General features: G+C 37.9%; 4 protein-coding genes and 1 pseudogene across 62 annotated transcripts in view; 4 read left to right on the top strand and 1 right to left on the bottom strand.

Annotated features, from left to right (window-relative positions):
* The window catches only part of TMEM45A (transmembrane protein 45A), an 18,732-nt gene extending 8,385 nt beyond the window's left edge, over positions 1–10,347 (top strand). For both annotated transcript variants that reach the window (XM_065062278.1, XM_065062267.1), the window contains 5 exons: positions 2,736–2,945; positions 4,978–5,190; positions 5,914–6,098; positions 8,275–8,420; positions 9,777–10,347. In XM_065062278.1, coding sequence (XP_064918350.1) covers positions 2,756–2,945; positions 4,978–5,190; positions 5,914–6,098; positions 8,275–8,420; positions 9,777–9,870 — 828 coding nt within the window. In that variant the 5' untranslated portion in view covers positions 2,736–2,755 and the 3' untranslated portion in view covers positions 9,871–10,347. The remainder of the gene's footprint in view (positions 1–2,735; positions 2,946–4,977; positions 5,191–5,913; positions 6,099–8,274; positions 8,421–9,776) is intronic.
* A 7,909-nt stretch (positions 10,348–18,256) lies between these two features.
* ADGRG7 (adhesion G protein-coupled receptor G7) lies at positions 18,257–39,610 on the top strand. Its single transcript, XM_065048714.1, is given in 16 exon segments — positions 18,257–18,344; positions 21,477–21,584; positions 25,177–25,308; positions 26,180–26,289; positions 28,752–28,900; positions 29,423–29,520; positions 29,840–29,959; positions 30,044–30,157; positions 31,348–31,508; positions 32,957–33,106; positions 34,306–34,418; positions 36,216–36,355; positions 36,358–36,576; positions 38,125–38,206; positions 39,162–39,323; positions 39,457–39,610. Coding segments are annotated over 16 exon segments (2,100 nt in total).
* A 4,589-nt stretch (positions 39,611–44,199) lies between these two features.
* TFG (trafficking from ER to golgi regulator) lies at positions 44,200–66,045 on the top strand. Of its 9 annotated transcripts, none has more exons than XM_065062185.1 (10): positions 44,224–44,421; positions 47,379–47,476; positions 48,488–48,529; positions 49,576–49,784; positions 54,755–54,838; positions 55,722–55,868; positions 57,383–57,550; positions 58,369–58,509; positions 62,838–62,927; positions 65,257–66,045. In XM_065062185.1, the coding sequence occupies exons 3-10, from the start codon at positions 48,513–48,515 to the stop codon at positions 65,616–65,618; spliced, it is 1,218 nt and encodes a 405-aa protein (XP_064918257.1). In that variant the 5' UTR covers positions 44,224–44,421; positions 47,379–47,476; positions 48,488–48,512; the 3' UTR covers positions 65,619–66,045. The 9 variants fall into 9 exon arrangements, with proteins under 9 accessions (XP_064918276.1, XP_064918265.1, XP_064918257.1 ...); XM_065062166.1 differs by having other exon boundaries at positions 44,225–44,421; positions 65,254–66,045; XM_065062175.1 differs by having other exon boundaries at positions 44,225–44,421; positions 48,358–48,529; positions 65,254–66,045.
* An 859-nt stretch (positions 66,046–66,904) lies between these two features.
* ABI3BP (ABI family member 3 binding protein) lies at positions 66,905–233,131 on the bottom strand. 50 transcript variants are annotated; one of them, XM_021293209.2, is made up of 62 exons: positions 232,950–233,131; positions 203,552–203,731; positions 194,049–194,117; positions 190,824–190,956; positions 181,618–181,799; positions 179,373–179,434; positions 171,821–171,872; positions 170,687–170,749; positions 169,527–169,622; positions 166,930–167,007; positions 159,969–160,049; positions 158,550–158,624; positions 154,057–154,122; positions 153,514–153,588; positions 152,235–152,303; positions 151,040–151,114; positions 150,285–150,359; positions 148,905–148,970; positions 148,457–148,522; positions 146,748–146,822; positions 145,351–145,407; positions 143,843–143,917; positions 142,159–142,224; positions 141,583–141,669; positions 136,617–136,682; positions 136,169–136,234; positions 134,465–134,539; positions 133,342–133,416; positions 132,302–132,376; positions 131,371–131,445; positions 130,738–130,812; positions 129,643–129,708; positions 129,161–129,241; positions 124,352–124,420; positions 123,303–123,350; positions 122,737–122,811; positions 121,102–121,149; positions 120,527–120,601; positions 118,920–118,967; positions 118,030–118,104; positions 117,253–117,327; positions 116,549–116,596; positions 115,929–116,003; positions 115,171–115,245; positions 112,304–112,378; positions 111,550–111,624; positions 111,004–111,078; positions 109,357–109,431; positions 108,802–108,876; positions 107,796–107,861; positions 107,421–107,495; positions 101,897–101,992; positions 97,454–97,564; positions 94,615–94,698; positions 93,425–93,493; positions 91,894–92,106; positions 88,188–88,299; positions 77,186–77,265; positions 75,671–75,700; positions 74,549–74,710; positions 70,523–70,636; positions 66,905–68,337 (listed from the first exon to the last, which is right to left on the bottom strand). In XM_021293209.2, the coding sequence occupies exons 1-62, from the start codon at positions 233,026–233,028 to the stop codon at positions 68,222–68,224; spliced, it is 5,070 nt and encodes a 1,689-aa protein (XP_021148884.2). In that variant the 5' UTR covers positions 233,029–233,131; the 3' UTR covers positions 66,905–68,221. The 50 variants fall into 50 exon arrangements, with proteins under 50 accessions (XP_021148884.2, XP_021148885.2, XP_021148886.2 ...); XM_021293210.2 differs by having other exon boundaries at positions 124,352–124,417; XM_021293211.2 differs by having other exon boundaries at positions 141,583–141,657.
* Positions 216,193–217,605, top strand: LOC135579401 (histone-lysine N-methyltransferase SETMAR-like; annotated as a pseudogene).
* Positions 233,132–261,809: the final 28,678 nt, after the last annotated feature.

The raw sequence follows: 261,809 nt of genomic DNA, 5'->3' as shown, positions 1-261,809 counted from the left end.
ACTACAAATGACATTAACACACTGTTCTTCAATTGATCCATAATGCAGCTGTACTCTCCTAAAGGGAGGCTTTTCATAGGTTTAATTTGCCTTTTTAATCCAGTATCTTGCTTTGATGTGTGGTAGAGGGTAAATCTTTCCATTACGAGTGCTATGTCTATGGTGAATAACAAAATAATTAATGAATAAAGTCTTTCTAATGAATGGTATTCAGTGAGATCAGACACATGGTGAGGAAAAGCCACTCTCCACTCTGCCTCCCTTTCATTCAAAGGAGGAAAAAATCCAGCATGTTTGAAAATAAAGAAATGCCTTTCAGGCCAGTAAGTTTTAAAAGAACCAGAAATTAAGTCTTTGAAAGCAAAAGAAGTATTTCAAAGTTTAAAGCAAAGTTTAGGCAACCATCTAAAACTTCAACTGCTGTTAGCACTGCCCTTTTTTTAAGGCAAATGATGGTGCATTGAGTACTCGCAGCGATGCACTAACTAGTCAGACTCTTTGAACTAAAGATGTTCCAAAATGAGATGCCTCTTGTGCAAAACTGTGGAGGTCACCTCTAACCTATGAGGCTGAGCTCCCCAACCTCACCACCGAGAGCCCAACTGTGCTGTAAGCTGCTCAACCGTGAGCAGTGCTTTCCCCACCTGCAAATAAACCACACAGGCATAAACGCATCGGGACTTCAAGGGTGGTGGGGGAGGCAGAGGAGACAGAGGAAGTGTCTCCTGACCCTCGGACCCTCAGTTACCACCTCTTCCTCCTGCCCTGCCCAGCCCACCCTGGGATAGGATCAGAGATGCTCAGCTCACAAGCAGGCCGATTTGGCGCTACTAAAACATACTCAGCCCTGGGGAGCTTTAGAGCTTAATTCGGCATTTTATTAGAGGAGATGGAGGTTGTCATCACTATCCCAGTGGTCAGGTTGCTGGTGCTGAGAGCCAGCTGCAGGGGCTGCCACTGCTCCCTCCTCCTCATGGCTTTTGCTGCTCTGATCTCCAGGCAAATCAAAGCCCCCAGCAACAGCTCTGGGCAGCCGCCGTTGCTTTTCTTGACAGGAGACAAGTGACATGCAGGAGCCCTTCCCCACATAGTAGAAATCTCAAAAGGAGTCCTTTAAGTTTCATAAGAATACGGAAATCTGTCCCTTGTTCCCTGCCTCATGGCTGATGGGTGCTGCTCCCCAGGAGCCTTGCTGGACTAGGTGCAGCCTTCTGGGCAGGCTTTCCTTCCAGACACAGATGCCAGCGCTGGCAATACCTGTAAAGACACATCCAGAAATGGGCTTGCTTGGGCAACTGATAGCACTGTTCCCTTTTCTTGTACTTCAGCAGTACTTCCCTAGAAATTAGCTAAGGTGACTTTTACCCAGGGAAGGCTTTTAAAGCTCACCCCTCCTGTTCTGCAGCCCTTACAGTGGGAGAACTGGGCTCTGGAAGAGAAGGGGACAGGCAGCATGGGCAGGACCCTCTTCAGCAACCGTGTTTAAATCATAACCTGCCTTGTGCTATGCATGAACAGTCCTTTTGTTTTTTTTTTTTGTCTTCTCCTTTGTGGCTATATAAGTTACTGTTCCTCATGCAATTGGGTAATAGTCATATGGCAGCTTTGGGACCTGTGTATGTGGAAAAGTTCCTCTTCTTAAAAAAAAAGAAAAAGAAAAAAAAACCTTCAGTAGAGTTTAGCCTCCAGAAATAGGAAAGAGTTCAAGCTACGTGACTAGACAGCATTATGTGAACCGTCTGCAAGTACTCCATGGCCCACAAGCCACAGTTTGGAACTTCTTATGCAGAGCTGACCATAGGAAATACTTACTGAAAATAAAAGTATACCAGAGCCTCCATGTTCTATCCACATCCAGATGGTTCCAGTGTAGTGTGGTGATTGGATTTTTAAGTCAGCAACAATAATAACAGAAAGTACAGATTGCCAGTGCTTCTAGAGTGGTTATTCTTGATTATATACTGTGTATGCACAACAACTGTTCATAATAACTTGAAGAAAAATCACAATCAAATGTTAGAACTATAATTTTAATGAAGAAGCTATTGGAGCTAAGTTACGTCTCCTAAAAGTTGGGATGATGACCACAATTACTAGGTTTTACTGATGACACTGCTTTTGTATGGCTGTATAACACTGACCAACTAATAACCTTATCACTCAAAGTACTTGATGGAGGTAATATGTATCTAGTTGTGGGTGCATAATTCACCTATCAAATATTGAGAATGACTTGATGTTTGTAAGTCACAATGAGGCATCCGGTTTGAAAGACAAAATACGGTTTATTAGTAAATGCCATCAGATCTGTCTACACTTCATTTTTCCCTCAGTCTGGTATTTTCTGGATTTCTGTTTGCAGAAAAATGAAACACAGAACACTCTTAAAGGTGAAACAACCAAATTGTGAATATTTATATTCTTTCTTTTGCTAGAACAACTTTGAGAGCATAACATAGTGCACTATGGCTTTTTACTCTTAGCTTGCCAACTGCCAGCTCTGCATTTCAAGTCAGCTGCTTTCATTCTTGTTCTGCAAAGCTGTGAAACTGGGGAGAATGCCTGGCTGTTCTGAACAGCTGGGGAAGATAAATACTCAAATTTATTTTTAAATAAATTGTGAGTGTTTAATTCAGTGACACCCTTTTGATCTATGCAGAGAGATGCTTTAAAATTGTAACCCACAGAATTCTCCTACTACTCCTATAATCAACTAGCATTTGTTTTATCTTCAGGTGTCACACAGCAGAAAACCATGGGCAATTTCAAAGGGCATGCCCTACCTGGAAGCTTTTTCCTTCTCTTTGGCTTGTGGTGGTCAGTGAAGTATCCACTTAAGTACGCCTGTCGAAAAAACAAGAACGCTTGCTACCTTGGTTCCAGGGCAGGATTTCAGCGCCTGGAGTTTATTGAGGGGATCATCAAAGCTGTCTTTGCCTTGATTGGTAAGTGAGGTGGACTTGGGGCAGACAACAAAAAGGCTGTGCCTTTTAACACTTTTTGCTTGTTTTTGTTTTAATTTTGTTCTCTGATAAAACATACGTCATTCTGTTTTGGTACACCATGAAACTAAGAACTAGTGGTGCTACTGCTATTAATTACATATTATAGTTATGACTGTAACATTATTTCCATCCATAGCACTCTTCTGGAGCTTCTACAAGGTCTCCTGACATCTGTCGGTCCATCTGCATGTTCATATGCTGCTACTTCAGGGAGGGAGATAAGACATTTACGCAAGGGGCTCTCACATATAGACTGGGGGCATCAGACTGTGGGGACATTGCCTTTTGAATCCAGCCAGAGCAGCTGTCAGTAGGCTCCACTGAGTTATTGACAAAATAAATATAGATCTGTGCAGCCAACTGGAGTTCTTGTTTACATTCCAGCATACTGTATGTTAGCAATTTACCTTTAGAAAGTAAGTAAACTAAACAGTAGGGGACCAGGAAGAGCTCAGCACATGTGGGTCACAAGTGGAAAGGATCTAATTTTCAGTATTTTTCAATTCTATCTATCTACTTTTCTTTGAATGCTGAGTTGCCTGATGTCTAATCAATGTTCAGGTTGTGCCAAAATAGTCTTCCTACTTTTCCTTCATCTGTATCAGTTAAGATACATTGGCACTGAAGTGTTGTTGTGCATACAGTATATACTTTGATATGCCTTAAAAAATTATCAAAACCTAAACAATAATGCTCATTTTGAGGTGTGCGTGGGGGGCATCTTTCCTACAAATTTCCCAGTCAATGACTAGAGATAGTTTGGCAGCTAAAACACTAATGTAGTGGGTTTTGACTCTGAAGGAAAAGCTATTATTTTAACATCTGGCAATTTCAATTCCAGTCAAAAATGTGGACAAGAAAGCCTGACAAGAACAAACACTAAAAGCAGTTGAATAAGTAAAAACTGCTGTTTCCGTGTAAAGACAACTTAAAAGCAGAAAATCACTGCATTTGCTCTGCACCATATCTACTTATACAGCAGGATGCTGGCCCATGTTTTATAAACAATAAAATTAACTTCAGTGTCCTAAAAGCACAATGTATTTCAAACCCTTCCCAAGCTTCAGTGATCATACAAAGTATCTAGAAGCAGCTTTCCCCTTTCTGGAATACTGCAGCTACTTAGCAAGACATCAAGTGGCCAAGGTAAGGGAAGCAGTGGAGCAGCAATTCAAATTGTAACTCAGTGTATATTCCCATGGGACCTTTAATAGCTCTGCATGGTGGAGAGATTTCCTTTTATGGTTTTATAGTAAAATTCCCTTTAAATTAAGTATTTGAACTCTATCATCCTGCATAATGCAGGGGACTGAAACAGTAAAACCTTCTTTCGGGGACTTTAGCATATATTATACTCATGTTTGAACCACTAGGAAAGGCAGCTGAAAAATTCAGTCAGAGGTCTACTACAATAACAATTTTTTTTTTTTTTTTTTAAAGGCAGCACAGAATAGGGGTCTCAATTTTCACTGCTGGAAACTGTAAAACGCAAATAATCCCACCAGGAGTGGTGGAGATGAAGCCTAGTTGCCTTTGTCTTTCTCCTCTCTGGATTATATGATGCTTAATATATGCTTGAGCTCACTCTGTCATCTTTCCCTCAGCAAAGCAACTGATGTTGTCTCTCTTTCATGCACTGCCTATTTCCTTGAAAATTCATATAAAACTAATATATTTTAAGCCTCTCTACATTTTTCATTTGAATTTGGAGAACATGTTGAAAACTTTACTTGGAATGGCTGAACTGGGAAGAAGGGAGCAAAACACAGGAATCAGCCAGAGCAGTTCTCAGGAATCATAGAATCACAGAATCACAGAATGTTAGGGATTGAAAGACAGAAAAAACTCCAAATTAATGGGCATTATGTTGCGTGGGGGTATATCGTTGCCTCTGCTGTTTATATGAAGAATTATCACCAGTCTATACCTTAAGCACCAGGACAAAGAATTATACTTCTCTTTTCATGTGCAGGAATGGTGGCCGAGCAGTTTGTTCCCGATGGACCTCATCTGAAGCTGTATAATTATGAGGAAAAGCACTGGGATCACCTGATGAACTGGCAACACGCCACCATGTACCTCTTCTATGGCATTTCAGGATTGGTTGACATCGTGGCCCATGGGACCAACGCGTTGCCAGTAGCCATGGACAGGATGATGCTTTCCTTAGCAGTGTTCATTGAAGGTGAGTTCACCTCTCTCTGCAGATGTGCATGTCAGACTTGCAGAAGGGTATCAGCCTTTGGTTTGGGATTCTCAAATCAGCCTTAGAGAATGAGCCTACGGGAGCTGAATGTTTAACTCCCTGACATGCATAAAATATGATCACTCTTGGCCCTCCTTGAACTGCTGAGGGTTTGTCTGAACTGCAGCCCAGAATATGATCACACATTGCAGAGGTGTATCTCTGCTTTCCTAACTGGCTCAGATACCAACATAAATGTTATGGAAATAGCAGCACAAGCCTGTTTTGGATAAGTGCTCAGTAGCTTGGACATGTGCTTCAATGCATGTACTGACATGGGATGCAATTTGTTAGCTAAAGCCAGTGTGAGCGCATTTAGCTGCATAGCAATCATGTTGGAATTGCACTAAATTTATATTTTCTGTATGCACAGTATACCTCATAGCTTCCCTCTTGTTATACTGCAGAGACGGATGAATGAGACCTTAACATGTTTTAAATGAAAGGTGACAGAGCAGCAGCTTCCCATGCAATCTCCTGGTTTGAGCTCAATAGTGGGAGTACACAGTATGTAGGCATCAGTCAAAAAATTACTCTTGGTTCAACTGAGAAAGTGATATTGGCATAACAAGAAATGCTAACAGTTCACTGTTTTCTAAAAGCAGATATAGGGAGATTACAAAGGAAGAGAATATTTTAAACTGATCACTCAATTGATTCCAGGTTTTCTCTTTTGCTACCATCTTCACGGAAGAGCCATGCTGGATGTTCATGTTCATCAGTTGTTGCTATTTGCTATCTTTGGAGCTGCTGTTTGCATATTTCTGGAAGTTTTCTTCCGTGGCAGTGTTGTGCTAGAGATGTTTCGTACAAGCCTCTGCATATTACAAGGCAGCTGGTTCTGGCAGGTAGGTCACTTTTCTGCCTTAGGAATTTTGTCCTTCACCAAAATTAGTCATTTACCCCTTTACAGGTGTACCATAGGTGATATAATACACTTGTTAAACACAGACCTCAAAGGACTCATAGAAAACAATGCACTCTTAATGTCCTTTTAAAGAGACAAAAGTATTTATCATACCTGTTTTACAGATGAAGAAGCCAGTTTACTTCTAGCGTCTTTTATTTGAATCAGTAAAAAAGCCCAGGTGGTATTTTGAACTCTCCCTTGCAATTGAACATCCCCTCTGATCTCTGTAACATCCTGTTCAAAATTCCCCTGCCAAATGGCAGTGATTTTACAGCCTGGCCATATATGCTGTTCTTTACAAAGGCACTTTCCCCTGTCAGCTGCTGGAGCAAGGAGTGAATGCCCAGCAGAGCTCTGGACAGGTGAGGCAAAGCACTCATTGGTGTTGCGTGAAGAGTAAAGAAGGTCCAAATTATCTTCCACGTTGGCTGCCTTTTTTTACTTTCTAAAAAGCATTTAAACAGCAGCAACTCAGGTTTAAGAGGCATTTGAGCTCCCAGTTCTCATTAAGAGATGGGGTGATATAAAGCATTTGACTTTCGCCAGTTTTTGGGAAACTGAGCAGAAGTAACAGCCCAAACTTTTATATTTCAGGGATGTGGCTCCCAAAAGGACTCTTCAAAATGTATCTGCCATGCCTTCACTTACTTGTGATACTTGATAGTATACCTTTCTCTGCTGTCAAACAAGAGAGAGAATTAAATGAATTGCTGTAATCTTGTGACAAAGAAATACGAGTACTAGTGCCAATGTGTGTTTCATCTTATAGCAGGGAACTGAGGTCACTCTAGTGATTTTTCTTTCCAGCGTGTCTAGACTGGCTTCCCTTTTTCATATGCTGGCCAGACACGATGAATAAAAACGTTTGCAGTTCCTTAGGAGAACTGGACACTCAGCACCAAACCAAATATTTAAATACTTGCTCTGGCAAGAAGACAGACCTCTGAAATGGCACTGTTTTTCTAGAAGTGAACTCCAGAGCCTGGTACTGCAGCGCTTTTAAAATTTTCTTGGTTGTAAACTTTTCTTCAGTGATTTAAGAAGCTTTACATAAGAGGAATTAGACACAACCATTTATTCTTTGTTGTGTGCCTAGTCTAATTTTAGAACAAGCTATTTCTTTAGTTCCAGAGACAATGTGCTTTTTGTTTCAAAGTAAAAAAAGAAAGAAGAAGAACTAAAAATACAAGACATTTAAGTGTGGTTTTTTTCACACCCGCATTAGACTTCAACCGTATGTGTGACTGCAAACCACATACTGGCTGCAGCATGACAAATTTGTAAAAGGTAAAGGAGATTTCTTTCTGCATCATCAACACCCTCATTCATTATATTCTCTGCATGGACATGTAAAATTCACTCCTCCCCTTCTCCTTCCTCTTCTCTTCCCAGCTCCAAAATTCTTGGCTAAACTGCTGAGCAGTGACTTTGAAGAGCATTAGGCAGTACAGAGGACTGGTGCTTGTCAAGGCAGACCCTGATTTGGGATTACTAGTTTCCCAGCTTATGCATTAATATGAATTTGATCTTTCCCGGCTCTGAATAAATAAATCAGCTAGATATTTCATATGAGCTTATAGCCTTGCATGAGAAAGCTCAGTTTTTACATAATTTCAAAACCTGACCTTTTTCCTGGGTGGCCCAGGAGAAATAAACTCATAGCTTGCCTTTATTTATTGATTTGTTATTCTTCTTCTGAACCATGTAACGCATTCCAAGATGCTGCTGATAAGAAGTCAGTCGGTGCAAATTGCTGGGCAGGTTTTCTGGTTGGGGATGTGCTTGCAGTTCAGACCATACATGGCTGAGCACCAGCCCCTTTCCACAGTATGTAATTGGGATCACTGCGGGACTTGCTGGGCTGGCTCAATAATTTGTGAGCAGGGGGTCTCTGGGACTGGCTCTGCATCTTCAAAGGCATTTCTGCACAAAACTGTGTAAACTGATTCATCACATGTAAGTGTGACTGCAAAATTGTTTTTAACAATAATCACAGAAATAATCAGCACTTTAAGAAAACTAAACACTCGCATCATGATGGGTAGCTCAATACATGATATGGCATAGAGTATACATCAAATCACATTTCCTAAATATCTTCTATTTTATTACAGATTGGCTTCGTGCTTTATCCTCCAAATGGTAGCCCAGAGTGGAATCAGACTGATCATACTAACATGATGTTCCTGACCATGTGCTATTGCTGGCATTATGCCTTTGCTTTTCTTATACTTGCAGTGAATTACACGATTGTCAGCTGGTAAGTTACTTGAAACATTAAAACTTTGGAGACCTGTCTACTTAGTCTACCAGAAGTTTATTTTAGAAAGGTTTCACTGACGAATCAAAAGGTTTCCACAATAATTAATTGTCTTGTAAGGCAAAATAAAAATAGATATTGTTAATCAATGAAGACAACATGACTCATTGCTTCAGTAGAAAAGGGAAAAACATTCATAAAGTACAGTTCTGACGGCATAATGTTTCTCACATAAAATGAGATCTTTTTGGTAGTCTTCCACATCCATAATTGCATAAAAAACTACAAATAGGAGAGACCTTTTTTTCCTACAACATCTTCTCTCCCAGTGCTCATGTCTACTTATTCCAAGTGGCTTGGTCAGCAGGCTTCATGGCTGAACTTTGAAGACTTTAACTTCAGGCAGGATTCATTGCTATCAGTTTCCTGCCAGCAGAACTGCTTTATTTTTTTCACTAGACAGTTTCATCCCCTAATTTCTAAAGATAGCCCTTTTCCTCACCCTAGTGTTAATTCTGACAAAATTCCAACTGCAGTGGCAAAAACAAGCCTGATTCTGCCATGTGTTATCAGCTTCTGCTTGCACTGTCCTAAACATGCTTCTCGCACCTTGCTTCATCCTTTCCATCCTAATAACCCTATTTAATCATGTTTTGGCCATATGTAGTTCTCGCATTTTGCTTTCCACCAGGGAGGTGCCATTTCTTTTTGAATCTCAGTACAAAAGTCACTGACACTCAAGGCTGGTTAAGTGGTTTGTCAGGTAAAGGATGGCAACTATGGAGAAGGTGACAGCAATCTTGCATCCCTTCTGATGCTGGGAACAGTGGCTGCTGCAGCATTAGATGAGGCTCCCCAGACTCACTCTTCTTCACAGCTTTATAGTGCTCTTCCAAGTGAACACAGCTCTCAATCTTGTGCCTGCACCACGTCGAACTTTCTAGATGTTGCACTGAGGTTTGCTTAAGATGTAGGTTTTTAGATGTGTCCATAGGAACAAGCTCTTACAAGCGATACACACAGGTGGAATTGTTAAATGAAGCACGTACCAATATTACGGTACATGCTCACATTGTATAGTGGTCACGCGTGTTAACATACAGGTATCCACAACCAAGGTCTTTGGTTATGTTGAAATAATTGAAATAATTATTATTGATAGTGCTTGAAATCACTATCTCCTCTTGACAGTATCTTCCACAGTGGCCCACTACAATCTTCATAAATCAATCATCCTAACTCCTCAATGAGATGCAAGAGTTAATATTTTTTTTGTAAAAATGGTCAGATAAGCTTCTGAGTCACTATTTGATTTCTAATATGTATGTCCACTCTTTTTTCTCCTGTTCTTTCTAGGGCAGTTCGTTCAAAGGTTAAACAGTCCCAGTCCATGGAAATGGGATTACTGAAAACATCTGAACGAGATCAGGAGTCAGAAGATGAAATTTAGTATGAATATGGCTTGACTAGTTTTCCTGCTCTACCATTAGGCTAATTGATACCTCATTTCTAGATCTGTTCACCATCTTATTCATACTTTACTGCAACTTGCTATGCAAATATCGTTGCCCAAGTACTGTCTACATCTACGAAGTTACATCTTTATTTGCAGAGGGTAAGACTTGTATTGATTGGCAGTGGTGTAACTACTACCTTGCTTATCACATGCTTCAAAGAAAACCAGACTAATATTAGACATACTTGGACTGGATGAAGTGGCATGATGATGTCTGCGTGTTTGCCTCATTAAAAGTTAAGCAAAATGTTTTCCAGCTGCTGCTGAATGGACTGTTAAGTTTCCATAATTAAGGTGTCCAGATAAATGTGTTTGTTGACCTGCAAGTAACTTTGCATACATAACTGTGCAGACCTGGAAAACAGGAGAACAAGATAAAAAATCAAAGTCTTGCACCTGTCTTGTACAGCACCTTTGTGTCTCTGCTTGTGGCTTTATGTTAAATGGAAAGAATTACTCACTGTGAACCCATTCAGTGTTTTCCTGAGGAGTGTGTACTGTATTCACTTCCTCTCACAGAGACACTACCAAGCTTGCTAGGAGGACCAAAGAGGTGTATGATGATCAAAAGCCACTGAAGTTGTTAATTCTTGTGCCTAGATAGCTCTGGCTCTTTGCTATCATTTTACTTTGAAAGGCAGCAAAGTGACTCGGCTTTTCCCCAGCCCTGGGAGCAACTTCTTTTCCAGAAAGGCTGAGAGGTGTCCAGTGGGGCAGCACCTGGCCACAAAGCCAGTTTCTTTACTAAAATTACCTCCTTTCCTTTGGTGGATTTCTGCAGGGTTCATAGCAGACCCACAACTGGACCCAGTAGCTGAGTCAGGAGTGGGTAATGCTGATCTGGGGGCAGGATGAACTGAATTTGCAGCCTTTTTCCTGTGTTGCCCCTGCAAGTGCTGGGCAGCCTGCACAGTGCTGCACAGTGAGCTGTGTGGGAAACATCTTTGTAGTATCTCTGTGCTCAGCAGTGAGTGAATTTATTAAAAAATTATTTATTTTCTCCACCAAAACTGAAGTCTTGACCCACTGAAAAGCAGGGCTCAGTGTTACTTGGGATGTGCTCCAACCTCAACAAAAGGGAAATAACTGATGTGTAGCAAAAGACACAAGAAAATGGTGTTGTATATAAGCACACTGCCCCTAAGAGGCAGACTTTCAAAGCATCGCTCTGTATTTAAATATGTCTTTTGAAAGACTGTCATGGGCAGCTTGTGGCACAGCATCACCTACACTCTGTTTTCCAGAGGACAAAGCATAGGATGCATGCTGGTGGCCATGGGTCATTTTACATATCTATCGGTGATAAGGTGGTTATGGTAAGGTGGTCATTATATAAAACAGCCCCTTCCCTTTGGAACACCTTCTAAAAATATTATTTTCTAATTATTTTCAGAAACAGGCTGGTGCAGGGCAACAAATTATGTTCAAATAGTGCCAGTTTGTCAGGTTTGGTGCTGCAGAAGTGTGTTCCTTCTATTATTCAAATAGTTCCAGATGCTCCTAAAGGATTGCAGAGTTGGACTCTGGTAGATGAATGAGAGTCGTAGAATCTGATCCCTCCACTTCTGAGTTTCCCCTATATTTCTTCAGCATGAAACAGAAAAACTAGTAGCATAAAATTAGTAATAGCAGTTAGCTGATTGCTTAAAAAGATAGGTAAGAAAATAGTTTGCAGCTCTAAGGGATCCTAGGACTCAAAAAAAAAAAAATTAGAGACTTTTTCAAAAGCTATTTTACCTTCAATGCAACACAAACATTCACTTCATTTTTAAAATTTACCTTTTGTCCCCACTTTTTCAAGGGGAGCCTTGCTTAGCTGCACATGCTGCTAATGCTGAATTTTAGACTGCCAGGTTTATGAATGCCTCTCCAAAGTCAGGGAGGTTGTTTATTCTGAAGGCGATCTTCAGAAAGTACTTTGCTTCTCATAGGTGGGAACAATGCGAGTTTCTTCACTGCTTTTCTTGATATATTTAATACTGTACAAATATTAAGATGCTGTATCTTGAAACTAAATGGATAACCTAAGCAGGAAGAAAAGCATGACAAACTGGCTGAGCTTATATATGTCTTCTTAGAAGACTTCAGTTGGTCATTTTTTAAATTGTTCGAGATCTTTGCCAAGTATTGCAAAGTGACACTTGTAATCAGTTGTCAGATTATGCAGATGAATATGCTCTGGAAAGCAAGAAAAGTTGATTCCCACATGTTTCTGCATTTACAAATGTAAAATGGGAAACTGCCCACCAAAGATCAGAGCTTTTCTTAATAATTGTTTGTCCTTCTTCAGTGCCTTTCTCTGAGTACCTGCCAGTACTAGAATGTGACGGCCAGAAGAGTGGCTGTGTGCTGCAGTTCCTCCTGTGACCGCCTCAGCCTGTTGTCTGTTGTCTGTCCTTATCTGTCTGTCCTTACCTGCCCCTACAGAAGTGGCTGTAGGTCTGTATGCTGGGAGAAAATGTGAGCTGAGAGGTATCACCTGTATCTCCCTCTGCCTCCCTGCTGTGAATCTCCCATAAATGATCAGAGAATTGGACAAGAAAGCCTATCAGGCACATTTGCTGGTTTAGGTGCAACCATACTTAGCAAAGATGCCTTTAAAGAAGCCCAACCTAGAGGCTAATACATTCTGTGTCACAGAACTTCTCACTATGACATGGGCTTCTTACAAAATCTCTCACTTCACATAGGAGAACATGGCATTGCATTATTAAGCCTGAAGAAATGCACGGAAAAACAGATCCTGAAGACTCAAAGAAATAGTAGTCTTTTCAATTAAATTGTTAATACTTGCAGTACATGTACAGTGAGTGTCACAAAGGGATTTTGTGCCTGATGTATTTTTGGTGCCACAAAGGAAAGAAACACCCCGTTTCAGGGTGGGTTTTTCTATGCAGAACACCTCACTTGTTCTTCTCAAGCGTTGTTCAAAAGAGATGCCCAGGAACTTAAGTAAGGTACTTACTACAATGAAAAAGGTGCAAGCTTCGGCATTTCACTAGCAACAGATTTTGCTTGAGTTGAATGAGTGGAGGGAAGTTTGACAAGTTTACAAATGCAAGTCAGAAAAAGGTAGACAGTCTCAAGAAAACTTAAATTATTGTTATATATTGGTGCCTTCGAAAAACTGTATGGTAGTTTATAATAGACAAGATATGCCTGTAATTTTATTTAAATAAAATTGTTTTATTCATAGAAGATGTCTGTCATGTTTTCAGGGAAAAAGAGTAACCATTTGTGGGGCAGGATGGGGTGGGATAGACATGTTACTTTCATAGCCCACCCAGACATTTGAATGAGTTACACTCAAATTCGGTGTCACAGAGGCACCCCAAAGTTAGTTTTAGGCAGACAACAAGGTCCAAAACAAACTTCTATTCTGGTCAAAAAGGTGCAGCAAATTAACCAGTAAAGAACGGGGTTTTAGCACTCCAATAACATAAATACAGGTTCGAATATCAGTTGAGGAAATTATTGAGGTGCAGTAAATAATAACACTGGAGATCCACAGTGTGCGTACACATGGCTCACAAAAACAACGTCAGAGACATCTCTGACTTTAGGAACCAAATACACATGCTCATATTTAGGCATGGAATATCCTCACTTTGCCTAAGTGAGGAAAAACAACACCCACAAATCCTGCAAGGAAATATTAAGTAGTTCATCACTCACCCACACGACTTGGTGAGGCAGTCCCAGTCCCAGGGGCAGCGATCCTGCCTAAGGGGAGGGCTCTTGGTGGCATTTGGCCTGCGCTCCAAGAGAACACGCCAAGCACATGCCTCAGCGGGGTCCTGTTAATATAGCCGAGTCAGATCTGACAGCGGGCATTCCAGAAGCTTCTCTGCACCCCCACTCTGGCTGTGGGCACACAGAAACTTCTCGACTCCTTGGGCCTCTGCGCCCCCTCCTCCTCTTTCTTAACGACCCTGGCCAAGGGGCTCTGGGATCATACAAAAGAAGCTTTCAACCCCGTTGCAGGAGAGTGGGGGGGAATGTGTTGAGGGAGAGGGGGATGTGCCTGCACCTTCCATATCCAAGGAAGGTGGGGGGGGTAAGGGGGAAAAGAGGGGGGTGTGCAACTGCCACATTCAGGGAAGGTCAGTGTTGCCTTGTTGAATTCCCTTGATTCTACTATTTAATTGTAATTTACAATACAGGTGAAAACAACCCTTTTTGAGGTCTGGGCAGCAGTGCTTTACAGATCCACAAATTCAAATGCTATAGAAAAAGGAAGGCCTAGATTTGGATCTGTTCTCCTGGTGTTATACATAATGGAGCAGCCAGCAAGCCAAGTAAACAGAGCAGCATGAATGGGATCTTTCTGTTTCGGCAAGCTTAATAATAAAAACATTTAAGAGTTTATTTGACTTTGCATGCTTTTTCTTTTAAGGAAAAAACCAAAAACCTTTGTCTCCTGTAAGATGAAATGCACTCTAAATGAAAAAACTGTGATACTTGAAGAAATGTTGACAACTACAGATTTTGTCCTTTTCATATTTTTCAGCAGTTTGTAAAATTAAAACTAGAGATCATATCTGACAAAAGGTAGCAAAAAATTTTGGCCACCCTCAGACTGCATTTTGGAGATAAACTGATTATTCATTAAAGATTACAGTCCTATGGCTTGCTTTTTTCATTCCAGGGATTTGATATCACTTTGATGTATATTTGACAGAGAGTGAGTGGTTTTCTTTGTCAGCTGTGGAGAACTTTGGGTAGGATGCACTTACCTGTACCTGAGAAAACTTATAAATTTTGCCTGGACCAGGTAAGAGAGAGAAAGTCAGAACTTCCTAATTTCCCACATCATATGGTTGCTCACAAATCTGAAAGAGTCGCATAAGACTTCTGAAAACTACCATTCGGAAACTTTTAAAATCTAGGAGTAGCTTTAAACAAACAAACCGAGACACCAACCAGTTTGCATCAGATAATCAAGTGTACCAATGTCACTGTATCCCCTGGCGTTGGGGCTGGGGTCAGCCATGCCCAACCACGTCACCAGTGTGACTGCTTACGTGAGGTTGACCTCAAGGAAAAGCCAGTGGCAGGCTGCATGTCCCATCCCATTTGGGAAATTGTGTAAAATGCACATGTTGGCATTAGCTCTGTGTAAGACAGACCAGTTTCAGTGTGTGGCAGAAGCTTGTCTCACCTTAAGCCTCATGGTCGGCTCCATTGGACAGGAGTCGGAGCATGGGATCTGGAGGCCCTTTACGGGAAACTAAGTTCAATGGTGCTCTCCAGCATTGTGCCTTGTGTGTTCCAAGTAAATTCAGCAGTGCAAAGCACTTTAGTCCTACAGGTTCATTCATCAATAAATGGAGGCACTAGAACACTTTGGTGTATCTGATACCTTAATGACCTCCTCCCACATGGTTCAGTTCCTCTGAACTACAGCAGCTGGGGTAGGACTTACTGGTACAGAATTCAGTGGAAGAAGACAGAACAGCTTTTTATCCAAAATGTCCTTTAATGTGCAGCAGTGAAAGGAAGCCTGACTCCCAAGGACAGCACAACAACAGCGCATCTGTTAAAAGGGAGAAAGACGTCTGGAAAACTCCTGGTCACTTGCCTTTAAAATCTATTTTAAGTAAAATATGTACTTGCTCAAAATATGTGAGAGTAAAAAGCCTAGTATTTGTCAAATAAGGCACAACTAGTCCTCAGGTGGCTTTTTCAGAACAGTAATTTTTAACACCTCACTATGCAATTGTTGCAGTTCATGGATTTTTGTATTTGATACACTTCTTAGAATAAAAATACATTTTAAAAGTAGCTGAAAAACAGAATTATAAATAGTACAGCATACTTTGTAATTTGATTCAGAAAAAAAAGCTCTTGCACATAGACCACTGCCATTTAATGACGAAATATTCTGCAGGGGATGGTACCTAAGAGGTCAATGTCACAGTAAGGGCATGAAATTGGAGCAGAAGTGGTTACGTCTACATACTGTGGTTACCAGCCACTGCCTCCCTGAGGAGGAGAAAGAAGAAATGGAAAACAGACTGCGGATCTATCCAACTGAGTAGCAAATAAGCAACTAGAAATCATTCCCAGCACTCTAAGACTACAGGAGGGGAAGCTGTGTTCATGGTATACAGCATTCCAGTCTGCGTCCAGCGTTACTTACCAGGGACAAGGTTCGCAGACACACTCCAGGATTTTTGTGGCTCCTTTGCAGCAGCCCCAGAAGCAGTTGTGCTGATTCCCTGCCCCTGACGGGAATGACAGCAGGAGTGAAACCTTGCATTGCTTTGCTGGAATTTTACCAGTTTGTAACTCCAACTCAGCCAGATGCCGTTGACACATAAAAAGTTTCAAAGATGGTGTTTACTGCTGACATAGCAAAACAAAAAAACAAAACAAAACACAACAAAGGAAATAAAAGTCATCTGGTGTTAATTAAAGCTCAAAAGAAATGGAAGAAAGTAGAAGAAACATGTCAGTCACTCAAGAACAGTTTTGTCTCCCTGCAGCTGCATCACATACACAAATTTGCAAGTCATAAGGTTTTATTTCAATTTGATTATTCTGTTATATAAACATGGAATCATAGAACAGTTTGGGTGGGAAGGTCATTTAAGTTTTAAAGGTCATTTAACATGGTTTAATATTTTCATAAATAAAAGTGTACAGTCCTTTAGGATGTATTTGTTTTGGTTTTGCCATCTGGTTCCTTAAGCATTTTTTTTTCTTTAAAGTTTATATAAAATATTCATGTGAAGTTAGAAGTTCTCAATCGCTTTTGCTCACAATCCTGCTTCCACTTCCCAGTTGACAAACTGTCTTCCATTTGCAAACCTGGGCTTGCAATCCAAGGCTTTGGACTCATGGTATTTTATACATCTAATCACAACATGCTGCTCAAAGATGTCCATGATGATGTTAGCTATGTAAAGCAATGAAGCAGGAATGTTATGTCCAGGGAACAGAAAGGGCAATGCCAGTAATCATGAGATTTAATTCTTATATCTTGTCAACTTTGTCATTTAAGAATCCCTGTAAGTATGCAAAGTCCCTGCAACATCCAGTAACATTCCTACTAGCAAAGGACACCAGACCTGTGATTCAGAAGCTGGGTATGCTTTTAATACACTGTAAACCTATGACTTGATGCTACATTAGATGTAGCTTGACTTAATGTTGCTGAACCAGTCTGTGACTCAGTTTCCCCATCTGCAAGATCCAGTCTGTCCAAATCACGCTCGGTCCTGCTTTGCTCTGCACAAGCCCTGTGCAGGGACGTGCATCCTCCTGTGTGTCTCTTAGACATATTTTTAAACTCTCGGCCCTTCTAACCCCAGAAAAGCAAACATTTAACTGCTTACGGAAAGAGGCTGTAAAGAAATTTACATGTGCAAGGGTACTAAGCATTCTTTGTGAGTCGGACAAGGAGGAGACTGAGCATTGCAGCTCCCTCCCACCCACCGGCTTCACGCCACAGTTCCCATGCCTTCCTCATGCCCCTGTGCTGATCTCAGCACAGACAATCCTTTTCCTTCTCTGTTTTCCAAGCTAATTGCAATAACATGGAGAGGGAAAAGATCTATGACAACAGACACACTCGTAACCGCACAGCAAACAGCCCTGTCTCATCTGTCCCAGTATCAGTCACCGGTGTGGCAGCACAGCCTGTCTTTAACTAAAACTTCTGCAAACAGATTATTAAGACATTTGGCTGACTGAAAAATCATGTTAACAATTTTGGAGCTCTCATTTGTAAATGTAATCTTAATTATTTCCTCAGTCTTTCCTATGTCCTTAGGTGGTTTCCTCAATAGAGTGTCTGTATCCATTTTTTTATTACAAGTATGAGTATTTTTATAAATATTTTGCAGATTGCCACAAAGGAGATTAAATCCATACCTCATCTTACTAATCTTTTTAACTGATAAGAGGAAAAAAACATCTTCATAATCTGTAAGGTCTCAAAGAAACAGTAGTATCTAGCAGCTACACTACTGGGCCACATCCCAAGACACCCAAACTCTTTTTTTTTTACTGTTTTTCTGTGCATCCTTGGCATATCGCATCAGGTTTTTTTGAGCTCTCTTTCTAAAACTGAGATGGAAGTGCTTCAGTAATTAAAAAACCCAAACTAACCTCCTTTTCTCACTAACGCAGAACACCATGTCAAAGAAAGGTGCTGTTCATTCTCCCATGCCAGGGATCCATCCACTGATCATCAATGATAAAAAAGACAGTGTTTATTCCAATTAGTTCTTTAAATAGGTCTGGTTTTGCCTTTTCATTTCAACTGGGATATTAGTCTCTTAGCTTTTAATTTGTCAGTGGGAGATACACTAGCATGCAGAAGAGGATGCTGATTTTGGTACTTCAACAGATTTATCAGATGTTTGGAGGGAGGGAACATAGCCAAGCCCAAGAAATGGAATGTAAGTAATCAGCAATTATTAAACATATGTCAGTAATAATATAAGAACATGCCCAGAGCTTTGTTTGACCTGATGGAGATAAACCCAGATGAAATGGGAGTTAACTCTCAGTACAGCTCTGCTTCTGCCTAGGATTTACAAAACCGCAGGCAAAAGAGCTGCTAGGAACTGGATTTAAACTGCAACTACTTCAGGAATGGAGAATATCTCCATGCCCAGCTGATGCATTGCTTACTGTGTGTAGTTGTAGTGTTTCTTCTTTATTCAAACTTTAAACACAAGTATTAGCATTAACAGTTCCCATGATGTTTGACTAAAAAAACCCCAACAGTTCATGACGACATAGTATTAGGCAAGAATCTTTTTGTTTTAGTTTAAAAAGATATATGGTCAAAATCAGTCTGATCCTTGAGAGGATCAATGTTTGCAAAACTTAAAAGCCAAAGACAAATAAAAAGACAATGCTTTTTGAATCTTAAAATAAAACCAGAAGAATCCCATGATTTTAAGCCAATGCCACAATTACTGGAGCCTTATGAGTTTTACCGCATGCGGGGTAGACATGACTGCGTTAGTTAGCTCAGGAGTTCATACTTGTGAAAGATACAGATTTTTCCCTGAAAAAATTGCTTTACGATGGTACATGAGACCTTGAACAGCAGGCTAAGAAAGGTTACCAGGAAGCACTACATAGAGCCACAGTTTTGACTGGCATTAACAGATCCTTTGAGTATCATGTTGTTGGGGAAGGCAAAGTTAAGTGCGATACTTTGTGATGGCACCTGGTCTTTGCTGCATGGGCGGTGTGGCAGGTGTTTCTGTACCTCCAGGGGTAAATTCTGGACTTTTTACCCCACAGATTCACGCTTTTCTGTTTTAATGCTGAAAAAGGAGTGTCAACACTGTCCTCCTTGTCACCTTTCCTTTTCCTTACACGCCTTTTTGCAGCCTGCAAAAGTGCCAAAGCCAGACTCTGACATGGTTAAGAGGTGAACTTGACAGTGCTTGGTCAATGGCTGGACTTGATGATCTTAAAAGTCTTTTCCAACCACCAAAACAATTCTATGATCCTGTGATACCCTAGTCCAGCTGTAGAAGTGCCACCATCACTGCTCCCACCTGTGTCTACCCTGGCTGCTGCCCTGCCTTGCTCCTTGGCAGCACCCCAGCCTTGGTGCATTTGCAGTGCCAGTGCCACTCCCTCCCTGTTTTCAGGATTTGTTGGGCCAGATTAATCCTGCTGTGTTACCTTCTGCCTGGCTTCTTCAGGCACGTGGGTTCACCAGCAAGACAAAGCCTTGGAGCTGTGCTGCAGGCTCCTCAGTATTTTGCGGGTTCCCAGGCTCCTAACCCGAAGAAGTGGCTGAGCCCCCATGTCACCCCTCTGTCACGTGGCCCCATGGTGACACACACATATTCCTGGCAGGTGAGCTAGCATTGCTGGGCAATGGGGCAACAGCTGCCCAGCCAGGCACTCAGCTCACCCAGAAATATCCATTCTCCACAGTGAATGGGCCACCCATTCTCCACAGCTTGTGCCACCCAAATCTCATCTGCTTGGAGGAGTTTTTCTTTCATTCTGTAAGATTTCCAATGGAGGGACAATGTGTTTTTAAATGCTGATGGCTAGCAGAGATGTTACTGAGAGACACATAGATGTTATTCCACTGTCATCATAGACATCTGCTGTAATGTAGCTGAGACAGTCTGAAACACAAATGTTAAATAGCAACAACATGAGCAAAAGCCAAGTGATACACGCCAAGAACAGAATTATCCCTGCCACGTGGCACATTCCCTATAGTTTGCAATAATCTTCCAGTTATATGAATCCCATTAAAAAGTAAGAAGTTAGGCAATCTTTTTAGTTCAGTGAGAACATTAGAAATAGACAATAGCACATGTTCCTGACAGCACTGTTTACTTTTGAATTTTCTGTCTTTACTCTGTTAGTCAGTGTCTCAAAAAACAGGCACTAAAATGTCAGATCAAATGGTCGTCCTCAACTCCAGTTTTCTGCACAGTTTCAAGGCAGAGACTGCACCCAGTGCACAGGGGCACAATTTCCACCATGAACCATATGTGAAGGGATTCCAATTCCATCCTTCACTTAGGGACTTTAGCTGCGACAAAGCCTTGGTCTGCGGAGATCCCTCAGGTCTTGGACTCATGTCTCAGAGCCTGAGGTCCTTCAACCCCTTCCCTATTGCAATTTCTGCTGCATTCTAGCTATAAAAGATTTCCCAATGACTTTTTAAGAAACCTTAGCATTTTTGGAGCTTGCCAAACACAGCAAATACCATAGTATGTTCAGAAATTTCTAAGATCTGCAATTTGTCTGCTATTGGTTATGCTGTGCTTTTGTTTCCTGAAGCTGTGACAGCCAGTACAACAACTACTTTGAATAAAACCCACTATTACTGCCAAAAGACAGAATAAAAATTGGCACCTGTCCTGGACTGTGGGTAGAGGCTATGGCTGAGACTGGGGCATGGGTTTTTATCTGCTTTATCCTATAATGCTTGGCTTAAATCAGCACATTTCTGTCTGATGCTCAGATGTGTGACTGTCCACGTCCTTGTTACCATTCCAGATCCCTCAGCGCTGGGAAACTGTGCCCCTGTTTTTCCTTCTTGCTCCTATGAAATCCTGCAGAAGTGATGTGGACTTCTCACAGGTTCAACAGCTTCAGCTTTTGGAAGTCTGGATTCCCATATCATCACTCCTGTTTATCCAGCAGCTGTGAAGAGCTGTTTCTATCTACATCATTGTGGGAACACAAATTAATATTTGAAAGCTTTGTCCCCACATTAGTGCCATTGTTTTTTGGGGTAAGGAGGGTACCAGTGACTGAGTACCTGGGTAAGACTGTGGGTCACATATATATTTTGGTTTAGTATTTTTTTAGCTGAAGCTTCAAATAAATCATGTTTGTTTCTTTCCTTCATCAAATAAGGAGGTTTACGTGTGTATTTATGCATATATATCTATATATCTACATATCTATATATCTACATATCTATATATCTATATATCTATATATCTATATATCTATATATCTATATATCTATATATCTATATATCTATATATCTATATATCTATATATCTATCTCGATTCTTTATTTACACAGACACTACAGAATCCGTGGTATCTCCATGCTTCTGCCTCAATGGTGGCATCTGTCAGGATGGAGCCTGCATGTGCCCAGGGGAGTGGGTGGGATCTCTTTGTGAGATAAGTCAGTACAAGTCAGACAGCATGGGCAGCTGGCATCATTTCTGGGAACCCCTCTGCTTCGGGAGACCCCAGATCTTCCTTACTCCCTGAGAACTGCTCAGCAGGGTTGGAACTGCAAGCAGAGACATGGCTCTTCTTCCTAGGTGAGCCTGTATCCTTCACCCACTTCTGTTGCTCTTTCAAATGAGTTCTACATCTGGGAAAGACATTACAGGTTTCAACTGTCTGTGGCATGTTTCTAGCCAATTTGGCTTTTGTTTGAATTCTTCTGTTTGAAGATCACAGTGATCTGAACATCTGATTCAGACCTCAGTATTGCCACGTCTGGCTCCACCAGTATTTAAGGGACACCATCCAGCCTGCAGGACAATGCCTGTCCTCAGCTTGTGCTGTACCTGGCAATGGCTTTGGATGAGTCAAATTTCCTATGCCTTGCGTAGCACTGGCCTGATTGACTCCCATTTCACTCCCCTCTGCTGCAAGACGGCACCTCTGCACTGCTGTAACTGGAGCAGGTTCTCCCTCCCAGCTGATGCTGGGAGGGTGCCAGCTCACCGAGCCAGCAACAACAGAGCAGGTAAGATAAGATCCCTGGGACACATTTTCCAAGGCAACAACCACATTGTGGCCAATGTCACATGCAGATATGCCATCAAGTGCCAGCTGCACCTTTGTCAAGTGAACCCACATATTTTGTCAGAAGGACATCACAAGACCTGCAGCTTATCCAGCAAAAGATTCTTGATGAAGACTGCTAGGTAGATGGAAACTTCAGGTCTCCAATGTAATTTCCCTTAAGTCAGGATGGGTAGCACTTCCAACAGACAATGACAGATTGAATGGTGGATTGGAACATTTGGACAAAATGTTTCAGAGAAGTTGGCCTAAATAAAATAATCATGGCTGGGATTTCAGCACTGGAAACAGACTGTTGTGATGACTGCTATTCCCTGTGTTCACTCCTCTGTCATTTTCTATTTGATTTGCTGGAAATTGCCTTAAAGAATAGATTTAAGCAACTGTAGCTATTAAAATACATGATGTAAGAACATTTGGACAGGCATCATTAACTTGAAATAATAACACACATAATTGCCTTTAAAAAAATCTGAATTTTAGTCTGTTTTCCTGGGGAAATATTGACCTTCTGTCTGTTGTTCCACCTTCTTGTCAACTTTGACTTGTTGACCACTTTCAATGACATTCACCAGGTAGTTATGGGTCTCAAACGTCTTAGATCCTATGAGATTTGCAGATATCACTAGCTGGGTAGAGAAGACCAACCCTGTAAATACCTCACTGAGAAAAAGGCAGAGACTTATCCCGGCACTAAAGAGGTGTGGGCCACAAAGCCAGTCAATCCAAACTAGCTTCTCAGATGCAGAGCTCTAAACTGCCCATGACATTTGTCTCCTCTCCACCAGATAACAAGGTAAAGATATATATATATTTTATGTATCAGGAATCTAAAGATGGATGTAGAACACAGAGGTGGGCGAGTTGAGGCATGATGGGGCAGAAAGAATGTGGGAACATAGTGCTAAAGGTGTTGGGGAAGTTGGAATGAAGTGCAGTCAGGTGTTGGGAGTACAGAGAAGGTAATCCGGTTTACTGTCAGCAGAAGAGAGCAGGAAATATAGGGCAGACAGCTTTTGTAAACCAATTAGATTTGATCCAATGGTGACAGAAAAATTCCACTAAAAATTCTGGTATTGTTCAAGGTCTTGATCAAAGACCTGAAGGGTGGCACAGCATGCCCATTCAACAAATCTGCAGACAATATTAAACTCCAGGAAGAGTGGAGGTATTGTTGACACATTAAATGGCAGAGCTTAATTGCAGAAAACCCTTGAGAAACCTGAGGATCATGCCAACAGAAACCACGCACTGTCCAGCAAGGACAGGTGCCGATCTCATTGTCAGGGACATTGGTACAGACCAGGAACTTGCTGGCTGTGGAGTAGCCCTGCTGGAAAGTACCTCGAAATGATGGTGGATGCCAAGTTCAATATGAGCCAACAGCGTGTGTTCATCGCAAAGAAAGCAGAGCAGCTGTGCTATGTGGAGAGAGACAGGCTGATGGACACTATTACCCTCCTCTTCTTGGCACTGGTGAGGCACCACTGGGAAATCCATACTTAGTTTTGCTGCCTACACCCGAGACTGGAAAGACTTGGAGAAACTGGAGAGGGTCTATCAGGATGCTGTGAGGACAGTGAGGGGCCTTGGGCAGGTGGCCTACAGGGAGCATTTGATGGAGCTGGGCTTGTTCAGTGTGCTGAGGAGAAGGCTGAGGGCGGAGCTCGACAGCAGCCTCCAGCTCACTGAGTGGGAGTTGCAAAGATCATTGAATCCAAACTCTTCTCAGTAGCACCAGAAGGTAAAGTAAGGTACAGTCATCATAAAGTGTGGTTTGAGAGGCTGAGATTGAGCATGAAAAGAAATGTTTTGGTTAGGAAGATAGTGTATCAGTGGTACATGCTTCCCAGTGAGGATGTGGAGTCTCTGTTTGGCCTAGATGCCCTCCAGGGATTCCAGCCATCTCACATTTTTGGGATATATCACCCTGCTAATCACCTCCTAGCAAGTAAGGTTTAGGTTTGGTGCTATAAGACAGACCAAATTTTTGCAGAGTCATGTATTCTAATTTCTTCATAACCATTTCTATAGAAGAAAAGTATAATTGTGTCATGGGAAACCAAGACCCTGTAAAAAATAAGACCCACAGAAAGTTATGTGACTTGGCAAGGAAGCCCATGCCAGAACAAGGAGAAACATTTCAGGTCCTCTGAGTCCCCTTCAAGACCCTGACCATAAACACGTTTTTTTGACTCAGTACTGCTAATGGGACACAGTCAGCTGAAATGTGGTCCAGATTAGCAAAAGTTAGCAAAACCAGCATGTTGCAAGCCTTAAGACCAAGGAAAAAAAATTCTGCCTGTGTTTCTGCAATATGTTTTCCAAGTGTTTGAAGCATTGCAAGGTAAATTTGTATGTAAGTTAGTATGGTATGACTGGGTCAGGTCATGGGTCCATGGAGCTGATCATCCTGCCTTTAGAAGTAGATAGTATCAGGTGCTTAGACAAGCTGTGGGGTTCAGGGTGGCTACCCCATCCCATTCCAGCAGGCAGCGTGGCAGTGACTTCCTGTGCCAGAAGCTGCATCTGACCCATCATGATTCAGAGTCACCAAAGGACCACCCTCCATTAATTGTCCAAACCTCATTTGGAGCAAATGTGTATTTTTGTCCCTGCTGTATTTCTGTGGCATTGGGTTACCCAATCTAATTTCTGCCTGGGTAAAACGACTCTGGAAGTGAAGCTTTATAATATTTTACAAATTTTCTAGGTCCAAAGCAGTAAAAACAGGAGATACGGCAAAAAGTATGAGCAGCTCAGCAGCTTAGGCTTATACAAGATTTACCCAGCTGCTTTTATTTTCTTTAGGGCAAAAGATTCAGTGTCTCGGTACTATTTTATTTTAGAACGTTAGTCCTTGTATTAAAAATATTTGATCTGGATTTCTGTTTGTTTGTTTGTTTGTGAGGTTTTTTTGTTTGGTAGTTTGTTTTCTTTTCTTTTCTTCTGTGTAGTTAACTTCTGTGAAGCCAGTACTTGCATAGTGACAATTTCTGAAAGCATTATAAAAAACCTTGCTTTTGAATGAATCATAGTGGGTAAATATGGCAACCCCAAAGAAAAATGTGAACCTGATACTGTGAACGGTATGGGTTTCTTTCCTTTTACTTCTGCTTCCCAAAAGTGAATGTAAGGTTTGTGAGAGATGTTGGATTATTAGAGCAGATGAGAGGTTGGTGTTTGGAGCCAGAACAGCATAGCTCAGGCAGCAGGAACACAAGCCTTTCCACACAGATTTCTACCTCAAATGCAGAGAATTTAAGGTATGCATGCTGAGTGGTATCTGTGCCTGTGTGAGACTGGGCTGAGAGTCAGGTAATATGTACTCCTCCTGTACAGTCTTTTGACAGAAAAATAATCTGTTTTTGTTCTCCTCTTTAGCATTAGGATTTAGGATGCTTCCCACCAACTGTGGTTCCATGAAGTCTCTCAGCTTTCAGAGACCTTGTAGAGGAGTAAGCATTGCATGGCTGCTCCACATGCCCTTTGCATTTCTTTCACGACACAAACTATGTTTTTTCAGGACATGATAAGAAGTCTTTCTGATAGCTCACTGTTGATGCTTGTGTCTCCCGTTTAAAAGATGTGTTTCTGCAGCTCTTGCGAGATTCAGCCTGTCTGAATTTGGTATGAATAATGTCAGTCACTCTGACAAGATTGTGTATATGAGTATAAAATACATACTCTAAACCCAACAATAACTAGTTAAATAACTGATGGTCACTTGTAACCCTGAAAGACAGAGTGTTTCAAAAAGATGGACCTAATTTCAAAGATATAGTGGTTTCAAACTGGGTCCATCTTTTTGAAGCACCCTGTATTTTATATGCAAACAGAAAATAACGCTGGATAGGGTGTTACCCTCACAATACAGTTGTAATTCCCAATGAGATCACGTGCATGTGAGTGAGTGCTTCTGTACTAATTGCGTGCCTTTGTGCTTTTACAAAATTACAGTTAACACTTCAATAGCAATCAGGATGTGCTCCAGAGAAGGGAGAATTCCTACTTTAGAGCCCCACAAAATTCTGAATTGTAATGAAAATCTGGACTCCCTAGGATCACAGGTAGTCTTGAATTACTATTTAAACAGTGTCTGAGGTTCTGCATCATCCCAAGGAAAAAAAGGCTATAGGAAATTAAGGCAGGAAACACACGTGTTACATTTCTTAAAACATTGCAGAAAGCAAAACAACCAACTGAAGCCTTTTTCAGTGGCATTCTTGGCATGTGCCTGCTTTGCAAATGGCCTGAATTTCCAGTTTTGCTTGGGTTTGCCTGAATGAGCTTTCCATTTCATATTTCTTAATTGGCCTGCAGTTTCCTCAGTCAGGTTCCCAGTTTCCAGTAAATACCTCTGAATGGAGACGGTGCTGACTCAAGATACCAAACTGATGAGAAAGCAGAGGGATTTGGAGAAGACTGGCATGAGGGAATTAAGTGATTCTGACACTGACACATTGGGAAGGATTAATATTGAAGCCTTTCCATTCAGTCCTCTGATCAGCTGAACACGGACATAACACTTTCGGCCTCTCAAAAATTCAAATTCAAACTCTCTTGTATGAATAACAGACTCTTCCTGATAAAATCCATACACCTCTAAGCCTTGCTTTAAGGATTAGCTCTGCCATATCTACAAAACACAGAGAGCTGAACATGACTAAGCACATTACAGAGAGTGACTTTTTCTCCTCTTCTGCTTTGCATTTTGTTTTCTTATCACTAGTCCCACCTAAAAAAAAAAAGAAAAAAAGAAACCAGGTAAAGTCCCTTTAAATAACAGAAGTCCCTTTTTCATGCACTTTTGCTTGACTATGGTACCTTCAACCCAAGGCTTAACCTGCCTGGATCCTTTGATGGGAAACACTTGAGCTCAATATTCTATTTTCCCAGTACATAACCTTCACTGAATGGTTCAACTGTCAAATTTTCTCTAACGTAATATACAATATTAGCAGTAGCTATTTCTAATGCCGATAAGATAAAACTTAAGGTAGCACAACATTAGACTATTCTGTTGTCATTAGTAATCTGGGGTTTTATCACGAGCTGTGATGTTGTGCTGCCATCTAGTAGTCAGCCCAGGGCAGCTCCGGGTGCAAAGGTGACGGCTGGGAAATGGGAGGAGGAGGAGGAGGAGGAGGTGCTCATGCTAGTGATCCACAGCCCAGGTTTAAAAGGATTTTATTCCTTTTAAATACAAATATTTGCTTCGAATACAAAGTAATGCTGTAATTCAGAAGTGAAAATATTGTGAAAATATTGTGAAAATATTGTGAAAATATTGTGAAAATAGGTGTTCACGATGTTGATAGTGTGTATGCAGATGTTTTCAAGTAAAGTAATATAATCTCCAGTAATTAGAAGTGCAAATTTCCTTCCTCCTTATGCAACACATTCACCTTTCTTCCCTGCCATTCCGAGCTTTATAAACACTTGCATGATTGAATTAATCTTGATTTTGATAGCTTCACAACGTAAAGAATTTGAGAAAAAATCAGTTCTTGAAGCTCTTCATTTAAGCTGTTCATTGCCTGAATTAAAAAAGGGATGACTCCATACACTGTTTAGCACTGTTTAGCTGGTCTCCATAGTCTACAAAGGAAATTCTCCTGATGATTAGCAGATTTTTATTCTCTTTAAGTTTTATTGTTCCCTATGTATACCTTCATATAACGTACAGCTAATGTCTCATCTTTTTTTTTTGTATTTAGACTCTTAAGATACTATAGACATTTACGCTTTACCCATTAAATACTAACTGACTCAAACTGGACCCAGCCAGTGCTTGTAGCACTTCTTATTAGTACCATCAGCACCAGAATATTTTTTTGTGTGCTTTTTTTTTTTTTTCTATATTTATTCCAAGCTGACACTATATACAATGTACTGAAATGAGGATAAAGTTCTTGGTGCACATTGTGAACACTGTGTTGAGAAGCATGATTATTCTGTAAGATATTTCTGAAGTTCCTCTGATGGCTTTTAAAAAAATCCTGTTCTGATTATTTAAGGAGTGGAGAAAGATGTACGGAAGCTTATAGACTCAGAAGCTCGATGACCTCCTGACAAAGGGAAGGTCCTGCTGCTGTCTACAACTACCTTATGATAAGGTGTGGAGAATAATGGGGCCAGGCTCTTCTGCAAGGTGCACAGTTTTAGAATGAGTGGCAACAAGGGAAATTCCAATTAGATAAGACATTTTTTCCCCCCTTGATGCTGGTCAAGCACAAGCAGGTTTCTGAAGGAGGTTGTGGATATGCAAAGTGAGGCCCCTAGCAGCCTGACCTCAGCTGTCTCTGCTGGACTAGAGGACCTCCAGGGCTCCCTTCCAACCCAGCCTACTCCCTGAGTCCATTAAATCATCCCCTGGGGAGAATTTGCAAACTATGCATACTTGCCGTGAAGAGAAACAATTTAGACCAGCAGTTACTTGTATATTTTGATTTTATGTGAGAATGCTATAAAAGTGGTTACTCCTTTTCCATGTCTCATTTTCTTTCTGTTGAATGGCATTTCCAAACAGGTTGAAACTGCAGACTCCAGCAATTTTTCAGCCATTGTAAGTAACATGCAAATCCTCACCTCTGTGCCAGACCAGCTGACCACACAGAACATCTCTGCTGCTGCAAACATTGCAGTGCAGATTCCGAAAAAGCCAAATGTTCCAGAAGAGTCTCAGATGAGACTTATTAAGATTAAAATAAGACTTTTGCGGCTTAATATTTGGGATATCAACTCTGTCCTCCCTCTAGTAGCAGAAGGAACACTCTCCTTCCTCTTAACTGTACATAACAACACAACCAATTGCATTCATTTTGCAATTTAGCAGAGTTATTTAAGTAGCCTTGAGTGGATACTTGTGGAAGTATTTGTGGAAGTCATTTCTCAGAGCTGAGTGTTATTTGTCTCTTATCAGTTGTTTAGGCTTGCATATATCTGAAATTCTCATACAATAATAATTTGTTGTTTAAGTCAATAATGTAATCCTTACTGTCTCCATTGATAAAAGTCTGGTATTTATGAAACCATTGGTGTAAAGCTTGTGTTCTCTCAAATGGCAACCTGTACTTTGTTTACTCTGCTGTGTGTAGTTTCAAGCAATGCTTATTAAGTGTTCTCACTTTGCCCATTCACTATGTAGCACATGGGGTGGTTTATTTCAATTGCCTTTGAATATTGCCTTTTTATCTGGTTGTCTCAGGTGTCTGTGGCAGTAACGGCTACACTGAGTCAGCTTTTGGATGCCAATGAAACAGAACTCAACCACAATAATCTTGTCAATGCTACGACAAGGAAACTTTAGCTTTTGCCATTTTTTTTTGTAGGTGTAGTAAACTGCATTTTCCCTTCTGTTTCAGCATGAAAGTGGTTTCTGGACAAGTCAAAACATTTTAGTGTTCAACTCCAATATGCAATTTAATTGATTCAGTACATTTATATCAACATAAACAATTTGGGTTAGATTTTTCTGCTTTGAAGAAAGGATGAGGATAAGGAATGAGGAGCAGTTCCCTCTGGAGAACCAGATCAGAGAGGCAGCTCAAAAACTGAACCTGTAGCTGTATATTAACAAATAATGGCAACTTTTATCCCACTCATTGTTTCAACGTGGCCTCACCAAAACAATGGAGGGTTTTTCCTTGACTGGCAACATCTCGCAGCACAACATTGCAATCCAGTCTGCTCCACTCAAATTAAGCTCTTCTACGATGCTATTTTCAGCACAAAGACGTAACTGTGTGTGTGTTGTTGGATTTACCTGGACAAAGAGGTATGTACCATAGATCCTAATGCATCCACTGCTAATATTTGCAGATACAGCACTGGGACATTATCAGTCAACAAAACTAAACACACAGGAAAATGCCCCTGGCCTTATTGATGACCTTAGTACTGAAGTTCAGATACTGGTCAACATTATAAATAACAGTAAGTTCTTTTTCCTTCTCTGTGCCTGTGAAAAATTTGAATGACTATTCACTGAAAATCTCTTTTGGAAAAAAAAAAAAAAACCAAAACATTAGCCAATTTAAACGATCACATATTGTTTTTTATGCATGCTGATGCCATATGGTGGTACAAGAAATGGACATGTCAAATGAGCTGAATAATCTTATTTATTGATTAATGTGCATGTACATGTAATGGCCAGAATGCTTGTGGCATTTGGGACTTTTTAATTTGTTTTGTTTTCTAAAATTGAGAACATAATGAATCTTTGACCATACCTCTACAGACACCAAGATCCAGAGTTAGTACACAAGGAACTTGCCTGAAATCCAAAGACATCAACTGTTTCAACTAAAATTACTGCCAACATCAGGTGGCAGCCAGGATGTACACATCCTCATACGTACATATTGGGATATGCTTTAATGGCATGGTCACATTTTTCCAGATGTCCATTACTTAGACTCTCTGGTGCTCAGAGGATAAATTGGTGTTACCCAGGAAAAACAGAAAAATAGCTCATAGTTCCTCTGCTTCATTTGCTTCAGAAGCTGGTGGGTGTGGGGCAGCTGAGCTTTGAACGTGTGCATTTCTCTGATGTGCTGAAACTCACAAGAGTTTCAGACTGGGCATGTGAAACCAGCAGATTTGTCCTCAGGCTCTCTGTATAGTGGCAGTAATACTAAGACATCACAGCACAAGAATATTATGAAGGTGAAATTTTTGGAGCTCAGACATCATAATGCTGAACATCGTTCATATACAAGCCCACGGGGAAAGGAATAATTCAGTCCTCTCACCAGGGTTAGAGAAGACTTGAACAGATAAAACAGGTAGTCACACATACCCAGAAATGACAATAAAAAAAGCCCACTGACAGCTCATTAACTGGTCACTGTTCTTTCTGTTCACCGTTTCAGTCAACAATCCTGTGGAAAAAAAGTGTGATCATGTAATTAAAGACTTTATCATAATGTCTTTATCATAACACTTCCTTCAAGAGAGCTAGATTGAATGCAGTTGTCTTAAAATGGATTCTAAATAAATTTCTAAACAAAAACCTGCTGTAAATATTGAATATGTGAAACAGCATAGCGTGGGCTTCTTCAAAGTCACCAGCTTCTCTGATATCTGCTATCCATACCTCCTTTCCTGCTTGCCTTGTAAAGGTTCATCAGACAATGGAAAAGTTGGCTTTGTCATGTATCAAAATGACAAACTCTTTCAGTCAAGGATTTATGAGAGTCACAGTGGTTTCTCTAAACAAATTTTCTCAGGCAACACTGATGGTGGAAGAACCATTGGTGTTGAAATAGCCTTCAGTCCCAAGGTAATCCTTTGCAAGAAATGCTGCGTTCAGCTTGAACCAGGGGCAGCCCTTGCCCTACTACTTGTCTTCAGGACTTAGGGAAAGAGACTCATGCGTGAAGGGTTTTTTTGCATACTTTCTTGATCTCTGGCAATCAGTAGTTGAGCGAGTTTGTGGAATGTATAGGTCACATAAATGAATGGTATCTTGACAACAAGGCATAGAAAACATTTTTCAACTTTGGTATTTAACACCTGATGTTACTGTCTTCTTACTGCTAAACTAGGATATTTGCAAGCAAAATGATATTCCATAAAAAGTTACAGAGATATCAGAGCGGATTTGTCCTAGGGCAGATTAGTCCTAATACAAGAATAAAAAAAACCCAGGTTCCTGGAGGACAATCTTTCTTTCCAGAAGACTATCAAAATTTTTGAAAAAAAAAGTCAACATAAATGGCACAGAACAATACACCTACCAATGTGAGGAGTGTTCATTTGTCATACTATATTTTAACTCCTGCTTCCAGTTAAAATCATTGTGTGTTTTGTTTGGACTTCCTCTCCCAGGAACTGATTTCAGATGTTACTGCTTTCTTGCAGGAAATGCCCTATGCGAGTGCCTATTTGCCCAAATAACTGATTTTTTAGACAAAATGTGCTCATGTTTAGCATAGTCTCTCCAGAAAACAGTAGTTGGCTGCACACATATGATAGATCAGTAGTCATCATCATAGATCCATACAGTTATGTGATCTCGGAAACGTGTAATTTTTAAGGAAATAACTGAAACAAACTTGTAATTGATTTTTTTGTTTTGCTCCTACTTTTATTCCTTATTTTAATTGAACTACCTAGTACTGTGAGTAGTTGCTTTCACTACTTATTTGCACTTCAAGCTGCTGGTGGCTTATGAAAAAGCAGTTCTAATTGCAGTACCCTGCAGAAGTATGTTGTCACACAATGACTGCATGCAGTTTGACATAGGACTGCACAAGCACCACTGTGCTGCAGAAGGGGAGGGCATGGTTTGCAGCATTTAGCATTGTTTGCTTCATGTTACAGTGAGGCTACAGCTCTGGTTGGCAGCAATTTAATTCTACTGATACATAAAAGCTGTTGTTTGGCTTATGCAGAAATATAAAAGCTGTTGTTTGGCTTATGCAGAATTCATTTAGCAGTTTTTCTAGTGCCTAGTCGATGTGCATCTGAACTGTAATTACTTGAATAATTCACAGAAATTAGTAGTTTCATGAGCAATCTTGACAGAGAAAGGCTCAGAAAGTAAGTTTGAAATGCCAAATTATGCTGTTATTGATATTATTCACAAAGTTTATAGGAAACCCTGTAAATCCCTTAGTAGCCACCAGTTCCCCTTTTAGAGGGTAATTGACAGTACGTGCCATTTGCTGGTGCATATCTATATCTGTTTCTGTAGCCACTTTTTCTCCTTGCCGTAGCAATCCATAGTGCAACACATCCAAACTGCAGCTGCATGACCATGCCTGTGTCTTCTGAGACTACACTGTCAACGACTGGAGCACCGCTGGCTGTGCAAAAGAAAGAGACCAGTTTGCGAGATGCAGGTGTCATCACACGACTAATTTTGCTGTCCTCATGGTAGGGTGTTGTCCTTTCTTGAATGAGAAGGTGGTATTTGTTTTTGTCTTTTTGCTTTTTCTTTCATCAGTTTGGTTGTTTTCAACTGTATGACCAGCATGCCAGTGTAAGGACGTAGGCACGCTGAGCTACAAGGCACAGGAGTTTAAGATGTCACCATGTACTTGTTTCTGACGCATGGCAGAGCTGGCAAATTGGGACAGGTGAGTTGTTGTCAGGTTGCTGGAAATACAAACATATCAGTGAGTCCTGTCCTCCTCTGGCACCAGTTGTGGCTGTGCTCCCCTGCCTGTGCACCCCAGTAGCAGGGCAGGGCTGGTGCAATTCGTTCCCATTGCTCAGCTGTGGTGGCCTCCAGCTTTGCATCTCCATTGTTGCAGCTGGGTGTTGAATGAGTGAGTCTAAAGCCTAAAGTGGCCCAAGACAAACGGTAGAGTAGCTTGGGATATGGGCTAGTTGTGGCACTGCCTTCTGCTGGGTAAATAACTCAAAAGTACTAAGCTTTAACTACTTCCTTTGTGTATACACTTATAAAAAGTCATCATTCTGTAAAGATAAAGCCTGCTGCCATTAAGTTTTATATATTGCCCTCTTGTACTAATGAGAACTGTCTCTGACATTTGTTATTCTTTCAGTATTTGTTTCAGCTTCTACAAACAAAACATTCCCTGGGTAAAATCACATATCCGTGGTCACTGACTTCTGCAGTACTAGGATTGCACAATTTCTTTTTACTCCATCTTCATAGAACAGCATTTCTACATTTGTAATATTTTCTGGTTCACTGAATACATTTATATTTACTTGCTGCTTAATTGTCACTATATAAAGAAAGATTGGTTTTGATTTGTAATTCTTCGTAACATCTAAGCTTAGACTTTAGCCTCAAAGCCAAAATTCAGAATGTACATCAGTACAAAAAGTTAAAGCTACTTTTTCCTCACCTTGCATTTTTCTATGAATAATTTAATCTGCTATTTCACTAAATATTTTATTTACATTGTTAAGCCTATTTTTGGAGTTCTTCACAAACTTCTCTGGTTTTGAGGTCCAGAATAATTTTGTGTGATCTGAAAACTTTGCTACTGGCTAGCAATAGTCATAACTTTACTATTTTTTTTTTCCCAACGTGCAACTAGAAACACGTATTTGAGAAATAAATTTATCTCTTCTTGTAACTGAAACAATTTGTTTTCTAGGCCTTTCAGATCAAACATAAATATGCAAAACCCTTGGAGTAGATTTCTTACATTGGTGTTGGATTGTCCATGGCTGGTCCGGTCATTACAATTTTGTTTCAAATATTCACTAGGTAAGAGTAAAACCACAAGTATATTATGTTAAGTTATGAAGTTTTGCTCTATATATAGTTTGAGGAAAACAAAGAGAGTAGCCAGTTTAGAATATGTTGCAATATTATTGATCAGCAAATAACACACACACAAAAAAAGGTGCTAATCAGGTACCATAGCTTGGGAAGCAAGTGTGGTTTGCTGGTTGAAGACATGAGGTAGCCAGTCATACCGCTCACCTAGATGAAACTTAAACATTTCTGTTAATGCTAACCTTTTCATGTGAGGGATACATTCAATTAAATGTTAATTAATATTCAATAAATCCACCTTCAAAAATGTGAGCTTTGAAAATAAATGACTTAGAGTATGGAAGAGCCCACTAGGGTAAAAGGCCAAGATTTTCATAGGAAACATGGGGCATGGCTGCTGACAAGAAAAATCTTTACATCGCTTTGACAGGGCAGCTCACCAGCTATAAGATAACGAAGCAGGCACTGTGTGCTACTGAGGACCAAGTCAAAGGTCGATCCTTTTACCATGGGCTGCCAACACTGTGTCAAACCACTGAGAGATGTCCCAGAGCAACATTTGTCCCAACTACCTGGGGTAAGGGTGGTCTGCCATTTCTGTTGTATTTCATGTCCCGCGCTGCCTCGCTGACATATTTTGTTACTACCCTGTCCAGATAGCTGACAACACAGACCCAGTGCTCTATTATTGCTAGACTGGTCCATACTAAATGTCGAGGTGTTTAGTTCATTACTCTCACTCAATACTAGGTTTTAAAAATGTTTGACAACATTCCACCACCAGCATGACCTATTTATTTTCCTGTATTCCCTGTACCCTGGTGTTATGATGACTAATCAGTTATTTTCCTTCCAGTCAGTTACCAGTATGTCTGTTATATTGGTGTCTTCATTTAAGGCTAGTCTTTTTAGCCCACTGTCTTGTCACTTAGACTTTTAGCATTCATGTAGCCATATGTCGTTCCTCAGGTTCTCTTCTTGCTATATTATTTAAGTGTCACACTGCTTTCTGTTGCCTATTTGATATTTTCTATACTGCCTTCTGTTTACAAAATATCTGTAGAGAAGAGGTGATTTCAGAGCACCGTGATTATACAGCGATGTAGGTTATGTACACTGCTTGTGCTATAGTTTTATTGTGAGTGACTTAATTCAAACACAGTTACAGCAAACTTCCTTGGTGGATGTGCCTGTGATTAATGGTGTCATGTGATGCTCCCTTGAACAAGAAGCAAAGTCATGCTAACAGAGTTTTAGTTAATGTAGATAAATGCATGTCTCTAATCCTGTTTGCACTAATGTAGATTTAGAGTGATTCCATCAAGGTCAATGTATTTAATATTGCAGGAGCTTCCAGACAATGCCTTCTAAATACATTTATGAAACAGCATTTGGAAGTGGAGACTTATTATTCTCTTGTAAAGAGTGTTTAGAAGTACTTGTCTTATGCTATTTCGCGTCTTAACACTGAAGTAATAGATTCCAAAAAGAGTGGAGTGGCAAAAAAGACAATGCATCCCAGCTCCTATTTGAAAAAAAAGCAGTCCTAAAAAATGCCAGGTATTCTCTGGTCTAGTTGAAATTAGAAAAAAATGATGGATTTGGCAAGTTATCTGACAGTAATGACAGTGCAGAATTCTGCAAACACGTTATTGCTTTGTTTTCTCTCTGTATTGGAGACTGCACACTCTAGCTTGCTTTCAATACCAATGGAAATGAGGAAATATTTTACAACTTTTCTTATTTTGTTCTACTTTTTCCTCCTAAATGTGCTTCTACCAATAGGAAAACTCAGAAGTCATCTGTAACGTGGATGTTAGTGAGTCTGTGTTTGTCTCTGTTCATTTTTAACATCATCTTCATCTATGGAACTGAAAACTAAAACACCAGGAATCACAGCAGGAATACCACCAGCTACTACCAGCAACAACTTACAGTACCGCCGGTAACACTTTAGTCACATCTGACATAGTAGATCCTCCTGCAGACCTCTGGTGTACGGCCATGGATGTCCTACTGCCCTATTTTTTGTTGGTGACATTTCTGTGGACAGCACTCAATTGTGCACAGTTGTACCTACTGTTGCTTAGAGCCATGAAGCCCCTGCCTGGACACTGCCTCATAACCATGTCAGTAATTGGATGGGGTAAGATTTAAAATTGTACATATGGCTACTCTTACCAAAGTCTCAGTACATGGTACATTCAGGGAGAGTTGTAAAGATAAGAGGAGAGCAGTAGAGAGCGATTATAATCAGTGGCTCTCTGTTTCAGCGCAATGTGATTTAATAAATAGTCTCCTGTTACCACTCACACTACTGGTATAAACTGAGCTTGTTTTTGTTGTCCTGATTTGGCACCAAAACTGATAGCTTGTTCACTGGGAATGCAGGCCTGTTGTGCGCGGGAGAAACTTTCACAGTAATCATGACATTCAACAATCTGTTTCTGTCAACTAAGTAAAAAAGATCTTTCAGATAAAGTGATTGCATATACAGAGTCAAATTCTTCATTTAGATATCTCTGAGATTTCTCATGACCTCAGCCAGAGCCTTGCATACATCTAAAAGCAAAGAGGGACTGACATTATTTGTTACATATTATTTATTAGTGAAAACGAACTACTTGAAGGACTGAAGAATGCAGACAGTTGCCCACTACGAAAAGTAAAAATGTCAGCCTCCATCAAAAAATTCTTCTAATACAGTGCACAGGAATACCTGCCTTTTCCACGCTGTATATTCAGCCTGTGTGATGTGTTGTTTCTGATGGCATCTACCCATTAGTTTTAGATCCTGACTGTTTCATTATTATGTTTTGCATTTGGGTGGAAGAAGAGGCAATTCTAAAACTTTTAGAATTTGGACTGTATGTGCAAGCTAGAAAATGTTGAACAAAAGCTGTCTGGCTATGCATCACTGTGCTCCATGTATATTTTCATTAGTGCTCCATGTATATTTTCATTAGAACAGCATTAAGTTTTTCACTGCGTCTTGTGACTAGTTACACGTGTCCAAAACAGTGTGATTCTGACTCGCTGTTTTCAGTTCTACTTTGAGAGCATAGCAAATAGTTGACAGTCTGGAAGATCTCTATTAGGGCTGAAGAAGGAACAGACTTTAAGAAGGATGTTTATTTCCCAGATAAAAACTTGTGCAGGAGGCTCCTTCCTGTGAGAACTGCTGCTTAGCTAACAGGTAGGCAGGAGACATGGAAGACAGGACATGAAGTGAAGGCACGGAGGAGGTAGACCCACACTGCCATACTTCTCGGAGGGCAAAAGTTACCTTCTGTGCCAAGCTGGTATGAAATGTAATGGTGCCTGGTGCAGAATTTTCTTAAATTAGTTTCTCACCACTAACAAGAGGGTAGTATTGCACAGCTGTGATGAGAGAGTCAACTACAGCACAGGAGGGAGTTTGCTCTTTCATCATTGGGGTTGTCTCTGGAAGCTGTGTTGGAGCTCTTCAACGGCAGAAATCAGCAAGTCATGGACATGAGCTGTTCTTCAGAAAAACAAGTGCTCACAAGCCTCAGTTCTGCATTTTCCTCTAGGCTGTAGAAAACCCACTTAGTTTAGAGCAAGGCAGATGAAACTGACTCTTAAAATCTGTGGGTTTTAGGAGGCAAGAAGGTATTTATGTGGAAGTTATGCAACTGAACAATAAATTGACAGTGTCTCTCCTATTAATGAGGAATCCCTACTGTAGCAGTTGCAATAACACTTGGAGCTACTTACAGAGAAGGAAAAGCTTTGAACTACTGACAGGAAGAATTGTAAGTTCATGTATTATTACAATACTTGCAGTCCCACACCTTTTTTGATGGCTTACGATTAACATAATCCTATTTTTTTGTCAATATACTATTCTGCATATTTAAGTACTTGAAACAAAACAAAACTCTTCACTCAAGCTTAACATTCACTATAAGAAATTGCAGTTTCTCCTCAGTAAGGATGTAGGGTACTAGATCCACATCTGCCTGGAATCCTCCTGCAGGATCCCTTGTGACTTGAAATGGAATCTGTAGACACTCTTAGCCTAACAGAAATTCAAGACCTTCATTTAAGTGCATAACCACATTTAAGTACCTAAACTTAATCCTCTCATTTATTTAAAATCTTTTTGGCCAACATAACTATATCCCTACTTATCCTGTGGTTTTGGTGTCAGCACTCATTTAATTGCCCACATGCCAAAGCAGGCTATCAGGCTTACCGTGTACCCTGGTGAGACTGGACGATAAAGAACACAGGTAGACTTCTTTCAGAAATGTAAGCACAAACCCCCTTCCACATGGTGACCACCTCATAATACTAATTTAGAGAGTGTTGACTTCTAACTGGAGATTATTTGGCAACAAAAAAAAAAGAAGACTGTTGCAGGATAACCCTGTCCTCCTGAAGTTGCCTCTGTTTTTCTTTCAACCTTTGTCCCTTAGGTCTATCCTATTACTCCTTAGCTCTATATATACTCTAAAGATGAATTTGCATTTGGTGGCCAGATACCTTGTTAGTTATATTGCACCTTACTATACAGTTCCTTGTGAAGTTTGTTTGTAAATCACTTTGCATTCCCCAGAGAAAGAGAAGCATAATTGAATAACAAGCCCTAGGAAGCCCTGTTAGGGGCTGTTAGGATGAAAAGTGGAATACAATTTTCTTTTGTTTTGGTATTCTGAATAATGTGGCTAACAGAACTTTTGAAATGGTGTCTCCTTATATTAAAAGTTGCTGGCTTGCAGCACTGGATCAAAATCAGAATTTCTGCATGCAAAAGCCCATGTTGTGGTCATTCCTTTTTCCAGTGGCACTCATACACCTGTTTAACATCATCATCTTCATCAAGATCGGAGTCTCTGTAATATGGAAGAAGAATGAGAATTTGACAAGGTGAGATGGTATAGGACTCCTCAGATCTTTCAGCCAATATATTCTTCGGTCTTTTGTCACCAGCTCAGACTTTCTTGTCACAAACTCAGATTTTTGACAAAATCTTTTGTTTTAAATAAATGTAAACTTAAAGCAGTCAGAAAATGAATTCCATTGTTGCAATGGCTCAGACTTTGTTCAAGTACGTATCAATGAACGCATTTCAGGCTTTTACCCCCTTTTTGTTTGGTTGCAGTGTTGCTCAACTTGACTGCAATGAAGGTTATCCCCAGTTTAAATCCACGTAAGTGAGAGGAGAGCTGGGTTTAGCCAAATGAGAATTATGCACTTCTCAGCACATCTGAACATCAGGCCAGTTCTACAGCAGCTCTGAAGCAGATTTACTTGGTCAGTTTTCTGTCAACACTCCATGTATTGTCACAGGCAGTGCATCATAAACTCTCCAGCGTACATTGTATTATATAAAATGTAATAGCTTTAATTTTTATTAATCCCACAGAACTGATCTGTTCAACAAAACTTTGCACCATTTCTTCATTTATTTTACACACAATTTTCATGGCTGGTGCAAACCAAAATACCTTCTCTCTGACCCCTCTCAGGCTTGTGAGAAATTGGATATCCAAACTTAATTGGCAGCTTATTTTTATATTGAAAATTGAGAACATTTGAAGTTATAAGCATTCTAAAATGCTTATAATAGCTAACATATTAATTTTCAATGCTTCTTATTGCCTTGGTAAGCCTCACTTTCTGTTAAAGAAAGATACATCTAAGGTACATATGCCAAACACAGATTATGCTGATAAACTTGGATTCATTTCTTTCCCTGGATTTCTTCCCTGGATGATACCTCCAACAAATGCAGGGGTGTGTATGATCGCAACTCACCTTAATGATACGTCTTTGCATTATAGCCTTGAATAAATAAAATTAAAAGTTTAAAGCTCAAAAAGCTAATAAATGGTTTCTCTTATATCAAATCACATGTAAAATGATATACAGAGTGAATATCAAGAAAAAAACTTCTGCATCAGCTGTGGGAAAGAGTCCCAGGGAAGTCACTAGAGCTTCATGGCTTGAGACCTTTCACAATGATCCTAGAGAAAAGCCTACAGAACAGTACCTGCCTCTTTTTCCCCTGTCGCCTTGCTGGATCCTTGGCTTTATATTCATATAAGGTATATGAAATACTTGAAATAATGGATCCTTATTATCACTACTGAATATTTTCTATAAAGCAAATAATTGGAAAGATGTGAAAATCCCCCCATCCCTAAATAATAATTTGTTTATTATCAGTTTGATGAACTGAAAACTGAGGGTCTATACACCAAGGGTATCAGATCTGCAAACTCACTGTGTGGAAAGTCCTTAAGTGATTACTACAACACTGATGGGTGGATTAGACCTGTGATTTAAAACTGAAATAATGAATAGGGAACAGAGACCCAGCTATTTAAAACCACAAGCCCCCCTTTTTTTCCTTTTCTCTCTTTTTTTTTTAATTAACCCAGGAAACTGCTGATTAATCCTTGAAATGAGAAATTAGAAGAACAAGTATAGTAATTTTGAAGTCCAGCAGAGGGTAATAATACAATCATGAGTCATCCCAGGTAATCCATTACAATGCGCAAATGAGGCGACTAGAGTTGCAAGTCCATAGTTACATGGCATAATTTTCCTATTGAAAGTTCAAGGTATTAATGTAATTGTTAGAGGCTACTGAAAATTATTTTGTGGATGTTTTTCAAGGCAAATAATATTGACTAATATTTTCTGGTTTTATCAGCAAAATATTAAGTCCACATTTTCTTTTACTCTACAGGGACTTCAGATTTGTATTCTGTGCACTTTCAGATCACCAGTCTTCAAGAAAAGAGTTTCTGAAGTGTTTCCTTTTTTTTTCTTTTTCTGGGTGCCAGAGGTACCATTCTATCTGCATTCAAAAACTTACTAAGTTTCAAAATCACAGCCTGCAAAACATTCATGGGAAACTTTCAGATTAGCCCAGACTTTTCCAGGAAATACTTCCTTGTCTACTTTCCTTAACTGGAGTTACAAACCTGTAAATATGTGAAATACAATCCTGCATTTTTCATGGTTTGTTTTATGTAGATCTCACAGGGATCTTGAATGACAGACATACTACTCCAACTGCAGGTAGCTGTTTTGCCATCTTTGGTTTTAATAAAATAAGAACACCATGTTGAATTTTAAATAATCTGGATTATGAAGTGTGGTCAGATTTACCTCCTGCTTTCATTTTTTTCTGAAAATGAATGTGGTGTGTTTTGAAAACTTCCAAGCTGCTCCAAATCAGGTAATGGGCATGATTAATGTGATGGCTGAACATCTAGGGATAGCACCTCTTAGTACACTGACCATGATACATGAGACTTTCTGAATGTCTTCATAGAAGTGTTTCAGCAGTCCCAAAATGTTCTGTGTATCTTAGAAATCCATGCTCTCTCTATGAAGTAGAAAATAAGTGTTCTCTAGTATTGATAAGCCTTCAAAAAGAGCAGTCACAACAGACACAAGGCTGAAGTTCGTCACCACTGCTCCACAATAGGCAGACAAGGTCATCAAAAGTTACCTAGGAAAGGTAACTCATACTTCCCCTGCCCTGTTCCGGACAGGAAGTTCATGTTGCTATGGGCATCCATTTTTTATTTGTAAATCAAATTTATAATACCTGTCGCTGTAAATTCCTTCAATTTCATTGTATAGAGTATTTTAGACATTACAGTCAGCTTCAGAAAGGATGATATTTGATTGTGTTCTAAATATAGCTAGAGAATGGTTCCTTAAATGAGTGATATTTTCTAGTCTTTGATATTTTTCCCCATGAATAAAACTATTCTCTAAAGCACATTCCATTTAATTTTGAACACAGCCCTTTTAGAAAACTAATACATTGTCTCCATATTATACCAAAAACCAAGCAAAAACCCAAGAAGAATTTGAAGTATTGAATTGGAAAAGTGTTGACTTTCTACTAATTAAATTAAACATCCTGTATCTTTCATGTTAATAAAATGCTATTATAGCCAACATTGGGCATGTCTCACCTAATATAAAACATGTTCAGCATAAAAAGCCTCATAAAATTATATGTTTTATGGATTTTGCCAATTTTTTTTCATTCAGGGAATCCTAATTTGAAGAATGGAACAAAGCAAAATGATCTTTTTCAGGTTATATGCTTACTTGTTACAGGAACAATAGTTCAGCTCTTATCTACACGTGGAATATATTGATCTTAATAATGTAGTGTACTTTGGTATTCTTTGTGGTATGTGGGCTTTAAGGGTCATGAAGTTTCTTTTCGTTAACACTTTGGAAACACTGCTTTGACAAAGAAATGCATTAGAGAAGGACTGAATCATCAGTACAAAGGTATGAAATATGACCGGTAGGGAGTGTAATGGATGGCAAAGTCCTGTTTTCCAGATATCTTTCCTATATTTTTAAAAGCAAAGAGATGATTTTTTTAGCATTGAAAATGCAAAATTTATTTCTACTTATTTTCTAATACTTATCAGAGAATCCCACTGAACCCCACTCTTCCTTCTCCTCAAAATATTTAGAATTAAAACCACATAGCATATTCATCTTTTTTCACCTCAATTTTAGCGGGAATAACACCTGCTTCTTACTAATTTGACTTGTTATTACACTGCTCTAAGCAGAGGCAAAGCTGTGAGCAAAGACAAATGCTACAAAAATCAAACTCCTATGAACAAAGGCAGCAGCAAACAATGTCCTAAAGCAGGGGTGTCTGGCTCATTTTCATCGAGGAGTAGTTACATCTATCCTGTCCTAAAATTGCATTCGGCCCTTTGAAGGCAACCGCGAGGCTGATGTGACCCCTGGTGAAAATGAGCCTGACCCTCTGTCCTAGAATGACAGAAGCTCTGGTTCCAGCAGCTTTGTGAGAAGCACCCCAAGGAGTCTGTTCTTGCATCTTTTATAATGCCAGGAAATCAGCTTCAGGTCCATGTTTTTCTCTCTTTGGTGGACAAGGATAGTAGTGAATGTTTGGAAGGACAGTCTTATCAGGGCAATGACTGCTTGAGGATGAACAGGCTGTCCGTGTGAAGGTGGCGGCGTCTGACAAGTACTGGTGGAATGTTATGGTCGATTTTTCACCCCGGCACTGCCAGCCCACAAGGGTCACATCTGGCATTTCCAAACAACTGCCCTGCTACGGCACTCGGTCTGAATCACCACTTGCTCTTGTTTCAGCCACATCTCCCTCGTTTTGGCTGTGGCTGGATGTGCCACCGCTGGGCCAGGAGAAGCGGCACCGCTCTCCCTCTTGTCTAGTAGCACAAGGGGAAACAGCCCCAAGTTGCACCAGGGAAGGTTCACGTTGGATAGTAGGAAAAATTTCTTCCTGGAAAGGGTTGTCAGGCATTGGAACAGGCTGCCCAGGGCAGTAGTTTGGGTCACCATGCCTGGAGGTGTCTAAAAGGCTTTTAGACGAGGTTCTTAGGGACATGGTTTAGTGCTAGAGCTGGGTTATGGTTGGACTCAATGATCCTGAGGGTCTCTTCGAACCGAAAGGATTCTGTGATTCTACATCGGGGCACGCACCAGCCAGATGACCGGCTTTTGTGTTCTGGGACAAAGAGTTTGAAACGTTTTGCCCCAAAGTCCGGCCGTTTAATAAAATGCAGCTGCACACCCAGCGCTGCCGGGCTCTGACCGCGGAGCCAGGCGGCGGGCAGAAGGAGGGTGGGGGGCGGGGGAGGGCTCGCGCCAGGGGCGTGGCCAGGCCGCCGCAGCGCCAACGCGGCGCCACGCCCGCCTCGGCGCCCACCAACGGCCGCGGCTCGCGCGGCCACGCGCGACGCGCCCTTTGACGCCGTCGACGCGCGGATGAGAGGGAGGAGGGGCTCCCCGGCAGCGCGTGCGCCCTGCGGCGCTGGCCGGGCTGGCCGCCGGAGTGCGCATGCGGGCGGCTCGCGCAGGCCCGGCAGTTGCAGCCGTAGCTCCGGCCCCTTCTCTCCCCTGCCACGTACGGGTGGCGGCGGCGGCGGCGGCCGGGCCCGGCCTGCCCTTCACCGGCGGGACCGCGGATGAAGCCAGAGTAAGAGAGCGGGGCTGCTCGCCTGCCCCTCCCCGCGGTGTTCCCGGGGGGAGCCGTTGCCGTGTGTGTGAAGGCGGCGGAGGGGTGGTTGCGGGCTGGGGGTGAGCCTCTCTTCCCCCCCGGTTCCAGGGGCGACGCGGCCCCTGGCGGAGAGGTTGGGAGACCCCTTGCGTCCCCCGGCCGCGCCTGAGGGAGACTGGAAGTGGCCCCCGGCCTCTTTGGCCTGGGAAGTGGGGGGTGAGGTTTTACAGGGGCCTCCCCTCCCTTTCTCCGCAAGGAGGGTGCTCCCCCTGCTCACCAAGCCTCTTTCCCCTGGGAAGCAGGGGAACTGCAGACTCCTCCTTTCCCGGCAGGTGATGGCTATGATTCCTGCTCTGCCTTGGGTCAGGCCTGCCCTTATGGGAACTGGAGAAAAACGAAAAGAGGTCTTTGCTTTTCGGCTTCCCCTCCTCACCCCCCAGATATCTTGGGAAAGCTCTCATGGCTCTGAGTGGGGTTCGGGAGGCATTGCTTTTTGACCCTATTTCGGTGTGCTTCACCCTGTTGTTCCTTGACTTGGTTTCGACAGAGGAAAAAGTGAAGCAGGAATGGCTTTTCTTCCCTTGCTTAGGCAAGGCTGTTTTTCTCTGCTGCAATGCAAAAGGGGTAGTGGAGTCCAACATGGTTATGACATCATGGGATCCTGAAGTGACTGCCTTAGATTGAACAGTCGCTGTCCACATGCACCACCTAGATCTGTACACAATGTGAACAGAAAGAGAGCCAAGGGAGGAGAAAAAAACCTGTGCCTCCAAAATGCCTGTGGTACACCAGGAAGGATAGAAAGACGTCAGTGTGATCTTTATGAAAAATAATCTCTCTTCAACAGAAAGACATTAATGTTTGGTGTTGCTTTGTTTCTTTTTTTCTTAAATAAAAAAAAAAAAGTGTAGACACTGTGATTACTCACTAGTGTGCATTCTGGATGTCTTGTCTGAAAAATTGTCCCAAGGGAGTCATCCATTGAGCTATGTCACAGTGAGGAAAGGAGCTTGAATGCTGTGTAATTCAATGATTAGAACATTTCTCATAGTTTTCTGTAACAGTTGCAAGCAGTTGCAGTGTTCAGAATCTGTCTCTTAAATCCTGGACACAGTCAAGCAGACTGGAGAACAGTTGGACAAAAAAAGGTGCATTTTAATGCTTTCCTGTTGCTTTTTCATAATCAGTGATAGACACAGAGGATTTCTGTGACTAGTGTTGGTAAATAAGACATTATAGTTCTGTAGGTATATTACAGTAGCCAGTTTTCTTGCAAAAAGATACAAATTATGCATTCAATATGTTGAAAGGCCACAGGAGGTCAAGTGTGTCCACCAAAATGTGTATCTTTAGGAATTACAGATGAAGTTTGATTCTTACTGTTGTCAGTTTCTAAGTAGTTTACATAGTAATGCTAAGGAAGCAAAACCAGTGCCCAGCTGTAATGTTTGAACCACATAAGATGTGAGCTAAGTGAACTCTTTAAATTCAACCACTCTTAGTTGCATTATCTTTATCCCTTACTTGTCCATTGTAGAAAATTTTACCTGGAGCTGTGGCAAGATCGGTGTGTAAGGGGAACCATCTTTCATGCATTACTCATTTCTAAACATGTGAATGAGGGATTAGAAAAGTAATCTCTCCTGTTTGCCTGCTTAGTATGTCACAACAGTCTTACCCTCTCCCTGTCAGGAGTGAGTACAGCCCTTTTTAAAGGTGAACATCTCATACCCAGTATGAGGGTAGCAGCTGCCAGCCTGTGTGTACCAGTGAAGGGTTTTGTCCACTCCCTGGGGTTTGCTTGCTCTCAGCTTCCATCCTGCATGTCTCATGCCTGCCTGTTCCAGTTTACTTCCAGTTGTGTTGAAAGAGGAAAGCTGGGAAGCACTGTTTCATGTGGATTAGAGGAACCTACTTTTTCTGTCTGGTTAGCGAATCATCTAAAAATCAGATCATGGGTGTTTGACTTAAACCATGTGCGTGAGAGAGAGACAAGGAGAAGTGTGCTGAGTAGGATATGCCTATTGGGTGGGAGCGAGGAGCACAGTTCTACATAGCACTGGTCTATATGCTAAATCATTGCCCATAACTCTGGGCATTCAGCACTTGTGTAATAAACAGATGGACTGCGTGAACTTCAGGAAGCTCATCACATAGGTTTTCCAGCAGGAAAGACACAAGCTGAACTGAGGGTAGATAATATTTTTAAGTTGTGTATTTCTGACTGTATTTCCTTCTTGCCCACTTTGGTGGCTCTCCTTGTGGGAAAAGTGGCTTTACTACTTCTTTCTTCTTGGTAGTCTGTCCTAATGCTGTGCAGCCTGTCCTTGAAGACGCACTACTTCATGCCACAGAGGCTTCGGCCTTAAGCTAAGGAATGGACATCTAGGTTTTTAGACTGCTAAATCAATCAAAATTTATTTTCTTTAACTTAACCTGGGATTTTAAGATGGAAGCAATACAAATGAATATTTTTCAGACTGTTGAGGAAAATCACGGTCCTGGAAAGAAACACATGACTGTTAGGAATTCCTACATGCAGTTACAAATTTAGAAAAAATGAATTTCTATTATTAAATTACAACTCTTGTTCGAGATCTGTTTTACTTGAGCTTCAAACTCTACAATACTCAAAAGTGTAAAGATGATTGTTACATAATGGATAAAACAATGACATTTTTTTAGTTGGTTATATTCGTTAAGATGTTCTAAAGTGAAAGATTGATGTGATCTGTATAGTTCTAAGGAAGTGTGACCATAAATAAATATCTGTTGTGGGTTTTGTTTGTTCGTTTTTCTGTGTGTGTGTGTGTGTGTGTGTTGGGGGGGTTTATTATTTTATTTTTTTGTTTTGTTTTTGTTTGTGTGTGGTTTTTTTTTTTGTTTTTGTTTTGTGTTTTTTTTTGGTCCTATTTTTTTTTTCTCTTCTGATACAGCTTCCTGTTTTCTGACACTGATAGTACATGGCAACTTATCCTGTGTCCTGAAGTGAGTGAACTGTGTCCAATAATCCAGCATCAGTAAGATAGACAAGGTAATGATGAATGTATGTTTTTTGGAAAGGAGGTGAAAGGAAACCTGTGGATGGCTGCTATTTTATATTTTAATGCTTTAAATTAAAAAAAACACAATCAAACAACCAGCTTCTGCAAAATCCTCTGCTTTTACAAGAAACTTAGACAAAGTGTTAATTAGACTGATTGATGTGCTAGTAGTAAAGACACCTATGTTGCAAAACATGAATAAGGCATTAGTGAGCATTAACAATATTGTAAACTTCACTGTTTCATCATAGTATCTTGGAAGCAACCTGGCTGTGTTAATTGCAGGTCCCTTTTTGCTTCAGTTACACTGTGTCCACCTACCTCCTGTTAGGTCTGATTAGGAGAATGAATTTTGTTGTCTTTTTGTTTTTTTTTTTTTTTTAAATGTCGTTGGGCTAAACAAAGGGATTTGCATGAAATGTTTGCTTTATGTTAATTACAATAAAAACCTCCAGAAATTGAATTGCAATGTACATATAGCATCATACTATATCTTTTTAGTGCATTGAAATAGTAGGATAAAATATACGTAGGTGCATCAAAGTTCAGTGTATGCAAGGCATTGTCTGAGTGTCTTGTTTCTCCAGTAGGAGGGAAGTCATTTTCAGTGTAGTACTTTAAAAATAGACTGACCAAAGCAAAATTAGTTTTCTCATAAAGCACTGTGTTATAACATCCTTAAAGGTAATGGAGAAATATCAACATATCTCTACCAAGATTTCTTTTGGCACAAGAGAATGAAAAGCATGCTTGCTTGCACGTGGCTTTGGAAATGTCAGTTTTGATGTGCAGGACTTCCTATTTTTAAATTTTCCAATATTTGTACTTCAGATGTTAAGATAACTGCTTCTTTAATTGCTTCTCATTCCAGATCTATTGTTTTGGCCCTGTCCAAAACAGTGAAGAAAGAAGGCGACATATGACTAGCTATCTAGATGTTTTTTTTTTCATTCCTCTGCTCAGTTACTTATCTGTAGTTTCTGTTTTTCTTTTAATTTAAGGCCTTTGTGTTATTTAACAAGAGAGATGCCTCATACAAAGTGGTAATTTTTAATTTGTCTTATATAAAATGTTAGAGATGTAACTCTGAAATATATCCTGTGTGCTGCTTGGACACAGACTGGCTTTGTTGCACTTTTAAGTTGGAGCAGTTGTCCACCTGTCTTAAAGCACTGATAGTACTGACAGTTCTGACCATGGATATTGCACAACAAATTTGTGGCACTGAACCTAATGCGTAGCTGATGTATGGTCTATCGAGCAGCTTTTAAAAATCTAAAATCTTGGTTAAAACATCTCAGTCAAAATTTCAAAAAAGGAAAAATATTGTATCTTATTTTCTGGAGAGGAACCCTCGATGTTTTGATCATTTATATAATAAAACCAGTGTTCAGGTCTTCATTTATTTGTTCATTTGTTTATGAAATAATGCATGATTCAACTTGATCTCCTTAATAAAACCTCCTAGCCACCTATCATCTTTGACATCCATTATTTTGTTCTGGCAGTCTTTTCTTGAATGGAAAAAAAAAAAGCCCTTTGTGGGTTATCATAATTATGGAGGATGTAAAAATAATCTAATAAGGTGATAAAGTAACCAATATAATGTTGTAAGGCTGAGACTATTTGCTACAATTACACTTTCCCTGAGCGATATATATATACATATATCTCAAAAGCGCATCTTGTGGAATATTAGTTCCTTCATAGCTTTTTTTTTCCATGAAAGTTTAGAGCTAATATCTTCAAAAAAAGAGAAAGTTTGACATTTCAAAATGTCACACATATTTAAAAACTCTCTGACTTAAAAAAAAATCTTTGGTTTTAAATTCTGAGCACTGCGAATGGTTGTAACTGTTGATTTGAAGTGTCTCGTCTTACAAAGTTCTCCTTTGCCTGTGAGCTCAGTGAGTGTATTGTGCACTTCATTGTTTGAGAAATCAGTGCATCATGGAATGTGTCTGAGAGAGGTTCTCTGGAGAGCTTCCTATCAGTAGTGCTTTCTAAAGATGGAAAGCTTCTGAACTATCATCAGATACAAATAACAGTTTAATTTTCTAAAATGTTTTTAATGTTTTGTTGTTAACAGGTCTGCAGACAATAAGGAATCCACCATGAACGGGCAGCTGGACTTAAGTGGGAAGTTGATCATCAAGGCTCAGCTTGGGGAAGATATTAGGAGAATTCCTATTCATAATGAAGATATCACCTATGATGAATTGGTGCTAATGATGCAAAGAGTTTTTAGAGGAAAACTTCTGAGCAATGACGAAGTCACAATAAAATATAAAGATGAAGGTAACGTTTAATTTATACTGTTGTTTAATTACTACTGTTGCTCTGATATGATTTATCTAAGGACAGAAACTGTGAAATTTAGCTCTTCAAAATTGTCTAAATTCATTGGCAAATGCAAGTGATTTCTTGTGAATTCCTTGGAATCAGATTATAGATGATGTATCTCTTGTGGTTATCCTGTCTTAACAGGATGTTTCCTGTAGTTTTCCTGAAATACCAGCTGTCTGGAAGTTCATTTTTTGCTGTTGCAGGAAGCTGATGCTATTGCAGATTTCTGTGCTGTCCACTCATTTAGTAATTTTTCTGTGTTTTCAGTGATAGAGCAGGTTTGAAGGTGAGGAGTGAATAAACATGTGACTTAATGCAAGCTCTTATAAGACTTCATTTAAGTAGTAGCAATTATTGATAGTGTTTTCCTCCATCAGTAAAGATGAGAAGCAGCTGTGGTACCTAAAATGTCAACTTCCATTCCTACATCTAGGCAATAAAATTTCACTTTGAATTGCCCTGAGACATTTTTTTCAGGTTCATGAAGCTTTTGAGATATCCTGTTCATAAAAATTGATATGCAATGAAGGGCTAACATTTTGGCTCTTGATCTCTAGTGGGAGATAAATCAATGAATTTGTGATGGTTTTGTTTTTCCTCTTACCACATAATCAATTTCATTTTTCTTTCTGGAACTGGAAAGGGGAAAGGAGATTGAATGCTTTTTAACTAGGTAAAAGCTTCTAGTCCCCTTTTTTGCATTCTAATTGTTCTTTTAGTAGAATTCTCTGGTTTTGTATGTCTCTGTGTTTGTCTTTTTTTGAAGGAGATAATGGTATATGATGGAGACTGTAATTATGGTTTCATTCTTTGGTTGTATTTCACAACCTAGAAGCCTCCTACTTTAATTTTATCTTTCTCTGTCTCACAATGTACTTCTCCACTGTGACATGGAATTTCTGTATGTTATCCTAGAAGAGGATCACTACTAACAACATTTAAACAGTGTTAATATCAGAGGAAGCTGCAAATGATTAGGGAAAATGTGAACAGAACCAGGCTTTGGTTTGTCTTATGAGGACTGTAGTATTCTTGGCTTTGTTTCAACTAAGATAAAGTTCTTTAAATCTACTTCAGTCATTAGAAGTGTTGGAATATATACATTGTTCTAGCTGTTTCTGTTTTGTTATATACTGCTCCAAACCTGGAGTGATGCTTGTCTGCAACTTTTATGTTGAATCATATGCTAAACCCTAAAGGAGCCAAAAATTGAAAAGTTGCTATTTATTTTTTTAATATAGGCTTGAATTTAAAACTGTAGTGCCTAACGTGAGGTTGGCCTTTTTGTTCTTGTTCTTCGTTACCTTGTAGTACAAATTGATGTCTTTGTGTCAGAGCCAATAATGAGTTATTAACTCTGCTATGTAGTCAAGGTGGTGTGCTAGTCAGTAGTGTCTCTACCCCTGGGCTTAAAAAGGGTAAATTTACCAAAGTGAAGAAAAACTAATTTTGTGGTTTTTTTTTTACCAAAATGGAATAGGGGAAAATAGATAAAAGGGTAGATAAAGCTAGTAGATGAGGAAGCATAGCTGGCAGGGCCAAGGATAATGATGCTGATTTCTAATATCTTAAACATTTTCAATTTCTTCTGACTCCTAATGTCAAAAATTGTAAGGCATCATGATGATGCAGAATCAATGCTAAAATACTTTCCAGTCCATTGATAATTTAAGGGACTCACTAGCCTGTACTAAGGATTAAAAAAAAAAAAAAAATGTAATTGGCATAGCAGGGAATATTTGAGGTACATGGGAACTGAAAGCTATGCCCCTTGCAAGATACAAGGAAGGTAAGCTCTTGCAATAATTAAATTGGTAGAGAAAATAAAGGAAAGCTTATTTTGCTCTTCGATATTGTACATTCCTATCTATATAATGATAACAGGAATTAAGCTTCATTGACATTCCTTACAATGAAAAGTTTGATTAATATACTTCAACTCTCAGACTTCTGTATGGCTTGACATATACATATACCTTAACGATCCTAGCGTATGCACTTCTGGGTAATAACTTGATGGCTGTTGGTGGGAATTGTAGAACTGACTTCATGCTTCTAAAAAGATTGTGTACTTTTCTGCTAGCAGTTTAAAAGCAAAATGTCAATTGTTGTTCTTAACTGCCTTCAACATATATGTTATAATAGATGAGGGAAAATAAAATGGAATTATCTGGATTCTTTTGATTGACATTAATACATGTAAACCATGTGTATTAATATATACTTTCATTTGGCTATGTGGGATAAACTGTTCAGAACGTGTACCGCTGTTAGGCAGTGAACCTGAGCATTGACTGGTATGACAGAAAAGCATCATAAGATGGTTTGTTAGTGTTGTCTTCTGGCAAGAGCATTAATAATTTTTGTGTAAGCAGGAGAATATGGAATAGAAGGGCTTTGTGTTAGGCACCAGTGGATATTGGTGTCAGCGTTTAGGAAGGGATACTGGAAAAGCTGGAGGAGGTGTTTGAGGTGGTGGATGAAAACCACACTTCTGAAGAGAAAGGACTGTGTAACTTTATGAAAGTTACTTGTTTAGGGTCCAATTGTACAACCCTTCTATGGATCATAATGGCAAACAGGGACGCTTTTACCCTCCTCATGGCACTGGTGAGGCCCCACTGGAAGCTCTGTGCTCAGTTTTGCTCCCTGCACCCCAGGCTAAATATGCTTAGGGAGACTGGAGAGGGTCCATCCAGTGAGGACGGTGAGGGACCTTAGACAGATGGCCTACAGAGAGAATTTGAGGAAGCTGAGCTTGTTCAGTACGCTGAGGAGGAGGCTGAGAGCAGAGCTCAACAGCAGCCTCCAGCTCAATGAGTGGGAGTTGCAAAGACCATTGAATTCAAACTCTTCTCAGTAGCACCAGATGGCAGCAGTCATAAATTGCAGTTTGAGAGGCTGAGCATGAGTTTTGGCCAGGAGGGCAGTGTGTCACTGGAGCAGGTTGCCTGGTGGGGTTTTGGAGCCCCAGCTCTTGGAGACTTTCCAGTCTCTACTCAGCAAATCCATGACTGATACTGCTCTCAACCATGTTTTTGAAGGTTGTGAAAGTGCAAGCAGGACATAGGATACAAAAAATATATGGAGACAACAATATTTCCTTCAGGAATACTTGAAAATTATTTTGGATGTCATCAGTTTGTTAGTATTTGTAAGATTTCTTGTTCGTTTTGTTAGAAAGCAGCTTCTTTGAAGCCTGATGGATGGTGGTAGGTGGTATTAATGGTACTGTACTAAGAAAAGCTTTCCATTGCAGAGGTGTTACTTGTAGTCATGGTATGACAAAATTAGAATATGTAGTTCTTCAAATGTTGAGCTTTTTCTAGCTTGCCGTCATGTGTTTTATGACTGTTCATACTGAAGCATTTATTTCTTTGAAAATTTTAACCCTAACTTTTTTACAGTTGGATATTTAGGTCATCAGTACGTAAGTAATAGCTCAGGATTTTTAGGCAGTAATGAGTAATGAAAAACATTTCTGTGTCTGTCCACAAACCCTCCTTTTAACAGTGTTTTAGGGAGGAGCATTGGTAGCCTGGAGCTGGCTTTATTCCAAGCTGTGTGTCATTCATCTAATGCTGTTGCTTCTGAAAGTGAAGCTTCACTAGGTAGTGTATCATCTCAGTTCCCTGTCTGTTCTGGAAAGAAGTAGTTCTGCTATCCCTTCTCTTTCCCTCTGCCAGTACACACATTTTCCTGATAATGCTTTCCCACTCCTTTCCACTGCCTGATTTGTGTTCATTTAATTCATTAATCAATTAATAATTTGCTGAATACAGTAAAACAGCAGAAAATCCAACCTGCCAAAGATAAGCTTTGTTTTATGTGTGATCTTGTTTTATGTGTTGATCTTAATGTGGATGTGTTTTGTGTTAGGTTAAAAATTGTGAAAGACCAGACTTAATGGGAACTTGGTATCTCTTTTGGGTGTTAATAGGATTAAAGGTGTTCAGTGCTTTATGTGTAGGCCTTTGTGTCTTAATAATAGATTATTCCATACAGTTCTTACATAGTTTCTGTGTCTGATGGCAATGTGCAGATTCATTAGGATGCATTGGGATTGAGAGTTCCCCTGAAATCTGCCACAGAAAAACAAATGGCTACGAGTTGAGACTTCATGTCAAATTCCTAGTTTGAGAGAGAAGTTTTTGTTCTGACAACTTTGACATCTTTATGTCTTTATTCCTGTTTGTGGGTCAAGACTGATAGATACTTTTACTGTTCACTTACACAGGAACTTTATTATCATTCCCTTGTTGAAAGTCAGTCTTGCACCTCAGTGTTCTGAGTACAACAGAGTTCTGATCACTTACAACTTGTTTGTGTGTTTTGTTTTTTAAAAATTAAATTAGGATTGGCGTGTGCTATCTGTCTCTCCTGTCTGTTCATGAACAGTATGGTTTTGGAGTCACTTGAAATGGGCATTTAACTTTAACTGGCAGCATCATTCTTTCTGACTCTTGCTTTAAAATAATAAATGTTTTTATGCTGCATTATGTACAAGTCTAATTTGTTGCTTTGTTGTGATATGATTAAAAAAACCACCGGTTTTGAGGACTTCATTTATATTCATAAGTATTCCTAATTCTAGAAATTCTTCTTCCTGCCCGTGTAATTGTAGATGCTTTTAAAATCAGCAGTGTATATCTCTGATTGTAGCTCAGGGAAACATGGATGTAAACCTTACATAGTAGTGACAGAAAAAAAATCCTCTGTTTACTACTTCTTCAGTTTCTCATCCTCTGTATAATGAGGTATGGTACCCTTTTTGTGGTAGTGTTAATTGGTATTTTTTTCTAGTAGCTTCAGAATCTTGAGAATGTTATTTTTTTAGTAATAAAGTAACAGTTCTGCCCTCGCATGAAGTTCAGTAGTTAATAGGCTTTACTTTAAATGTAACTTTTTCATGTTCTTTTCAGATGGAGATCTTATAACAATTTTTGATAGCTCAGATCTTTCCTTTGCAATTCAGTGCAGTAGGATACTTAAGCTGACATTGTTTGGTAAGTATAGAAGGTTGTCTTTTTTTTTAATAATGTTTGTTAAAATTCAGGCAGCAGGTTTCACTGGAAGGTACTAAAAACTTACAGTTTGTCACCTCAAAAGAATGAAATCCTTAAGTTAAAAATATTGGATTAATATGTAATATCAATTTTCTCTCTTGGTGCTTTATCTGACATCTGAATTTATGGAAACTTATTTATACAAACTTCTTTTTGTAAAATTGCTGAAGTATTTGGCTTATATATGTGGTCAATTATTTTTTCGGAATGTTATTTTCCATGTTATATTCCACTCTTTAGCATTCACAGGTGTGTGAGATAAAGATGATGGTAAACTTGCAGTATTACTAGTACACTGCAAAAAACCTAACATTAATTGCTTAAATTTGATTCTAACATTTATCATTTGGCCTTTGTATAAAGTAGTTCTTTATTTTTAAGCTACTACTGGTAAATTAAGTTCCAAAGAATAGCAAAGAGACTTTAACCTGAACCTTATTAATGAATTGCAGCCATGTTGTGCGTGTGCTGCCTTAGTTCTGAAGGTACTTTCTAAAATGACAGCTTTCCACAACCAACTGTGATATTTGTATTGTTCAGGTTATATTCATGGAAGTGAGTAAACAATGCAGAAACTTTCTGCAGACTTTACTCTGCAGTTCTGGTACTGTGGATTATGCTGAACTGAAATTATATTAAAGGAATAGTAAACTCTAGAATGAGTTCAGCTTGTGTTGACTGAACTGTGTTACTTTAAACTCCACAGAGGAGGATGATACTACTAGTAAGTAAAAGTTGTGATTTTTTTTTTTTTTGTACAATTTTAAAATGAATGTAGAATATGTTACTACATTCTTAAATTTATGTAATTGCTGTTTTGCAGTGAATGGACAACCAAGACCCCTAGAATCTAATCAGGTGAAATACCTGCGTCGAGAGCTGATTGAACTTCGCAATAAAGTCAATTGTTTACTGGACTGTTTAGAACCACCAGCTGAACCAGGACTTTCCACTAATCTCCCTGAAAGTGGTAGGTAGCCTGGCAAAAAAATTGTCTGGTTTGGTTTGCAGAGCTGTGTGCAGTTTAACAAAGTGAAAAACAGAGGCTTGAATACTGGTTGTGATCATTAATAATTGTTGCTTGATGATTCGGAACTTTATTTTTAATGCTTCAGTTATTTTGGAGGCAGAATTTTTACTCCAATTATCTGGAGTAAAGCACTAAGTTAATGTAGGAATAAAACTTAAAAGTCTTTTTGTTGGAATGTATGAAACTGCTGTAACTAACACTTGTGAGTCACGAGAACATTTTGAGAGGGCTTTGAGCTGAATTAATAGTTGTTGCTGTAGAGTTCTTGCTCCCAGCTGAGCACTCTCACTGCTTACTTTGGGCTAGCTCTGGTGCTTATCTTGTCATGTTGCTTAGCAAGTTTGATTCATCAAAACAGTAAGAAGCGAATACAGCAAAAATTGTATGCACTTTTTTTGCCAGGTTAGGAAATTGAATCCACACATTTTGAGCTCAGACCAGCATCAGAGCTGTCTCAGGGTAAGCAGCACAAGGGTGCAGATAAGGGTGGGAAAGGATTATCAGGGGAGGGCAAAATGGGGAACGAAGTGGAAGTCTTGTTCTTCCAGTTTCAAGGCATTGATCTCCTAGCTTAGGGCTGTTGTACTTACTGTAAAAACTATACCTCTGTGTGCTTAACTGCAGATTTTTGGGTAAGCTGGACACAGAAAATAATGTCACAAAGTCATGGAGTATAGTGTTCTGAGTAAAGAGTTAAACCAAGAACTCCCAGCCTTTTAGGAAACGCTGCTTTTGTATTTTACACTTTGAAGTTTTATTTCTTCTGTTGTTTAAAAAATCCCAGCCCCTGTTCCTACAATATAAGCAATTACTAATTTCAATGGAATACCCTGGATTCTGGTTATAAACTGTTTGGAAGGAGGTTACGGTGATGATCTCAGAGGGTAAACAGACCTAACCAGTCTAAAGCCTACCTGCACTTGTTGTTTCTAAGAGTAAGTGTAGCGCATTCTTAGGTAAGGGATTTCTTAGTGATTCAGAGTTCCTTGTATAACTGCAAAGATATGAACTTCACCTGTCAGTGTATGAAGAATTTGGGGAGAAGGGGATAGAACAAAACCACAGTTGACAAAATATCATAATAAACTGGAACCTATCCTGTAAGTCTGCTTGATATTTTTTGAATTCTTGGTGGGCGAGTCATTCCAGAACACTCTGCTGAAGCAGGAGCCTTGTACCTTTACATTTAAGACAAAACAATAACATAATACTGAATACTCCACAGTGTCAGTGTATCATTAAGGAACTGTGCAATGAAACACAAGTTTTGTGATTCTTCACAGTTTCAGCTACATCAGTGGTTCATTACTTTTATCCTAAAATAAGTGTTTCTACAGTTAAAACATTTATCCCCTGCCCCCAACTATGCAGTTTTAAAGTTACTGTAGTATAATATATAGGTATCAAGGTGTTCCAGTTCTGAAGAATTCATAATTGGACATTTTATTTTACAGATGCTGTAGATGGTAGGGAAGAAAAGCCTGCTGCTGCTGACTCTAATGTTAAGCCATCTACTCAAGTTATAGCAGCAAGCATGTCGGCATTTGATCCGCTAAAAAACCAGGATGAAATCAGCAAGAATGTCATGTCAGCGTTTGGCTTGACAGATGATCAGGTGTCAGGTAAGAATATGAGTTATGAAAAGGAAAGCAGAACCGGTTCATAGCTGATGGCTCAAATCTTGTTTTTTAACAAAACATTTGTATTTTGCATGTATTAAACTGTGTTCTGTATTCACTATTTCTTTTCAGAATTCTAAAACTTGATACATTGTTACTTTGTTAACTTCTGTAAACAAAATGTTGAAATGTTGCTGTTGGTTTTAGCATTGTGTTTTAGTTTGGAGTAGAAAATGGTTTAATTTTTTTAAATTTGAATTATTTGAAGCTGTGGTGTAGAGTAACTTAAATTGATTATCTGCCAGTGACAGAAAAACAGTATCCTCTGCTCGGCCTTAGGCTTTGTTCTTGCAGTTCATGTTCTTGGCTTGTGCTTCTGCTGCTCGGGTCAGTCAGAATGTTTTGTACCAGCCTACCTTTTCTGTGTTTCATTTAAAAAGTAAATCGTGTCAACTTTTTTACTGTTAAAAGCAAGGAATAACATACTTGTCTGAACTATATTTATTCTTGAAGATTAATTCTTGAAGCTGGGGAGAAAATGTTGTCATGCAGGGTTTCATCCCACAAATAAGTGGGTTCCTCACAGGGAAGAAATTTGAGTGACCAAGAGAAAAGTGGAAAATCCCCTCCAAATATTTTCAAAGGAGAATTTAGATGTGCAAATATATTTAGTTTTAGCTTGGGTGTGATCCTCTCAGATGTAAACCCATATAAAACTGGAAAAAATATAAAAAGCTTTGCAAGGGAATGGTCTTGTATTAGATTTTTAAAATTCAAACTCTGTTCATTTCACAGCTTATACTTTGTTCTTGCTTCTCTAGGACCACCCAGTGCCCCTGCAGAAGAGCGATCGGGAACACCAGACAGCATCGCTTCCTCCTCTTCCGCAGCCCACCCCCCTGGTGTTCAGGCACAGCAGCCGCCTTACCCTGGAACACAGCCACAGCCTGGTCAGGTGGAAGGTAAGCAGCATGTTTTTCTGCTATTTAAGACGTCAAATATGGTGTCTGACTCTGAGTGGTCAGTAGCTAAGACTTTCAATTAGCAGACCCAAAGTCCATACCAAACTAAATATTACATTTGTGCCACTAGGCAGAAAAACTTTTTCACCACTTGCTGTTCAATATACAAACGGCAGGTGGAGCAGTAGCTTTATTTAAAAGGGTTAGGTAATGTAACATGAGAAAGCTTTTCATGGTCCTGTTTTCTGCTTGCCTACATGCTCATTTTACTGTAAGGCAGATTTATATACGCTGCACTTCAAAGCTGTCTGAAAACCTTGCTTCTTGTCATGGCCTGTGTGTTGTGACTAGCAATATTAGTTGCTTTCACTCAGCTAGCAGTTTGCTGGCTTGTCAAATATGAATTAAAAATTCTGTTTGCTCATTATTTCTATCTAACAAAGCAGAGCCATTACTACATTGTGTCTTTACTATGTATGGCTCTGTACAAGTCAGGTTAAACCTTATACATATCTTATATGTATTGTATTCTAGTTTTCCTGTGTAACCCCTGAGAGCTTCCCTTGGCTCTCCTTTAAAGCTTAAGGTCTTGACTCTGGTGTTCAGATTCCTTTGTAGTATGCCCTTTTAAATGTTATTTGACTTCTAAAAATAAACCCATTAAGAGGTTTGCTATGTTTGGGCATCATTTTTCTATTGGTATTTTCTAAGTGCACTGAGCCTTCAGACCTGTGTAGTTCTGGATTAAATTGTAGAATGACTTGCTTTGATATTTCTACCTCTGAACAAAGTACAATATAAAGCTGATTCTTTGTTAGTGTAGGAACAAGTTACAACCCTCAGCTGCTTTCTATGCTGACCTAATGCTGAGATAAGTGTGAGAGGAGGCATTATTGAGGGTGATGACAGTATCTGCAGTCACTTGGAATATCTTCCCTGAAGGGCACCAGTAACATTTTGATGGAGCATTTGAGTAACTTGTAGCTAGGCATAATGTTTAAGCAGGCACAAATGCTGTTAGTTGCGGTAGAGCACGTAAAGCTTTGCTTTTCAACTTTCTTTTTGCTTACTTCCCTAAGAATTAGTCAAGCGGTATAAATGAGACATCTTAAAGCTACAAAGATGTTTCTTGCTGTAACAACTGTTTGGTGTTTGGTGAAAGTTACTTCTGGAAAAAAGTGCTTCAGGCTCTTCTGTCAGCAGCCAGAAAACTTCATATTCAGAAAATATACTCTCAGCTACTGAACTTGTATTTTATTAATTTAGCATTTTTACTGTTACTTTAATACAATAAAGTATGAGGTTTTAAGTGTTGATGTTGTACTACAACTGAAACAAAGTTAAATACTTAAAAGTACTAGCAGCAGTACGTTGGAATCCTGAACAGCTGCTGACACTAGGAAGGGGAAAAAGTACTTGTTTCAGCAAAACTCAACTTACTTAGGAAAGAACTTGTCGAGGCTTGCGTATTAGAGTAGATGTTGTGATTTTTCTAAACTTGGGAACTTGGGTCAAAGGAAGTATAGTGTGTGTGGTGTGTGTTTTTTTTTTTTTTTTTTAAACCGATGATCTGTGCTACACCTTTGCCCAGGTCCTTTTTTTTTTGCATGTAAAAGTAGAGCAGCAGTAATTACGAAGGCTTAGGTCTGTAGTTTATGCAGTTGTTATTATTGCTACTGAAATATTTTAAGTATTGATTACATTTTCTTCACTGTATAGGATGGTTCAGTTCTTGGAAAGAGGTCAGAAGTCATTATTGCACTTAGTTAATCAGAAACACTAGTGGGGGTGCTTATGCTGTCCGTTGTATGCATTATGGTAAACAGCAGTCTCTTACCAAAGCTGGGTAATATATGTGATTATCAACTGCTGACTTTTTTCATAAACTAAGTTGCTTTTATCCAAAGCATTCAAAGACTTTACTCTGATACATGGAGAAGCTTCTGTACTATACCATTTGATAGCACCTCAGTCCGATGGTAATTTGGGGACCTACGTTGTCCTGTCCTGTTCTCCCTCCCTGTACTTGTGCAGCTGAACTGAGAACCTTTACAGGTCCATGGCCCAGCCAGAACTTTGGATCCATTTTGATGGCTGAGTTTTCAACAGGATTGGCTCACACAAATGACGTTGCTGCTGGAGGGCATGTTCTTGTTAGAAACTAGTTTTAAAATATTAGTTCACTTTGTAAAAACCAAAACAAACCACCCCAAGCTGTACTTCCCTCCACCTTCCCAGTATTTTGAGGATGTAAGTAGAATGGTGATGCTAGTCACGTCTTTCATTCTGGTATATCAGGGTTTATTTTTTTAATGGCATTCTTTGCCAATAAATGATGTTGTGATAATTATAATTGGTTATTAGTTGTTGTTGTTGTTCATGAATACCAAGTCACCTCCCCTCTAGTGCAGATAACACTGGATGGCTTGCCCCCATTGATAAAATTTTAAGCATTCATTTGTTTGAATTACATCCATGCAACAGAGATGTTTAAGTGTAGTGCTGTCTCTTGTGGCATGCCTGTGCTGTTGTACCACTAAATCCATTTGCTGAACACTCAGAGGAACCAGTTACGTGCAGATGTGGACACTGCTTTAGACTTTGCTAAAATAAATGTAAAAGTCGATTCATGTAAGCACTTTGTGGTCTTCTAGGGGAAAATAATGTTGCATGATTATATACCTGCTTGGTCTTTTTTCCAAATCAAGCTAATGTTGGTGTTTCTTGGTGCACAGAAACAGTGATAGATGCTGGCTGGTAGATCCTCGACTGCAATAAGCACTAAGTACAAGATCAGACACTGATGCTATAGCTCATCTGTTTTCAAAGTAAAATCCAGGGAGAGAGAAGACTGTGTGTTTAAGGACCCGCAGGATCCCTGACTGCATTCAAGGCTGTGAATTAAGAATTTTTTTTCTTGGACAGCACCAGAACACCCCTCTGCCCCTCTATAATGCTTCAAGCCCAGTGCAAACAGCAAGCCTTCTCAGAAAGCTTTGGAAAAACTTTTGTAGCCCTTTACCTGATGTCTCCAGCAGGTGCCAGTGTGGTCTCTCTGTTAGTCTGTAGGTTGTTACCCTGAGACAGGCAGCCTCCTGGTTGTTCTCCCAGAACTTCTCTGGAACAACTGAGTTTAACAAAAACTATGCAGTCTGAGTTTCTAATTTTAATTGTCAAGCTAACAGGCTTAAATTCTCAGGCATTGTGTTTAGCACTTGTAAAATTTTGAAGGGAGTGTAGCAATATAAAACATTTTGAACACCTTAGTGTGAATGTACTGTTGCTTTCAGCTGCAAGAGAAAAGCAGAAATAAGGAGTTTTGTTAAAGCAGCATGCACAGGGGTCTGGGAGGGCTTGGAGCAGGGCCGAGTAGCTTTTGCCTTATACAAGACAGAAGATAGAGCTTACAGTATATTTATACAGTCTGCTGATCTTTGCAGAATGAATAATAGTACAGTAACACTTTATAATAGCAAAGTTCCTGTGTCTGCTTCAGTGCAGCTAAGCTTTAGTTCTGGCAGATGATTGTCTTGGTTCTTTGACTGTGCCTTTTATTAAATTGAAAAACAGAAGCATGAAGCCTAAACATGGCCCATAGTTTAAATCTGAACAAATGTTCTGCCTCTTCTTGCCAATAAATTTTAAACAGTGAATTTGGGAAAAATTAGCATTGAGTTGGAATATCCAAGCTTAAGAATGTATGGTTTTGTTTTTGCTTTAGGGTGTGTACCCCTGGGTGTCTTAAGAAAACTTGGCTTACTACAAGTAAGATACTAAGAGATGGATGACTTATCTGGAAAATGTGCTCAGAATAAATAATGTACCACTCTGCTTACAGTACTTTGATGCAGAAATGGTCTTAAAAACCTAATATAAACAGACAATCTGAAGACCTGTTTAAGTTTTGAAGTACTTTTAATTTACAGTATAAGTTCTGGAGCAGTTATCAAGGCATTTAAAGATTCCTGCTCTGTTACTTACCAGAGTAGCAATAATTAAGGTGCATGGCTTCTGGCATCCTCCGAAAATGCAACATAGTAAGCCTCACATACCGAATTAGAACTATTTATTCTGTTGGAGTTAAACATCATTTAGTCGTCAGAACAACGTGGTTCAGAAACTAAAGTCTGTAGATTGATTTCAGTTGGTAATTAGGTAGAACATACTCAAACTTCACTGTGTTCACATTTAAAAGAAAAAAAAAAAGTTTTTATATGTTGTGAGAAAGTTTGTTTCTGTGATTTTTAAACTGTTAGGGTGTTGTTCACCTTGTGTTTATTGTAGAGCTAGGGTACTGGGCTTCAACTAACTAAGTTTTTAATCCATAGGTCAGATGTATCAACAGTACCAGCAGCCTGGTTACCCTGCCCAGCAGCCACAGGCTCAGCCTCAGCAGCAGTACGGGATGCAGTACCCAGGTAAGCAGCGCTCTCAGACGGCGGGTGAGCTATGAAACCTTCTCCTTCAGTGCCAGGCCCTGGGAGCTTCAGTTCCTGGAGCCATGGCACAACTCAAAAATTGCCAGTAAGAGAACACTGTAACTGTCTATATTTTTAATACATGATTGGAGTTCTGGTATCTCATTCCCAGTTGATTGTGACCAAAAGCAGTCTTCATTATTAATCAGCAGAATGCATTGTTTGAAAGGAAGGCAAAATGAATCAGCTGAAGTGTGAGCAGTCTCGGGATCCTAGCAAGTGACTAAAACATCCCAATTTAGCTTCCTGAAATGTCAGAGGTGTGTAAAGATGGCCCCTATTTCTTGCATCTAGAATGATCTCCATGTACAAAATCCAGTGGTATGAACACTGATTATAGTTGACATTTAGTATATCCCTAATTATTATAAATACTGTAATTTCAGAGAAACTCTCAAATGATAGTGTTTTTTTTAGTTGATTTTGCTGATACCTCAAGTAAAGGTGCCAGTAGTAGACTTATAGCAGAAGAATATTTTAGTGCAGTCAAATATGAAAAGCTGGCTTTTGTGTATACCCAAAATAAACTTCAGAACTTTCAGCTATTTATTTTAGAAGCAGCTGGCATCTAATAATGCAGAGTATATGCTAGGAATCATAATCTAGCTAACGTGCAGGGATGGAGCTATAACAGCAGATTCCCTAACAAATTGCAAGTTGCTTAATACTTTTAGAAAATGAAACAAAGCATTCATCATTCCTCATTTTAAACAGTCTTCCTTAAACTAAACAAAAGACTCCCATACCATTAAGTGGCTCAGAGCCTGTATGGCATTTTTTTGGTGTGCAATATATACAGTGGGAGTGCATCAGTTTCGATGTAGATGGAGAATGCTTGCAGAGCTTATGAAGAAATTCTATGTTTATCTTGGAAAAGAACCCTAGAAAACTTGGAACTGAAGGCTTGTGCCTCAGCCTTTGTTCCTGCGCACTGTGCAAGAGCTGATTGATTTGGGTCTCTAAATATTATCTTGTTCTCTGCAGATTTCTGACCCCCACATTTGTAATTAGAAGACCGTGACAGACTTTGTGAAGTCTAGTTTCACAAGAACAAGCCTGTCGGAAGTAGAAGGGTCTATCTGACTTTCTTTAGGCTTAAAAACAGAGTGAGGGGAAAAAAAAAAAAAGGAGTTCCCATCTGCTTTGTAGTCATATCTTACCATCATCTAATCCATTATTTTAGTGGAGAAATTCCTGCGAAAGCTTGAGCTCCTCTGTTTCTCATAACTTATTTCATGATCAACCTAATCTTTCAGAAGCAGTCTTTTTTTGAGGACCTAGTGGCAGCAGCCTTTGAAGAGATTGAGGTTTTTATGTCTGTTTGTATTGCTGTTGTTACAATGAGTTATGATCTCCTTTCAAACCCATGTCCCCCAAGAACAGGATCCATGCCCACTCTAGTAGACGTCCTAGGCAACAGTGTGATTACTTACTCATGGTAGTAAAAAATGGATGCTTCAAAGGTTTGTCTCATGAGTAAATTTTGACCCCAGTTTCAAGGTGAGTTTCAGAATTTACTCCAGTGCATTCTTCAATCCTTACTCTTTCTGTTTAGGGCTGTGCACTTTTAATAATTTGTGTGTCTGGTGTTTAATGCTGACAGGATTCCAGTCACTGGAGAGGTTTCATTGCAAGTAGCTGCAGGTGTGTTTCATGATGGATAAAAGTAGCTATTTCTTCATAAAAGGACTTTTTGTTGTTTCAAATTCTTCAATAAGATAAATTCGTTTTTGAAGCTGGTTTCACACAGAAAAATCAAGTTTGGGACATGTTTAAATGGAAGTTTTGTAGTAAAGTATTGTTCTGCACAACTTTTTCACATTTAACCATAAAGAACTGAAAACACCTATGATTTAAACCAAAGGTATGACTTATATTAAACCCTAACAATATTTTCGTGAGAGTTTAGTTTTGAGTTTTTATTTGGGAAAAAGGTTGCATTTTGCCTCATTTGCCAATGAAGACTTTATATTTTTCATGTTACATGATGGTAAAATACTATTTGTGTTTTTTTATTTCTTGTCAGTTGTGGGAAAATTATTTTATGGTAACAGTTTTCACTGTTGCTGTGCTGCCATGGTAGTGCATCAAAAACCAGGCAGCGTGCTTCTGTGAAAGGCTGGAAAACTTGCAGTTCATCCTTGGTTTGCCTTTATCTGTGCTTACCGCGTTGTTTTGTGTTTGTCAGCGTAAGCAAAAAAAGGTCTTTCTGCGAGCGCCCTTGGTTCTGCGCTCTCTCACCCCACGTCTCTCTTTGCCTTTCCAGCAGGCTACAGCCAGCAGCAAACCCCCTCACAGCCAGCCCAGCAGTTCCCGGCCTACAGCCAGCCTGCCGCCCCGGCCGCCGCCTTCCCTGGGCAGCCGCAGCAGCTGCCGGCGCAGCAGCCTCCGCAGTACCCGGGAGGCAGCTACCCCCCGCAGCCCTACACCACCCAGGCCTCTCAGCCCGCACCCTACAGCGGCCCCCCCGCCTCCCAGGCGGCCCCTGGCACCTACCAGCCACGGCCAGGCTTCACCTCCCCGCCTGGCAGCACCATGACCCCCCCGCCCAGCGGGCCCAACCCCTACGCCCGCAACCGGCCTCTCTTCAGCTCCCAGGGCTACACCCAGCCGGGACCTGGCTACCGGTAAGGAGGTGCCGCCCGGACGTGCGTGACCAGCCCCTGCGATTCCACCCCAACAGACTCCAGGATTTGTGATGGAGAGTCCACAACTGTAATGAGGCAAAACTATAGCTGTTAATTAAATTCTGCTGGGGGGAGAAGGGTAAAGATCAAATGAATCTTTCCTGCTTTAAATTGTATCTGCTTCCTAGTTTAATTTGGGGCTGGGTTGTTTTGGGGAATCACTACCTAAATGTCTGTAAAGTGATTGACATTCTAGCTTGCCTTGTTTGAAGGATATGAAGATTCTAGTTGGAAGTTTAGCCCACTTATCAGGCTTGTTTCTACTAATACCGTGATGTACTAAATTAGATTCCTTCTGGAGGTAAAACCTAGATATGATGTATTATAAATTGTAATGCTCACATGGAAAACTAATAAAAACCCTGAATCTATTATTTGTATGATCTTGATTTTTAGAACATAGGTACTGCTGGACAAGGAAACTGTTAAGACCAATGTGCGTGCTGGATGATGTACAGATAGAGAGGTAAAATATCAGCAGTGCTTGGGTTTATAGGGGAAGAGGCAGATTTTTAGGTGTGTAAATGGAGAAGCGTTGTGAATAGATTGCTTTTGCAGAGTAGACAGTTTTGCACTGTCGGCAGTTATTAATTACCAAGCAACCCAGTTACCAAATGAGTAAGAACCAATACATAAAATCTTAGAGCCCCTTACTAATTTCACTTTAACAAGGGCAGAGGGAAAATTGGGTTATTACTTGAAAATGTAAGCCAAATACATATTTTTAAAAAAGAACTGTTAAGAAGGAACAACTTTCCACAGGTCCTTTGCCACCCAGAAAAACCTGGGAGTACAGTTCTAGTGACTCAGTTTTGAGCCAAGAAAAAGCAGATCAAGAGCTGTAACAAATTCAATAGACCGTATAACAGCTGAGGGCAAAACTTAGTCCCAGTTAATATTTTCCATCTTATGGATTCTAGGAATACATAAAACTAAGGGAATTAAAACTGGAGCAAGCGGCTTGAACTCTCATAAAGATAAATTAGGAAAGAAAGTGAGTGAAAATATTCCTACATTCAGCATCCTTAAATATTGTTGCTCCCACAGCTGCACTATCTGGTAAAGCCGTGGCTGCAACCCCTGCAGGTTGTGCTCTTGTCAGACCTAACACATCGGGTGCTCATTGCCCCCTTTAACATGTGCCTCTTTCAGAACAAACTGCTTCCTGAAATCATAGCATTTGCCGCAGAAACTAGTATTTCTTTTCATGTAAAACAGTAAGAAAAACACTTGATTAAAAAATATTTTATTTGGAGTACAGTGTACCTGCAATGTACTTTATAAGGCATTTTTCTATAAATGACTGTTTCTACTATATATATATCTGGGTGTTCCTGTTCATATTTTTTTCCATACATTAGTAATGTAATGAATAACACCTTTAAAAAAAAACCAAACAAACCCTACATCTCTTTATTAAGTTCATAAATGTTCAAGCAGTACAACAAGTAGCTTTGGGAGAGGTTTTAATCAGAGTTACTATCAAGCAGTTTCAAAGGTCAGTTATCACTGTTTCCCATTTGTCCCCAATGAGCAATGTTTTAGACCATTCAAAAGAGAAAACAACCAAAACAACAACAAACCAAACCAGATTATGCTGTTATAAGTAGCTTATTTTTTCCCATTTCCTTTATCTTTCCAAGTCTTGCTGTACGTACATTTGGCTTTTGAACGGGTGAAGTTTCAGTCTCTGAAAACTACATTTTCATGAAAAGCCACAGCCGTGGAGGCCAGTTTTGATTTTTATTATTCCCTGTACGTATGTACCTGTCTGCTTTAACTGGAGGAAACCAAACCAACCAGCAAACCACTGCTGCGCTCACGGGCAGTGGCTCTACCTCTGTAGCTATAGGCTGAACGTACTGTTTTGCTGGAGCTGAAGCACTTGACAACAAACATGGAAAAGAACCACTAACCTGATGGTTTAAAGCTGCACGCATAGCAACCTGCCCCAGCTTTTTGGCAGGGGTATAAACTGTTTGTACGTGTAAGGAGAAAGCGCTTCAAGTTTACTGGTTGCAGGATATTAAAAACTGTAGGGTCTTTTCTATAATTTATGACTGGGGAGACATTACAGATCTATCCAGACAGGTAGCTTATGGCACATCATACACACACTGAATATTTAAAAACTAATGCACATTGCATTCCATGACCAACTCTGCTGTAACCGTGCCTTAAACATTTAATACAACACTGTGATAAATAATATACACACCATATCTTTTAAAATACCATATAAACCATACCTCAAGAATAGGGAGCCAGCTTCCCTATGCATTATCCTACAACATGTCCCTAGCCACTTTGGGATTTATTTTTTTTTTAAATCTAAAAACAAATTTGTAAAACTGGATAACTACAGTAAGCAGCCTACGCTATTACACAATTAATGCAGTATTGGCATTAGACTTGTATAAACCCTTGCACATCAGCAAACTTATTTACGTGCCAGGCATACCATAAACATTTCCATCTTGGAGCCTGCGTTGGGCAGCCGGAGCGGGGTGGTAAGTGCTGGGCCTTTTCACCAAGTTCATGTTGCATCTACCATTTCCCAGGTATTGATGTTCCACACTCGTACCAGCGAACATAGTTAATCTGAGTTTCCCCGCCTATTTTTCCAAATTTGACAGGTTCCTGGCGAACTGCCCTGAAAAATCCTGGAACAGAGAACAGAGTGTTGGTTGCATGAAGCCCACAGCCTTTGATTTCCCTGTGAAATTTGCATACAGTTCAATTAATGGCTAAACTAGTCGCTGTGCTCCTAACCCATCTGCCACAAACAGGCAGGTCTGGTGCCCCCACACGGATGAGCACTCTGAAACCTCTGGCCTTGGTCCACCCAAATCAAACAAAAGCAGAAGCGCTTGCGATTGCTGCAGCATAGAGCAGGAGAGGTGAAGCCAGGTGCCCTTGCGACTGGTGTTCCCAGCTCCCATGGATGATACTGACAGGGCCAGGCCAGTGCCCTTTCCCTCCTCTGGTTGTTGCTGGGGTCTTCTCTGAACAGGAGGCTGTTCCTTCTTGCAAAGTTACGACCATTAGATAGTCCTCACTGCAGCACCCTTAACACTGCGGTGAACCTAAATAAACCTTAACAGTTGGGAATATTTCACACTACCTCCCCACCCCAAGCAAAAGATCATACCTCTTGCTGTGAATCTGTTCTGTATGACAAAGCACATGCTTCCCGTTCAAACAATTAACGTTGAGATAAAAATTGAAGTGAGCAATTAGTGCTGAATCCAATCAGAAATGTATGTCTGGCTAAAGCACACCTGTGTGCACACACACACACACAAAATACTGTTCTGCAACAAATAGGCAACAGCAGTCACGGTGCTCTCCATGCTCTTCAGGTCAAACCTGTATGTAGATAATTCTGGCTTGAACAGAACTGAACTTGCCACAGTCAGAGAGGAGCTGAGCAGCAATGGACAATCTGTTCTTCCCTCATTTTAAATACCATATAAACCATAAACCAGCTCATTTACTAGAAATAAAAGTCCAGGAAAGGTGTATTGTTTGGTTGGCTGTTTGGGTTTGGTTGGTTGGTTGTTTTTTGTGTGTGTGTGTTGATGTTTTTTTTAAGCATAATTCTTATCTATCTATCTATCTATCTATCTATCTATCTATTTAGTTAGTTTTACTAAAAACAAATGTAGCTCATGTATCCACTTAATGAAGTACTGTTGCTGAAAACAAATTGGTTTTAAATGTCTTTTAAGATGGGGTAGCAAGCTTACTACTCCGAAATATATTTTTTTAAAAAGTTAATCTGATAGAACTGAGAGGTCTGCTGTCCTGACAATGTGAAATTGTATTCAGACAGTCCCTTATATAAACAAAATATCTTTGCTTTTCATTTCCCAGTCAATATTGCCCATTTGTAAAGTTCTCTTTCAAAAAAAAAATGAAAACACGACAACCAAATCACATAAACACCTTTCATATTGTTCACCATTTTTTTTTGAAAAACTTGTGAAAGGTTTAGACACTTCACTTTAATCTCCCACACCTACCGCAGTGCAGTTCTGTACTTGTGTAAGGTGCTTTATAAATGAAGCACTACATACAGGAAGGTTTGGTCAACACACTGATACTGTAACTGAAAACCGTTTTGGTATTTTCCTCAGTAAAAATAATATCCCATCAGACACTCAGCGTGTACGCATGTATCCATGCAGCCCGTGTTCCTACCCACAAGGGACCGGGACACCTCACACCGGCACTGCAGTAAACGAGCAAAGCTGGAGTTCAGCTGACAGAAGTACAATTTCTTATGCTCGAGCCTCAGCAACGTGTGAAAAATATCCAGGCAGGTCACAGCTGTGTTTAGGACAGCCAGTCCCATGCCCACTTAGATCAGACTGGAATTCTAGTCAGCCGGTTCAAATTAGTGCACACAGAATTGCTGCAGCATGAATTATATTTTCCAGTAATAACTTTTTAGTTTCTCATTAGCACTAAACAAAGCTGTTTAATGCCCAACTGATGATTTACTGCACTTTAAATCAACCTTGCTAGTTTGAACATAACACTTCATGCCTCTGCAAACGCAAATTTGTGGTTGGGTTTAAATAAATAAAACCAACTGTGAATAATGTGTTGGAATGTTTTAAACAGGAGAGAGGCTGTTTACTACCTAACAGAACCCAAGTCATAACCTCTTTTAATAAGTTATTGTTCATCTTCAAATACTTTTTAACTCTCTTCTGCCTGCAAAGCTGGTTGGGCCTTTCCATTGCCTGCCCCAGCAGTGGGCACTGAATCCCCTGGCGGGAAAAAGAAACACACAAACAAAGGAATTGCCAAGGTTTGCCAGAGACAGGCGTAAGGAATTACCATCTTTGACTGGTAGATCTTCTTGCTGTCCCGTCCTTCCGTCTAAGAATGAGTCTACGAATTGGCAGTGATCTTCTCCGTGGCCCCTCTGGTCTCCGATGTTATAAAATTTTCCTGAAAGCAAAGAAGCAGCAAAGTTGAAAATCCATATCCAGTTTAGCGAGGGCTACTTCCAAAAACCACCAGAGGCAGTGGGCTGTGCTCTTTGCTCTGTGGGGAAGCCAAGGGGAACGCTACGATTCTTTTCCTCTCAGGATCTGCAGCTGTAACCTGAACACCATGTGCAAACTCCAAGTACGGCGCTCATGGCAGTAGGCAAAAGTGCCCCATTCTTGGCCAAAATCTACTCCTGAATGATTTTTTTCCCCTCCTTACATTTCATACAGTAAGCGAAATTCTGTTATTACCTGACTGTATCAAAAATGAGGTAAGTTTTGCTAGTGATTTAAATGGAAGATAGGTTTGCTTCCCTGTCGAGAAGCTCGCAGTACCTTCAAAGATGTTTTTAATCGACCACCTCATAACCCAGCCAAGGCCTGTTTTATAAATCATCACATTTTTACAACATGCATGTGCAAGTGATATCCTCTAACAAAGAGGTGACCTTGGTATGGTAACTGCTTATCCAGAGCATGAAGTGTGCCTGTGCATTTATTTGCAGGATCACTTAACAGGGCTCTTTACTGCAACCGCATAGAAAACAAGGTCTCAAGTGCCCCGTGCAGCATGTGCTGATGTTGCAGGCTGTGCTTATCCTATTAAGAAGAGGACTCACAGTAAAGGAGTTTTGACAGAGATGTTTTTACCTACTGATTTGATTTGCAAGACGTAAGTAACATTCAGTCCAGAAGATGGAGAGAAGCATGCTGCCTTCTCTTCCCAGGCCTTGGGGTTTCAGATAAACTTACCAGTTTTTCTAACGTCCTTTCAGAGCACTTATCAATAAGTTCAACCTTTGCTCTCATCTTTCCTTTCAACCTCACAACCAGTTGGAAATAACCTCAGTACTCAGGTATAAGCTAAGCAGAAAGTCCAGTTACTCATTAGATGTTTGGTGTCCCGTAGCTTTGAATCTGTGCCAATGTGGCCATTTGGGAAGTGGTGAGGTAGCTTATCATCCTGCTCCCTAAAGTGCAATTATTAACAATAAAAGAGCAGCCAACCAATATGCTGTCCCTTTCTATTTTATTTTTTCTTTGTGATCTGATCAATACTTTGCCAAAAATTCTCACCTCCAGTTGACGGTCTTTGTGCTTGCAGTTCTGCTCTAGCTTTAGAAAATTATTTATTACTATCTAGTTTTGGCTGTGGGCATGTTTTTTCCATAGGAGAACTGGTCAGAGGGAGTTCCTCTGCAACTTTTTGGTCTGAAATTAAGAACATTCAGCCTGCCCAAAACTGCATTTTTTTTCCATGGCTGTTGAAGGTCACACTTAGAATTTATTTTTTTCCTCCCCTCAATAAATACTTTTTTTTTCTTTTTTTTTTTTTTTTCTTTTTTTTTTTTTTAGGTGGCCTGCTTTTCTGGAATGCCTACACTGACTGCCCCAGAGGACTGTTAAATGAGGTCAGCAGTAGATGCTGGTTTATAGAACAGTCCTGGCATGTGTAACAGAGGCCAGTTTTTCTTCATGAGAGACAGACTAAACCAGATATTTTTATGGTTAACACAAGAACAGTAACTTTCAGACACACACATACTCTTCTGGCCCACACTGTAACTTATGCATCATTCAAACAATCACTATACATAAATTAGCAGCATTCTCAGTAACTATTAAATTCTTACTGCCCAATTCTTTCCATTATAAAGGAACACACTTAAAAACATTTAGCTAACAAATGACCAGCTTCATCTTTCTCTTTTGGGGATAGCAATTCTAGCATAAAATACACTTTTTTTTCCCAGTGTTCTCTTATGGGTGGTCTTAAGAAAATCAGTCACCATCTTTGATTTATACTTTGTGAATTCTGCAACACTCTAAATATAAACTCATGCTAAAAAACAGCATGCAAATATATGGTTGTTGGCTGCCTTATACAATAGCACACAAGTTTCAAGATCATTACGCTGCTTAAACAGCAAAGCTTTGGAAGGTATTTTCAGTGTAGAGAGCAACTTGGACCTCAGCATGGCCCTTTGCTATCTGCACAAGTTGCCCATCTGGCTAGTGGTGGCAGACACACTTCTGCTGGCCTCGGGGCACGGTGAGACGGCGTGTGACAGTGAAACACATCAGAACAGATCTGGGTTCAAATTGGAAACTTTCTCAGTCGTATATGGTGGCCCGTGCCATGGCAGCCACAATTAGGAAACTGAAGGGGGGGGAAAGCAGCTTTCCTTCTATATAAATATTTCAATGTTTTCAAATACTGTGACAACTGGTCAGCACTGGTTGTAACAACTCAAGTGCAAGAACCAGCCTTGCCAAATATAATGCATACAATGTGGCTACCACCATCTTTCTCCAGCCAAGTTAAATCACCACCCTTCCAGCAAGAACAAAAACAATCTAATGAAAATAGGAAAATGTGCTCCTGATACATTAAACATTTCTTCCAAGATTGAAGTGGCTTTCAGGTCAGTGTTAATTCACTTGATTTAGGGCTGAAGTCTAGCCCTGCTAGATTAGCACTGCCATTTCCGCTACTGGCTGGTTGTGTGATACACTGCGCCTCATTGCCAGTGTTTGTCATTCGATCACAGCTGGTTGGTTAGTGCAGCCATGGCTGAATGAATGATACCTCTGTTCAAAACAGTCTTTTTTAATTCACATAATTGCCAAGATATTATTTATGTATGAGGTATTGTACTTACTACTAATGACAGGGCTTTCCTTCCTTGTCCGCTCAGGGGAGAACGGTGCTGGGGGCAAGGCCAGGCAGCTTAAAATTGTATCAGCATGGGCTGCCCTACACTGCCTGGCTCTTTTTGCTCCATGTTCCTGAACGCAGAGACCAGAGCCACACTCCTGTGAGGTGCCGAGCTCTGTGATGGGGCAGCTTTGGGCAATGAAAATTGATTCTTTCAGCTACAGTTTCTCCAGGTTAATTCATTCCCATGTGATGAACATGCTGCCCAACTTGCACCCAAAGGCATTTCCCATACACGGGTGTATGACACTCTTTGTGCTCTGGATGCCATTCTAATGCCATTGTGATAGAGTTGTCCATCCAGTTCTGATAAAAGACTTCATACAGAAGAAAACCAGGCGCTGGGCATGGATTATAAGAAGTCAAAATATTTCTGAATATGGTTCATACAATCTACATGAGACACAAAGTTCTGCTTAAGTATCAATTAACTGAAAACCCCTTTTTACAGGCTGTTTTTCCTCAGCTTACACACAGCATGTGTCACTGGATTCAGGTCTTAAATACATCACACTCTAGTGACCTTAAGATACTGAACAAAACTTGATAAGGTGAAGAGGTTGCTGTTAGTAATAAAACATAGAATAAGAAAAATAAAAAGGGGAGAGGGGGGCACAGACATTATAAACAAAAATGAGGAATGTGAAAACAAAAATCTCAAAGCAGGTGAGTAGAACTTGTTGACTAGAGTTGATGCCACCTATTTATAACTCTCACATAAAGAAGTAAGCAGATGTTTACCAAATGGGATAGAAATTACTGAATCTAATCTTGGTCTAAAATTAGGTCCTAATCTTCTAACTAAGACCTATCCCAGGCTACCTTTAAAATACAAATTTGGCACCTTTAAAATATGTGCTATTCACTGGCTGAGACCAAATCTTTATCATTTTCCAATATGACCACCGATATACTAACAAGTACTGCAAATCAGAATGATCACCATAGAGACCTAACTCTTGAGTCTGAGAAGTCGGTGTCAACTACATCAATGATTACTGAGCACAAGCAGATTAATGTTTATGATTAATCTGTCTAAGGACTAGATTAAACACTTCAGCAGAGCCCATCCTGTTAAACCTCTTAGTTCTGGAACCACGATATCTTTAAGGAGTGTATAATGTGGACAACGTGGACTTGAATGTCTCTTACCTGTAAGTGAATCACTGAGGTATATCTTGTATCTCAAAGAATTACACAGCTGCACACCTACGAACTTCTTATACCAAGTCCTCTTTACGTATTGTTTCCCTTTGCATTCTGAATAGCTGTCCGAATCAAATGGAATTTCAGTCCAGATAGCATCCTTTCCCACTGCAGGAGAGGAGGAAAGCTGCTGAAGCGTGATGCTGCATACAAAATTATTTACAACAAATATATTCAAATGCATAGAATTAGGAACCCTATGGAGCAGGATGCACCATAGCACCAGTCACATCCATTTTGAACATGAAAGGTATTTCAGGGAAGCACCAAAGGCTGCAGATATGACTGATGCAGTAGATTACTTCTGCTCTCAGTGCCTGGCGCCAGGACCTTGTTAGGGGGACAATCTCTGTGTGTTGGCAAAACTCTCATTTACAAAGTGTGTGACACAGTCACTGTTTATCAGTGGGTTCAAGCCAGGACAGTCAGCTTGCAGCAAACTGTATGTGATTAAAATATATATAAATTAAGTGTCATGAATTATGTGGAAATAAACGGAGTCTCGGTGTTTGTCAAAGCGATGTCTGTTACAAATGCAAAATGCAGTGCAATTTGCTTGGGTGATCTCAGCTGTCCTTCAAAATCTCGGTCCACCTCCTGCAGCAAGAGTGGCCTAAAGAAGAGCTGAATCAAGCCTTCAGCATTAAATTTTTTTTCTAAAACATAACGGCAGTTGAACAGGATCCTCTGAGTTGTGCTCTGTTAACTCACTTAAAAAGTGTGAAGCAGCTTATTCATTTTACAGAGCTTTCTTTTGCTTTAATGACAAGGCTGAGAAAATATGCGTCTGTCCTTGGTTCATTTGTGTACGTTGGTTTGAAGCCATCTCAGCTGCCATGGGAGCACCACATCATGTTGATCGCGTTCCGCTCAGGTAAACAAGCAGCCTGGCATGAATTCCTTACCAGGGGTGTGGGTGGAAGGAGTGAAGTCATGTGTGAATGCTGTTTAAATCCATAACTCATTTAACTGGTGCAGGACAGTCACCCCCCTCATATAATGATGCTATCCTATTTCTGAAAAAAAATCCTGATCAGAATACACTGTATTTATACATAAAAGGCTTACTTGAAATTGGCTCGCTCACTCTTGGGTCCGCTGGGGAAAGAAAACAAACATTCATTCAGACACTGTACAATGAACTTTCCCAATATTTCAATGGAAAAACATTAGTAAGTAATTTTCTACAGTCAACATAAGCTGTAATGTGTGAAACAGAAAGAGTTGTGGAAGCAAAGTTAATTTTGTATTAAATTAGATTAAAAGAAATAAATTTCTTATGTGAAATTACAATATCAATGAGCTTTTAAAATTTTTACTTGTGGGACAAAACCAGTCAAATACAGTTCTAGTAAAAACAAGAGTTTAAACCTGTAACCAGCAAAATCCAACTCTACCGCACCTTCTAAAAATTTCAATTTCAAAAAATTAATAAAAAGGACCCCTGTGTAATACTTGCCACACAAGACTTGGTTATGAAAGCCCAAAAGTGAGAAATGCATGTGTGCAATTAATAAAAATTAAAATGGACTGCTTTACTTGTCCAAGCTAAATAAGAGACAGAACATAAGCCTTGTCACTCTTCAAAACTGTACTTGGCACAAACATTTTTTCAGTTTTAACAATCTAGCATTACAAAGAGCATATTCAGAGTTTTCAAGTATGTGTGGCGTAGTCTGAACTCCCCCCTGACTAATCCCTTGCTCAGCCAAAACTCTCATCCATCAGTGACAGCACTAGACGAGGACTATTATGTTATTACACCTGGCTCAAAATGCTGATTGCGAAAGTCTTTTTAAAAAGACTAAATCAATTTTGTGTTTTATACGGTCCTTAAGTACTATCAAGCAATAAACACTTCTACACAGAAGATGGTGTCTTGCTTGTATAAAGCCAACAAGTCAGCTGTAATTAGCCTCATGGGGAGCTGGAACAGGGCAAGGAAAGGTACTCTCTGATCCTCACCTCTGAGCCAGGTAGGATTTAACTTGGGAACCAATCAATGGTCAAAACAGGCTTGTGTACAGCTCTTTAACAGTTTCACAGGAGAGTAAACAGGATGGGAGGGGACAGAGTGGGACACTGACTTTTCCCAGCTGCTATTTCTCAGTCCTTATTTCAGCCAGAAGACATCCCTATTACACATCAGCCTTGAATGAACAGGTAGCCAAAGTGCCGATAAACACACCGGCCCAAAGAAAAACCTTGTGCTCCTCATCCAGAAGTCATTAACGAGTTTCATAGACACAAAAAGGTCAGGAATATTAACCTTAAATTATTGTGCCTTCTCTAAGGGTAAAGTTAGTTTCTTCTTCGTAATAATAATAATTAATAAATAATTATAATAATAATAAAGTTAGTTTCTGCAGTCTGGACATCTTACAACCTCACACAATACAACCCTGATCCCAGGCTGGCTTTCCAGGTACTACCATGATATGCTCAGTAGTAAAAACCCAACCTGGAGACAGTAAAGAGCAAGACCAAGCATGCAAAATTGAAGCAAGGGAGCTTTTCGTATGTCCCACATACATGGATACTAGAGCCACTGCAAATGATGGTCAGACCCTTGGAAGTTCTTACCTGATTCAGTACTGAATTGCACAACATTGCTACTTGGACCTTCACCAAGAGGGTTTCTAGGTTTCACGTGGAATTCATAACTGGGGAATGAAATAGAAGAGATGAAAAGTTTGCACACCAAGCTTTCTTTCAGAGTCTGAAGCAAACAAACTGCCAACACACACCTTAGTGCTACTCACCTCCTGGAGAAAAACAAAAAGGCCTTATTTCTTGCTGTGAAAACACTGAGACACTACCTGTATAAGGCCTCTCTGAACACATAATTTAGCAGTCCTTTTGGTAATTCTTTGTGTGCATACTATTAATGTTTGATTTAATGCACTGGCTTAAGTCTGTCTCCTCTCACATATGCAGTTTCAGTTCTGGCAAAGGGAGCAGATCAGGTGAGGTCAGAAGCAATCTGATAAGCAGAGACTGAGTAAAACACACTGCTATTTATTTGCACAAACCTGCAAGGTAATGCCTCCCAGGCCCACCAACAGGGCCAGTCAGGGCCAGTGGTGAGACACAGGGCATGTCTTCCAGGACAAGAGGTCAGCCAAGGCAAAGATCCAATTGGTGGAATATATGTTTATAGTAAATATATGAAGTAATTGTATGATATTGTGCAGCATCTCTTTCTTGTCTTTTCTTGTCCTTTCTTGTCTTTTCTTGTCTTTCCTTGTCTTTTCATTGTAATATCATACAACACCAGTCTGTACTGTCGTCTTCTTACTGTCATTATCTCTTTTCATCACAGCTGTGTTGTGGTCCAAAAATCCAAGCCAAACTCCTCTGCTTAAGCCTCCCTGCCCGTCAATAATTAATGATTAACAATGGTGGACAGGCAAGACAAGGTGGTTTCTGATTCTTCAGCTCAGCTAAACTTACACTTTCAATCAGAAGCTTTAGGTAAACATCTATCGACAGACAGTTACAAACCTAAAAATGCTACACAGCAAACATGAGACAGATGAGACAGGAATGAGCGTTACAAGGGTGGACACTGGACACAGCTAAGATCTTACGTCAAGAACAAGTGCTAGGAACAGACTGTTTCATTCCTCCCAGCACACACAATGCCAGCAAGCCCCTTCTCAGCTCTCCTGGCTCTGGGCTGGCAGCATCTGGGAATTTCTTACTGCTCAGCAACAGTTCCATGCCTCCCTGTATGACCTGCATGTTCCCTGTGTCAGAACACCCTGATAAGCAGCATGTACACACCCAGTCAAGAGCACCCTCTTCATGCCTTCCCCATCAACTATAAGCAAGGATCTGTCCCACACATGTCATCTACAGAGAGATTTTTCATTTCTTTGAGTGCCTACATGGTGAATCTCTCTTAGTATAGAGCATTTATTTAATCAGCGAGAGAGGTCTATAGGAGTCAAAAGGACAGTAAGACTGGAAAATGGACCCTAACTTGGAGACTAAACACAGAGAAAAATGAGAATCCCAGAAGCTGGCAATTAAACATCCAGCTCTCAACTCGTGAAGGATCACTTACCAGTGATATCTTGGTAGCTCATGACTATAACATAGCATTGTAATGTATTGATGAAATTGTTCCCAAACAGCAATTTTCTAAAGAAAAAAACCATACCGCTCTCTACACGGTTGGAAATTTGTAAACTCCATTTGCAAGTCCCTACAAGAGACAGAATAATATAATCCAAGCTTTGGATTACCTCTCATTGCTTCTTGGCTTCTGCTAAAACTGAACAGCTCACTAATTAACCTCAGTGGACTAATCATGCATTACCAAGAAACTCTTTTCCATCCACAGTACTTCTAAGACAATATTTAACTTTAAAATTGCTTACATAAGGAATTGCCTTTATTTCTAGGGTTTTCTTTTTTTTTTTTTAAAGGGAAATACTTATAAAGATTGGTATGCTGAAGAGATGCATTGTGGATAATTGGTGGACATTTCTAAATGAAGCGTGGGCTTACTTTGAGTTTTAAGAAGTCTACTTGGAGTAAACATTTATTCAAACATGCTGCAAGACCATTTTGAGCAACTCCCATTACCCTACTGTAGGAAGTAGACATTATATAAATAATAAAGTAAAAAAGTTGTAGACACAAAATCTTCTTCTTAATCAACTTTCAATTGTTTAAACAAATGCATACTTTTAAAAATTGGATCTGAGCAGTTAAGAGTCACACTGGGCATGTACTACAGTAACTTTTTTAGTCAAGAAGTACTTTCATCTGGTAGGAAAGGCTGTTACCCAGAGAACTGTAGCAGAGCAGTTGGAGATTCCTTCTGAAGAATCACTGAAGCATAAATGAAGATTTGTCAATTTGTTTGGCATTTTGGAGTAATAGTTAGAAGCTACATTTTGTGCAGTGAATGAATTAATGCACTCCGAGAGACAAAATACTCCAAAGAAATTTTCCTTCTTCCTCCACAACAGGAACACCTTACCTAGATTTATTGTTGTAATTTCGGTCATCGATAGCTCAACATGACATATTCTGTTGCTTTACTGGGAGTTTATGGTTTGACCTTACGGATTATAATAATATGTTTCTGTCCCTTGGTAGGAAAGCAAAAGGGAAATACGAAGAGCACTGCCTAGGATTCTTGACCTTGAGCTTTTTGATTTCATAGGATAGGCTACAAGGAAAGGATGAAAACTGAGCAGGTTATATGCTCTTCTGGAACTGGACTGGGCAGCCACAGGGACTTGGAAAGTAAGGATGCAGACAAGTGTGAGCTAAAGATAAAGCTCTACAGTCGGCACATCTGGTTCTCACCTGAATATGTCAGGTTTCACAGATTTTGCAAGCTCGATTTACATGCCTCTGTCAGGCAGAAAAATCACAAGCTGGACAAGATTGTGAAGGATTTTGAAACAAATTTAAGTATTTTGCTGATTTTTGTACAAACATATTGTCCTCAAGAGCTGATATGCCCTACTTTGGGTCACATCAGGCAACATTATTCATAGGAAACAGTCCCGCTTCCCAAAAAACTTAAGCCTATGAACTTGGACCCATCGGTTCTCCAACTCCATAAAAAGACCAAAACAAGAACTGAAGATTAAATTTTTTCCAAGCAGTGGTTTTCAAATTGTGGTCTAGGGACCAATAGGATCTCTACAAAAGATCAAACCACAGCTGGGAAAATTATGGCAAGACTGAAATAAAGAACTAAAATCTACACGTAGAGATTTCAGCTCATGCAAACATATAAAAAAAAACTGGAGAAAAGGAAATTAATAAAGAAATGTCCAAAGTTTACCTTGGTTAGGGGAGCCTCCTACTAATAATGTTAAAAAGCAAGTTCTTTAAACTAAAATATAGACGATTCTACTGTTTTGTGGTAGGTGTTTTCACAAGTGCCCAAGCATCACAGGCTCCTTTCCTCTGCCAAACTCAATCCTGAAACAATAGTGGTGGCTGCAACAGTACAAGAACAACAACCAACCAGTTTTGGAGGTGAAGAGAAGTAATTATTTGACTGATAACTGAAAGGGAGAGAAAGGAAAAGTTAGACTGAACTCACTATTTGACAGAGTTTACAGATCTAAATGTAATTTCCAAGCCTCTCTTCACAGAAAATAATTTAAAGTCTCTCTTTTTGTGTATCAGGTGAAAGATCTGAAAAAAAAAAAAAAAGGTGAAAAAAGGGTACCTGCTGCAATCTTATGCACTCCTATACCAACCAAAGGGGTGGGGAAAAAATGCTGAGAGATTCACAAAAATATGTAGTACAAAGTTAAGTTAATAAAGGGAAATAGGAAAGTTATATAATGATTATCCCATGTCTACCTCTTAGCTAGACTTATTCGTGAGAAACTGGAGTTTACCAACTATCTTTATATCTGTGTGTCTATGATACCAAAACTCTGCCACCCAGTATATGCAGTAATTCAACATGCATCACACCTCTAATATCTATAAGGTTGCTATCCTACAAACTTTGGAGACTAGACCTCCCAAATCCTCCCAAACTGCATGAGACAATAAAAGTCTTTGTGCAGAATCAGTGAACTTGACTTAGAGTAATGACTGTGCAGAGCACATTTTTCCACCATAGGAAATTGCTATTCCACATGGAACTTTGGCAGATGCAGATGCTCCTGCATTTTTCAAATCATGCAGAAGGAGAAGACTGAAGATCACAGAACTGAAAATGGGTGAAGAGAGATTTTCACCATAATGGGATGACTGGAGTAGCTGAGTATAGTCCAGAGACTTCAGATCAATTGCTGGGGAGATGCTGGTGCTTAAATGACAATCAAGCAGGACTGTCTCGATGTACAGAGCTTCTCTGTCTCTGCAGAGTGTGCTAGGATAGCAGTGTGATCAGACATAGCAAATAAAACCAGGTTTAAGAGAGGGGAACGAAAAAAGCAAGAAAAAGCATCCTGTGCTTGTCTGATGAGTCTTTCTCCTGATCAAGTTGGAAGGGCTGAGAGAAACAGGAAATGCTCACCCATGAACCCTTACATCAACAGCAATTTGGTATAAAAATCTGTTACTTTTGTAATAAAGAGTACAAAAAAATTCCAGTATTTTTCTGCCACTTTCTGCATTCTTCTGCATTGTAACTTCCAGTGTAGTTCTCAGCTCTTGACCCTTGCTGTTAACAAAACCTAAGCTCTGTGCATTGGTAGATTTTTTTTCCCCTTGTATTTGGTTAGCACATTTTGGCTGCTAACTGCAATACAAAACAAAAGGAGATAATGGTAATAACAGCATGAGCAGGTAGGTATTAATTTTTGTGTGTAAGTGCATAAAAAGCAGGGGGCTGAAAACTTTCTTGGTATAGCCTTGAAGTAAATCAGACTAAAATTATCTTTTTGTTTCACACCTCTTGCAAGACACATGAAAATAGTTTTGAAGGAAACCATCCACACACCTTATAAAAACAGTTCGGTACACACATATGTCCTACACATTTCAGGTTTATTTTACAGTTTTGGTTTGTTGATTGTTGCTGTTGTTGGTGGAAGGGGCTTGGGTTTATTTATTTATTGATTTAAACATTTCCAGTTATTTATGTTTCTTGAGAGACCTCATGGCTGGAAATACACTTTGCCTTGGGACACAATCTAATAAGTATATTTGAAATCACCAAACTACTCAGCCAGGCAAAGGATCAATACCTAAAGGGAAGTTTTAAAATGTTGTGGAATGCAGGCATCACAGCCATTTTGTTTCTTATTAATACATTTTTTTCCATTAAAAATCTACACCAGCAGGCTGGTGGGATACCTCCTTTACTTTAATGGCTACCTGAATTTCCCCAGAGCTATTTTGCACATCTGACTGCAGTCTTAATGTTTTTCTTTATTACCTTCCAATTACAGCCAACACAAACATGCATGAGAACTGTTTTCAATGATATTCAGAGTATTTTTTAAAGCCTTGTATAGAGATTAGTGCTGCAAAGTTTCCTGGACACTAGTGGTATGTTCTATGAACTTAATTGCCCTTAAACAAAACACCATAACGAAAGAGGAAATATACACCAAATTAAAAAAATAAAACTAAAAATTCAAGATAGGGCAGGGATACAGAAATAAGAACTACATATTTTGGCAGAGAAACCAGCAGAAATAGCAGAAAAAGTCATCAAAATGATAATAGATCAGACGACTGGAAGACTTAAATAAATCAATCAATTTTAAGGAGTTAGAAAACTCCAAAACTAGTAAAAAAACCCCAAACCCTAAAATTCCTTTGGAAATGGGAAAATAGAACTGGAAGCGAAAAAATAACAACATCTGCATTTAATATTCTAGGCTAGGAAAGGTCCATGAAAAAACTGCAGGTCAGTGAAACCCATTTTAGCAAGGGAGAAGATGCAGATGGGTACCATCATTACTACATGAGAGACAGAATGAAGAAAATAAAAGCCACAGTAAGCCCATTTCTGTCTCAGACCTCTCAAGGTTTACTACAAACAAGCACCTCAAGGAGGGAAATACCGAAAATTGCATGTAATGACCTTGCCTTGATGCACACACGGGAGATCTTGCTTCAAAGGAGAAGTTACTCCAGTGCTTTATTTGAGGACAGTTTTTGATGTAAAACTAAGAACAGGCAAAGAGCATAGAGTCCTGCGTAGGCCAATGAAACCAGGAGTTCTAATGCGACCCGCCTTGCAAGGAAACTCAAAACCAAGGGACCTGTACGGCAAGTTAGAATATTACAGGTCTCGCTCCTCAAGCAACTGCTTGGAAGTGAGACTGTAATTGCCTTGACCAAAATGATCAGCCTTACGGTTTGGCTTTGACTGTTTTCCAAGTGAAATAAATGGTACATTTCTCAAAAAAAAAACCAAAAACCTGTGGCAGTTTTCTCAGTATCATAATTGCAGAATTTCCATGTGGAGGATGAAAAAATTAAACTGACAGATTAGCGCATGCCTTCCTCTAATTTTTTCTTTGCGTTAACATACAAATCCACCATGGCCTGCATTAAAGAAAATGGGCAAAGATGAGATTTACAAGCTCAAAACTACCCCTGAGACAATACCATACAATAATTTGGGTTGGAAGGGTCATCTGGTCCAGGCCCCTTTTCACAACAGGGTCAACATAAAAGCTACATTAGGTTGCTCAGGGTTGGTCAACAAGCACAGTAATTATAGACACTCACTGCTTGAACAACAGAGTAAAAACTGAGTAGCTCAGTACTTAGTTCTAACTAGAAGAAAGAAGGATGAATGGAATTTGGCTATTTCAGTAACTTAAGTGAAGGACTAATAGAAGGTCAAAAATGGCAAAAACCGGCTGAGTGAAATACGACCAAGATCAACTCTAAAAGTCTTGGAAATAATGCAAAAGGTAACAAAAGCCAACTGCAGCACAAGGTAATCAATAGCTCTGTATAGGCAATTATTAGATCACAGAAGCACATCTACAATAGAAATGTTTAAACAGAAGACATTGATAAAACAAGAGAAAGTTTTTCTCTTTAGACACCAGTTATATCCAATTAACTACCTGTATAAGAAGGATCTACATATAGTCATCTGGCTCACATAGCACAACCATACTACATGCTTTGAGAGGTTTCAGGTAAAAGTCACAATCAAGAACAAAATATCTGACAAAATTAAACAGAATTCTAGATTGGACTCAGTAGCTTAGTGCTAGGAACAGTAGCAGTTTCAAGCACTCTGACCAAACAAATAACGGTTATCAAGATATGAAATTTCCAGGTTATTTAAACTATCAGAAGTTTTTTGATATGTGATAGTGAAATACTGCAAGCTCCATATTTAGTAGTTCTGCAGGTGAAAAAGAGGACAACATACTCATCCTGTAAGGAAAAATCCTTTAAATGAATATTACATTGTCAACTGTCATTCATGCCTTACTGTGAAAGAGCATAGATACCATGTACTTTTTCTTGGGCAAAAAGATAAGCGTCTTAGCACTCCAACAGAATCACATTGTACTGGAGCCTTTAGATTTATTTTTTTCTTTAATCAGACAGTTGCATTGGAAAGCGGCTGACTATGCCTCACATTTATTTAAAGGATGTATGTCCTCACAGTTGGACAGATTTTCCAATCACTATTTTACTCTCATCTCAGAGTCTCAATATCTTGCAATCAAGTCACCAAGGACACAAAAAGCTTGCATGCATATTACAAGACAAACAAGAGAGATGACAAACTGCCATAATATATACAACTTTATTTGTTTAAAAGTAACCCTCACAGGTTGTTGCATGCCTCTGAAACTCCATTTTCATTTACATATTAGTATGGTACGAATCTGTTAAAACCAAATACCTGATAACTGAAAGTCAGAACTCGTTTTCTTTCTCAGTCAACACAAGTCTTTTTGGATCTGGTCACTTTTCAGATAGCTAAATGGACACATAGAATACTGCATGATAATTCTCTGATTCAGAGAAATTTGTATCCCATTTAACTTCTATGTTTGTACTTACTGACATCTGCAGTGACACATGCAATTTTTCATGAGAGACTGGAAGAATCTCTTATTCCTGCCTCACTAATACCATCCAGATTTCTTAAATATTCGAAGCCTGGCCATTAGCTCCTAATCTTTAAAAGCTGCTTTGTCAAAAGGCCAACTCAAAGGAAGATGGGTTTCTGCCTTACTGCAGAGCTTCCCAAAGGTCTAGCAATATGACCTGCTTGAAAGTAGAATGCGAAAGTGAAGAGCAAACAAACAGCACAATCTGGCAGGCTTGGATGCACCTGATTTTTCCCTGCTGCTTGTTCTGCCCCCTTCACATCTAAGAGCTGTTTATCTTGCTTCCTTCCTGGGGAATGTGGGTGATTAATTCTTTTGCTTCTGGGAGAGGCACTAACTCATCCTACCAGATTTACCGCAACAGGATAGTAGACCCTGGGCAATGTGACTGCAGACCGTCTTTGTCATGCACCACTCCTGAGAAGCATTCATCTGCAGAATTACATGCTTCAATTGTCTTGCTGCTAAAGGGTCTTTTTGGCTTAAATTTACCCATGGAGACTGAGATACCACATTCACAAACATTTTTATTCCTTTGGAAAGTCTTTGTTTAGGTCTGTCTGGTTTAGATTCATCCTGAACTGTATTCAGCCCTGGATGCACTGAACCTTCAGAGCAGCATATGCGATTCACACAGCCTCACTGACGGCTTCAGGAAAGCTGGAAAAAATAGACTCAAATTCAGCTTGTCAGCTTCTCCAAACCATTTCAAGGCCAATAGGCTCTTCCCCAGTTAATCCACCTTCTGCTACAGAGCATCTCTCTTTCCACATCCTTGCTGGTAGTTTTGTAAATGTTGATCATTTGTGACAGGGATGTTTTCCCCTTCAAGGTTTTTTTTTTGAGCTCCACCTCTTCTACAGCTCTTTCCTTTAAGGCTAGTTATGGAAAACTCTGCTTCCCAGTTTTAATGTATTACTTGATGAATTTGCAGGCATTTCAGAGACTCTGTTAATTAATTTATTGAGTTGTGTTTCATTGACTCTATTCCTCCTATTTTCAGTCAGTTTTGTCTGCAGGTCCATTTTCTTCCTCTTAGAGAGTAATCAGCTTCTGACAGACAGGAGATTTATCATGGACATATGCCATTCATTGCAAAACTGATATTGTCTACATGATGCCAACTGCCTTAATCACTTTCTTATTTTCCCTGAATTTATTGTGCCAACAAGCCTGAATTCAAATCATAACAGTAAAATTTCTTGTGCTTCTGCAAAAGCTCTCAAGGTGTCCTCAAAATTAAGAAACACAGATTTTGAAGCGGGAGTATAACCAAAGAGAGCCTCTCTGAGATGGATTTACATGCTTTAAATCCTGTACGACTTGAGCGACATGCATCATTGTAATTTATACCAAAGGTTTTCAGTTTCAAGCCTCCTGAATCCAGAAAGACTTTCACTGTCTTTTGCTTTATAGGTTGGGGGGTGGGAATAACAGCCAGAGCCCCATAAAGAATAAGTTATGCCTTTACGTCTTAAGTCAGCCTCCACCAGTCAGTACTGATCTGATAACTAGCTTCTTGTAACAAAATCCACACTCCAAAAGACAGCTTTTCTCCATGGTCTTTAGTCTGCTCTTGCCTACCTAAACTGGAAGTCCTCTCATAGGATTAACAGAGTTACAAACTGAAGTTCAGAACCATCTTATCTGCTTCTACATAGCTCCCACCTTCCTAATGACCTTTCCAATGGTTCCACCTGGGCCTGCCTGCCTCCACCTTGCTTCTTTTCTGAACGAAGAATAGTCTAAAAATGCTTTTCTCTTTTGGCCATCTGGACATTGCTGTTAGCAACAAGGACTTGACTTTGCTTCCATGTCTCTTTTACACTTAAGCAAATCCATCCTATTTCTGTTACCATATGTGACACAAAGAGTTTGAGAGTGTAATAGAAGAGAATCTCATCAATAGCACTCAGCTCCACCCAAAAATGCAAATGTATTATTTCAAAGCATAAGTGAAATGAAAACACAAACAGCACAGCCTGACAAGTTTAGCAGCACTAACTGCCTTTCTTCAGTCACTATCCAGAAAAACATTGTTTTGCTGTCTCTTCTGAGCCTTCTCAAATGATTGAGGAAGAGACTGAGGAAACTGATGCTTTGTCTTCAGTTGTATTTGTAAAATACCCTAATTGCCTCTTACTGAGACAGAACAACATAGCTGCAGTTCACAAGCCACATGCCTTTAAGAAATAACAGAGGTGTTCTTGATGCAATATGTAGCACTTCTAGCCCATCTTATGAGTTTTAGAATCTCTCAAAGAAGCTCTTTTTGTGTATTACAATTTCCCCTCGCCTTTCTTTTCTAATTGTCTTCCCTTCCTCTCCACTTTCTGCAATAGCTCCTCATTCCTCCTGCTAGGAGCTCCTGGTCACAAGTACATTAGCTAAGAAACAACATCCGAGATTAAACCACATATTTTCTAAAAATAAAGATTCAGGATGAGTTCTATGGAGAATTGTGGTCCGTGTTACCAATTTAAGTCTAATAATAGAAAAGGGCAGTTTATCAGAAACAGAAAAATCTGCTCACCAAAGCCAAATGGATGGTCTTACAGGAAAAAATCCAATGTGTCATTAATTAACTTTCTCATGCAATCAATAAGCAACACAAACACAGGACAAGTGGTTTTCTTCCCTGCTCTGAATATTACCACAAAAAAAGAAGAATAATTTTTCATCAGTTATTTGTTTGTTTGTTTGTTTTTGTTTGTTTGTTTTAAGGATGAGAATGCTTATTTGGACTAGTGACATGAGGACTATGCCATCAACTGGAATCCACTGACCATTTTTAACTTTCTGGCTGGTTCAAGACACTGAAACAAAATACATCTATGGGATAAACTCTTGGAAATGTCCTAAATATTCCTCAGATGTGTCTTGTCTGTTAACTTAAAAGAAAGCAAAACCAAAGCATACCTTTTTCCTATCAGAACAGGAGTAAAATCGCTTTGGTCTTGTATTATACACATGTATTTTCATTTGAAGTGGCAAAGAGCTAACAGTTTAAATTAGGTAGATTAACTTAGAAAATTATTTTATTTATTTACCTTGTGTCAGGTTTTAGATTTTCCACAGTAGAATGGGTTTGATTTGTTGTGGTGATCGATTTCTCCTTTTCACCGTCACTTGCTCCATTTTCAGTTGACACAACCTCATACTCTGGAAAATTATAGTAAAAAGAAATTTTCTTAAATAACAGGTCTTGCTTGAGCTTCTTCATTACTCTCTGTTTTCTTATTCAATTTCCACTCCTATATTCTGTAAGGACACCTTATGTTACCCAGTTGGGACAATAGCATGCTAAAATTGTTAGGAAAGAGAGATCCAGTTCCAGATTGCTGAGTGCCTAGACCCTCATCCTTCCTCATAATTCAGTTATGAGATAGAAGATACTCAGCAACTCACCTCTACCCAAAGGTACACTAGTGACAATATTCCAAACACAAACAAGTATAAGCATTCTGCAGTTTGGATGGAAAAGTAACAAAGATGAAAATACACTTTCTAAATGCTTAAACCTTGATTAAATTAAAATAAGACCTATATTGTTAAGATTTCCAAAGGAAACTGCCCAACTAACTTGGATTGTGCACTTAGGGAATCTTCCAGTTTTGAATGAAATAATTTTGCGTAAATTCATTTCTGTATTTATAAGATTCATAGTCTCACTACTTTCTTTTCATCTCACTGGGATATATAACCAAGCAGAAGCCATGCTCTGAACAAGGAATTAACAACAGATGTTTGGGAAGAAGATATCCCTTCAGTCATAGCCCTGTCCAAGATACAGTCTCTCTCTAGCAGGCAACCTCTGTTCTAATTCATAACAACCTCTTCTAATGAAGACACTGAGTATATTGCTAATTTTCCTCTCTTCACAAAGAAGTTCACAACCTCCCCAGATCCTTCCTAAAACCTGTCTATAACAGCAAATGTGGCTTTGCCAAGTGTAAGCTGGCAAAGAAGAATGTTTTCAAAGAACATTTGCAATGACCACTTAGATCTACAACACAACAAATAAAACAGTGAGGCCAGAGATCACATATCAACAACTACAAAACCCATAGAAAACTGCTTTACTGCTTTTTTTCTAATGATATTATTAATTTTTGAGATCTTAACTAAATGCTTGGAAGCTGTAGGTCATTTTTTTTCTTAAATTTTTCGGTTCTCAATACAAGGAGACACATTTGTTAACACAGAAAGACAAAACATCTGCCATGGCATCTAGTGCTAAAAAGGAAAACACTCTTAATTGTTGCTGGACTCTCAGATCATCACTCCTAGTAAAAGCAGGAGATGCATATGTAAATGAGCATACACACGCAAATTGATCTGATTTTGCACTCAATAGTGTTTCCTTTGCAAACTCATATGCAAAAAGCAGACATCAAAACCACTGGGGTAACTTATGTAAGACAATGTAGTTAAATGAAAATGCAGACTGGCCATAAAAAAATACGTTCTAAAATTCCAAGCTTCTAAATCACAGTAACTCAATTTGAGCAATTATATAGATGTATGCTCATGCAAATTTCAGATTACTCATTGCAATAGTTTACAAAGGGACCTCTACACAGCATCTTTTCATGTTTACCTTGTAATAGACTCAGTTATTTAGAGCACATACAGAGCAACAGGAAACTTTAAAACAGGTTTAAAAATATGTCAGAAAGTGATCATGAAGAAAGGAATTACTGCTGATACCGAAGATTTAAAATTTTCCCTGTTCAGAAGTCCTCCCCACAACAGTCACCCATGAAGAGCAAAAGACCAACCAATCGTTTTTAAAAACCAACTTGTGGACCTTCAGGAGTAGGTGCCTCAGATGAGAGGGGAAAAATAAAAACAAAGTAAGTAGAGGCCTTTTACTTTAGCTCATTTTTTCCAAGTGGGACACCAATGCAATGACCAACATTAGCATTGAGAATTACTGTATATTTGTCTAAAACATATCTGTGCTTTCTCTCCACACATTTCTTTTTTGAAAATGAAGACCTTTTTCTATATAGCCACCAAGGGCTGAAATAACCACAGAGAATAAAAGAAAAAAACACCCAGGAAAGCTCTTATCTGCCTTAATTAAGCCGCATTAGAGAAATTATGTTTATTAGGAAGTATGGGAGAGAGGGTGCATATCCACTGCCTTACATACATCCAGATAGAGAATGAGTAAGTAACTTGCCAGGAATTCAATCTTTGTGCTTTCTGCAGCCGCAAGTCGATATGTGATTTGAACTTCTTAATTCATTCAAGTTGGAAAACACAGCACATGTGAATGGGCACACACACCTGTGCGCTCATACACACAAATAGCTACTGAGTGCATCCAGTACCTGTTTGTTACTCAGTGCACAAGACAACAAACTGCCCTACGTTTCTGTGGCAACACAACAGGAGTAGCACAGCACCAGCAAAATGGTCTTGATTCCTGACATTTGCAGCCTTTACGAAAACAAGGAGGTAAGCTCGATCACTGTTATGGTTATTATTTGTCAGACCTTTCCATTACTGAAGCACAACTTTGTTTTTAGGAATACCCAATACAATGAAACCTTTCGTGCATAGCTAAAAGTGAGGCAAAGTAACATTTTCAAAAAATGGCTCAAAAAATTACATTTTCTATTTTCCACAGTTCTATCTGAAACAGTGCATTCAATCAGATGATTGAAAAAACATGCACAAACTACAAAAATAAAAAGAGATGACAGAAAACTTGATTTAAGTCCGTCTGAACAAGTAATGTCAAACTGATGCCAATATGAAGTAATCACTGTTTTCCGAAAATGGAATTCAATGCCTTCCCTTGAATTCAGAAAGTGCCCTTGGGTGAGTCATTAACTGAATATTTTTTTGAAGTTAAGATGAAGGAGACAAGCTCAATGAGAGTATTTGTAAGCTACAGAATACAAACATGCATTACACATTGAAATTAAAAAGAATTAAGATGTTTTTTATGGGAAAGCTGTTACATCTAGATAGGAAGATAGCTAGATTAAAAACCAAAATTTCTGTCAGTAAAGCCAAATAAGTATTAGTCACAAATTCTCCAGAAGGTTTTTATCTTTTCTGGAATGGGGGAGGGTTTGCCAGGTGTCCTACTTTTCAAAGAATAGTCTTATAGAAAAGAAGCAACTTAATGGAAAGTTAACTTTTGCAAATGCTTATTACAACTGAACAAAGTAAGGGTTTCCACCTAGAGTCTCAGAAGCAACAGTGAATATTTCTTGCTCTATATTCCACAAAACAGATTCTTTTAACATAGAGAACGTGATGACTCTCTGGTGGGTACAGCAAGTATTCTGGCGGCAGAGTTCTACTGACTTCCTAGATGGATGTAAGGTTGAATTGTGTCAGGTGCACTGATCAACAGCATCCTCAAGTCAAGGTAGATGTCTACATTATGTGTATGCATCTATATAATAAAAGCTACTGTTGCATTGCTGGAACTTCTTGACTAGATCTTAGCAGGTCCCATATGTACACAGAGAAGACAGAAATTAAGAGAAGATACAGGCTCAGACTTCTTTTGTTTCATCACTGACACCAATGATATAGTTGTGAAAATCTTGTACTCATCTAGTAGCCTTTTCTTATCCACACTGGAGTTGACAGAAGCACAAAATAAAAACACTGAGGTGTAAGAGTCCCTTGAGACTAAAGTATTTTATGAACGGCATAAAACCACTGTGAAAGTAAAAATAAGCTGAAATAACATATTCTGATATAAGGGAGGAAAGAAATCAAACCAACCAGTAACAGTGTCATTGTCTGGTTTTTCCCAATCCAATATGACGAAAGTTGGACAACCCTCAACAGTCACCACTGTGAGATTGGTGGGAGGATTTTGTGGAGGACGAGTAGGTTCTTCCTTGCTGCCAGCTTCTTCTTGAGGAAAATGTTCCAGAGAGCTTGTAATAGAGCAAGGGACATCATCATCTTTCTTCATGTACTTGACATGAGGGGCTAAGAGCAATAGGAAAGAGCTGTTATTCAATACAGAATGTTTTCACAAAATATCAACACCATTTCACTTATTGTACATCTTCCATCTCAGGGTGCCAAGTAAAAATCTGCACAAGTAATCAAATTCAAACATAAATATTTAAAAATAGAAATCATATTTTCAATAGTAAGATGACTGTTGGAGTTTTTGTTGCTGTTAGACCTGGAATCTGCACTGCCTTCACCCCATTTCCCATTGGCATCACTGATGAAATATTACTCTGAAGGTATTAGTGGGTGATATGCACTGTTTGACAGAATTAACTTCTGTTATAAAATAGCATCATTAACTTATCATAGAATGTCCTGAGTTGGAAAGGACCCACAAGGATCATTGAGTCCAACTCTTGTCCCTGCATATGACAACTGTAGTTCTTCTATAGTAAAATGACACCACAACTCCATTTTCAGCTTTTGAGTGTTATGCTAATACAAAGATTTAACACCCATCGCCACTTTGTTTCACCAGAAAGAGTAACAAGTTTAGACTAGAGTAAGTTTGTAATTAAACTTGCAGTTTTCGGTGTGACTGGAAAAATCTTAACCCTTTTGAGTTGTACAGGACCAAGACTTGGAATAAACCTTCTAAGGCAAATGTCTTGTACTCTGTACTTCCTCAAAGTTAGGAAGACTACTGAAGACAAGGAGTTCTAAAATTAAAACTTCTACTGGATATAAACAATAAGCTCTTGCCAGAATGACAGTGTCTTCAGAAATGTAGTATCCCTTACCAGGCCAAGGAAAAAATCTGAAAAATCCTATCATATGAAACCATTTCTTCCTGTCATCTCATCTTGCTAAACTCTCTAGATTAATGAAACAGCAATAACTTGACTCCTTTATCATCTAGTCTAGTATATTTTATCATATTACTAGACTTTCTGAATGTGCACAGCCTGGAATGAGAGGTGAAGCATATACAATGGGTACATATCCCTTATGGTAAGGTGCACAGGTATTGGGGCAATACTTTTCCAGTTAATGCTTGCAAGGCCATGGGAAGATTTTCATTTGTTTTGGTGGAATGTGAACAGTGTGCAGTTGTAGTACTGTTGGCATACAGCAAGAGCCACAACACATTTGTGGGTAATACTCTAAACTAGGACGTGGTAGCAAGGAAAGAAAGTAGAAGAGAAGTAAAATTTAATCAAGAATATGCTGATGGTCTACACTACAGTGATTTTGCCTCCAAATAACCAAACAAGATAATTTTGATGCAAGATAGGTCAGTCTTCATATATTCCCACAAATAAAAATACCATAGCTATTGAAATCCTACCTTGGTACCTTGGTTTGCCTGAAGAGTCTGTTTCTGATGTAGGACTTGAGCTGAAGACAGTTGCATCAACTATGGGAGAGAGAGTTATAACTTAATTGCACTGGCTGTTTAGCTTGGAGCTTGTTTCATGTTCATAAAATATATAGCACTATTATGTTGGCACATGAACTCCTCTAAAAATAGTGACAAGGAAACCACAAATTTGGTTTCCAGTGCGTACAACTTCCACAAAATTTGAAGGAAATTGAAAACAAATATGCTGGTGAGCAGAAATGTGCTAGGTCAGGATTCATGACAACAGTGTTGTGTTAAATAGCCACTACACTGAACAGAATCTTCTCTTGGATGCAAATACTAAAATGGACCTCAGAGGACAAAACATAATATATTCACAACAAGCATTTTCAAATAAATCTTGCATCTGGTCTGCATTCAGGGTCACGAGTTCATGATCATTATAAGGAGACAAAAATTTCAGGGTTGTTTTAAGTCCAGGAAAATTAGAAACAGTATAATTCATCACAATAGCTGTGTATTTTGGCTCCAAAATTAATTTTAAACACACCCTTCCCCAAGCCCATTCTTGTATAGCCACTTTGAGGAGACTTAGGTCTGAACTTCTAGTTAACTCCAAATCTAAAAAAAGGCATATTACCAGCTAACCACTGTGTTTACTCTAATAGCAGCTCAACCCTGTTGAGTGCTATCAGTCACTGTCAAACAATAATTTAAAAGCATGTCCCATGCAAAAAGAAATGTTAAGGAAAAGAAGTGCCTTATCTACTCCCTTCACAGATTTGAAGTAGCTGCCAAATAGTATTGAAAGCCTGCTAAGCATGTATGGATTTCTAGGAAGATGAAAGGGGTAACCATGTTCTCATTTACCAAGGTGTGTGCCAGAAGACAGCCAGAGGAACTCAGCCAAATGAGAAAGGTCGTAAGGTGACATAAAGTAAATCAAAATCACCTTGGACAGAAATCTTCTTATACTAAATATATGATGTATCAATATAGTTTGGGAAAGGGAAGCAAAAGGAAAAAAAAAAATGAAACCTTTATGTTTGTAAAAAACAAAAAACAAAACCCCCAAAATACAAACCACCAAAAACCATAAAACAAAAAACCCCAAACGAACCAACCAAAAAAACCCAACAGAAACACCCACCCAGAACTGTCTGTAATATGCTTACCATAATACTCTGGAGTTGCAAAAGCTGTTGGTGTCTTATATGAGGTTCCTGTCCTCACAGGTGTTGTTGGTCCAGCAGGTTTAGCTATAATGACAAAAGGAAGAACTTGTGGGAACAAGGCATTCATCATTCAAAAGAGTGAAACTGCTTTCTGATTTTTTATCAGAACTCGGATTTGTGCTAACTGCTTCATGAAACAAGTACTTTCATTGAAACGATGATATTCCCTCAAAAGTTATGCAACAGCTTCCAGATGGATTTGGGAAAGTACCAAGTTGTCCTTATTGTCGATATAACCTACTCCTGAAACCCATCAGGAAAACTTTTTGCTACTTGGAGATTGTCTCAGCGGACTTCAGTCAGCTAGACTACGACCTGGTTTAATGCACAGAACCACTGTACACAGAATGGTAAGAGGATGCTAAATGAGCTGCATTGACATTTCTGACTCTCAAATAAAAGAGCATATTTCTTACTGAGTTGTAAGACAGAATAGCTGAACTCAGCAACTGAAACTTGGATTGTTCCCTGAAATATAGCTAAAGTCCTTTTATTCTACTATTATTCTACTCTCAGTACAGCACATGTATTATTAGTAAGGCTAGAGCTGGACTGTGTATAAAAGCACCAAGTCCTTAACTGTGGTTTGCGTTAAGAGTTTAACCATAGAACAGTACTGGAGCTTCCACTAAATAAAATGAAGATGCGCTTCAAATGAAGGTGAGAAAAATGCAATGAAGTCCAATATTTTCAACACCACATGACCCAAGGAAAAAAGTTTTCTGTCTGAACTGATCTATTGTGTTGTAAGCACCCTAAGCCAGGACGAAAACTGATTGACAAAAGGAATATTATCTCCCATAATTAAATAGCCGTTTTAAAAATTATTTTGGATTATGTGACATTGCTTTCACTCCTCAGCTGTTATCACCTAATGAAAACAAGCTTCTAAGAGGCAAACAATGTCTTGATTGTTTTCAAAATAGCTGTAGGAGACAAGAATTACATTCATAAAACAAGCAGATACACCCAGATAGTCACTGCATGACTGTGAAACATCAACCCCCTAAAAGCTGAGAACTACATAATGTAGTTACATTCCCTGCATGTATGACACAGATGAATATGATGACTGAAGGTAGAACTCTGGTGAACCAAGTTTAAAACAACAAAAATTCCTACCTTCCATTAATTTCCTTAATAGAGTGGAAATTTATTAAGATGCTCAGTAATAAAGATTCTCTCTCTATTTTCCACTGATTTCCTTAATAAAGTGGAAATTTATTAAGATTCTCACTACAGTACAGTTTCACAAAGGTTCTGGAACTCTCATGTTTCCATTTTTTTCCATTTAGGAGACTTTCAGTGTCTGCATAGAAACCTTCCTGTAATACTTATCCACTGAATAAATAAGAAAGATGCAAGTGAGGAATTAATCTGCGCTAATGATAAAGAGAAACAAGACAAAATTATGAGAGGGAAAATCCAAGGAGAACATTGAGGCAAATTTTTCCTGTTAGTACTGTGGAACAGTCTCTCGAGGGAACCAGAAGAAACTCAATTATGATGTTTAAAACTAAGCTGGATAAAACACTAGGAAACATAGAAAAAGGAAAAACTGCTACTGGCCCCGCAAGGAAGAACCAGATCATCTAACCAATTTATTCCATCTTGAATGCCTAGGAAGGTTTGGTAACTGCTGACTACCACGTAACCTGGTCTCTAGTGAGTGGAAAAAGTGTGAAATTTCAACACACTAGTAAATTAATTAGACACTTAATGAAGAAAATTAGCATAGATCCCATTACAAGCAAAATAATATGTATCAAGTCAACATATTTTTATGTTACCGCTACGACTGACAATGTCTTACATTCTGTTGTAGCTATTACTAAGGAAACACCACTGATCAACAGTAAGTACAGACACAGCATTTTGATTTTGGCTCTGCTATTGATCAAATACATAGCTTGTTCCATCCAGCTTGGAGATTCTTACTTCTAATCTGCTGCACAAAATACTAAAGAATTATTTAGTTCTTCAGCACCTCAATAGCACTGAAATGCTATTTACCAGTGAACTACAGAGACTAAAATGAAGAGAGAAGCACTTCTCACTATGCTAAGCATAATGAGATGATAATTTCTGACTACCTGGAATTAACATTAGCCTAAGTATTCTTATACAGAATCCACAGATGAAACATACATAAGGATACTGAATATCAGCTCCAGGATAAAATTAAAACAAAATAGGAAATGTGAAAGTTTCTGTGTGCTCTTTTACAGATACCGAGAAGCAGGAATGCCATAGCAGAGGAATCAAGTTAAACTCTTTGCACATGAATTAACTCAGCGCGGTCTGCTTCCCAGTGCAGTTAGCTTTCTGGGTGCCTATTGGTTTGTTATTTGCAGTGGTTAATGGATGTGCCATATATATGGGACAGAATTTCTTTACAAATAACTAACTGGGAGTGTGCATGGAAGCATAATATTCAATATCTCCCATCTGACATGCACATTAAGTAACTAAAATGCTATTTGAAGACATAAAATGTTCTTAAGGTTGATCTTCTTACAGAATGACTTACATTATGCTATTCTGCTTTCAGCTCCCTTACTAGGGATGATTTTTGACATAACTAGTTTAGGAAAGCAAAAGGAAAGCAGAGTTTATGTATGAAAACAAAAGGCACAAGACCCGTATGTTCCGAAAGAGTAGTTTCTATACATATCACAGACTACAGAAAAAGAAGCTATACTATAAAATTCTCCTACACTCTGCTAGTCAGTTTAGTATTATCTCACACAAATTGTTTATGCTGAAAAGGCTCAGATACCTGGGCTCCCTGGTTTACCAGTCACAGTGTTTGGAGGCAGAGGCTTTCTTCGCATTTGTGTAGGCTTGACAGGAGGTACAGGAGGATGCCGAGGGCCAGGTGATGTAGTTACTGAATGACATACAAGACAGTGTTATTAATTATTTAACCTCAAATTCCATAAAATCAGAAACCCATTATGAATTATATTCTGGTTTCATAAGCAATGTTACATTTAGTATCAATAGCAGAGAGGTGATGTTAGGAGCTGAAATGAGTTGTATTTTCAGCCTTAAATTCTCTGGGAAGTGCGTGCCATGGAGTTTTAAAACAAGCTCACACTGAAAAAATGTAGCTCCTTTGGGATTTTGTACAAGTGTTTCAGCAATTTATTTTCTATGTAGTTACTCATTTCTGCCAAAGGTATTTTTCTGGCAGCCAACAGGATACTTCTTCCCACGGTAAACACCGCCTCAGTGTACTTGGAAACATCTTCAGTATCCTACTCACAAAATTCCTAATCTTTTTGTACTTTCTCTTTGATAAAACCAGTCACCCCCAGCTGGAAGCAAAAGATGTAGCAAAAGGGAAATTATCATTAGGGACACCTTAACCTATGCTGTTCAAAACTGAAAAATGAAAAAAGTCACTGTCACTTCACGCACTGACGTGGCTAGAGACAGTAATTGCATCAGGAACTCCTGAAGCACCCAACTAGGTGGTTTCAATGTGCAGTTCCAGCCAACATCTATTCAATTAATCTTGTAAGGTCCTTTGAGAACAAGGTTTGAAAGTAGAGCCTAAGCCTCCTAATTCATACTTACAAAACATATTACCATATTTTCTGGGAAATTATAAAGGATTTTATTATGCAAAGGAAAAGATTTTTCTTCCACTATTCACCTTTGTACTTCTTATAAAAAAAAACAGGAGATATGTGCAACACATTTATGTAACAAAAGACTTGTTATACCTAACAGGGGAAAATCCTGAAGAGTAATATAATTCTTACAATTCTGCCAATGTCAACAAATATGCAAGTTGCCTGAAGCTGAGTTACTGGCTACACACAGTACCTCCGGCCCCACATATCAGACCTTAGTTTACCCTACAAATAAAGTGACTGTGGGCAAGAAGGGAACTGATCCAAAGACTCATTTGGGAGACCCTTTTTTGAAATACTTACAATATACACCTCCTAGTTCTCTGTTTCCTTTTCCTTTTGGACATTTGCTGTCACTTATAAAACACATTTTTTTAAATCCCTCAGATCAAGACAGGAAATAATGGCCTATCTAATTCAGGAAGATGTAATGGTTTTGAAAATAGCATTTGTAGGTTTCATATTCATTCCCCAGATGGAGATTAAAAACATATGTTTTTATGGAACTGGAAAAGGATAATAAATATCTGTCATCATACCCTAGATACTACTACATGGTAGCATCCATGATTAAATTTCCCCCTGCCCATATTTAGAAAATGGGATTGTCTGAGATATTTATGGGGTAAAAATGTGCAAGTATTGACCTGTCAGTGGTTTCTATCGTATCTTCTGAACAACACAAGTGCAAGTTACATGAAAGCCAAATCATCGCATTCTGTGGATTGTGTCACAGTTGAATCTACTACACTGCACTCTGGAAAAGCAAGAACCCCTAACCTTCCCTTCTGCTACTTCCACAACAATTTTGGTGATGGTATGTGATGCTACCAAATCCAATTAACAATGTATGAGCTTGTAAACAAGCACACACAATAGAACACAGGGATTTTGTGATAGCATAGATTCTTGTGAGGACAGTGGCATGGTGAACTATTAGGATTTATTTAATCTCAGTGATTCTTTGTGGACAGGGAATGTATTCCTTGACTGTCACTCTTCACAAAAAAGGAAGGTATGCAGCCTCTAGGATAGATTCCTAACACATCAAGCTTAATTCTTGTGTGCTGTAGCCTACTTTTTCATTTCTCATAAATAGCCAAAATGTAAACTTTTTCAGTTAAAACATACTAAGTTCTGAGAAAAAGTAAATGTATTTAAAGGGAAAGTCAAATATTGGCTAACTTATAGCAACAGTTGACTAATTTGCCTCACCTCTTTGCATGGTAAGATCATGGAACAGATCCCCCTGGGTGCTAGGTCAGGGCACGTGAATGACAGAGAGGTGATTAGAGACAGCCAACATGGTTTCACAAGGGCAAATGGTGCTTGACTAAACTGTTGGCTTTCTAGGATGGAGTGACTGTGTTGGTGGATAAGGGAGGAGCACCTGATGCCACCTATCTCAACATCTGCAAGGCCTTTGACACAGTCCCACACAACATCCTTGTCACCAAATTGGAGAGGTGTGGTTGTGATGGATTGACTATTCAATTGGTAAGGAATTGGCTAGACAGCCCCATCCAAAGAGTTGCAGTCAACAGTTCTATGTCCAAAGGCAGGTCAGTAACAAGTGGTGTCCTTCAGAGATTCATATTGGGACCAGTAGTGTTCAACATCTTAATTAAGGACATAGACAGTGGTAATACTGCTTCCACTTCTGGGGTCCCCAGTACAAGACAGACATGGACATCTTAGAGTGGGCCCAGAAGAGGCTACGAAAATGATCAGTTGCTTAGACCACCTCTCCTATGAAGGCTGAGAGAGTTTGGGTTGTTCAGCATGGAGAAGAGAAAGTTCTGAGGAGGCCTTATTGCAGCCTTTGAATACTTGAAGGGGGCTTATAAGAAAAATTAGGAGAGACTTTTTACCAGGGCCAGTAGCGATAGGACAAAGGGAAACAGTTTTAAACTAAAAAAAGGGAAGATTTAGATTAGCTATAAGGAAGAAATTATTTACTGTTAGGGTGCTGAGACACTGGAACAGTCTGTCCAGAGAACCTGTGGATACCCCATCCCTTGAAGTGTTCAAGGTCAGGTTGGATGGGGCTTTGAGCAACCCAGTGTAGTGAAAGATGTCCTTGCTCATGGCTGGGGAAGGGGAGGTGGAACTAGCTGATCTTTAAAGTTCCTTCCAACCCAAACCATTCTGTGATTCTATAATGCTGAATTTTGACATGCATAGTAAGGGCTCACGAAGAGAGCTGAGATCACAGAAGTATACAAACAAATTATGAAACAGTAGTAGGTGATTTCACAACCATACCCAACTGCCTGTTATGATTGCAGTTCAAGGTATTGGCTTACTTCAAAGCTCTAAAAGCTTAACTTTAAACATCTAGTGTCATAAGATGAGTAAAAGCAGATATAGATGTTCCTTCAAATCTACGTGCATAAAAAAACCTTTCAGTCTCTGCAAATCACAGGCTGGATTTGCTTAAATACACACTGCTGCCTGATATTCAGTAACCAAAAACATAGAGACCCATCCTTGTTTGCATTTTACAGCCTGCATCCAGCTGCTGCTAATGGTATATTGCATTGGACTTAATCTTTGCAAAGTACAAACTTCAGAGTGAATAAACTTTAAGAAGATGAAACACCAGCACTCAGCTGTCAAGTCAGGCTCTTGTCTTTGTGCAGGTAAATTAGGCAGAAAGGAAATTCAGCAGGGATTAGGAGCAAACAGCAGTTCATGAGTTAGTGAGAGGTCCATCTTTGTATCTGTGTTTTTAAGTCTAACATACTTTCAAAGGAAAATCTAACTAAAAGAGCAGCTGGAGCTAAAAAGTAAATCAAAAGGCAAAACCAAGAAGATTTTATTTTCAGTTGGTTTTGCCAGTAAAAAGGCCACTGCTAAAATGAGCCTTATTCTAGGTTATGCTAATAAAAAAAAGAAATTTGTGTGTATACGTGTGGCATACAGAAACACTCTGTACTACAAATTTTCAGTTGAAGTAGAAAATGGCTAAGAAGATGGCTAGAAAAAAGTGAAATACAAAAACCCCATATTTGAAAGCCTATTTGGGGAAGCCTTTTTTCAGTAACAATATTTAGATTGTCTTGAAAATATGATTACAAGACTTGCAAGAAAAGTAAAAGTGAGAAGCCAGGTATAGCACATGTAAAATAGTTGTAACCTCATTTACTCCACTGTGTTATTTTGCTTCAAGCCTAACGTTCTGATATTCCTAACAATCCTAATATTCAACAAAACTTTCTCTTAAGTGCACAGACAATTTTGTTATGCATTCTCCCTACTCTCTTTTGTTATGTAGAAACTATCAGCATGAAAAAACCCAAGTGCTTACAGTATTGTGTCTGCTTGATCATAAGGATACAACGCTGATGGTGGTAATTTTTAATATACAGTATATGCTAGTGAGTAAGAAGTGACCATGAAATATTCTTATTTTTATTTCTTGTAGTAGCACCCTGAAACCAAGAGAATGTGCATTGATGAGGATGACCAAGAATTATTTTCTCTTCTTCAGTGGAGATGTTTTTTGTGTTGGAAAGGCAGTCTCTTTATTTTTCATAACTGTTAAAAATTGCTGTATTGTCTTCTTTTGTGAACCTTACCAGCAAACGGCTTTTCCCAGGTATGACTGTATTCCAAAGGTTTTTTCACATCCATGCCAAATTCTCTGGCAATATCCTCGGGTGTATATACTTCATCTGTGGAAAAAAAAGGAAAGGAAAAACATATCTACAGTGCAGTACCAAGTCATAGAATACTTCTATATTGTATATGTTCAAACTGTCACTAACATTAAGGGCAAAAATGGCATATATGGTCCAACTATATTTTTCCTGATAACTTAGTTATGTCTGTTATCTTCCTATTCAAGTACATAGAAAATGTTCTTGGTCTAGAAGATCCTGCAACTTCATTTTAAACATTCCTTTAAAAAGGTATATTTGTAAAGAGACAATAAGATTAAGAAATAAAAGATGAGTTAAACCAAGATTATATATGGAAAGGTAAACACAGAGAATATTTTAGTTTTTCAATATACAGAATAAAATGTCCATTGATTCTTGCGAAGGTCAAAGCTCTCCTTTCCAAAATTCAGATCTTAAGTTATATTCTACATTGAATGGCTAGAGCAATTCTGTACCAAACATATACCGTATTTGGAGCACTGGAGGCAAAGTGTACATAAAATTTAGTTTGTATATAAAAGAAAGTCCTACTTAAAAGCTAAATAAACACATTTTTTAAAAAGTGAAGTAAATGGCATTAAAAAGATAAACACAACTACTCCTGGTACAGAACAACTGTTTCACATGTTGATTTTATAGGACAGCAGACTGTTAAATAAATATGCTTTCCTTATACAAAATAAGTATATCTACTTTACAAAAACTCTATATATAGTAGAGTGACAAATTACATTGCACTTTCATCGTGTTTGTGAAAAACAAAACAAACTCACTGTTTTTCATGAGATATGGAAAAACTCCTGAAGGTTAATGCACATAAAAACAAAATCTCAAAATTAAATTAATTATCAAATTCCAAGTCTATTCAAACATGACCTAAACACGTCGACCAAAGATTTCATAGATTCAGCTTGTTTTGAGATTAAACTAATATTTCAACAGCAAAAAGTAGATAATTTTTCAATTATTTTACTATTTGCTGTTATTACTAGGCATACCTTAAGAGCAGTTGTGGTGCGACATTGAAAATGAGACTGAAAAGAAACTCTACACTCTCTGAATCTCAGTACTCCTCATATGGGAAATTAATAGTATGGAAGCATTAAGTGATTTACTTAAGATTAAAATAATCAGATGTGTATGTAGTAAACTGAGAACAAGAGACAGGTCACCTGGTCCCTGTGACCAAAAGTTCTAAACACATTATATAGTTTTATGTAACTGCAATTTGTCTTCAGGTAACTAAAGTGGTTAATTAGATATTCAGATATAGAAAGCACCGGAGTGCTAATCAATATTTCATGTAAATGATCTTCAAGGAAAAAGATGCATGAGAAGACCAGCACCATGCTTAAAAAGAAAAACAATCTTGCACACCATGGGTCATAGTCAGAATATATTTAGTTTCTTAGCTTCACCTCAAAATAAACATATCAACAAAACGTAGGCGTACATTGACTAAATCACACTAAATAACTCAAGTATCCATTACAAGTCTAATTTAGTTTTGCACCTTACAGTGCCTAGAGAAAAGTGTACTGCTATCCTCCTCCTTACAATCACATATAGAATCATAATCTTTTCTGAGTTATATCAGCTAGGAATGAACAAAATATTGTATACATTTGGATAGAAGAAGTACTTTTTTTCCAGAAACTTGCACTGTTGCTCTGCTGTTAGTAAAGTGGTAACAAAAAATATGTCAAAGTTTCAGGGAAAAAGCTGATCAAACCTCAGCACTTCCCTGTTTACAAAATCTGCTTTTTGAATGGTCCAATACACTTTGAAGTTACATTGAAATTTGTTGGTGTTTTCACACAAGGTATCCGCGCTATCAAACAGCTTGCTGTATTTATCATAATGTAACTTGCTTACTATAAGCATTTTGACTTGCCATATTAATCCAAACTTTTTCTAGAACTGAGAATAGATGTATTACTTGCATGTGTGTTTGTGTCTTCTTTTACTTCATTTTTTTTTTTTTCCTGGAAATATTAATGGGGTCTGGAACACCTTAAAATGAACCACTGCATCTTAATAGCAGGAATATCATTAGAAGGGTGGATCATTATAAGTGAAGAACTGGAAAAAGTGCCCTTAATAAAACAAACTGAAATACCTTAGTACTTGACTTCCTCTAGAACTTGGCTATACACCCACAGTTTCAAAAATAAGGAAATTGAGCATTAAGTTAATGGCCTTTATAATGAAAACCAATTATCTCTCTCTTCCACAAGAGAAATGAAAATGTTGTTCAAAGTTTGTTTGCTGAAGGTTGTCTAAAAGCTGAATAGATCAGAAGCAGTTTTTAGATGGTTAGGATTAAATTAAAAAACCAACTGAGTAAGATAAGTTATATCCACTAAGACAAATACGAAATGCCATCTCAATAAAATGAAATGGCTAAAATATTGTAGAATACAAAAAGGAATGTTAGTCATGAGGAGGCAAATCCCTGCCTCTTTCCTGCAGTCAGATTTACCACCTGGCATTACAACTAGCCAGGAGACTGAAAAGCTTGCCAGGAAACCAGCCGCAACCCCATGTGCTGCCACTGGAAAAAACAAATTCCACACAAATTCCACAGCTTATCATCTGGGCCCTGCAGCTGCCAAGCATGCTCTGCATGGGGTGAAACATCTTTGCATTGATGCTAATGAGCACAATCAGGAAGAAGAACTGGAGCACATTCAACAGCAGTGCCAGCCCAGCAAGGAATTAAAAGCTCCAAACTGGTCTTCAAATAACAGAGTATCCATTGCTCTTGAGGAAATGTGCTCTTCTTCAGAGAAAGAAAAGATGATGCAATATCTAAAGGTAAGCCTGAAAACATATTGTTCCTGACAGTTCAGTTCAGGATTCTGATCAGCTTAGATCAGAAGTTAAGGATTCTGATAAACTAACCTCAAAAAATAACATATACTTTTCACAATGGAAGAAATAAACTGTCCCACCCCAAAAATCATCCAGGTGACTTTAAATGTTATAATTTCTTTAATATACCACGTGCTGAAAAATAAACTTTGTTCAGCTGATAAGATGTAGGGTTCCAGGTTAGTAGAGTTCTTTAAGTCTCTTCTGCACCTAGGAACTCTGTTTGCAACAAGTAATTGCACATTGCTTGGGAGAGATATAGAAAATTCATTTAATTGATTAACTGAACCTCCTGTTGTGTGAAATTATTTTTGTGGGCACAGATAGTCTTACAGGCTCAGACACTGCATTTGCCACAATACCATGAAGTGCCTGCTTTACAGAAGACTCGGGATTTCACTTATCTGTCATCAAGGCAAGTACAGACTGAAAAGCTGCTAAAAGCGACAGTCACTAATGTACAAAAGTCATTGGTGATTTCTCTACACTTCTGAGGAGAAGGGTGCAGACTCACAGAAAGATATCAGTGAGTCACTAAAAATGGAGAGTAGATAATAAATGCCAGCTCTTCCTCATTATGTTGGACACCAGGTTCAACTTAAAGGGCTAAGTTTGGCAGGGCACAAAATCTACATAACAGATATATTCAGGATTTTTTTTTTTTTTTAACTTAGAGAAAAAAGTCTTACATAACTGAGCAATGGAAAATATTACTAGAAGTATCATTTTCCAGAAGAATTCTAAAAGAGGATACTTATTTGCCTGTGAGTACACACAGCATGCACAGCAAGGTGATAGTTTTGTAACAATTTTTGACTACCACAAAATAATCTACCACAATGAAGTTCTAGTTCTTCCTGTCAACTGGCACTGCTGTAAGGACAGGTAAATAATGATGACTAGTAGGCACTCCAACAGGTGCATTCAAAATACAATTGCTTAAAAGAATGCTTCAGAAGTCATCTAAGCCAACATTAAGCATAATAAACTACATTTAACAATATACATGTCTGCTATTATGTTTGTACTGCTCATTTACTTAGCATGCATTCTTTTATTTATTCTTTTTAATCTACAAATATGTCTGCCAAGGTTATTACTATATGGGAGAAGGAAAAAGCTTAATATACTGCCTAGCTGTGTATTCATGCATAATTTCATAATGTGAGTTCAAAAGCCACTTACTCCTGGAGACCTGTGTGCATTCTGCCTCTTTTGGTAATCAGACATTAGAAAGCTCACCTGCAAGCAGACTGCCAACACAAGCAAAGAACAAAACTTTCTGACCCACAATGACCGCCACTGGTCATTTAACACTGTAACAGTCACTATTGTACCAGAATTGGATTGGCTCGTTACTGGAAAGACTATGGAAAGTCAAAGGGCACATACCTCCAATGAGGGCATCCCTCTGTATGTAGTACAGAAGAGCAGGTCATGTTCTAAACAAGCTATTTTTAATTCCATTTAAATACACTACAATCTCTTCTGAGGTTTTGCCATTTCTAAAAACATGGTGGGTGTCTCAAAATTATGTACAGGAACAAGTACCGCATATCATACTAAGGTCAGCAACAGGTATTAAATTGCCTAAGATACTTTGGAAACCTTAGTACAGAGAAATATTACGTAGACAAAAAAATAATGTCTGGAGTACATGTTATATTACTCAGGTTATCCTAACCTGGCTAGCACAGAGTAATAGTACGTGACAGTAGCAATGTTAGTAGTGGGTGAACAGCTAAAAGTTTGCATTATCTATTTTTTTTTTTTTTAATCTGTTTTGAACCTGCATCATTCATGAAGAATCCCTAAATTCTGCATTTATTTGACCAATGGCTGTATTAAAAAAACCCAACAGTATTTATATTGACATAATAAATTAATGCTTTATTAAATTTAAAAAAATATGGATTCATCATGAATTTGCACTGACATTATTTTGATTGGATAGAAAAATCAAGTACCATTGAAAAAAGATAAATTATTTTTCCTCCAACCAAACTAGTATTTTGAGTAAATCTTTGTGGTTAGGGATGCATGTTATCTGCATGCCTAAGGATGTGTAAACTGAAGTGACAATTTCTACCCTCTGCTATCATCCATCAACCTGGAACTTTCCTGATGATGAAGTATTTGAGCCTGACTGCCACACAGTCTGAATATGAGTAGGTCTGATGTGAATGCACCACATGTATAGCTAATAGCTAGCTAGATACCCAGCTTTAAGGCTTTCTTACCAAGCCTTCTGACTTGGACTTAAACAACCGGGTAATCCTTTTCAACAAAGTGTTTTCTAGTAATTATTCTAGATCTATAACGAAGAAAACATCAGTAGCTATATAATAATCTACCTGTAAGTTTGTGCTGAGTGTCAATATAATTTCATTATGACACTAAGAAATTACATAGCATGACCAGTAGCAGCAATTACATACCATACTCTGAGGAGCTAACTTCTACAATCAAACAAAATGAAATATTTTCTGGGCTCAGGATGATTTGAGGAAGTCACATTATTGTATTTTACTGATAAGTTAAAAAAACCTCAAAACTGCAGCTCTACCTGCTGTTGGCACAATCCACTTCGGCAGCCCAGGTGCTTTTGTCCTAGGTGGTGCTAGTGTGGTTTTACTAAGAGCTGCAAAAGAGGTTAAAAAGAAAAGAGGAAAAAAGTTCAATGAGAATAAAACCCAACAAACTGTTATGTAATGCAAACAACTCCACATTAGAGAAAAAGAAGTAACATTTGCTGTTATGATACACACAGTTTTGGGTTCTTCTTTTTTTTTTTAATTTGGAAAGGCTTTACTTCTAGACTGATCAATTGAAAGAAAAATACACTTTTTTCCCAACATCACTTAAAATTCCACTGAGAATAGGTGAAATTAATTAATTAATTGATCTCCTCCCCATTCCAAACTGAATAAACAATCATTACCAGGTCTGGTCTGTGATTTATCAGATGGCTTTGGTCTTGGAGAAGTGTGACGTGTTTTATGAGGTGCTAAAAGAAATAAGGTTCAGTTTAAATGTTATTTGTAAAAGGAAAACCAATAGTGCAGTGTAATTTGCCTAAAAAAAGGTCCATGCACCAATGCAATAAAACAAAATGGACATATGAGAATTCAATGAGTTCCAATCCAAAATACACGCTGAAAATGCTAGTTTCTTTAGTGGTCAGATGACTTCGTCATGCAGTCTGACCCGTTACATTCATGTTTAGGTTTAGGAAAAAATATAAAATATTTACAGCCAGTTACCCAACTGTATATAGATACAGGGTTAGCTCTGCAAGGTATCCATGGCCTTAAAACATTTAATTAGGTTCTGCAGAAAACAAACAAAAAACCTCAAAATAAAACACCAGACTGAACCCATCCCAAATCAAGTAGTCAGACAAAACCATGAAAAATTAATATATCGCTGAGAAAATAACTGGAAGCATTCGATGCAAACACTGTGTAGGGCTGCTTAAGAATGGCATCATCATCAAGGTTAAAATCAAAAGCCTTCAAACTTTTCTTATTGTTGTCTTTCACTTGCCAAATAATTTTGATATTTTGGTTATTACAGAATCTGTGTGAATCACACTGAAAACTGAAAGCATAAGCAGTCACTGTCATCTTGTACCAAATTATCAACCTCTATTGATAATGTTTGTAATACTATACAGCTGAGGATTGAACTCAGCACTAATACTGTTTAAAAGCTTCGTATCATCTTTGAGGCAGTACCGATTAAACCTTGATTTTTAGAGCAAGGAACAAAAAATATTTGGTAAGGGGAAAAAAAAAAATTCATGTTATATATTTGAAGCAGTTTTAAAGTTAATATCAAACAGACCATTAAATCTTAAAGTGTACTGATTTTACTTAAGATCACAGAATCACACGGAATCACTACAGACTGTCAACAAAACAATTTAAGAAAATCCTAAAAATCACCTGTATGGAACCGTGGAATTTCAGTTGCTAGAGCAGTTTTGGGCTTGGGTGAAATCTGGTATGTTTCATTGGGAACTGAAAACAGAGATATTGCTTATTAAATCAGATGCAAATGATTTCTCTTTAAACATAAGACACCACAGGTGGAAGGGAAATTCAAATTGTCTTTGTGCAGACCATAAACAAAAAGAGTCAGTGCTAGAAATGTGGATGAAAATCATGCTTTTATACAGATAAAAGACTTCTCCAGACTGAGAAGATATATATCTTTAGTAAGTCAGACAAAAGAAGATGACCAGGTAATGCCTTTTTATACAGCTCCTCAGCCTTGTACATGAAGTACTCATTTCTAGAAAGAATTACATGAAAGAAAAAATGGCTAGAAAATCCAAACCAGCAAAATTTTGTACATGCACTGGAATGTGACTACCAAATGAACACTACATACAGATATATTAAGGTATTTCTGTTGCTTAAAGTGTAAGTTAAGCCTTATTGCTGAAGCAGAGAAAGTAAAGTTTTATGAAAAATAAACTGACATAATATTCTCATTACCCAAAGTCACTTTGGACCCATCAACAACATGAACAGTTATAAGGTTAATTGATCCCAGGTGTGTTGCCCTTGGAGCTACAAGAAATAAAACATTTTTCTGTGAGAGGTAAAGTTGAAGAAGTTGGATTTCATTGAGGATATGTGACCTTTGTTTCCTAAAAATGTATCTACACATCTGCTAAGACAATTTTAACAGACATGAGACAGACATGTGTTCTGATTAGTCTGGATGTATTTTCATGCTGACAGCCATACAGTGCAACTATTCTGCCAGGCCCCCACCAACTTCAGAACAAATGCCCTGAAGGTGGAGTTCTGACAGTCTTTGGTCTTTCTCACACTGTGTATGTTAATTCGCACTTCCCTAAAAAACTTCTAAATGCCTGTAGTAACACATTTATCTTTCAGACATTCTTCCCTCACTTAAATTTGATTAAATATTGTGAAAGATATCTAACTTATAGGATGAAAAAGAGAACCTGACAGGTAGAGGCACCCACTACATGTCTCCTTGTCTTTCAGAAACAAGGTTAAAATATGGAGGCTGGAAAGTAACCTACTTAGGGGCATAAAGGGCAGTGGGCTAAATACAGCTATTTCTTGTTAGCAGCTTTCCTAACAGTAGTTTGTTTTGCATATGTATCATTATAATGTTTTAAAATATAAAAGGAAAATGATAAACCTATAGATTTTGTTTTCTAAAATTCTTCACCTAAAATTAACTTTTTAGTGGTAGCAAAACATGGCACTTATTAACTATGACATGATTGGACATAGTTCCTACTTAGACTTAGAATGTAACTTGGTTACTTAACAGAAAGCTTTTCAAAACAAGGCCTTTAGAAAATGAATCTTTTTTCTGGACTATTCAGTTTGGTTTTCATAGCAATATGTATGTACAGTTCTTGAATGAATAGGATGCCTGCTTACATTTTTTATGGCTGTATAAAAAGGGCTAGAAATCCAAGGGGAAAAAAGGGGGGTAATGATAAATCCATTCATTAACCTTACTTGCCTAAAACACTATCAGTTTGGAGGGTAGATCTGAGAGTAAGAAAGATTAGGAATGACTTTTTTCTTATAATCATGTTGTCAATCCTCCATTAACAATTCTTCTAATTTTTATGGAAATATTTTACACCCAAGGCAAAGCTGAGGCATCATCATCTTTCATTATAACTATGAATCCCTAAATCTACTGTAGTTATTGCAGAAAAAACACTGATATGAAGAAAGTACTTATACTCTTAGCATCTATCTTGGACTGAGATTTGGTAACCTGAGTTTCAAAAGTACTTGAGAAATTGAAGCAAATAAATATAAGGTAATCAAATCCCTCCAAAGAAAAGAACTTATTGTAGTTGGCTACAGTAGTATATTTTTATTAAAATTAGTAGAATTCCTCACATTTTTAATGGCTACTACCCACCAACTCAACAAACAAATCTTAAAAAACCCAATCAATGCAATTCTTGGGCACTTTCTTTGAAATAATTTATTAACATACTCTGAACTGAAAAATGATGCTAATTTCTGTCTACATGCCTGTCACATGACTGTACTACTGAATGACAGCAGAAAGGGTAACTAAGGCAGTGCCACAGTAACACTTTTAAAGTTCTTTTAAAGTTACAAACTTTAAATTACCAGGTTTCGTCTGTGGTACTTCTGGCATGACAGATGTTTTGGGTTTGGAAGGAATGAGCAGTGTTTCTTTTGGAGCTGAAAGAAAAGGAAAAAGATTCTAATTGTATTCTTCTGGAGTCATGATCCAATGCCATGTTTAGCCCACAGAAAATGCCTCAAATGCCTGAAAAAAAGACAATAACAATTCCGTGGCTTCCTGGAACCTGAAATAAAATTGCTTTCAAAACCACAGTTCTAGCACTGTGCTGTAGAATGAGTTGAATTAATGGCTAAAATTGTTGCTCTAAAAGAAAAGTTAGACCACTGGATTTGATTGGAGATCTGACAAACAGGCTTCTGACCAGACATGAGCTGTAGGCTATTTCTGCTTTACATCTAGGATAGAACTGAGACTCATCTGTGTTAAGAAACATGCATGTGTCTAAGCAGAAGGAAGGATCGTGGAACGATGTTACACAAAATACCACGGCAGAGCATGTTCTCTAGAAATTTCTCCATTGAAAAATTAAAAATACCTCCATCTTAACTTCAAGGAAATTTATTTACCCATTGTTGCCCTTGAACGCTGAGTAGTAGTAGAAGACTTTGTAATAATTGGTAGTGGAGTTGTCTGATGTACTGCTGTTAAGGAGAAAATGTGAAGAATCTTAGAATATTAAACTGTAATAGAAGCAAAGTAGCATTTGCACTATTTCTAAAACTTCCAAATTGCTTTAAACTAAAGAGTAGCAAAATATGTTAAAAATCAACTGCTGACAGATATCAATATCTATTAACTTCTCTTATGCATTCCTTATATAACAAGAATGGGAAGAGACACAGCCCCCTCTATTTTTAAGATTACTTTTGTTTCAGTATAGCACACCAAGTCAGTTGCTAACCATTCAAGCACATTGCAAAGGAGTTCTCTTGCTTTTTATGGATAAAACTACAAAAAAAGTGCTCACAGAGAAGCATCTCTGATTACCAGGAAGTAATCAGAGAGAACTCGGCCTATCTGCACAAATAAATTTTTCAACACCCACATAACTACATTTTAGTCACCATTTGCTATATGTAAGAGAAAGGTGGAAAAACGTTTTTGATGTTATACTACAAATCCTACTCTTATTTTCAGTGTGGTTTTGACATGTGTTGAATTGACTGACTTGAGTGTAATGCATTTGTTTCAGCACAAAGCCAGCTATGAATAATTCCATTTAAAAGCACAGAATGATAGCTTCTTCGTCTCTTAAAACCCGAGGCTAAGAGAAAGAATGATTAAACACAAGACACAAAATTAAAAGAATGACTCCATTACCAGGTTTGGTGTGCGGCACTCTTGGTTTTTCAGTTGTTTTTGGTTTGGTGTGAACAAACTGTTTTTCAGTTGGAGCTGAAATAAAAACAAACAGCACTTGGAAAAATATTTGAATAAACAGACTGCTTTCATTGTACACAATGAACATAAGTATGATCTGATCTGTAATAAGGCAAATAATGTAAGTGTAAAGCTGAAAATCAATCAGTCATAATTCCTGCAAAGAAAGGAAAATAAATTAAATGTCCGCTGACACAGACTTCCCCAAAACCATATGCAAATTTATAGCTTTGGATGAAGCACTGAAGAATATGGTCATGAACAGCATACAGTAAAGTAATGGGACAAAAATAGACAGTAGTAGCCTGCATCTTCCACACCTGCCATACATGAGTATCTGAGGACAGGATCTGTTTTTCAGTGAACCCTTTGTATCACGATTGATTTATAAATTAACTTCTTTGTTCTTATGTGGGAAGTATTCAATCTTATTATCTTCATATTATTCAGTTAAAATTTCTTGACATGTAGAAATCAGATACTGGAAAAGGTTATCTTAGCACTTGCTAGTCTTTGATCCACAGCAGTGTGAGACGTCCTCAAAATATCAGCCTTAGCCTGTGCATTCTTCACCCCCTTGTTCTGAAGAACCATTTTCTACATATGAATATTGCATCAGGTAGCTCTGATGTGTATGACAGCTCACACAAACTTCATAAACCTTTATAAAGATATATCAAATGAATACTAACCTAAGTATCAATGCATACAGGGAATATGTATTAAGATAGAAACATTATTAAAAATATATTTCATTTCCCATTAAAAAAAAAAAACATAGTTTGAATATTATGAAATGGCTATTGATAATTAATGAAAGGGGTCAAGGACAGCAAAAAGAGCTTTTTCAAATACATAGCAGATAAAACTAACACCAGAGGCAATGTAGGCCCACTGATGAATGGGGTGGTGCCCTGGTGATAGAAGATACAGAGAAGGCAGAATTACTGAATGCCTTCTTTGTCTCTGTCTACTCTGCTGGAGGCTGTCCTGGGGAGCCCTGTACCCCTGAGACCCCGGATGAAGCCAGGTCAATGGAGGAGTTTGCTTTAGTCGATGAGGACTGCGTTAGGGAGCAATTAAGTAGTCTAGACATCCATAAATCCATGGGTCCAGATGGGATGCATCCGCGGGTGCTGAGGGAGCTGGCTGAAGTCATTGCTAGACCACTCTCCATCATCTTTGCCAAGTCTTGGGAAAAAGGAGAGGTGCCCGAGGATTGGAGGAAAGCAAATGTCACTCCAGTCTTCAAAAAGGGCAAGAAGGAGGACCCGGGTAATTATAGACCGGTCAGCCTCATCTCTGTCCCTGGGAAAGTAACGGAACGGCTTGTCCTTGGTGCCATCTCAAGGAGTATCAGGGATAAGAGGGTTATTAGGGGCAGTCAGCATGGCTTTACCAAGGGTAAGTCATGCTTGACCAACCTCATAGCCTTTTATGAGAATGTAACAAGGTGGATGGATGATGGCAGAGTGGTGGATGTGGTCTACCTTGACTTCAGCAAAGTGTTTGACACAGTCTCCCACAGCATCCTAGTGGCTAAGTTGAGGAGGTGTGGTCTGGACAATAGAGTAGTGAGATGGATTGCAAACTGGCTTAAGGAGAGAAGCCAGAGTGGTAGTCAATGGTGCGGAGTCTAGTTGGAGGCCAGTATCTAGTGGAGTGCCTCAGGGGTAAGTACTGGGGCCAATATTATTCAATATATTCATTAATGATTTAGACGAGGGAATTGAGGAGAAGAGGAGACTGAGGGGTGACCTTATTAATGTTTATAAATATATAAAGGGTGAGTGCCACGAGGATGGAGCCAGGCTCTTCTCGGTGGCAAACAATGATAGGACAAGGGGTAATGGGATCAAGCTGGAACACAAGAGGTTCCACCTAAATTTGAGAAGAAACAACTTCTCAGTGAGGGTGATGGAGCACTGGAACAGGCTGCCCAGGGGGGTTGTGGAGTCTCCTTCCCTGGAGACATTCAAAATCCTCCTGGACATGTTCCTGTGTAACCTCATCTAGTTGTTCCTGCTCCAGCAGGTGGATTGGACTAGATGATCTTTTGAGGTCCCTTCCAATCCCAAACATACTGTGATACTGTGATACCATTTCATTCTCAGAAAATCATGGTCTATGTTTGTCTCTGAAACTGGGGACAGAGACCTGATTATTAACAAAGATTGCTCAAGCAATACTCCTGCTGCCCAATACTACTTGAATTCATTGAACTTTCTTTGGTCCTCATCTGACATTCAAGTTAAGAGGAAAGATCTCTCAATTGATGTTTCATATATTTAAGCAAGTTTTCCCAACATGGATGAGTAGAAGTTAGCAGAGAAAATAGCATTCAGAACTACTATTTAATTTAGAGGGTGACATAACTGGTCTGTTTTCAAATATGTTATGCAATAGTTGACAGCTTATAGTTTTCTTGCAATTTTCTTCTGTAAAATTATACGAGAAGAGAAGAAGAAAAGTATTTTAGGATGACAGTGTCTATACTTCAGTTACACAAATTACAGGAATTACTACCTCCTCTTTAAAGAAAGTTTCCTTTTACTGGAGAATATATAACCTCTGAATGAATTACATAATCCTGACTGAAAAGGCTAGAAAACAAGGAAAAGAAACTTCAAAAGTAAATGAGCTCATGTATTATTATCCTTATCAAGACCAAAGGGCAAGCAAGTATCTGTAAGAAGAGCAAAAGTTCATTATTCATTTTTAATATCATATAATGAGCTCTCTCTAAGAATATATTCACTAACAAGAATGAAAAATAGGTTAATTGTTTATGAAATACACATGATTACCCAATGTTGCCTTTGTTCTTTCAGGAATATGAGGAATCATAGTAGTTTCTGGTTCGTGGAAGGTTGGAATGATTTCTGTTGGAAAAAATGCTCAGAATAATTAAGAGATTCTCCATTTCCCTCCCACCCCCTCAAAAAAACCCTTCAGCACTATACTATATCCACCAGGAAAGGGATATTTCAAAAAAGCAGTGGCCATTTACCCTCAGAGATTTATGGTTACAAAGAGTTCTTTCTTTTTGTTTTTAATATCTAGATACTGAAAAAATAACAATAACAACCCTTCAGTGAAACCACTGATTGTCTTATGCAGGTCAGTCAGATTTCTCATAAGGAGTCTCCTCACTGAAATACAACTGAAGTGATTTCTCAGTCTAATCTGGATGAAAAGGTGGATAACAAAGGAAAAGCACTGCAACTGCTTGAGGAGTCTTCTCTCATAAGAGCTTCAAAAACACAATGCAAACAACTGAAGCGTGTTGCTGAGATATAAGCTGTGAATAACTTGTCATTGATTTAAACATACAGATAACTATTATTGCTTCTTCTGGTAATATCTGCATAATATTAAAAAAATGTAAATCTGGAACTGTTGTAGTTTCAGTGGTACAACTTAACTGCAGCATTGCAGAGGTTTCTTAAGTTAGAATGATACCAAGGTAACAGCAAATGTACTCTTAACAACTCCCCCCACTGCCGGCCCTGAAAGCAGTTGCTCAGTTATCAACTGCAACTTGACAAAAGACCAGATAATTTACCAGGTTTTCTGTGTGGAGCATCTGGGATGGGAGGTGCTTTAGGTCTAAAGGGAGCGTATTGTGGTTCTTTGGGAGCTGAAAGAAAAGACCTTTTTTAAGGGTTTATACTCTTCAGAAATTAGGTTTATTGCATGCCTCATGCTTGCAAAGAAAAACAAGATCCTTACATGAGAGACTGAAAAATCGAGTATCAGATACATAGAGGAATTTAAAGAGGAAAGAAAATCATCAATGAAAACACGGGTGGAAAATTGATGAAGTAAACAAAATCTGGAGTCAAGCAACTAAAACCGAAAGAACACAGACAACTATAGTGGGCATTTTTCCATCTGTATTTCAGAGTTCATATCTGCAATACCCACAGCATGCTTGTCTCCTATAAGTGTCAAAGGAATGACAAAGTATATGAGGGTGCAAGAAATTCTCTGTGAAGACAACAAAACAGGTATGAATCTTTCAGTACCTGAAACAGAGTAGAATTAAGTTCAATGAGAGGAAAAGAAAATAAATTAAAACCACAAACAGGTGATAAGTGAAAAACAGACTAATGAGATATAATCTTTGGTCTAAGGAGCAGCAGCAAAAAACCAAAAATGACCAGTCCAAGGTAACATCTTTACCTGTTGCTGTCTTTGGCTGTTCACTTGTAAATGTAGCAGTTGCCAAAACTTCATAAAAAACAAGAATGTACACAGAATTAACGATAAGTATATGCAAAAGGGTAAAAATACTCCCTTTTGCATGACTGATTTATTTTCAAATTGGAACAAATACTTTTTTTTTTTTTTAATTAGTGAATACACACTCACCCAAAAGGAAGGTTCAACTGATGTTTTCAGAACCATCAGGAATTACAGAAGTTTGGCAGTTCACTAGTATTTAAGTCCCTATTAAGTATATTTTTAAGGATCAAATTCCATTACCAGGACATAAAAACATTTGAGTGGTTTCAGTTACAGATATTTAGATTCATACATGAACCCCCTCAAATACGTCTTCTTCTAAGCATCTTTTGATAGGCACAGAAGAGATGCAATTTCTTCCAAGAACATTATTAGAATGTTTGTATGTTGTCTACCCTGCTATGTAGATTATTAATCAGTGACAGCTGTCATGTGGCTGAAAAGCATATACAATTCATTAAAACTCAGACATTGAAAATAAAGAACAGCTCTGTCTTCCTTTAAACACATAATTAATGATAATTAGAGAATCTATTTGTTTGTAATACGAGGAGATGTTAATCAACACTTGACTCGCTGAGAAAAGACAACCCAAAAGAAACCCTGAATATTCTAGCACAACAAACCAAAAATGTATTTACCAGGTTTTGTGTGTGGTACATCTGGACTTGGTGATGCTCTGGGCTTGGAAGGAACTCGTCGACTTTCTTTTGGACCTTTTGAAGATGAGCAAAGTTTTAAACATATTATTGAGGATGGTGATTCAACATGTTATGATCTTCCTGATAGGAGATTAATTTTCTGCAAAGAATTTTTTTAGGAAGTATTTCTTCCATTTGAAAATAACCACAGAGATCTCCTGTCAATGCAATCAGTATTATGTTAATGCGGAGACTAAAGACAAAGTGACTGCTACAGTGCGGTGCTGGATTAACTCTCTACTCCTCTCAGCTCTGTCAAACAGAGCTTTCCATAAAGTAAACTGCTGTAGTTCTAACAGTTCCCCTAGTTGTGCTTCTCAAGTGTTTCATATTAAAAAAATCTGCTTCTTATTCAAATCAGCTTTGCATTAAAACAAAATCTCTAGCAAAGCAGTCTAAGCAGAGGAGAGGTAGAAATATATCACTAATTTTAAATAGATAGAACTATTTCCAAAGTTTTTGGAACAGGAGGGTACTGTAATTTTACACTGGTAGATGAGTAACTAGAAAATACACATACAATACAAACACAAAGTTATTGACTTATATAAATATCTATCTTGTTCCAGGATAGTTATATAGCAAAACTTGATTATAAGAGTAAAATACAGCCTATTCAATAAGTATTTGTGTACCTTCAGATAACTCACGAATTTTGACTGTTTTCAATCAGATAAAACTTTCATGCACTAAAAGGAAAAATTTTGATAAGCTTACTTGCTCTAGTTGGAGGAACACGTGGACTGGGTGATGTTTTAGGTTTAGAAGGCACAAGATGTGTATCTTTAGGAGCTATAAGAAAGAAACTGGGTTTTACCGTAATAAAACTTCCAAGGTATAAGTGTCCACACATAACAGTCAACAAAAACAGAGCAAAGATTTGAAACAAGGATATTCTATGAAAGTGATGCAAAAGAGAAGGTTTTTCAGCATCAAAATAATCAACTAAGCATTGTCACAGAATTATTTGTTCTATTTAAGAAGACTTAAAAAAAATAAACAAAGAAGAGAGCTAAGTAACTTCAAATACAAAGGCACCACTGCTTTGTAATGGAGGTTGTACTGGAATGATTCACAGTACTAGCTTTAAATAAAAATTTCTTAGTCAAATAATCTATTTGCCTCAAGGAATCATGTAACTTAAAGATCAATTAAGTGGTTCAGTTCTGACAGTGGAATTGAGGTTGAGTGCAACAGAATTATTGTTCAGACCTCTATGAAGGACTGAATTTCATTTAGTAAAACAGGAGGGGAAGGGAAGCAGAGAAATAAAACTCATAGCACTCAACTCTGCTCACTCAAACTAACTATAATGGTGCCACCTCTACAGTATGACTGAGAACACGGAAGTTAGGATCCTTTAGTTAATTCAGATCTGCCCTCTGCCTCTTATCATTAAATATTGAAGGAAATTGCCCTATGTTATGTGCATAACAACTTGAAAGGCACAAGGATCCTCCTCAATTGTTTTGTAGAAAATGAGAAAAGAGCTATTAAATTCTTAAGGCACATACAAAGAAAGGTGACAAATTTTTGCAGGTCTACACGTAATGATTTGTTTGAAGAGGAAAGGCAACATGACTATTCAAGTGAGAAAATATCATTACCTGCTGTTGACTTTGGTTTCTCAGTTCCAAATGTAATTGGTTCCAGAACTACATTAGTGTGATAAAAACAAAAAACAAACAAAACCAACAAAACAGAAAATTAAAACAAACAAACAAACAAAGCAAAAAAGACCCAAAAGAAGTATTACTAAGAACAATCAAAACATTACAATCAGTACTTCCACAGTGACCATACCATCCCTACTACAGCCAATGACAGATGGTCACTCCTCCTTGAAACTCAATACGTGTCAGAGTATTATGCCACTCAGAATTGCTCCCAGTTCAAGGCAATAGCTCCAATATAGAACAGAGGCCAAATATAAATCTGAAGCCTTTGTAATAAGCCGCAAAGAAATTGTGGGTGGTTTTTCACTGTCATACACTTTCCTGAGTTAGTTCAAGGTTTTGATTCAAACAACAGATGCAGACTTATTGGGGGGAAAAGGAATCCTAGTTGCCATCTTTCTGCCCATTTCTCCAGCAGCACCATCTAATTCTGCATATACCTTGGATACCCAGTACTGGGTCTGGCTGGGATGGAGTTTATTTTCTTCATAGCACACCCTGTGGTAGCCTGTCTTAGACTTGTGACCAAGGCAGTGTTGGTAACACACCCATGATTTAGCTACTGCTGAATAGTTCTTGTTACAGCAACAAGGACTTTGCTTTTCACTCTGTCTGCAAGTCTGCAAGCACGTAGGCTGGGGGTGGGCAAGATGCAAGGAGGGGACACAGCTGGAACAGGTGAACCAAACTGACCAAAGGGATATTACACCTCATATAATGTCATGCTTAGCAACAAAACTGGGGGGTGGTCTTTCCGAAGACGGGCATTGGTCTGTGGTAAGTGGTTGTCTTTATATCACTTGGGTTTTTTCACTCTTTTTATCCTTCACTTGTGAACCTATATTTATCTTAAACTATGATCTTTTTTTTTTTTTTTCCTCTTTTGCTCTTGTGATTCTCTCCCCCAAACTGTGGGGTGTAACGAGCAAGTGGCTAGTGAGTGCTTAGTTGCTGGCAAAGGGTCAACCCACTGCAACACCTCATGAAACTGCTAATCTGAGTTAACTTTCTTCCTCCACACTTAATTAGCCCAGGGTTATATATTGCTCTATTCCAAGATGTGTAAACAACATTATAGAAAGTATCACACACTCTTAAATCTCTGAACAATGTAAGGGCTATGAAAAAGTGAACTGAAAAGCACAAATGAATGACTGTGTCTTGGAAAGAAAAAAAACCCCAGTATTCAATTTGAGAAATACAGAAAAAAACTCTTCCTCATTGCAATGACACCCCTCCTTTCCACCTTTGCTTTCCCAAAACGCATGCGAATTCACAAAGAAAAGACCTATTTTCACCAAGAACTGCAGAGAAAGTGCCCACTGTTTCACTGACTTCAAATGTAAAAATAATTTCAGACTTACCAGGTTGCTTATAAATTCCACATGTCATGACATGTGATACTGGATCTTAACCCTCAAGGAATGCTCAAACACGTATGTCCAAGGGATACATATAAACTTGAAGCTCAACTGATCACAGTAGAATTTGTAAGACACAGGTATCAGTATGATAAGATAAAGAAACGATGTACTTACCAGGCTTGGTTTGTGGCACCTCTGAAATCGGTGGTGTTCTAGGCTTGGAAGGAACACGCTGTATTTCCTTTGGAACTGAAATAAAAAAAAAAAAAAAAAAATGCAACTATTAAAATATTTCAAGAACTGAGACCTACAGATGGCATAATATTAAAAATGAACTTTTGGACCCTTTGGAAACACAAAAAGCTTGTATGAGCTTGATGGAGAAGTATAGATGTCTGGTACACAAATAAACAGTGCTGATGGAGAACCTTTGTAACAGGATAACATAAAGCAAGGCCAGTATGGATGGACCAGTATAAAAGATGAAGCAGCACATGACAGAGACATGTAGTCAAAGGTAGATTGTGGTGCTTCCACCCACTTTATAGAACACATTTGTGTGAGAAAAAACAAACAAGATGATTATGAATTGTAAGCGTAAAAATCACTATAAAGAAAGCCTTATAAAAGGACTAAATTTAAAAGTAAAAAAATATAACAGTGAATTGCAATGAAGATGTACTTATGATGCTTAGTGTATACTGAGAAAAAAGCTAAATGGGATGATGCCTCATAGGTAAAACTGTTACCTATTGTTGGTTTTAGCTGATCAGTTCTACGGGTTATAGATTCCAGGACTGTATCAGAAACAAAACATAAAAGCTATTATGAACACTGAATTCCAATTACAATTAGTATTACTTGTCTAATAACTGCATTTTGAATTAAATACTATATATACTGCCTCATACATAAACCATTATATTAAACGAAGTATCTGAGAAAGCAGTATAAGCTGAAACACAATGTGAGATTATTTCTCTCCTGGCCTTCAAAGAGATATGCAAATATGTACCACTCCCTTATTCAGAAAATGGCTTTTTAGTGACACAAATCTCTTTCCTTTGTGGTATATTTCAAATGCAGTTTATATATACAACTGGAATCAGAGACCACTTGCATGTTTTCTGGATGCTATATTATTAAAGAGCATTACAGCATATTGCATTGCATAATTACATATTTCAGCTCCAAACTGGTGTGGATCTAAAATAAAATGGGATGTTTAAGGGGCATAAGGATGTAAAAATGATGCTATTTTCTTGCATTTCCTGCATTAGAAACAGAGGCACAATAGAAATGGTATCCCTCTCTGTGTCTGTTCTTCTGTATGGGTGACAATTTAAAAAAATTCTTTGGATCTTTCAAGACAATTACAAGATAAGTGGATGATGCTGTAAAAAATGTTCTGTTTATTACAGATTCTTGAAGAAACAGTAACTTAAAAAAAAACAAAAACAACCACCAAAAAAAAACCCCATAGAACAATGCGAACCTGTAACATCTGTGTGACAAAAACATTTTTTGAGAAAGCCAGACTATCATAATAATGAAAAATGGCCACAGAGGTAAAATCTGAGTTTATGAGGTGTTGCATTCTAAGTTATAGCTTGGAAACAATGTTTTACAATCAGCTTCCATGGTTAAAAAATTATGGGAGAACAAGGATTTTGACTGTTTTCTATGTAAGGAAGTCATATTTAATATATGACATCAGCTTTCACAAATATTGCTACGTGTCTACAGTTTAAAGATCTTCAGTAAAGTGATTATCATGAGATTTTTCACACTTATCAAAAGATAACAAATGTTGATATTTTATATCCAAGAGAGTAATTTTTTCTGCCCACCACTGAATTCAACTGCAGTCACTTTTAATGACATAGGATAAAAATGGAATACAGCATAAATGATCATTAATGCTAATAAATATTAATATTTATTAACAAATAGTAACTATACACTGGGTAATTTAGTCATTCATGCAGAAAATAATAATGTAAAGAAATTTAAGTAATTGTGATTTAAAAGGGAAATGTATTTATTCCAACAATGTAAAGCAATGTAGGAAAGAATTGTACCACCTAAGCAGCCATAATATATACTTTAATTGCAGGGTATTTGCTATAGTTACTACTGTAATCTGAGTTTAAGAACAATATTTTTCATTCTGCTGCCATGAAGTAGCAGAGATTTATTCTTTTGCATGATGAAAAATATCTAGTGAATGTTACTATTCCTGAAAAATGCAAAAAAATTACTGAACACACAGCAGAACAGAACCCCATTATGTTTTAACTGGCTCAGATAACTAAACAGCTGCTCAGAAATACATTTCAATCCAACATAAACTGTATTAGAAACAATCACACAAAGGAGTTTACCATCTTTGACTTGTGGGATATGAGGTTTGGGTGAAGTTCTAGGTTTAGAAGGAACACGCTGACTCTCCTTTGGAGCTGGAAGAGAAAATGAGGGTAATAAGTTGGTTAAATTGCACAGCAATTACTGTGTGATATCAAGTTGAACACACAAATAAAGAAACTTCACACCTGCAACAGAGAAAAAACGTCTCTTTATAGGAAGCAGGAAAGAAAGTCAGGTAATAATGTCCATGTATTTACAACAATCCAGGCAAGTGAGTGGAATTTTAGTCATTTTTGAAGCTCGGGTTTTATTTTTTTTGAATAAAAAGCTGGGACAAGCGCAGACAAGCATAATTATGCTAAAGGTGATTCAGAGCTGTCAGCATCGTTTTCTTAAAAAAAAGAGACATTCCAACTGTGAAGAGAGAAGTATGACCAACTGTCATGAATGCTAAGCAAGAGAATTACCTAGAAGAAAACTGAAGTTTAATGAAACAATCCTAAGGCATAAAGTGATTAACTTCAGTGATGGTTTCTGTGATGAAAAAAGCAAACACCACGGCTTGCAAAGGAAATATCATTACCTATCGTTGACCTTGGTTGTTCAATTCTAAGTGTAATAGGTTCCAAGACTGCAACAGAAACAGTGTGACAAGGTAAGTATGGAACACACTCCAAAAAACTTAAAATTGCTCCACTGGTAAGTAGAAAAGCAGATGCTAATACTACACCACAGTGACACAGATCTTCACATTAACTTCTATGTTTTAAAACCATGAACAATCAAACTTCCTAATAATACAGGTTCAATAAGAAAAATATAATTGCACAAAATTGATGGCAACAGAAGCAAAAATTTGCTATTGGAAATCAGTAAATCCTAGAGCAAGCAAGGGAAGAGATCACACAGTTTAACTTGGTGACAGCAAGGGACTCTTGATATGCAAAAACGTTAGGTATCCCCAATCTGAAGTCTGCTACTATTTCAAAGTGGCATGCTGACCATGACAAAACAGTTTAATTTTTCCTCTAAATTGAGGAGTCAAGCAGAGGACTAAAAGCCTGCTGTTGGTACAGCTATATAAATATCTGAAAAAATATATTTTAATAAAGCCTTTTAATCTTTTTCTCATTATATCCTCTTATAATTTGGATCACAAAACCCAATACATCAGATTTAGCTTAAGATGTTTGAGTCTTAGCAGATGATTTGGGCTCCAAATACGCGGATGGTGATTTTAGATACTGGCAAAAACTTGGTTATGTGCAACAAAGTGTTCCCCTTTCTGCAGAAATTGTTCAGCAGTTTGTAGTTTAAATGTGATTTTCAGATTATGTATATTATTTTTATATTTCATAAAATCTTTATTCTTGCAATATTTCTTACACTTTCCTTTTCTAATGTAATTGAAGTTTCTAGTCAGATACCTTTGAAGAGATAACCTGCCTTTTAGAAGACAGTATCTCCACACTAGAAACATGGAGAAATAATAAGGCACCAAGACTATATTTCCATTTCTTGGGTTTGGACCACATGTGAATAAGCAAGAAGCCTACAGGAAACGGTTTTCAACTGCACATATTATCAAACCAGCGAAAAGAAGAACGACTAAAGATGACTTGTAATCATTACCCTCTGCAGGCTTTGGACGCTCAAATGTGTAGGGACTCCTAGTAGTGACTGACACCGGAATGGTTGCTGCTGGAATAAAGATAATTTTCTTGAGAAAAATATAGGTGCATCTACATCTATTTCTCAACCTCTGGTATGGCTCAGCTGCTCTTGCTTCCCAAATAAAATCCACCTCCTTCCCACTATTCAAATGGAAACATCAAGTACATAATAAATTTACTGAATGTTCTTAAGGAACAGTAACTACACTGTGCAGCTTTTGCTGCTCTTTGAAAATTTGAGTGCATTTATGCTACAGGAACACCACTGGCAGAGGATCTCTCTGAGACTTCATCTTCCTGTTTTTCTGTCATATTTTTTCCTTTCTTCCTGCCTGTGGACCACTGAAAAGAAACACTTCCATAGAAATCTTTTTCTTTTGTAAATCTATTAATCTTGCTGAGTTTCTTCAACAGTGATGCAAAGGTTAGATGTGAAAGATTTCAGGTGTAAATAACTGCCAAGTCACAGGAAGATCCCAGTAGATTACCTAGTGCTACAGCACGTTAGATAATCAAGTTAAAAAGCTTCCCATCTCTATCCAGAGTAATTAATTAGCTTTGAAAGGAAAGAATCCAAAGAATCTGGAAACTATAAATAAATACATCTACAATAATTAAGTAATGAATATGTTTATCTGGACCTTCAAACTTTACTTCACTTGTTTACTCTGCTTTGACTCTTCTCAGCCTATGTCTTATTACCTATACCTTCTGGTGCTCTCCCCCTATCATGGTACAGATTTTAATAACGAAAGAAAAAATGATAGGTGAATACAATGTGCCTCAAACTTTATTTTTGGATGTACTGACAAATTGTCATGTTGAAGTTCATAAACGTTTTAAGACTCACAATTACCCTCATTTAGAAAAAGTTACCTTAAAACTTTAAAATACAATAAAATTTGAGACCTGAAACTTCTAAAGCTTCCTCAGTCAAGATATAAAATTACTTTATCAATTTAAAAGTCTCTGTTTCCTTTCAGAAAGGCTTATGATGAGGGGATTATATTTGGGGGACCGTGTTTAAGTTTGAACATCTGAATAAAAGCACTGACGTATTTAATTTAGAATTTGTATCTCCCCTCACTTACTTACTGACTTTTTTGTAATTTATGATTGATGCATTTGACACTTTTGCAACTACTCTAAGAAAGGAAATACTCGAAAATGTCTTCAAGATAAATAATTCAGACTGTTTAGTAAACTGCTTGCCCAGAGAGGTTGTGGAGCCTCAGTCCCTGGAGATATTAAAAACCTGTCTGGACATGTTCCTGGGCAACCATCTCTAGGAGGTCCTGTTTGAGCATGGGGTTGCATCAGATGAATTCCATAGGCCCCTTCCAACCTCAACCATTCTTTGAGTTAGTGAAGGGACATTGCAACTACCCAGTATTGTCAAAGGCTATTCGGGCTGCAAAAAAGTCTTGAGGTTTGGAAGGAGAAGCTTTCCTGGGAAGCGAAAACTTGACCAAAAAAAAATCTGACAGAGAGTAATTATGAAGTTTTCATATGTTCTTTGGGAACTGGATCTCTAAAGGAACATTTTCTGGGTAGGTAAACCTCTCCTCAACACAAGCCTCTTTAAAGCCATGTTGTTGAAAACGATAATGAATGAAGCGGCTCATGTGAGGTGACAACATCATTCTTTTTAAAAGAAAAAAAAATCCAACTCAGCCAGTGCAACAGTTCTTTCTCCCAACCACAAGGCTCTGGTATGAGTTGGAGTCAAAAGGTGAAGAATGAGAACACACAGAAGTAACTACGGAAAAAACATTCACTAGTAGGATCCCTTTGTTCTTTGCCAAGTTCTTCTCTGAACTGCTGCATGTAGAAGTACTGCTCTGTCATTACAAAGATCAGAAGGCAATTTTTACCTACGTAACAACTAGGGACTGCTTTTCTACACCTGGCAGCACTGCACTTAGATCTAAATCCAAGCAGGGAAATCCAATAAGAAGCACACTAATCTACAAATTAGGTACTTTGCACATTCTTACAGAACTAACCTAGGGCCATATATTCATTGCACCATGTTTTTCTGATGAATATTAAATCATTCAAATCCGTTTTTCTCTTTCATTTCTTTGTTTTATTTTTTTTTAAATGTAAAATTCAACAATACCATCCTGCTCCCAATCCTGAAGAGCTTCTGAAAGTCTCTGGTAATTGCTTATTTTTCGGTGCATTTAAAATAAATTCATTAATAGATATATCTCTCACATTTCATAAAGACTTTTCTGGTCTGGGAGATGGATTTCTCAGAATCATGATGAGAGGAGAATAGGATTGGGAGGAAATAAAATGCCTTTCATTTCCTCTGACCTTTCTGAAAGCAGAGCATCTGAATAAAACTCCCAGAAAATAAAACAGGACTTTTGACATAAAAGTTGCTCTTGATATTATTGAACAATTTATCAGGTAATTTGGTTGCAAGCACTGAGCAACGAGGTAACCAAAACTTTGAAGGACAGATAATAATAAGAAAGACATGCACCAAGTTATCAAGCAGGCTGAGAAGGCATTGTTCTCTGGTATGATTATATGTCAGAAGCTCCATGTTTAGAAGTCTTTCCAGGACCCTTACAGTCCTAGTATGAGAGAGAAGGCTGTAAAAGGAACAGTTTCATGTGTGCACCAAACTATCTAACATTATTTTATATTAACTTCAGTACTGTGTTGAGACTGTAGAAATTAACAAATAGTAGGCGGTTGAGATCCCACTCTACAATAGATAAGGTCTGCTTATTTGTTGTTAAAACAGTTCTGCGGTTCACTTGCAAAAATCTCATATCACACAAGCAGCAGTGCATGGATGCATATGAAGAACTAGAATTTTCTGGAAAGAAAATGTTGCAGTGGAGCTGGATGCATGGTAGAAAATCCATTGTAGTATCCCTTCCTGAAAAACTGAGGACTTAGTATGTTTAGATAGAGAGGTTAATGCTAACAATAATACGAGTATAAGGGTTGGACATGAACACATTGGCAACAAGAACTGTTTTTACATGCAAGCTACAGATTCAATTACCCAAACATCAAAAAAAATGAAACTGCAAACTTTCACTAGTATGTACAGTTGGTTGGGAAAACTGAAAATTGTTTATATGGGGTTTTTTTAATGAAGCTTTTTACTCCACTGTAAAAAGACAAACTGTTTATCAGAAACAGTACAAAAATCTAATTAAGAATGAGAGCCAAAATTAAGATTCAGGAATTCTGTTTGACAAAAAGTGGGTCATTAGAAAGTCATTGATCAAGTATGAGTTTGACATACATTATTAATTATTTTGATTCACTGTTAAGGAAAGGTGACAACTACTGTCATGACACAAGTTTCTAATTTAAGCTGAACTTCCCAGTTACGCTGTAATACAGAGATGATCCTGCTCTTTGACTATTTTGCCATCTACCCAAAAGCAAAGTTATTCCCATGCACTGCATATTTTATGCCTCAAATAATAATTTCTGGACAAAAATAGAATCATTGGTCCCATCAGAACAAATGCCATATTCACAAATACCTACTTACAGGAAGATCATTACAAGCTTAATTACAATTAAAAAGTCTCTCTTAGGATTCAAGCTGATTGATCAGCGAAACCGCTAGCAAGGAAAGGACAAAGAAGCAGCATGCATACAAATATAGACTCATGCCACCTTCTTTGCTGTTGTACAGAAACTTGTTATATATCCTTTTGTTGCAGAAACATGAATATGCAATATTGGTCTTGGCAGTCCAAGAGTGAAAAACAATTTTATGCAAGTTTCCAAGTGAGTTGTTTTTTTTTCTCTTTCATGCAAAATTCACATCTACATTCAGATACAGGTACCTACAGCAGAAACAAATGTAATTATTCTAGTAATACAATACCAGATTTCCTACACTAAAAATGTTTTAGAAACTGTGATTGCCATGAAAAACTAATTATGCACACTATTCTGAGACAGTTCCCAGTCATAAATACCATTTAGTTAACAAGCTTCACAAAGAATTATTTGCTCTGAAGAGAGTAATTATTTTTATGAGCAAAAAAAATAATTTACAAATAATCTGGAAATTATTTAATAATATTGTCTGATTTCTTCCAGGATTAAGTAATATATTCTTACAATATACAATTTTGCAATTTTAAGCTTTCTAACTTCATTATAAACCACAGAACACTAGCAATCTTTTTGTAACTGTATTCACTTGTTCTTCAGCTCCAGAAAATGCCAGATGTCTTCTGTTCTCTGACATACATCATAGACCAAATCCAACCCTTGTGTGAAAGTGCAATTTCATTTGCCATCATAAAATATGTCTTTACTGAACCCCAGAGCAGAATTTCACTCTTATTTCCACAGTTTCAGCTAGGTCTACATATGCATTAATAATCAGAGAATCAGTATGAATTCTGTGGTTCTAGGTAAGATGCTATAATCATCAGCAAAGCAGAAGAATTTGCATTTTCTGGACCCTATGCTGAACTAAGTTGGAAAACCGGTTATTTTGAAACAAAACCCAGGAAAGCAATTTGTTTCTATTCCTGGCCACACGATTTCCTGCTTTGGGATATAAAAGTTCAAAATTTTCTTGCTTTGCTTTATTTTTTATTTAGGTTCAATATAAAAATAATAATCCTCAAATTGCACTGCTCGCCCCAGTGTCTATCTTTCTGAAGATTAAGTGCTGAGCTTCACACTTCTTTAGTTTAAATAAATTTCAACTGAAGTATATTACTTAAGTGATACCTTATAGCAAACGTTTACTATAGAAGTTAGTTACCAGGTTTAGTTCGTGGCTTTTTGGGTCTGGCAGATGGTCTAGGTTTAGATGCAGAAGGTGTAAGTTTTGCCTCTTTAGGAGCTGAAAGAAATATACTGGATTATAAGGTCATCCTTTCTACTGTATTGCATAAAAATCACATTCTTCAAGCCTGAAATGAAGCAATGAATGGAAACTGGGAACAAAAGCAAATAGCAAAATCAGATTTACTAAGAAGGCTTCTTAAAAAATCTTTCTAAGACTTCACTACCCCAGCAAAATCCCTGTTTTTTCTTCATTATAGAAGTCAGTAAGTAAATTTAAAATATGTAATTGTAGCTTACAATCACATCAAAATGTTCCTCTCATTAAGTTAGCAAATTTTTTCCTCTCTCAGAGAAATGGACTAAGTATAGTAAAAGCTGTGAGATAAAGTGGCAGAGTACAAACTGTGGCTTGGACTGCAATGAAGAGTGACCAACAGCTACAGAAACATGTATTACCTAGTGTTGCTTTTGGTTGTTCAAGCATCTGAGAAATTTTAGGCTCCAAAAGTGGTGGTTTAGGGGCTAGAAAAGAAAAATTCAAGTGTAATTGACCAGATCAGTAGATGTATCGACAGTAAGTCAAAAGTGTTGTCATTCCAGTAGTTCAGGGGGTTGGTTTGTTTGTTTTTAAATAGACTACATAAGCATGTAACTAAGTCCTACTCTTACACATAATACCCTACACTTCTTTTAGTTTTGTTTCCTATAAAACTACATATGGTGTGCTCATGGCTATGTGTGAGAGTCTGCTTCTAAGGCTCTTTCCCCATATTTATATTCTCAGGACGTTTTTAGAGCATTGTCTGATTCCATTAACAAATACCTTTATTTTATGTAATGGGAGAACAGTGAGAAAGGACAGATGAGGTTTTTGACTGAGGAAAAGACTGCAGTCCATAACAAATACCAGAGAAACTATACTAAAGAGGTAACTTCTAAATGCCAAAATCTTGCTGAAAAAAAGACACGACACAATGATGGTGTTCTCATGGCCACACAATGAATCTCACGTGTATACAAAAGTTTCCCATTCTACTTTCAGAAAGCTTTGTTTCCACTAAATTAGCAATACTTTCCCTTGAGTTCCCTGCAGGAGGACTAACTGATCATGAGTAGTACTTTGCTTTCAATCAACAAACTGTTCTGACTAGCAAAGAAACCATCTTTGCTGTAGTATGTCTGTGTGAAACTAGGAGATGGGGACTGGCAGAAGAGATTACAGAAATAATAATCACATATATTGTTTATACAAGCAATATAAAAAAAATCCCTTGTGCCACTCAGAAGTTTTTTTCCCTTCCAGCTCTTTAAAAAGGTTACAAAACTTGAGAACTTGTTTGTATTTTTAACACAGGATCCAAAAGCAGAAAACTGATGAGCTTAACTCTCATTCCTTTTGCTGGGCAACATCAAATGAGCAGTTATAGAATGATGAGTTAGTCAAGATGCTCATTTAATGCATAGCTCTTGTCCTTTTTAGGAAGTTTGCTTAAATATTTAGTAAACATATGTCTCCACATACTAACTTATAAAAATGGTGTGCACAATTACCAGGTTTCACATGCTGTACTTCTGGGGAGGCAGATGGTTTCAGTTTAGAAGGAATAAGTGGTATTTCTTTTGGAGCTGAAAGAAAGAGCTCAGTTTGCAATCAAAAATTGTTTAACAAGAGTTTCCCATAACAAACAGCACATGCCTCAAGTTTATATTGATGAAAAGACAACTTAGTATGGAATTTATGGAATTTCAAAGCCACCTGATGAAAGTGTTTTAAGTGCGGAATGGAGGTGATACTGAAATACTGTCGCTAGATCAGAAATAGATTCTGTGTGTCCAAACAAATAAAAATTTCCACTGTGAAAGCTCTACACATAGACAAAGACAACACATGCATGAGAGTGAAAAAGAGAGAAAGAACACTCTAACAAAAAGCTGTTGAAGTTTTTCATGCAAGAGGCAAGTTTTACTTCTCTGAGGACAGTAAAACCATCCTGCACTATGTTGTCATAAGAGATATATCAAGAAGAATCAATCCAATGACAACGGAAGAACAAGACTCTACAATGAGGAAAAAGAATAGTGATTATGCACGTGAAATGATATGCTGGAAGAAATGCATTCATATGGGATGAAGTGCTCAAAACAAACACTGAGTTTTTCACTAGGTGAAAACAACATTATTACCTAATGTTACCCTTGGCCACTGAAAAGCACGAGAAGTTTTAGGTGTGAAAGATTCCAGAATGGGTTCGCTTGTTGCTGTTGGAAGAAATGTGACAGTCATAAGAGAGCAAAGAGCTAAAGGAAGAAACTCTTCATAAGCAAAACCAAATTTGTTTTTACAAGAACAACAAATATTTCACTAATGCTTGGACACTTATCAGTTTGGTAAGCATTAGAGAGAAATTGAATCTTTTGAACTGCACAGAGTTTCAGTGACTATGATCACTACATTTGTGATGTGCAGAAATTCTGGATGTTCATTTCCTCCTGCTTTCATGGCAACTGGCCTGGCTATCAACCACTGCCAAGTAAGATTTTAAGCTGAGCGTTTGAACATTTTGAGGTTTGGTCCATTACTTAAGGAAGATGGTATGATATAAAATGTAGGACTTCAATGAAGAAGGCATGTTGAACAATCAATTAGTCAGACATTAAAACCATATAAAATTTGGAGTAGAAAACTGACAACTGATCCAACTATGGTTTCAGTCCAAAAGCATCAAGTGTCTGTGACCATTAACCAATTTCATGTCATTAAGGATACACTCTCCTTAGTACTTTCTACAATGATACAGCAGTAGAATAAAATCTACAGCATGTAACAGAGTATTTTCATCAGCACAACTGGACAATAAATACGGTTTTCTCATTTATCTATGTGACATGTTTTTCAAAATACTGAAGGAGAATCACATGATTATGAGTTGCCATATGCATTTTAAGTGTGAAAATGCACCAATTTCAACCATTATCAGCAATTTAAATTCAAAATTCGGATGTTACTCTCCAATCCAAATATGCACTGGAAGTTAAGATTACCAGTGTACTCGTTTCAGAGTTTTAGAACATAGTTTGAACTACTAAATTAAGAACTAGGTAGAGATTATTGTACCTCGTCCAGCATCTGCTATTTCAGGCTTACTAGGTGTCACAGGGCTTGAAAGAACAGGCTGAATACCACCGAAAGCTATAAAAAACAGGTTACAGTATCTATGATTATTAATTCTACACACAGCTTTCATTTGTTTGTTTTATAAGAACAAACAAAAAATGTTATAGGTTATAACATATTTAATTTGCAAAGCAGATGTCCACCCACAATAAGCACACCTTACTTTGACAATGGAGCAGTGCTGGTTTAGAGTGGGAGCTGAAGCTAGTGGTTAAAATGGCAAATAAAACTAGTGTCAGACAGCCACAGCTAATATTACTTTAGATAGCGTGGTCCATGTAGTTTAAAGTAACTCAGAAAATATAAAGATAAAAGAACTTCTAACACCATTATTTTAAGCATAAAACACTTCCAAAAAGGCAGAAAAAATTACAATATAGGAAACTAAAAAACAATGCAAATATATTTCTGTAAAAAAGACTTTCTTAATTCTCTTCAGTGCTTTGCTTTCTATCAAGAATTTATTAGTGAATTGTGATGTAATATAATCTGTGTATGTATAAACACATATAGAACAAGGGTAAAAAAATCACTGAAAAGGAAGAAACAGTAAGAAAGAAGCTTATTATGCAGGCATAAACAATATAGAGTATATGTGTATCCATCTATCTGAGAGTATAAAATCCTTGAAAGAAAAAAACAAAACCCACTAATTTAAGGATTCTTATTAAGATTTAGGCACTATTATTATTATCATTACCATTAAACCAAGCTTCATTGAAGTGTGTCTCAGAATAGCCTTACTGGCTTTCTGAGAGACAAATGTAAGATCAGAAACACTATTAGGTGAGTTTCTCAGCAGTAAGCACAAGTTGTCTTGGCTTATGTGAAAAAGGGTACTTTGTCTACTCCGATGATCATGACTCAAGTGGAATAAAAATATGGCAGATGACCAAAATATCTGTGATGAACAGGATTTCCAAAATCACTATCAAAACACCAAAAATGGTTGAACTGAAAAGCTAATTCATTAATATTACCCGTTGTTGTTGTTAGCACGTGAGGTGTTCTGGAAAGTGAGGGGACAGATTTTTCCAGGTCAGCTGAACTTGTAACTGCAGAAAAAGGTAAATAATCCTAAGAGATTCATGTTGGTATGGAAATAGGGGGGAACAGGGTGGAATCAGAAAAAGTAAGATTGCTTTACATTGCTTTACAAGGTGCTAACACTATAATAATACAGCTTCACAAGATTTCCAGCTTGAGAAAAAATGAACAAAACCTGAAAGTTTTGAAAACGTCACACACACCTAACAGACACAGCCTGACAGAAACTGTAGTCCCCCTAAAAGCAAATTTATCAGCAGGAGTTAATTGATCTGTGCACATGTAAAATCAAAAAACCTGTGCTGTGTGACTTCTCCTTCTCTGTAGAAAGAGACCTACATACTTAAAATACATGCTAATATGAATTTCTACAACCAGATATTTCTATTGTCAATGCTTTGCTTTTTTTAAGTTTAACAGATGCCAGTATTTTGAGTTATAGGTTTTAATATACTACACACCATGTAATTTGTAACTTAATTGTGATATTTGATATGACATAACGTAAATACAACTTTTGTGACATACTGAAGAGCCAGAAGGTGAGGCAGAAAATTCAAAACAACATTATTGAAATATTGACTGTCAGGTTTATGATAATCTTCCTTTTCATCCCTCACACATTCATACTTTTGCTATGAATAAAAATTTAATCTTGGATAGCTATCATCCCAGTAAGTTCCAGCATAACATAACTTGAAAAAAATGCTCAGTAATGGAAAAAAAAGCCAAAAAACATGTATGATATGACTAATACAAAAAAAATCACCCAGGGTAAAATCTCCCAATCAAGAATATATCTTCATAAACAATAATGATTCCATCTAGTTAGTGGTTCTTATAGCCAACAAAATAAAACCACCCAAAAAGAATATTGATTCCTGTATTTTTTTCATTTGAGCCCATGCCACAGAGTATCATCATGTAGTCATAGAGCCTAACTACTAAATGCTGCAGACAAAATTTCACCAAGCAAGCAGAGCAAACAGCCTGTAACTGTAACATTGACACAAAAACCAAATCGTAAGATATGGAAGTATCGTAAACACAATGTACCAGTCTCTATTTTTGATATTTCTGCTGATGCAGATGTTTGGAACCGGACAGTAATATGATGAGAGTCCAGGGAAGCTGGAAAACAAACAAAAAAATTCTTTTTGTTATCATCTGAACCTGTAGGCTGAGCAGGTTTCAACACGTTACTAAGGAACTACAGACTACAGACAGGAAAAAAATCTTGAATGCACATGGAATGGATTTTCTAATGTGAATACATGAAGATGCAAATGATGAAGAAGCTGCTGCAAGAAATGTGAAGAAATATTCAAAGACATCAGACTATGATTGAAAAATGCAACTAAAAAAAGAACAGATCAAAATCAACTAATAAAGGAGGTGAAAAACAAATAAAGACTTGCTTATGTCTAGCAGGACAAGATGTGACATACAAAATCTCAGTTTGAAAACACTATTTAAAAACAGAGGTGATAGGGGAGACACGTACAATTTCTGAAACACAGAAAGCATATTCTTGCAGAAGGTTGAACAATCCTAAAAAGATTAATACAGGCAAGAATTATAGCATCATTGAAAAGACTTGGAAGCACATGATGCTCAGCTGACAAAAATACAAGATTTTTCCAGTGCCACAAAAAACACACTTCAGAATCAGTTTCCACCACTTAGACTGAGACAACATGAACATGATCAGCACATCTGGGGACCTACGATTCAACTGCATCTTGGTGGGAAAGATACATTAATACGGTTCATTACAATTTAAACTTACATTCAACTTCAGGTTTGTGGGCTTACCAGCCTGCTCATGTATTGTTTTTGTTACCTCATTGGCCAAAAATTACTGCCAGGCCACAGGACTGGTCTCATACACCTGCCCACATGAAAGAAGTTGTGACCACGAGCATCTCCACCCATCATTGTTAAGTACCATATCCCATGCCTTACAGTAAACACACATATGGTTGTTTTGTCTCTACATTTATGCTTCACCCCAACATAGGCCCAAGAGAAATAACATTTCAGCAAAAGCACAACAACATCTCTTGGGACAATTCCCATCTTGCATTGTTACCAGATCTGCAAGAAATACCATTACCAGATTAGGTCAGCAGCACGGTCAGGCACCAAAGGCTGCCCGTGTTTTTAAACCATGAAGAAATGTACCGTGATTTACTAAAAAGTGAAAAAAAGCATCATTCTTATAACTCTAACATGACATCAAAAGCAGTAGCAGTAGCAGAGCATTCGTGATGCCAGGTAATGCCAATGGAAAAGTGTAGGCAGATGGCAACTGGATGCCTTGAAAGTCAATGGTGAAGAAACCAACAGCTGCACCCTTGGACCAGAAAACCCCAGTGGGCAACTGAACTGCAGCCCTGTCCTCTTGTGTCAGCCCAGAAGGAATGTGCATCTTAAGAAGCCTGTCATATTTGAATGTGCCAGAGAAAGGAAGACACAAAGCAGCACGGAATGGCAGCTGAAGGGAAGGTGTGATAATACATTCTCTACGCAAGCTGTCATTCAGTCCCTGTTGAAAATGCTTCTCTGCCATGGAAAAAGCACGAGAACAAACAACAGAATAGCAGAACAAGTGTGCTGAGTGCTTCTGCAAGCCAAGCTGCACCAGGAAGTCTTCAAGCTCTGCATGGAAGATGACAAGGATGCCAGATGGTTTGTGGTGGGAGGCGTGATGGGAAGTGAAAGGGGAAAATGGATAAAGATGATTTTTTTTCTAGTTACCCATCACGGTTTGCTGGGTTGGCAGGGAGGAAGGAGTGGTAGACTTCAGCCTTGGTCTTCGAGTAGCTAAGATCAAACACAAAAACCACCTTCAGGTCCTCAGACAGGCTGTTGTTGCGTGCGTGCTATCAAGATAGAGCTACAAACAAGTAGATGTGGCCCTGCCTTGGGGACACTGCTATGTCACAGTGTCAGTCCCCCTAGTACCATGATGCCACTTTTCAACTGGCACAGGTAGCCCAAGGTAGCAAAGTAAACCTAGTTGTAGAACCCGCACAAAGACAGCAGAAACATTTGAAATGGACTGATTTCTAATAGGGAGCCATAAGGGACCAACCACATCATGGATTTACTTTCCAAGACACCAAAACACCTGAATGGGTTCATCACTACTGAGAAAAGCACCGCCAAACTAGTCAACATAGGAATGTGATTACTGGTTATTTACCCATCGCAGGCCTTGTGGTTTCTGGTGAAGTCCATGAGGTGGATTCCAGGTCTGGTTTCTGGCTTGCTACAATCAGACATGGAAATGATCTTGAGATATCCACACAGTCTTGCCATGGCAGTACAAACAGCACCGTTTCAGAGCACCCGAAATGTCCATATTTAGTGCAACACATGCCTTTTCCTGGCAGTATTTTGTGACTCAGTGATCAAATCAGCAGGCAACCATCTTGCTATTGTTGCAACTAACACAATATTCTTAGAAACTCAGTAGACGAATGGCTCTCCATCCACAGAAAAATGGCTAAATGACTGCTTCACCAAAGCAGCCCCTACTTTTCCCTGAAAGATGCCCCAGAAACAGTCGTTGCAGTCTGAACACAGGATCCAAGAGACCCACCTTTGCAATCAGAATTCAAGATCTGAACTTGAGGATTTCCATTAAGAGCTGAGCTAACTACTAGAAGAAAAGCAAATTGTGCTTTCTCAAACAAAATCTGTAAGAATCTCTACTAGAACAGCACCTCCTTAATTTACAGGCACAAGTGTTCATCCTGAAGAGTTACGAAATACTTCAAAGAGACAGAATCTCATATCCACACTCTCAGATAAGCAAGAGCTAAAAGAAGAGTCACATTTATTTTCCAGTTATTAGTGAATAGATATGCAAATGACAACAGTGAAATGCAAAGATCATGATAAAAATCCCTTTACTGTATAAGAACACATACTGTTGAAAAAAAAAAAAAGAAGAGAGCTTGACAAAAGCATAGAGCAAGTTCTTAACACAAGCAGAAAATAGGTCTAATAGATAGGTCAAATACCCCAGAAAATGGAATAAAAATTTTGAAACTGCCATCACACTTGCAAGAACACACTATAGGAAAACTGGAAGAGCACAAATTTGATGAATCAACAAAGAGAAAATTTGAAACATGAAATTCTTCTTCTGAAAAAAATCTGCTATATTCTTCCAGTGTAAGCAAACAAAAGCATTTGAAATGCAATAAAAACTGGTAGAGTTGATTGACATGGGCATGGACTGAAAGAGTTTCAGAAATTTCACCCTTTCAGTGATCCATTTGACTACACACTTCCCTTGGGCTCTTGGCTATTTACTGTCCTCTCCATCTTCTTTCTGTTTGCTGAAAAATGGGGACAAGGAGAGCTCCACAAATGTGTTTTCAGAATTACTTTGACGATGTTTGCACATGTACTAACACAGCAGTTAAGATGGCAAATGTAAAAGAGTACCTACTTGTTAGTGTACAGGGGAATACTGTAGAAGGTTTACGAATATCTATGTGGGTCTGCAGTAGAAGGCAAAGTTCAGAGTATGCCAAAAGAAGAAAAGGAGAGTTCCTGTGTTCAGCATTAAATTTGTCCTATAGAGGAAGGAAAATATTAAAGAATCTGGCTTGATTCTTTAGGATGCATGCAGAATGCCAACAGACCTTTTATCTCCCTAAATAATTTTTTTTTTTTCCCTCCTAGACATATCTGGATTACTAAGTCTGGAGCTCTTAAAATCCCCAGAAGCTGGGTTTGCAATGCCCATCTTTCATCTCCCTAATACGAATTCTGTTGCTACAGCATAGCTTAAGAGTCCTCCTTCATGAGAAATACACTTGAATATTCTACACAACTGTAGTACTTACAACTTGAACAACATTTTAACCTATTTAAAATGACAAGTGAACATAAACAGGCAACAGAAAATAAATATACAAAGAGAACTCCCTAAACACATCATACAGATGCTAACGTTGTAACAGACAAGGAAGATGTCTTAAATATCAATGATAAAATTGCACTATAGTAATAATAAAGAAAATATAAAATAAAATGCAGACTAACTTCAAGCAATACAGTAGTTATCTGTATCAGGATACTCTGTTTGTAACTGAGAAGTTAAATTTCGGTTACCAGCCTCACAGTATTCCACAGGCACAGAAGCACCCAGGACAGTATACTGTAAAATTGTATAACATTAAGTAATATGTAATTGGTCAATAGCAATTATGGGTAATAGTACCAATTAGTATTCTAAAAGTGAACTAAGAATATAAAAAAAAATGTAATCCAGCATTGTAAACATCATATATATCACCTGAAACAAAAGAATCACTAATGCAGAATTTTTATCTGGCGGTCGTTCTTATCCCCAAAGTAAGGGAAATGAAACCAATGTCTCATCAAAAGCACAGCAGGAATTCTTCTGATAATTCCTCACTGTCAAGAGCACTCGGTTTGCAAGAAATGCCATTGCCAGATTGGATTGATAGTATTTCCAGGACTCCAGATGCTTTAGACAAGAATTGCAAAACTATCTGTGTTTCATTAAGAGCTGAAAAGAAAACCTGGATTTAAAATGCTGAGGAATCTCACTGTTGCTGGGATAGCACAACACACTAACCAGCACAAGTTGTGTTGTTCAAGATGATGTAGCTGCAAACAGAAGCAATATACTGAATGCTTAGATGTTCTCTCTGTGTTATAGGAATAAAGATAATGATATGCAGCTCAGTATGGTGGCAAGAGGGTCTAATATCTGATGCTAGACAGAACTTCTAAAAGTCACCTTCTTTTACACTTTCTGGAGATAAATTACACGAACAGAAAAAATGAAGTTGTTACAAATTGGTATAAGAGACTGGTACTTTATCACTTTGTACCAAAAATGCTTTCTAGCTGCTGATCAAGAAGTGATTGACTCAAAGCTGTTCTTCAACAGGCTTGTAATTTAGACTTAGAAGGAAACTGGAAGAGTTCATAGCAGAAAAAAGTAAGCAAGTGGCAATGTGATGGAAACAAAATAGAATCCCACATTGCTTACTCATCACTGTTTGTCTAGTTTCCCAAAAGGATGAGATGTAGACTTGAGGACTAGTCCCTATGTAACTACATCAAATATGAATGTCATCTTGAAATAGACAGTCTCTGCACTGCAGCTTTAAAGGGAAAAATTTGAGACTGGATTGAAAGTGCTGTTTATTACCTGAATAACCACATTAGTTTTGTGGGTTGTGTAGCTCCAGAGAGCACAATAAATGTGAAGTCATTAATCAGTCTTCAAGAAGTGAAGAAATGTTCAAATAAGCTTGAAGAACCTTGGCAAGATTTGCTAAAAACAACTAAGTGACCAACTAAGCAATAGTATTTAAAACAAAGCATTAACATCACTCAGAGACCCACTCCAGGGGAAATAACACGTAAGCAAGTATTACACTGCAGTCCTCATTGTGTGGCTCAACTTCCTGGCCTTCCTTTAGCTGAGAGATCCTTTTATTCGCTCTCTTCTCAATTCCTTCCCCAACACACACATGCAAAACTAAAACCCAGAATTCCTTAGGTTATTCCAAGGCAGTCCTTTCAATACAAGAAACTGTACATGCTTCTGGTTCTCATCTCATATGAAGTCTATACCTAGAATATGTTAATTTAACACTATTATCACATTTAATCATATTTTTAACCCTCCTTGAAATCTGCGACTGAATTTTTGCATGGAAATGTTTATGTTGAATTGCAGACTTGTTCAGACGTGATTTTCTCCATTTTCCCACACATTGTAAGTGTTGGGAAATTGATCCCTCTGGTTTGAAGAGTGCAGTATAACTTTCTTTACAGGTGAAGCATGCAGAATAAAGAATTGAACTGCGATGTGCTAATATATCAATATATAGAAAACCATTACTGAAACTTTCTGTTAATGCACTTGATCTTTAGCTATTGCTCAGTATGGAAGATGCATTAATGAGAAATATTGATTAATACCTCCAAAGAATAAAAATGCATAAAACTTAACTCATGGCCATTTCTTGATTTTAAGAGTGCTTAGCTGGAATCTGCAAACTTCCCCATTAATCCACAATTACAGGCAGTTGGACAGCTACTACAAATTTTTTGTCAAATACCCATTTAGTCCACTTTTTTACTGCAAGGGATTTCTGGCAATAACTTGAAACAGGCTTTGGATGCAATTGTCATTATTGGAAGGAAATGAAATATTTCTTCATGCAGGGATAGTACAACAAGAAGGACCTTGAGTATTGATAAAACTGCATTTGTTCAGTGTCATTTTGTAAGGCATTGTTAATTTTTAGTTTATTTTCTGAACTCAGGAAGCAGAAGAATCCTAAAGAATAAATGTTGGCAAGGAAGAGCAGGAAAATTATATACTTTAGATTATTATAAGTGTAAGTAATTTACATGTCAAGAAAACACCATCATCCAAGCAGTTTAATTTTACTGGAGTCTAATGACAGGTTTCAAGGGTATTTAAAAGCATCACATCTACCACAGAAGTGGTTCAGGATCAATTTGTTGCAAATATTTTCTTTTGTTACATTGTTGTGCAGTTTAGTTTAAAAAGTTGTACATATCACATGCACAGTTGTACATGTGATATGCATGCTTTCATTTCTATTAGCCCTAGGCCTATGCTGTGTACCCACTGGCAGCAAAATGTCTAACTCAGATAACTGCTTGAAATATTTTCAAATGAAAGGAATCAAGGGTCCATTCTCCATTATTTCGAAGCTTACATATTCATTGCTATTGATCCTATTATTTCTATGGGACTTACTCAACATTTCAACCATTAGAACAGTTTCATTCAGGGATTTAAACAAAATTTGTTTTAACTTTCACTCTTACCCATCTACAGTATTGCAGCTTAAAAAGAGAACACTGCTATATGTAGCAAGACATGCCAAAGCCTATTATCACTAAGCACAGTGATACATACTTGTAAATACATCAGGAGTGTAGACCAAAGTTAGAAGAGCATGTTTACTGTTTTAGAGCATCATACAAAATTTCCTAAGTTATTCTGGTATTTGAGAGAGCAACTATAAAAGTTCTGGGTTTATTCTGATTCATGTTAAGCTTAACTAATAATATACAAAAAGTATTATGAAATCTGTGTAAAAATTTCTACTTAAAATCACATTTTCAAGTATTACCAGGCACAGTCAATGGCATCTCTTGGATGTCAGGTGTTTCAGATCCTAAAGAAATGTCCTGCTTTTCATCAAAAGCTGAAAGAAAATCTGGAGTTAAAAAGAGAAGTAACTTCAGAGCCACAGTATTTGGACAGAACCTGTTGGGCAGTTCAAGGCAACACTGATGTGAGATCAAGCAAGATGGCAGCATCTTTAAAGATCAGCTGTGAAATTAGGTGTTACATAAACACTGAAGCTGGCGTGAAATAAAGGTCAATTCTGGCGCTGGCACAATTCTTCTCACTGACTTTTTTTTTAAGTTCTTTGAAAGAAAATTGCAACTACCAGAAAAAAAAAAAAAAGGTCAACACATGCTAGCAGAGGTATTTTTGTAGACTGTTATTTAGTTCATGTGGTAAAATAATTTTCAGCTTCCGTTACACAGAAATGGCCAATTTGGCAGAGAAAAAAAAAAAAAAAAAGAGAAAAAAACCCATAGCATCAAGTAGTCTATAAAGCAATGTGGCTGAATGAATCCGCAGCTAATGGAAGTGATGGCATGGTATGGAAAAGCTAATGGAATTGCATGCTATTTACCCATCACGCTCCCTCTGGTTTCAATGGAGGGATGAGATGTGAATTTCAGGCCTGGTCTCTGGGTAGCTAAGATCAAAATGAAAACAATCTTGAAACAATGAGTGAGATCAGTCTGTAGATAAGGTGATCTTTGGCCCTTTATTAGCAGGTTTGAAAGGTTTTTATTGATTTTGGATTTCTTGTATACACACTTCTAACTGATATTAATGGTAGTCTACTCTGTTCTTAGTCTTGTGGTTTTGGGTTTTTTTTGTCTACATCTGATTTTAAAATTCTATCCAATACCAACAGCTGACAGCAACTCCCTTGTCCCCTATACTTTAGTTTGGATCTTCCAGGTAGGCCTTTTAAATAAGAAGTTGCAAATGCCTGATGTTGCTGTGATACAGCATGCTTTCACACTAGAAATCAGTAAAAAACTGATGAATCAGCTTAATTCAACCCCAAAACATCACTTTATGCACACAAGTTGGAAAACATACACAGTCGGTGAGGAAAAAAGCCTGTCGCAGTGTGAGATACACATTAAATCCAGCTAGCCTGCATCTTAAAAAATGATGTGGGAATGGTTCACCGTGTAACAAAAGTATGTGGTATCAACCTACAACATTAACACAGAAATCAGTGAAACATCATATCTGAGGTTGGGATGGGCATCCAGTATGCTAGATGCTGAAAAAAATTCCATCACATGGACATTCACAATGCAAAAAAAAATGAAACAGCATGAAGTTGTATAAAATTTTCAGCTTTAGAAAGAAAGAAACCATTCTCTTCACAGAGAGACAGGAAAATTGTCAGAATCACAAATAGTAACCTCACTACACCATGTATGTGTTCTGTAACATATGAATTGTTAAAAGGCTTCAGAATTTCTCATAAAACCTGAAATAAAAGAGGCTGAAGAGTAAGTTTTCACAATCAGAAGCCAGTAAATAAAAATATATTGATGCCTGTCTGATAAATTATATTAGACCTTAAGAAAACATTGTAATAATTTACAGCTCCTTTTTACTTGAGTCAAATATAATAGATTGCAAAGGTATTTGACATTTACTGTAAAAAAACCCCAAACCAAATAACTATGTTCAGCTTGAACCTTAACCACAAAAAATATTTTTGTAATCATAATTATGAAGCAAAAGATTTTAGGGAAATTACACTGCACAAATAGAGTATTAAGAGTGACAAAAGTACTACTATTTATTTATTTAGAATAACTATCCACTGGTGGCTGCTGGCAATTATACTGATTTCAAGGAATCTGTTGATTTGGAACTTCTGCAAAATCAGGACAGCTGAATCAGGGCAGGGTTAAATATGGAAGTAAATCAGTAATAATCTTATGAGTATATTAATGTTCAAACACAATACAAATAAACAGTGATAATGTGAGTCACATTTGTCCTTAAACTTCCAGAAAAATTATAATTTGTGTATAATATCAAATTAATAAAAAATAAGCTGTAACTGTAATAATCCACTGTTCTGTGTCATGATAATCCTAAAAACCTACTGTTTCAATGTTGTTATTCCCAATGCAGCGATATATTTCCTTCATCTTGTAATAATGTTAACCCCAAGTTAAAGAAATATAAATTTACAATACAACTAAAAGTATAAAGACATTTCTTGTGTGAATTTCTAGCACTAATAAAATTACATTTTTAAGAAATGTCATTACCAGATTTTGTTGATGGCATTTCTGGAATAGGAAACATTGTGGGTCTTGAAGAAACAGGCGGTGTTTCATCAGTTGCTGAAAAAAGAATCTGAGTTTTAAAAGTTGCAGTGGCATCAAAGCCACTAAAATACCAGAGTACCTAGCTGGCAGAAGCTGGTCTGTAAAAGGAAACAATGATGGAAATAAAAATCAAGATAGTAAATGTCCTGAGAGTCAGCTGTGGGATGACTGACAGAACAACGAAGCTAATGTCTCTTATGGTGTGGAGACAAACTAAGTCCAATCAGAGTGCTATTCTCCTATCTATTACATTTCCAAGACACAGAATTTGTATCCTTTCGAAGACCTTAGGTGGAGAAATTTTTTAATAAGAACAAAACCTACAGTAAGATACAAGTACATTCCTCAGTTATTCAGTCTGAGCAGAATGATTTCTGCTTGCTATTAAAAAGAAACAGTTGATATGAAAGTGTCACACAAGAAAGCAGAGAGACACATTTTGTTTAAAGATAATGACTTTCGGTCTTACTGTAGTCCAGGGCAGTGATGAGGATGTGGAAACTATAATGCAAGTATGTGCTATTTATCTATTGTTATACATCTGGTTACCAGGTAAGAAAGAGATGTCGATCAAAGCTGATCTATGGGAAGCTAACAAAACAGCTAACAAAAGATAAAAAGTCTTGAGAAACTGAGGCAGACAGCCTTCACACTGGTGGTATTAAAACACTTTCTTGAACACAGTCAACAAATTCATATTTTTCCCAGGGATCAGATTTTCCCTGCAACTGCCACAAAGTTACTTTGATATAAACAGGATTATTGAGAAAGGCCGTCCTTTGATACAAAATGGCTATGGCTTAAAAACATCTTAATGTTTTTACAATATTTTAATTAAAAGACAAACGCAGAAAAATCAGATTCTATCAGATCCCTAAGACAACCATTAGAAAAATTATGCAGCTGGCATGAAAGAAACATCGTCTATTTCTATGTGCAGTGGTATATGGAAAACTGAAGAGTAGGTGCTCTTGATGTTAACAACACTCATGACTGATTAAAGGACAAGTAACAAGAAGGCTAAGCAGCCTGATTCTTCACATCAAGAGAGAATGCTGTGGGAGTTCTGACAGAACATGCCGCAGAGAGCAGTAAAGTCACGCTTGACTAGCTGCTAGAAGTTTTCCATCTAATAAAGATAGTTTGCTTCAACTTAAATGACCTTGGACAAAATAGAGTTTGCAACTTTAAAAGGAAACAAAAATACTGTATTCACACAGAGGCAGCAGAACTGTGAATACCACCCACGGAGTATTAACACAGCTGCATCATGTTTGTGTTCAGTGTGAATTCTGCAACAGATAAGACTTTTCTAAATTTATCTGTGGTGAGAAACTAAAAGAACACTGACCAAACTTTAGCAAATAAGATGAGGGAAAACATGAACAGTGTATGTATCTTGTAAAATGCTAATCTCCAGATGATAAAAAATGTTAATGATTGATTACCCGGTTCCTCTTCAATGTTGTTAGATGAAGCAGGTTTGAAAGGTGCTTGAATAATTACTGTAATAGAGAAATACATCATTTTCATGTGTTAGGATTTTAGATCACATTGCTTTTCACAAGTACATTTCTAACAAATTCAGTTTTTCTGTGGGTATGTTTACCAAGCTGCACTTAACCAAGACAGCAACAAATGCAAGAAGCTGTCTGTTTAGTAAGTTTTAGAATTATTAAAATGAAAGCACTAAGCTGGAATGTGTAACTTGAGAGGACCAAAAAATATAAAACTGTTTTGCACTGAAGACTTCAAGGTCTGATACACCACTGCTTTGTGCCTTGGGTATCTACTCATCCCTGCACCAGCAGATAACCAACTAAACTGATTTTGGAATAATTCAGCCACCTGTTCTACTAACTCCATGCCAACAAAATAAGAGTACAAAAGTGCAAATGAGTGGAAAGCCCAGGCTTGAACAAGTTTTACATTACTTGAAATTTATACTCTGCTTTAAATATAGTGAGTAGAGAAACACAGCCTTACTATTCTCAAAGTATTTTACAGTTTATCAAACCCAGCACTTTTGAACATGTGTACTTAAAATTAAGGACCAAATCCTTCCTGACACTTCTAATATTATGTCTGTCCATTTAGTAAATGCAGAGCATCTACAGTCCTATGTTTCTGTGTCATCTGTGTGTGTGTGTTCAACAATTCTATGAATAAACATATTTCAACCAGGTCATAAGACATGCATCCTTGACACAAAAATATTGTATAGCACTTCTGTAAGTGCATTCAAAAATATTTGTGCTCATTGCCCTTACAATACTGAACACCACTTGTAAATGTATCAAGAGAAGATTAAGAAGTAGCTATTTTTTCATTCAGAAGCCAGCTTTGTGGATGCTTGCTTTGCTGTCTCAGCATAGTAAACTGCAGGATCAAGAAAACTGATTTCGAAGTTGGTAGACAGAAAGGTGTTTGATATAATAAAACATCACTTGCTTAAATGATCCTAGTATGAACAGAAACACAACAACCCTATATTTTTTTTTCATTACCACATTCCAGGAAAAATCTCATAACTGAATACAATCTCACACTCAAATCCCTAAAAAATATGTTCTCCATAAAAACATGGCAGAAATAATAAATTGCTAGCAGAAATAACTGTAAAAATATCTTTCAAATACCAAAATTCCATACTGCAGCAGTCTCTAGAATATTAGAAACTACCTTAAAAAAGTCGTAACAGGAAACAAATGTTCAACCAACAAATCTCTTTGAAAAGCACCTACTAGCTAAAGACAAAACATTTCAAGGCCAGGAAAAACAATAAAAATTGGAATAGTACTACCCAAATATCACAAGGATTGGAAATAAAACAAATGCCATTTACCAGTCTCTCGCTCTGATATTTTTGCAGATGTAGATGTTTGGGGAGTGGAAGTAACATCAAGAAAGTCATGTGAGGCTGGAAAAAAAATAGTGGCTTATTACTTAAAAGATACACTAACCATCACACTATGACATCATCTGGATCAATGGACTCAATGCTTTAATGTCCAAATAATAGGGAACTGAAGAAACATAAAAATATATTCTGGAAAATAAGAAAAATGTAAAAATGGAATGTTAATATGCCAAGATGTGTAAAAACACATAAATATGATGCAAAAAATGAAATGGAACATCACAAGTAGAATGGAAAAAAATGTCCATGAGGTAGGTAGCAATATAAGACTGAAAAAGTGCAAGAACACTGGGCAAAGGGAGGCAAAGAGAAAGCAAATTTACAAGATTGTGATACTGAAACAAATCCAATTCAAAAATTGGCAAAAAAATAGGAGGTAAAAAGAGATCCAGAAAATATCACTAGACATTAAAAGATAAAGAAATGACCTTAAACCTTAAATGCTTTGTTTTAATTAAAACTATCTGATTCCCCTACTGTAGAAAAAAGAAAGCTAAGAAAAGTCCTTTAAGTAACACAAGGCAAGAAATGTAAGTTCCCTGAAAAAGACCCTGAAGTGCAAGAGGTGTCTCAGCTGGTAAGAAAGCAAGACTGCTACAGACAAAAGTGGCACAATAACACTGCAAGGCACTTGTAATGGTTCTTTACACTTTTAACCTGCATTCAACTTTGGGTTTGTGGGCTTACCAGCCTGCTCATGTATTGCTTTTGTTACCTCATAGGCCAAAAATTACTGCCAGGCCACAGGACTGGTCTCATACACCTGCCCACATCAAAGAAGTTGTGATCATGAGCATCTCCACCCATTGCTGTTAAGTACCATATCCCATGCCTTAAAGTAAACACAGCTTTTCACATATGGTTGTTTTATTTCTATGTTTATACTTCACCCCAGCGTAGGCCCAAGAGAAATAACAGTTCAGCAAAAGCACAACATCATCTCTTGGGACGATTCCCATTTTGCATTGTTGCCAGATTTGCAAGAAATACAATTACCAGATGAGGTGGGCAGCGCGGTCAGGCACCAAAGCCACCCATGATTTTAAACTGTGGAGAAATATGCCATGATTCACCAAAAGCTTAATTGTGCTTAAAACTGTGAAGTGACATCAAAAGCAGTAGCAGAGAATTCCCAGTGCCAGGTAATGTCAATGGAAAAGTGTAGGCAAATGACAACCAGATGCCTTGAAAGTCAGTGGTGAAGCAACCAACAGCTGCACCCTTGGACCAGAAAACCCCAGTGGGCAGCTGAACTGCAGCCCTGTCCTCTTGTGTCAGCCCAGAAGGAATGTGCATCTTAAGAAGGCCGTCATATTTTAATGTGTCAGAGAAAGCCCTGCTACCAAGACACAAAGAAGCAAGGAATGGCAGCTGAAGGGAAGGTGTGATAATACATTCTCTATGCAAGCTGTCACTCAGTCCCTGTAGAAAATGTTTCTCTGCAATAGAAAAAGCACAAGAACAAACAACAGAACAGCAGAACAAGTGTGCTGAGTGATTTTGCAAGCCAAGCTGCACCAGGAAGTCTTCATACTCAGCATGGAAGATGACAAGGATGCCAGATGGTTTGTGGTGGGAGGCGTGATGGGAAGTGAAAGGGGGAAATGGATAAAGATGATTTTTTTTCTAGTTACCCATCACGGTTTGCTGGGTTGGCAGGGAGGAAGGAGTGGTAGACTTCAGCCTTGGTCTTCGAGTAGCTAAGATCAAACACAAAAACCACCTTCAGGTCCTCAGACAGGCTGTTGTTGCGTGCGTGCTATCAAGATAGAGCTACAAACAAGGAGACATGGCCCTGCCCTGGAGATGCTGCTGTGTCACAGTGGCAGTCCCCCTAGTACCGTGATGCCACTTTTCAACTGGCACAGGTAGCCCAAGGTAGCAAAGTAAACCTAGTTGTAGAACCCGCACAAAGACAGCAGAAACATTTGAAATTGACTGATTTCTAATAGGGAGCCATAAGGGACCAACCACGTCATGGACCTACTTTCCAGGACACCAAAACACCTGAACGGGTTCATCACTACTGAGAAAAGCACCGCCAAACTAGTCAACATAGGAATGTGATTACTGGTTATTTACCCATCGCAGGCCTTGTGGTTTCTGGTGAAGTCCATGAGGTGGATTCCAGGTCTGGTTTCTGGCTTGCTACAATCAGACATGGAAATGATCTTGAGATATCCACACAGTCTTGCCATGGCAGTACAAACAGCACCGTTTCAGAGCACCCGAAATGTCCATATTTAGGGCAACACATGCCTTTTCCTGGCAGTATTTTGTGACTCAGTGATCAAATCAGCAAGCAACCATCTTGCTGTTGTTGCAACTAACCCAATATTCTTAGAAACTCAGTAGACGAATGGCTCTCCATCCACAGAAAAATGGCTAAATGACTGCTTCACCAAAGCAGCCCCTACTTTTCCCTGAAAGATGCCCCAGAAACAGTCGTTGCAGTCTGAACACAGGATCCAAGAGACCCACCTTTGCAATCAGAATTCAAGATCTGATCTTCCATCTCCTCAGAATCTCCCAAAACATTAATTCTATGATTCAGAAATCTTAGTCCCTGGCAGTAGTCAAATACGATGACTGTAGAGAAATGCCTGCACTCAAGTGACCAAAGGCAATTTTTCTGCAGAATTCTAGCACATCTTTGAACCACTTATACTTGTACAGTCCATTCCATTATCCACAAAAGAACAAGTAACTTCACTAAAGTGACTTTTTCATTCTCTCTTATCTTGATTTTGCAGAAAGAAAATGTGTAGCCTAACACACAAACCAGTTTATGTGTACTAATTTGCACTGCACAACTTTGCTATACCACAGGCTTAACTTCAGGTGCAAGAGAGAAGACTCTTGGTGTCAGTTTTCAAACATGCACAAAGATGAAGTTGCTACAGTTAATAAGGAAATGGGATTTTTTAATATTCTCAACCTTTGGAAATGGAAAGCCTTGAAACCCTTCTTTTCAGGTCCCTTCTACATGAAACTTTTCTAGCAACATTCAAGGAGTCACTAACCAAATCAGCAACTGGTGTTCTCCCATGGTTAAAATCTTATCGGATATCCTTAAGAACAACAGCTAAAACTTTTCCAGCTATGAAGCAGCTTTTGTATCCAGTCTACAAGAGGACTCAATTTGACATGTTAGCAGCTATTTGACTGTTCTCAATAACAGGTTGTATATATACACACAATAATCCTTCACAAAAAATTGGATGACAACCCCAAAGGAAAATTTATCTAATTGTTTACAAACACAAGAAAAATTAATCTTATAATTCCAACATTTCACTCCAGATTTCTCAAACATTGCAGAGGATCCAACTGGTCTCTCTCTTTCCAGTCACACTTTTATACAGAGCAAGTCAGAATAAAACCTCCATTCAGCAAAGCATTTCTGTGTCTTTTGAGAGACTGTCTAGATGTCAGGTGAGCTACAATGAAGAGAGATATTACCAGCTGAGACTGGTGGCATTTCTGGCATGCCAGATGTTGTGGATCTTGAAGAAAGAGGCTTCCTTTCACCTAAATCTGAAAAGATAATCTTGTGTTAAAAGGCTTAATTGCCCCAGAGCTACTATGGATAGCATAGGGCTCAGTAGACAAATATTGTGTCATTAAAATGAAAGCATGGGGAAATTTGCTTGCAAATTAGCTAGGCATTACCATGTCTCATGAACTGTTAGGCTGATTTGGAAGTCAGTGTGGAAGCTATGTGACCTAATTATTCATACTAAAGATAATTCTTATTACTTCTTAAGAATATTAGCACATTAAGAACTGCAAATAGTAAGAAAACACCTTTTGATCTGGAAAAGTCAGTGGGCCAGCCAATATAAAGCTAGTCAAAGCAAACTTTTCACAGAAACGTTACACAGAAATATATTTCAAGTGCTTAATTCATTCTCATGGTTATGTTCTCCCAGTGCAGGAAAAAAACACAACTCAGAAAGGCAGGTCCACAGCTTGGAACCTCAATAGCGAAACAACCAAATGCAACCAACTAAAGTGAGGCTACCTCTATACCCACTGGACCTCATTCTACAAAGATGAATGATGAGTGCAGATGCGAACCTAGTTAATGACAGCAATGAGTGGTATGAATGACTGGGATGGTGATAACTAAAGCAGTGCAAAGCTTCCAAAACCAGCAGCAAGAATAAAAAAATGAAGATAAAATCTTTACAACTTAATCATCTTATCAATTTTACCCAGTGCCGTTCCTGACAATTGAGACTCTGTAGTAATTATGGGCGTGGATATTTTCAACTCAGTAGTATCGCTAGCTGCAGAATTAAAAAAAAAAAAAAAAAAGTAATTACACCTGAGAAATAAATTCATGTAAATAAATCAAGGAGGACAATTTGGCAGACAGAAATCTAGCCTTCCCACTGCCCTGCAGAGTATTATTTTTATTATTTATTTATTTACAAAATGAACCTTCTTTTACTAAGTAAATACCTCCTTAACTACTTAGCTAAATATGTTATTCTAGTTTTCCCATGTATGCAAATGTTCAGAAAGAGTTTGAAAAGCAATGTTTATACAGTTTCACGTGCACTTGCCTTAAATAGCACCTGACAAAACAACTCAACAACTTATACCACATCTTTCCATGAAGTTAAGAATTCCTCAGAGAATTTAGGAAAAATCATGATTTCAGGAGATTAAAGTCTCTCAGTATCACTTCATTAAGTTACTTAGCTTTATGCAGTTTCTCAACTGTGGCCAACTTTTTTCAGTCGGATTGGTCCCAGATATCCCATATAACAGAATGAATTTACTTGATTTAAAATAATTTCCTGTGAGTGCTTTATAGAACAGTGCAGCAAAACTGAACTCTTGAAAACTGTACTTGGATGCCAAGAACCAGTGGGTTGTACAGCAGAGAACTTAATAAACTATAGCTGCATGGCTCAAAGTGAAGTTTTGGGCAATGAACTTCTTTCTTTTCCCCTCCACCTCCTTCTACCCCTTTCTTATTGCCCTCACTGCTTATGTACATACTTGTTCATGTTCAAGCAATGGTTAAAAAAATTAAGTATCCTCACATATTAAAATCTATGGGAAAAACAACAACCTATCTCCAAAGCTGTAACCCAAAGTACAGCTTAGTTAGGAAGGTCTATCCTGACATGTGTTTACTTTTTTATTTTAAGAAAATACATAGGAAAAATCACAACAAAATGTGAATGGACATGAAAAACAGACAGAAAGAGAGAAAAAAATCACAATTTGATGACTATAAAGTATTATATCTTACTTGATTGTAACAGTCTTAAGCCTTGCAAAATTTAAATCTTTTCTTGACACACCCATTTGATGGATAATGCATTATACAGGCTCCAACTAACTAATCAACCAGCCAACAGGGTATGCTTCTGAAATAACATTACTGTAATTTACCAGTGTCTGGTATTTCTGAAGCTGTAAAAGTTTGGGGGGTAGAAGTAACATGAAGAAAGTCATGTGAAGCTGGAAAACAGAAATAAAAATCATGCTATATTGTTTTGAAGTGACAAAATCCATCATGCAACAGCATCATATTCTTTTATGAGCTGAAGAACTTTCTAGGTAATATTTAACACATTATGTTCCACAGAAAGACTCTGAAACGTATAATAACCAGTTAAGCATGACTCGGTAACAATTTCCAAAAGCATACATTAATGCATAGACACATAATGCAAGTAACAACCAAATTGTTAGCAGAATTGCACAAAAAGTTATTGAACTATGGTATTAAAAAGAAGAAATACAAGACTGGTCAAAAAAGGAGAACAAATTATGAATAAAAATTAGCAAATTGGGACTGCTTGGAATTTTTGTCTAGAATCCCAAGAATCAAGGAGGATATCCTGCTGCTGAAACTGGAGAAGGTGAAAGGATGACAAAGCAGGAACTGTACCAAATGAAACACCAACTGTCTTTTGTCAGGCATGTGAATGGCTGACATTTCCATTCAATCTCTCCTCCAGTAACGCATTTCCTTAAAAAATTAATTTCTTCCAAAAACATACGCATCAGGCATGACACTATCGGCACGCTAATGAAGAGAAATCTTTCCAGCTGGCTCTCATCTTACTACTTTTTTTTTTATCCTTCTTTGGACAAATGTTAGTGGCCCCAGATAAATAACTACCTCTTGCGTGCTCATCTATAAAACAAGAGAAACACATAATAGAAATTTTCTAAGGACCAACTGGCCAGTGCCTGAATCATCAATGGCATGTTTTTATAGTGCCAGTTTTGAAATCCAGGCACATAGAATTATGTCTATGCTTATACAGAAAAGCTAAAAGAAGAGTTACATTTTCAAAAGGTGTTTGAATTTCTGCAGTTTTGATTCACTCCTTAGGACTCTGAGTACTTCAACAAATCAGGATATTCCACTTAAAAACTCGAGGTGTGGACAAGCCTATTTAGATTTACTATTTACTCTAAGTCTGATTTCATTTTAAAGCTAAGAATTACATGCTTTAGTCAAATATGGAAAGACTTCCAAACTACTAGTTCAATATTTCATATAAAATATCATAAAGAAACCTGCTATTTGATACAGCCTTTCATACCTGCAGTTATTCTTGATATATGTCAAACTGAACAAACTATTTAATAAGAGGCACTATGTCTCCTCTGAAAATTCCTAAATGTCAAGAGGATTAATCTTACGAGAAATCGTTACCAGATCTGGTTGGTTGCACTTCTGTAGTAGCAGATGTTTTGGATCCTGAAGAAACAGGCTGTGTTTCCTCAAAAGCTGAAAAGAGAATCTGAGCTTAGAACACTGAGAGGCCTGTGACTTAATGGATTAGCATTGCGTAGCTCAGTGAAGGCTGTGCAGATCCAGATGATGCTAATGCAAAGCTAAGCAAGATGGCAGATGGCCTGGACATGAGATGTGAGACATCTGTGCCATAACAACAGGACATGATGGCTTGCAATACAGTCTTCTGGCCTCAAAATTTGATAAGAGCTGGGATAAGAGCTACAGCTAATACAAAAAGAAATAAGCTAACAATGAGATGTGATAGCACTGTCTTTAAGCAGTTTTTAAGCCAGTAACAAATGTTTTTCAGCTAGTTACACAGACACATGAATGGTGAATAAGCAGTTATCTGTGAGTGTAGACAGCTGAGATTCTAAAACAGATCTTAAAATCACCATTTGCAGATCTATGTGATGCTAAGATAATGGAAAAAAGCCATGGAAACAATCTGCTGATTACCCATCTCCATCTCTGTGGCTTCTGTAGAAGGTAGAGATACCAATTTCAAGCCTGGACTCCAAGTAGCTAAGAGCAAAGATGAAAAAAAATTACGACACCGAGACAGACACTCTCCTTGCAAGTGGTACAAAATCTAATTCTACCTGTAACTAGCAAGTTTTGGCTTAGATTGAAGGTCTCTTCTTTCTATTTTTAACCCATTCAAACTTTGGCATACATTATCTAATCAGGTTGAATCCATATTACTTAAGAGGTTTTTCTTCACAGCGAAGAAGCTACAAGCCAAACACAATATATTTTATATACACTGCACTCCGAGGTCTTTATAAACTGGTTACTATTACATTATGTGTAACTATTTTAAAAGGAGGTGTAATGGGAAAAGATGAGAGTAGTACAATGAAGTCGCTGAAATAATCAGAGTTAGTAAACAGCATATTCTGTCTGCTATGCTGTAATGAAGACTATTACAAAGACCTTACAGTTATTTCACTTTGAAGTATGGATAACCTGACGTCTGCTTTAATGAAAACAGAGAATCAAGGTGAAAATAGTTATTCTTACCCAAAAGGCATAATGAATTAGTGTCCACCATGTGTAGGTTTTGCACTGCTGTCCTGCTTCTATGAAACTGATCCTATTCAACTGTGTGTACAGGGCAGTAAGTACCATTCTTTCCAGTAAACATACCTATACCAGTCACTTATGCCCATTTAGGTTATAATATATTTTAAAATTTCCATCGCTGTTTTTAATTGGTCTTTATCAAGATGAGGTTTTTTGAAAAGCAGTTATACCAGAAGTTTAGAATTAAACTTCTCTGAATCTTTAAGACTGAGAAAAACATTCAAACAACTAGGTGCAACTAGGAGTAGGGTTCGTTTTTAATGTAGGCAATGTGAATATAAGCCAAAAAGTGAGCAGACTTTTATTTCGTATATTGGATCTGCTTTCCCATTTACTTTCAATCCAGTTTATCACATTAACAAATATGATTCCAGGTTACTGTCCTGATAAAGTTGGACTCAGCGGCTGGACCAGATAATATTTGCAGGTCTATTCTATTCTATTCTATTCTATTCTATTCTATTCTATTCTATTCTATTCTATTCTATTCTATTCTGTTCTGTTCTGTTCTGTTCTGTTCTGTTCTGTCCTGTCCTGTCCTGTCCTGTCCTGTCCTGTCCTATTCTAATTCTAATTCTAATTCTAATTCTAATTCTAATTCTAATTAATTCTAATTCTAATTCTAATTTTAATTCTAATTCTAATTCTAATTCTATTCTATCCATATAAAGAAGAAAGTAATATCAACAAAAGCCATATGATTCACAGCTTTTGACAAAAGTTTCCATTGATCCATCTACATATGGTAAGAACTATGAGAGATCTTCCAAAGGCATCAGATCGTTGAAGGCATGTTAACAAAGCTATCCTTTCAGAAAGGTTTGAATTCAAAATATACTGACCACACAGAAAGTTTGTAAACCACAGGCAATGTCTCCCTCTGGTACAATGCAGATAGAAAAATAAAGAAAAAAAACTCTTCAGGGGAACTAGGTCAGAATACAGGTCACACACACTTAGACTTCAGAAATAAGATTTTGCTTTCTTTGCTGATTTTATGACAGCAGGTGATGAAGGCATGCAGAGGCACAGTGCAGAGAAATTTCTTTTGTAGGACCACCCCCACCGGCTCTCACAGAACATCTTTGACTTCAGCATTGACTTCATGGGGAGCACAGATGCTCCAGCTGACCTGATGGCTGGACCCAGCCTCTTATAATGAAATCTCATTGTTGCTAAGTGCAACTATTTGGCAGAAATGGAGGACATCAGAACAAACCCAGAATAAATACTTGAACAGAACATGTATTTTGCCTCAACTGTTGTTATTATTTTACCCTTACCACTGAGAAAAACACAGGATTAGGTTATTATTCCCCAGCAGAAAGCAAAAATACTTCCCCTTGCCTAATAATTTTGAGGTTTTCAGATACATTTATAGCAAATAGGTTCTTAAATCACCAAGTGTCTGTCTCTCTCTCTCCAATGCTGCCTCTAACTGGGTTGAAGTATACTTCTTTCATTACAGTGAAAACAAATACGTGTCCCCATGCCCCCAAACATATCTGGAAAAGAGCTGTCAAAAATTATAGCAAATTAAGAAAAAATTGTGAAGAGAATTTTCTTGTTCTTGAAAATGTAGTTCAAATATGCATTTCAAGAATTAAGAGCTGTTTCTGGACATGATCTTAAAATTTGGCAAACTGCATTATGTAGAAGTATGCCATCTAAATAAATCAACACCATTGTATGATAACTTCTTGCCTAACGCCTAGTAAAATATAAATGCATACAGATTCAAGGTCACTCCAGTTAACTAGTGTAATAGTCGCTGATACAGATAACAGCAACAAGCAGTTGTTTTGGTAGAATGAGATATTTATGCCTAACACAACGACACAGTGAAGAGAAATGCAGGCCTGTTATGAAAGCAGAGGTTTTGAGAAGGGGAGACATAGGATATGGCATAGAGGAGGAGAGGCATGGGATGATGACAGATGTGGAACAGACTTGGCACTGGAAATCCCATGCCATAAACAGTTCAGTTTCCGTGAGTTGTAAAAACTACGCACCTGGGGCTGGACAAAATTTACTTGAGGGGTAACATGAGCATAGAAATAGTATCTAACATAGACAAATGGCACCATATTTGGTAAATTCAGATGTAAGGTCTCAGCAGAAGAGAGGCAGAGAAAGACAGAGAGAGTGAGGCAGAGAGAGAGAGAGAGAGAAGAGGAAGAAATTATCAATGTGAATGTCACATTCCTCCCAGGACAGGACTGCAGCTGCTCATAACTTGCTGAAACTTCCCCACTGATCACCAACACAAACATGATATCACCAAGCTTAGGACCCAGAGGTGTAGTGAGCGGGTGTGCAAAACACCAAGAAGAAGCGTAACATAAATATGTGTGTTACTATTTTAATTATACTACTGCTATTATTAAGGATTTTTTTTTTTTCTGTGTGTAAGTACTCTACCTGCATTAATATTATTTGTTTCATTGTAAAATCATTCTTCAGTCAATAGACTGTTAAGATTTCACACACAGAATCACATAATCACAGAATTATAGGGATTGGAAGGGACCTTGTAAGGTCACATAGTCCAGTCCTGGAGCAGGAACACCTAGATGAGGTTACGCAGGAATGTGTCTAGCCCTCTCTGGGCAGCCTGTTCCAGTGTTCTGTTGCTCCCACCATGAAGAAGTTTCTTCTCATATATAAGTGGAATCTCCTACGTTCCAGTTTGCACCCATTGCCCCTTGTCTTATTGGTTGTCACCAAGAAGAGCCTGGCTCCATCCTTATGACACTCACCCGTTATACATCTATAAACATTAATGAGGTCACCCCTCAGTCTCCTCTTCTCCAAGCTAAAGAGAGACAGCTCCCTCAGCCTTTCATCATAAGGGAGGTGCTCCACTCCCTTAATCATCTTTGTTGCCCTGCGCTGGACTCTCTCCAGCAGTTCCCTGTCCTTCTTGAACTGAGGGGCCCAGAACTGGACACAATATTCCAGATGTGGTCTCACCAGGGCAGAGTAGAGGGGAAGGAGAACGTCTCTCAGCCTACTAATCACCCCCCTACTAATGCGCCCCAGGATGCCATTGGCCTTCCTGGCCACAAGGGCACAGTGCTGGCTCATGGTCATCCTGCTGTCCACCAGGACCCCCAGGTCCCTTTCCCCTACACTGCTCTCCAGCAGGTCATGCCCCATTACACTATCAATAAATTATTGACTTTATAGACGTATATATACATATATGTAAATACATGTCTATACATCCTCTTTGCCCATAAGATTTTGACCATAACATTTTGATCCTTACACGGCTGAAACTATTCTGATAATGTGAGCAATTCCATATTTTCTCAAATATCAGACCTTTCCAAAGTTCCCTGAAGTTCGTCAACAAACAGCTAATGAATCCAGAAAAAAAGCAAACACTTATGAATATTTAAACCACAACAACATCTACAAATTATAGTACTATTTTAAACAAATATACAAATATTTGGCAAACTACATTAAACCTACAGTACTGATGTTGGCTGGAACAGCACTCCAACTGTGAAATACAGGCAGTCTCAGAAGCTTATGAAGTACTTCCAAGAAACTTAGTAAACTAAAAGTACAGATTTTAGCTAAGTATAAATTGCCATCATCACTCTATAGATAAAAGCTATCCCATATATTGTCATGAGTTTTTGTTGCTTGTTGTTTGTTGGGTTTTTTTTTGTTTGTTGGTTTGACTTTTTTCAAATGAAGCATTAATCTGGAGCATCCTGTCATGACAATAAAGCAAAACCAGACTTAGAATGAAAGAAGAAATTTGCAAGTTTTGTGAAGAGAAAGCTAATAGCTACCATATTTTACATATAGAGTGATTGAAGTTTACTCAAATTTACAAAGAAAGTAATTACCAAATTCTGTCAATAGACTTTTTGGAGCATCAGAGATTCTGGATCCAGAAGGAAGTGGCTGTATTTCATTAGAAGCTATGACAAAAGAAATAATCAAGGCTTTACTTTATCAAGAATATGAAAAGGCACATTATGGATCTATATTTTGGCTTATAAACCACTCCTGAAACCAATGATATTTAATAAAAAAGAAAAATAAAGTAGTTCCAACCTAGGAAAAAAAAACACATAACTTTGTCATTTATAAAGGTGTGTGGAATATGAACAAAATCACCTTTTCCCTAATCATAATACAAAGATCCATCAGTCACAAGAATTTGATAATGAACATCCATCAGTAACTATGACCACCTAGTTTGAAATTAAGCAGTGACCCATCTTGGTTAAATTTCATATTTTCATCTTTAAAAGCATGGCAAAAAACAAGCAAGGTTGATTACACTTAAAAAAAAAAAAACCCAACTGATTAAAATTTGGAGTGAAAATTAGATTGATGCTTTAACTTCAGTAAATTTTGGAAATCTGCTTGCAACTGTATATGAAACAAGACCAAAAAAAGTGTATGACATGAATCAATAGGATTAGGTAAAAATATGTTTATTGAGAAGCATCGGCAGTCCTCTTCGCTGGAAGATCTGTACTTCAGACCTGCAAATGTTGATGATATTTTCCTTTATCATACATCATCCTATATGTATGCCATCTGTGCTTTAGAAAAATGTAATAAATGTTAAAAAAATGCATAAATACAACCCTAAGTTTAGATTTGTGTTCATAATTTTCCACGGTTTGGGGATTAAAATACAGACGACAAAATCAATACTGGAGAATTTAGAATTCTGAATGCAAGAAGTAGATGCTGCTCCAAACCACAAAACTGAAGTACTACTACTTAGATCACAAATGTCTCATTCTGAGACATCTTTATGAAAAAATCAGTAGAGCTCTTTTTTCCTCCAGGACAAATACAATTATACCATGTCACATGAAATATAAAATTTTCCTTTTGCGTCACTTTTGATGCTACCTAAATGAACCTGTCATCAGAAGAAAATCAAGGAGGTAATTATTTCAATTCTATCACTGAGGTTAATCTTACTGATGGAAATTTTATGTGATGTTAATCATGCAGATCACATACACAGGAAACAGTACTTTGAAAAATAAAACTGAATTACCCAGTCAAATCACTTAGCAACAATCATATGTATAACAACCCCAGTTCAGCCAGAAAGAGATGCATCCTGCTTTACATTTCATTTGTGAGTCACTGAAAACACAAATGGAAGCAGAAATTTTTAATTGGGATTACCTTTGGAGTCAATACAAAGGGGATGCAGCAAGTAGAAGAAAAATTCTGCTGGAGGTGGAAAAAGCATTTAATGTACAAAGAAGGTAAAAAGCAGTGAAGTTAGTTACCCAGATTGTTTTGAGTTCGCACCAACTCGGGTTTAGGCGTTGATTTAAATTCCTCAGGTCCATATTTTTTCTCAGCCTGAGCTAGAAGAAAAAAGTTTTATTTAACTTAGAATCCCTCTGAGGTTTTCTTTATCTATTGCCCAAAGTCCACTCCTTTTCTTATCACCATTTCATGCCACCTGATTAGAATAACTTCTGCAGCAGCTCAGCTCCATGATGACTAATATTTATTTTTGTTTTCAGATGTCAAGCCTATGTGATGTTTTGGATTTATTTTGTTGCAGTTAACATGACCAATGGAAAATGCAGCAAAGCTAAGATTAGAAGCTCACACTGCACTTGTAGTACAGCTTCCCATATTCTTCATGATATACATTATAAACAAGGCCCATTACATCACAAAGTGTATTTACAAATATTTTCCCTCCTATTCTGGATTTTTAAAAATCATTCTAATATAAGACACAGCAGGAAAAGAATAAATATTCACCTATTGTGGCAGAATGCAAACCCCCCTCTCTCCCCCTCCCTCCTTCAGTATGGAAGGAGTAGGCACATCTCCCTCTCTCTCTGCTGTTTGCGGCTAACAGCTGCTTTTGTTTGGCCCCAGAGCACCCTGGCCAGGGCCATTAGGAGAAGGGAGTGCCGAGGCACACTGAGCCGCTGGGCGCCTGGGGCCAGTGTGGGGGATGTTTGGAGGCTTCAGGGGCACCCACAGACAGTGTGGGGGTGCAGAGAAGCTTCTAGAATGCCTACAGTCAGATCTGATCAGCCAGTATAAAAACGGGACTCTCGTCGAGACTCCGCCCATTGTGTGGGTCTCTCGGAGCACGAGCAAGATGCTGCTGCCGAGAGCCCCCCTCCCCGGGATGGAGACTGTGCTTGCCTCGCCGCCACGGCTGTGAGCAAAACTTCTCGCAGGATTGCGAGTATATGTATGCTTTCCGTGCACATATGCACGTGTAACTTTCCGTGCTCAATACAAGCACGTGTAAAATTAATTCTCGCAGGATTGCGAGTATATGTATACTTTTCGTGCACATATGCACGTATAACTTTCCGCGCTCCATGCGAGCGCGTGTAAAATTAATCCTCGCAGAATCACGGGTGTATTTTCCTTCCGTGCACATATGCACGTGTAACTTTCTGTGCACATTTGCACGCGTACTTTAAATTATTTCCTCGCACAATCGTGAGTGTATTTTCCTCCCGTGCTTCCATGTAAGCACGTGTAATATTCCGTGCACATTTGCACGTGTAAGTAAATTAACCCTCGCAGGATTGCGAGTGTATTATAAATTTACCCTCACAGAATCGCGAGTGTACGCTTTCCGTACTCACTATGAGTACATGTATCTCTTAAAAATAATTCCGCACCGTGTTTAGGCAAGCGTGTACTTCTCCGGGACTGGGGGACGGCTCCGTCATTGTTTTGAGTGAAGCCACGTGCATGCACACTGTGGACCACCTCTTGTGATAGTTGCTGCCCCTTAATAATTTTCCTCAACTGATATCCGAACCTTTATTTAAGTCACTTTTGGAGCGTTAAAACCCTGTTTCTCACCGGTTTTGGACCTTGTTGTCCCTTAAATTAACCTACGGGGTGCCTCTGTGACACCTATAATACCTTGGTGCTTTCATTTTTCTAGTAATAAGAAACTGAACCATATTTCAATAAACCAGTGCATAATTGTACTCTTCCAGCTGTTCTACGTAACATTTAATTCCTACAGTATTTAAGTCAAGATCACTTCTTTCGTCTCCATCTTGCTGGAAGTCCATGGTGTTTAATCAGTCATACAGTACACATGACGGGTGATCTCAGATTATAAATTGACAATGATTATTTATATGGAACACAGGATGGTAAAGTCTCAGCTTTGAATGTCATAAGAACATTAATTCCTTCCACAGAGCAATTTGTACAATATTTACCACGTACTGGTATTTAGAAGCGATCTTTAATATTGGTGATCAGCATCAATATAGTATTAAGATTTAGTATTCATTCAGTTCAATAAAAGATCGCTTTCTTTTTGCAATACACTAGAAGGGAGTTACTTCTGTTTGTCCAGCATGCTCTCCATGCTTTTTCCACAATCTCCTAAGCATGCTTCATGCAAGAACTGATCATGTAGGCTTATAAGCTTCTTATTTCATTCCCTGAAGAGAACATGCTGTTTTCTGGATTCTAAATAGTTACACAGATGCTACTACAGTTGCAACAACTATACTGTTTTCTGGTTTGGAGTACAGTGGTTTTCAGTGCCACAAAAGATGGACTCTCCACAGACACTCCCTTACTAGGACCCAATTCAGCTTCTACTAAGTCAGAGTTCTGTTACTATCATAGTGGAAGGAGGACTTCTTTCTACAGAGAAGTTAAATCAATTTATCTCTATGAAACTTGTGGGAGAAAATTCACCCATAAAAGACCCAGAAACAACTAACAAAACCATACCTCAGAAGCACCTCAGAAATACTTCAAAAGCTAGCATATCTTATTGGTGAAATGTAATCATGAAAAAATAAACACAAACAAAACCCAAACACCCCCCAAAACAACCAAGCAAGCAAACAAAACCTAACCAACCAACCAAAATGAACACAAAACCCCCTCACCAAACACCACAAAAAGTGAATGCAGACATTCATCATGTTTTGGGTTTTTTTAGAGGTCAGATGATTTACATTCATATGAAGCAGCTAAGTTGGCTGAGCAAGCTGAACAAGAAAAAGCATGTTTAGAATTGGGACAAAAGGAACCAAGTTCTCCTCTGCTTTGCACAGAACATCGTAGGGATGATGTGAAACAAGAGCAGAAATTTTTGTAAAAAAAAAAAAAAAAAGATACAGGAAGTCCGAAGTTTGGCCTTTAAAAGCTAAATTAGAAAAAAAGAGAGAAGTGCTTCTGACTTTTCCAGGGCAGCATGTAAGCTAGGTTTAATGTATTCGTTTATTCATTCAATGGTAGCTGCAAAGTAAATGGTTAACAAGCCCAAGCAAAGGAAGTCACTTTAGTATCACAGCATGGAAAATGGCAGGAATGCATTTAGGCAACATTTGTTAAACTATTTTTCCTCTAATTTCTCTTGATGCTCTCATTCATGTTCCTCTCTTCCTCCACAACCAGAATTAAGATTTTCTGATGGAAGCAATAATCTCACTCCTTCTAATATACCACTTGAGCACAAGCGTAAGCCTTCAGGGGCTAGAAGGAGGATGGGAGGAACAGAACTTAAGAAATATGGCAACAAAGGAGCAATTCCTATTAAACATTAACCGTAGTTTTGATTCACAGGTGGTACTTTTCACTTCAAGCCTATTTCACAAAACTACTTAGTTAAATTTCTGGTACAATCCCTTACATAAAGAAATAACTTGCCTTTTTAAAAAACAACAACAACAAAACAAAACAAAAAACAAAACAAAAACAAAAACAAAACAACAGCAACCCCAAAAACTAGTTCTACCATATCCTAGACAAATGTGCTGATATATCTACCTGCTGGTTAGCTCCAGTTTCCCTGTGAAGTTAATAAAAAGGCTTAAACTTTATTCACCTGAGAGAAAAAATGTAGTGGTAGTTTGTGGTGCATAATACAGCATTTTAAAGATTGCATTAAAAAAAAAAAAAAAAAGACATTACACATTTGTGCTGTTGTGTTAAGTGTGTTAAGAATAAATTAGTACTAAGTGGAAAATATTTTAACAAGCCTGGCAAAAACAAAGCATGTAAGAGCTTACTAGCCAGTCTTTCCACAGAACTGCAAGCCAAGGGAGGGGAGGCCTGAAATTAAGAAAATAATGGGGTGCCTGGCTGACAAATACACCCAGAAAAGTTACCGAACTGTGTCACAACACAAAACACACCCTTTGACAAAGACCCAGGGGAATACAAGAGTGGCCCAGCTCATGAAATTTTACAGATGGTTCATTTGCTTCTAGGTCACTTGCTTCGAGCTCATTTCTTACCTTCTTCCACGACTGATGACACAACAGCTGCTGCAGAACACAACTCTTAAATCAGTGTTCTGTTGCCACTTCTGGCACCAGTCCTTAAACCTTTCACAGCAAATAATTACTATGCCTTATTCAAAGAATCCAGTATGATTTTGAAATAGTGAAGTCTGAATGAAATAGAATTAAGTAGATCCTATTACTAAACTCAATTAATTGTGCCTGTATGTTAACCTGTCTCTCAAACACAACCCTTGCCAAAGTGGGTCATATCTCTCGCTTAAGTTACTTGTGAAAGTTTGGCTCAAATGCCTAAGTATTCAAGCTATTTTTGCATATTCAACGGCTAGATAGAAATCACACTCAAATATTTTCTTTTAAAGGATTCCCTTTCATTTCTGTTTCCTGCCACTCCCTTTTTTGTTCTTTAACTGAAATACTGTAACTACAATGAATAAATTCTTTCATGGAAGTAGTGTGACATGCTCATACTTTAACATGAGACACTGATGCTGTGATCAACAAAGAATGACCGAAAGGATCGGTTACCACAGAAAAAGAGACATGGAATTAAAACCACAGAGGAAGCATGAAGTGGAAGATGAAAATTATTCTAAATATTTCAGTAAATAACTAATGATGTGATAGCAACAAGAATACGTTTACTTGTAACAAATGGTTGTACATATTTTGTCACTAAAAAGACAATACTTGCCAATAGTTATCATGTGCAATGAAACACTAACCTACTCCATAAACACATAATTCTGTGTTAGGTCTAGAAATTATTTTGTTTGTGGTTAGAATTACTGCATGCCAGGTACATAAATATAATTACAGAACACAAAGGAAAGGAAACAGAATGGACTGATTTTCTCCTCCTTGGGTGATATATCAGTCCTCGTATCAGATTCACACTGTTTACCTGATTAACCAGTAAATTCCAGCACAAGGAATGATGTGTTTTGATTAGATGAATGCAAACTTGAGGACTAGGATTTTGTGAGAGAGCAGATTACATAAATCTATGCATTCAGTTCTCACTTTCACAAAATGGTAAAGTTCTAGAAAAAAATATCTGTAGATTGCTTGTTCTGTATTTATTTGGACAAGGTAAATAATTTAGTAATTAGAATTTATGTCCACAAGAGATCTCAAGCTAAAACAAAACAAAAATTATTCACAGTTTTTTTAAAAAGTATCCACATATTTCCAATTAGAAGTAAACTGTTCATCACATATATGCTAAACTTGTAAACTTCAGGGATCCCTTTGATAATAAATTCCTGTGTTTGTCTCTTAATACTTAGGATGAACAGAAAATATGTATCCATATGAAAGTTTTGCAGAAAGAAATTGATGGTTAAAACTAGAATTTGGCAAACACACGTGTTGAGTTGAAGATAAGATTCTGTAAACATTTTCAGAGAAAAAAAAATGATGGATTGTTTAATCTAACGGATGGTTGTCAATCATTACATGATTTTGCTGCATTACTTCATCCTCCATCTTTTTCATTTCCTACATATCCTTTAAGAGCATTTTTGTTTGTTTGTTTTAAAGACTTAGTTGGTCTGATGATGTAAAATATGGTATGTTTGATAAACTTAAGGAATAAAATAAATGCAGTTATATTTAAGGGCAGCACCTCAGTGAATCTTGTGATGTCAAAAGAATAACGTGCAACTCCATTTCAGCAGGCCAGGAAATTCTTTATAGATGGAATAGAGTAATGCCAGCAAGAACACATTAAATTATTCACAGTTTTTTTAAAAAGTATCCACATATTTCCACATATGACTAAACATATATCCACATATGACTAAACTAACCCAAAACAAACCTTCGCTGTATCGTTTCCTCAAATTATTTTTTCATTTTAAAGTCTTGCCACCATTCAACCCTTCTTTCTCACATTTCATCAAAGAAAGTGGCAGAAGCCAACTATTGTCTCTAATGACAGTGGAATCAAGACTTCGGTCTTAATTATATGACAAAAGTACAGCTACAGAAAATGAATATAAGCATATGTCTACTTAGACAATTCTGAAATGTGGGTCAATAAAGTGGGTGGAAAGTCACTCTTCAAACAATTTATCTCTCTCCAATCCTTTTTCCTTCAGATTGAGATGTCAAAATAGAGGGCTATACTTGTCATACAACTTGATAAAGTAGTTCATTGATATTACACTAACTTGTTTCCTAAGCAAATGGAGGCAGTAGATCTGGTGAGTTTTAAAACATAACTTCAGGTTTTTAAACAGTTTAAGGAACCAGCATATGAGTATGTCCTTTTATATAAGCAATATTTCCTCAACCACAAGTAGATGGTGATAAACTTCAGCCTTCCAAATATACAAGTTAACATATATTTCACAGACAACCTTTATTTCACAGACAACCTTGAATATGAGTCTAGGATTAAATTTTATATTCCTTTCCCATGGATGTGAACAGCTCCTGTTAACTTTAATAGAACCAGTAAGTCCACAGAGAGAGTTTGGTCAAAATTAATATGTTCAAAACTGAAATTGAATGGTACATCATGCTGTCATACTCTGCCATCTGTGAAATAAACCTTGTCACTGTGACTGTTCCATCTTAATCTCACACATGCATTTTGCACAATCCTGCTTTTGTCCCTATTTTTCTTCTTCATAGATTTCATGAAAGCCAGAAGTTCAAGGTGCATCACAAGAAAAGTATTATTTTGCCATTTTTCACAATTTCAAGGTATCTGCACTCCACAAAGACATGGTTCTAACTTTAAGTGTTTTTATAAACCTGACAATTGTAGCATCTGAAACTTTCTTTCAAAATTAGATTCAGATTTTTATTCACATCTATCACTCATGGCTACTAATTCACATATATTATCCTCCTGCTTTCTAATCAATGCCTTTAACTGCAGATTAAGCAAGACAAAGATGGAGTCAATTCTAGTTTTTTTATCTTTGGCAAAGATATCCCATGCAGTTTCTAAAAACAGAATTTTCATTACCTGGGAGGGTCTGTGGGGAGATTTCTTGAACTTCTGGTGTTTTGGATTCAGCAGGCCATACTCGAGATTCATTCTTAGCTAAAGGGACAAAGACATTGGAGAGTAATTGCAAAGCTGTGTCTGCTCTGTTCTACTACAGATTTATTTTTGTCCTATTTCAGTTTGCCAAAGTAAACCAACATGGATAAAACTGGAAAGCTGAATACCTTTAGGAATCCATGAACTTCCACTGCACAATCAGTACAAGCTTCAATCTAGCTATGTTAAACACATGCATTTTTGGCATTATTTTCTTCATTAAAAGATTACTTTAAAGTAAATTTTACAGGAAGGAATTTGATGCCTTACAAATAATTACTTTCACACTGCAAAATAGTTTTCACTGTTTTCCATTTGTCTAGCTTCTGAGCATTAACCGCAAAAACACTCTTCAAAATTCAAAGATGTAATATAATTCTAAGGATTATATGATAGTCTAATAAATTTTCAAATACTATGCAAATGTCACACTAGTTATGTCCTTATTTTCCTTTACATTACCTCTAATAATTACAGTGGTAACAACAGTGGTAACAGTGGTTACAGTAACAGCAAAACACCCACCCGGAACACAGTGAGTTTTTGACTAAGTAAACAAAAAAATTAATTTGGAATTCCATAAATATGATATTCTGTGATGCATTATTTTAAATTTTTCTAAATAATAAAGAATTAGAAGAGTTGTAGTGTGTTAAGAAATCATAATTAGTCACAACTTCACACACAGCATAAGCCTTATTGCATTTTATTGTAGACATTCATAATTCTCAGGTATCAGTGAAGGATATCTGTATAGATTTAGACAATATGTCTTTTTGTCAGTTATTTTATACATCAAGTTATTTCTCAGAGTATTTTTGTTTTCCAAGCAATGACTCTTCCCTGTTTTATTAACACACTCCTTTGAAATCCAGTAGTCCCTTGTGTGTACACCCACGTACTTCATGTTCTCTGGTAAGGAACACACAGTAAACAGAATAAAACAAAACATCACTTGTCTGCCCTGGTTATTTTCACCAAGGTGTTTGCATAATCTAACATAAAGGGTGGCTCCAAACTGGCATCACACCAGCTACCTATTTTAGACATATCAGAACACTGAAATTTAGAAGTTCAAGTTCTATGCACAGTGAACTGAGAAAGTCGGACATCTCTAGTAAAGCTCATGCTACCTTTGTTTCTTCCTCATCTTTTGCTCATAGTCACATTCTGCCGTTTTTACTGCACACACTACTGAACCCTATGACCTCTCTGAAAACACAACATTGTTTTCCTGTGGAAAGATATATTTTTACTGGTAGAAAATGAAACTAAATATAAATATTCTAGATACCGAAGTCCAGAAGTGATACTGGAGATCTTAATATATGGTTTACTAAAAGTAAGTGTTATTAAAAATGGATTTGTCAAAATATGGTCTAATGAGTTTTAATGGTACCTTTGTTACTTACACTTCATATACATGTTAAAACCAATCTAGTAACGATAAACACCTTGTTTTCTCTGCTTGCTGTTCAAAGAAAATGGTAGTAATCAAGTTAATAATGTGGTCAATTTTGTCATCATGATTGCAAACCAGCAATGGTCTGTAATGTAAACAGTGCAATTAAGTTTTTCCACTTTACTTAAATTTTTGGTAGCCATAGATGATGCTAGCAATACTTGTCTGTCAAATGCTGCCAGATACTTCCAGATACAATTCTTTGAGGAACTCAGCCTTGGTTCAAACATATTCTTACTCAAACACATTCAACTATTATTCCACCGTGTAGCTGTGCCCTTACATGTACACAGCATTTTAACAGGAATAAGCATTGCTGTTTTCTCACTGCAAAGCACGACAGTCTGAGAATGTGCTATCGCCAGCAATTGAGTGACAGAATAAATTAAACAAAAGAGAAGAATGGAAAAAAAGATCTGACCCAGTTGTTTGGAGTTCAAATTAAGTATTAAGATTAGCCAAGCCAAAAGTCATCAGCTCCAGAACTCTATTCTCCACAACTAAGCTATTTGCAGACGATGTGCTAGTTTACGGACCTTAAAAAAAAAAGCCTCAATTGATCTTTCTCCTGCAGGTTTCAGGCATATCTAGAAAATACACAGGAAATCTCCACTGAAATGTTCTGATTTCTGGCTACCATTTTTTTTTAATGGATTCAATTACAGATAATAAGAAGAATCTCTTAGTGAAACAATTTCTCACATATACTCAAGCCAGAACTCATATAATTAAAGTTCACTGAAAATCTGATCTTTCAAATGGATACACAAGTGTCCATTTTAAACAGGTATATTGAAAGATATAACCTATGAAAAAAATAAGTTATATTGTAAAACAAAACAAAGCCCTAAAGACCATAAACACCACTGGTTTATCTTCTTTCCTCTTTGGATCAAAGCTACTACACATTCTTTTAAATAGCTCTGAAATACCTTAAAAAACTGTTCAGATGTTTTAAAATAAGTTGACTTCTATGAATCCTTGTAAGTCCAAGCTCACATCACTATGCTTCTGATACTGCTCACAAACAATACAAGCTCAGTTCATTTCTGCTTACCCAGTTTTTTCCTGGATGCTTGAGGTCTGTCATCTATTGGCAGGAGAGGAGGAAGTTTCTGCTGAGTTTCATTGAGACCTGGAACAATAAGGTGCACTACACAGAAAGATACGTGCCATTAATTCCAGAAGAGATGAAAAATACACACTCCTGAGACATGTGAGAAACTATTGCTGAACTACCTGGAGTTTAATCTGAGTATCTGGGAAATGAGTTAGTTCTGTTCGGTAATTATCAGTCCCATTTGGTGCTATTTCCCCTTTACACCACTCACTGTGTTGTATTACAACCATTTCATGATTAATCAGGATTGAAACCAGTTCAATACTGGAGCATACAGCCCTGGAGTACTGCAGCATCAGACTCTGGGATATTGTGTCTGGTGGGCCAAGAAGACTCAATGCCAAACATCTGTTTGATTCACATCAATACAGTAAAACTCACACAAAGAAAACTTTAGCCAAATGTTATGTAGTTAAATAAAGTATTGCCATGTATAAAAAACAACTTCTGGAACCCAGGAATAAATTGGTCACAAAGTGCATGATGCAGTGAGCCTTTCCCATCTATTTCACACTAAGCACTATATGATAGACTTTTCCCTATTGTTACATTCTAAGACAATACTATGTATTCTTATAGGTCAATCAAGAACAGAAAGCATGCAACTGAGTGGCTTGAGGAAAACAGTCATGCCCTGAGACCTAACATCAAGCTTTAATTGCAAGTAAAGTTATAATATGCATCACTATTGTCTAACACATAAGTCTAACACTAAGTATACGCTTGTGTCTGTAGATGGTAGGTTATCGTACTGCCTTAAAAAAAAAAAAAAAACAACAAAAAGAACAGCCTGTGATCTCAGTAAGATCTTTGACACAAAACTTTACTTGAAGTAGGAAAGAAATTCTTGGCTTAAACAGTGACACCGTCTACTTTTAAATACTATAACAATAAAATTATTCTATTTCCCCCAGGCCACATCATCCTCAAACCATCTGTACCACCATAAAACATAACAAATATCATCTGAACCAGCTGCAAAATACTCTTTGATATGCAAAAAAAGAACTATCAAGATCAAGAAAATTAGAAGTATTTACACAGTTCTAATTTTCAGCCAAAGAGAAGGAAAAATAACAAAAATATCTTCTAGTCACCTAATATTGCTCCTGGCAGGGAAGAACTATCTGCAGTTTTCGACTGTGTCCGATTTTGAATAACTGTGGAGACAACACAGTAGTATTAGAAAAACATCTAAAAAACCCAAAACAAGAAACAAAACAAAACCCGAGACAAGCGTCAGCATTCTGAAAATCTTGCCTCAACTTAATACTTAGAGATGAGGACACCATCCTAATCTTCTCTGTATTTGCATTCAGTTTAAGAGACTGCAAACTGTGTTTCCTCTACATCATGTCTTAATGGTGCACCTCTTTGCTCCACTTGCATATCACTTTTATATTCTTGGTAAAAAATAACATTACATGTTTATGTTAATATAAGGCTAGTTCCAGGCCATCTCATTACCCTGCCATTCACAAGCCTTAAAAAAAGATGCATGTGAAGTAAACGCCAGCATGGTAATTGCAATAATTACCATAATCTGCTTTGACGCCATCCTCCAGTGCTTTCCAATCCCTGAACTGTGAACTGCCTCTGAAGACATTTTGCTTGATTTTGTTACATAAAATTATTCACAATCCCATTTCTGTTATCAAGTTTAAATCTGGAGCTCATTTTCTATCAGCTACATATAAGTAGCTTATTTTCAAATATTACACTACTGTGCTACCTCTTACCGCTAGAGAGAAATGGGCATTCTAAAGGGCAGCGTGTTTAAGTCTATTGTAGATATCTCCCTCTCCACTGACCATGGAAAGAAGAGGGAAGTCTAAGTCAATGACTCAGCTGAACTTTAGCAGCATGAATCTCATCCATATTGCTGCCCTTCACACATGACTATCAGGTTACACATAGCTTGGCAATCAACATGCCTGGACAATCTAGTTGAAAGAGAAAAGGAATGGATACTGGCAGAAATCAGAACTGATTGGTATTCATTCCATGAGCCAACTAATGCATTGTTTATAATGCAATGTAATAGCTCATTTTATTAACACAGATAAGCAACAGCTTAATAGTATTTGTAATTAAAGGACATTATAGTTTTTAAGGTTCCACCCATTCTAAAAGGAAACTTTCATGACATTCACGTCAGAGTCAGATTTGTCTTTCATTTTAAGTTACTCTTGCAGAGCATAAGAATAAATTAAAAAAAATTACAAATTTACCTTGTTTGATTATTGTGACAGGCACCAACTTCTTATTATCACGCAGTGTAAGCTGAGAAAGAGGTGAGGGGAGAAAAAAAAGCCTTGGGATAACTTCTATAATAGTAATTGAACTTTCTTAGTAACAAAAATAGAGGGCTCTATTCCAATACAATGCCTGCCTCAAGTTAACACTGGATATGGCGCTGGCCCTAGTCACTGAAGTTATGCTATTGCTTCAATTCCCATGGGCCGGTATAGTAATATCGCATTTTGATCTCCTTTTTTCTGCTTGAGATATTTTGCTTCAGAAAAACACAGTATTTGAGAACTTAGGAATCCTCAGCCCTCTTTTCTTTTAAGAATCTCTTGAGCACTCACTGGGAGTAGTCCAGAAAGCTAAGAAAAGCTGAGATTTAACTACAGCAAAACCTCTGAAACACATACAGTTACTAATTTGGTCACAGGATTTAACTATATTCACAGGAATAGTATACTTAGAACACAAACTATTCCAGACCAGGCGTACATTTGTAAACTATCAGGAGTCTTAGGTGAATAGTCTGCTTTAAGTAGACTAACGCAGAGTAGTTTTATTTTGTGAAATTGTTTCCAAAGTTTAATTGACTGGTCACTAATGTTCTTCTCACATTTTATGCTAAATACATGAACTTTTCTGCTGCTCACTTGTCTTTGACCCAGATTAAATTTTTTCCAAGTGTGAATCTTTTCCAGCATTTTGATACCATAAAAATAAGGAACACATGAATGGACTCCAGATATTCTAAAAGGAAGAACACAGCTGCTCCCAAACATTATAAATCAATATTTACTACCACACAAGGGTACTAGGAATGACTTCTGAAAACTTAATACACTCAGGTGGTGAGAGGAGGAAAACTGTTATGCCAGCAGTATAAAAAGGCTAAATCCCCATTAAAAGTGGAATTTCTTTTTTTTTTTTTTTTTGAGTTATATCTGAGTTACAAGAAAGAAATAAATAAAGTAACTCAAACTAGCTCTCCATGTCAAATGTACACCAGTGAAGTCAGAATCATTTAATGTTCATTTTGTACTTCATGACGTCTGGTCTTCTTCAAATGAAAGAACACAAGAACACTTGCATGAAAATTCAGCATTTGATGACAAAGATTTTTTCTCTATTCTAGATATCAAAAAGAAGCTTTAAAAGCAATGGTTGGGTACACATCAAACACATACCAAAGTCTAAGAAGCTGGAAGAAGGCAAATCCAAACAAGTGAGATGGTTCTTTCCTCAGTGGAATGAATGGAGGTTGTTTATTCTATGAAGGCCAATTGCATGAGGTTTAACTGCTTGGTGGAAAAGGATCTGGGGGTGTTGGTCAACAGCTGGTTGAATATGAGCCAGCAGTGTGCCCAGGTGGCCAAAGAGGCCAACAGCACCCTGGCTTGTATCAGGAATAGTGTGGCCAGCAGGACCAGGGAAGTGATCATCCCCTTGTACTCAGCATTGATGAGGGTCCACCTTGAATCCCGTGTTCAGTTTTGGGCCCTTTATGACAAGAAAGAAATTGAGGTGCTGCAGAGAGTTCAGAGAAGGGCAATGAAGCTGGTGAGGAGTCTGGAACACAAATCTGATGAGGAGCAGTCGAGGGAACTGGGTCTGTTTGGCCTGGAGAAAAGACCTCACTCTCTACAACTACCTGACAGGAGATTGTAGCATGGAGGGTGTTGGTCTCTTCTCCCAAGTAACACATGATAGGACAAGAGGAAATGGCCGCAAGTTGTGCCAGGGGATGTTTAGATTGGATGTTAGAAAATATTTCTTCATGGAAAAGGTTGTCAGGCACTGGAACAGGCTGCCCAGGGAAGTAGTTGAGTCACCATCCTTGGAGGTGTTTAAAAAACACATAGATGAGGTTCTTAGGGAAATGGTTTAGTGGTGGACTTGACAGTGTTAGGTTTAAAGTTGGACTCGGTCATCTTAGAGGTCTTTTTCAACCTGAATGATTCTGTGATTCTATTCTATGAAAGCCGTTACTTTCTGCTACCTAGTAACAGTTTTGCATTGGCATGAACATGGTTTGAAATTAAATAGAGGTTTCAGTCATTATCATTAATGAAAGATATAAAATAATCTTCCTTTTTTATTGCTTACTCTTTTTCCTCTATTATTAAAAAGGCTTACCTTTCTGTTTTGCGATCTAGCGAAAAAATTGTTGCAGCTGATTAGCTTTTGAAGTAACCATACTATTCATGCAACTAAGAAGCGGGATGAAGTGCGCTTATCAGAAGAAGGTGTTCATTTTTTGTATTTCTTGTCAGGAGCCCTAAAATCAAATAAACAGCTCTCAAGCTGTAGTGAGCACTTGTGTAACTCAAGTGCGGAACTTATTATCAGTCCTTTTACTAGTAAAAGGTTCTTACAAAAGCATCCTTTATTTGTTGAATGAGTGGATGACAGTAATGACAGCAATATGAAAATGCTAAACACATTACAACACATTCAAAATTTAGTTTCTCACTCAAGAACAAATCATTGACATTAAATCTGTGTTCCGCAGCTACTGTAATTACACTGCTTACCCTGCACAAATCTGCGTGTGCTGCACTTGAAATCTTCTGTGGTATTGTCAATCCCCTCTTTCTCAGTCTCTAGAAAGAGACTACTTCAGCTATTTCTATGTCTAGTAAAATTTACTACTTGGGCAAACTATTTCAAAAACATCAACATATCATCTGTAGGAATGGCACTACTATTTTCGAGACAGAGAATATAAAGCATATAGGTATTAGGAACATTAGTTATTAAAATGACTGTGGCATCTCCATGAATGAAGATGGCAAATAAGGTATTTCTTAATTTCAGAGGAAAAATAGAGACATAAATTGTACTGTTAGTCAGGCATCTTAATTTCTGACTCTATACCCATGGCATATTGCATAAAGAACTGCAGTTATCAGACATTCTGTCACATGGCATATAGCAAGAGTACTTTAAGAGACATTTGTTCTTTCTGCCTCTCTTCTATTCCAGTACTCCAAAAGCCACAAATAACTGGCACATATGTAAGAGATTCCTCAAGAGACCATAACAGTCAGCCCGGACTGGAAAAATTTTGGAAGAGCAGGCATGTTTTCTTCCAGAGTTTAACAAATCATAGAAGTTAAGTGTCCTGTTTGTTGGCTGGAAAAATCATACAATCACAGAATACCAGGTTGGAAGGGAATACAAGGATCCAACCTTTCTTGGCAAAAGCACAGTCTAGACAAAATGGCCCAGTACCCTGTCCAGTTGAAACTCAAAAATGTCCAATGATGGGGAATCCACCACATCCCTGGGGTGATTATTCCAATGGCTGATTGTTCTCATAGTGATAAATTTTCCTCTTGTATTCTACTAGAGTCTCCCCAGGAGTAACTTGTACCTGTTGCACCTCATCTTTTCCATTTGACTCCTTGTAAAAAGGGAGTCTCCATCTTTTTTGTAGCCACTCAAAGTTGAGGAGGACCCCACCTTTCAGATTGACATTATGAAATTACAGGAACTTGGTCAGACAGAAGAGGAAATTAATTACTACTGCATCATCTCCACCCTACCACCACCCCTTGTTTATGAAGGGAAAACATAGAATTCTCCTTTTCTTCCCCTCTCTTATTAGTTGTAGCTCACACAGCCCCAGGAGTTCAGTCAAACTTAAAGGATGAACCGGCCAAAAGAAACACAAGCTGATATGTGACCAATGTTGAAAGGGCAGAATGACTAGATGGATCAGTAATGTTGCTTTAATAAACAGCCTCTAAAAACATCCCCTTACAGAGAAGAGTTAGAACCATGCTGATGTGAGCCAATTGTGTCTTTGGAGGAAAATAAAGCACAAACAAAGCTCAGTCTAAATAACACTCTTTCTGGCTTTGCACTGATGATGCGTTGCAACACTGAAATAAACCCGCATGATACTGTGGAAACTGTAGTAATAACATAAATGCAGGTGCTTACCACTATCTGCTTCCCAGCCTTAGTTTTATGGCTTTTTGCACCATCAAAATGAAAATGATTAGAGAATTGTTAGAATGATCAATGGAATGCTTTCACGATATTTCTGTGGAGGGTGATAAAGCAGTACTACTCTGGAGCTAAGCCCTGTGAAGCTGACTAAAAAGACTAGATGTTGGCTCCAGTCCTCCTTTCATGCTTAAGCTGTGCAAATATTTGGAAAAGTGTTCTAGCTCACTTTCTCAGGACATCTCTTGCATAAATAGAAACCCTACTTTCACAGAAGCGATGTAACAGAGTCAGGGTCCTGGCACGCATGGTTTGCTAAGAGGAATAAAGGAACTCAGCTTGCACTCCAGATGCCAGAATGAATTACCTGATTTTGGGCTATCACATGTAACTTTAAAGACACTTGTGGGACCAATGGGAAGAACAGTAATGTTGATTTCATCAACAACAGAATGAGATGAGAACCTTCATGAGTATTTAATCAACTGGCTTCATCTTACTCACAGATAAAACATTTTCTCTTGAATGTGAGACATGACCATGTTTCCAATAACTTAAGCATTACACTGCTCTCTGTATGTAATACTATAATTAAAGTATTACTGTCCTAAATGAATACCTAATTATTCCTACAAGGAAGTGTATGTAATAGACTGCAGTTTGATTCCTGAAGGAATTTGAGGCCTGGAAATTACAGACTGTTTACAATACAGTACAATATGAAGAGGGAACAATGAGAAACCATACATGACCATTTCCTACCATGAAAACATTTGGAAAATCAGAGACAGAAGAGAATTGTGAAGAACAGATTGTTCTCCTATAATAATTATCACTCATGGGGCAACTCTTTAAAATGTCTGAAGTAACAAGGATTTCTACAACTTTTCCCATGGTCTGCCTCATGAAGAAGATTAGCTGCTGAAACCTGCAATTTTCTGAAAAAATAAGGAAAGGAAATATGAGGAAACCAATTTGATCTCATAGAAGAGGAGGTAATGCTCAGAAGTTATGAATAAAATGTCTGGTTTTCACTGTATATAAAACTAGTCAACTAACAGTTTCGGTCTACAGATCTTTCATTCCTGCTTCAGCTCTTGGAAGAAAAAGTATCACAGAATCACAGAATGTTATGGATTGGAAGGGACCTCAAGAGATCATCTAGTCCAAACCCCCTGCTGGAGCAGGAACACCTAGGTGAGGTTACACAGGAATGTGTCCAGGCAGGTCTTGAATGTCTCCAGAGTAAGAGACTCCACAACCCCCCTGGGCAGCCTGTTCCAGTGCTCTGTCACCCTCACTGAGAAGAAGTTTCTTCTCAAATTTAAAGGGAACCTCTTGTGTTCCAGTTTGACCCCATTACCCCTTGTCCTACCATTGGTTGTCACCGAGAAGAGCCTGGCTCCATCCTCATGACGCTCACCCGTTATATATCTACAAACATTAATGAGGTCACCCCTCAGTGTCCTCTTCTCCAAGCTAAAGAGACCCAGCTCCCTCAGCCTTTCCTCATAAGGGAGATGCTCCACTCACTTAATCATCTTTGTGGCTCTGCGCTGGACTGTCTCCAGTAGTTCCCTGTCCTTCTTGAACTGAGGGGCCCAGAACTGGACACAATATTCCAGATGTGGTCTCACTAGGGCAGAGTAGAGGGGAAGGAGAATCTCTCTCGATCTACTAACCACCCCCATTCTAATACACCCCAGGATGCCATTGGCCTTCCTGGCCACAAGGGCACAGTGCTGGCTCATGGTCATCCTGTTGTTCACCAGGACCCCCAGGTCCCTTTCCCCTATGCTGCAGTCTAATATGTCATTCCCTAATTTATACTGGAACCTGGGATTGTTCCTGCCCAGATGCAAGACTCTACACTTGCCCTTGTTATAGTTCATTAAATTTTTCCCAGCCCAACTCTCCAGCCTGTCCAGGTCTCGCTGGATGGCAGCACAGCCTTCTGGCATGTCAGCCACTCCTCCCAGCTTGGTGTCATCAGCAAACTTGCTGATAGTACACTATTCCCTCATCCAAATCATTGATGAATCTATTGAATAATACTGGTCCCAGTACTGATCCTTGAGGCACTCCACTAGATAAAGGCCTCCAACTAGACTCGGCCCCACTGACCACTACACTCTGTCTTCTTTCCTTCAGCCAGTTCACAGTCCACCTCACTATCCGATCGTCCAACCTGCACTCCCTCAGTTTAGCTGTGAGGATGCTGTGGGAGACTGTGTCAAATGCTTTACTGAAGTCAAGGTAGACCACATCCACTGCTCTGCCATCATCCCTCCATCTTGTTACATTCTCATAAAAGTCAATGAAGTTGGTCAAGCATGACTTCCCCTTGGTGAAGCCATGTTGACTACCCCTAATGACCCTCTTATCCTTGATATGCCTTGAGATGGTACCAAGGATAAGTTGTTCCATCAGTTTCCCAGGGATGGAGGTGAGGCTGACCGATCTAGAGTTACTCGGGTCCTCCTTCTTGCCCTTTTTGAAGACTAGAGTGACATTTGCTTTCCTCCAGTCCTCAGGCACCTCTCCTGTTTCCCAAGACTTGGCAAAGATGATGGAGAGTGGTCCAGCAATGACTTCAGCCAGCTCCCTCAGCACCCACGGGTGCATCCCATCCGGAGCCATGAATTTGTGGATGTCCAGATTGCCTAATTGCTCCCTAATCCAGTCCTCATCAACTGAGGCAAACTCCTCCATTGCCCTGCCTTCTTCTGGGGCCTCAGCAGTACAGGGCTCCTCAGGACAGCCTCTGGCAGAGTAGACAAAGAAGGCATTCAGTAATTCTGCCTTCTCTGTATCTTCTGTCATCAGGGCACCCACCTCATTTTTCAGTGGGCCTACATTGCCTCTGGTGTTAGTTTTATCTGCCATGTATTGGAAAAAGCTCTTTCTGTTGTCCTTGACCCCTCTCGCCAGGTATCTGTGTATGTAAATCCACAAACATATGAAATCCACCCATGCTTGTTTGATAGGTGTTATGGCAAATACCAGATGAGAAAAAAAATAGGAAATAAATAAATGTTTATATTTACCTATTTATTTTAAAAAAATCTTCAAATGCTTTGATGAAACAGTAAAAAATTCTAAAAATTTGATGAACTGCCTGGTAATCTCAATAAGTACATTTAATTGCCCTTTCTAGCTTTTTCTTGTTTTGCAAACACTTGCCTCGCATGTAAGAACTATTAGTGAATTCAATGGGATAACTAATGACTTTAGAACACATTAGTATACACCAGATTAGTCTATAAAATAACAATACTACCTTATCACAAAATGGACTGACCACCACAACTATCACAGGTTAACAAAACTGAACACTACAAAAGGATAAGCAAATTTTATTTGTTAGAATCCACATACAGAAACCATCTTGCCTACAGTTCTCAATCATTTTTTCAATACACACATATAAATGCTTCTCCTTACAGTATTTAGTCTTAAACAGATTTTTTTTTTAACTACAATTTGAGGCCATAATCTCTTTATCACTTTAATGGAGAAGCAAAACCTTGACCATACAAACCAGAAATCTGGTATAAAAAAATAAAATAAGACAATTTTGCATACCTGTGTTTGGGCATTAGGTACCAACTTGTACATATTCTGGAGGTGTCCATTTACTTTTTTATCTGATTTGACAGAAAGAGAAATAAATACACAGATTTAATTTTTCTTTTGTCCAAAGGAATGCAAATCAAGTTTATTCACCTTTTTCAACAGCTGAGAAAGTTAGAGGATTTAATTGCCTGTTATAAAAACACACTATGTGACAATTTTGTTTGGTTCTCTTTACCCAGATTAATTAATTAATCTGCAAAACCTCCCCTTCATATTTTGACAGAGAGGAAATGAAATATACCCTGGTTGTTTTAAAACAGGAGGTGAGAGAGCTGAAGTGCCCTTTGGGATTTAGAAAGGAGACGTCAGAGGTGCCTAAGAGGATTCTTTAAAAAATCAATATAACGACAACACTAACATGCAAGGAAGAAACCTGAAAGAGGAATTTCTGCATCCCACTAGTCAGGCTGGTACTAGGACTGGCTAAAAGCAGCATGTTTTATGTTTTCCAATAGTTAGTCTTGCTTTTAAGTGCACTCTTCTGATAGAAATAATCATTTAGCACTGGCAATACAGAGCAGGCATACCACTTCTCTTTGTCTCTGACATGGTTTCCTTTGTCTCAACATATGAACAGAGTAACCCATGGACTTAATATCTGAAATATTTCTCTTAGTTTTCTTAGTGTTTTTTGTTTGTTTGTTTGTTTTTGTTTTTTTTTGTTTGTTTGTTTGTTTGTTTGTTTGTTGGTTTGGTTTGGTTTGGGTTTTTTGGTTTGGTTTGGTTTTTTTTATTTTTTTTTTTCTTTCTCATAGCTTCTACATATCAGAAGACTCTTGTGATGCAGCTGTTACATACAGAGGAAAACCAGTCCCTGCCAGCACCTCCTGTATTGTAGCATGATGCTCCAAACTTTCTCTGCATCTTTCACCTTCAGACTTTTCTCCTCCCTTTGCATTGACAGGCATGTAAGCAAGAATCAAGCTAAATGTTATCATATTCCTTCACAATGCCATCCAAAACTGATAAGGAATAGAAAAAAATCAACTATAAATATGAATTGAGGGACACTTATTTTGGTACATTATCCTGAAAAAAAATCTTTCAAAGTGCTTGATACTTCTCAGAAACAGGACCTACTATTGGCCTAAAGACAAGGGAAAACTGACAAAAGTTTCACACTGACTTCATGAGAAAATCATGTTAAGATGGTGAGAAATAATCTACTTTCACCTCTTTTGCTAAATTTTCATTAAATAAATGTTGAATATTTGCCATGCCTTTTATGTCTTTTTCAAATCATGAATTAAAACCAGATTCTCTTCCCAACCCCTCCCAATGTGTTTAGTATGTAAAAAATGGTTCTGTGGATTCAACAAATACAAGACCATGCAACAGGAATTGCAGATTATACTCATTTAAATATATTCTTCACTAAGGAAAGAAAATGCACAGTGAATGAGTTCAATTCAGGTTAAGACGTTTCTAATTATGTAGGAAAAGACCGTGAGTTGCTACAAGATGGTAAGTTAAACCAGAAATAAGTAGTCATTTTTGCCTATAAGTAAATTCCTATGCAGACAGATGGTTACAAATTTATAATAAATGTTTATTCTCTGTTTACTGCCCATAGTTTCTCTGTCTACTATGCAATGACAATATGAAAGGCTTGAATCAGAAAGGTGCTGCCAGCTTTCCAATTGGAAGATACTTTACCAGTAGACCAGAACGTAGACATACAGGGGAATAGCAAACTCCCTGGATTTAGTTGCTGCAGAAGCACCTGCTGAATACACAAGCCTACATTCCAAGAGAAAGAAGTCCCATTTAAATAGAATATGAACTCTTACAAAAAAGTATCTGTCAACCCAACTCAGTCTGTCTCCATAACATAAAAGAATGATCCTTCTGGCCTATTAACAACGTGTAGTATCTGTAAGACACAGCATTTTGAAATACATTATATACAAAGGGCAGATTTGATGATGGATATTTCAGTAAGTCTCGAACACAGTATTAAACTATAAACACTATGCATTCTTTATTCCCTTCCTTTCAGAAGACTAGGTGGTAAGTTTCCAAACATAACTATTTCTAGTTTCACTAATACCTATAAGAATTTGTTAGGGGCATAAGGGATAGCATTTAAACAATGAAAACCTGATTAGCAGCTTACTTCAAGTAATACCACAACAGAGGAAAAAAATACTGTCAAACTGAATAGTTATTTGTTTAACTGTTGCCAAATACTTACTAGACAGAACTATCTTATGATTGGAAGTCTTGCTCCAAATACTATCCTCTACGTTGTCTTTAACTCCAAATTCATAAACTGTGTTTGGCTTCAGATTGTCCACCACCGTCTCTGTAACTGGACAAAGCTGAAACACCCATTTCTTGTCTTTATCCTTTTCTCTGTAGCGAACTGTATAGAACCTGCTCCAGCAAAAAAACAAACAAACAAATCACAAAGAAACTCACTACAGCCATTTTTGTCAGGAATTTCTAGAATGACTTCTACCCACCATTGTTTTTGTTCTTTCTGGCCCCTTATGGTTATCAAATATCAGAAAAGCTATATCTTTCCCCAGTAATCTCCTAGATACATAGATGCTCCCCATCATACAGACCCCGACATTAGGAGAATTATATAAAGAGCAAAAAACCAGTCTCCTTATTCACAAACCATGTGTGTGGTTCTGACCACAAACTGCAAGGTCATTATGTAAGGAGTTTCTGTGAGTCTGATGCTTGCCAGTACTAGTCAATTGAATCATGAGTCTATTAGTCAGGAAGGCTCAACCAATTTCTCAAAAATCTTCTGTCCAGGGGAAGGTGTTCCCCTCAAAATTAGTCCAAAAATATTCCCAAGGGAAAACCAGTAATAGTTGACATTTATGTGATACATTCCTCATTCAGTGATCCCATTATGCATTGCCCACACCAAACAAGAAAGTAAAGCAAGACATTATTTTCAGCAGTTTAAATCAATAACGTGATGAATGCTAAAAGATTATGAAATTAAAAAACATTTCTACAGAAATTGCCCAATTCAGTCAAGCAGCACCACCCTGAAAACGTACGATTGTGATTCTAACCAATAGAAAACAACACAGTGTAAATGGTGAGAGTTACAGCACAAAGAATCCACTGCCTGCTACAGCCTCATTTTCAATATACTTATGGTATCACTGCCAGAATGGGGTGGGGTTTTCTGGTTTTGTACAAACAAATCTCAGAGAGATTTGGCAACTTTTAATTCAAGTATTACTGAAAATAGTTACACATAACATAAAATAACCACTGTCCATATCCGCCTTATATTTACATTAGTTGAAATAACGAGAATTAAGAAACAGAACTCTAAACCCCCAGGTTTGTGCCCGAGAACGATTCAGAACAAAAATAAGAAGAAATTTGGGTTGTGAAATTTAATCCAGGTATTATATAGGAAAATATACGGAGAGAAAGGCAGGGTCCTTAAGAAAACATGTTTGAAAAGTTCTTTAGTCACCTGAAAATATATCAACACGTAAGGTCCACATTAAAATGACTTAATGGACCAAATATAATACTGCCAATGCATAAATCTGCTTTTGCCAAAGTTACAGAAGAGCAATGTGAAAGATGACTGTTGAGTACAGGGAAATTCCTACTTCATTATTAAAACACAACCTAAGACAAGGCAAGCACCAATCATGGAAAATATTTTCATACACAAAGATTCACTTTGTTTACACGTTTTGTCTCATAAATGTCAAATTTGTTTTTTTGGCACCAAAAGCATAGGTTCTTCTGTTTCAGCGGCGACAACTCAGCTCATTCAGGTATTCTGCCGGGTTACAAAATTAATATTTATGTTGGCTCACATAATTCTCTTCATTAGCTGTACTACTTCACATTTAAAACAAGCAATAGTCTAACTGAAATCTTGGAAAGGAAAGAAATGTGATAAGTAGAGAATATCCTCTCTCTTCTTACTGATTCCTGGAGTACCAAGTAATAATCTGCATCCTTGCTTCTGTTGGATGTGATCTACTAAAATTTCATAAGTCAAGCAATATAAGATCTAATTAGAATACTATTTTTACTGGAAAATAATGTTTTAATGAGAAACTATTGGCAACACTAACATGAGGAAAATTTATTGTCCTTTATCGTCTTAATCCTTTAATACATATTCATACCACTATTGACAGACAAGAAAAGCTTACTTGAAATCTCTGTCACTATCTTGCAAAGGACACAAAAGTAACAAACAAATCCCATCTGCAACATAAATGAATCTTGCTGGACCCTGTACAATCTCTTGATGAGAGACTTAGAATAGGTATAGGTAGATCTATGATCAAAATGCGAATCGTGGGTAGGAGCAGTCACATTCTTCCTAGCTTGCCTGAAAGAGGAAATGTCATTTGTTTTCATTTTCATCCTTACCTTTTCCTTCCTGTTTTAGCTGAATGGGGTAGAAATAAAGTTATTGTATGTGACGGAAAGAAAACAGTATACTGATTCATTTCAGTTATTTAACAGTCTAAATGAACAGCTGCATGAGAAACCCCATTAAAAACTTGTTCATAATGAACAGACTTTTAAGTGGCTGCTCCCACTTGCTTCTAAGGTAGAAAATGTTCTGAATACTGTCTCCACACCTGAAAATTCCCTCTCTGTAACATGAATTAAAATACCAAGAACATGTCAAAAAAATCTTTCACTAAAAATCAAGACTATTAAAAATCTGACAAGAAGATTTTCATCGTTGTGCAAAACTGTGCCATTAGAAACATATAGAATAGAAGAAATGTGCTCTCAACTCCAAGATTTCCAAGCCTGTAAAAACTTCACCAAGGGTATAATTATTTCAGTGGAAACTTGCCATGACGAGCATTAAAAACACTGACTGAGATGATAGAATTTCCTCAACCATTTCAACTAAAAGCAGCCAAAATTGAGTTCCATTTTATAATTTGTAAGTCACAATTATCTGAGGATTGAAAATATCCAAATTATAAACAACATGCAATCATTGTTTATAGAGTATGAATTCAAAAATGCCAAGTTTTGTCAACAAAGAACAATTAATTGTTAAACCAGGCTGCCAAATACAGTGCAATTTCGGTGCCTGCTTGAGAAAATACTACTGATTAAATTTTGTTGTCATTTTAGTTTCTCCATTTTTCAAATCTTCCTTTCAGAAAAGAAATGAAATATCAAACAATCAACACATATAATTGAAGACACGAGAAAGCAGTAAAATCCAGTCACCACTCACATATATTCATCCCCTTGTGGCAGTGACATACGCACACAAAATTTGCACAGCTGGCCTGCTATGTCTATCAGAAGCTGCAAAACTGTTTTTCCTGGATTGTAAATGTTGAGAGAAATGTCTTCATAGATTCCCCCCAAAAATGATAGAAGGCAGGCTGAAACAGAGTACAGCCACACTCACATGGAGGGGTATGGGGTACACCACACTGTTTCTCAGATAAAACACTTCCTGTTATCTCTGTGAGCTAAGAATATGAAAAACTGACGGCATATGTAAGGGTCCTAATAGCTAATATGAAAGTAATATGCTATTCAAGTAAAGTGCAATTGGAATAGTCCTAGGAATGCTGTTCACAGCTGTGAATGCTAGTTCAATGTTTCAGCAAGGAGGTAGCACAACCACTTACACTGGGTGAGAATTTATTTTAATCTAGATTCTCAGCATGTACAAAGGCCTGGCAATATTTACCTATTTTTAATTTTGATACTTAATTTGTTTTGGTGGGGGATAAGAAAAGGGTACATTTTATCATAACAATGTTTATTGAATAGGACTTGTATTCCTATTTACAACAAATACTCATCAAAAGATTGTAGGGTTCGGTTTGTTTTTTTTTTTTCCAGCTAGCACTCTATAAAATATTAGAGCTCTTTTGTACAGCTCCATAAAAAATAATCTATCTATCTCTCTCTCCATAATAGGCCATGTTTCACTCATTAGAAGATACCTCCAAGCAAACCACCAAGGAGACTGTGGAGAAATTTTACCTTTTCCCTTTTTCTAGACAACTGAAAGGATAATAAACTCCAACAATTTAAATAGGAGATGTCATGAGCAGGTGAGGGTACTGTTCCTCTCAGAGTTAATTGCTGTAATAAAGCCAACAACAAAAAAGCAACCAAAGTAAAGAAATAAAGAGCCTATGTTCACCAAGACAGCCGCTCTCCATATGCATTTGTGCAACATCATGATATGTTTAACATTAGCATTCTTTAAACTCTTTCGACATTAACGAGCTTTAAGTATTTCAATATTCCAACTTGCCTCCACCTAGGCTGCACACAAAATGCTAATTAATGGCAGAAATAAAAGAAGCAAAACCAATCTCATCATTTAAAGGGAGCCATAAGAGTACGATATTACTCCATAGGCCTATCAGCCCGATACAAAAGGATGTTCTTATCCTTTCTAGTTCAATTTACATAGGCTTTTTATTTAAACTCCACTATGCAAGGCAGTGAAACCTTTTCTTTCTCAGCTTAGAGCTAGACTTTTTATTATGCAGGAAATCAAAATATGATGACCATGGTAAGGAAGTAGCTTACAGGGGTTTTGCTTTTGAAATTAAGGAAATCTTGCTTGCTGCTAAGAGAAGCTAAATTCTAGGGTGGATAGGCAAAACATTAAGTTTTCATGTATCAGTATGAATGACACTGTCTTGCCAAGAATTCCAGTGTTAATTTTCCAATTGTTAAACAAATCTCTTTTCAGCCAGATTCCCAGAAAATGCTTGCACAGTCAATTATTTGGGCACAAACAATTTGATACTGGAAATCCTATAAGGCAGATGGTTTGATGAGATTTCCAGACTAGGTCAGTCTGTATAAATATCATGGGTTTATTTGGAACCAGATCCAAACCAAAACTCCAAACACTTTAATCATGGCTATTTTAGTCACACATAACACTAAACAAACAATTAAGCCGTGGGGTAAAAACATTCCTGCTCTGTGATTGTGTTACCATAGATAAAAGATTCTAAAACTTATTGCACTTTTGTGCACAGGGACGTAATCTGACTTTTTAAAAGACTATCAACATGCACATATATTTATTTATTTGTTTATAGTTAGACATCATTAGAAGCACAGCATCCATTTAGTTTTAGAAAGCAATAAAATTATTTGAACTACAATTTTTCAGATATTGTTTCACAAATGGTCACTGAAAGTTGATTATACTGTTTCATTTTTATTGCCAAGTTTACTTTAAAGTAACAGATACAGTTACATTTGCAAAGCACTTTCTAAATTAGTTTTCACTTTTACAAGATCACTAACATTCAGTTTTTTCACTTAAAGTTTTTAGTAGAATGACTGAAAGTAATTGAAGAGTTGGAAGTTCTGAAGAATGAAAGGATGACCACCAGCAAATCAGTATTTAAACAAGCTTTCAGCATATGTTCCCACAGCAGTAACTAAAAAAGCATCTGACACTCAAAAAGTTAATTTGCTGTAGTATGCTTTCCATAAGGAATTCTGCTAAGTTTAAAATGCATTTTCTATGACATTTGTAAGCAAAGTATGATTAAGCTGGCAGATGCATAGTGACACAGATTTGTAGAGAGACTCAAAAGGAGATGTATGCACATATCTTTCTGAATTTAGGGTTTTAAAAACCCTACTTCTGTGTGCTGCAAAACATAAATAATAGATATGGATTCTTCTTCTTCTGTTTTCCCCTCTCTCTTCATTTGCCTTACTTTATATATATATATATAAAAATATATTTTAAAGCATCAGATACAGATTAAGTAAAACACAAAATCCATACTGCTTGCAAATATGACATCAGGACATTTAAATCATGGTTAAACAAATTTAAACAATATAATTTTTCAAAGTTCTTACCTTCTATATATTTAATGAAAAAATCCATAACTTCAGCTTTTAAATTTCTATTTCACATGCACCTACAAGTGTGTTTGTTTTCCTATACATTCCACCCAATACAGTAAAATATAGTATCCTGTCTACAAACCCAGATTTTGTCTTGTATGGAAAAAAGATTTTCTTGCATCCTCAAACTCCCCCTACTAAGGAACTGAAGGTCAAACTATAAAGAAATAGTCTATACTCTTTTTCATACCTAAATGGACAGTAAACACAGCCCCAGCATGTTTAGTATGACAACTCTGTCCACTAATGGTTGTTTGAACACTGTAAGGCAGAAAAGAAACAAGTCTCTCTAATTTCTTGAAAATATAAAAAGAGTAACTGAACATGACGCTGCAGCAGGTTATTACAACTTTGTCAGCCTCCCTCATCAACTACCTCATACTGGTGTCAGAAAACAAAAGATGCTGATAAAGCTAACCCCACATTGTTGGTGGAACCTTTCTGCTGCTATGTAGTTTTCATCCATTACATAAAACTAATTGCATGAGGGTTTTTTGTTTGGGTCTTTTTGTTTCGCTTTGTTTTACATTCTAGTGCTAAGACTTTACCCAGAAATAATAGTCACTACAAAGAGGCTTTAGAATTTGCCCTTGTAAAGAACTTTGGTCCACACATATGTCAGTGATTATCTTTGCTTCCACAAGAAGTTACAGCTTGGGGTTATCTTCCAGGAAATATGTAGCACCCTCTTGGCTTATGCCCTTTCTCTCTAGAGAGTTAAGCAACCAAATAATGATCTGTCAAAAATGGCACAGAAACTTTTTCTTCATTGGAGTTTCTTAAAAAAGCACTTTGTAGATACAGAAGAATACTATGTGCCCTCGATAAGTGAGCAATAATTTCACTGAAGCAATAGAAGACACCAATGCTCTTTGGGAACATGGCACCTCTTATTCAAAATTAATTTGCTCATAAAACCAGATCTTCTAGGGAATATCCCACTGAGGTCAGACTAGAGAAAATCTTGGCCAATAGATCCATGCTGTTCCATATGGTTTTCATCTTCCAAGTCAGTAACATCTTCAACTAACTTATATTATGCAACTTTTGTACACAAGCCTAATGTCCATCCAGAGACGGTAAAATCTGAGGCTGAGAACAGTGACTCTGTTTCAGGTCATACAGAATTACAAATCTAAAACTTCATGGGATATTAAATGACAGAACTGAGTTAAGGGGTCACAATTATCACACATTGTCAAAGATCAGAGGTTAGTCACTCTACAACAACCCTGAGGATGATTAACAGTACATTTCAACATGTCACAGAATGTTGAACATGCCAGATGAAAAAGGATCAAGTAATTGAAGTAATCTGCCCCTGTAATAGATACACATGTTGATGAATCCTTTGTCTGATTTGAAGTCTTGTACTTGTGACACAAAGCTAGTTTGCTAAGGATGGGCTACTTCCTAATTTTTTCATCCATTATCAATTATCATTCAAATTATTATATTTAATTGATATTTTTTCTTCTATACACTGACTAGAAATACATTTGAATCCAAACTCTGCTAGGAATTATAGAAATACACACCAGGGTCATGTGGAGAACTGTTCTTATAGTTTATACAAATCATAAGCATTTTTGTCCAGTAAAAGTAAACAAAATAAGAGCACCACTTAAATGATTTTTTCCTTCATTGATATGCTTGACTGCAAAACAGAAAATTAAGAGTAAACACCTGAGAGGCATCAGCTAACTAGACTAAATAATACTTAACTAAAGAACCAGGATTTTGGGAGATGTATGCCATCACTTGACACAAAGACATGGTAAAAGCAAGTCTCTCACACCACAGTAGCAAACATATAGAATATGTTGTAAACATAGCAAACCATGGGTAGCATTGCACTAAGTGGAAAATATTACATACTATGTTAGAGTTTGTTCAGACTTTGTATCAATGAATGCCCAACAAGAATACTCAGTTATTGAGGAGAAAACACCCAAAGCTAATGATGGCATTGTGGTGGGTACCACATGCCTTGAATCTCCAGGTACATTGATACAGGATATAGTCTTCTTTTAAACTGTTCTTCCTTTCCACTATATAATGAGTGCTGTAACTTTGGTGCTAACACAGCACATATAGAAAAGTTACATGGTAAAAATGGTGCTAAAATGTTATGTGGGCAGAAGACTTTACAAGCTCCTCCATAATCAGTTTGTTTATTTGATTTCTAACTGTAGGAAATTATTTGCTTCTTTCTTAACTGAGAATGTAAAATTTAAGTCCAAACAAACTTTTCTTTCTACTGAAAAAAACCCAATTAAATTACATGCTTGGACATTTCCTAATATTCCGTAACAATTTTCTAATAAAAATTGATGTTGTTTTTTCAAGAATGTTTGAAATTGTGGTTGGTGATTAAGATCAACATTTGTTCACGAGAAATTTTTGTAATTTAAAAAAGGTTAGTCCAAAACTTTTGGGAGGTAATAAAAAGTTCATGTTGGCTATGTGGCATGGGTGTTTAAACATAATCTGTGTTTGACATGCAGTTTAATGGTATCAATGGGAGCATATTCAAGTCTAAATTAGATAGGTACAAATGAGACAAAAATGGACAGATATAGAGAAAAAAAGTTTTTTCAATAAGGCAAAGGTGCACTAAAAATGCTAAAGATGACAGTTGCAAACCAGATGTAGATGCATCCACACATGGGTGCATGAAGTTTCTTCTTGGTTTTACAAAATAATGCCGGGCTGAACGGAGCTTCACAGGATGAAAATGAGGACAAAAAAAAAAAAAAATTTCTGTCATAAAAGGACGAATACAAAGCGAAGACAAAAATGACAGATCAGGGATTTCAATAATCACAGCGGATGAATTTTACTCATCTGCCAAGAGTTGCCTAAAATGTAATGGTGCACTTAACTGAGAAGCTACCTAGCACTTGGACTTGAAAGTGCTACTTGGTGAATGTTTCTGAGCTCCCCACCTGCTATACCACTCATTAAACACAGCAAAATGAAAATGTTATGGTAGAAGAGATCTCCTTTTGTTTAGGACAAAAAAAATAATGAAAGCTGTTCTGTATTGACATAAAGAAAGTAGTGTAGTGATAAGACGAAACACAGGAAACAAAAATCAAATAGCATTAAACCAAGGTATCATGCCCTTACCACAGCAAAAGAGACTTATTTTACTTCTATCTGGCCAACTTTAAATCAATATATTTCCTATGATTTAACACAGTTTCTTTCAGTTCACTCAGCCAGAAAAGAAGGCACAGCCAAGGTGATTGGTTTAAGAAGAACAAAGGACTCAGCATGAAATATCAAGAATTGTACTTGAGCATGCAGACATCTGACTAAATTTGCACTCAAGACAAGTAAATACTTGCAAAACACTGATTAAAGTAAATGAGAAGATTTACTTCACATTCAGAACTCTCTCTTCCAATTTTTAAATTTCCACAGTCAGACTTATTTCAGCCACAACAGATAACTACACATGACTAAATAATGATCATCATAAAACATGCTTTTCTGTTATGTTACCTGTCGCTAGCACAGTTATTTGTTGCTGTCCAGTCATGTTGAGGGTTGACTAGGATGCCCCAGGAAAGGAAAACAGAGGTTGGGGTGAGAGTGCCAACTACAAGCTGCAGAGGCTTCTGAGTCTTGTTTCGACCTACAGAAGAAACATATAATTCCAATTACAAGTCAGTTTCTCTCTCCTGCATTATATAGGGGAAAGTTTCTTCATTTGGTTAAGAAAGTAAATGAAAGCCTACTTCTCTTCTAAATTTGAATGGAAACATATAACAGTTCTCTGTCTTCTTCATGGTCAGTATTTCTAGAGTATGATTTTAAAAGGGGGTAAGAGATAGTGTTGGTGATCTGTTTCTCGGCTTCTTGTTGAGGCAAGTGAAACATCTGCAAGGAAAGGAGACTGCTCCTTCTCTGAAGCCAACTGAGCATGAACAGAGGAAAGAAACGCAGAACACAGTTGGCATTAAAAAGGGAAGATGCAGATAGCAGGAGTACAGATTAGGAGACTGCTTTGAAAGCAGATATCAGATACAAAAGCCTCAGAAAGGCTATTTTTTAGGTCCCCTCTGCACCATCATGACCCATCATGGTCCCATCATGTATTTCAACCTAGGAAGAAAATGGAAGACTTTATTTCCAGACTTGCAGATACACGGTAAACCTAAAGGAACTCTTGCTATTATTTGGTGAGTCAGGATGAAGATATGTTTACTAAACTTTGTTTCAATTTTGTCTCATTAGAAGTTTTCTCTATTTCTCTTTTTTTTTTTTTTTCAGCCTACATTCCACTTAAACCTAGTTTTTGAAAATGATCAGTGAATGTTTTTCGTATGTTTAGTATGAGAACAAGCTCTAAGCAGATTAACTTCAAAGCTCTGACTGTCTTGCACTGAGTCACAGAAGGTGTTCCACAGGGTGCAGGACATTAGAAAATCTTTCTTCGAGTGTGACAGAAATAGTAACTTCTTCGCAGATTCCTAGTAACACTGTAATTATGTCCATAGATAATTCATACTTTCTATGGCAATCTTCATCAAGAATTAAATAAAACCTACAAAAGTTCTGTTGTAGTTAACTGTAGGCAGACATGAGTCAGTGTCTGTATCCAGGGGCATTTTTATCTTTTAACCACCTGCTACATTCAAAGTGTTCAGCTTTTGCATGATATTCAACTTCGACTTTGCTCTGAATGAAGCAGTACAGCTCTCATGGAGAGAGAACTTTCTTTATATAAAGTCTAAAAGCTAATAGTTGGAAATTAAGAAATTATCTAGAACAACTATTTTGAACCTGTAGTTTGTAGATTGCTCCAAGGCCAAGGAGAAACTTTGGTATTTGAAACATGATTAATTAAAGGAAATTCATATATTCTTTACCTGACATTGCATACTTCAAAAATATAAAGTACCTCCTCAAAATCTACAGGTGATCACCAATTTTCCCAGAGTTTATAAGCCACTAATGTAAGGTTATATTTTTCACTGTTGTGAAACAGATCTGACTGACTTTATTTTCATGCCTTTTAGACCTTAATATCTCTTCACTTAACAAGCCCCAATGAAAGTCTGATTTGTATTTTCAAGCAATGCATGCGTGTGCATTTAGAAACATTAACCAGATGGGGTTTTACTTTATATTGATGATGAAGATGCTACCACAAAACCCCACAAACAAAACCACTCTCTACCTTTAAGAGGAAGTATGGCATACTTTGAAATCCTGTGGAATATATGATACTTCCACAAGGGCAAATGTCTGAACAATTTTCTTGTGTTTTGGATCAGTTCCTACACTTTTTCTCAATTTTGTAAGAAAAACTTAAAACAGATTGGTCATTCACCAAACTATCTGGCAAATCTATTTATAATGAAACCCTTTCAAGACCAGTTTTTGAGGAAACATGGAAAATATGCCAGTTGTGAGGAAAATAAAAACCAAGCTCTTATATACTTTGAAATTACACCCGGGTTTGGGAGGACATACATACGAATATGATTATGACCCTTATTATGCCATTAGTTCCCAGAGACTGCAATGATTTATATGCTGTAAAACAAAGAATTACCTTGGTGATCATCTGTGTTCATCTATATGAATTTGAATTATAATGTATCTTCTAGAAACATAACCAGCCTTCATCTGTAAATTTAAAGTTGCAGCAACTCAGACTCTACCACAATTCTTGCCACTGTGTCTAGTTTAACTATTCTCACTACTAAAAGGACTTGCCATATATCTAGCTAGCATTAGACCAACAGTTGTTCTGATACCTTTGTCTGCTGGATAAGTCAATTATCTGAATTTTGTTACACAAATCAGTTTCTGTAGACTGTAGATAGAAAAATAAATAATGTCCAAAAAGTGAACTGGGCATTTCTTTGGTTTAGTGTTTTTTTATATGTATATGTGTTGCATCTGAAGGTAAATTGCTTTTGAAAAATCTTTCCAGACATACTGTTTTACATTTGGCCAAGAGCAAGAAGAAATTAATTCCAAGCCATTACCAGGAATTAGAAAAAAATTTATATAAAGGTCTCAAACTATACACGTATACATATATATTATCAGTTAATTCTTTGCAACAGTCCAGTGATCCTGAGAGTCATCTCCATATTGAAGTAAGGAATTAAAATCTAAAAATTTAATTATATGATTAAGGTCATATAGAAGTTCTTTGGAACAGAAAAGTATAATATTTCAGATATCTGCTCTGCCATGCATAGTTTAAGCTAGAAACATGCTTCTTTCCTTAACCTATGTATCAGCAAACTTAGGAGCAGTACTGATTTACAGACAGATATAGATATACACACACACAAGTTGTCACTTCCAATGAGAAACAGAGAGCATGCATTATGCATGGATGAAGGAATCAGTAGTAGCAGTCTGCAAAGAGTAACTTTCAATACAGCAGGTCATTGTATTTCAAAACTTTTGTTTTTTTGCATGCACTTGTGACCTCTTTAAACATTAGAGTATTCTAAATTTCAATTCTCATTTGTAAGAACTTTTTACAGGAACAATCTTAAGGTACTACTTCATGTTATGAACACCACGTGTGTAACTATTACTGACAAGGAAATACTGTCCTCCATTTTACCTTCGCATGTATGGAATTTGTGCATCCTAGTCAGACACCTACAGTTACAAGTATCTTTTCAGAGAAACCCAGTAATAGATTCTGTCTTCCTTTAACTGCTTTAAGAAAGAGATGCTGTAATGGTAAAATACCTGAACATGATTTCTTGTTATTTGAAATACGTGCTGGTCTTACTGAAACCAAATACCGTGGCTCTGCATCTGTAAAGGAAGAAAGCAGCAATTAGCACAGACATGCTATTTTATTTGAGAAAGGGATTAACCTACAATTAATAAGAAAAAGTCCAATATTCAGTGAATGCTTGATAGATTATGCAATCTTTGTGATCCTCTGGCATGTTTGCTTTAAGGTTTATTCACCAACCATTCCAAAATATTCTACCCGTTAGGAAAAATAATACACCCATACACAAAAGATTTGGCAATTCTTTTTGACTGAGACACAACAAAAAGGGGAATCTGGAAGGACATACATGTAACACTTCAATACAAACTTTACTTGGAAAGTGAAGGGGAATGAAAACCCGGATGAAGAAGTAGTGATGGCAAAACACAAAAGTAAAACAGGTAAATTAAAAAGAGGAGAAAGCCTGACAGGTACAGCCAGGGATATCTACTTCTGACGGGAGCCGGAGGAACTTTTCCTACAATATTTTCTGTATTCTCTTTCAAGCTATAAACCTTAATTTTCCTGGTGTAAGCAGTTTCTTATTAAAGAGCTGACTCATTGTAAAAGAAAAAAAAAAAAAAAGAAAGAAAAATAAAAGTAACAAAATGCATTGATAATTTAGGAGTGCATACCCCAATAGACTAGTAATAAACCATTCAAGATTTGCACAATTGTCTGGTTGCAGGAAACAACACAATATCAGACGCACTTAAGATAACCTCACCATCGGTTACTGCCTTATTCTGTAATTAGGTTTACATACTTTTTCCAAACAAAGCTTATGAGATTTAACTATTAAGTGCTTTGACAGTTTTGAATACTCTTTACGAAAGAAAAGTTATTACTAACATTTAAGAGAAAGAGACTAATTTTTATGTAAAATCCACAAACGGCTGTGTCTTTGACTGGAATCTCTGGGTACAGTTACATTAGAAATAATGTCGCATGCAACAGGAGAGCAACAGTTTAAGTTATTTTCTTATTCAATAGATTCATCTCAGAGATAAATTGTATTTTTCAGACTTTCTAACATCTACATTTCTTTTAATTTTAACCCCTATGCATTTTCTCCCAGAAAAAAAATGAACCTTTGCAAAATATTTTTAAAATCTTAACAGGGAAGAATTTCTCTTCACCTTAACTACAGTTCAAACTTTTTTGCACTACTTCTCATGAAAATTCAAATGTTTCATTTCAGAAAGGTAACAGAACAGACCACATTACATAGCAAAAACAATGAAAAGCCCCTCTGAAGACAAGAGCTTTTGTCTTTCAATTCAGTCATACCTGAATAGCCTAAATTTCTTTTCAACCACATTTTCTTTTAAACAACCACAGCCATTCTAAAGGATGTAGAGTCATCATCAGCTGTCAGTTGTGAATCAGCTTGGAAAACTTCTGGAAATACTAGTCTTCATAGGAAATAATAAAATTAAGCAAACTAAGTTTTACGCAAATGCTAACACATTTCAGAGGCATCTGATGTAGTCTGGATTACACACACACACATACTAAAAGGCCACAAATTCAGATATATGCATGTTTCTGGCAGTGAAAAGCAGATAATTTCACCCTACAGCTTGAAACAATAAATGCTTTGATTAAAACAATGTTGACATGGTGATTTTAGTTTGGGGAATTCATCTTCAGAAAGATTTTCCCTTATTCTTGACCTCAGATGTCAGAGATGTCTGCCTTTCTTAATTATTTAAAACCAAGCTCTGTTCTCACTGAACTGTAACACCAGAAATGTCATAGGAGCTGCCAAAGAGGTATCTATGGGCAGAATTTGGCTCACCATATGCTGATCAAAACTGCCTTAGTTACAGGTTTTGAAAGAGCATTACTCTATGGAATTTAAGAAAATATTATGTTCATTATAAATCAGAATTTGAAATTATCAGAGGAGTACATTTTACACCTGGGATACAACACTAAAATTCTATTGTGAATTTAACTAAAACTATATCCTAATTTAGAAAATCTTCTGCCATTTCTGAGCAGAACCACTCATGCTATTATACAGGTGTTAAGAGGACAGCAACTGTGGTTGAACTTAAAGCATTATGCACGATCTGAAGAACACAGACCTTGAAATTTTTCTCAAATGTACATTCAATATCCAAGGATAATGAAATGAAGAACGGCTTTCTAATCTCATATAATGAGCCCTGATTCACTTTTAGAAATGAAAGTTCTTTCTTAGCCTTCCACTGCAATGTAACATTTCTCTTATTAAGTTCAGTAGACCAGTGAGTTTTCACACTAATTCAGTCCTCTTGCTGAGAAATATATGTAGCATCACAACACAGAAATCATTGATGCTACTACAATTCAACCCATTTTCAGGGGCTTAAAACACTGCCTCACTCATGTAATAAACTCTATCAAGTTGGAAGAACTATTTATGATCATCTGTATTCCTTTATGATGCCTATATATGCATAATCCACTCTACATATCCATGTCTGCAACAAACAGGAATCTTGAGGAGAGGTAAGTAACATTAAGAGGAGGAAAAGAAAATGCTGTGAAATAACAAACCCTAACAAACCCATCATTTTGCTTGTGCTGCTTCATCAGTAGTAGGTTACCATCAGACATATAAAAACATGGTGTTCTAACTGTGTGTCATTATGGTTCACAGAATATATCCACTATTTACACTAAGATACATTTAAAACTAGAAGTGCATTTCAAAAACAAAATTATGACCTCAAGTAAAAGCCAATAAAATCAGAGTACAGACAATCCTGCTTACAGTTGAATATTTCTTATTTTGGATGAACTGTGTTCAGTAAGAAAATTATAGTTACATAATTAAGGTTAATGTTCAAATATCTGGACACAGATTCATGAATCCAGCATCTGCCCCCAGAAATCTTTTCAACATACATCAGTAAATAACAGAGCTACAGATGATACAGATGCAAGATACAGCTCTGTCTGTCTCTCATCTTGTAAGGATCCAGAATCTCATCAACGAAGGATCCCTACAGAACAATGCAAACTTTAGCAAGTTCATTTGCAAATTTACTGTTAAAATCTTAGCAGTTCCTTGTGGCTTAACACATTCCTGAAGGAATGCAACCGTAAGACTAACATAATAAATCCACTTCTTTGAACCTGTTACTGTTTACCTCCCTTTATTAGGGGTGGAATGGCAAATGTCATGGCTAAGAGCTCCTTTTCACTGGCATACAGCTATTTCTTTATAAATCCCTTGAAGTTGCAAGTCAGAATTAAGCCCAAAGAGTGGCCACCTTCAATTCTTCAGCCACAAAGTACTACAGGGAAATGTCCAGATGTACCAGAAAAGTGTTAGTCAACTAATCCCTGCCTAATTCTTAGTGTTATGTAATGATTAGTGTATATGTGTATACATATACACATGTGTATACGTAGTGTATATGTAAAGCAATAGGATTTGTATTGATAGCATTCAATACATACAGTAGACACAAGCATATGCATTCAGTACATATTCCTACACGCTTTCCTCCCACTTCTCAAAAATATTAGACAGAAGTATTCAGTCATCTTGTTTTAGCTTTTAAACATCAAGGCTACTACAGCACAATGAGCTCTCACCAACTAGATGAAATAGTTTTCTGAACTCCTTCAATTGTACAGTATTTTTTCATCCAGACAGCCATGATCACACACACACACACTACATGTACACAGCTGTGTCTGCAGCTTACCACAGAAGAGACATTTCAAAGACTGCAAAGTTGCACAGAAGTAAACCAGCTCTTTGGTGTTATTGTAAAAGAAGAAAAACAAGTATTTGACTGAGATTCTATAATACTGATGATATGAAATTATTAAAAGAAAAAATTTCTATTATCCACTTTAAAAGCATCAGGAGACAACCAGAATATAACAAAAATACATGCAAGTGACACGTCAAACTAATATAGAACACTTGCTTCCATGAACTAGGCTATCAATACAGTGGCAGCAGGCAACTAACATGCACTGCAAAATGGTAGCAAATTCTGCTAATGTTCAGACGTCCTATTTTAATTCACTTCAGGGTTCAGCCAATACAGAAATGCAGTTGAAAACAAAACCATGTAAGAATGAACTGACTAATGAATTTAGAATAAATTTTAAAATAAAGTGTTACGATACATCACTAGAATTCATAGACCAGCAGATTCGGGAATCAAAGGGAAGTATTTTTTAGCTTCTGGCCATAATTCTCTAATCTGAATTTAGGAATTCCTAAAGACTTACTACAGGATGTCATCGTGGGCAAAAGCCAAAGGTGGAGAAAGGGAAGGATCAAGAGTATTATGGTGTAACAAGCATGGGAAAAGAGAGAGAAGGTGGACAAAAGGGTTGGTGTGAATGAACCTGCTGCTGGTACACTTGTCTAGCTGAATGTGCAGCTGCTGAGCTCCTCCAGGTCCTTCATTCCACTAGGTTCAGCTAACACTGACAGTAAGAATTTGGGTTTTTTGGCAGGTTATTAGGAATCGACATACTTCTGAATTAACATGCACATAAATTGGCATCTTGAAAACCATGTGTTTAATACATCTGCCCATTTCTGGGAACTGATCAGATATAAGAAACTGCACAGCAAGATATTTTAGCTAAGCACTGCTCTAGCATACATACCTGAATTACACTTTTTTAATGTGTTCAAGGTGGTACTGGAAATCTTCCCTATATATATATATATCTAAAGGGTGTTTTCCAAAATGATGGACCCAATTTGAAATCACTATATTTCTGCAACCACGAACCACCCAGGAATGAAACTCTTACCATTGGAAATGACGGGACACAGAGTTTCCAATCGTTACGGCTAGATGACTCACCCAGTGCACAAACAGCCCCCAGCCTCAGTCATTCACAATATATGGCTTTGAAATTGGGTCAGTCTTTTTGAAACACCCTGTATATGCAAAATTCACCCATCACTTATTATGGTTGTTATAAAGCAGCATTGCTGATACATTCTCCACTTAGGCTGTACAATCTGGCTCAGGTAAAGAAAAGGCCAAAGCATTGTCCAAACCTGGCCTGGTTTTAGAAACTGAAAAGGAAATTAATTTTGTTGCGTTAGCTAATTGCTGTTCATTCTTACAAAATTTTCCCGTCTCCAGCCAAGTTTTTTGGTTCTTCCAACAGTACCAACAAATTCAAGGAGTCTGACTTGCAGTCTCCCTAACCAAGTTAGAAAAAAAAACAGTACACATTTTTCAAGAAAATACTATTTCTTTATGAGTCAGGCACACTGAAGAGATTTAGATGAAGGTTTAAGTCAAGCTCAGAACATTAGCATGGGTCTATTAAACTTATTTATTAGTCTAATTGAATTTACATTTTGATATCTTTTGACACAGTCTGAATAGCTTCTGTGACCCATAATAATGTAGCTTACTGTCATGTAGACTCATAAAATGTACTCAGCACAAAACACATCTTGTATCCTGATAAACAGGCATACTTCTTTGAAACAAACTTTGATGTTGCCTCATCATTGTCATTTACACTTCACTGAAGCTGCTCAAGAATTTGTTGCCAGCATGAGCTCATTACAAGTTCAGGAAATCCAACAGAACCCTCTTCTCTTTGTACATGCCCTCTGCAGGCAGTTGCCAATTCATGGAAAATGTTGCACAATTGCTGGCTTGGTTATTATTTTAGTTGCAAAAGAAAGGAAAACCAAATATTTTAAGATAAGAATCACTACAGTGAGGTGCTGAATATTTTAATAGATGAAATGTAGGCATATGTCACACTTTCTACAAAGCCACATATCTCTCCTGGAAATCCTAGGAAAGATCACGTCCTTATTCATTGCTTTTAAAGCATGCACATACACACATGAAATTTCATAACTTAATAAATCTGTTGACTTCACTTTTATTGTTCACACGGTCATAAGACCCAGCAGAAAACCAGACAATAAATTTTATCATTATCAATAGTGACAGGGTTGGAAATAGTGAAGTCATGAGTCTAAGACATATACATATATATACATATATATATATATATATATATAGTTCTGTACATTGTGTCATCTATTAAAAAAACAAGTTAGTCATTGCTCTATTCCCCTTATTCCAGTTCTAATCAGGTACAATTATCCCAAACAGAACACCAATTATGCTGCTCCATTAACAAAACCAGGCATGCAGAATTAAATCAAGGAAATGTCTGCAGGGCACTTCATTCTGTTGTGTAAACCTATGCTGTTTGTTAGAAAGGTCAAAGAGCATTTTAAAGGATTGATGCATTTTAGGGAGGGACTTATATGCAAAGTCTATATGCTTTCTCACATTGACCTATTAAATTAATGAATCTTTTTTTTTACTACTTTAAGTAGGGTCTACAGCTGATGGCGTATTGGTATCATTTTCATTTAAAAAGCTCCATGGAATAGACAATTTGAACACTAATAGGACAAGATCCACTTTTGTCTAGATACGGAGATTCCGTTCTCCTGGATCTAGTCACTCTCTCAGGAAATTATAGGCTAAAGGGATGTTCCTTAACCTACTGTGAAAACATAACCTTTAGTAACTAACAAATGTCCTTAAATCTCCATTTCTAAACTTTACATTTCAGTTACCAAATGAATTTAAGGTTGTGATCAAAGTCCCTAAATTGATTGGAAAAGGTATTCAGTTTCCACGAACCACTAAAACTGACAGGAGAGGAGAAAGAATTAAATTGTATTAGGCTTGGTCTGAACAGGCCACAATGTGATTTCACATTTGGAAATCACTCCCTCTACATCCTGTTCAGTAAAAGCCACAGCCAACCACCGTTCAGGGCAGCCTGTAAAGTTCATCTGCTTTCTGTAAAAGTCAGATTAGCCAAAGCACGAGAGGATAAATAAGGTGTTCTCAGGGTGAATGTGAATACTTTTGCATAAACCTAGTTTTTCTGATTGTGGAAAATTGTGTGGAATGCACTGAATGCCTTTTGTAAACTGTACGGTGACACTTGAATCACTAGACAATCTAGAACATGGAACAGACAATTTTTAGTGTGAAATTTTTAAAATACCTTGTTTTGATATGAAGATAGCATACTAGGCCAACTTCATTACATACGACATGTACTAGGAGTACAAAAATAATGCAAGATTTTTCAGCAGTAAGGTTTAGGGGGTTTGTATCTTTGGAAAGCATATTGAGAGAATATTTATTGTCCCTCTACAATACCTTATTTTTTCTAACATACACATAAAGTGTGTGCTGAGCTGAGCTCTCTGGCTGCCAGAATAAACCTAACCGTTGTTCCTAAAACTAAGAACCATCCTGCAGCTTGTGCCAGCAGCCAGTCCCTGAAACTGTGGGGAATGCCAGCAATCACTACTGTCTTCTCTTCACCTCTGCCACACTCTAAAAGGAGTCAAAAGAACAAGTGATGTTTCTTGCTTTAGCTCGTACACACTTGGAAAGTACGGTCAAAGCTGCAGTTTAAAGTGATATTTAGTATTAATGAAATGGGAAAGATGATGTTTCTCTGCTTCCAAACTCCAATAAACAAGTTCACAAAGCATATACTCTAACCCTGAATCTCTTAACTAAAAGCAACAGCTCCAATAGAAGTGCTGTTAATTGCCTTAAATAAATACTTGTGGCTGGAACTACATGTTGCATTTTATTCATGTCCTTTCAATATGATATATTCATAGAGTTGGAAATACTAGTCTTTATATTACGTTGCACATTGAATTTTTAGCTACTGGACACTCAGAAGTCACAATCATAGTTTCATTGTCACTAGGAAACTGATTGACAACTTCTGTTAGCATGAGTGATTTAAGATTATGAAGTTATTGTCCTTTAAAATCATTAAAAATTAAAAGGAGAGTATTCTCCAACACTTGTGCTTTTCCCTTTCCAGATACACTAGATAAAAATGTGTTAATTTCCTTAAAGGGTATATGCATTGTGGGTTTTCTCATCTTCTGTGCTCATTGCTACAAGATTTTGGTTGCTTAATGGTAAGATTTAATTCATGTGCATGTGGCTAGCACTTTGATGCCTTGCAGAAGAAAGGTATCTACAGCTTCCACCCATTATCTATTAACACTAAAGTTACAAAATACCAAAATCCCATAAGTTCCAGGTGACATTCAGCTTTCAGCTTTCATATTTTCATAAAGTGTTAGGTATTAAAGCTACTATTAAATAGGAAGTGCAAGTGATCTGCACATTACGTTACCATTCAGTGCTTTTTCCTCTTTCCAATGATCTCAGAGAAAAATATTAATCCTCACTACTCCTGCAATGCAGCTACACAGATGTTACTTATACCTGTTTGCAATTCTTAGTGAACTGATTCAAAAGTTACACGTGAGATGAATCAGATAAATCAAACACAGCTTAAGTGACAGTTATGAACTCAAACACTGGATTGGTGATAGAATTACAAAGAGATCATAGGAATACCAAGTCATGAAAAGGAAAAATTCACCGTTTGCCACAGTGATATAATGTATGTCTCTAATATCTTAATTAGAATTCTGTGCCTAACACCTTATTTATTCTTTTTTGTTCTACAGTTTTCGGCCTGGAGCAGACCCCCAGAATTGCCTTTGACCACATCAAACAGATGGCAATTGTTACTTTCATGCTTATGCATCCTTTCTTCCTGTTTGTTTTACACCCAGATCACCAGCATTAAAATGCTGAGGGTAACCCAGATTCATTTCAGGCTAGAAAAGATTAAAGAAAGCAACAGAAAAATCATCAGAGATTAAACAGATTTCTTAAAAGGTCAGATCCTGATAAGTCACCGTTTCAATTGTTTATCAGACAATTCTAACTAATCCAGTTCTATTGTTTTCCTATCCTGCCCACACTGACATAACCCCAAGTCAAAGGGACAACCAAATGCCTTTCTTCCTCCCTATCACAGGCAACAGGATACATCACTCTTGATGTAATTTAATCTGTTTCATACAATAGCTCATGGAATTCTGCTGTAACTTCTGATGTAGAAATTACAGGTTATTCTGTAACATGTAGAACTGGAACAGAAAAGACCAGGAAATGCATCATTTTGATACAAACGTTTCTAGAAAAGGGAATCAACAACACAGGTCTCGAAACTGCTTCATGGCATCTTGTACTATTTGTTAAAAACGTGCACATCTTCCTTATATTCTGCTTTGTAACTTCATCTTTAGGCAAAATCATCCCACTTGATCTGTGATTCTCTGTGATGTAGTCAGTATAGTATAATCTCTTAGTACAATGAAAATCCTCAAAACATATACCAGTAGCAAGAACTATTTGTTCTCCTTGAAGGACCTCCTAATTCCACTTTCATCTGAAATTCTTCAAGGTAACCTTAAACAAACACAAAGAAAACCTGAGCAACAACCCAATAAAAACAAAAATTAAGAAACACAAAGGTTCATATACTCCTCACTTGCTTCCCACAATTCATGACAACAGTACCATGCAAAGCAAATATGCCTTACCAAGTTCTGTTACGTAGGTGTTTCCTTCTGAAGGTAAAGGAACGTACTGATTAGAAAAGAAGTTGCTTCCATAACCCAGGACAAAACCTTCTAGTTTGGTGTTTTGACTTGGTCGAAGATACCTCATGCAAACGGTGTCATCTGTTGCATTGATCTGAACTTTCAGACTTTGCCTTTTCACTAGAGAAAGAGTGAAAAAAGGTATCAGAATGTATTATCTTGTAATCATGTATTCAGTAATGAAATATGACAACATAACAACATAAGGCTGTCCAATTTGCTAGTTGCAAGCAACTGAACAATTGCTTAAAGGTGCACTCTCCTGGAAACTAATCATATTTTTAAAAGTAAACTAACAGTCATGTAAAATTGTCTTTTCCAACATATCTGGTTTTCCATTCGTTTAGTATTATCATTACCTGTAACATCTTCTACAACTGCAGTAGTAGCAAAATGCATGAAGTACCTGGAAAAATGTAAGTATTTTTGCCTTTAAATACAAGAGTTACAGTAGTACTATTGATGTGTAGGACCCAAAGGTGAAAAAACTGCAAGTTTGATTTATTTTTTTTCCTTTTTAGTAAAAATTACGAAGTTTTAACATTAAGTTAATCACAATGAAATATTAGGGTAGGTGATAAATAGTAACAAGATCCAAATAAAAATGCTGTGATTTTTTTTTTTTTTTTTTTTTTTTTTTTTTTTTTTTTTTTTTTTTTTTTGCGAGCTGTGTTGGGCTGGAAATGGCATTTTCTAGTTGGAATTACACCAGGACAGCTAACTAACATACAAACTTTATTGAAAATTACCAAGAAACTTTTTTAAACATTCCTTTTTATGCTTTCCAGAAGATCAGCATATATAGCAAGAAACACCTTGTATATCCATCTACAAAAATTGAACTTGTAACAGCACAGGATGACTTCATAACAGAATAATCAATTTTTTATGCTACAAGAAGGTGTTTTTTCTTCTCTTACTATGGTGAAGAAGGACTGACTTTTCCATCATCTGTACTTACAATTTTAATATTCCATTGTCACTGTTAGGCTTATTATATTTTCAGACCTGTTGAATACTAATGACTAAAAAAAAAAAAGTAATAACTTTTCCCCAACTTTACGACACTACTACTAGAACAGTACATTTTGCATTATTATTTCTCTCCTCATTCTCAAAATATACATTTTTATTCCCAACAGATTTTCAGGTATCTCTCCAATCATGACATATGAAGTTAAATTTTGAGAAAAAAAACCAAAACAAAACAGAAAAAAGTAGAGACGTATGACTTGTCATTAAATAACAGAGCAGAACAATACTGAACTTCCTTTTCTTTCTTCCTTATTTTTTGTCTTTCTATTCCTCACTCTAACTTCCTTCCTTTCTTTCTCTCTCAGTAACTGCAGACGGATATTCAGAGTTTATTTAGACAAGTACCTCTTGGTTCCCTAGTATCACCCCAGCCTACCCCCCTTTTTCTTTCCTTTTTTTGAGAAATTCTAATGACTAGAATTGCCAAGAGGCCACAATCCCCAATTTGTGAAGATGATTTAGTAGTACTGTTGAGCACCCTCAGTTGTCTGTACACTGAACGAAAAGACCTAAGCCAAACACAATATGCGTCTTCCCTTTATATAAAGAAGCGTAGAAGTAAAACTGATGCCAAACATGTGCCTCCAATGAGACCCTTCCCTTATCTAAAGACTGATCAAGTAAAAGCACTCAGCCAGGAAACTGTCACAATTTTCCAAGGCAACTCTGCCAGCTTCCAGAAGGCTACAAGGCTTCTCAAAAACTCAACTCTGACATTTTCAGCAGCACAATACCACCACAGGGGGTAATGGTCTCTTCCTTATCTGGGAGACACTCTAACTTCTTTTATTTTCAGTATATGAAATTGCTGTGGGTGTGTAAAGATTGACAAGGCTCCAAATAACAGAAACCAGGAAGAAAACCCAACAGACTTCAAACTCCTCCAACATGTTTCATAAAGATGCTTAGTAAAAAGTGCACCATGCCAACAAATTTTGGGATTGTTACCTCTGATTAACAGTGAACTAGATTTGTTAAAATTAGGTAGTCTGCAAAACTCCAACTATCTTTAGAGAGCTGAGCGTAAATGAAAGGGTGGTCTTCTGGTCTCCACTGAAAATTTATGGCTAAAAAGAGAACAAGATTTACAGTACTTGATTCAAATATGTTAATTCGATTTCTATATTAAAATTCTTAATCAGACTCAAACCCGGGTTTTAAAAAATTCTAGTGAGGATCTATTTTATATTTACAATAATTTCTTTTTTTTTTTTTTTACACACAATTATTTCTACATATCTCTCAGTCACACTTGACATTAATTTGTAGACCTAATTCTAATTTCAGTTTGAATTCAACTGGGTTTAATTCTAATTAGATAGATACTGTATTGTATTCATGAATAGTCAATCATAGTGACAAGGGCTCTTGATTTTATTTAAGTCTAAAAAGTCTCAATGAAGTCTCTAAAGCCAGAAAGAATAAATGGGACCCCAAGACAGCAACAACTTTGAGGTAGGACCTTTTAGACCTTTTCAGCTAGCGTACCAAAACCATCAAGAGAGCTTTTACAATCAAAGCCAGGTCTAGCAGAAGGTAAGCAGGAATCATATATTTTTTTTTTAAGTAGACAATAACACAGAACAGAGGAAATTAACCAAAATTTTTTTTAAAAAAAAAAAAAAAAGGAAAAAAATCTTTGTTTTCCCCACCCTGACTTGACAGGGCAGGTCCTTTTGTCCTTTTCCTCTAGTTCACTTTTAAGTACAGGATCCTTTCAGTGATGACCTGCATGGTAACACACTGCAAAGTCCCCACAGTGTATAGGAAAATATCACAGAATCATTCAGGTTGGAAAAGATGTTTAAATCATCGAGTCCAGCTGTAAACCTAACACTGCCAATTCTCCACCACTAAACCATGTCTCTGAGTGCCACACCTACATGTCTTTCAAATAGCTCCAGGGATGATGACTCAACAACTTCCCTGGGCAGCCTGTTTCATTGCCTGACAACAGTTTCTGTGAAAAATAGTGTTCTAATATCCAATCTAAACTTCCCCTGGCACAAACTGAGGTAATTTCCTCTTGTCCTATCACTTGCTACCTGGGAGAAGAGATCGCCACCACCATGCTGCAGTCTCCTTTCAGGTAGTTGTAGAGAGTGAGAAAGTCTCCCCTGAGCCTTCAGGCTGAACAACCCCAGATCCATTCACCACAACTCTTTGGGTCCAGTCATCCAGCCAGTTCTTTAACCAGCACAGTGTGAACCTATCAAAGCCATGAGCTGCCGGCTTCTCCAGGATAATGCTGTGGGAAACAGTGTCAAAGGTTTTACTAATGTCTAGGTAGACAACATCAATAGCATTTCCCTCATCCGCTAAGCAAGTTACCTTGTCACAGAAGGACACCAGGTTACTCAAGCAGGACCTGTCTTTCATAAACCCATGCTGACTGGGCCTGACCACCTGGCTGTCCTGTACATGCCACATGACAGCACTGAAGATGATCTGCTCCACAACCTTTGTTTCCACCTGCATCCAATAAAGGATGCTGGTAATCTCTCTTTTCCTCTCCTTTGAGATCTAGCGACAGTGTCTGCTCGATGCTCTTCTAAACGTAACTATCTTCTATTCCTTCCATAAGCTCCTTACTTACTATTTCCTTCTCTCCACACAGCAGAAGTTCCCCTTGCTGAGAGGGCCCACCTCAGCAAGAGCGCTCTTCTCCCTTTCCTGTTGAAGATGCAGCCTGACTCAAATTGCAGCACAAGGTCAGGTACACAAACAGTCTTCTTCATTATTGTTTAGCAACAACACAAATGCCACACTTCATATGACTAAAACACATCCCCTTCCATGGGCTGTGTGCATTCCAGAATAATTGAAATCAAAGAATGAATTTTAACTGTTAAAACAATACCTATAAGAGGCTGACCAGTTTCTGGAAGTGTACAGACAGAAATGGAGCAGCCAAGACCAACACTGACAAGTTTTTCTCTACCAGATGTCAAAACAGACTTGAGCATCAAATCGAAAATTTCACAAGAAATCTGTGGAAGTTAGTATGCTACAGAAAACTAAATTTACACATGAGGTTTGTGTCTCCCTAATGATGCATCTTAGTGTACAGTTACTTTACAGCTCAAAAAAAAAAAAAAAAAAAGAAGAAAAAGCAATGGATCCCTTTGTTATTATTTCTCTTATTACTACATCTTATTGATGTGGAATACTATTTCAACATCTCCTAATTACTTTCTACCTGAAGATCACTTAGCTCATGCTAACTGATTTGAGTGACAGTCGCATTCTCTCCAGTGAGGTGTCCTCAACAGAATTATGACCTGCTCTCATTTTGCCCAAGGTAAGAGTGACCACTACACTGAATCATGTACTCTCTTCTGTCACTAGTACTACTTTAGCAGCAAAGGTCCCCAACTGAAATAAGAACCTGAGTTTGCTGGGAACCATAACTGTTCAGTGAGGGCACTTGAAAGGCTACAGGAGACAAAATCAGAGATCAATGAGGACAGAAGGAATTCAACCAGCACAGAAAGTGCTCTCTGATGTGGCAGAGCTATCAATGCATGGTAGATCATTCTTGGTATGGACTCTTTGTAGGGGATGACATCTCTCCCCAAAGCAGGTCAATGTGCTGCTTAGTCATCAATCCAGCTCTTCTGCCTGCCAACAGATTAGCACTCCAACATCTTTCCAGAAGCCCTCGCACTCTTCCAATGCCCCACTTTTGTGCCCACCTACACACAGTATATTTCTTAGCACCACACTGTAAAAATAGGAACAAAAGAAGCCATGAAGCAACCATCTTCTTTATAGCTGAGTACATTAAAATTAATATTTCTTATAGAATTAAAAAAAAAATAAATAAAGGTTAAAATGTTCCAGAATCAGGCAAGTCATGGGAGTTCAAAGGAGACCTGGACCCTTATGAACATGTTCAAGCATTTCCCGAATCTAAAAGGAAAACGCAGCTTTGTGTAGGAGACTGTAAGCCCAAGTCCACTACACTGGTCAGAATTAAAAACAAACAAAAAGCAGACCATGAAAACGTAACAAAATGCAACTCATGTCAAGGCCTGTGAGGAAGGATTCACTTGGAATCCTTGGAGCAGACAAGAGGTACACAGGGGGGTCACAGCAGTGCTGAGGGGCCTCTGCAGCCAGTCAGGGAGAGCCTAATGCTATGTGCTGCACAGACGCTGCCAGTCTAGTCAAGACAGGGACAGCCTGGAGCAGTACAGATATAATAGACTTCATATCAATTACCTTGGTAAATGAGAACTAATTTCAGGAGCACATGAGCACAATAGATTTCACTTGTGTTGATCTCAGAGTATTTTGAACAACTAACAGGGAAAACAGGCATTCCCATTCTAAGTCTAATCTCTGTCTTGGCCACCACTCAGATAAATATGCATTAAATGTGATTAAATGGACAAGAAAAGTCACTGAAACTTGATTACAATACTGTGATAAGAATGTATTTGATTTTGAGAAAATAACATTTTCATACTATAATTTTAAAATACCTTTTTTACCCCTTCTCCTTGATGAAAGGGTCAAAAGATAAAATAGATGCCCTATAATTCCAATGCAAGTTGATTTTGAAAACACCTTACAAACAGAAAAGAACGCTTACAAGCACAAAACAAAGCAAATCAAGGTTGAATTTTCCTAACTCATATTAATTTCTATCAGCTTTTGGCATGTGTTATTGAAACCCTCATCTTGAGTATTTGCATTTGTGGAGTAATTTTTTTACATTGAGGCCACCTCCTAATGGAAGATCCTGGGACCTGCAACTACCTCTGAAAAAACATCTTTCCCTCCATGCTGATCTGCAAGTATTCTCATCAACAAAAGTCAAATAATGGCCAAAATCAACAAGACAAACCCTGAACATCATATCTGAATTGAAAGCACTATGATAAGTGCATCAGACCACTTGCAATGTTAGAATTACTCCAGGGAAAGGACTCTTTCCCTAAAAGGGAAGACTTTTTAAAACAGCCTAATGAATCAGCTGCATCATGAGGGAATCATACACTGATAACTCTTCAGAAAGAAGAAAATAGCTACAAATGGTCTGAAGAATCCAGCTGGGAGCACCATACTTTGGCTAGTTGGTAAAGATAAATGGTCACATATATGCGACAGGAGCCAAGAACAAATAAACATTGAAATTTTAGAAAAAAATAACTCTAAATTACCTAACTGAATTTCACATCTTTAAAATGTGAAAGCAGCTACAGAAAATACTGTAAAAAATATTCAGCTGAACTCCTGTCATTCAAGCTTTGGATCCAGCAGAGGTTATGTGAAGCATCTCCTTTTTCTTATCATGTTAATTAATCATAGAATAACAGAGGAAGAGAGGGGAGAATTCATAAGTGCTGTTACCATCTCTTATTCATACCAGCTAGTTCTAAATGATGGTCCATATTTAGCTACAAGACAAACTAAGAAGTCCAGTTTTCACTTTCTACCTTCACAGCAAAAGTTCAGTCAAAGACCTTTGGTCTAACGTCCCCCTAAGAAACCACCACTGCAAAGCAGTCTGGAAAGGTGAAAGAGCAACTACTAAGAATAGATATATATAATTCCTTTGCTATTTAATAAATGGAGAGAGGTAAGGAGATAAACAGAAATGGTTCACTGGGGTGGCTGCATTAAAGCAGTACTTTTTCAGTAACTCAGTGTTGGGGACAGTGGCATTTTCAAACTATGAAAGAAAATAAAACCACCTGAGAGTTTGCTTCCCAAAAGAACAAAATAATTTTGTTTCAGTAACAGAGAATTAAAGCCTTTGAAATTCTGTGTCCTATGCCCCACTATATCATTATGATATCGTTGGTAACAACAGATGCAGAGTTAGTAAAATTACCAGCCGGTCTGATTTTCCTCTCAGGGAACATGAGAGAACTTGGGTGATGAGGTGACTGGAATGTGAATTAACTGGCTCTTTTCTGTTTCTGCAAAAAACCCAAAATAGATCTTGTCCCTGTCAAATAAAGTAACTTCAGCTGAAGAACAATATTTCTCTCTCCAACTTAAGATGACATGTCAACATCTGGCTGATAATTTACTAACTGGTAATTAACACATTCAAAAGTAACCCTGAGGTGCTGATATAGCAACCAGCTTCAAGAATGATATACAAGTGGAATAAACTTTTTTTAAATTTTGAAATAAATTCAACTTGGCAACTTTTGCTTGCTTCACTGAAGACTCCATAAAAGCAATACTGGGTCAAGGTATCACTTTCACTTATTCTATGATACTACTGGTGCACTCTCAGTGTATTCTGCCTCTCTTGACCAAATACAGTCCTATGTTTTTGTTTGGTTGTGATTTTTTGTTGGTTTTTGTTTGTTTTGTTTTGTTTTATCCATAGAGTCAAAAGCCTTGAACTCTGCCCTACAAAACTAGAGGGTGAATACAGCTGTACTGTATTACAGCAAATTTGTCTTTGTCATCAGAATTCCTTTTGCCTTACATTGAAACTGTTCGTTTTTCACTATTTCAGAGGGTATGAAGGCAAGACCTAGCACTGCCTCCCAGAGTGCTAGACAAATGAAGCATGCTTTAAGAAAATATATTATCACCATATATTTGTGAACACAACCTCACAGCATTCAAATCGTTCACAAAAGCACTTTCATTTTCCAAATTTGGTACCACAGTACCACCAGCCAAGTTTTCAATGATAATCTGACACTGTGAAACTTTATTTTTGCTATTTCAGATTTTTATATTTACTTTGGCTCACAAACATGGAGAAATATTGTTCGTTTGGCTCAAAACCCAATATAGCTTAAAATGGGAAACATTTTAAAATAGTTCTGTTTCTATGCAGTAGAATAAACAAGACACACTTCTAAGACAGCCAACACCATAGAATCACTGAATAATTTAGGGTGGAAAGGACTTCTGCAAGTCATCTAGTCCAATTCCCTGCTCAAAGCAGACCTGATGAGATCAGGTTGCTCAGGGCCATGTCTAACTGAGTCTTGAACACCTCTAAGGAAATAGATTCGACAACTCTGGATAACCTGTTCTAGTATTTATCATTCTTGTGGTTTAAAAAAAAAATCAGTCATATATCTAACTGGAATTTTTCATGTTCCAACCTTGTTATATTGTTGTGCACATCTGCAGAAAATCAACTGTCTTCTTTGTATCCTCCAGTCAGGTAGCTGTGGACAATGTTAGATCATCTTTCTCATCACAGATTACGCCAGCACTCCTAGCTACAAAACGCACATTAATAAACACTCTGAACGACGAAAATAAGTCCCATACAGACCATACCCTTAACAAGGGCAACAAAGAATATCTTATTGAGAGAGGGTAAGCTAAGAGCATTGCACACAATTTTGTCATTTACAATTGAAGCTCCCCAGTTTTTGTTTGTTTGTTTGTTTATTTGCTTATTTGTTTCAAAACATTAGTATGTGTGGCAGTTGCACACACCCCAATGAGGTCTAGAGCTTTCAATAGGGCAGGTGATGGCTCTTTAGTGCCTTTCCTGCCCCACTGTGCCTGTCCTCACATACACACCTCGGCTGGTGCCAACAGTCACTCCCCCCACCCCAGGGGCACCATGACTCCTCATGGACACCTCCCGCTAGCTGGGGGAGCAGAAGGGGACCATATGTCAACAGACAGGGTTCTCATCCAGCAAGGTGCCCAGGCCCAGAAAAGCTTCTGGACTATGCTCGTGATGACCGCAGTGAAATCCAAATCCAGCTAGGCTTAGCCAACCCAGGCAAGCGATTATTTCTTCTGGGTACCCTTGAGTCAAAGAGGCCTCTTCTTTTTGTGAGCATGAGCATGCTGTGGATCATTATTCTTGTGTGGTCGTATGATAATAATATCCCCAACTGGTATGTCAAACCTGCAATTTATTAAACGTTGCTGGAGTGCTGAATAATTTTGGACAAACCCCATTTCTAGTTGGCTCTCCACTAAGCAGATCTGGTTAGAATAAAGTCTGCTTGGAGCTTATAGCCTGCCTAGATTGATTTCTGGGGTGCCTCCATGACAGTATGCCTACACCCCGTATACTCCTAAACTCTGTACACAAGTCTAACACTGCTTCAGAAAAACAGGCTCTCAACAAGCAACATTTAACTTTGCAGAACACATACATGCACACCTGTCTACAAAAGGAGTCTAAATTTTGTTCACAGGATTTCTTTGCTCAGGCAGCTTCCAGAAAAGATGAAAAAAACCACTGTTATTCTTAACTATGGACCAACACTTATTACACTGAGATCCATTGGCAAATTTTTAGGGTTAAGCAACCGGGAAAGTTTCAGCAGTACAATTCCTGTTCCAGTGCTAACACTATTCTTAACCCGAGTTTCTCTGCCCCCAGGCTATTGATTCTCTGAATTTCAAAGTCATTCGTTGATTCAAGGAAGAAGGAGGAGGAGCAGAAGCAATCATTTTATTTTGAAATGCTACTTTTTCCACTTGCAATGACACTGTCTAATACAGAAATTGTAGGTTTTTTTCTTATTTTGACCATGGTGCTTGATAGATAGAATAAAGATTTATGATCAAGGATTATTATTGATACCCAGGAACTAGTAATTGATTCCACCTTATTAAGTTTTTAAGTTAGCACCTCTTTTCGACTCCCACTGTCAGAGTAGATGTGATAGCACAACCTGTCCTACGACTTGCAGTAATTTAAAAGAGAAGAAAAGACATCACCAAAGAAAGACCCAAACAACCTAAATTCCATCTAACTTATGATGTCTACTAGGACCGTTAGATGCCTCTCAAGAAAATCTACGTGTTAAAGACCCTTAATACTGGTGTTTGGCTGAAGCCCCATCCCTTCCAGTGCCCTTTCTCACAGCAGTCTTTCCAGATTGCTGAGACCTCTTCCTTCAGTTCCAATTCATATTTAGTTTTACTAATGCTAATCTGAACAACCCTCTCTGTTTTTAAGGATATAAACTAAATAGATACTTCTCAGAGAAACTCGTTAAGAGCATTTATATTACAAAACTGAACAGTTTTTAACACTCCCTTTGCCAAGTCCTCTCTAGTTATCACTACAGTTCAGAAGTGAGTTAACCAGCTGTAGGTTGCTATTTAGGCCTAGTAAGGACAATGCAGAGCTAAAAATATACCTATCATCAATTCCAGCTTCTACATATCTACATAAAGCAATGTACAAAAAGGAATTTATTATTTGTACGCTGCCGTCTCTCTCACCTGTTTTCAGGTCATTCAGACACTTCTTTTTTGTCCCACTTGCTTCCTTTTCACTATCTCCCTCACAAGGCTCCTTACACATATTGGTTTAAAACTATTTTTTAATTGGAATATGTACAGTAACTGTCCTTATTTTGGAGCTAAAAGTTAAAAAGAGCCTGGATTTAAATGTGGGATCCTGCTTCAGTGGTCTACCAACCCTCATTTCTAGATTTCTTTCTGCAGCTCATTTCCCATTATTTGCTAAAATGGCAAACAAAAGTGAAAACAAGCAAGAAAACTGTTGTTTGAGAATAACCAAGTCTGCAGCACTGACAGAAAAGGGAACCGGACTTAAACTTCTGAAAACTTCTTTGGATAGAGTTCAAACAACCTGTCCCTGGCTCATGTCATAAGATATTGTTTTATTTTTCTTTCATTTCATAGAAAATTCTACTCCCTTCCTTGCTCAGTCATGAAACTTACTTGTGTTTAAATGTCAAATACATGTGCTAAATATGTAAAAAAAAATTAACATCAATCTATTCAACATTTTTGCAGGGTAGGGACAGAACAAAGCCTATCATTATTTTCTATATTTTCTCCTTCATGATGAACCATTTTTTATGAATATTACTTTTCAAATCAACAGCACAAAACACACAAAACTTAAAGGCAATGAAAAAACTCATTGTTAATAAAACAACCTCACTCAAATCCTTATTTCAATTTAGATTATGGATCACTTATTTGCACTAGGATAAAGCTTGATTTGCATCTGATATAATTATGATCTCCAGGGCATTGTTCTCCTGGCTTTACTCCCAGAGCTAGTTGTTTGTTGCTGTCTTTTTCCAGACTGCCTTGGCATGTCTTTTTCTGGGCTGATGCAACTCCACCTGGACAGACCTGATGAGACAGTGACTGCATTTTGCCCAGAAGAGCTGGTCTTTCCGATCCTGTCTCCTTCTTCTGTCCAAGGAAATAGGTCCAAGGCAACTCCATCCAAGCTGAGCCATGAAGCAAACTGTATCTTGACCAAAAAACCTGACAGATTCTGCATGAAGATATTTGATAAAGGTGTATAGAAGACTGTGAGGAGCAAGAAAATCTTCCAGGTTTTCTAGTTCTAACTCCCTTTCAAGACTTCAAAGAGCACCAGCCAATACAAACACTAAAAGAGAAATGTGACCTTCAGACGTGACCGCATGTAGGGTAGTCATATTTTAGAGCTGATCAGATGAATAAAAACGCGGACTTTAACAACTGCGTCTCACTAGGGAAATCTCAACAAGATACTAAGAACTTAAGCAGATGAGGAATTCAGATGCTGTTGGTCTGGCTCTGCCCACAACTTATAAATATTAATAGATTGAAGTGATCAGTATTAAAGACTGTGGACCTGAATGCAACAAGTTTCTTAAGAACATGTTCTTTGGCAGGCAGTGCTTAGCACTACTGCTGCCATTACCTATTCAAAAGCAGGCACTGTTTACATCACCACTCCCTTAATCCACTGCTCTTCTGGAAATATCAGTGCATTTTTGAAGAATTAAAAATCAAAGGTATAATGAAAAACAGTATCTGGAAGTGCATTTGCTTCTGAGAGAAGAGTGAAGATACTATACTTTACAATCCATGATATTATCATTACCAAATGCACAGATAATCTGCTACATGGATTGATGCAAACCCAAACTGCAGTGAGGTTCTCACATTGTAGTGGTCATTTTACATGTGACCACTATGTATTACATCAGAATACTTTTTTTTTTTTTTCAATGCCTATCTCTTGGATTGATTTGCTGTGTAACTGTTCATCTGTGTATCTTTTGAAGCACTTTGGGAGGTGTCAGATTTAAAAGAAAAAGAATATGAAAAAACTGATAATAACAAAGTGTCATTTGTACTGTGTCAGAATAAGACAATTTTGAATTAATGTTAAAGAAAAACCCCAAGCGGTATTAAATTGACATTTGCATGTTTATCTATATACTTAGAACAAAAGAGGTAATCATATACTAAAATCCTCATTCTGTAATAAGTATTATCTTACTTGTCACACACCAAGCAGCTGAAAGAACAATGGAGTCTTTAGGTCAGTGTTCTGTAACATTGAATTAGATGTTTTCATAGCTAAATTTGTTTTAACTCCTTCTCTGATTAGGCACATGGTTATATCTTAAGGACAAAACTGCTTAAAGATAGGTTGGTGCAAAAGTAATAGTGGTTTTTGCATTGTTGAAATTTGCCATGTGATATTGTAATACATTCTTAAAAATGTGGTTACATTATACATCATTTGAATGTGCTTTTCTTGCTTTGTTTTTTTCCTACTGACTTATTACTTGCTGGTTTTTTTATGTTTATTTTAGACTATGGAAGTGATGTCAGACAAAAAGCAAATTTGAGCTATTTTCTTATTAGAGTTCAAAATGGGTCATAAAGCAGCAGAGATGACTAGCAACATCAACAATACATTTAGTCCAGGGAGTGCTAGTGAATGTACAGTGCGGTGGTGGTGGTTCAAGAAGTTTCACAAAGGAGACAAGAGCCTTAAAGGTGAGGATCGTAGTGACTGCCCATCAGAAGTTGACAATGACCCCTTGAGAGCTATCATTGAAGCTGACCCTCTTACAACTACACACGAAGTTGCCAAAGAACTAAACACCAACCATTCTATGGTCATTCAGCATTTGAAACAAATTGGAAAGGTGAAAAAAATTGGTAAGTGGTTGCCTCAGGAACTGACTGAAAATCCAAAACATCATTGTTTGGAAGTGTCATCTTCTCCTATTCCAGGCAACAACAATGAACCATTTCTTGATTGGATTGTGATGTGCAAGAAAAAGTGGATTGTATATGATAACCAGCAACAACCAGCTCAGTGGCTGGACTGAGAAGCTCCAAAGCACTTCCCAAAGAGAAACTTGCACCAAAAAAAGGTCAGGGTCACTGTTTGGTGGTCTGCTGCTGGTCTAATCCATTACAGCTTTCTGAATCCTGACAAAACCATTCCATCTGACAAGGATGCTCAGCAAATCCATGAGATGCACCAAAAACTGCAATGCCTGGAGCCGGCATTGGTCAACAGAAAGGGCCCAATTCTTCTTCACAACAACATCCAGCTACACATCGCACAACCAACACTGCAAAAGTTAAACGCATTGGGCTACTGTGTTTTGCCTCATTCACCGTATTCACCTGACCTCTCATCAACCAACTACAAGTTCTTCAAGCATCTTGACAACTTTTTGCAGGGAAAACTCTTCCACAACCCGCAGGATGCACAAAATGCTTTCCAAGAGTTTGTTGAATCCCAAAGCATGGATTTTTACACTACAGAAATAAACTTATTTCTCGCTGGCAAAAATTTGTTGATTGTAATAGTTCCTGGTTTGATTAATAAAGATGTGTTTGCTGTAATTACTTTTTCACCAATATAGACAGTTAGCAAGGTTTGCAATCTATACTAACAGAGTAATTTTGAAACCAGAATGTATTAATACTTCAAACTCTTACATTGTAAACTAGTCTCAGAATCACCATATTTAGGTATGTTTCAAGATTGTGGCCTTCTCTACTATAAATCTGAAGAACTGGCACCCAGACCTTCTATGTACAAATCTTCACTTCTTAAAAGATCTCTTACCAAACAAAGCCCTGGGGGAAAGCAATAGGAATAAGCTCTGCTCCGTATTTGTGAAGAGCAAAAGTTACATAAAATGTAGCAAAGAAAATATAGCTCGAAAACAGATAAAAGCAATGAAGCTCTTGAACAAACTGCCTTGGGAACAAGCACAAGGGTGTCAAAATGACTTCAGGAAGTCAGTTTCAGCCCTGTCTCTCTTTGTGGAAATGAATACTTTGCCACTTGAAGGCCATCATTTTTTCTCCCATACCTCTAAGTACGCGTCATAATGCTTGAAGAAGGGTTCACAGTATCACAGTATGTTTGGGACTGAAAGGGACCTCAAAAGATCATGTAGTCCAATCCCCTGGCTGGAGCAGGAACGCCTAGGTGAGGTCGCACAGGAACATGTCCAGGCGGGTTTTGTATGTCTCCAGAGAAGGAGACTCCACAACCTCCCTGGGCAGCCTGTTCCAGTGCTCTGTCACCCTCACTGAGAAGTTTTTCTCAAATTTAAGTGAAATCTCTTGTGTTCCAGCTTGATCCCATTATCCCTTGTCCTATCATTGTTTGCCACCGAGAACAGCCTGGCTCCATCCTCGTGACACTCACCCTTCATATATTTATAAACATTAGTAAGGTCACCCCTCAGTCTCCTCTTCTCCAAGCTAAAGAGACCCAGCTCCCCCAGCCTTTCTTCAAAAGGGAGATGCTCCACTCCCTTAATCATCTTTGTTGCCCTACGCTGGACCTTCTCCAGCAGTTCCCTGTCCTTCTTGAACTGAGGGGCCCAGAACTGGACATAATATTCCAGATGTGGTCTCACTAGGGCAGAGTAGAGGGGAATGAGAACCTCTCTCGATCTACTAACTACCCCCATTCTAATACACCCCAGGATGCCATTGGCCTTCCTGGCCACAAGGGCACAGTGCTGGCTCATGGTCATCTTGTTGTTCACCAGGACGCCCAGGTCCCTTTCCCCTACGTTGCTCTCTAATATGTAATTTCCCAACCTGTACTGGAACCTGGGGTTGTTCCTGCCCAGATGCAGGACTCTACACTTTCCCTTGTCAAATTTCATTAGGTTATTCCCCGCCCAACTCTCCAGCCTGTCCAGGTCCTGCTGGATGGCAGCACAGCCTTCTGGTGCGTCAGCCACTCCTCCAAGACTAGTGTCATCAGCAAACTTGCTGATAGTACACTCTATTCCCTCGTGTAAATCGTTAATGAATATATTGAATAATATTGGCCCTAGTACTGACCACTGAGGCACTCCACTAGATACTGGCCTCCAACTAGACTCCGCACCATTGACTACCACTCTCTGGCTTCTCTCCTTAAGCCAGTTTGCAACCCACCTCACTACTCTATTGTCTAGGCCACACCTCCTCAACTTAGCTGTGAGGATGCTGTGGAAGACTGTGTCAAAGGCTTTACTGAAGTCAAGGCAGACCACATCCACCGCTCTGCCATCATCTATCCACCTTGTTACATTCTCATAAAAGGCTATGAGGTTGGTCAAGCACGACTTACCCTTGGTAAAGCCATGCTGACTGCCCCTAATAACCCTCTTATCCTTGATATGCCTTGAGATGGCACCAAGTATAAGCTGTTCCATTACTTTCCCAGGGACAGAGGTGAGGCTGATCAGTCTATAATTACTCGGGTCCTCCTTCTTGGGGTTTTTGAAGACTGGAGTGACATTTGCTTTCCTCCAATCCTTGGGCACCTCTCCCGTTTCCCAAGACTTGCCAAAGATGATGGAGAGCGGTCCAGCAATTACTTCAGCCAGCTCCCTTAGCACCCACGGATGCATCCCATCTGGACCCATGGATTTATGGATGTCCAGACTATTTAATTGCTCCCTAACCCAGTCCTCATCGACTAAAGCAAACTCCTCCATTGACCTGGCTTCATCTGGGGCCTCAGGGGTACAGGGCTCCCCAGGACAGCCTCCAGCAGAGTAGACAGAGACAAAGAAGGCATTCAGTAATTCTGCCTTCTCTGGATCTTTTGCCACCAGGGCACCCACCCCGTTCATCAGTGGGCCTACATTGCCTCTGGTGTTAGTTTTATCTGCTATGTATTTGAAAAAGTTCTTTTTGCTGTCCCTGACCCCTCTTGCCAGCTGTAATTCTAAGGAGGCCTTGGCTATCCTAGCTGCCTTCCTACATTCTCTAACAGCAGCCTTATATTCCTCCCAAGTGGCCAGCCCCCGCTTCCATGACCTGTAAACTCTCCTCTTCTGCTTGAGCATACCCAACAGATCCCTATTCAGCCACGCAGGCCTCCTGGCTCCCTTCCTTGACTTCCTACATGTAGGGATGCTCTGATCCTGAGCGTGGAAGAAGCAATCTCTGAATGCAATCCAGCTATCTTGGGCCCCTTTTCCTTCAGGCAGTCTTGCCCATGGGATTTCCCCCAGCAATTGCTTGAAAAGGCCAAAGTTAGCCCTGCTAAAGTCTAGGGTTGCAATTCTACTTGCTATTCTGTTCCCACCACCCAAGATGCTGAACTCCACCATCTCGTGGTCACTGCAACCCAGGCAGCCCTCAACCTTTACTGCTTCGACCAGACCCTCCTTGTTAGTAGGTTGAGATCCAGCAGTGCACCTCTCCTATTCGGCTCCTCCACTGAGGAGGGTTGCCCTCCTCAGTGCTATGCTTGAATTCAAATATCCTACTTCCTTTCTCTAACACGTAGATATTTAAAATCCAATAAAGCATGATCTCTTCAGTCTATAGATGAGCATAAGAGAACCGTCAGGGAGAGGCAAGATTAATTTGTCATGTGAGAATGAAAAATATCTCAGTGCAATTGGTTGATTAAGGGCAAGAAAAAGCATCCAGGAAACTGCAAGCAAGCTGTGCAGCCTAACCTTGGTCACCAGGAACAGATGGTCACGCACATGCACATGACAAACAAAGTGGTGATTCAGAACAGCCACCACAAATTTACCAAGGCCCGAATATGTCCGTCAAACCATAGAAATGCAGACTGGAAGGGTAGATTACAAGCAGATGGAAAACTGGTCTCAAAGAACAGCAGTCAGTGGGTAAAAGTCCAGAGTCCCCGTTGACAGTCTTCCTGGTTCTTGAGAAATCTCCACACTAATTCCTGAACTCGTTTCAGTGCTTAAGAACGGTTTGTGATTTGTGTACGCTTGGGAAAGAACTTGGGTTGGGCAAATAAAACAAGGTGAGTTGTACATAATGATAAGCTTTCAAATTGAAAGATGACACACATTCAGAAACAGGTACCCATCAAGCTACCTTCCTAAATCATCTTTACGGAATGACAGTGCAATTAGTGAGACAGACACTGCTGCACTCCTGATGTATCAATGAGTTTGAATGGTTTGTTCCTCTTTTAAGATTTAATATTTAAGTAAACACATCCATGCCCATCTCTTGAGAATGACAGTCCATGCTCTGGTTTAGTTCATAGGTTCTCAAAAGATCAAATAAAAGGTATCTAAAATAAGATATCCTTGAACAGTATCTCCTCAGAAGGTAATGCAATAATCTATTTCTAGAAGAAACATCTAGAAACTGAAAAGTACAATCTGCCAATTATATTGAGATTGCATAAGTAGCGACCATGCCCATGACAGCACATCTAACAATTCTTAAACGTGTGCAACCATCATATGATCACACAAAGTACCTGAGTTCTTTGCTCAAAATCTTCTAACTTCCAAGACATACAGGACTTCAAACTGTGCAAAGATTAATAGCTTTGGATGCGCACTTGGCAATGGTGCTCGCAATATTCTGTTTTAACTTTGGAATAAGTTCCCCAGTTTTCAGAGGCAGACAGCTGATAAAGTAATTAAATATCTGAAGCATATACAAGAACTCTTAGGTGTTGCTGTATATCACACGCTAATCTCAGAAAGAATAAGCAAACTTCATGACTGAACAAAACAAGCAATCAAATATGAAATGCTGTTACGCTTTGAGAACTGCAGTCAACACATTCAAGTCTATCATCAAAACTTTTAACTGGTTATTCCCTTTCAGGTTAGAAAGCTATAGAAGCTATAGACACAAACCAAAAAAAAAAAAAAAAAAAAAAAAATTGCTCAGTGTTTCCGACAGAGCAGTGAAAATAAAGTGGTTTCACTTATGTTCTTGGTCTCCAAACTGAACGTTCTCGCATATATCTATGACACTAGCTGGATACAGCCGAGTCCTGTAGGGGTTTATTCCAACTGCATATAGTTTTTCCAGCTGGAAAATTTATCTCATCTTGCACCATTAGGATGAGATAGATCTCAAGACTGATTACCTGGCTTGTTTAAGAGAAAAAAAAAAAAAAAAAAGTAACAGATTGAGAAAAATCACAGGTGACCCTTTTAATCTTCTATTTTGTTCCACATTCTGAGTTTTCAGAGATCAAAGGAAAGTTTCCACAGTTCAAGCAAATACCTGAAGAAAGAAGCATCAGACTTCCAGTAAGTCTTTAATCAAAGAGTGTGAAAATAGAAATCACTAATACGATAAATACTTGATTATTTTTTAAACTAATATTGAGTTTCAAAATGGGGCAGAAATCCTTTTTTTTTTCCTCAGCACTATGAACATGCTGCGAGACAGAAGCATTGTCAACCCATCTTAAAAAAATGAAAGTATGAAGTAAATTGTTCTAAATCAATGGATTAGAGAAAAAAATGGAAAACAAATATATTTATACTAAGTATATATGCAAAATAAAAGCTATGTGTGTGAGTAAGGGAGTTCTAACGTACGTCATAAATTCTTATTTTTGCTACTTCCAAAGTGTTTCATCTGTTCTCCCACCCATTTCCCTTTGTACCCAGGATATGGCAGACAATAGAGAGTTTACGTTGTCCAACTCTATTTCCAGATTCTGTATCCATTACATCACCTGCTCCATTTACACCACATTGCCTTTTATCTACAGAGATGAAAGAAAACAGCAGGGAATAATGTCTATTTCTAATCCATCTTTCTACATCTATATTTACAGGGGTTTTTTTGTTTTGTTTTTAATTCTCCATCCAGTGTTTTATTGAAAGAAAAATTTCAATTAAAAAACCACTATCAGCTATACAAAAGGAAGGCTTATGCTAATTTTGGGGCAGGATAAGGGCATGTACACCTACACACAGACCCATCAGCTAGGCAATATGTGTATAACTGACTTTGCTTTTTTACTTGTACTTCATTCAAGCATGTATCCAATTGTTGATGGAGAATTTATGGTATGTAGAAAGTTATATCTCTCTCATCACTGATCTTGTAACCCAGTGTGTAGTAGGTTACATTAATTCTTAAGGAATGTTCTCTGACTTAAGAGTGTATTAAGTAATAAATATTGCTTCACAACTAAAGAGTTTTCAGATGAGATGATCTTTCCCATGCCAGTTTTGTTTGACAACTGATAAATGTTTTAGCACTACAAAAGCAAATTAATGGAGAAAAAAACCTCAACAAAATAACCACCCAAAAAACCCAACAAACAACAATGACAAAACAATCAACAACAAAACAAACAAAAAACAAAACCCCACCAAACCAACCCACAAAAAACAAAAACAAAACAAAAAACCCAAACAAACAAAAAAACCACACACATACAAAAAAACCCACACAAAACTTCCTACCCTAGAAAAGCCAGGTCATGGGAAAAAATATTCAGAATCACAGTATCACAGTATGTTTGGGATTGGAAGGGACCTCAAAAGACCATCTAGTCAAATCCCCCTGCTGGAGTAGGAACACCTAGGTGAGGTCGCACAGGAAAATGTCCAGGTGGGTTTTGAATGTCTCCAGGGAAGGAGACTCCACAACCTCCCTGGGCAGCCTGTTCCAGTGCTCTGTCACCCTCACTGAGAAGTTTTTTCTCAAATTTAAGTGAAATCTCTTGTGTTCCAGCTTGATCCCATTACCCCTTGTCCTATCATTGTTTGCCACTGAGAAGAGCCTGGCTCCATCCTCGTGGCACTCACCCTTCATATATTTATAAATATTAATAAGGTCACCCCTCAGTCTCCTCTTCTCCAAGCTAAAGAGACCCAGCTCCCTCAGCCTTTCTTCAAAAGGGAGATGCTCCACTCCCTTAATCATCTTCGTTGCCCTACACTGGACCCTCTCCAGCAGTTCCCTGTCCTTCTTGAACTGAGAGGCCCAGAGCTGGACATAGTATTCCAGGTGTGGTCTCACCAGGGCGGAGTAGAGGGGAAGGAGAACCTCTCTCGATCTACTAACCACCCCCATTCTAATACACCCCAGGATGCCATTGGCCTTCCTGGCCACAAGGGCACAGTGCTGGCTCATGGTCATCCTGTTGTCCACCAGGAGCCCCAGGTCCCTTTCTCCTACACTGCTCTCTAGTATGTAATTTCCCAACCTATACTGGAACCTGGGGTTGTTCCTGCCCAGATGCAGGACTCTACACTTTCCCTTGTTAAATTTCATTAGGTTATTCCCTGCCGAACTCTCTAACCTGTCCAGGTCCCGCTGGATGGCAGCACAGCCTTCTGGTGTGTCAGCCACTCCTCCCAGCTTAGTGTCATCAGCAAACTTGCTGATAGTACACTCAATTCCCTCCTCTAAATCGTTAATTAATATATTGAATAATATTGGCCCCAGTACTGACCCCCAGTACTGGCCTGAGTTTTCTTCATTGAAATTTGGCGTAAGTAGGAGCATCCATTTCCTTTTTGTGGTGAAGCATTTGCAATTTTTCTTCACGCTAATACTATGAACAACCTTACATTCTCTTCAAATACATATACTCATAACATATGATGTCCACTGCTCATTTCTGTAAGCATTTCCGAGTGGAATGGGAACACAACAAACATTTGTTACCCTATTGAGAAACTCTGCTTTCTAAGAATACATTTCTGCATGTTAACTACATAATAATGCTTTTATCAGCTACTATTTGACCATGATACTAAAACTGGGAGCGTAGAGGGGGTCTGATAAAAACCTGGGAAATTAAAACAAATAATTTTTGACACAAACCATTTACAAAAATGAACTAGATCCCACAATGATTTTGTGTGTGCACACATGCCTCTGTGTGCTAGAGTCTGTGTAAAATCATTCTCATTGCTTGCTTACTTGTTTGCAAGTTCAGTCTAAGTATAAATCTTCCACTGGAGAAAAAAATCATGAAATCTGTCCAAAATTCAAAACAAGTCTGCATAATCAGTATTTGAATTCTGTTAAAAAAAAAAATTAAAAAAATCTTATTTATGAGGTTTGTACAAAGACTTGATAAACAGACAACATAAATTAACTACTACACCATCACCAATTCAGTCACAGCAGATTTATCACCTACAAAGGAGCACTGAATAATCAACGCAAGCAAGGAGACATTTTATTAGAATTACCAGATTTTGCCTTCCTCATAATTAAAATAAAAAACAAGAAGAAAGGCTGAAGACCTGCAATATTTATGCTTGTCATAGCACAGCTAAAAGCGGGCTCTCATCAGTAAGGAAGCAAATAATGGGTTGTCAACATGGAACAATTTCATAGTTGTGTTCACAAGAGTAAATAGCTGTTAATAAGCCTTATGATGAAGAAAAGAGATGTGTTGATTTAAGATGAACATGTAACCCCTTCACTTTTACCTGAGACAGCTCTTCATCAAACTAAGAGAATTCACAGTTCTCAAACCTGACTGCAGCCATTTCCCTAACTGTGTAACAAGCTGTGCTTTAGCATACACCATGCTATAAATAAAAACTGTGCTCTGCCATTTAATCCAACCACTTCAGTGTTTGTGTGAGCCAGAGATAATGGAACTCTGCCAAAATTTCCAGGTCAGACAATACATTTATCTTCCTATTATTTGTATCGCAAAGCTGAATTTCTGACTAACTTTGAGATTATTGCACCCATTCCTTTATTTTCAGCATATGCTTGTGCATGTTGTACAGACATACTGAGATTTAAAAAGAAAAGTGATAACTGATAAGGTCTGAAGTCTTGCATTTTTCGTGTTCATGTGTAGGCTTGAATTATGGTAATGAGGAAATCAAAACTGCCAGAAAATGCTTTCACTTCAAAGCAGAAAAAAAACCTTCTGGGACATTCCAAGTTTATATATTTGTATTCTTGAACCAACCACAATTTTATGTGTTCTTAAATGATTCCAGACTTTTACATCATAGAAAGAAAAAATAGAGTGGATAATTAATATAAAGCAGAGGCAAGCAGTTGACAAAAGGAGAAAAGATTTTTCCCTATGCAAATTCAAAAATTTTGTTATCCCCAAATTCACTGCCAGTCCTCTAAAATTGGCCAGGTTCCCAAAGTATTAATTATGTAAACTCATATCAAGCACTCTGTGGCCATTTATAGATTCATAAACTAATGTCACAACTGCTGGAGATACAAAAGAATATTACAGCCTTACTGATTTATTGTGTCGTGGTTTTTCTGAGCAGATTTCAAGAGTAATGCAAAAACTTAGAACTATAAGCAAATGCAGAAATAACCCTACAAAAGACATTCCCTCACACTTGGAGAGTCCATCTTGCAATTGACTCTCTGTCTTTAATGATAGCACTGAGTTACAATCCCTTACTAAGTACAGACAGTAACACTCTACTGTTAGCACACCACACACATACACAAAAAAAAAAATAATAAAAAAAAATCACATCACCCACATAGGTTTAGGTACTTTGGGTTTTTTGAAGTGGATTTAGTCACATGGAGCCTTGCTGCCTTGACGCATTTGTTCAAGATAAATAGGATTTGCATAAAAATCACGACTCTCTGGAGACATTCAAAACCCGCCTGGACATGTTCCTGTGCGACCTCACCTAGGCGTTCCTGCTCCAGCAGGGGGATTGGACTAGATGATCTTTTGAGGTCCCTTCCAATCCCAAACATACTGTGATACTGTGTGATACTGTGACTACAATTAGCCCAAGAAAAAACTGTGGTTTCACTTGCCTCATTTATTTTTCTTTCAGAAAACACTCTAATTAATATTTAATCATTAGAGAGTGATGGATCTCAGCAACAACTCTGGGGTATTTTACAAAACAGAGGTTAGATTTTGTCTACCAATCTCTGAACAAATGCAGCAAATGCTCCTGTCCAGACTGGGAGAAGACTAGCTTTATTCTAACAAAAAAGCATTTGTTATTCCCCTGTCTTTAGATCTAGTATTTCCAGCAGATACTGCCTCAACTCTTTACCAGCATTTTATTCACCAACTCTGAAGTGGTGAAGACTCTGGGTTGATATTCTTAATGTGACCATCCTTACCTCACCTGGATATCTGCATGTTCTGATGACATCACTTTGGTTAAGCAAAGAGTGCAAAACCATTTAATTCTGGTGACCATAAAAACTTCATCAACAGTGGAAATTCACTTGGTCATTCAAAGCTTGATCCATTTTTTCTTCACCTCGACATGACACACAGTGGTTTGCTCATGTACGGAGGCTTAGTGTTGATTTAGACAGAGTATAAAGCCATATGACTGGTATGTTTTGACGGGCAGCTGTGCTTGGTAAGTTGTCCCAGGCCTTGAGCACACAAAGGTTTGCTTTATGATGATGTCAGTAGTTATCTTCATGAACACTATCCTCACAGTGAAATAACACAGATATATATTTCATAAAGCAAACATTACATACATGTTTGTCTGTATTGTAGAAAACATAAGTTCTAAATAAAGGCATTTGAAATAAGGCCTGTTAGGCAATCTTGGATGGCATCTGGCCCGCTTCCTCTTCCACTGGCTTCCCTCTTCCACTTGGGAGCAAACTACAGACTGGGCTGCTTTGCTAATGGCACCTACTTTAGGCCACTGCCTTTCCAGACCACCAATACTTGCCTCTCTTCACACCTAAGATTTAATATAACATTGCTGCACAATCCATGCCAGTGAGTCTCTGACCACCTCCTGCAAAAGACAGCAGTGAAGAACACTCCACAGTGACAAATTCGTCTTGCTTACCAACAATTTCAAGTCTGCACTTGATTTCTGCAAGGAAAAGAAATCCACCAGGAGCTGTATGAACAGTTCTGACTATGGCGGGCCACTGCTGGCCATGTTTTCTCCCTGGAGCAGATAGAGCTTTCTCTTTGCACATGCAATGTGTAGTACACAGCTGGTAATTCCAAACACTCCAGAGAATTTTCAGAATCATTGACCTTTCACAGTACCAACAGGTAATAGATACACAGACTATACTAGCCATATACAGTAGGTCTGGGCAAAAAGCAGCCACAGGATTTAGCCTATAGCTCTCCCCTTAAGTGCGTTATGTAGCTTGTCCTGCTGGAATGGTTAGATACAAAAGATTATTTGGAGGAGGACTGAAAAATAGTATTCAGAAACAGATACTTGGGAACATTAAAATGAAAATGAAGAGGTGGAAGGTTATACAGATTATCCAGCAGTGAGATCATTTTAGAGGCGTTCATATGCTATGGAATTTAATCCTGGCAGAATCCACCCATATGTATCATCACACTGTCACACCACTGCCTGTGCCAGCAAAAAAAAAATGGAAATCTGGTATTACAGATTATCTTTGAACTATGAAGCCTGACGTTCAGTACCAGATTTTGATATGTTTTTGTGTGATCCTAGGACACAAGTGTCTGCATGATAAGATAACTTTGATTAAATGAGCAGCTCTAATGGCAACATTCTTATGGGTTGTTTTCATTTTCAGCAAAGAACGAGACAAATTTGCCATGACGTATCTACTGACTGAAAACCCTAGCCACTCAATTATATCAAATTAATAAGCACTTTGAAATTTCTTATAGGACTTTTTTGTCATTTATGTACCATTAAACACGAGAGAAGAATTTTGCACAAATCAAATTAATTTTGCACTTCTCTTTCTAGACACCAAAAAAATGAAGTTCAATAATTTAGTCCAAACTGGGCCTCCTTCATTAGAATATGTTTTTCAAAGATTAATGCGTTGTGTATTTTGAAAAACAGTTCCCAGAAAGCTGTTTTGTAAACCATGGAGAAAGCAACATATAAACCACATGTTATTTCACTCCTTTTGTGATAATTTGATACGCCAGCTTCATCACATGTTCAAAAAACTCCAACTTTCAGACTTTCCCATCTTACAAGCTCTGTCCTGCTATCCTACAGCTACCAAAAGGGTGCTCTTGGAGGGTGAGGGTGGGTATGTGTGCAGCACAAAAGTTTAAAGATTAAGGTTTGGCTCTTGCAGTATAGTGACAGTGATACACTGAAATAACTGAACATTATTTTAACTGCTTGACACTAATAAGTGAAAACACATGCCGAGTTTAACCTCTCATTAGGAAGAAATATTACGTAACATAGCACAGCTAGCAAATTTAGCTATGAATAAAATTAGCCCGTTCCTTTCACAAATGTCAATGGTAAGTTTGGAAGCATACTGTAAATACAGCATTCACTCTCAAAGGGATGTCAGTTATAATTACCATGAATACAAATCTTAGCTAGTAGTTATCTACAGTATTTTCTAACACTCCTGTTTACTTACCAAAGAAAAAAAAAAACAACCCTTGGAGTAAAACTATTGTTTTTCCTACTTATCCCCACGGTTGACAACCATAGAAACAAGAAAGATTTGGATCTGGTTTTCCCTACAAGAGTCTGTAAATCAGGCTCTTTCACATGGTCCCAGAAGGAATGTCAAGTCTGTAGTCTTTTTCCTGAAGAAGGCAGCAACCAAGAGGAAGGTGAATTAAGGTCTCCTGAGTGCTTCCTGGAAAGCAGAACAGGACAAGCCTGAATCCTGGAGAGCAGAACAAGTATGAGCCTGAATTCCTATCTACCTGATGACTAATTCAAATAGTAGGAAAACCTCAGAGGTCAGAACATGGCGGGGGGGTGGGGTGTGGGTCTGGGGGGGGAGGCAAGGAATGGGGAGGAACAAAATCCCACACATTCAGACTCTTCTTTTTAAAAACTTCATAAAACTCTAAGTGTACAAGAAGGGATCAACCCCAAACTCTTTTCTGCTCCAACAAAGAAAAACAGAACATGAAGCTAACACAAAAGCTATCAGAAACAGAGATTATAGTGAAAAAGTGCATTTCTGTGCACACCTGTGTTGTAACTGGAAAGTCAACTGGCAAAATCAAAACCATGAAATGCTGTTTTACCAAACACTAAGAACTTGTTCCACAACTGTTGCCTTCAACAAATTTGTATCAGGTCCAGCTGGGAAGACGCCAGTGAAACACAGTTTACAAGGCAGTACATCTTGTGGATTATGTCCTGTAACTTGTTTATTCTTGGTTCTGTGGCTCTGCTTTTTCATCTCACTCTCAGATGCTCTGCTTACCAACTCCTTCTGTAAAGACAAGAGTTTTTGTTTGTACTCAATTCCTGTCTAGAGAGACAGTGCTGCATCCTTCAAGCGTGGAATGTTTCTGTTTGGCAGAACCATACAAATTAGAGAAAGCATGACAAGTTATAACTCTGACACCAAGGCATTGCAACTGTTTCCAGCCATCATTAAAATGTTTCACGTACAACTGTGTTGAACTGAAGAATTATGTGTTGGATGGCACTGGCATAGTGGCATGAGGGAAGAGACAAAAAGTGGGTGGAAAATGTACAAGTCTCTCTCTTATGAAAAAGAAACCTTTAGAAGCTGGACAGGGTTGAAGGAACAGTGGCTAAAATACGTGATAAAAGACCATCCCTCATCGTACCATCACTTCCCACCCCTTAGATAGTCTCCACAGGCACTGACTACAGAATTTTCTTAGCTGATCCCTCAAACAGAAACTCATTAAACACAAACATAACTGTAAAAAAGGCATTGCCTCCACAGTAAAACAGAATACTCACCAACCTTTCCTTTCCAATCACATTGCTTTACTTACGTCTGTAAGATCTTAATGTAAAAAGAGTCTGAATTAAGATACAGCTTATAACTGCCTCATCACTTGTCATTTGCTACAGTAAAAGGGATAAAGAACTGCAAGGAAAAGGGTGTTCACCTTCATTTAGGGCCCTACACTAGGTCCAGATATCAGTAGAGGCCTATTTTCTCTACAGGCTATTATAATGCAGGATACACAGAAGCAGTGCAGACTTTCTACTGGAAAATTTAACTGACATTTCCATGATTTTGACTACTTGAGTCATGGTGGTATCATTTCCAAATTATTCATCTACCAGTGCCTTAATTTTTGAAGTAAAAATAATTAAAGAAATAATTTGTCAATAAAGAACACTCTTTTGAGAACAGCAATAACTTTGTCATTCTAGTCAAACACACACTTATGTAGGCGAAAGTGTAAATAAATATGAGAAAACTGAGTTATATGTGTTTCAGCCCCCTGAACAGTGTATTTTCACACAATTTCTCAAATAGCTCTGGAAGCCGCTGACATCCAAAGCGTGTACTGTCTCTGTTCCTTTGCAGCTGCAGGAGGCAAGATGTTCTTTCCACCTTGTATCACTGAAAGGAAATCCCAGTCCACGAGACAAAGGATCAAGGCCTCCTGGAGAGAAGACTTGAGCGCTAGAATTCCAAAGCAGTGGTAAGAATGGCAAGATTCACATTGAGAACCTGTTCACAGGAGTACCTGCAGCACTAACCAAAGCCAGTTTGCCAAAATTGTTCTCCCTCAAGTTATGAAATTGATTCCACTGCTCCCCACAGAACACGACTGACTCTGGAGACTCAGTTACATAGTTTGTGACTTGAAGAGCACAGGAATTAACGGGATTTTAAGCTTGCTTAGCAGGCTGGAATATCTCTCTTAACAGAATACTAGCACTAAGTATCACCATCTTAAAAATACCTTAAGATCAAATTGTATTCTTTGCTTATGAAAAAATTCTGTACTCCCTGTCAAAAAACAGCATTACAGAAAAACACAATCCTTCAAACATTTCCAAATAACACCTAGGTACTTGTTTTTTAGATGCAGTCCAATGTGAATAATAACCTGAGAGACAGCTGCATACAGAATAATTAAGACTGATCTTTCAGCACTGCGATGGAAGAATCTTTAAAGAGCTTTTTCATTGAAAAAAAAAAAGTTTCCACCTGCAGCTTTGTGCATTTGGCAAACAGCACTTCACTTCTGCAATGTTATTTTAGGACAGGAAAAAACAGGAAAAATCCTAGAGTTAGTCTCCCATTGACTGCAGTGGATCAGTAGCTTTGCCTGAATTTCACAGTTAACATAAATTTACAGCTAATGTTCTGGGCCAGTGAGCAGAAAGTCCAGTGAAACCATTTAAAAAGACAAGCACTAGAAAAGTTCCTTCCTCAAATAAGGTAATGCATTAAAGGTTGCTTTCTGATCAACATAATCCTCCCCTATGAAAACTTGGCTATGCTAGTTTACCTATAGATTGCTTTTTTGATAAAAATATGGTCTTACAGTCTGCTTGACTTGAACAGTAACTGCATATCTATCTGTTACTCACAAATTACTCATTGCCTCACTGTCAGCAGTATTCGGAAAACTCGGCATTGGCTCCAAAAGATGAGCTTTAAAGAAATTTAAAAATCACTCCTTCTCTCCAAAATACTTTTGTGTTCCCCATCTATGAAAGAGAACCTCCTAGAAAGCCCTCAAAGTGCTGGTTTCTTAAAAAACGTTTGCATAAGGAACTAAATCAGAGCTTCCTTTCTAAAAGTTAGTGGTTGCAGGAGACTGCAGATGTAAAATGCATTACAAAGCACAGTGGACTCAGGCAAGCACTTCCACAAAGTGAGAGCAAGACGTGCAGTACAGAAACAGTTGTGAAAGTGCTGTTTTAATGCCAAGGTACTGCAAAGTGTTTTATGACCTAGATATAGAAATATTCTTTTCACTTTATGCTATGACTGTTCTTCCTGTCATAATAGAATACTAGTAAAATGCCAGTGTTACAGGGTCACATTAGCAAGGAAGAAAAGAGATCCTGCCAGCTTTGCAAATCTACTGTACTTCCAGAGTCAAGGAGAAAGGAATAGTTAACAAAATATTCACACAGGCTTGGAGGATTTTTGCCTTCTTGTTGAAATTTTAATAAGTCGTATTTCTCTCCCTCAAAATGCATACAGCCTGACCTACAAAAGTCAATTGTTAATGAATTGTTAAGGATGGATATAAAGGGAAAGTATAAAAGTTCTTTCAAGACAGAACTGAAATTTTCCACCAATAACACAAGGTGCTTTTAAGTCACATTTTCTTTAAAACCTTAAACCACAAACCTACACAATGCTGTCTAAATAATTATGAAATAATTAAATACAGTTATTTTGTTTCATGGTACTTCTCACTAGAATTACAAGATACCAGAAAAACAACTGAGCTTGTTTTATTCAAGAGCTTTAAAGTTACTTTCTTGTACCTGGACCTTGCTCTGCTGACTGATCTTCTTCCATCTTTTCCATTATCTTTAATCATTCCTAACATCTTGAAAGCAAATTTCCATGGTAAAACATAAGCATTAAAAAAACAAAGAGCCCCACAACAGAAAAACAAACAAAAACCCAGAAAGTTGTCATAGCTACTTGCCTCTTGGCAATTTCTGAGCATTTCCCAGGTTTAATGCAATATATCCACAGAAAAGGAGAAAGACCAATCTTGACATCATGGTCACAAACCCAACCTCGCACTGGGAATGATTCTGACAGGTATCACACAAAAGTACTGCAGCTGCATTTAAGTGAACTGTTCTCTCTGTGACAAGAGGCAGCAACACTTTGACACAAGCTTAGTTTACATAGTGGGAGGAGACAGGATGACATCATTCTCTCCCACTGGATAAGGAGAATTAGCATTGCAAAAAAATAAAAATATTATCAGGCTCCCCCTACAATAATGTTCTGGGGTTTGTTACAAGGTTTTTCCACCACTCAGGATAAGAGATTATTGTTTAATCACTTAACTTTCGTGCAAATAAAACCAGGAATATCAAAACTTATACAAACTGAAAACTAATCTGAGAGACATTTTCACTGTTTCATCCAAGAAAACTGGACTGAAAATGCAAAAATAACATTTGTAATACTCAGAAAACTGTTTGCTATATGGAAGTCAGTATTTTTGCATTCTCAAGGTTTTGCTTAAGATTAATTTGGGCTAGATGTGGCTTTCATGCAGGCAAAAAAAACCACTAGTTTCATGTGGCATGACATTATAAACAGGTATGATAAATATTTATCCGCAAAAGATCTGTCTTTGAAAAAACTAAATGTGGTTTGTTTGTTTTCCACTCATATCTGATTTTAGCAATTTAAAAATATTTTGTATTTTCCCCTTTTATACATGTCTGGTGAGCCAGTGGACACAGTGCACATTGAAAGCAATAAGGCAGTGCTTCTTCTTCCAGGGGCTAGATCCTCTCACCAGTTACATAACTCCAAATGAAAAAGAAATTCCATTACAAGTTGTTTCACTTGATGTTTACAACGTGCCGACTAAGCATCGAATTTGGTCCTACTAACAACTGAGAAAGGTGGGAAGGAAAGGGTGAAGCAGAAGAAAAAGGATACAGCTGAATAAGGAAGAATTTAGTCTCAGTATCTGGAAAACATCTCAAAAGAGACTAAATCTATTCAATTAACTAGTGATGTTGCTCTCCCCCACTCCCCAACCAACCAAAACCAAACCAACCCCAAAACAAACCACATACACACACAAAACCAACAACAAAACAAAACAGCACTCCCCCCCCCAAAAAAAAAAAACCCAAAACACTAAAAAACCCCACCGAACCGGTTTATAAAAACAAAAAACAAATCCAACAACAACAAACACACACACACACACACAAACCCAAACAAACAAAAAAAACCCACCAAACCACAAATGTTAACAACAAAACCCAAACATACCCAATGCTTGCAATATGTAAAGCTCTTCAGTATGCTCAGACTGTTCCCAGTCCCTCCTTTCCTGGACCTGACATAATTCTACTTCTACTTCTCTAGAGTGTTCTATAAGCAGTGAAAAATCACAGCACTAGTGCCTGGGCTGGGTAGAAGCACGGTAATTTAAAATAAAAGGGTAACATATTAAAGCATACAGGAACGTTTCTTAAAAAGCAGATTAGTACTCTATTTAAAAGACCCCATGTACTCAATACTTCGTGAAAAACTTTAAACCAGAAGTTAACAGTAATGGTCCTAGAAACAATACCAAGGAATTTCAAGCTCCTCTAATCAGTAGGGACAGCACAAAGCTATCACAAAAACAGTTTGGTGATGGAAACATTTTCCAGCCTGATCACATCCTCTTAATTCTGACAAAAGAAAACCTTTTTCTGATTCACTAACTCAAATCTGGGAATAGCAAGTTGGAAGTCAATACTATAGACAGAACCCAAAAAATCCCCAATCAAAAATCCCCTCGAGGATCTTTGGGAAGATTCCAATGCTGAACATGAATACTATGAACAGATGAATGCAACAAATATAATTAGGATGAGATGAAAATATGTTTGAAAGGCCGTACAGTTGGACACACACTGACCACACCTGATGGTCAAAGAGTTTCAAATGACAGAAAGCTTGATATACACAGCAAAGGGTTGAAACACTATTTTCAAAAATGCTCCAGAAAAAGTATTCGTTTTTTTTGCTCCTTAAAATTAAAAGTAAGAAAGCAATCATTTGATGGATTAGTATCTTAGGAGAAGTAATAGAAATAATTACTTCTTGGTCACCCACAGTTGTCTTCTTACTACTGTAAAGTTTATCTTATCACAAATTCACCCTTCTTTTAAAGATCACACACCTTTCAACAAAATATACAAAGGCCAACTTCTACTCAGAAAAATCTCAGTGAAACGTATTAGTTATTTGGCTGTCTAACAAAATGGGTTTTATCTTCTCTCTCAGAAATAAATATACTCCCATTCCTGCTTTTGTAACCGCTTGCTTCTCTGCTGCCAGTTACACCTTTCCTCTTCCTCCCATGCATTATTCAAACAGTTCTTTGGTTGATACACCACAGGAATATTTAACTCTCCCCTTGAAACCCTGGCAGACTATCCATGACCCTTTTTCTCTGGATCATTCTTGTGCAAAACAGCTCTGCTCAGCCCAGAGTTCAAAAATCCACGTCATGATGCGAATTCTTATGTCTTATCAAGCATATACTTCATCAGGGGCAATTATGGTTCAATAAGCAGGTGCAAGTGTAAATTTCTGTCAAATATATGCCGAGTCAAAAAATCAGCAATATAATATTCGCTTATACTTTTCCTATATGCTTCACACATCTGTATCATCTATGTGATCAGTGATTTTTGTCCACTTATTACTTTACAGGACTGACCTTTCCTAGGAGTCCTGTTATATGAAAAATGAAAAGCCACACCATCTTCTGCTTTCCTCTTTCCCAAATCCTTCTGCTGTTCACTGGATGACGACTACTGCAATGAAAAACCAAACATTGGAAAAGAAGGGAGTTCCTGGAACTTCAAGCACTATCCCGCACTACTGGATGCTTCCGTAATGCTGTTCAGGTATCGGATTTCTCTTCTTGTTGGCAGGTTGCTCCATAACATTTAAACAGAGACAGCATTTGGTTTCAGTTCACAGAAAGAAAAGTTGCATGTCACACTTCACACCAGAAATTATCTAACCCAGAAGTTCCTCAGGTTTCTCTCATCCACACAAACCTAGAATTATATTACCCATCCTTTGATGCCTCAGAAGGAAAAGATAACAAAGAAGATTCAGTTAATGACAGTTTCGTGTTATTATACCTTTAGCATAAAAGGAAAAAAAAAAAAAAAGCTGTAAGTGCAGTTATGAGAAATCTCAGATCAGATTTGTTCAGGAAAAGTCAAAATCTCTGATCCCTTAATTACTCCTCTTCAGCACCAAATTAATGTTTAAGTAAAGTTAAGTACTCAAAAGTTTACTTGCTTACCTTAACTTCAACTGAGTCTCTCTGGGGTAGGTCTCAACAACAGAGATTCCAACAAGATGGCATCACAGCTACTCTGAGAGCAGAACAGAGCTTTTCTAGTTCTATTTTAATAGTTCCCAGACCAGCAAGTACAGTGAAAACAAGAGTATGGGAAGGAAAATAGAAAGGTGGGGGAAGAAGAGGGGGAGAGCAGGAGATGGGATTTTACATTTTGTTTCCAAAGACTAATATGCATTTGTTGAGCTTTGGGCTAAATTCCAATTCACCTATCTTCCTGAATTATTTTGACAAGCAAAAGCCAAGGTGACTCAACTACTTACAAATTTGAAGCAGGAAGAGTGTGTGAAGCATAACCTCAAAAAATAAAATTATATCTCCACTCCGAAAAGCACAATAATGCCATACTGATTCATCTAAGAGCAAGGACTTGCAGTACATTTGGCCTGTCTTTTTTCACAACATTGCTGGTTGGTACTCTACCCTTCACCAGTACTGTCAATCTTTTGACAAGTGCCTTTGGCATAAAATATACTATATTAATGTTAATTATAATTATCATTCTCTTGTGTGTGACTCAGTTATTGGACTTCTTTTCTTGTAAATGTCACGGGATCTCCTCTAAAGACCTTCAGGAAAAAAGAGATGCCAAAGAACATTCTTTCAGATGTGTTGCTTAAAAAAAGAAAAAGAAGGGAAAAAAAGATCTTTACTTTCTGAGAGTCTGCATTTACTTCGTCTTCCCCATTCCCCAATTCCTACTTTTACGAGCAAACATTTGAACTCTCATGCTATCAAAAACACAGGCTCATATGCTAATCTGTTAGTCAAAAGGTATGACATATCACATTTGATAGCTCAAAAATGACAATGCCAATGCATTCTAGTATCCTGATCCCAAACTGGGTTCCAGATCTCCAAATGAATGGGATGAGAGACAAAGTGAAAGGAAGAAAATCAGTCAAAAGGGATGGACAGAACAGCTGGTTCTTGTGACATTTTGTTATATATTTCATCAAAATGTTCCAGCACTCACTCATTTGACCTTCATAATTTCAGACAGTGATTCATCTCTACTAACAGGCTGTGCAGTTCACCAAAGTTCTGCATTACATGGAGTGAGGTAACAAAACCATTTATTTAGCTTCTCTACGAATTTATTAACTTCTCTTATTGTTCCCTTCGTAACCCAACCTAGTACACTCACTTCTGTAGTTTCAACAACATTATCAACATTCACCATGTGGAGAGTCAGAGTGATTCTAGGTTTTCAACTCTGTCAGTACTCCTTGATCTTGATATGTCGTATTATTTTATTTGAGGCTTATTTTGCTTTTTAAAATTATTTCTTAACAGTCAGGTCTTGAAGGCTCCAGGGAAGGAGCCTGCACAATCTCACTAAGCTCCTGCTCCACTGTCTGTCCATCCTCAAGGGAAAACGTTTTTCCCTTATAACCAGCCTAAACCTCCTTTGTTTCAACTTGTGCCCATTTTCTCTCATGCTCCCAGTACACAACACTGTGAGGAGCACAGATTCATCTTCTTGTCAACCTCTTTGGAAGTATCATGAGGGTTGCTGTTAGGTTACATGAAGCAACCTCTTCTCCTGACTGAATGAATCCTATTCCCTCAGCCTGTCTTCACAGGGCAAGTGCTCCAGACCCTGACCATCTTGGTTAACCTTTATTAGACTTGGTCCAGTTCATTGATGTCTGTCCTTTATTGTATTTGGGGAAAGGCTGAGAGACCAACACTGGACACTATCTAGACATGTCACCCAACCAGTGGTGAGTAGTGGGATACAATTATTTCCCTCAAACTACTGGCCATGCTCCTATTCGTACAGCCCAGGACACTCTTGACCTGCCTTGCTGCCAAGGCCCACTGCTGGTTCCTGTGCAGCCTGCTGCCCACCCACATCCCTAAGTCCTTTTCAGCAGAGCTGCTCCCCAACCAGTCAGTCCCCATCTTGTATCACTGCAGGGGTTATTCCCACACAAATACAGGACTTTGTAGTTGTTCCTGTTGAATGTAATGAAGTTCGTGTCAGCCCATTCCTCCAGCCTGCCTGGGTTCCTCTGAATGGCAGCCGTGCTCTGAAGAATTATGAAGTGGTTATTCCAACTTTGTGTCACCAGAAAACTTGACAAGAGACCACCCTGTCACCTCCTCCAGGTTACTGGCAAAGATATTGAAAAAATATATCAATATCAAAGATATCGAATAAGTACTGAATATCTTGACTATTTCTTCAAAGGGTTCCTTGTCTGAAGGCTTCCCCTTCACTATCAGATCTTAACAGAACACAAACCCACCTTGACCTTTGAAGCACTACATAACTACTTACTCCTGACTACATTGCTGTCTTTGAAGAAAACTGTCTTCATCTTTTCTACACATTTGTGCCACTTGAGATGATACAACCTCTCTATTACTGGATTACTCTGCAACATTCCTTCCAAACATGTTCTGTCTGTGCCTCTCCTGCCATCATATCTCTAAATACTTATCACTGCCTGCTTAAACAGAATCCACTAAAATGCAGGCAGAAGCAAAGAGCAAAACACAGAAAGGCACATGACAGTAATGAGTCTCTAACAGAGTAAGTGCATGAATCAAAAATATCTCAGTACACATCAATTTTCTCGGGATTAGAATGAATCTAGGATAGCATAAATTATTCTGGATTATAATTCAATTAGTCTAAACATGCTTAAAATGTGGGCAAAGACTTTACGCACCAGTCCTATCTTAGATTGCTTTGGAAGATGGGCTTCATAATCTATGCTGTATGGACCCTCGGTCTTTCCATTACAATCTTCCACTGCAGAAGTCTACCTCTCCTGGTCTCTTTCAGCCTCTCTCCACAGTATGTTCTGATTTATGAAGATAATGTAAGATCACAGTCCGGATTACTGAACTCAGATGCAAAGTCTGGAGTCTATTACTACACACAAGGGTAGGATACAAAATGTCTGGTTTTACATTTAGAACATGAACGTTGATGCCAATGGTGATATTATTGTGAAGAAGATATGTCTGTCTTTAACACAGATCAGCAGGAGCACCCAGCTCTGAAGATAATGAAGCACTAATGATTGACGGCTCTGATGTCTGCCAAGTTACACTATAGAGTGTTTGTACAGGAATGAATACCACGTGTCATATCACATGTCTCTGATATAGATCTAGTTTATTTCAGATTATTGCCACAGGTCAAACTACTACTATGCCATAAAGAATGGTACCCCTTCCCCACTGCTCATTCATACCCTGATCGAGTACTTCTGACTTCCTCCCCTTAATCATCTCAAAGAGATATAACATGCTTCTCTATTCCTCAACCCATGTTCTGTGCCCCAGGCCTGTAACTCCGGATTGCTCCTTAGCCGCTCCTGATACACTGTTCCAATTCCCAGCCGAACCCCCGTACCCCAAGCCCTCCAACACTCACATCAGCGATGCCACTTTTGGACGCTAGGGGGCGTCCTCGAGCCAGCTTTTAGCCTCCCGCGCACCTCTTCACCTGACCTGAGCCCGTAACAAGCCCCTCATCAAGAGGAATTAATTCAACAACCCCCTCATCAAGAGGAATTAATTATACAGAAAGCCTCTGCAGAGAGTTAAGGGAGCAGGTGAGTGAAGTAGCCGGGACTGGGATACAGCGTTTTACTTCAAGGTCAACAAACATGGCTGGGCTTCAAACCTGAGGGGTGCTTGATAACCATCTGCCAGCTCTGCACACCGAGTTTCCAGCCTGGACATGGTCGGAGAGCACCCTGCATTGCTCCGGAGTTACCTGCCAGGGAGGTCAGTGAGCACACGGAAGTACCAGGAGGAGAAAAGGTTTTGAGAGGGGTATGATTGTATTTCTCTAGTGCTGCCCTACACAAAATAATCCATACCTCTCAGAAAGGCTAACTAGTTTCGACATGGTGCTCCTTATCAAATTGTTCCTCCATGCAGTGCACTACAGCCAGTACACCCACAGACTGCAAACAGCTGCTACCCAAACCTGCAAGTTCCGCATTTTGGAGGTTTTTTTGTTTCTTTGTTGCATGATCTCTTCCCAGCATAAGCTCCAAAGACAGAACAGAGATGGAGACTAAAATGCTATTTGGATAATATTTAGGCCTTAGAACAAGGCAATGCAAAAAAGAAAATAAAAAACAAAACAAAACAGCTTACAAGGCTGTTGCCTGTGTTCTTTGACTTAAAATAGAAAAATTTATTCTCTCTATTGCTGTCAGCTCAATTTATCACAGCAAAAAAATTAAGGAAATGTCAGAGTATATCTCAAAGTTTTAGTTTTGCCTCACTGCAGTTGAGGCACTGAATTAAAACCAACTCAGTACTGAATGTGACCTATGCCAGGAACAGCAGGTGCAACCTTAAGCTGTCCCCATTTCCCTCTTCCCTCCCTTTCCCAACATCAGTCATTCAAACATTCTGACAGAAAGCCAGGGGGAGCCCTGGAAATAACTAGAGCAAATAATAATAAAAAAACAAATGTTGGTTTTATGAAGAGTAGTCTGAAAGTTAGATGAAGGAAGACTACCAGATTAAAGGATACTTATTTTCTTGGCATAAAAAAATTACTCCTTTGGCTAGGATGCACAGATTTGATGAATGTATGCAAAGACAGGAGGGAAATAATTCATGTTTGTTCCCCTCTCCTTATGAGTCATTTTGGCCTAAAACACATCTTCCAGAAACTTTTTGGCCGAATTTAGCTGTACTAGTTTACAATCAACAGGCTTATGTAGTTCAGAATACTGTGAATAACTTTCAAATGTGGTTCCTTGTCACTACTGTACACAGAATTTAAACATGTAAAAACACTATAAACTGTAGATTTCATTTTAAGGTGAAAAAGGTAGCTAATGATCAACAGAACATTACTCAAAAGTACACAGCAAAACTGTTAAAAATAATTTGTAATGTAGCTATTCATAACTTTAGTTGTCATAATTATCATCATACCCAAGGACAGATAAAAGGAACGTATATTATATGAAGATTAAAATAATGGTGCACGTGCCATTTATTTGAAGCGAACTAAATCCAGGATTGAATAAAAAACTCTCAGTGCAGACATTCCGGCCAGTCTTAGAGCAAGGATTTTGCAACTGTGAGGCTAATCAAAACACCTCTAAAGCATTATATTCTACATAATGACAAAGCACATTATCTTCAGAGGAAAGTGGTTATGTTTCACTTCAGAAATGAACAGCAGCTGCAGATTTCTAGCAAGTAGCTCTCAAATGTCCGTTGGAAAATTTCTTTAATGTCAAGAACCATGCTTAGCTTTAGCAAACAGTGCAGCCCCCCAAACAATAGATTTGTAGAGTCAAACAATGCATCAGGCCAAACATCCTTGCTTTCTGTATTTCAAGAAAGAAGGGCAATTACTTAATACTAGTCTTAACCTAGACCCATGGACCAAATGGCCGCCAGTGGCTACAATGGGTTACATGCACATGTAGACCTTACCTTCCAATTCAGTATCATCTGAAAATAGTCCAGTCTCTGCTATCCAAGACATCCCCATACTATCAACAAAATATAAGTGGGGATAGTCAGGAGAATCTTTTTCAAGAGATTCTCCCAATCTTAAAATATGGTGTGAATATATATATATATATATATATATATATATACACACACACATAAAATAAAGCAGTTTATTACCTAATGTGAAAAGTAAATATTGCTCTGGAGAAGACAATATTTTCAATAATTCCTAGGTTTAAAATACTTTCAACAGCTAAGGAAATTCAGATGCTTCCCTTCCCCTAAATGAAAAGGTTCCACACTAGATTGTGTAATGCAAGATAGTTATAATATCACATGCTCAGGAAGAAACCGCATTTGCTCACTGTGTAACACAAATCTTTTATTATGCAATGACTTAACCAAAAAATGCTGTTATTGTCAGATGTGATGCGAAAAGCCATATGTTAGGAAGAACGGTACCCAATTCATTGCATAGCATCAGTGAGTCATCAAATTAAAAGCTAACACTTTTGGTCAACTTTGAATACCAATGCACTGAATTGACCACGTTTTCCTTAATAAATCCTTAGTGTTAAGAGATCTAGAGTTTGGGAACTGCCTCGTAATGTGGAGTGCATGGAAACTGAATTCTTAACTGTTTGCTTGTTTAAAAGCTTGTAAGAATTATTTTTTCATATAAAACCAGATTCTGCTTTGTGAAATAAGATATAGAACATCTTGAATCTGCTTATGCCTCAACATTTTGAAAAATTATCAAGGAACCTAGATATGGTATCCAAAAAGCAAGTTTCAAGAGCTCAGGCAATCTGTAAAAGCTGGGAACTGCTACAGAGATGGGGACATGATCTCAAGTACAGCCAGGTGTAATAGTACCTTTTGGAAGTCCCGTCTTGTGTACAGGGTTTGTTTTTTTAAAGACTTGATACTACTAGTTATCAAATAATATAGGTATGTGTTTCTGTTATGGCAAACACAAGTAAACACACAGAAACATGCATCCAAACTCAGAGGTTATTTCCAAACCTCTGTCCTCAAAATTACTGTTTCTGTATTTTCAGGTGAGAGGTCAACAGGACAGAGTAAAACAGTTTGGGACCATTCCTGAATTAAGCATTCAACTATGAACTCCTGTTTAGTCTCAAGACAAATACATTACTAGTTCAATAACAGTATTCTGCCAGTTTGTGTCAGTAAAAATGAAAGGATATTCTCCAAGAGAAGAGACTTCCTCTTCCAAACCATTAATCCTGCAGATGAGGTTAATGACAACCTTGAGCATCATGTACATTTTACTGTGTTGACACCTGTCTGCAGTTGCTGTCAGTTCACCACAGAGGTGTTTGCAGAGGACCCTGAGCTTCTCTCAAGTTAAAAAAAAATACAAAGCACTGTAAAAGCACATCTTCTGGATAAGATGACTGCAACATGAAAGCAATAAATCTTCATTGCCAAGGTACAAGAATCCACATAATAACTGCATATACGGTTATCCTCTAACAAGAAATGAGAAATTTGGAACACTTCATAGATGCCAAGTTACATTTGTTCCAAATAAAAAAAATAATATTAATAACTAAATTTGCATTAATTAATATATTAAAAAATACAAGCTGGGTTTTGTTTGTTTTTAAACAAGCTCTGTATATGCTACACCAATAAAAGAACACAAAAAGTATTCAATGATGAGAAATACTAGTTGAAGACATATGAACAAAACATTTCAGTTGCATTAATTTTCAATTTTTATCTCATACTTAAAGGTAAGAGAGAACACGAAACCAATTTGGGGGTCTGATTCATTCAAGAGCTATCTTTTCACTCCTTTCCACATTACAAAGAGCTTGCTGTACCCTCTTCAGTGCACTGGAAAACAATTCTCCCCTTTTATTTTAGTGAAAAGCTATTTTCTGGCATACTGTGAGAAAGTGAGTCTCTGAATCTTAGCTACAAAGCCGCTCATTCCACTTGCAGATCAGGAGCAGTAATGGTCCTCAAACAGATCCAAACCTGCTTCCACTCATAGCAACATACCTATGAAATTGGAAACATATTCTGATCTCATGACTCATTCATATCTTTATCATCAGACATTAAACTTGCTTATGTAAAGATGAGCTTAAAAAAAAAAATGGAAGAACAGAGGACATTTCCTACTTTTTGAATGTGACATAAGATGAACCATTAAAAACTTACAAAGAATAAAATATTGCTTGGTAAGAAAACTCTTAAGACTGTAAAGGCAGAAAATAATTACAATATTTTTTCTTAGCTTAATTTGAGGAAACAGCGAAAATGCAGATGTACAAAATCGTTGGTATTCACAGAAGTCATGATTTGTCCGAACAGAATAGATCCCATTCTCATTACATACTGAAATCACTTGTCAATAAAGCAGTGCACGTGCTTCCCTGTGGACACAAGATTCTCTAGCCAGTACAGGAAAGTATGAAAAACTTCAAATTCCTACTGCAATGTGTCTGTCCTTTGGACAGTATCAGAAGAAGAACAGCTAACCTGCTGTCATTCCCCTGTATAATTTACAACAACTCTGATGATACCAGGAGATATGATTTGGAACATTTGGAACATAAAAGGGCATCAAAAGCTCTCAGATATCAGCAAACAGAACTCCATGAATGGGATATACATGTTACAGACTAACATCATGCATATCTGTTTTGTTTCCACATTACCACCCTGTCTTGACTACTACTCAGATCATTTAGTAGATGGAAATAGACCTTGTGATCTACATGCACACAAGCATACCGTTTGTAACAAGCCTTTCCTGTAACAGCAAATTGTTCTGTCATCTCTCACCTTCCCTAAAAGTTTGCCTTTGATTTATGCAATGAGTCAAAGTAGTTCAGGGTAAAACCCCACAATGCTAGTGGTATCATTAAATGATGTGTGAGAAGTAAAACCATGGAGTTAATCTGCTGAATCAACTAGTTCTTAACTCAGTCACTCAGTTCAAGATATTGGCTCACTCACAGTGAACCAGTGACAAGGGAACATGTGTAGAGTGGTCCCCAAGAAAGGAATAAAACAGCAGAAAGGGAGAAAGGCAACCTCTTGATACTCTCAGTGTATGGAGAAACCACAATTAGCTATGTCTTGGCTCAGAGGCTTCTCTCTTCCCCCGTCCTTTTCTCCTACAGAAGAACTGAAAAAAGTCAAACATGACATGGATTTCAGTTTGCAGAAATTCCTCAGACATTGGTTGTGCGCTTTCCACAGATGTTAGCTGTTTTCAAATGGAAATTACAGTGTCAGACTTTATTTCCTCAGAAAAACAGTTTTAAACTCTTTTCATCAGAAGAGATTTAGCTCAGTTTCACATGAGTCAGGGTGAACAGTTTCTAGATGGCCCTCTGGGAACAACATTTGGATGTGAAAAGACAAAAGCTCTTCAAGCAACACGACAATAAAAAAACTGGAGGTGTCTTCTGTAGTAAGAAAGTAGGGGAAGGGAATGGTGGGAAGAGATGCATAAGGACTACAGGGATTTTCCAAAAGAGCATGTGAGAAAGCAGCCAGTAAACTGACAAAGCATACAACATCACTTATTTCCCAAACAGCGTTTAGTCTCTAAGGTACAAAAAGGGTTTTTCTAGCTTTCAAAACAACTAACAAAGCTGCCAACTGTTACTCAATGCATCACAACGCTAAGGGGGGTGTGGGGGAGGAGAGAGATGAAGCAAGAAAGAGTTCTTATCTTCCACCACATCAACCAAAATGGTGAATTTAAAGACTTCAGGCATAAGCCAGGGCTCTCTCCTGCAGGGCATAGCTGGGTGAATATTAAAACTAATACACACAAATGTGCATGAAACAAGTGCCTTGAGAGCATGGTAAAGCTTATAAATGGGGTGGGAGAGCCAGGGAATGTTTTAACATTTTAGTAACTGGACAAGATAAACACAATACCCGGCTGAATGAAGCCATCTACCATTTATACCAGCACACTTACATACTGCCTTAAAAACAACCAATAGTGGAAAGACGTTCCTCAACAAGTACATATAATGGAAAAGGATGGTTTGCTACTAACTCTTACAATGCCTGGTTTTGGTCAAATAACTGTTTGTTATAAATTAATATCTAAATTAATCTGAAGAGAAATCTAATTAAAAAGTATCTCTCAGTCTTAAATGCTATAAATATTTATATCACTGACTCTCTAAAATTTTATATATGGGAATACAACTTTACACATATAAAAACAAAAGTACACCATTAAAGGCTCCAGGCAGCTTTCCTTAAAATGTATTCCCAGCACAAGAATGAATGATCAGGTGGCCCACAAAATGGAATTTTTTTTTAAAAAAAAGAGCAACACAAAAATTACTGTGTCACAGGTTGACTGATGTCCTTTCTCTTGTCCCACAGAAAGGCCTGCTACTATGCAAGACCAAAAGAATCCTGAAGATGAAGACCAAGAACAGGGAGCAAGTACTGCAGACTCCATACGAAGAAAACCGCTTATTGCAGCTCCTACCTCATTATAACATCCTACATCCAAAATTCCACCTAAACCCTACAAAGTCAAGAGGACTCCAAGATAAATCTTCACATGCTCCTCAGCAAATCTTGTGATTATGAGATGGGTTTTGTTTATTTTTTTGTTTATTTTCTGTCATGTTTAGATTGTATAATAGAAAGTCAAGAGTGAACAACACTATCAGTGGCATTTAGCACCAGTGTTATTTGCCACCATCTGGACTCTGATTTTACACATGAGCTTAGTTGTCACAGTTCAGTATTCAGAGTATATCACAGATCAGAAAAGCCACAATCATGATTGTTATATTTGAAAAACATCCTTGTAAAGACATGTAGATCCTAAGTCTTTTAATTAGTCTGAGTCCTGTTATACTACAGGCTGCATAAACACAGTAATTAACAGATGGTCCTGCAAACAGTTTCCAGGTTGACAGCTTCAAAAGGTAGTGCCCTCCAGTTCTGCTGGAGGACCAGTAAAAAGGAAGCAAAAATCTTCCACAGCTAAGCATATATTTGCTTAGTGGCTTGCAGCTTTTGAGGGAGGAACTTATTCTGCTATATTTTCTACTGAAAACAAACAAAAATGTCTTCAGCAACAAGAAAACCATCAATAATGAGCAGTTCATAAATGAGAAATGCCAAAAGGACTTTCTTAACCATCTGGTTCAGTGAGCACCATGTTAATTTTTCTTTTTCATTCGTCTTCTCTTTGCCTTATCTAAATGCACAGGAACTTTATGCCGTATTTACAGCATTCATTTTATGCTTGCTCTGCTTTATTGACATTATGGCAACAGCAGGTTTGTCCAGTTGTGAAATCTTTGTTACCTTCCTTTCAACACTATGATGAAGAAATTCTGTATAGTAGCTGGATTTCTCTAAAATAATACTTAAAATAATCAAACTAAACATTTTGGAGTATTTACCTCGTAGGTTGCCAAAGGTTAAAATGATCCAAATAAGCTGCAATAAAGATGTCTCTGGTTCAGAACATAGTGTTTAATTCCCTCTGCCTTCATCCAGTGAACAACTAGGAAAATACATGGAGTTCTGGCTTTGAAACAACTAAGGCTTTTGCAAAAGAAATCTTCTCCTCTGCCCACACTCCTACATTCCTGTCTCTCTTAAAATATAGGCTAAACATACAATACAAGAATATTCATTATTTAAGACACTCAAGGCCAGATTATACTAATTCAGAGCAGTTCAGCCAGTTTTCAGTCCATCTCCCTATTCCCTTATCTAACCCATAATTTGTCAGGTTGTCCATGATTATTTCACAGGAAACAGTGTCAAAGGCCATACTGAAGTTGAGGTAAACATGCAGCCATCAGGCTGCTTAATTGTGATTTCCCCTATGTAAATCCATGTTGACTGCTCCTAATAACCTTGTCTTTCATATGTCTGGAAATGGTTTCCAAGATTAGTTCCTTCATCACCTTTTCATGGACTGAGAGAAGGCTGACTGGCCTCCCAGTTCCCTAGATCATCCTCCTTGCACTTCTTGAAGACAGGAGTGACACTTCCTCTCCTCTGATCATCAGGAACCTCTCCTGATCACCATAACCTTTCAAAGATATTCGGGAATAGACTTTCAATTTTATCAGGCAGCTCCCTCAGCATTCACGGGTTCATTGTGTTAGGCTCCCATTGACTTACTTACATTCAGTTTAACTATTCCATAACCCAGTTCTCTTCCATTGAAGCTGCCTTCCTTGCTCTCTTATTTGTATGAGGACATGATTTTATCATCAGTTATATTGTGTTCCTAGTAAATATGTTATCAGAATTACCACTGTTCTCTTTATATGTAAATATACAAATACATGAAAGCTCATGGGCATTCAGCAACCTCTTCTAGCCTCTTCCTCTCTCTTATCAAAGATCTTACTTAAGAGATAATTTAAACCTAAGTTTCAGAAACATTTGACAGGATCCATATTATTAAAATGTTATTGGAATTAGTTACACAGAAAACTGCAGATATAAAGACACTAGTGTAATAAAGAATATTATGACAATGTTTTGGTTAAATCCTTCTCAGCTTAACCTTAGACTTAAAAGTTCCCAATAGAAGCACATTGAGACAGTAATAGAACATGAATTGACCTGCGTATTTCTGCTTATCCCTTACAATTCTGCTAGAAAGAGAATGTATGTTTGCAATTAAAACAATTAGCAGAAGTCTCACAAAAATCTATGTAGGAGGTACATCACACTATAGTCACGAGGATCCAGAAAGAGGGAGCAGGATTCACACCAGAGATCAATATAGTCTGCCTTTATTAAACGAGATGTTACGTATGACATTTCTCTAAGTTACAACCCCCTTTTTTGGCATTCAGTGGAGGCTTTAATTAAAATGTAGGATGATCTGGGATTCCAGTGGGAGACAAACACTTTGCCTCAAGTGCTGTCTAACCACACATTCCGCTTCAGGCAGACATGATCAGTCATGGGCTGTTGGCTACCTGCCAGGACAATTAATCAGCTCATGCTCCCTTGTGCAGAGCGTCTTCCAAAGGTCAAAGCCAATAAACTAGTCGAGCAATAACCACAGCTCTCAACAGAGGGACAAGTTTTACAGGTGACTGATAACCCTTCTCTTACCAAAGGTAAGGAGAAAGTGGTGGCCAAGAGCAGGACTGGTCTAATCTACAGACTGTCCCTCCACACGCATTCCAGTAACCAAAGAGGATTGTGTGAATAGGCCTGCTGGCCACAGCTTATTTCCAGATCCTGTTTTCAATGGCATAGGGCTTCTATACAGTCTTATTGGGAACATGTACAGAATCCATCATGTCAGGGAAACTCTAGAATGAATGTGCACTTGTAGATCAAATACCTTGAGCAAACACAATATGGAGGAAAGTTGAAGCAGTAGAGTTCTCTTTGGGGTCCAGATCAACCTATAGCTATACTCTGGTCCTTCGTGTTAAGAAAAATTAAAAAAAAAAAAAAGGAGAAGAAAAGCCATAATTCGGGATTCAAACAGCACCTGAGCAGGACTCTACCACTCAAAAAGCTTTTGTGAAAGGCAATTTTAAATTACTATATAATCACTGCAGTGTTAGTGTCCAGAGAAAGAAGTCAAACACAAGCTGTACCATTGCCTTTTTCTGTCTTTTACTGAGAATCGAAAATGACTAGCAACACACAAGAGCTGAGACTTCAAGATGCAATAGCCTCTTGTTGCCTTAGAGACCATGTGACTACATATAACAACTGTTACATTGTTTCTACATTTTCTGCATAGAACTTCTGAAATCAAGTCTATATTATGACTAGGCTATAGAATTGCCAGAAATACTTGTATGAGGTTATACGGACACATGACTGTTACGTAGGCTTCTTACAGAAATTAAATGGAAGGAGAATTTTAAAAACAAAAAAAATAAAAAGCTGTAACCATCTTGAGGAAATCTGACAACAAAGAAGGGACATCAGAATATTTGCCTGGAGATGAGCAATTTATTTGTACACACCCATTACTACATCAGCTGTTGCACTACAAGTCACTATTAATGAGTTTTGAGAACAGTGCTTTCGTCATTGACTGAGTTGATTCCAAGCTTTATGAGGTATTCCCAGTTTTAAAACTGGTATTTAGTAGCTCTAAAATCCATGCATGAGAAAATGATCAATAGTAAGTCATAAGAGGTAATAAAACCAATGTGGAACCTTAAGAAGTTTACAGAGCAATTCAACAATCCATAATTTTATAAGGCAAACATTTTAAATATCAACACCTGCTTTTGTATTTGGAAACTCGGTACTGCAGAGAAAGAGTAGCAGCTGTTCTAAGAACGGAAAAAAAATATATATATAAACAGCAAATATCTGAGCAAAGTCAGACTGGGACTTGAAGGACTTTAAAGAATTCTGGAAATCCTGAAACCAGAAAGAAGGCTTCTGTCTCCATGCTAAATTATTCCAGAAATAATAAGACTAGCACAAGCTCATGTCACAATCTAGTGACGTTACTAAAACAAGGAACACTTACAACCAAAACACAAGACATCATTTTCAATATCTCAGATGATTTGATTTTTATAATCAGTAAAAATGAGTTTTAAAGGGTGTGGAGATTCCACTTCGTTTCTTTTGTAAGTATTCATGTACGTACTCTAATTTCACTACCAATGCCATTTTAGAATTCCTTTCATTCTTAGTAAGAAACAAGCATAGCATTAACACTGAAGATTTTAATTTGCAATGAACATACCAAGCCAAAAAACAAGTAGGAGAAAATGTTCTTATGGAAATACTTTAAAGTTTGAGGGTTTTAACTGTGCTCTACTCTGCAGCTGGTGGAAGCTAAGTACGTGTGTAAGACCAGTTGTGGTAGTTCACTTATCCTGCTGCAACAAAATCCCTTCTAGTGCCTCCACCGAAGTATGGTAACACAGATGTAAAGCAACTGTGATCTGAGAGACCTTACATACCTTATACAATGCAAGACTGGCAAAATGAATAGAATACAGAGTTTTCACATCTGGCTGAAATGGTGATGTCAAGGACAAGGTTTCAGATTCATTCCATAAACGAAGAATGCTTCTGGAATGCAAAGATCCTGTATAAGAGGCAGGTTCCATCTGAACCTTAGGAGAACTAGACCAGTGACATATAAAAATCAAGGAGGTCAGAAATAAGGCTTTAAATCAAAGAATGCAAGAAAACTATCAGGTGCAGAAGACAGCATGGTTTGCATTGTCATGCTATTACACGTAAAGATGCAGAAGTTCCATATCTCCAACAAAATGGAAAACAGGAAATAAGAAAACCAATTTTTATCCTCTGTTTGACTAACAGAAAGTCATCTAAGGACAGAACCAAGGCAAAACACTGGCACAGTACCTGTACACAAATGGTGTCAACCTAAGAAAAAATACAATAGCAGTCAGATTTCAGTTATTTCTGTTTATATTGGACAAATGTTCTACATGTATTTAAGACAGCAACTACATTTTTAGACAATGTCAATGACTGTTTCATGGAACAACATGATGTTCTTAAGAAAACTTATGGAAGCCACAAGAGATTATGATGTGACTCTCGGACTTGGGTTGCATTCACGGTCTGATTTTAAAACTTACAGGTAAGTGGCTTTCATGTAACAATAATACACTTTATTCAACACTCCTACAGCATTCATGCAGGCTGAGAAAAGTGTATGCAAAGTGCAAATTACTTAAGTATACTATATTATACTGAAAAATGCAAGCTGCATATATACTGCCTAGCAAAAGAAATCTGCATGCATAAACTATGCAGTAAAACAAAACAAGTACTAGAAACAAGGCAACATGCTACATAACACTGAGATTATGTCCAAAAGTGTCGGAGGAGGGAACAAACAAAAAACACCACCACACAGCAAAAAAAACCTCTGAAAATACAAAAATACAACAGATTTGGCTGGGGGAAAAGAAAAAAAAAAAAAGGAGAAAAAAAAAAAGAAAAAAAAAAACAACCACACACACAGGGAGAGGCCAAGAAAAGAATTTGAAGAACAGCTAAGAAATGTAGGCAAAACTTGTAATAAATCTTTCTTCAAACACATCAGGAATGGGAAGCCTGCCAGAAGACTACATAGGACCAACTGATGATCAAGATAAATGGAACACTTAGAGAAGATACACCCATTTGCAGCAAAATTAAATGACTTAGTGGAACTGGTTTTCACTGGGGACTCTGAAACAGTAGCCCTTATCTTAGGGGCTCATTTAAAGAATATGACAAAATAAACTACAACAAATAAGCAAAATGAAACTATACTCACCCAAAAGTACTAAAATGACTTTAAGATGAAAAGGCTGAACTTTTAATTGTGGTAAGTAGCCAAAACTGCCCTAGTATCTGAACTCAGGAAAGCTCCAGTGAACTGTAAGCCTGGATTTTGTAATAGAAAAATCATGAGGCACTGTAATAATGCATGGATGATGCGTTACTGTGATCTCCACAGAAAGCTTTGAAGAGGCTGACTTGTAAGTAATGGTGATGTGGTTCATGTGTGCTTTTACTTCCAGACAGTTTTCACTAATTCCTTCATTAAAGCCATTAAGGGACTTGAAACCATGGTGTAAGATAAGAGGACCTTGAATGGATATATAAGAGATAAGAATCAAAGAGGAGCATTTGAAATGCCTCTCTCTGAATGGCCATATCTTTCCCACATGAATCAAAACCAACCAACACTGAAGGACAGAAAAACTGGCTAATGGTCAAGGGGTCAATAGGTTACAGGCAGTGGTTGAGTTCAAAAGGCAGTGAGGCAATTTTTCCCACCAGAATTAATGCAATGGATGACACATGGAACAAAAGAAATATACACATTTTAAATAAACAAGGCCATTATTTATAGCATGGAGGCTAGAGAAGGAGCATCAAAAAAAGGCTCATCAATTGAAAGAGACGCTGGCTTTTAAGAACAGATCATCACTCCAAAAGATCTCAAGTACTTCATTCATGAGACTGAAGGACTGACAGATTTTTGACTTGCAGGCATTCTTTCTGCTTCTTTCCATACGGTTACGTTGAAAAATGACACCAGGGACTGACTTTTACCATGTTTTTTTCCAAAATAGCATCACAGCTTTTTATGCAGTGGGTGTTTGGTCTGTGGAACTGCCTGCCAAGAAATGTCGTGGATAGTAGCAGTTAATATGGGGTCAAAGAGCGGACAATGTAGAAAGAAGAGAGAATATTACTGAAAAGAAAGCTTCGCAAAAACACAGCTACTTCTGGAAGTCCATTTAATCAAAAAACAATGCAAGTCTAAAGTAAGTGTTACATACACTTGTCCTGTTCACGACTGGGGACAAGAAATTTGTCAAGACCTACAGTCCGATCTACTACAGCTTATGTTCTTCACATTCTTCGCATCTAAATGGAAATCAATCTACTTGGCATACACAGAAACCTGTTGAGTTTATGAAGATCTCTTTCCAGTAATAAAACACATACTGGAGTTCTTTTTTAAAATTTTCCTAATATCAAACACACCTATAAGAAACCAAACTTCATTAATTCATAGAAGCACAGGACTTGGCTCAGAATTAAAAGTACATAAATTTGACGTTTCATTGAAAAGTTAAAATTCCCATTAAACATCAATAACATGACTTTTCAGCTATAGACCTGAGATTTCCCAACAAATAAGATGTTTACAAAGAAACCCTTGTTTCTATGTTGTGATATCACCATTTCAAACAATACATCTATTCTTACACAGTTGACAGCTGTATTGGGTTTGTGTGGTAAGGTGCTGGTAGTATGGGGGTTACAGGTGTGAATTCTGTGAGTAGATTCCAGAAGCTTCCCCCATATCTGACAGAGCCACTGATAGCCAGCTCCAAGATGGACCGGCTGCTGGCCAAAGCTGAGCTCATCAGCAACAGTGGTAGCTCCTCTGTGATAACATGCTTAAGAAGGGGAAAAAACTGCTGCACCAAAGTGGGGAGTAAGAATATGTTAGAGAAACAACTCTGCAGACATCAAGGCCAGTGAAAAAGGAGGGGCAGGAGGTGCTGCAGGTGTCGGAGGAGAGATCCCCCTGCAGCCCATGGTGCAGGCCACGGTGAGGCCAGCTGTTCCCCTGCAGCACATGGAAGTCCATGCTGGAGCAGATCTCCACCTGCAGCCCATGAAGGACCCCACAACATAGCAGGTGGATGAGCCTGAAGGAGGCCGTAACCCTGTGGGAAGTCCACACTGGAGCAGGCTCCTGGCAGGACCTGTGGAAAGAGAAGCCCACACCGGAGCCGGTTTGCTGGCAGGACTTGTGACCCTGTGGGAGACCAGTGCTGGAACTGTCTATTCCTGAAGGACTGAGCCCCATGGAAGGGACCCATGCACATATTGAATCTCTTTTCACAATTGAAAAAAGTGTATTACTCATACTGGAGGATTCTCAGAATTGCTATTACTTCCATGCAAATTACCTAACACGAGTGTTTAAAAGAGCAGTCTTCTCAAATCCCACATTATACTTCTTGTTAATTTTGTAAATTCCCATATAAACAATAAACAAGAAAAACATGACTATTGCACTCAAAGCAGATTTGCCAAGTCTCAAAATGGAGAACAAATATATCACAGTTTTAAAAAACTTTTAAATGAATCCACCACTTATCAAGGAGCAGGATGTTCCTTAACCTGAACAACAGTCCTCTGGAAATGTTCAAGTGAGACCTACATTTGGATGCAACTGCTTTATTCTCTCAGTTCTTGAAGCCTCAAAAATAAAATTCATATAAAGATATCAAATTTGTTTTTCCACAACCCCAACAACCTTCAGAGAGTAAAAGAAATGTTGACACTTCTATCAACATTAGTGGTGAGGCTTTGCAAGGTGAAACAATGAGACCAACAAAAAACCCTCATGTGGAGTAACTAGAAGACAGCGGGAGAGCTCAAGACATAAAAAATTATGGCTTCATGAAGATTTACAGGAAGCAGGTGAGGCTTAACACACAGCTTCTTTGCAAAGCACTATTTAATGTATTTATTAACACAAAAGTAGTTTGTAATGTAATGATTACAAAAAGTCTTGGGACAGTTAAACACAAGTAACCTATGTGAATTAGTCAAATGTGCTTTTAACTTGGATACTACAACTTCAGTACAAACTCTTGTTAGACACCTTATGGGAACTGCACAAATATGGCTGTTCAGATCAGTCTACTATACAGCTGTAAAGCAACAAATTCTTTAGACAAGCCTATCTAGCAGTTAAAAGTCTATGATCAGGAGAAAAATAACTCATGTTTCTTGGCATTAAAACCAACAGTGAGTACTTGCTTATTAAGAAAACAGAACTACAGGTTTACAGCAGGTATAGCTGTTAGCTTTTTCTTCAGAGAACTGCTACATCCAAGTAACTGTGGAGAAAGAACACAGGGCAAATATTGAAGATTTTTATAAGACCTGGGTACTTACTAAAGAGAAGATAGACAAATAAGTTATCTGAAAATAAAGTGCTATGATAATTGCTTGTTTCAAAACACCAGCAAGAACAACCCACCTTTGACTTTAACAGAGGAAAATCCCCAAATAAAATGCAAGATTGGGAAGAACAAGCTGTTCTAGTGACAGGAACACTAACTCAGCACAATCTGCACCCTACATTCCACAGCACTGCCACTGTTGTAACCCTCTCTTTCCTGAAGTCTTTCTCTACCAAAAAGTATCCAATTAATCCCTGTACCCTCTTAATTTTTCAGATTAAGCTGGAGCTCTCTCATTTGTCCTCCAATAACCAGCACAGTTCTGTTGGTGTTGCTAATATCCTACATTTGCGCTGGCTGGCTCATGGCTAGGCATGTTCATCAGACGAAACAGCATAGGTAATCGCTCAGTTCATGCTGATGCCTGCTTTTTGCAAAGGCATTAAATCAGAGTCTTTTCTCATAAGTCACTTATTCAGAAACTAAGAAATACCTTTGTTAGCAAAGAATAACTACAAGTGGAAAATCATATCTATGAAATGTGTATGGCCGAATTCCCTCTTGAATGAACTAATTTCACCCCTCACCACCAGTTTATCTTTTAAGCAAATGAACCGCTTCTCAACCAGAAATAAATTTGCATTAGGAAAAGTAATATTTTAACCTTCTTAAATGCCTGGTAACAGAGGTTAAAAAGAACCTAATACAGAAAAATAGCCAGGAATTCCACTTGAGAGGGAAAAAAAATAAAAAAAGAGAGTGCACTAGCAGACATGGTGTCTTATTTATGCCTGATCTAAGACAAGAAAAATGTAGAAAATGCATAGTTAAGTGGAAAACTCCACAATTTTTGACAAATATTTTTATTTCATAAATGCCAATTAATTTGATGTATGCAGCTCCAAGCAGCTTATGCTTCCCCTTCAATCTTTTCTAGTGCATTGTGAAACATCAGATCCTGTAATGTGGTTACTTCTTCAGGCAAAACATCTCCAACGTTCATAATCTCTGAATATTTTCTTTAGAAGAGGTTATGACTGTGATTAGCAGAAGCAAAAACGAGGGGGGCAAAAGGCTTATACATCCCCAGAGATAAGCTCAACTCAGCTTTTCAAGCTTTCCTAACCTTAGTCAGCAAGCTTGCGTGATAAACCTCCACACCCAATAAATTCTTGAATTAATTATCAGAGGATCAAGAGGGAAGGCCAAAAAAAAAGAAGTAAAAGCACCTCTTGAGGAGAATAATCCAATAAACGAGTATTTCACTCATGTCTAGGTTGACCCAGTATATTTTACAAGACTCCCAAACTAGCTACATCATGCAGCATCATTTATATAACATACAAGATAGCCCAACAAGAGGCAAATGCTGAATTTCAAATGATTGTTTACAAACATTATTGCCATATTTTTTATTTTCTAGCACATTCCCAAACGTTTACAAAAACTACAAGCTTTCTCTTCACACAATAGATCATTTATTTAATGCACCTCATTAAATACTTGCCTGCATAAGATTTTTGACTGACACTGTTATTCACCCTGGGCCATGCAATCATCACAAAATAAGGTAATTAAAAAATATAGGAAATCAAAGCTAACCTATTGCTTTAGAAGTAATGCATGCTTCTCTGTAATAAATTTTGAAGTATAAGATCCCAGCACTACATTATGGGCAAATGAAATATAAATTTTGAAACTGACTGAGAATACAGGATGTAAGCAGAAGTGGTTTTGCATGTAACAAAATAATACATGAATGTACAGTATGGTTTCCTGTCTACACAGAGATAATAAGAGAATACACTTTTTAAACAAATTATTAGGTAATTAGTCAGGGATTTTATTACACAAAAAGCTAAATTAATTCATTTTAGCTTGCCAAGTCAAAAAAATCAGTAGTAACATCAAGAGTCCTCTGCACCCTTAATCTGTCTAACCTGTATGATAGCCATGATCAGATACTACTACTCTTGCAAGAGCCCTGCCTCATTCACTGTACAGGATGGCTTGCACATTCTGAAGAGAGCAGTTGAGGAAAAGACTTAATGGCAGGAAAAGAGAACATATGCCAATGGACCCTGAAAAAACAAACAAACAAACAAACAAAACACAGGAACCTAAAAGTAATAGAAGAACTGGGAAAAGAACTCTGGAAAAGAACTCTGAAAATAACTAATTTTGACATGGTGGTATAAGCACTAGTTGACTTTAATATTAATTTTAAAGCAAGGCAGGCAAAATAAGAAAGACCAAGATAAAGACCTTAGTGTTAACTGAGGCTAGTGTTTCTGTCTTGGAAGACTGGGCTCCGTTTGGGTAAATATAGGTAGGAAGGAATTTTGCTTCTTTCAAAATTTGCTTTCAGGGCTGCTAACTGCAAACATTCTAGAAACAAGTACCTACAAAACCAGTACAATATGAAGCCAAACTCTTCAGATAATATGAAAAATAAGTTTATTTATTTTCCATGTAATAACCTTGCATGACAAATTTGAGAAGCCTCTGTTTTGATAAAATAATTCTGAAGTGAGTAAATTTATCTGATTCCAAGCAAAGCAGATTCACAGAAGATGTTTTTCTCCTTTTGTCCACACAGTTCAGGGATCTGTTGGTTTGTCTTTTATGATGGTTTTTAAGTCACAAAACCCAGCAATTCCACAGCTTTCATATCTCTCAAGTAATATGTATGACAGAAGCAAACTCACTTATAATAAATTCACAATTATTACCGTCTGTTTACATCCTTTTAAAATGGGCATAATTGTATATCGCGTTGGGAGACTTGCTAGTGTGGCTCATCTAAACAGAGAAGGTATAATATTAGAAAAATTTCATTAAAAGTCCACAGCACTGCAACTATATGCAGCATTAATTCAAAACACCACAACTTTTGTTCTGCCCTTTGCAGACGTAATAGCAGTTCCATGAATCAGTGCCATTTCTATGCGGTAACATTTGTATCTTAGAGAGCGCTGGATTCAGCTAGTTTCGCAGGTAGCTACATATCCAAACTGACCTAGAGAAACTTCTCACAAATGAAGATATTTGTAGGAACACCCTGAGCAACTAAAATGAAGTGGAAAGCCCTTTAGTCCCAGTACTCTGTCAAATTCAAAATGTTCGGGCAGAAACTAAACCATGCAGGAATTGCATCTGCCAAAAAAATTGGCCATCACTTTATTATGCATATCTTAGATGCTTATGCAGAAAACTACATTAGTCTGCAAAGATGCTCTGTGCAAGAATGGTGATGCATGTCTAAAAATACCATATAAAGACAACCATTTGTCCAAGCATAAGTATACATATAAAAATATAAGTACACCAATAACCACCTCCCTAGGGTAAACTGATTTCCCTCCAATTCTAGGCTAGCATCAATTGGGCTTCACTCCTTTTAGCTTGTCTCAACTTTCGGCAGTTCTGTCTGAAGTAACCATATGTAATAAACCACATATTTATAACAACAATTTGATGCTAAGGATATTGTTTGAATTTTTGTTTATTTAATTGGAATTATTAATGCTAACTGTATCCTCTTTAAATAAAGGTAGCAGCATCCCAGTTCTTTTTCTTCATCACCACTGCAGCCACTGGCATGGCCTAACAATCAGAGTGGAGTGTGCCCAAAACTTTTTCACACCAGTGCTGTTAGCAGAGAGTAGCAAGTCTCCATTAATATTTCTTGACAGTACCCACAGCTTCAGTCCTGAACTAAGAATGTTCAATTGCTAGAATAATCCCATAATTCAGAGATTAAAACACTGACAAAGTAATTCCATTGCTATACAGTTTACACATGGGGAAGGAAAGAACCTTTTGGCAGAGACCAAGTACTTTCCAGAGTAAAAGTTTCATCATTTACTTCTCCCCTTTCAACTCTGGGAAAGCGTTACCAAGCCTGCTATGCTTGGACAATTGCCTGGTGGTTTACTCAGCCTGAGGCAAGCAGGAGGTGCTTCATCCAGATACACTTGTGATTCCACAGTGATGGTTTCTTTTCTACAAAAAGCAAAATTGCCTTTTCCTTCAGTCGATTCTTTGAGTTTTTCATACTTTACTGAATCTTTTTCTCTGTCTTCATTCAGGAACATAACTAAAGGAGGAAATATGAAAACTGTTTTTTTCTGCTGTAGCAGAGACTCAGATGCACAATATCTGGCATAGCTATAGTTTCAAAATGTCCTAATGTGGACATAGCTTTTACTGGCAAAAGAATACTAGTTAATGTCACATTTTGCTGAATTAGGCTGAGCAGTTTTTCAATGATTTATACTTTTTCCATTGCTACAAGGCTTCAGCAGTCCAACAGTTTTCCTAACTCAACCATCCTTTAAATAGATATGCCCCTCCGTAACAGAAAACAAGTTTGAAGTCAGGCCCAGATCCAGGGTAAAAATTACACTATTTAAAAATCACTTTCTTAAAGTGATGAGAGGACAGAGAGTCCTTATTTAACGGAATATGCCTATATCACCATTTCTGCTTTCAAGCTTTGTTAGATTTAATTTATTTTGGGGGAACACAGTTATTTCTTCTCTTAAAGTAAATATTTCCACATGAGAAACATTTTATTTTTCACTCCTGAAACCTTTTAATTTCACTCCTGAATATTTTGAGTAGATAAGTATTGTTAAATTCCAAAAGAAACAAGATGCTCCCTCAACTTCTCCCATCATATTTTTAAAGGAAAAACAGTGGTGCAAGGCTGTTGATAGGTTTTTGCATGTAGGTAAAATGGCGGTGAGTGCTGAAAGCATCCAGAATTCATATAAATAGCTTGCATTTTTGTCTGACTTGACATTGTCTAGAACTTGGACAGCTTCATTACAAGAAAAACATGGAACAAAAATACCTCAAGGAGTTTCCTTTAAGGGTGTCTCTTTCTGGAGAGGTAGTCAAAGAAGTTGAAGACGACCAGGACTTGTGTTGTTCTTTGTTTGCTGATGTAGAGACGACTATCTAAGCCACTATAGCCTTACACTTAGAAGTAAGTAATCAGTACATTAATACACTTCTAAAATAAGCTGATAACATGTTTAAGTGGTTTACAAAAAGGAAAAGTAATTGACAGCTGTGCAAGCAGTTGATTTTTGGTAGACAAAGTCTCTTTCTACTGTTCTGTGAACTAGAGTGGATTCTTCTAGCCACAGAGCAGTGAAGTAAAATTGGCACAGTCTTGTGAAAAAATCATAAACAATATTACTTGTCAATTCTGAACATTCCTATCAATTAATTAATCTATTTACTAGGATACTAGGGGTATACAGGCCAAATATGAAATAGGCATCCTTCAGCACCTAGTACATGCAGGCTATTCCAAGAACAAACTACAATTCTAGGAACCAAAGGAATAAACTGAAATTGTAATGCAATTTACTGGTAATGACATAATAGGTTTGGGAATGAAAAACTCACAAAGCAGCTGAAACTGTCTCAAGCCACTTCAAAGTTACCAGACCAGAGCGTTAACCTAATCAATAGCAGAAATTGCTGATGACTGAAAGTATAGTAGAAGGCCTATTAATGAAAATGCAGTATTTATATTCTTAGATACAGTGTCCTGTTCAAGAGTGCTTTTGAATACCCTCTTCCTATCCTTCTGTTGTCAAAAACACAGTGGTGGTGATGCAGAAACTATGAATTCCAAATGATTTATTTATTCAAGCCATAACATTATTTCCTTATCATCATTCACTAACAACATGAAACAATCAGGTTTTGATCAATCTGCAAACAGGCACGGAAAAGTTTATTTCATAAAGAAGTCAAAAGCGTGGCCTACATGGTATCTGCCTAGGAGGACAAGGAGAGGGCACATCACCTAACACAACGCTGAGTTGGACACACCGTAATCAAACTGTTTGTACTATCTTCTTAGGCTTTGTTGCATCTCCAAATCACAACACAGCATGGCAGCCCTTCTAAAATGAATTTGAACATATTTTTTAAAATGCCATTCAGTTTTTCCTTCAATTAGATCACACAAACCCAGCCAAGAACAACATCCCAACCATCTCTCCTGCCCAAGCCCTGTGCTACCTCTGCAGTCACTACTCTTCAGCCAGCACTGCTCTGGGCCACAGTCAGTACAATGTGCAATTTGACAAATAACTATTACTACAAACGGAAAAATCACAAATTCCCAGAGGCACGTGAAATGTGTGTCTCAATGACCACACCCTCGCTGACACAGTACATGGTGTTCAAAGGCTCACAACTTCCTCAAACACCATTTCCTCTCAGAGCAGCCAAAATACTAATCCCAAGAAAGCCAACACCCACATGAACTTTTAAACTATCTTTTTAAAAAGAGCACTTTTACTATAAAGTTTTTTGTCTTGTCTATTTCAAATGACTTAAAAAAAAAAATGAATCAAACCAGAATGCAAGAAGCATGGCAAGGAGGAATTACACTAGCTGGATTACAAATTTAAATACATAAGGTAAAGCTTAATGCCATTGATATGGAACTATTTAATACCCCAACACCTACTTTTATGTATTTAGAGAATGCTATCTG

This window comes from Columba livia, chromosome 1, assembly GCF_036013475.1.
Source record: "Columba livia isolate bColLiv1 breed racing homer chromosome 1, bColLiv1.pat.W.v2, whole genome shotgun sequence".
Taxonomy (NCBI): domain Eukaryota; kingdom Metazoa; phylum Chordata; class Aves; order Columbiformes; family Columbidae; genus Columba; species Columba livia.
This window is presented reverse-complemented; position numbering and strand designations above follow the sequence as displayed.

Excerpts from the sequence above, each read along its gene's own strand:
- TFG (XM_065062166.1), top strand. Across the intron at positions 57,551-58,368 it reads GACAGATGATCAGGTGTCAG|GACCACCCAGTGCCCCTGCA; the intron begins GTAAGAATATGA and ends TTGCTTCTCTAG. Across the intron at positions 58,510-62,837 it reads ACAGCCTGGTCAGGTGGAAG|GTCAGATGTATCAACAGTAC; the intron begins GTAAGCAGCATG and ends TTTAATCCATAG.
- ABI3BP (XM_021293209.2), bottom strand. The coding sequence starts at position 233,028 with ATGATGTCAAGATTGGTCTTTCTCCTTTTCTGTGGATATATTGCATTA. Across the intron at positions 75,701-77,185 it reads GCAATTCAGTACTGAATCAG|CGGACCCAAGAGTGAGCGAG; the intron begins GTAAGAACTTCC and ends TTCTTTCCCCAG. Across the intron at positions 68,338-70,522 it reads AGATCTACCAGTCAAAGATG|GATTTTTCAGGGCAGTTCGC; the intron begins GTAATTCCTTAC and ends TCTCTGTTCCAG.